This window comes from Cryptomeria japonica, chromosome 11, assembly GCF_030272615.1.
Source record: "Cryptomeria japonica chromosome 11, Sugi_1.0, whole genome shotgun sequence".
In the NCBI taxonomy this organism is placed as follows: Eukaryota; Viridiplantae; Streptophyta; class Pinopsida; order Cupressales; family Cupressaceae; genus Cryptomeria; species Cryptomeria japonica.
In genome coordinates this window covers 215,403,371-215,691,728 of record NC_081415.1, presented here as the reverse complement: position 1 = coordinate 215,691,728, position 288,358 = coordinate 215,403,371, and the positions used below count along the sequence as shown (strand labels likewise).

Here is a 288,358-nt window from a genome sequence, read left to right as displayed (position 1 = left end):
GAATATGATGTAGAAACCGTTGAGCTTGGTCCACTCACCACCGAGAAGGCAATGGATGAGGCAACTGATTCATTTGAGGCACTTAAAGATAAACTTAAGGAAGAAATGGAAAAGAATAGAAAACTTGAGAGAGAGGTCGGTGCTTGGAGAGGCTACTTTAGCCACCTCAGTCAGCCTTTGGGACGTCAGGATCCAGCAGTATCTCCTGTGCAGGCACTTCCCCTTGAATCAGTTGGTGAGGCAGAGAGAGTTAAGAGCTTGGTCCAGCTTATGAGCTCTTGGATTGACAAATCCCATACAGTTGCCGTTGAGTTTGCAACAAGAATGATGCAAACCATTCATCGGGCTATCCAGGTCCTTGAGATCATCCACAACTTAATGATAACAGTAGCCACCTTTGCTCATACTAAAGATGTTATCATTCCTGTTCTTCAAGTAATCAGGCAAACACCAAGGAAGATCTTAGCGCAAGAAAAGATAATGGATGGAGGAGCTCATAATTTACTCCAGTGGTCTACTTTACTCCAGATGAAGGAATTTCTTTTCGAGGACACCAGCGCCAAATGCAATCAAATGGAGGAGGTCATCCATCCAATCTAGGACAAGGTGTTTGGGGTGTTATGTACTATTCTTGGCAGAAGAATCGAAGTTGAGACTGATGTGGATCTTCAAGAGTTGGAAGAAAGGCTCAAGGTCATCTTTTGCAAAGATGAGAATGTTATTACAGATGAGCAAAGGGATCAAATGTTTGCTACTATGCTCCTGATTGAGAAAATCAAGGAACTCGAACCTGAATGGGACGCAGTTCTTCTCAAGGCCTTTGATCAGATTATTCACTTGGAGGAAGGAATGAGGAATCTTCCTGAGATTCCTATTGCTGAGATTGAAGGAATCGTGTCCAGATTCATTGCATATGCTAAAAAGGAGCATTGGAAAGGGAATAAGGTTCTAGAAGAGAGGTTGTTATAGATGACATGGCACCTTAATTATCATTGGTCTATGTTTCCTAGATTTTTGTGCCAAATTAAATATTTGGCTATGCATTTAATATTGTTCAATAAAAGGGGAACTTTTGTAATAAAACCTTAATTAGGGTTTAGGTGTCAGAGTCTCAGCCGTTGATCTTCTTTTGATCTGGGCCGTTCATTGTAATTGAGGATGCTATATATACCCTCATTCATTTTCATTTTGTCATTAGAAAATAGTTAGCAATAAGAAATAGTTAGAAGATTAGAGCTTTTGGAGAGAAGAAAGTTATTTTGTAGCAAGATTGAGTTTGAAGAAAGAATTTCAAGCAATTGTTGTCTATTTTGGCTTTGAGATCAATAAAATATTGAAGTTATGGTGTTTTATTGCAATTCTCGTGGCTATCTTCATTGTTGTTTGCTTTTTTGAATCATTCTCAGTCGAGGTAGTATTTAAGTTTGAAGGATTAAGTGTTGGGCTTGATTTTTGGTGAGATTCACGTTCCAAACCACTAGCTTCTTATTGATTGTAGGAACGCCTTGTGTGGTCAACTGGAGAGACTTGAATTACTTAAACCTTCAATCGTCATTGAGCTTTGGATATGTGCCTTTGTGGTAGTGTCTATGATCCTTGATGAATTGAAAAATCATTTACCTTAGAAGATCGCATCAATTTCAGTTAGGTTGTTATTTCATGGCAATATTGAAATTGGTAGAATCTTGCCAAGTCTAGCCTACATTGGGTCATTCTTAGGATTAGATTAGAATTTACCCCTTGCAAACCCTACCTTTTGATCTTTTTGAGAACTTGTTAGTTTTAGGAAATCTTGTTCCTACAGCTCGGAGGACGTAAGGCCCCTTGATGAAACAGCATTCACAACGACCACTGGTGCTTATCCACACGTAGAGACCCTACATAAAAGAACATTGGAGTCACCCTGATTGACCCTTTTTTGCGACATCTTCAGCAATTAGAGGCTTTATTCAAGAGAGGATAAGGTACCCTTGGGTATTTTATTCTATGTATGATTGTGTACAAAATACACATCAACAGAATTGGTGCTAGAAGGAGGGCTCTTGAACCACAAATCCGAAGGAACAGTACTATCCAGAAAATTTACCAAAAAAAGAGAGAATACATTTCAAGCATGATCATGAATCACGATGGTGTTGCCGCATGAAGGATTGAATCAAGTAGTGCAACCTAATTTGCAGATAGGCAATATTCAAGAAGATATTACTTCAGGATTGAATCACCTAGCGTGGAACGTAAGGAGAAGTGAAGTTGAGTATAACAGAGTGAGAATCATCTTGGAACAAGAAGAAGATAGGGCTGAAGAACACCAAAGAATCGTAGCTAGAGAGCTTCGCAATCAAAGGAACCTGTAGTAGTCTCTGCAAGACCAAAACTTCACGCTGGATCACATTGGTTCTTTCTCGCCCGAGAAACATCAAAGACTATTGAGGTCGACACCAGGCATCAAGAATCTGAGTGAGCTTCAGTTTACTTCAAGGTCGAAGCGAGTCAAGAGAGAAGATACTCCCAAAGAATTTGAACTAAGATTGGAGGAATCTCTTGAGTCATCACAAGCTCCGTCCCTTCAAGAACAAGTACAAGCGGCAATTCAAGCAAGTATCCAAGCAATTTCTCAACCGACAAGCCAAGCCAGTTCATCAAGTCTCTTGTCAAGTTTTCAAACTCCGAGAAAAACGATGGCACACCATGCTCCTCCTCCTCCTCCTCCTGCTCATGCACTTAATGGCGCTACTTGGCTAATCAACAATTCATCACCGTTGGAATTTGCAGTCTATCATGATATGCCAAAGAATCCAGAGCACTTTTGTTCCAAATTTAATGTCAGTGATTTCAATCGTACAACGGAGGATCATATCAAGATGTTCGAGGATCATCTTCGTAACAGACAAATCGAATATGGAGATGTAGCATGTAGGCTTTTTCCCTACTCATTGGGAGAAGAGGCGTACTTCTGGTTCATTCATTTGCCCATAGGGTCAATCAGGACTTGGGATGCAATGAAGGATGCATTTATTGCTAAGTTTGGTATACCAACCACCCCGACCGAGTTGTATAGTGTGAGTTGTGCGTACAAAAAATAAATATATCATCTATACAAAAATCAGAGTGTTTTGAAGATAAATAAAATCATTTTAAAAAGACAATTAAAAAGTAAGATTATTAGCAAAGGGTGATATCTTTTCAAAGAGTTTTTTTTGTTCTAAGAGATGCCTATCTTCATGGAGTGATGAATATAAAAATTAAATTTGTGGCATGTAGAGAGTATGATGTGGGATAAGTGAGAGATGTGTGTGGATTTCAGATAGAAATATATCATTAATACACCAGAAGATTCAAGCATATAAAGAGCAGATCTTGATGCAAGGGCATTCTGTTCTTGCAATTTTTGGTTTTATTTTTGTTGTTGATATTTTTGTTTTTGTTTTTTTGTTCAGAGTTGGGTGTTCTTCATTCTATGGTGTAGCGTATCTCAAGTCTTCGGTTACTACTGTTGCCTTGGAAACAGAATGCAAGGGAGGTTCCTGTCTCCTGTTGCCTGAGTGATAGGAATTCAATTTGTACATGGGGCTTTAACTGCTTTGGGTGTTATTTTCTCCAAACCTGACGGTGTTACTTGTCGGTTTGGGTTTGCGTCGCCAGTTAGGCAGTTGTTTGGGATGGAAGTCAACAGTTCTGAGGAGGATTCAAAGGGTCACAATTCGGTTGGCTGTTGGTTAGTTGACTGTTGGAAGCCCAAGCGATTGGTAAACTATATGAAGGCGGCTGATAGTTGGAGGAATGGTTGAACGGTGAATGTGCAACCACATAAGCTATTTGCACAGGAGACATTGATCGAAGGAATGAATGCCTTGAAGTTTTAGTGGACTATGGAAGATGATTGTTGAATGCTGCCAATGTATTGATTGAGGAACCTCTGTAATTGATAAAACATAATAGTGGACATTTGTTCGATTCCCTGTAATAAATCAATAGTGGAGTTTTGGATTTGAAATTCTTCTTGTCTCTTTGAATGTGTATGAAATTGCAGAGTATTTGATTGTTCTTAATTTTGATTAAAGTACATCTATTCTTTGTTTCTTGGTCAAACCGTTTGTTTGCAATATTGATTGAGTTGTGTTTGAAAGGTGAATTTGGTTAAGTGGTTAGTGAGGCTTTCCATCAGATCTTAAGGAGTATACTCGCAGATTTTATGAAGGGATTGTGAGGATTGTTAGAGTGAATTTAAAGGTAGACATCATGGCAGATTTATGGGCAATAGATTTGTGAACAGACTTATAGCAGATCTTGAGGAGAAAGAGAATATTATAAAGAAGGAAATATATGGACAAGGCATATTTGTAAGGAAGATATACACATGATCAAGACAGATTTGTAAACTAAAAGACATATCCATTCAAATAGTTGTATCCTTTCTAAGAAATGCATCATTTCATGAAGACATAAAGATATAAGATGTGAGTGAGATTTGTGGAGATAAGTGTGTGTGGAGAAAAAAGAAAGTAGAGTGAGTGAGATATAAAAGATATATAATTCTTCTATGAAGAATATTGCATACTAATGAAGGGTTACCTCTCTTGATGAAGAGGTATGTTGGAGTAGTATAAGAGGAGATAAATGAGAGGTGTGAACTGTAAAAAAGTTTAATGTAATATCCTTCTAAATAATGAGCAGATTTATGAAGACTCTATGGGCATAATTGTGAAGACTTTATGAGACTTGTTAGGAGGGTTTCATGCAAAGATAAAGAAGATTTTGGAGCAGAATTATGAAGCATATCGAAGAGAGTTTTGTGAGTAGTATGGCAGATTTATATTAGGTTTTACGAGGAGATTGTGATTAGTTTGTGGTAGATTTATTGTCACCATAATAGTAGATTTGAAGAAGAGAGTTATAACTCTTTTGAAGACAATTTGAATGAAGGGTTGATGCCTCTAGTAGGTTGAGCCTATGAAATTTGTAAAAGTTTATCATATAAGCAAGTAATTTGCTGTGGTTTTCTCCAGTAAGGGTTTCCATGTAAATATTGTGTTTTTTGTGTTCTTCTCATGAACATGATTATTGAAATTGACTAAATGATGCTATTGTGATTGATAAAAGTTGTTATGCTGATTCACCTCCCCCCCTCTCAATATAACTGTGTTCATCAAAGAGAATATTCTAAGTTTTTATATTTACAGCCCATGCTCTTTTTATTTTTCCTTTAATTTTAGCATTCTCTATTTGTAGCTTTTTCTTTTTTTAGCCACCTCTATTTTTTGCTTACATGCTATTTTTAGCAATCTCTAGTTTTAGTTCATAGTCAACTATGTTTAGATGATCTATCTTTGGATCTCTTGTCATGTGACTTCTAAGTGTTTGTTTGCAATAATCTTTAACATTACTATAACTAATGATCATATGGTTTTAGTTTTAGTTTTACTAGATAAGATTTTCTAGTACTTTTTGCATTACATGCAAGCAAGTTAGTTCCTAAAGTAGAAGTAGCAATTAGCTTTGTAAACATTATAAATGTCATTCGTGTTTGGATTTCTAATGGTAGTTCCCATGCCTACTTGTTGCTGGAACTATAATTCAACATAATATTTAATCCAATATTCACTATTTGTTTAGTATCACTTATTATACCCATTTTTTTTTCAAATTCTATTGACATGTTTTGTCATGTGTGGTAAGGGATGTTAAATTTCTTTTAGCAAACTTGTTGCATGCTTTGTATTGTAGGATTGTTTGAAGTTGAAAATTGTGCCTTTGTAGTAATGTCCCTTTCCACATAGTAGTCTAGAGAGTCTAATTATAGCCTATTTAATTCCCATAGGCTAAAGTCGGGAAAAAGCGAATTCATTAATTTAATTATTTAATATTATTTGATAAAGCTTATTTTATGGGTAAAATTATTTAATTAATTTAATAAGTTTATGAAGTGACTTATGTCATTTATTAATGAAGAGTTTAATAAAGTCACTTTATTTCATGGGGCTAAATTAAATATTAAAAGTATGAGAAAATGAAAAGTGTTTCAAGAAGTTTTCGGTTAATGTTATAAAAGAAAATTTCGAACTCTACAAGTGACAGCATCCATGTCATCCCAAGAATAACATAATTGTCCCACATGTCAACCACATAGAATTCAAATTTCAGCTCATAATCACCCAACTGTTGTCCTCATTTTTTGTTTTAAAAAATGATGGACCATCACATAAAATTTTTGTCATTACATGAAATTTTTGTCAAGAAATTAAAATTTTACTCTATGGAATGCTTCCCGAGGCAGAATTTTGCTTCGCCCTTGGATTGGCTTAACCCTCAGTCCATCGTCGAACCACGTTTCAAATTTCATCGCATTCTAGGTTCGTTTGCTATGTTTTTCTTTCAATTTCGGGTTTTTTCTCCTTGATTGCAGGTGGGAAATTTTCCTTAAATTGCAAGTTTTTATGTTTTGCTTTGTTTTAGTCTTTGTAGGGAAATTTTTAGTTAATTACAAGTGCACTTTATGAAATTAGAACTTGTAACTTACTTTTTATTTCCCCCTCAATGCTTTTTGGCTTTATAAGTCATAATAGGAATTTTTTGGATAAGTTACAAGTTAATTTTGAATTATAAATTTAAAAGTCACTTGTAATTCTTTTATAAAGTTCCTATTTTAGTGTTTTTACTTGTAATGGGGATTTTATTTCCCTATTACATGTTTTAAGTTATTAAAACTTGTCGAGGGGATTTTATTTTCCCCTTACAAGTTATTATGACTTGTATTTATCTTTCAAAACCCGATTTTGCCTAGAATGGAGATAAAGTGACATTTTAAATTTGCAAATGAGTTTTCAAAACCCGATTTGTTCCATAAATAAAAATAAAGGTATTTTAAACTTTCTAAAGGGTTTTAAATACCCAATTTTGCCTTGTGCAATGAAAAGTGACATTTTAAACTTGCAATATGAAGAAAGAAACCCGATTTTCATGCATTTATGAACATGTCCCACGCCATTTGGAGGTTCAAATCGTTAGGTTTTTATGATTTATAAACAGCAAAAAACATGTTTATTAATACCATGATTTTCTTTGAAATTTGTCACAATTTCGACACTCTCCTAAATCGTTTTTGCTTCCTTCACCTAGGTGTGGGGTTTGGATAGAGATTCGACCCATTTTTCTTGCATCTTGAAACACGTTTTTGTTTTCATTCTCCAAATCCGAGTTTGGAAAAACGTGGCAAGGGTTTTGGAATCTATTTCTATTTAAAGGATTGTCGTCTTCATTCAAAGATTGTTTCATCTCTTGAAGAGGCATTTTGGATTGAAGCAAGGTATGCTTTCTTTTCTTCTTTTTCCATTTTCTTGTCTTCTTGTTTTTTTATTCTAGTTGTAAATTTGTATATATGTTGGTTTTGCCCTAAAAATCGGTTTTGTGAGAGAGATTTTCCCCTTTGCAAAGCAATTTGTGAATTGCATTGATCTTCCCCATTTTCCCTCTTTACTTGTATTCGGGATTTTAAATCCCGATTACAAGTAGGATGAAAATAATTGATCTTCTCTTATGGTTGTAAGATTTTAACCATCTTTTGTTGAAATTCCAAGTTGCAAAGATGAAAAATACCCATTCTTTCAAAATCGGGTTTTTATAACCGGATTACATGTTGAAAGTTCTTCCCATTTTTTTGAAGATGTTCTTCCCAAAATCCTTCCATTTTTATCCATGCTCATTGCCTTTATCCGTACATTCCATTCACGTCATTTCCCACATGTCAAAATCTCATTTTTCACTTATTTCTCCATTTTTCGTTTTACAAGTATACTTGCATTCGGGTTTTAAAAATCCGATTGCATGTTCGTTCTCACCCACTTGTATACTTGTAAAAACTTTTCCCAAGATCCGAAATTGGTCAAAGTCAAGTTTCCAGCATTCCCATTTATTTCCCATCTTTCTCTCACAAAGTTGTGAAGTGCAAGGGCTGGAGTTCTTCCCATTTGAAGAAGGAAAAATGTTAGTCACAGCTGATTATGATGTTGCTTTAACACTTTTAAGTCTTCATCGCAGCATGCCAAGTTGTTCTTCAATGTCAGATTTACCATCATCTCCCATTCCAAAGAAGATGAAGTATAAATATGACAAGTACCATAATGAAGTTTCACCTTCACAAGTTTCCTCTCCTTTGGATCACATCAAGGATACGGAGATAGGACATGTTGACATGTCATAATTCATTAAAAGAGCGGAAGATCCACAAGATAGTAATATGCAGTGGTTGTTGGACAGCCACATTCATCATGCATCTTCTTTTCTAGTGGTTGCCCTAGAACTTGAATTTGTTCTCGCTTGCGCTCACCACTTCGACAAGGAGACGAGAACCATTAGAAATGATGATGGTGAGGCAATAATCCACCTTGATGCAGATACTATTGAGAAAGTCTTCAGAATACCATCAACACTTGTGTATATGGAGATTTCAAAGGATAGTGCAGTTGAGTACTATGTCAAGAGGGAAAAGGACTGCAAATGCCACATTAACAGATGGATTCATGAGCCACGAGCCGCTTTCACAAGGTGGGCTAATTTGTACCATTGTGACTTCAAGTGGGAAATTGGAGACATAATTACTCTCCTTAGCAGGATGATGGGTCTTGAGCACTCTAATGTTTTTGAGCCCTGGATGTATCAGTTTACCATGTTCATAAGGCAGTCCCATCATATATCGTGGGGAGAGATTATCAGTGACGCTTTGTGTGAACAACTTGCAGCAGTCCCTACTACCATGACTTTCTACATGAATTCATACTTAGTGTATTTAGCAGCATCACTTAGACATTTCCCTGGTCTTTCAACCAAGGGTGATCGCTCAACTTATACCTGTGTGGGAATACTATGATCAACTGCCCTTGAGACCCAACAAATTACATTTCAAGAGGGTTCAAGATGCATTATTTGATTACTTCATGTGCCAGTTTGACAAGACTCTAAAGAACAGAAGGGTGTCAGAAGAAGCATGGGAAAGAGTAAATGAGTATGGTTGCTTGTTCCTTCAATTCCCGACTTTCACTTATGTAAGAGTTAGATGCTACAGTGGGCAGCCATACATGCTTCCTAGATACTCAACCGATAAGATCATTCTTATGGAGTTGGAAGACAGATCATGGTTTTGCATGCTTATCAATTTGTCAAACATAAGGTTGGGATGGGGATTTCTACAACTAACCCATTGAAGATTGGCCGATATTCTCTTGTCACATCCGTCAAAGCCAAAGCTATGGAGACTGAGATGCAGGAGATTAAACTCAAAAGGTTTAAGTCGAGGGTAGATTTTGATTACCGAGGTATGAAGGAAAAGATCAAAAAGTCCTTCATACATGTACATCGCATTGAGGATATCTGGGTGGATCTCCATTCAGAAATGGAGGTTCTCAAGATGGACTACTGCAAGCTCACCCTCGAGCAGGTTATTGATTTGAACCTGGTGGATATTTCGCAAGGGATGATCGATGATGGGAATGTGCTTGATCTAGAGTATGTCTCACGAAGGGTTGAGGAAGCCCCACTTCCTTTAATCCAATGGTCACATAAAGAATGCACTTACATTCTTGAAAGATTTCAGCCTATCCTAGCTAACACCAACACTTGGCTCAAAGGTAATGGTGTTAGACTCATCAAGATCGAGGTTGGAAAAGAAGATGATTATATGGGGCCTCTTGGATGTAAGTCCGAGCTTCAGATTGACAACAAGGAAGGTGCATCATCTTCAGGCATTAGGATCAAATTGCGGGTTAATCGGACAATAGTACTTCCGCCAGAAGAGGCGACAATTCGTGGAAAAGAAAAATCCCAGATTCACATTCATGTTATTGATCCTGATAATCCAGAGGAAGGACAACAATCCGATGATGCTCCTAAGTCACTCGCTTCAGAGTCACCTAATGAGATTCCCTCCTCAGTTTCCATGGAGCTGCCTCTTTCTCTTTCTGACATAATAGTGGAAGAGTCTCCTCAGAATGTCGTTCCTATTTGAGTAGTTGAGCCACCTCTTGATCATCAACAAGAGAGTTTGCTGGAAATCTCCGAGGATACTCCCGTGTGTATCCATTTGTCAGAGATGGATACCTCTACTTCCGGCTTTGAAGAGTTTATGAGGCAATCTTCATGCCCTTTAGTTACCGAGCAAACCATGGTTGCCATCCAGACAAATACTTCTTCCAAGGTGACCACGACTTTTCAAACAAAAATTGCTTCTCCTTTGTCTTCGGTAGCTACTAGAGGATAACTAGTCGTCTTACCTCCATGGCTTAGTTCTTTTACCCCAAAGAGGAAGAAGTAGGAAATCTCTCCTGATGTCTTTGATTATCAACAACTCAAGCAATCTAGGCCTAAGGTTGCTAAAAAAGCCAAGATGATCTCAAGGGTAATTGTTGACAGTAACAAGATGAAAGTGGTAGAAATTGTTGAGCCCCTTGTAGATAAGCCACATGAGGAAATGCAAGTTGCTGATTATAGGGTTGCAAGGATAGAATTGGGTAAACAAATGCATGAAGTGGTCAAGCATGATGCCCAACAATCCATAGCTTCACTAGTACAGCGGTATGATGAACTTCTAGCGAAGAAAGACAACCTAGAAGAGGAGAATAGGCAACTTGTTGCAGCTGTTCATAAAATTACAAAACCTGCTGGTGAAGGGAGTAATCCTACAAGTTCTTCCGGTTCACAAGAATCAATCCGGGGAGTTGAAAGAGCTTCTCAGAAGGTACAAGCATTGGACTCTTGGGTGGATCAACTTCATGATCAGTGTGCACAAGTGCTGAAAAACATATTCCAAATGATGTCTAAGTTGGATACCATTGAAGACAAATTGAATCATACCTCCGAGACTTTCAAACATAATTTGGAAAGGGTTGAAGGTAGCTTGACGGTTTGGCGCACAATGCCTCAACAACAATTGAGTGTTCTTCAGGAGCATGCCATTATTCCTTCCAGGGTCATGTATCTGAAATTTGAAGAACTTCTAGAGAACAACGTCCTTGTTCTCAAATCCCTCATTGAGGAGATTGATGATGTAATGAGATTGCGAGTTGAAGTATTCCAAGGTGTTTTTTCTCATTGTGAGAAGGCCTCTTGCAATATAATGAGTCAGAATGGAGAGTTGATACCAGAAGAAGAAGTGCTCGCAGATCTATAGATGAGGATTCATAATGGGTGGAGGAGCAAACAATTTTCAGCTGCCTCAATTCAGGTTTTGATGGAACATCAAATCTTTTTGCAAGAAATCCAGTCCACTTTGGAGAAGAACGACTCTATGCTTCTTCAATGCCATGACACCATTGTGAAGACCATGGTTGTTGCCAAGACCACGAACCGAATCCTGCTGAGCTACGAACGATCATCCAGAAGTTCGAAGGATTCATGTCTTCACATGCTGCAACTTAAGCATTTTTCAACACTTAGTTGTAGTTTTTCTTTTGACAAGTTACATGTAAAAACATATTGTGAATTGCAAGTCAAGTTTTTACTTGCACTTTTGTAATTACATGTAAAGCAACTCCAAGTTGTGTTCAATTAGGACTGTAGTTGGAATAAGTCATAGTTAGTTATTGAATAAGTCTTGGTGGTTGAGAGAATCTCTCAAGTTAGTTAGGATCCTCCCACCTTTTTCTCAAGACTCTTCTTCTATGTAAACTTGAGGGGTCTATTGCAATCTTTATCTTTGAGAAAGCAAGCAAAAACTCTGCCAAATTTACAGCAAAAAAGTCTTTGAGCTTTCATGTGTGAATTTAAGAATTGAAAGAAATAGAAGAAAATTGCTCAAGCTTTGAGTCTTTGTGCTACATTCTTGAGTTCGTGTTCCATATTATCTTTCTTGCAAGTGTTTCTTTAAGAGATTAATTGAATTTGATTTGCAGTCTTTGAGTTGCAAGTATTGGAGGTTAATATAAGTTGGAGTAAATATTCTTTTGAGAAAAGCTATAAGACTTTGTGCTTGCACTTGTTCTTAAGAGAGTTTAGAAGTAGATTTTGTAAGAAATAGCTATGAGTCTTTGAGCTCTTACTAGTTCGTACTGTTTCACGTAAAAGGAAATAAGTTATTTCAAACTTTGTGCTGTTATAATTTGTTCTCAATATCGTTAGAATAGAAAAGGGTAGATAGGACTTCACATAGTCAAGACTTTGAGCTTGATATTGCTGTCCCATCCTAAAGGAAGTGACAAAAGTCTTTGAACTTTCAAGAAACTTCATTTCCTTTCTCTCATTTCATTTCAAAAAGTTGTTACTGCTGTTTTATGTTAAATTGCTATCACTTTTCTGTGACGAGAAAATGATATTGGCTTTCTTGAAAGAAGAAGAAAGATTGTTGTTCCATCCTATTTTAGTTTTAAGTTGTAGATAGATAGGGGGAGCCTTCCCTTAATTAGGAGAGTTTTACTCACACACTATGGTTGAAACCACAATTTTGTATATTTCCCCAAGTGTACAAAATTTTCAACCAACACCAACTATATACTCAGATTAGAAATCTTACGAGTACAAGGAAAGCTTATACTTGTTAGCTACCATCACTTTAAATGCATTGTACTCTTCGGTTTGCAATCTCCTCTTAGCTACAAATCTCTCATTAATGATATTATGTGCAACTCTTGTATCAATTAAAGAAAATACTTGCTGCCCCTATATTACACCTCTCACCTTGAATGAATTGCCTTTTGAGAACTAGTGAGTTTGTGCAATGGCCCTATCATCCTTGAACTCTTCTTCTAACCTATTTTCCTCTTCACTACTCTCCAAATCAGACTGCTGATCTGATTTTCCTGATGCAGATTCCTCAGCAGAAATATTCTCTTATTTACCCTTTGCTTTCATACTGCACTTATGTGAGGGGTTCCAAGGTTCTCACAATGGAAGCACAATTTTCTCCTTTTGAGGTCATTCAACTGCTCACTATCCAACCTGTTTGAATCATTCATTGGCTGATGTGATTCCCTTTGGAATTGTTTCTTGCCCTTGTCCTTCTTATGAGGGAATCCCTTATATTGAAATTTGCTTCTAGAGGTAGAAGCCTCCATATCTCTAGCCTTTTTGATGGCCTCTTGTAAGGTAGGTGGATTGAATGTTTTATTCCAACCTCTCAAAGGATCTGTTAAGCCATCCATGACAAGGATCATGTGTCTTCTATTTGAAATATCAAAGACTAACACTGCAAGTCTTTGAAAATATGCAATATATGTATCAACTGAATCCCATTGCTTCCATTATGCCAAAACTTTGAAGTGCAGTTCCGGATCCTTATCAAATATTTCAACCAACCTCTCTATAAAATTTGCACAAGAAGTAATCCTATCATGTCCCATGGTGATCATCTAGTGATGCCACCAATCATGTGGAATGACATCAAGATGTATTGCTGCATACTTAATGGCCTCTTCTTCTAGAATAAGATTGAGTTGGAAATAGTTGTCTACCTTTTGAACCCAAGCTTTAGTTGAAGTCTTCCCTGAACCATTGTAATAAGGAAGAGTTAATTTTCTCACCTTCTTCCGTCTATCATAGTTTTGTGTTTTATCACCAATGCGGGGTCTATGCTTCATTCTAACATCAATGTAGTCCCTCAATGATATAGAAGTTTGGAACTTAGAGCCTCCACTCTCCCAATCAAGTCTGAATTGATCTTGCAAATCTTTTATCTAAAGCTCATTATCAACTGGTGCTGGTGCCCTAGGTGGAAAAGTAAGCATAAGAGGCCTCAAATGGATGGTTCTAGTTTTCTACTTTTGAACCCCACCATGAATTGAGTTCTCTCCTTGGCCATTGTTGTCTTTGTTGTTGCCTCCATTATTGTTTGCGCAAATATTTATCCCCATTTGTTGAGCCATCATTTGTGTTAGTAGTTCCAAGCATTGATTTTGTTGTTTTGCCCTTTGTTCTGTAGCATGTTGCCCTCTAACCGAGGCATCCAACAAAATTCAAAAGCCTCTCTTCCCTTGGATCTCTTGCATGTCTATCACTCATATTTTCTATGTTTTGTCTCTCTAAAGCTCTTTGTTCTTCTACAACTAAATTTGGAGCATACCTATTCTTGTGATAATGTAGTGCAAAAGGTGTTTTTAAACTAGACATATCATTGCTCTGTCACGTTGTACCCTCCAGGATGGTAGGATATATTGCTCTGATACCGCTGTAATATGCAGCCTTGTTTGTGCTTTGATTTTTTTTTTTGAATGCGTTTTGATTGTTTTGTGATGTTTTCACATAACATATATAGCATAGGTAAATAGGAAATATTGCAACAACTTTTCAATTAAGAAAATAGACAATACACAACTAAAAAATCCAGATTTAGTTTCTAATATGGAAATACATTTTTCTTCAAAAATAATAGCAACCCAATGCATAAATTTGTATTACACATCTAATTCCAACATACCTAGAAAATGTAGCAATGAGGACGTTGGATCTTCTATACAAAACCAGCAACATGCACTCACAAAATGGGACGTCTCACTCAAGAAACCCTCCCAACTACAATGAAGTCGATATCTTCAAGGCTCCTTACCGTAGGCAATCAAAATGAGCATCAAATCACATAAAAACCCTAATCAACAAGCTTCCTAGAAACTGATGTCCTCCATGAACATGTACGAATTGCAAAGGTGTACGACCACTAAGAAAGAAATGAACAACAACAAAAAATCCTCAAAACTCTTAAAATCTTATTTACCAAATCTGATATGCAATGACCCTTTGAATTTTGTTGAAACAAACTCTCCAATCAGTCCAATCTATGCTCTTTGAATGAAAACACCAAGATATTCTCCAAATTATGTCTTTCAATAAAGTGAAGAATGTTTCTTGTAAGAGTTTTTGTCCTCACCAACAAAGAGAAGCAATCTCCTCTAGAAGAAATAGCAATATTAAATATCAAACTCAAAATAACAAATGAGCTTCACAAAAATCCCTTTATAGCTCTCCCAGGCAAATTGGCCTCTTTCACTTTTGCCTTTTATTTAATAAAAATCACTTTCTTTTTAATCCGCCAATGTAGCATTAAATAATAAAGGCCCTATTGTCAATGAAATGTGCACCCTTGTTGAACTAAGTTCAACCATTCATTGAAACATGGGAATGATCTCCAAAGTGTGGGCTTTGATGGTTGAGATCAGACCTCCAATTATAGAGCTGGCTCTCTATGCTAATCACCTAATAAACCAAACTAAACTGCCGAGTAAATACTGAGAAAAGGGAGAAGGAAACTAAGAATGAACTTATAATGCCTCAAAGGTATCCTATTTCTAATCAGGTGATTCACCAAAAGTGGATTTTCAGTTCTTTACTTCACTGTTCTAAGATCTACAATGACCCAATGGAATCACATGCATGCACAAATTATGCTCTCTTGCATTTCATACATCAACATTTCACATGTGGGATGTTTGCAATGTTTTTTTAAGGAAAATGTAGTTCTCACAACTTATGACCAGTATGAGAATACTAAAATCTATTCATATGCATTCGTTTTGAACATGCTTTGAGGTTTTGAAAGAAAAACACAGAAAATATGCTCATAAACTGATTTGACATTAAAGAACAGCTACATAAAAAGGCACAAAATATGACTCAAAATTGCTCCAAAGAAGTGATACAATGTATTGAACTGGAAAAGTATTGTTTTCTATTGCTTGAAATATGTATTACAATGCTAAATCAGTCACATGAATGAGCTGATTTTCTGAGTTACAACTAGTCTTTCTGCTCTCAAAGTGCTGAAGCAAGCAACAACATTTACAAAAAATGAAGAAGAACTAACTCTACAAGAATGCCTAAGTGTGATATTTGTTAAGGATATAGCTTCATTCGGATTGAAGCAAGTAATATATAACGACATTGAATGAAGGGTCATGTCCCCATAGGATCATGACTCTACGTGGCATAAGCCACGTAGAAGTCATGCCCCTACGTGGACATGACTCTTTATCCTTTTATTTATAGGCATCGACACTTGTTGTGAACCGAAACCAATAATTGTGGCAGTTTCACGAACCAGCAAGCTATCGATATTATCATAAAAGATTAATAGTTAGAGTTATATATATATATATACACATCGGAGGTAAAACATATTCATTGTAGTGATCTTATTAAAGTCTATCCTCACTACATATTACCAGACTACTGTATTCTATATCTCTGATCTAAATTCCTTAACATGGTATCAGAGCCATGTTGGTAGAGAAATAATAAAATAGTGACACCTCTTTTCTAAAAAAAATTCAGACTTGCACTCAAAATCAAAGGAAAATCAATCAGGGTGAACAGTGTTAGAGTGGAGGATAGACTCGAAGGCGGATCCAACTTCGTCTCATGGAGAATTCGAATAACAACAATTCTTCAAGAACTTGAACTAGATGCATACATAGAAGAAGATACTAAGATGCCCGAATAGGAGCCAGAGAAAACAACCTGGAAAAGACACAACAACAAGGCTAAGAAAATCATAATTGATGCTGTTAAAGATCACATTCTCCCAACCATCTCAAAACTAACTACAACTTATGATATGTTTAAGACCATTCAAAACTCATATGAAATAAATAATGCAAGCAGATTGCTCACTTTAAAACAACAATTAATGCATATCTACATGAACAAAGGAGAAACAATCACATCCTATTTCATGAGGATTTCAGAATTAAAAGACCAATTGTCAACTATTGGGAATAATATAGATGATATGGAGCTATCTCTAATAGCACTTAAGGGATTACCATCCAGTTGGGAATTCTTTATTCAAGGTATTAGTGCTTGTCCGACACTACCAAAATTCGATCAACTCAAGAATGATTGTACTCAAGAAGAATCTCGACTAATCACAAGAGGATTGGGTCCAAACAAAGGGGGAGAAATTCAAGCACTACATGCTAACACAAGCACCAAAGGGAAGAAAAGGAAGTTCAAATAGAAGAGAGGAAATAATCACAATGTTTGCCCTCTCGGGTAAACGGTTAAATGCAGAAAGTAAATGCATAGAACATAATGGAAATACATTAAATAACCAGTCTCTGTATTAATTCAACAGTCCATGTACATCAAGTGCTTATAACATTACATTTGACACGACTATCATGATGATGGTCCTCTAAGAAGGAAAGGTAGTGCAATATATAACAGCCGAAGGGGTGCGACACAACCGTCGCGACTCCAACTACCTACCCGTTGGCTAACTAACTGACCGCCGTAACTCATTATTACCGACGACAACATAAACATAATATGACAACATAACATAATGATTATTCCCGGCAACATCATCCCCCCCAAGAAAAGAAGTCGACTCCGGACGACTTAATACAAAATAGAGATGACATTAAACAAAACCAAAGTAGAGAACTGCAGGAACTGCTGACGCCAGTCGAGCCCGGAACTCATACACTTGCTGCGTCCTCGCTTGAAAACCCTTTTCTGCTACCATCCGATGCTCAAGTGCGGATTTCACCATTATTGCTCCCTCTGACATCACAGTCCTCCTGTGCCTAACCCAAACTTGTCTGCAAAACACACTTTTCAGTCTCAGCCTCCACCAACTACTACTCAAATGATACTGTCTCCCTAGCCAACTTGTCCTCGACAGCCACCCGTGCTGCTCTCCCGACATCCAACTCTTGGGTATGCTGAACTAAGTCTCACGTGACTACTGCCTCCAACCTGGTGATCAGCTCCTCCCGAGCCCGCTGTGCATCCACCAAGGCAACCTCACGTCGAGACATACTCCAAGTTCTTCAAAGCGTACCAGTCATGCCTGGAAGTGGCCACAACCCTCTGGCACAAAGGCTAGGAAACACCTCAAATCCTCCATCACACTCCCCAAAGGTTGATAATTGAACTGAATAACTCCCTGTTGTCGTACGACTGCATGGATCTACAATGCCTTCCCGCAACTCTGTTTGTTCGCACCCTCCAAATCCGTCTCCCTCTACGGCTTATGGTTTGCCGCCAATGCTTAGCGTCAGGCTTCTTTCTCACCATACGGAACAACCCACACTTACCATGACTTCTCAGATGCCCTTCGCCCAACTCGAAAAAGTGTATTGTAGCTCAAAAATAAACTGAGGGTTTGGGGGCAGCGCCTCCAGCGGGGTCGAGGGGCAGCGCATGGCACACAACATTTCTGTGATATTTTAAGATGCCAAAAACCCTTCTTCTCCACTCTAAATTTCCAATGTCCTGGCTTCAAACTCCAGCGAATCATTTTAAATCTGGTTGTCGTTGTTTTTTTTCTTTTTTTCTTTTTTGGCACTGTAATGTCCCCGATGGCACCCTGGCCATACAACCTCCCTGTACGGTCAACAACAGCACTGGCACCTCTGATCGTGCGGCAACCTTCCCGTGTCGTCAACACCCCTCCACCGTATGGCGAACCACTGACGACGGAGTGACTGCGTGTGTTTGTGCGGCTGCGCGTCTTTGTCTTTGCGTGCGTTTTTGTGTTTTGGCCTTTCCGCATGACGATGGTTCCCACCGTCGGTGTTACCACCGCACGGTGGTAACCATCGGTGTCACCACCGCCGGTGGTCCACTGTACGGTGGTCACCGTCGATGTCGCCACCGCCGGTGGTCCCACCGTACGGTGTTTCCACTGTGGCGCTTTTGTTTTCTTGTCTTTTTTTTTTTAGATAACTTTTTTTTTTCCAGCCGTACGGTCAACTGCCGTACGACCATACGGTACTCTCTTTTTTTTTTTTTTTTTGATTTCCTAATTTAGTTGTTTAGAGAGTCTTCGGCTCGGGTCCCCTGTCTTTGGTATCGCCCTTCATTCTTCTCAGTTTGCCTCACTCGAGAGTCTCCCGTTTTGGTCTTGTGCCTGGCGAGTCGCCTGCCCGGCCTCTCGGGTCCCCTTCCATCCTCTCAGGTCCCCCTCCGGACTCCCGGGTGTCCTTCCAACCTCTTGGGTCCCCTGTGCGCTTCTCGTGGTAGGGTTTCAATTTGGGCCCGTTGGTGGCCAATCTATTTTCAATGGCCATCCGAAGACCTGGAACCACAAATTCTATAGGAACCACAGTCTCCTTCCCGTACATAAGAAGAAGAAGAATAATAAAGATTTTGAAAGCTGCAGCCTTCCACACAAGGTTCCAATTGTTGCCGACACAATTGATCTTCGGATTATCTACGTCACCAAGGTTTGGGGCGTCTCCCTTCCAATATTCTATGTATTCTGGCAGGTACGCCTCCTTTGTTACTTGCTCTGGTTCCTCTACTTCGAGCCTGTAGCTCTGGAAAATTTCATAATCCTCCATTTGCCAATGGAAGAGCCCGTTCAATGACCCTGTCTCATCCTCGGAGCACTCTCCTAGTTTGAGAATCCCTTCGTCATTGGGCTCCCTGCAGCCCCATCCTTCGTCCCTCGGGTCGCCTTTTCCTTCATCCTCCGATTTCGAAGATGATGCCAGTTCCTCGTCAACAACCTGGGTCTTCAGATCAATGGTGTACTTCCGCCCCCCTTTCTCCATAGAAAGGGTGTTCTAATCCAGTCGTGGTTCACCTTTGCTGTAACCAGCCACCCTCTGCCTAAGATGGCGTCGTACCCCTTCTTCTTGAGCGGGATTACCACAAAATCTACTATGAAAGGTTGCGTGCCGATGGTGACCGGCTGGGCCATCAGGGTGCCGAGTGGCTTGATGCCGTGTTGGTCTGCGTTGAACGTGGGTGGCCATAGTTTTGGCTTCCCCAGCTTCTTCCACGTATCCTCTGGCAGTACATTCACCCCCGAACCTCCGTCCACGATGGTGTCTTTGAGGATAGCCCCGAGAATTCCCATCTCTACTATAGCAGGATGTCGACCACTATTTAAGGCCAACAACATTGGGTCAGCCGAGGGGCTGACCAGAACTTCCGCCCGTGTGGCCCGCAAAGGTGCCTGCGTAGTGGTTTGTATGGAACTAAAAATGGCAGTTCTTAACTGTGGCATTGTTTCTAGAAGGTCCTTTACCCTTATAGGTATTTCCATCTGCAGTACTTGCCCAATGATGTTATTTTCCGCTTCCGTACGGGATGATGTACTCGTCACCTCGTTGTCCCGTCGTTCGGCTGTCATCTCACGTTCAATATTGGCCTTTGCCTCCTGTAATCTCTTCTTCTCCGTACGGGGGTTGGGATAAGTGGCTTTTTTCGTCTGGGCATGGGTGATCGCCAGTACTTCTTTCTCACCAGTCTTCTCAATGTTGAGGAGATTAACCCCTGCCTGTGGGCAATTTGCGTCCTCATGGTCGCCTGGCCCACACCATCGGCAGAGGTGCTGAGGGGTGGCTTCCTTCGTGCAATCACGGGCGAAGTGCCCCCACTGATTACAGGCCCTACATTGGATAATTGGCCGGCCCTTGGCGTCATACTGGATACGGCTTCCGTTATTGTTATTGTTATTGTTGCTATTTCTTCTGCCACCGCGTCTGTTGTCCCGGTAACCTCCAGATGATGCCATTGTGTTGGTTGCAAAGTTCCGACAGCCGGTTGTTTGCCCTCTCAGGTGAATAACTTAAGGCATAAAGAACATAATGCAGACTAATGCCGTAAATATCAGACAAAGTATATCAGATGTTCTATTCCTAATAAGTGTATGTTACAAGTTACATTCCGAAGTATAAAAGGGTACCGAGGGGGTGCCAGCGCCAACCGTCGCACCGCAACTACCACCCCTCGGTTGCCAACTAACCAAAACAATTACACATAATTAACTAATCTTATTCCCGCGTACAATAATGCCGCCAACATCATCCCCCCCAAAAAGAAAAGTCGTCTCCAGGCGACTTACAAAAATGGAGATAATGCAACCTATACAATATACATATCTGAAAAACTAAGGAGGGGGCTGAGGAAGCGTCCCTGAAGCAGAAGGGTGAGATGTCAGTGTCTGGGCCGCCAAGCGGGCGCCGAGCTCATACACCTGCTGAGTGCATGCAGTCACATCTCGCTCCGCCACCAATACTTTCTCCAAAGCTGTCTTCACCATGTGTGCGGCTTCCAACAAATCCTCCTCTTTTGTATCCATTGCCTCCGTCGTGTAGACCAATCAAGTTTGCTCAGCCGCCAGACGAGTCTCTACCTCGGCCTTCGCTGCCTTGGTCTCAACCGTCTCTGTGCGGGCCATCTCTAGTTGTGCCAACAACTGTGCCCTCTCGGTTGCCCATGAGGCCTGCTGGCTAGCCACATCTTTCTCCAATGCGACGTGTGCAACCTCGCGGGCCGCAAACTCCTGCTGTGTATGCCTCAATGTATAATAGGCATCCCGGTAGACCTGCTCGATCTCGCGGACAACTGCCGTCACCCGACTCTCTACAACGGGCTGACGCAACCTCCAAGCTTGGAACATCCCCTCTGTCTCAGCAGTCGGCCACCCCTCAGACTCAAAGCAGGTAGCAAAGGCTGCCGGGCAGCCCACCCACATAAACTGTAAGACCTGCTCTAGCTCCACCACCACCTCCTGCAATGCTTGCGTCTGGGCAGCGGCCACCACCTGCCTACCCCTCGTCACCATATCAGCCATGTCAGCTAGATAGGTCTCAATATCCTCCCTCGTCTGCGCCGAAGGCTGTGAAGTCCCTGATGGAATGGGCACAACTGTATCCTGCTGTGAAGGTACCTCCTCCACCACCGAAGGTTTACCATCTCCTGGTGCTTGGCTAGCAAAGGCGACCTCCCTCGCCTCGTTCCCAACTGTGAGTCCATGTGCCTCCCCTAATGAGTTAACCAAGTCGACTACCTCTGCTCTAGTCTCTTGACACGGTGAGAATACAACAGCTCCCTCCGGTTGTGCCAGTGTCATCTGAAACTATTGTGTGAGCCAGCTCTGCATAGCCTCGAGGTCGGCACACATCTCCGTGACCGAGGGATGGTTCGCTATCGTCGGCTCCTCCAACAAGGAAGCAGAAACAGTCACCACCGCATCACTACCCACGACGTCCAACCGCACCCGAGGCTCGGTATCCACCACCTCCACCTCCGTCAGCCCCTACTCCTCAGCGACCACTACCCGATGCGGCGACTCATCCGTCCTTGACTCTGCCATGTCCTCGGTAAGTGCCGCCGTGGTTGGGCCTGGTGATGCTCCCTGGTGCTCGTGCTAGAGGGGACCAAGTGTAACAGGCGTATGGCTCTGCCCGAAGGCTAGAATACAGGTGCCGCCCACTCCAGATGATGGCACAGGCGTGTGTTGTGCGAATCGCACACCCATCCCCGTCTTGGATAGGGACCCCCCCCAGTTTGTGCCTTTCTTTCCTGACCCTGAAATTTGGCTAAGTCTGGAATTTCCTGATCCTGAAATTTGGCTAACTCTGAAAAACTGAGGAAACCTCCAAAACTAGAATTTGCAATATAACTCCTGGAGAGCCGAAACCACTCTCAAACATCCTGAAAGTATATATGGAATATAACTTAAAGTATAAGCTTATACTTAAATGTTATATTCCATATGCTCAATTTCGAACCCAGCAGCCAAAAGTTGAAAAAGTTAAAAGTTGCCAAACGACCTTCAAGGTTCGAGATTCACTTTAAACATCATTTTCGGACCCTGGGGCCGAAATTTCTAAATATGACAAAATCGCAAAAAGTGTTTCAAGGTCCGAAAAACACTTTAAGTGTCCATTTTCGGACCCTGGGGCGAAATGTCAAAAAACGCGATTTTGCAAAACCGCCTCCAGGTCCGAAATCACTTAAGTCCCTCTTTTCGGACCCTTGGAAGAAAATAAAAGAAAGCGCGAAGTTTTAAAACGGACGCTTCAGGTCCGAAAGCCCGAAATATTTATTTTCGGACCCCTGGGTTTAAAAATGCGAAATATAAAAGGACACACTAGGTCCGAAAACTGACGAAAGCGCTTCAAGCCCCGAAAACACTTAAACACCCAATTTCGGACCCTACCTCCGAAGTTCGCATTAAAATCGCGAAATTTCCAAACTCGCTTTCAGGTCCGAAATCTGGGTAAATTCGCCAAAAGACGTTTAACGTCCGAAACTCCGAAGTTCACATTAAAATCGCGAAAACTCAGAAATTTGTAAAACGCCTTCAAACTCCGATTTTGTAAACATGTTTAGGTCTGAAGTTCACTTATATCGCAAAGGTGGTTTAGCTCCGAAAATGAGAGTTCGCCAAAAACGTGAAAAGCTCTGAAAATACACTTAAGTGTCCATTTTCGGACCCTAGGGGCGAAATGTTTGAAAATCGCAATTTTGCGAAATATATGTAAGCTCCGAAATTTGCAAAAGGATGGCAAAGGTCCGAAGTTTTTGCAAATTTCAAAAGGTGCCCTCCGTTCTCCGAAATTTACCAGAAAAGCATGAGTTAGAGTTTTAAAATCTGCAGAAGTTCTCCAAACCTCCAGAATCACGCCATAAACCCATTTAAAATGCCCAAGACTCCAAAGGTAAAAACACGTAGAAGTAAATCGCCCGAACACCATCAAAACCAAGGATCAGATTTCACAATCGAAGAGAAAGAGAAGCATTTTCAAGATACATCCCGCAAAGAGCTTCTCAAGCCAGACGTCGTAATTAAATTTAATGTTTGTTAAAATTAAATTATTTAATTTTTTCAAATTAATTTAATGAAATGAAATTGGTTGATCGCAGGACGTCATTGAAGAACCAGGAGAAAGACCTGAAATGCAAATCGAGGAAGGATCGTGATTCAAGGCCAGGCGCTGAAGATTGGAAAAGAAAAGATGCAGGAGCGCAAAAGCGCCCAAACATTGGGAACCGTGCCGCTGAACAAAGATGAAGTCTACCACCAGGACCACAGACCAAAGAACACTCTGAATGCTGCAAGTTTATGCATTCTCAAAAAGCACACTGTTGGATTTAAGTCCAGAAATTCAGTTTTAAAGCTGAAATTGCTTTATTGTAAACTGCCTATGGGTCCCGTGCAAGATATTTTTGTGGATAACTATTCCCAACCACCAAGAAAATTGGATAGGCTTGAATTAAAGCCAAATAGTGGCAGGTAGTTGAGATAGCTGCTGGTTGGATAACTGAGAATTAATTCGGCATTGGTCAAGGCTGTCAGCTTCTGGAAGACAGATCAGGACCCTTGGATGCAGTCCATCCTGGCCTCTGATTCAAAATTGTAATATCTATAAAAGGCAGAGGCCTTTCTTCTGTAAAGGGTTAGATTGTTAGAGATAGAGAGATTGTTAGAAAGGGTTAGAAATTGCTAGATAGTTAGATTTTAGAGTTAGAATAGGTTAGATCTTAGCAGTAGCATAGAGATGCTGCAGAAATTGTTGTAATAGGCAGATGAGATCAATATATAAACATTGATTTGGTGTTTATTGTCTTGTTTTCATCCTGTTCGCATGGTTTCTTTCAGCATTTTAGATAGATCTTTATGTTTTGGGTGTGCAGGTATTTGATAGATTCGGGCTCATACCACTGAGGATATGCTGATTGTATATCCTTTTGTGTGGTTAACCTGAGCCTTCGATTGTGCTTAGTTCAATTGCAGGTGTCCGTCTGAGCTGCGCCAAAATTGGGTGCTTAGCCGTGCGTCTCCAATCTGAAAATCTTCCAAGTTCCTTTGAAGATTGCACCGTTCCTGCAAGGTTGTGAGCCATTCTGGCCAAGCAGGAATTGGTTATGTTGAATTTGTCTACCCGCATACCCATGTTGTTAGTCTTAGATCTCCTAAACCTTTCCTTTTGCTCTTTATTGCGTAATTCGAGAATCACAGCAGACTAGCTTGTTGCAAATCGTAAGTCCCCTTGTGTTTCCAGCATAAACACATCAAGCCACTGAGAGATCCCGCAGTCAAGACCTGACAAAAGAAACCTTGAGGTAGTCTCCTTTGATCAAACTTAAAAAAACAGCATTAGAGACTTCCTTATCTCAAGAGAGAGTAGGATAATCAGTCGGCTATTCTATTCTGCGTTGGCCGTATGGAGTTTGCAGCAATGCGATTTCATCCACGTCAACAGCGTGCCCATCGGTAACAGGGGTGGGGCAAACAGGACTCGTACAGGCTCCTCCATCGCCTGGCTGCTATCGCCCTCCTCATCTTCCGCCTCTGAATCCTCCGCGCTGCTGGAATCCCTCCCGCTGTTAGGCTCCCCTGAGGCCGAGGCCATATCTACCGCCCATTTCCGCTTCGCAGAAGAGTGCCCAATGTCCAAGTGCCTCCAATAATGTCTTGCTGTCAATGGTCCTTGCGGCCGTACCTCCAACTCGTCCTTCGGCACTGCTTCCCGCGTGGCCTCCAGGAACAACCCTATAGCGTAGTGAGGCATATAGAATGTGCGATGCTGGAGCGTCAAAAACTCATACATGCGCTCTGCTAGTAACGCGGCCCAATCATACACGATGCCATTCATCAACCCGTTCATCAGCATAATTTGAGGGAGGGCGATGTCCGACGCCCTACCCGACCCTGTCAATCTGCTCTTGATGACATCCATAATGCATCTCCAGTGGCCCTCCGCAACAAAAGTCTTACGGATTCCGCAACCCTTCGTGGCACTAGCCACGCTATCCAACTCTGCTGTCGTCAAGTTCCGGGAGATTAATTTAATCCACCGCTCCTTCTCCTCCCGCGTCATCTTTTTGGCCTTCAAATCTATTTTCTTGCCTTGGCTGCCTGGTGTGTTTGCGGGGGTTTTATTTTTTCCGTTCGCCTCTTTTTCCCTTTTGCGTGTTGCGTGGTGGTCAGGCTGTGCGGCGTGTGCGGCTATGCTTCTTCTTCCCTTGCGTGTCGCGTGGTGGTCGGGCTGTGCGGCGTGTGCGGCTGTGCTTCTTCTTCCCTTGCGTGTCGTGTGGTGCTCGGTTGTGCGGCGTGTGCTTTTTATTTTGCTAGTGTGCGGGGGTGTTGTAATGTTGTGCGGGCGACCACCTTCGGTGGCATCCACTGCCGGTGGCCCCACCACACGGTGGCCACTTTTTTTTTTTTTCCCAATTTTTAGCGGACTAACTGACTGGAGGGTCCCGGTTCCCTCCGTTCGTGATAGACCTTTAATTTCGACCCATTGACGGCGTCTGGTATCTCCTTCTCGTCCAGCGTCCACAACTTAATCGCCTCGTTCGTATTGATCTCGCATATCCGGAAGGGCCCTAACCATCGGACTTTGAATTTCCCAGGTTTATTTCCGTTCTTCCCGTTGAATTTCAACACTAGCTGTCCGGGAGTAAACTTCATTCGCCGGAGGTGCTTGTCATGCCAAACTTTCCGTCTTTGCTGGGCTGTCTCTGTCGCCCACTGAGCCATCATCCTTCGTTCGTCCAATTTGTTCAAAGCGTACAGTCTCTCCCTCAGGCTTTCCATGTCGCCAAGTCGATTATTGATGGCGATCCGGAGACTTGGCACCATGAATTCAACTGGCACCACGGTTTCTTGTCCATACATTAGCTGGAAGGGAGTCTATCCAGTAGTTACCTTGTAAGTTGTTCGGTATGCCCAAAGTACTGACGGTAGGCGCTCCTCCCAATCATCCTGCTCCACTCCGCAAGACTTATATATCACCGACATGATTGTCGCCTCGGCCTGCCTGTTCGCCCGTGGATAGTAGGGGCTTGATAAGGAGTGGAAGATTTTAAACTCCGTTGTTAGCAATCGAATTATGTGATTTACAAAATGGCCTCCTCTGTCACTCGTCAATTGGATTGGAATCCCATACCGCGTAATGATGTGTTCATAGATGAATTTTGCTGTATTGACTGTCAAATTGTCGGGTAAGGCCTGTGCCTCCACCCACTTGGTCAAGTATTCTGTTGCCACTACAATGTATCTGCATCGTCGGGCTCTACTTGGTTTTAATGGTTTGACGAAATCCAATCCCCATCTCTCAAACAGTTCCTGGGCATTCGATGGGTTGAGGGGCATAAAATCCCTTTTTAATGGCCGTCCAGCCCGTTGGCATGTATCATAGCTTGTTACCCACTCCCTGGCGTCATTATGTAGTGTCGGCCACCACAGTCCTGCCAACAGAACTTTCCTCGCTGTGGTGTCGGGCCCCATGTGTCCACCTGTGGGCCCTTCATGTGCTTCCCTTAGGACGCTCGGAATTTCCTCTTCTAGGACGCATCGCCGTAGGATTTGATCGGGCCCCATTTTATACAATAGGCCATTAATGAGTTGGAATGTCCTGCTCCTCAGTACCAGTTTCCTTCTTTCTCCTGGTGGCATCTCCCTCGGGAACCGTGATGTCGACAAATATTCCCCCACGCTTGCGTACTAGGCGGGGAGAACCGCGATGCGAAATAAGTGAGCGTCTGGAAAATCTTCGTTCACTCCTTCAGCTGGTTCTCCTGACTGGATTCTTGACAGCTGGTCAGCTATCACATGGCTCTTCCCAGGTCTTACTATAATGTTGAATGTAAATTCCTGCAACAATAGCAACCATTGGCTGATTCGTCCTTGGATAATTGGCTTGTTTACCAGATACATTAAAGCCTGGTGGTCCACATAAAATGTGAACGGGGTGGCGAGCAAGTAATGTCGAAATTTCTGGACGGAATACACCATCCCGAGGGCTTCCCTTTCTGTGGTGCTATAATTTTTCTTTGCCTTCGACAGGAGTCTGCTTGCAAAGTAGACCGGGTGATCTAGCCCGTGGTCGCCAACCTGTGCCAGTGTGGCCCCTATGGCAAAGTTGGATGCGTCAACGTGTACGTGGAACTCTTTGTCCCAATCAGGATATGTTAGGATTGGCGCACCCACCAACCGTGACTTCAGTTCTTGGAAGGCCTCCTCTTGAGCCGTCCCCCATATATACCGTTCACCTTTCCTTGTCAGCTTGTCCAAAGGGCAGGATACTCGAGCAAAATTTTTGATAAATCGCCTGTAATACCCTATGTGTCCTAGGAAGGATTTGACTCCCGTGACATCTGTGGGTGCCTCCATTTCCACTATCACCCGAATCTTGTCTGGGTCAGTCTTGAGTCTAGCCTTACACACTATGTGTCCTAACAGCTTCCCTTGAGGCACCATGAATCTGCATTTTTTGGGGTTGAGTGCTAGGCGAGCTCCCCTGCATCTCTCCATGCATTCACCAAGTGCGGCCAAATGTGTATCTTGGTTACTGTAGATGGACCAATCGTCCGGGAACGCCCTGAAGTTCCCTACTGACATCTTTTCAAATATGTGAAGGATTATCCATTGAAAGGTCATTGGTGCATTGCATAATCCAAACGACATTCGATTATATGCGTACACGCCATCCTCCACTATGAAAGTAGTTTTTAATTTGTCTTCTTCAGTGATGGATATCTGGTTATACCTAGAAAATCCATCCATGAATGAATAAATTTCATGACCGGCCACTTCCTCCAAGATGCTATCCGTAAATGGTATTGGAAACGGGTCTTTTATGGTGACTGCGTTAAGGCATCTGAAATCCACGCAGATTCGTATCTGGTTTGCCTCCTTTTTAAGGGATATCACTATGGGCGATACCCACTCGCTGCTCTGCACTTTAAAAATAATCCCGGCTTCGAGCATACGTTCAATTTCATCATTCACTCTTGCCGCATAGTTTTTATTCATTCTGTATGGCCTCTTCCGTACAGGTACGGCCCCAGGTACGAGTGAAATTTGGTGTACGCACAATTCTGGTGGCACCCCCTTGAGGTCCTTATACGTCCAAGCGAATACATCCTTGTATTCCATGAATATTTTAAACGCGGCGGCTTTCAGGACTGGGTTCCAGTCGTCGCCAACCAGGATGTTTCTTGGCTCTACTTCCATGCCGAGGTTTGTTGGTTTTACGGACTCTTCGTACCGGATTGGTTTTGTCATGTCAAACCTGTGTTGTGGTACTTCGTTGACCGGGGCATCCCCTTCGGTGTATTCCCCGTACGCTAGCGGAAATTCGTTCTCATCCCGATCCTCGTCAACCTACAACATGTTACACCCATACAGCAGCTCGTAGTCCTCCATTTGCCAGTTGAAGAGCCCATTAAGGGAATCGGTCTCGTCCTCAAAACATCCTTCGATTCCAAGAACGCCTTCCTCGTTCGGTTCCCTTCCGTACTTTCCTCCATCAACTCCACCTTTGCCGTTTGATTCCGACTCTGACGCGAGTTCTTCACTCACAAGTTGTGTTTTCAGGTCGATAATAAGTTTTCTCCCGGCTTTCTCCATTGACAACGTGTTACGCTTCCAGTTGTGATTCACTTTGGCTGCCACCAACCACCCTCTGCCTAGAATGGCGTCATATCCTTTCTTGGCTAGCGAAATCACCACGAAGTCGAGGACAAATGGTTGTGTCCCGATGGTCACTTGTTGCGCCTTGAGCGTTCCCAGGGGTTTGATACCATGTTGATCCGCTCCCAGTAAGTTGAAGGTTGACGGCCATAGTGTCGGTTTGCCAAGCTGCTTCCAGGTTTCTTCTGGAAGCACATTCACTCCAGACCCGTCGTCGACGATAGTGTCAGTCAAAATGGTGCCCAGTATTCCCATTTCTACCACCGCCGGGTGCCAGCCACTGTATAGTGTCAGGACCAATGGGTCTGTACGTGTTCTGCCGGAACCATCCGTATTCCGGGTTGCCTGACTGTGCGGGGTTACTTGGACCGTACGTAGGAGTGCCATACATAATTGCGACATCGTTTCCAGGAGGTCCTTCATTTTCACCGGCACTTCAATATGCAGCATTTGCTTCAGGATATTTTCCTCCGCCTAGGATCGGGAAGTACTTACCGCTTCCTAGGTGCTCCTTTGTGCCAACATTTCCTTCGCCACTTCAGCCTTGGCCTCCAGCGCCCGCTGCTTCTCCGTGCGAGGGTCCGGGTATGTGGCCTTCTTTGCCTATGACCGTGTGATTGCCAATACCCGTTCCTCCGTCCTGTCGATGTTGAGCAGGTTCACTCCAGACTTTGGGCAAGTTCCATCATCGTGGTCTCCAGGCCCACACCATTTGCATAGTTTTTGTGGAGTTTCTTTTGAGGTGCATTCTCTCGTAAAGTGGCCCCATTGATTGCAGGCTCGGCACTGGATCATTGGCCGTCCCTTTGCATCATATTGGATCCGGCTCATATTATTATTATTGGTCCTCCCCCCTCACCGGTTATTCCAGTATCTGCCAGATGATGCATTATTGTTGGCGGTTTGCGAAGTTCCGACGGCCGGCTACTCTTGTGTGAAGAGAACTTGTTGGTTCCTGGTTTTCATATTGTAGGGACATTCCTTTGTCAAATGTCCCGCAATCTGACAAATGTCGCAGAAAGCCTTCTTGGGGCAGGACCCCTTGGTGTGTCCGTCACTCCTATAGTCAGTACACCACACGTCATTTTCTTCCGTCTTACTTGTACTCCCTTTCATGGCTTTGAATTCTTTCAACATTCGTTCCATGTCCTTTTGGAGAGCATGCACCTTTTTACTCGATTCGCCACCGCTGCTACTTTCCCCGTCATAATCTTCATCATCGTCAGATGAATATTTATTACTTTTCTTCTTCCTTGATGTTTTGTATTCGCTCTCTAGGTCCATCGCCCTATTATAGGCGTCGTCATATGACGTCGGGGGTACAATTTTCATTTTTTTCCGTAGGGAGGATTTCAATCCTTCAACGAACCATCGTTTTTTCAAGCCCTCAGCCGGTTGGTTTTCCATTTTACCCAACAATTCCTTCAGTCTCCTGCTGTATGCCCGTACTGTCTCCTTGGTACCTTGTTTGGTACTGTATATCTCTGTTACAATTTCGTTGTCATCACGGAGCAACAGAAACTCCTCCGTGAATTCCTTCTGGAGGTTGGCCCACGTGGCCACTTTTTGCTTATCTACATCGGAGTACCAATCTATGGCAACTCCACGTAACGTGGCTGGGAACTGCTGTACCCAGTCATTCTGGTCTGTCACTCCGTTGGTAGACCAAATGGTTTCACATGTACGACAGTGCCGTAAGGGGTATTCCTTGCCGTCCCCTGTGAACTTTGGCAATTTTTGTTTACTCGCCATCCTTGGCCGTCTCCTGGGGGCGGTTGTGTCTGTGTCTGTGGCCCTGCGCTGCTTCCTCCGGTGGCGTTGGTGGTGTGTCCTGCGTGGACGACTGGAGGTACGGTGTTTTGCCTGTCGTGTGTGGCACCTACACCGGTATGGTTGCCCTCCCCTTCGCTCTCACACGCGCCCACTCCTGCTTCCCATTGGTGATCTTCACTCCGTGGCGTAAGGGATAAGTTTCTAAACTGATCCCGAGTCTCCTCGACTAGATTTCGCCGTAACCTTGTTTCTTCCAGAAACTCTTCGTGGCTCTGCGTCCTACAATGATCTGGCGACGCGTAGAAATTTCCGTTGGCCTCTACACCCTCTGTGACACCTCCTTGGTTCCCCTCGGTCCCCCCTTTGGCAGGTCGTCCTTTGGCAAGTTGCCTCAACCTCCGTCTACGTTCTACTTGCTGCTCTAGAATCAAGGCCCTCTGCGCGGCCTCCCACTCGTTCGTTTCTAGTTTTTTATTTCTATCTTTATTCAATAGGTTTGGCATTAATTGTCGCACATTCCCATAACTCACAATACATAAATCAAAACATGTTTTTATTAATTCATTTGCTCCAATACAACTCATGTCAATGACACTTTTATTTGAAAATAAGAAGTTCAAAGTTCAATTCCCTCCTAGCCTGGCACCATCTCGTTCCGTTTCCCATCGGCTGTTCTCTTCGTAGCGTTGCAGGATTTGTTGTCGTCATTCTTCCTAGGCAATCTCCTCCAGGGGGGCCTGTTGTGCCAGCGATGCTTGTGCAAGCAACCGGGGGAGGTGGTTCATCAACAGGTTTACTGCCGGGCTAACCTCCAACGCTGTCCATACGACACTTGGTGGGATTTCTGCCTCCGCCGCCTCTCGTCGGATGTAGGTCTGAATGGCTACCTGGAGCAAAATTGAAAATTCTCGCATTGTCGTGTCTTCTCTTGTGTAAAGTTCTGTTCGCGCGTCGTCAGCCTCTGGGTTTATTTCACCAATGGGTAGGCCCATTGTGTCTGTGCGCCATCCGTGTCTTCCGTTTCTGAGTACGTCTAGGCAACGACGCCAAATGTTTGCCCTCTCGGGTGAATAACTTAAGGCATAAAGAACATAATGCAGACTAATGCCGTAAATATCAGACAAAGTATATCAGATGTTCTATTCCTAATAAGTGTATGTTACAAGTTACATTCGGTAGTATAAAAGGGTACCGAGGGGGTGTGAGCACCAACCGTTGCACCGCAACTACCACCCCTCGGTTGCCAACTAACCAAAACAATTACACATAATTAACTAATCTTATTCCTGTGTACAATAATGCCGCCAACACCGGCTGCTCTTGCGTGAAGAGAACTTGTTGGCTCTTGGTTTTCATATTGTAGGGACATTCCTTTGTCAAATGTCCCGCAATCTAACAAATGTCGCAGAAAGCCTTCTTGGGGTAGAACCCCTTGGTGTGTCCGTCACTCCTACAGTCGGTACACCACACGTCGTTTTCTTGAGTCTTACTTGTACTCCCCTTCATGGCTTTGAATTCATTCAACATTCGTTCCATGTCCTTTTGGAGAGCGTGCACCTTTTTACTCGATTCGCCACTGCTGCTGCTTTCCCCGTCAGAGTCTTCATCATCGTCAGATGAATATTTATTACTTTTCTTCTTCTTTGATGTTTTGTATTCACTCCCTAGGTCCATCGCCCTATTATAGGCGTCGTCATATGACATCGGGGGTACAATTTTCATCTTTTTTCATAGGGAGGATTTCAATCCTTCAACTAACCATCGTTTCTTCAGTCCATCTGCTGGTTGGCTTTCCATTTTACCCAGCAATTCCTTCAGCCTCCTGCTGTATGCCCGTACCGTCTCCTTGGTACCTTGTTTGGTACTGTATATCTCTTACAATTTCATTGTCATCACGGAGCAACTGAAACTCCTCCGTGAATTCCTTCTGTAGATTGGCCCATGTGGCCACTTTTTGCTTGTCCACATTGGAGTACCAATCTATGGCAACTCCACGTAACGTGGCTGGGAACTGCTGTACCCAGTCATCCTGGTTTGTCACTCCATTGGTGGACCAAATGGTTTCACATGTACGGCAGTGCCGTAAGGGGTCTTCCTTGCCGTCCCCTGTGAACTTTGGCAATTTTTGTTTACTCGCCATCCCGGGTCGTCTTCTTGGGGGCGGTTGTGTCTATGTCTGTGACCCTGCGCTGCTTCCTCCTATGGCGCCGGTGGTGTGTCCTGCGTGGGCGACTGGAGGTACAATGTTTTGCCTGTCGTGTGTGGCACCTTCACTCGTACGGTTGCCCTCCCCTTCGCTCTCACCCGCGCCCACTCCTGGTTCCCATTGGTGATCTTCACTTTGTGGTGTAAGGGATAAGTTTCTGAACCGATCCCGAGTCTCTTCGACTAGATATCTCCGTAACCTTGTTTCCTCCAGAAACTCTTCGTGGCTCCGCACCTTAGGGTGTTCTGGCGAACTGTAGAGTTCTCCTTCGGCACCCTCCGTGACTCCTTCTTGGTTCCCTTCGGGCAACCCTACGACAGTGTAATTCTCTCCGTCTATCTCTGCCTCCGCAACCTCCATGACACCTCCTGGGTTCCCTTCGGGCAACCCCTCGGCCAGTCGTCCCTCGGCAAGCTACCTTAGCCTACGCCTTCGTTCTATTTGCTGTCGGAGATTCAACGCGGTTTGTGCCACTTCCCATTCGTCACTTTGTATCTTTTTATTTTTGTCCTTATTTAGTTTATTGGGCATAAGTCACTTCCGTACACAACAAACACACGCCATGTACAAAAAAAAACTTTTTATTATTTTTTATTTTTATTTTGCCTTTCGGCCACAATTTATATCAACAGTGTGTCGGGATTATTCCAGGGTTCAATTTCCCCTTCGCCTCTTGCCATCACGCTCTGCGTCCCACGACGATTGTTCCCTTTGCGCGTCGTCGGCCTCTGGGTTAATCTCACCGATGGGTAGGCCCATCATGTCCGTGCGCCATCCGTGTCTTCCATTCCCGAGTTCGTCTAGGCAACGGCGCCAAATGTTTGCCCTCTCGGGTAAACGGTTAAATGCAGAAAGTAAATACACAGAACATAATGGAAATACATTAAATAACCAGTCTCTGTATTAATTCAATAGTCCATGTACATCAAGTGCTTATAACATTACATTTGACACGACTATCATGATGATGCTCCTCTAAGAAGGAAAGGTAGTGCAATATATAACAGCCGAAGGGGTGCGACACAATCGTCGTGACTCCAACTTCCTACCCGTCGGCTAACTAACTGACCGCCGTAACTCATTATTACCGACGACAACATAAACATAATATGACAACATAACATAATGATTATTCCCGGCAACACACAAAAGCAAAGACTTCTCCAAGATTCAATGCTACAAGTGTGATATATTTGGACACACTCACAGGTTCTGCCCAGAAAGAAAGAAAGCTCAAGCAACCATAGCTGAAGTCAAGGAAGTTGAGAATCCTCTATTTTTCTTAGCCTTATCAAGCGAACTAAACTCAAACAAACATATGTGGATAATCGAAAGTGGAGCATCTCAACACATAACCGGTTTTAGAGATCAATTCGAAACCTTTGAAGGCCACTCAACTGAAGAAGTTACAATAGGAGACAATTCTACCTATCCAGTGAAAGGAATTGGGTCCTGCTCAATTCAACTAAGAACAAGAGTTACATTACAATCGAAAGATGTTTTCTTTGTACCAGGTATCGAAAGGAATTTGGTCTCTATTTCAAGACTAGCTGATCAAGGATATCGTGTCACCTTCCATGAAGATAAAGTTCTACTCTGGCCTAAAAACTCTAACATAAAGAATGCTATTCCTGTAGGATCTAGAGATGGTAGTTTATACAAATTATGTAATACTAAAAAACAAGCACTAAATCATGAAGTATCAAACTCTAATGAAGTTTGGCATAGAAGATTAGGACTTCTTCGATTTAGTGCCCTACCTTCTATAGGAAAAATTACCACAGAATTACCCAATCTAAAATCTAATCATGTTGGAACTTGTAAAGGATGTACTCTAGGGAAGAACTCAAAAGGGTCCTTTCCCTCAAGTGAACACAAATCAAAAGTTGTACTAGAACTTGTCCATACTGATTCGTGTGGTCCAATGTCATTACCATCACTAGGGGGATTCTTGTATTACGTGATATTTGTTGATGATTACTCTAGGAAAACTTGGATCTATTTCATAAAACTCAAAGAATCAAATGAAGTGTTATTTGAATTTAAAGAATTTAAGGCCCTAGTGGAAAATCAAACTGGGAAGAAAATAAAGACTCTAAGATCAGATAATGGGGGTGAATATATCTCTGAAAATTTTAAAGAATTCTGCATTTCTGTTGGGATTAAGAGGGAGTGCACTGTACCTTATAATCCTCAACAAAATGGAGTTGCAGAAAGAAAAAACAGACCCATCATCGAAGCTGCTAGAGCCATGTGCATGATCAAAATCTAAATATCTCATTTTGGGCTGAAGCCTCAAATACAGCTATGTACATTCAAAACAGATGCCCTTATTCAATCCTAGAGAATATAACACCTGAAGAAGCCTTTACAGGAAATAAACCAGATTTAAGCCATCTAAGAATCTTTGGTTGCCATGTGTATATTCACGTTCCTAAAGAAAAGAGAACTAGACTAGAACCCTCTAGGAAAAAAGGCATATTTGTTGGCTACAGTGAAACCATTGAAATCAGTAGAGATGTCAAATTTGAAGAAGATGCTGCTTATAAACTATCTCTAAATGCAGAAGATGATCTAACCGCAGAATCAGATGAAATTCCTACAATTGAAAATCAGAGGGAGAATAGCATAAAAAATCATGAACTTCAATCACCTAATTTCGAGAATGTTGAAAATCCTAACAACAAGAAAAGACCACTATGGGCAAGAAAGATGATTGAAGAAAATAATGTGGAACCCGATGAAATCTTCAAAGAGAATAAGAAAACAAGAAGTCAATCATGCTATGTTGCCCTCATGACTGAACTTACAAAATCTGAACCATCAAATGTTGAAGAGGCTTTAACATGTCAAGCTTGGAAAGATGCAATGATTGAGGAATACCAAGCTATCTTAAAAAATGATATCTGGGACATTGTACCTAGACCAAAAGACAAATCAGTTGTCTCATCAAAGTGGTTATTCAAAATCAAATATGCACTAGATGGTAGTATTGAAAAACACAAAGCCAGATTCGTTGCTAGGGGGTTCTCTCAAAAGGCTGGAATTGATTACGAAGAGACATTTGGTCTAGTTGCCCGATATACTTTTGTAAGAACCATCATTGCCATTGCAGCTTCCAAAGCGTGGAAGATACACCAAATGGACGTGAAGACCGCATTTTTGAATGATGTTATTGAGGAAGAAGTATATATAGAACAACCTAAAGGCTTTGCTACACATGATAGAAATCTCTATGTGTGTAGACTAAAAAAAGCTCTCTACAGCCTTAAGCAAGCTCTTAGGGCATGGTATGAAAGGATAGATAGTTATCTCTCCAAACTAGGATATTCCAAAAATGAAGCAGACTCTAACATATACTTCAAAATATCGGATGGTGACATGTTAATACTTGTTCTCTATGTTGATGATTTGTTGATAACAGGAGAAGATCACCTCATTGCAAAATGCAAACAAGATCTTGTGGTTGAATTCGATATGAAGGATCTAGGTCTACTGCAGTATTTTTTGGGCCTAGAAGTATGGCAAAAAGAGAATTATATTTTCCTAAATCAAGGAAAATACACCACTGATATCTTGACCAGATTTGGTAAGATAGATTGTAAGTCTCTATCCATTCCAATGGAAACAAATCTTCATAAGTTCAAAAGTGAAGCAGTAGATTCGGAACCTACAGATCCTACATGCTATAGACAAATTATTGGATCTCTTATGTACCTGGTAAACACTCTCCCTGATATTTGTTATGATACCAATGTGTTAAGTCATTTCATGTGCGAACCTAAGAAGATTCACCTAATGGCTGCTAAACATATTTTGAGATACTTGGGTAGCACTATTGGACTTGGCCTGAAGTTTAAAAATGTTGAGATACAACTCCAAGGGTATTCTGATTCTAACTGGGCAGGAAGTTCCATTGATCGTAAAAGTACAATGGGGTGTTGCTTTAGTCTTGGATCAACTATGATATCCTGGTTTAGCAGAAAACAGTCAACAGTTACTTAGAGTTCCACTGAAGCCGAATATATGGTTGCCTCCATGGGAGCACATGAGGGTGTATGGTTAAGGAAATTGCTACTTGGACTATTTGGGAAGCCCCTAATCCCACTATGATTCACTGTGATAATCAAAGTTGCATCAAACTTTCTGTAAATCCAATTTTTCATAATCGATCCAAGCATATAGAAATCCCATACCATTACATAGGAGATATGGTAGATAGAGATGTCATCAAATTGACCTACATCAGCACTGAAGAGCAAAGTGCCGACATATTCACCAAACCTCTTGCAAAGTTGAAAGTGGAGTACTTTAGAGGTAAACTTGTTATGACTAAATTATAATGGAAATTTCTAATATTAATCTTAATCATATGTAATTGATATATTCATGAATATCTTGAATGCAATATTGCATGTATGTGTTATGTCATGGAAGGTGACGATCTTTCATGTGATGTAAGTGTAAGATCGCTATTGTAAGGTGACGACTTTCACAATAGCCTGATCTGTTATCAAGATTGACTACATTAAGTTGTTGTCCCGAAATGTGTCGGAAATCTTGATACTAAATTTGCTATGATGAGTTATTGAATTGTTATCATTAAATGATTGTTCCGAAATATGTTGGAAATTATGATAACAATCATATTATGATTGACTACATTAATTTGCCCTGGAATGTGCCGGATATCATGATACTAAAATTATTTCACCTGTGATAATGACAATGTTACAATTGTCACTAGAATCAAGGTTGTAATCTGATAAGACTTCAAGTAGTTGTTGTCCCAGAGTGCGCTGGATATCAGATAATCCATCTCTCTCTGAGATATGAAGTATTTCACTAGTAAGTGTTACTAAGTGAATGATCAAGTCAAATGAATGTGATTATCTAGAATGTTGTTCCCTAAAACTTAATTATGAAATTCAATCCTCTTTTTCTAAGAGGGAGTGTTAAGGATATAGCTTCATTCGGATTGAAGCAAGTAATATATAATGACATTGAATGAAGGGTCATGTCCCTGTAGGGTCATGACTCTACGTGACATAAGCCACGTAGAAGTCATGCCCCTACGTGAACATGACTCTTCATCCTTTTATTTATAGGCATCGACACTTGCTATGAACTGAAACCAATAACTGTGGCAGTTTCACAAACCAGCAAGCTGTCGATATTATCATAGAAGATTAATAGTTAGAGTTATATATATATATATATATATATATATATATATATATACACATCGGAGGTAAAACATATTCATTGCAGTGATCTTATTAAAATCTATCCTCATTACATATTACCATACTATTGTATTCTCTATCTCTGATCTAAATTCCTTAACAATATTTAAAGTGAAATTTCATCCTACATTCTTGCAACATGTGCAATAATTGCAATTAGAGCTTGCCTTCTTGGTTGAAGGATTTTTCATAGAGCTGGGTCGAATGCAACTGATTTTGGCTACAAAAAGGTCTCCAAATTGCTTTAAACTGAAAGTTTGATGAATAAAAGACTTCCTCTTTGACTGGCCTGTGAGTTAGGCCTTCAATTCTGTCCCCTAGATACTTGGAAGTGGCTGGAAAAGTTTTCAACAACCCTTATATTTCCTCCTTCTTAATAACTCAGTAACTTATTCCTAGATTCTCTCTTTCTGCTGTATACCTCATCAAGTTACCCCTAAATCTGCTGCTCAACTTGATGAGGTGCTCAAATAACCCCTATGATCTTGCAAACACACTATAACTGCCTTGGATAGGAAAGAAATAGGGCATTTAAAAACCCCATAAACAACCTGAAATTGAGTCTTTATATCCTCAAATTGCTCCTTCATGATTGGTTAATCCAAAAAGAGTCCTAGTACATGTGGAAGTGGTCGTTTAGAAGTCATAAACTGCCCTCTTCTCTTAATTTTATGCACTTATCTTCTTCTGACACCTTTGACCGTTACTCTGTTATCTTTAGGACTGTCTATCCTTGCTTGAGTCTACCAACACATTTGATTGAGGTGACTGCCATAGCTGGAAGATATCATTGTCTTTGGCTTGATAAGTGTTGTCCTCATTTTTGTTTTCAAAAATGAAGGACCATTACATGAAATTTTTGTGAAAAAATGAAAATTTTACTCTATAGCATGCTTCCTGAGGCAGAATTTCGACTAATCCTTGGACTGGCTTAATCCTCAGTCCATCCTTGAACCATGTTTCGAATTTCGTCTCATTTTGGATTCGTTTGCTATGTCTTTCCTTCAATTTCGGGTTTTTTCTCCTTGACTGCAGGTGGGAAATTTCTCTTGAATTGCAAGTTTTAATGATTTCCATTGTTTTGGTCTTTGTAGGGAAATGTTTGGCTAATTACAAGTGCACTTTATTGAAAAATAAGAACATGTAATTTGCTTTTTATTTCCCCCTTGATGCTTTTTGGCTTTTTAAGTTAAAATAGGGAATTTTTGGATAAGTTACAAGTAAACTTGTAATTCTTTTCTAAAACCCCTACTCTAATGTCTTTTGCTTGTAATAGGGATTTTAAACCTCTATTACATATGTGCAAGTTATTAAAACTTGTTGTAGGGATTTTATTTTCCCTTTACAAGTAATTTGTAACTTGCACATCTCTCTCCAAAACCTGATTTTGCCTAGAATTGAAATAACTTGACATTTTACACTTGCTATTATGCCCAAAAAACCCGATTTTCTCTATAAAGTGCAAATTGGGGAATTTTAAACTTGTAATTGCATTTTTAAAACCCGATTTTGTCTTGTTGATGGAAAAAGTGAAATTTTAAACTTGCAATTGGATTTTTAAAACCCGATTTTGCCTTGTTGAGAGAAAAGTAACATTTTAAACTTGTTGTTTGCTCTCAAAAACCCGATTTTCCTTATTGCATACAATTTTAAACTTGTTCTTTTCTAAAAACCCGACCAGCAATATTGGAGGATTTTGTTGAAGATTTCCAACGATTTTTGTGGAGAAATTCAAGGAGGAGGAAGGCGTTTTGGATTCCTTGCTATTTTCATGCATTTCCCAACTCTCTTCATGCCATTTGGAAGACATTATCGCTGGTTTTATGGGGTTTTAACAACAAAAACGTTTTTTGCCAAAACCACGATTTTCTTTCCCAAGTTGCCATGTTTTCATCTCTCCTTTAGGCGTTTTTGCTTATTATGCTAAGGCTTGGGGTTCGATGGAGGATTGATCACTTCTCGTGCCATTAAGTTTGCATTTGGTGCCACGTTTTGCTGCCCAAGGCATTTTGGTAAAACGTGGCTAGGGTTTTGGAATGTGGTTAATTTCTTTTTAAGAGTTCTCCTTCCTTCTTTCAAAGATTGATCATCTTTTTGAAGAGGCATTTTCAGTTTGAAGCAAGGTTTGATTTATTTTCTTTCTTTGTTTCATTTTCTTGTTTTCTTGTCTTCTTGTTTTTCCTTTTTGGTTGTAAATTTGTATATGATTATTTTGCCCCAAAAATCAGTTTTGTGAGAGAGATTTTCCCCTTGCAAGGCAATTTGTGAATTGCATTGTTCTTCCCCTTTTTCCCTCTTTACTTCTATTCGGGATTATAAATCCCGATTGCAAGTTGATGAAAATAAATGTTCTTCCCTTACGGTTAAAAGAATTTAACCATCTTTCGTTGAAATTTCAAGTTGCAAAGATGAAAAATATCCATTCTTTCAAAATCGGGTTTTTAGAACCGGATTACATGTTGAAAGTTCTTCCCATTTTCTTGAAGACGACCTTTCCAAAATCTTTTCATTTTCACTCATATTCATTTCCATCATCTGTACATACCATTTCATCCACTCTTTTCACACCTTCATTCATTTTCCTTATTTAAAGTCTACCTGCGGTCAGCTATCCAAGAACCCGAAATTGGTCCAAAATGCACTCAAAAAACTCTTGAAAATGAGTTCTAAAGATCCAATTACAAGTGAAAACTTGTAGTTACCCATTACACATATGAAGTTGCATGTTTTTTCTCCACAATTGCAAGTTAATGCTCTTGTTTTTCCCACATGTAATGCAACTTCCAAAACCCAAAATTCAATTGTGAGCCCATTTTTGCATCAATTTATCCCTTCCCTTGTCAGTTCGGTTTGCACACACGATCTACCAAATCAATGGATTAAGGCATGGGCCTTATTTTGCAAGAAGATTTCAAGAATGAAGGATGATACAAAGAAGAGATACAACAACAATTCATGGTTGAGAGCATAGAATGCTTTCAAGACAAAGATGGTCATGACATGAAAAAAGGAAGGCAGCCCTTTCCCTCTTGAAAAACTAGTACTACCCCAAGCAAGAAGATAAGGATGCAAGTTCCTGTTCCGGTTCAAGATGTCTTTACCAATCCAGAATACTTCAAGTTCTAGCATCCTGAAGCGACATGAAGATCATCACAGACAAAGGATGATGCAGTTAGAGTCGCGTCTTTAGACACATGGAATAGTTTTAGTTATGCATTTGTAATTTTGTTTTGACAAGTTACATGTAAAAAAATAACTTTGTAATTGCAAGTTAACTCATTACTTGCACTTTTGTAATTATATGTAAAGCAACTACAAGTTGTGTTCAATTAGGACTGTAGTTGGAATAAGTCATAGTTAGTTATTGAATAAGTCTTGGTGGTTGAGAGAATCTCTCAAGTTAGTTAGGATCCTCCCACCTTTTTCTCAAGGCTCCTCTTCTATAAATACTTGAGGGGGTCTATTGTAATTTTTATCTTTTGGAAAGCAAGCAAAAACTCTGCCAAATTTACAGCAAAGAAGTCTTTGAGCTTTCATGTGTAAATTCAAGAATTGAAAGGAATAGAAGGAATTGCTCAAGCTTTGAGTCTTTGTGCTACATACTTGAGTTTGTGTTCTATATTATCTTTCTTGCAAGTGTTTCTTAAAGAACTTAATCACATTTGATTTGCAATCTTTGTGCTGCAAGTATTTGAGGTTAATATAGATTAAAATAAATATTCTGTTGAGAGAAGTTTAAGTCTTTGTGCTTTCACTTGTTCTTAAGAGAATTTAGGAGCAAATTTTGTGAGAAATAACTGTGAGTCTTTGAGCTTATACTGCTTCCCATTGTTTTAAGTAGAAAAGAATAAGACATTCCAGTCTTTGAGCTGTTATAATTTGTTCTTGATAGAATTAGTATAGAAAGGGGTAGATAGGAATTCATATAATCAAGTCTTTGAGCTTGATATTGCTGTCCTGTCTCGAAGGAAGTGATGGAAGTCTTTGAGATTTCAGGAAACTTCATTTCCTTTCTCTCATTTCATTTCGAAAATTGTTACTGCTGTTTTATATCAAATCGCTATCACTTTTCTATGAAGAGAAAAGGATATTGTCTTTCTTGAAAGAAGAAGAAATATTGCTGTCCTATCCTATTTTATTTTCAAAGTTGCAGTTAGATAGGGGGAGCTTTCCCTTAATTAGGAAATTTTTACTCACACGCTGTGGTTGAAACCACAATTTTGTATATTTCCCCAAGTGTACAAAATTTTCAACCAACAATAAGGTCACTATCTTCTATTAGTTATTCTAGGTCTCATTTGACTGATCTCATCAATGAAATGACCAGCTTTCAACACAAATCACTGTCCTTTGACAGCAAATCACTGTTTTGTATTAACATACCACTGTTCTTAATCCTGAAAGTCACTGCTTTAGGATGGTGAAGTCACTGTCTCTTACTTAAGATAATTATCTTCTTCTGCTCCCGCCTCTTGATTCATTCTGCCTCCATAGACTGCTATGTATCATGTCATTGCTTGATCTCCTCATAGATACTTTGCCGTCTGTAAATGGCAGTGAACTCTAAAGCTCTGTGACTGTCACTGAGAATGTCCTTTGGTGATACCTTCCTTTTGACTTGAAGACTACTTTATGGACTATGTTACTGTCCTATTTCTATCAAAACACTGCTCTTATTTTCAAACCCCTGATTTTATGAGTGCAACAATATCATTTGGACTGCTTTCCTGATTGTTGTTTGGCACCTATTTGATCCCTGTGTTTGATTATGTAGATATCAAGATAAAAAGGACTTTCGATGCTCTTTGATGATGCTGCTCTAACCTTACTCTATCCTTCTTTTCTCTTAGCAATACCATTGTTGCTATTTGTTACATCAATAGTATCTTTTCCAATAGGTGAAGTCAAGGCAGACTGTGATATTATAACTTCATGTTTCTTGATTTATCAAGACAAGGAGGCTCACTGTCCTCTTTGACAAGTACCTATCATTGAGCTAAGTTCAGTTATCCTTGTGATCATTTTCCTTGAGACATACCACTGTTTTCTCAAAAATGAGCTCACCATCCTACAGATGGTTGTCACTCTCCATAGGCATTTTTATAATGAATAACACAACTTCATTGACCTTCTATGATAGTGAGTTTTGAAGCCTCACGTGGACAGTGAACACAAAAATGACTGTGACAGTGAGCACACTCTTTATTAGACTATGATACACTCATTATTGCGTATCATTTTCTGTATGCTGCCTTTTGTTTACTACCATGGCTCTGACATAGCCCTTGTTACTGTTCTATGACCATCAAATCTGAGTTCTTACTTGTGTGACTGTCTTTGTTGACTATGTTCTATGATCTTAATACTCCTGACAGTGATCAATTTTGAGCATCAAATAGATTTGAATGGCAGTCACTTGTCAAGCAATGAGAAGTTGCCTTAGGGCTTAGGGCTGCTCTCAAAGAACTTGGTGCCTCCACTGTGTTTTTGTTGTTTGTTGATACTCACTGTCACAAACTTCCATATATTAGTTTGATAATTCTTTTGTTATGTTTCCTTTTGGCAACTTAAAAGAAATCTGCCCTCGATGTGTAAAAGCCCACATTCTATCATCTTCTTGCTATCTGTCTTTGATATAATAAAAGGCTTTATCTGTCTTTTAGACTACTCTCTTGTATGGTGCTTATATCATGCCTGTTGCTTTTGGATCAGACTTTTGTCTTCTAGCCTTGTGAGCACTGTCTAGGTATTGCAATCATACTATTGATCTATTTCATGCACAAACCTACACCTAACTGCCACTGTTAGTTATTGTCATGATCTTTCTCCGGTACTACTGACAAAATGATCCAAACTCACTGTGACTGCTGTTAAAAAACTTTCTTGGTTCCTTTTGAATTACCACAATCCTCTCTCTATTTTGGCTGCTCTGTCATGATTTGTAGGGCTGTGTTCATGCTTCTATGGCTGCTCTCTGAAACTCTTCTGGCCCATAAAAAAATGATACCATTGGCTGTGAGCTTGACTTGTGACTGCACTTTTTATTCATAGGACTTTCATATGGTCAAAACCCTCATTCGAACTATCTTGATTGAGATGGGACTGCTATAAGCTTGATATGACTCTCTTGGTGCAACTGAATCTTTTACTGCTCACATATACATGGACATTACACATGACTCGGGCCTTTCTATCTTCATCTTATAGCCATGAAAGGTCCTCATAATAAAGCACAGACTATTAACTATAATTCTTGACACCGCTCTGACTTCTATGAATGATTTTCACATAGCATTACTTTATGAACAAAATACAAAAGAAAGTGACAGCAACACATACTATTTCAGCTCTTCAAAATGTACATGTATCAATGTATTTACAGCCAAACCAAAAGTAACCTCCACTCAGATCTCTTCTCCCATAAACTAAATAAGAACATTACATGCACATTTTTCACAACAACACAACATAATGGCGTAACAACTCTTACCACTTTGAACTCCATTGGTCTCTGTTGTGCGAATCACACACCCATCCCTGTCTTGGACAGGGACCCCCCGGTTTGTGCCTTTCTGTCTTTGCGGAAGAGGAAGGGGATATGAAGGGTCAAGTTGGTGAGTGATGGAGTCTGGAATTTCCTGACCCTGAAATTTGGCTAAGTCTGGAATGTCCTGATCTTGAAATTTGACTAACTTTGAAAAACTGAGGAATCCTCCAAAAACTAGAATTTGCAATATAACTCCTGGAGGTCGGAAACCACTCTCAAACATCCTGAAAGTATATATGGAATATAAATGTCACTTATACTTAAATGTTATATTCCATAAAATGATCCTTCGACGAGATCTTGACAAATTCGCCCAAGTGCCCAAGCTCGCACTTCGTGTGGAAAACGTTTAAAATCGCTAAAATGCCCAAATTCGGACCTTGGGGCTAAAATGTGAAAAAGCGAAAAAGTTGCAAAAAGCCCCCAAAGGTTCGAAAATCACTTAAGTCCTCCAATTTCGGACCCTGGGGCTAAAATGTGAAAAAGTGAAAAAATTGCAAAAATTGGCAAAAGGTCCAAAAATCACTTATGTTGCAAAAAGTGCCTTTAGGTCTGAATTTCACTTAAAACCCCCAATTTCGGACCATAGGGCAAAAAGTTTAAAAGTTTAAAATGTTGCAAAAAGTGCCTTATGGTCCGAATTCACTTAAAACACCAATTTCGGACCCTAGGGCCGAAATTCGAAGTTTTGTCTAAATTTGCAAAAAGGTGGTAAAGGTCCGAAAATGATGGAGTTCGCAAAAAACGCTAAATGCTCCGAAATTTGCAAAACTCGCCAGAAGGTCCGAAAATGATAAAGTTGCAAAAAAGCTCAAACACTCTGAAATTTGCAAGAATAGGCAAAAGGTCCGAAGTTTCTTTGATTTTCAAAAACGCCAGAGGTCCGAATTTACCCTTAAAAATCGCTAACGCCTTAAAAACTTCGAAATTCCAAACATGCTAAACGTCCGAAACACTTCCAAATTTGTGAAAAGGGGGTTGAGGTCCGAAGTTTTCGTCTAAATTTGCAAAGGCGCTGCGTGGTCCGAAAATGCCTTAGTCAACAAAAGCGCTTAAAACTCCGAATTTGCAAAATGGGCTTAAGGTCTGAAGTTTTTTTCAAAGTTGCAAAACTCCCCAGGCTCTGAAAAATTGGATAAATTCGCCAAAGACGTTAAAATCACGAAATTCCAAAGTGTTAGATGATCCGAAGTATTTTTTCAAAATCGCCAAAACCCCTCCAAGGTCCGAAATTTGCCATGGTGCCCAGAATCGCGACGCATAGGCCCAAACATAAGGAATGCGAAATTGATAGATCCCCATTCATCCGAAGAACGCAGCACATAAAGTTTATTAGACAAAACGCGAAAACGCAGAGTTCATAATTTAGAAAATGGAGATGTGAAGTTTAAAGTCTGCAAAACCCCCCCCATTCTCCGAAATTCACCAGAAAGGCATGAGTGTTATGATTTTAAAATTTGCAGGAGCTCTTCAAACCTCCAGAGTCGCGCTATAAGAAGTTTTCAAAACGCCATAAACCCATTCAAAACGCCCAAGACTCCAAAGGTAAAATCATGCAGAAGTAAATCGCCCAAACACTATCAAGACCAAGGATCAGATTTCACATTCAAAGAGAAAGGAGAAGCATTTTCAAGATACATCTCACAAAGAGCTCCTCAAGCCAAGACGTCGTAACTAAATTTAATATTTGTTAAATTAATTAATTAATTTTTCAAATTAATTTAATGAAGTGAAATTGGTTGATTGATCGCAGGGCGTCATCGATAACTATTCCCAACCACCAAGAAGATTGGATAGACCTGAATTAAAGCCAAATAGTGGCAGGTAGTTGAGATAGTTGCTGGTTGGATAACTGAGAATTAATTCGGCATGGGTTAAAGTTGCCAGCTTCTGGAAGGCACATCAAGACCCTTGGATGTAGTCCATCCTAACCTTCGATTCAAAATTGTAATATCTATAAAAGGCAGAGGCCTTTCTTTTGTAAAGGGTTAGATAATTGGAGATTGTTAGAAGGTTAGAGATTTCAGTTAGATAGTTAGATTTTAGAGTTAGAATAGGTTAGATTTTAGGCATAGCATAGAGATGCTGCAGAAATTGTTGTAATGGCAGCTGAAGCAAATATATGAACATTGAAATATGGTGTTTGTTGTCTTTGTTTTGGTTTGTTTGCATGGTTTCTTTCAGCTGGTTAATTTTAGAGTGCAAGGATTTTAATGGTGAAGTGTGGAGGGGTATTTGATGCATTTCTCGTTCATACCATTGGGGGTCTGCTGATTGTAGGTCATCGTGCATGGTTAGTCTGAACCCAAACTGTTCTTAGTTCAACTACGAGTGTTCGTCTTAGGTTGCGCTAGAATTGGGTGCCTAAAACGGGTGTCTTCGGTCTGAAAATCCTTCATCCCTTGGCGCTTGCACCATTTTTGTCCAGTTGTGAGGGTATCTCTGGCGAAACAAGAACTGGTTTATCGAAATCTGTCTACCCATTGCATCAGCTGTTATCATCCTTGTCCTTAGGCTTCTTGAACCCTTCCCTTTTGATTTTATTTCGTAATTTGATAATCACAGCAGACTAGCTTGTTGCAAATCGTAAGTCCCCTTGTGTTTCCAGCAAAAACACATCAAGCCACTGAGAGATCCCGCAGTCAAGACCTGACAAAAGAAACCTTGAGGTTGTCCCCTTTGATCAAATATAAAAAATAGCATTAGGGACTTCCTTATCTCAAGAGAGGTTAGGATACTCAGCTAGTTATTCTATTCTGTGTTGGCCGTATGGAGTTTGCAGCAATGCGATTTCAGACAGGTTAACAGTCTCCCAACTAGGGTTTCTCTCCTTTGTATACAACTTAGATAACTCTCCTGAAAGGACTCAACTTACGTGTGTTGATGTCGCTAAAGTCGCATCGCTGCAACTCTATTCGGCCAACACAGAATAGAATGATCTCGCTGAGTATCCTATCCTCTCTTGTATAAAGAAGCCCTAATGTTGTTTTATCTTGGCTTATCATGATGGTACACCATTTGCGCTGCCTTATAATGGTCAGCATTTGAAGCATTACTTTGAATGAAGATTCGAGGTAACTTCTTGTAAATAATGTCCGGGTCTTTTTGTGTCTTGTTATCTTTTTGGTCTTTTCTTTGTTGTTTTGATTTGACTCTGTAGCCCAACGGAACGAAAGGCACTTAGAGATCTGGTTTCTACTCTTTCACTATCTTTAAGGATAAACGAAAGAATTCCCTAGTCAGAGCCAGTTGTTGTCCTCAATTTTTAATTTCAAAAATTGGACTATCATATAGAAATTTTTGTTAAAAAATGAAAATTTTTACTCTATGGCATGCTTCCCGAGGCAGAAATTCGCCCCATCCTTGGACTGGATCGATTGTTGATCCATCCCCAATCTACGTTTCAAATTTCGTTGCGTTTCGAGTCCGTTTGCTATGTTTTTGCTTCAATGTAGGGGAATTTTTCGATAATTACCAATAACTGGTAATTTGTTTTTCAAAACCCCCTTGAAGCTTTTAGGCTTGTAGGGGAATTTTTCTCCAATTGCAAGTTTTTATAAAAACTTGTAATGGGGGTTTTAAAACCCCCATTACAAGTAGTTTGACTTTAAGTTAAAATAAAACTTGTAAATGGGATTATAAAACCCGTTTGCATGTCTTTGTAACATAAAGTTATTTTTATAAAGTTAAAATAAAACTTGTAAATGGGATTTTAAAACCCCTTTACATGTTTTAAGTGAAATCATTTGTAAAATGAATTCTATTTCCCTATTACAAGTAATTTTACTTGTAATTCCTTTTCTAAAACCCGAAATTTGCCTTAGAGGCAAAAATATGAACATTTTGAAAACTTGTTGTTTTGTTCCTAAATCCCGAAATTTCTTCCATGCCTTTGCAAGCTGATTTGGGTTCGAATTTTTTTGGAGGAAATATAGGGATTCCTTCCAAGTGCAGATTTGCTGCAACTTTGAAGGATTCAAACCCTTTTTCTACGCATTTATCCAATTCGTTCTTCGCCATTTGTCCTCTTCAAAACGTTTTTTCTTAATCTCGCATTTATGCGTTTGGTTATGGTTTAAGGGTTGGAATCCACCTATTTCCAAGGCGTTTTTGGCTCTTCAATAGAAACGTTGGATTCTAAACTTCATTCAAGCTATTTTATGCACATTTTTGGTAATCGATTTGCCAAAAGGGCCCTAAAAACCAGTCACGTTTTTTACAAGATTTCGCACCTTTCTCATTTAAGGTATGCTTTCAATCCTAAATCGTTTTTGCTTTCTCTTGTATTTAATGATGAATCAAATTAGTTTCGAACTACTTCCTTGGCATTTTTATAGAAAATCGGTTTTTCTTTGGTCACCATGCGTGGCTAAGTTTCTTCCTTTGTGTAAAATCTATTTAAAGGGCATCATCTTCCATGTTGGGTTGATTCTCCAAGTTTGGATTTCTTCTCAACCTTGCAAGGTAATTTTTTTTTTTTTTGTATTTCCTTTTTATTTCTTTCCTTGCATTTCCTTGTTTAGTTTTAGTTTTGTTCATGTTCATATTGGGTTTATGAGAGGAAATTCCCCATTTTACAAAGAAATTGTAAAGTAAAGTTGTTCTTCCCCTTTGCAATTCTCCTCCTTTACTTGCATTCAGGTTTTAAAAACCCGATTGCAAGTAAGAGGAAAAAATGTGTTCTTCCCTTTTTTGGACAAAGACTTAACCTTCTTTGATCCAAAAGATCAAGTTTCAAAACAAGAAAGATGCGTTCTTCCCAATTTGCAATCTTCCTAATTTGCAAAGAAATCTGCAAGTGTGAAAAGTTCTACCTCAAAATGTGTTCTTCCCTTTTTTGGACAAAGACTTAACCTTCTTTAGTCCAAAAATCAAGTTTCAATGACGAAAAAATCAAGTTCTTCCCAATTTCAGGTTTTGAAATCCGGATTGCAAGTTGAAAGTTCTTCCCATTTTGGCATGACAAAGTTCCAAGTGATCTTCCCGAAATTCATTTTTACCTATCCGCTTCCAATTCCCTCATCCGTACTTATCATCTTCGTCATTTCCTGCATGCCTAAATACCTTTTTTTTTTCGTCCATTCCTTCGATTTTCAGTTTGTAAATAAGTTTGCATTTGGATTTAGAAAACCAATTGCAAATGTGTTCTTCCCAACTTCCAAACTGAAAATTCATTCTCCTTCCATTTATTCATGCTTCGTGTTTTGCAAGTATAATTGCTTTCGGAATGTAAAACCCGATTGCACGTTTGTACTTCCCTCTTGTGTACTTGCAAAACATGTTTCAAAACCCGAAATAAGTCAAAAGCTTATTTTTCCACCTCTTATATTTCCTCTCACAAAGACAAAATACGAAAGTTGAACTTTCCCATTTGGAGGAGTGAAAATGTCTAAAGATACTGACTTTGATGTTGCCTTGATACTCTTGGATTTACATTGCAGCATTCCCACTTGTTTCTAGATGACAGATGTATCATCATCTCCCACTCCAAAAAAGATGAAATATAGGTATGATAAATACCAAAATGAAGTTCCGCAATCACAGGTTTCCGCCTCCCTTGATCATCTCAAGGATACTGAGATAGGGCATGTTGACATGTCCGAATTCATACAAAGGATTGAAGATCCAAAGGAGGGTGATATGCAATAGTTGCTGGACAGCCATATCCATCATGCCGCATCCTTTCCAGTTGCTGCCCTAGAACCGGAATTTATTCTAGCATGTGCTCATCATTTTGACAAAGAGACACGAGTTATTAAAAATGATGATGGAGAAGTGATCATTCCCCTGGATGCAGAAGCTATAGAGAGGGTTTTCAAAATACCTTCTGAAACCATTTATATAGAGATCTCCAAGCAAAGTGCAGCTGGATACTTTGCCAAAAGGGAGAAAGATTGTAAGCGTCATATCAACAAATGGATTCATGAACCTCGCACTGCGCTTACCAGATGAGAAAAGTTATATCGATCTGATTTCAAGAATGAGATTGGTGATACTATTACTCTTCTTAGCCATATGATGGGATTGGAGCATTCCAATGTTTTTGAACCTTGGATGTACCAATTTATTATGTTGATAAAGCAGTCTCAGCACATCTGTTGGGGTGAGATCATCAGTGATGCTTTGTGTGAGCAACTTGCAGTCGTCTCTACTACCTTCACCTTCTACATGAATTCATATCTCGTGTATATTGCTGCGTCACTTAGACATTTCCTAGGTCTTTCCACCAAGGGTGACCGCATGCTTGTACCGGTTTGGGAATACTATGATCAGTTGCCTCTAAGATCAAGTAGGTCTCATTTTAGAAGGGTTCAGGACGCTTTCTTTGGTCATTATTTGTGTCAATTTGACAAGAACCTGAAGAACAAAAGAGTCTCAGATGAAGCATGGGAAAAGGTGAAAGAATATGGTTGTTTGTTTCTCCAATTTCCAACTTTTACCTACATGAGAGTTGGATGCTATGGCGGGCAGCCTTACATGCTCCCACGATACCCAACAGATAAGATTATTCTCATGGAATTGGGAAGGCAGATCATGGCTGTGCATACACATCAGTCAGTTAAGCACAAGGTTGGCATGGGTATTTCTTCCAACAACCCATTGAAGATTGGTCAATATTCTCTAATGACTTCAATCAAGGCTAGGGCTATGGAGACTGAGTTGCAGGAAATTAGACTCAAAAGATTCAAACCTAGAGCTGATTTCGATTACCGAGGCATGAAGGAGAAAATCAAGAAGACCTTCATCCATGTACACCGGATAGAAGATATCTGGGTTGATCTCCGTACCGAAAAGGAGATTCACAAGATGGATTACTACCGACTCACTGCAGAACAGATTGTGGATCTAAACCTCGTGAACGTGCCACAAGGTATGATTGATGATGGCAACGTTCTTGATCCTGAGTTTGTCAATCAGAATGTTGATGAGGCTCCACTTCCTTCTATCCACTGGTCCCATAAGGAAGGCACTTCTATCTTGGATAGATTTCAGTCAGTTCTTGCCAATACCAATATCTGGCTTAAGAATAATGGTGTCAAGCTCATTAAGATTAAGGTTGGGAAAGAAGATGATTCTACAGGTCCTCTTGGGCGGAAGTCTGAAATTCAACTAGACAACAAAGAAGGTGCATCCTCTTCTAGTACGAGGATTAAATTGCGAGTCAGCCGTGCAATGGTGCTTCCTCCTCAGGAAATAACAGTTCAAGGCAAGGACAAGCCACAGTTGGAAATTCATGTGATTGATCCTGAAGCTTTAGAGGAACAAACTCAATCTAATAATGCTCCTCAGTCGCTTTCTAAAGAGTCCCCACATAATTCTCTTTCTTCACTTCCTATTGAGGTACCCATTTTTCCTTCTGTGATAGATGTGAGCTCTCAATCTGCCCCTTCAATTTCAGAATCTCCGCAGAACGTCCTTCCACTTTCAGCAGCAGAACCATCTCAAGGCCATCCTCAGGAAAATTTGTTGAATATCTTTTCGGAAGATCCTTCATATGTACCTGTGTTTGATATTGATACTTCTATGACCTGTTTTGATGAGTTCATGACATCTTCATCACATCCTGTCGTCACTCAGCAGACTATGGTGGCTATCCAGACGGACACTTCTCCCAAGGTCACCACAGTTATTCAAACAGAAACTGCTTCTCCCTCTATCCCAGAATCAGAGTTAATGGCTTTACCTCCATGGCTCAGTTCCTTCACTGCAAAGAGGAAGAAGCGGGTGATCTCACCTGATCCCTTTGACTACCAACAGTTGAAACAATCAAAACCTAAAGCTGTTAAGAGGGCAAAGACAGTTTCAAGGGTGACCGTTGATGAAAATCGGATGAGAGTGGCAGAAATTGCTGAACCAATATCAGATAAACCAGTTGAAGAAATGCAAGTAGCTGATTATCGGATCACCAAAGTGCAACTGGGTAAGCAGACTCATGAGGTTGTCAAGCATGATGCTCAACAAACAGTGGCTACATTGGTACAATGGTATGATGAGGTGTTGGCCAAGAAAGATCAACTGGAAGTAGAGAATCAAAGACTCATGGCAGCCATCCAAAGTATTACTCAACCTTCAAGTGGAGAAGGCCGAGTACCTATTTCTTCCAGGGTCAGCGAACCAATCCAAGGTATCAAGAGAGCCGCCCAAAAGGTTCAAGCCTTAGACACCTGGGTTGATCAACTGCATGACTTATGTTCACAAGTCATAAGACAGGTATTTGAAACAATGGTTAAATTGGAGATCATTGAAGATAAGTTGAATCAAATCTTGGGTGCTTTCAAACTAAATTTGGAGAAGGTTGAGGGAAATTTAGTTTCTTGGCGAAAAATGCCTCAACATCAGTTGGGCGTTCTTCAAGTGCATGACGTAATTCCTTCCAGAGTCATGTACATTGAATATGAGGAACTTCTGGAGAGCAAATCTCTTGTTCTCAAATCACTCATTGAAGAAATTGATGAAACCTTAAAGTTGCAAGAAGTAGTGTTTCAAGATGTTACCTCCCGTTGTAAAAGGGCATCCTGCCACATTTTAAATCAGAATGATGAGCTGCTGCCTGAGGAAGAAGTTCTTGCAGATCTGCAACTCAAGATTCATGATGAATGGAGAAGTGAGCAATTCTCAGTCGCTTCCATTCAAATATTGATTAAGTATCAAACTGAGTTGCAGGAAATCCGGTCAGCATTGGAAAAGGGAAATTCCATGCTATGCCAATGCCATGATGTCATCGTAAAGACTAGGGTGGTGGCTATGAACACTCATGAACCAGATCCTGATGAATTGCAGAAAGTTATTCATAAGTTCGAATTGTTCATATCTTCAAAAGGTGCAACTTAAGTGTTTTTAACTCTTGTTGTAAAATTTTAAAATTGTAATTTCAGAATTGTAGTTTCCCTTTCGACAAGTTGTCATCACTTGCATTTTTGTAATTACTTGTAAAGCAACTACAAGTTGTGTCCGATTAGGACTGTAGTTGGAATAAGTCTTAGTTAGTTAATGAAGTCATAATTAGTTGTTGAATAGGTCTTGGTGGTTGAGGGAATTTCTTAAGTTAGTTAGGATCCTCCCACCTTTTTCTCAAGGCTCCTCTCCTATAAATAGAAGAGAGGGTCGTTTGTAATCTTTATCTTTTGGGAAAGCAAGCAAAAACTCTGCCAAATTTACAGCAAGAAGCCTTTGAGCTTATGTATGTGAATTGAAGGTTTTGAAGAATAATAAAGAAGGATTACTCAAGTTTTGAGTCTTTGAGCTACAAGTTTGAGTTTGATTCTTTTTATTTACTCTATGCAAAGTGTTTCTAAAGGAGCTTAGTCCAATCTGATTTGAAGTCTTTGAGCTGCAAGTAGAGAAGATTAATTAAAATAGGAAATCTCTAGAAGGAGTAGCAAGTCTTTGAGCTTGCGTCTATTCTTGAGGAAAAATTATTGTTTGATAAGAAATAGCAACAAGTCTTTGAGCTTGCATTAGTTCTTATCTTTGTGTTAAAAGAATAAATTATTCCAGTCTTTGAGCTGTTGTCTTTTATTCATTGTAAAATTTAGTATAGCAAAGGGTAGATAGGACTTCCGATTGTCAAGTCTTTGAGCTTGATATCGTTGTCCCATCCCGAAGAAAGTGACCGAAGTCTTTGCGCTTTTAAGAAACTTCATTTCCTTTCTCCCATTTTACTTAAAAGTGGTTACTACTGTTCATATTCAATCGCTATCCTTTTTTGTGAAGAGAAAAGGATATTGTCTTTCTTGAAGAAAGAAGGAAGACTGCTGTCCCATCCTGTTTTTATTTCAGTTTTAGTTAGATAGGGGGAGCCTTCCCTTAATTAGGAGAGTTTTTTACTCGTGTTGTGGTTGAAACCACAATTTTGTATATTTCCCCAAGTGTACAAAATTTTCAACCAACAGAACTAAGCGCAATTAAAGGCTCAGGCTAACCATACACAAGGACATACAATCAATATATCCTCAATGGTATGAGCCTGAATCCATCAAATACCTGGACACCCAAAAGAAAGATCTATCTAAATTGCTGAAAGAAACCATGCAAATAGAAGAAAACAAAGACAATAAACACCATATTTCAATGTTCATATATTTGCTTCAGCTGCCATTACAACAATTTCTGTAGCATCTCTATGCTACTACTAAAATTGAACCTTCTACAATCTAGTCTATTCTAACTGCCTAAAAATCTAACTATCTAGCAGTCTAACTAGAGTCTAACTATCTAACTTTTACAAAAGAAAGGCCTTTGCCTTTTATAGAATTTACAATTTGAATTGATGGCCAAGATGGACTGCATCCAAGGGCCCTGGTCTGCCTTCTAGAAGCATGGTAGCCTTAACCCATGCCAACTTAATTCCTAGTTATCCCTTCAACCATATTTTCAACTACCTACCACTATGTAATATCCTAGTAATTTTTTTTTTGTTTTTAGGCCAATAACAATTCATCCACAACAAATAACCCGTTAAGGTTAGAGAAATAATCCAAACTACTGAAAGGGAACCCTTCCACCTTTTGTTCACCAAGAGCCTAGTCTGGGAGGGTGAGAGCATATGGTGTTCCGGGGATCGTTAGCAACAATAATCAAACTGAAATTACAATGCCTGGGCAGTAAGCCAACCCCTTCTGCTTATCCAGCAGGATAGAAACCAAATTCTTGGCGGTAAACTGACCAAGGGAAAATGACAAGAAACTGAAATTCAATCACTCTACCACGTATTTCAGCAGGAGGACATTACATTAAGCTATCACTCTACCGCATATTTCAGCGGGAGGACCATTGTATTGAACTTATCACTCGACCACTTACTCAGCGGGAGGACTAAGTACAAAAACTGAATTACAAAACTTAGAAGGCGGCAAGCCAGCCTCTTCCACTTATACAGTGGGAATTACAAATGAAAGTAGGAAGAAGGGATGATCAGTACTACTGAAACAACCTTACAACATAGAGATGAGATGAGAAGAATCATTGCAGATTTCTACAACAAGGATATAAATTTCTATTACAACCAATCTGCAGGCTGAAAGTACAAACCAGCAACCTATAGAAATACCAAAATACTCATAACTCCCTCATTTCAAATCCAAATCAACTCAAACCAGTCCCAAACCCACCGTACATCATAAGCAATGACAACCAATCAAACCCACACCCCAAACAAACCCTTATTTATTTTGCATGCATCCCAATGCAACACAAAAAACCCACGCCTAGCCTAAGAATTTCGATTTGGCATAATAAATTCAAAACTCAAACAAACGTGCTATAAACTTACAAAGTTTATCGCCAGTGCTGGGAAGGAAGATAGAGCTGATACCCATAATCGTCAGTCGCTTCAGTAGAGAGGTATAATAAAAAATATGCTTCAGCCACAGGCAAAACCAACGAATCTCTAGAATCACTTCAACACCAAAATTGTCTATGGTAAACTCTGAGAATGTAGGAGAATACAATACACAGCTAGGTACTGTATTTCAAGTACTAAACCGGGTAGCACTAGGGAGACGCACTCTGAAGCCTCAAGTCTTGTCGCCAAACCGGCAGTATAACAATACAAATTTTCAAGATGATGCAAATGGGAGCCCAAGCCTCATATTTATAACTTCACTCTTCAAATCCAAATGCCATTCCTCCAAATTCCACGCCTTGCATTTGAATTTCATTCCACTGCAAGTGGACCCAAGTGTAGTGCCACTTTCTTCCTAAGTCAAGACTCACGCCAAAAAGGGGGAGGGCCCACGTAAATCACTTGGCACATAATGGAGATGCAACATGAAATAATGTTCTCCTAAAATATTTTGACATCCCATAATACACATGAATTTCGCCACAATTTAGGATAAAATAGGCATTAATCCCAAATTTAATAAACCAGTAGCCAATAATCAGATTAATTAAATATTAACCTTAGGATAAGGAATTAATATTTAATTATGTCGCAAATGACTCCCGTACTGATTATTATCACAACCAGGATGAAACTGAGCCCGGACGACCACAAAACTGTTGTAGAATCGGAACCCTGTCAACTGCCAAAAATAGAACTGTGCCACACAGCCACTTACTAAAAATAGTAAGTCAAGAACCACTGCTCAGAAAAAACATGATCATCGTGTCCAGAGGCAAAACATAGAGAGCTCAGTAGGACAGTGACACCAAAATGGCCATTCCCTGACTTACTAAAAATAGTAAGTCCTTGTTTCATCAATGTTGGACCCTCATTCTTCATTCCACCTAGCCTACGGGTCTCAGGAATAGGCTATTGGACCACTGGAAGGTCATCAATGAGAAAGGGACATTACACACTATTTGGAATTTTGGCATTAATTCGGTCCTCCTAGTGGTTGGTTATAGTTGTCCACAATTGAACTGTTTCCCCTTTGTTTCAAAATATCAAGGCCCACAGGCAGTTACATTAAACAATTTCAGTTTTTTAGAAACTGAATTTCTGGAATTAAATCTAGCTATGCATTTCTCGAGAATGCATACTTGTTGCATTCTGAATGTTCTTCGGTCTTTGGTCTCGGTGGTGGACTTCAGCTTGTTGTCCAGTGGTGGCACGTTTCTCTGTGCTTCGTCTTGTGCTCTATGGTGCGGTCCTGCATTTTCTCTTCCGGTGCTGGTTGCAATCAAGGCTCCTTGACATTTCAGGCTTTCTCCTGGTTCTTCCCGACGACGTTTTCTTGCGAACAATCAATTTCACCTTTAATCAATCAATTTGAAAAATTAATTAAATTAATTTGACAAATATTAAATTTTATTTAACATCTGGGTTCGTCTTGGTGAAGTTTGGGCTTGAGAAGCTCTTTGTGAAATGTATCTTTTAAATGTCTCTCTTCAAACTTGGTCTAGCAAACTTGGCCAATTCAGGCGAAATGAGTGAACCTCAACCTTGACGAAATGTGTGATTAAGTCCTTTTAATTGATTCTTGACTTGTGAGGATCGTTTGTGCGATATTAAACTCTTGACCTTATTTTGGCTAAATGACCCTATTGGAGCGATTTGGTCCCCTTTCACATTTTCGGTCCTTTAAACAATTTTGGGAATTTGTTATTGCTTTCGGGTAATAAGCCATCTCGGGTATTGAAGTTAAAATGCGAGATTTGAACTTTGTCTTTGCTTATGAATTTCGGGTCAATGAGGCCTTTTGCGAGATTGCTTTCTTTGCTCCATTTTCAGCTACATGAGCGACTTTGTTGTTTTTCCCTTTTTGGCTTGAAAGAGGCTTTGCGAACTTCAAACTTTGTTCTACATTTGGGCCTAAATGTCGATTTTGAGAGTTTTAATATGTTTCCTTATCCCCTTTAGGCCGAATCTGAGAGTTTTATGACTTTGTAGTTTGGCCTTCATATGCGATTTGAGTGACTTGTTTGGGTGACATTTTCGGCTAAAAGAAGCCTTTTGTGCAAATATGACCTATGAACGATTTTTGGCTTGGATGAAGATTTTGTGTGAATTAGTTTCATTCACTCTTAAAAAAACTTTGGATTTTTTCACTTCAAAAATGCCGAACTTGCTTCCTAAACACCAAAAAGTCATAGCACCAAAACTTGGGTATGTATGAAGTATACGCGATTATGTCTATTTTGGCATTTTTGGCCTATCATAGGAAAATGTGCGAATGTTGACTCAGTTTTAAATGCCCATTTTCTTTGCTTCAAAACTCGGGTATTTTTGTTGAAGTGGGCGAATTTTACATGACTCTCAACTTGCACCCTGTTTCATGAAACTTGGCTATTCTCAAGGAAATGCGAGATAGTACCAACTGCGAGTTTCTGTGCGATTTTAGTTTCGAACGCTCAATCTACCTAAGCTTAGAAATTTGGGGTTTCATATTAGATGAGCGAATTTGCTTCTCTGAAAAATGAATGGAAGGGCCGATATCAAAAAACTACGCAGGGGGGGGGCGGGTTCCTTGTTAAGCAGGGCGATGTGTGCTTAACGCACAACAACGTGGTCAACCAATCTAGTTAGACTTCACAAAAAAAACAATCCTCAAGTGAGTTAGAGCATCAACGAGTTACTCAAGCATGACTCTTTCCAGACTTTCCCACCAAAACTCTAAAACTCAACGGGGTTCTTCAAGGCTTACTAAATGATTTTCTTTTATTTTGCAAATTTGGCTAAGACCACCTTTTGAAAAGCAAATGAAATCTGACAAACTTGTAAACATGAAATAGAAAATGCTAACAGGCCCATCCATTTAAATTAAATCACCTTTTTACTTTATAACTGGCCTCTATATTCCATTAAATACATTAAAATAACAATAAAGTTAAAACTTTAATTTAACTTTATTAACTAAAACATATCGTTATTCTATTTAAAATCACTAGACTATATAAAATGCTGAGATAATCATCAAAATTGAATCAACCAACAATACTTAAAACAATAACCCTGCCAATTGGCTTAGTGTTGATGTGTTTTTTATGCACATGCAAACACAGAATAAAATACCAAGGTATCTTATCCTCTCTTGAACAAAGTTTCCCCGAATGCTGAAGATTTCGCCTAAGGATCAATCAAGGCAACTCCAAGGTTCTTGTATGTAGGGTCTCTACTTGTGGATAAGCTCTTGCAGTATGATGTGATTTTGCTGGAATCACAAGAGGACTTACATTTGATGACCTGAGCGTCTGATTTACTTTGGATATCAATGGAACGTGGGTCTTTAGTATTTACTGATCCTTGATTTTTAAAAAGGAAAAAAGGATAAGGGTTGGAGACGATTCTAATTCTAATACTAAGAATGTAGGAGCAATGGATGACCTTTGCAACTAAGTCTTGCTTTGACATGCTAGGATCATCTCCACAAGGTTAGTGCGATCTTCTAAGGAAAGCTTTATGATGTTCAGATCATCGCTACAAGCATAGACACCGTCAGGTTGATGCATATCAATGAAGAAGCGATAATTGAAGTTAAGCTTAAGCTGAATGATTCCAGTTGACTACGCAAGGCAAGTTTGCAATCAACAAAACGCTAGTAGTATGGATATACAAATTTCTTCCATTCATCTAATAACATGAAATTAAATTTGAGAAGTATAGAGACCATGCAAATTGTAGAATCGACACATAGAATTTACCATTCCTTCAATGAAGTTTACATGTCTTTAGCAACAATGTCTTGGCAACAATCTTTGCCTTCTCTTTTCTACTCTACTCTAAAATGCTATCTACTATTGAGCTACTAATTATTGACTATCTTTCTTTTGCTAACTCCTAACTATTCTTTGACTATTAACCCTTACAAATGAGGAGCCAAGGCTTTATATAGAGAGCCCTTTACAAATTGATGGCTCTGATTGACTTAGAATCAATGGCTAAGATTAAAGGATAGAAACCCTAATTAGGGTTTTTTATAACAAACTTCCTTAGCCAATGATAAAATTACATTCCAGGAGTGAGGACCAATAGGAAACAGGGGTAGGTACATGGAAGTTTGTGCCGTCCTCAATGAGTCAGGTACATTGAATCTGGACATGCTGAGGTGGACCAATCCAACTGGAGGAAAAATGACTAGGATGCCACCTTGTCTGACGTCTGTGTCTTGGTTGATCTCTTTTCTGTCTTTTGATGCGATGAATGATGTACCTCCTTGACTCCCATATACTTGATGAGGCTTCCTCATTGTCAAGTGTTCTTTCTCTGGTAGCATACCTCGCCTTGAAGTGTCATTCTTCTCTGTCATCATGTGGTTTCTTCATGTGGTAGAATGAGGTCTTGAGGCTAGCTTGCAACTCCTCAAACACTTGAAGTCTTCCAACGCTACAAAACACCTTGAGTCCTCCTTTATGCATCTGGGACGTCCTTGATGGTGATGGGCTTAGAATAGGTCGTCCTTGTCTTGGCCTGATTTTCTTCCACCTGCAAAACAAACCAAAAGATGATTAAGTACACATGATATATTTATCTCACATAGTATTTTCTACCTTAAATCATCAACAAAAAGGCATTAGAATGAAATTCGCTCAAGATCCTCCCTAGGGACAGGCCCTATAAGAATTTCGCTTTGGACCCTTTGGAAGGGTCAGGATGATTTAGGACAAAATCCTCCACTCCTTCACTTCTAATCACTTCCTAAGGCAAAAACATGTCAATCCACTTCCAAATATGCCCAAGGAACTAAGATGTTGGTCCAAACAAGGAAGAAAATGAGGTTTATGGAAAATTTTGCTTTGGACCCTTTGGAAGGGTCAGGAGCGAAATTCCCAATCTTGGACAAAATCCTCACTTTTCAATGCTTTCATTCACTTCCTAAGGCAAGAACATGTCCATTTACCCCCACTATGTCCAAGGAACAAGGCTCTTAGTCTAAACAAGGAAGAAAATGAGGTTTATGGAGAATTTTGCTCTGGACCCTTTGGAAGGGTCTGGAGCGAAATTCATCCTTGGGTTCAAATCCTATCTTCATTCTCCACGTTTCTTCACTCAAAGAAGTATTTTGCCCTCACTCAAGCCTGGGAATGGGTTAGCTCCTAATTTGGGTCAAGGTGGAGTGTCTTGTAGAGGAATTCGCTCTGGACCCTTTGGAAGGGTCAGGAGCGAAATCTGACATTTTAGCCTCTCCGTCAGGATTCACATATGGAATATTTCCATATAACATTTAAGTATAAGTGACATTTCCTTATATATTTCTTCTTTCTTATACTTTAAGTTATATTCCATATATACTGTTAGGATGTTTGAGAGTGGTTTCGGACCTCCAGGAGTTATAATGCAAAATCTAGTTTTTGGAGGATTCTTCAATTTTCCAGACTTAGTGAAATTTCAAGATTAGGATGACATTCCAGACAACCAAATTTCAGGACATTTGAAGATCAGGATGACATTCCAGACTTCTCAAGGCAAATTCGCTTTGCCCTTGATGTAAGGGATGGGACCTAGGAGGACATTATGCATTCAACCAAGGTTTGATTTAGCAACTTGAAGTGCGACTAGATAGTACACAAAAAACACCCTAGGAATGATCTAAATTACCCCTAATCACTCAATTGACCTGACCTCTTGAGGAGATCCACCTGCCTCAAGCAGATTCTGTTATCCTAATGAGCCCCCTGGCGACCCTTCAAATGCAAAAGGTCAATAGAAAAGAACCTAAAAGACCTAAAAAGAAAACCCTAGAAAGAAGAAAGTAGGGGTCCCCATTTGCAATGGGGCGATGTGTGAATACGCCACAACACTTAGTCAATGCTCAAATTGACCTACTAAAAATAGTAAGTATTGGAAGACTAACTAAATTCACTCTATAAATGGGCATTGTGCTCATGGAAGACTAACCAAATTCACTCTAGAAACGAGCATTGCACTCATAAAAATGGTGGAAGCTCAATTAAACATCAAACACTACCAAAATAGTGGACAAAATGCCTTCAAAGTTCCCTAACCCTAACACATTATCCTACGGGAACCCAACTGGATAGGCTAATAGTCCACCAACCCAACTGGTTAGGAAGGGGACATTACAATGGACTTCAAGTTTTAATCAATGTGAGAAGTCTTTGCTATCTTCCTAGACTCCTAGCAAATGTCATATGAGAAATATTAATGTTCATCCTTGCAACAAATATCGACCATTGAATGCATAGTATCATAATAAATATTGTTGTTCCTTCTTACAAGTTTCCAACAAATATCAACCATCAAATGCGTAGTATTATAATAAATGTAATATGAAATTTTTTGCTATTCATCCTTCTAGCAAATATCAACCATCAAATGCAAAGTATTATAATAAATGTTATATGAGAAATATTGTTGTTCATCCTTCCAAATGAATATCAACCATCAATCCACCACAAGCAAAATATAGCTATGAATATAGTAATACGAATAATAATGATTACTATTTATAGAAACAATGGGAGGCCATTTGCAAGCATTAACAAAGCAATTGTTATTGCTTACTGATTGGCTTACTGTATTGATGCAACGCCCAAGTAAGAACCAAGTAGATAAAAGGCAAAAAAAACCTTTGTCATTGTGCTTCCATTTGTGTGCCCTAAGTCATTGTAGTCGTCCTTAATTGCGTCCTGAAAAATGCTTGAAAGCACATTAAATTTTTAATGTTTGACAAAAAAACTAATCTGGTAAGTTTTTGATACGTTTTCATGCAAAAAACATGAGATGATGATTTTTCATGTAAAAATTGCTGAGAGTTTTTTAAAAACCACGTGACATGTTTTTTGATGAGTTACTTGCATCGGGTATTGGCTTGCGAGTACTTGCAATTTTTATTAACTATGATTATTAATATCTATAAAATTTATATTTTCTTGTTCATGTTTCCCATTGAAGTAAATAAATGTTTGATTAGACCAATTGATTACAAACATGTTTTTCAGATTAAAAACTTGCATCTTATGATTTATTTTTAAGGTTATTGAATTTGGTCAAATTGGACCATTGATTGTATTTCTACAATGTTTTGAAATTGCTTTTTAAAACAAGATCAAATAAACAATATAATCATCTTTTGACTTATTAAGAAGAGCAATGCAATTTATATTATTAAAAATTGTCTCAAGGATGTCAAAATACATATAATTTTGTGATTTTTAATTCTAAATCTAAATTCTTGTGTGAAGTTACGATTTACATGCAAACAAAAAATTGTTGAATTTGTAAAGTGTTGACGTGTCTGAAATCGCATTACTACAAACTCCATACGGCCAACGCAGAATAGAATAAACTTGCCAAGTATCCTAGCCTCTCTTGAGATAAGGAAATCCCTAGTGCTATTTTTTACGTTTGATCAAAGGGGACAACCTCAAGGTTTTGTTTGTCAGGTCTTGACTGCGGGATTGCTCAGTGGTTTGATGTGTTTATGCTGGAAACACAAGGGGGACTTACGGTGAGATAGGCGATTGCTGGATGAGTTTCCCAAAACCTTAATGGTCTTGCTTATCAAATGGTTCGAGTTGGGTTGATACTGTCTTCAAAAGGACTGCGGATTCTCTTGATAAAAAAGGGGAAAAAGGGAAGGATAGGGAGAGAGAGAGATACATAAAAATATAAATTTTAACTAAGATAGCAGATTCAGTAAACAGATGAACACCTCCAAATAACTAGACTAAGCATCACCAGCTATTTAAGCACAATACTTGCATCAATCTAGTGCGATCTTCAAAGGAAAATAGGATTTTCATGCTATCAAATACAACATTGGAACTTTTACATTCATAGTGAGCATTTAATAACCGAACTGAGCATATGAAAGGTTCAGATTAACCATTCAGAAAGAAAGGCAATCAGCCATTCCCTAATGGTGTGAACTGTGAGGATTCTATCGGATGTTTATTTGAAAATGCTATGTAAAGGAAAGAAACATGACTGAAAAATTTCTAAACTAATGAAAAAGGAGACCATGCACTCACAAGGAAACTTGGAAACAGTCTTAACTTTGCATTAAATCCTGTAAATTTCGCCAGAGCTTTTGCAACAATCCAAGAACTTCTTACAAAATGAGGGAAAACCAGTCCCTTAAATAGGCTTAAAAAATGGATGAATGGCCAAGATCTTATCTAAACAAGTGGCCCAGATTCATCCATAAAACATGGCTGCCCATACCCATAAATGGGAGGCAAATATCAACAACCACCCCAAAGGGAGTAATAACTACCCAAAAAGGTAATTAGAACATATCCAGAATAATCCAAAAAGGTGCATTCATAAAGTTTTACGTTTTAGTTGACATGGAAGTCAAACATGACCTTTTGGCAAAAAAGTGCATTTTCAAGATTTAAAAGGAAAAAGCACTTTCTCTTTTCCATTTGTAGATTCCTTTTCCAAGAACTCATCTTCACTATGCAAATATTCCTGCCAAAGATCATGACCTACCACACGCTCCTCACGAACATACTCCTGGAACTTGATGCATAATTGGAATAGCAGACTAAAGGGAGCTATAGGAGGATGACGAATTTTATATTGCATGCCCTCGAGATATTGGTCCACGTGCTTCAAACCATCCTTCCAGCTGGAACGATTATGCTCGAAGCACAACATGTCTGACTGGAATTGACCAACAAAACTTAGGTCCTTAACGGAATAGGTGATCCTATCCGTCCCTAGTCTTTCTTCCCAGTCTAGTCGTATCACTTTATCGGACAGGGCATTTTGCCATCCCGAGACCATTGATCGAAGGATCATTTTGCCGAGTTCTTGCATGGTGTTCAGAATTGTCTCGCACGCATCGTATTCTTTATCAATGATTTCTCTTGTGTCATTCTTCATAGTGATAGTCCAGTACCATTCCTTAAGAGTGCTGATGTTATGAGAATCTAGGATGGTGGGTAATGTAGGAATTTGTGCATGGGTCCAGAAGAGAGCTCTCATGAGGGGAAGGGTAGTGGCAGCCACTTCATGCATTCTAAGGGATTCCCTCTTTACCTCTAATAGCCGGACCAGGGTGGTCTCTCGATGGTGAGCCATCTCTTTTACTTCTTCGAGGACTCGTTCTCCCCTCCCTTTGATGCCTTGTATCCATTCTTTGACGGCCCTTGTAGTGTCCCGTACTCCTTCAAATTCTGTTGTGGTCCTCTGTGCCAATGCTGTCAGGGGAATGTGGGATTCGGAAGCATTGTGTAATGGTCTCAGGAGTTGATCGATGTATCCCTCGGCCTGCTCAGCATGAGCTCGATACATGTCCTTTTCAGCTGTTATCTCTTCAAATTGCCTGAGAATGTTCTGTACTGAATCCTTGAATTCCTCCTTTTCCTGTTCCTTAGTGGCTCATTTGATGGGGATGGTCATGATGCTATAATCTGCCAGTGTAATCTGATTTGCTAGCTTGTCTACAGGCGAGGTGGCAATGTGAAGAGTGCGGTTCCTTTGATCATCTTTAGTCATTCTAGAATATGCCTTGGGCTTTTTCTTCCCATTAGCTTTAGCTTGGTCCATGCGTGAGAAGATGTCCTCCAAATCAATAGGTGGTTTGGTGGCGGCCTTGCGCTGAGCTCTGGCAATCAGCCATTCTTGAGGTGCTGTCTGGGCTGATGATATGGTTAAGTTTGCATTCTGTTCTTTGATGTTTTCAGCCGACTCATCGCAAATTCGCAGTTGTTCTGTTACCAGAGGGGTGGAGGAGGTGTCAAGCTCTTTGCTTGCAGTAGAGTTTTCTCCTACTTCGCTGAACAATTGTCTGATGCCTTCGTGTGATGGTAGCTCTTCAATCTTTTCAAGCTCGCGGGTCTCCTCTGTCTTTTGCTCTCCTTCAATGATAGAGTCATCTTTGGCAGTGTTATGGAGCAGCAGTTCATGGCGACTCTGTTGGGTGGGTTCATGCACTTTGATCCCCTGGATGGATGGAATTTCTCCTTCCTGAATTTGGTTACCCGGTTCGGCTGGTTCAATAGCTATTAGCTCGGCTTCTAGCATGTCGGGTGCGGGAGGATCATCAGCTCCAAATGCATCGATGTCACTCTGGGAAGGAGGAGCAGGTATATAATCCAATTCCACTACATCGTCAGACGAACTAGGGTCCTTTGACGATGAAGTGACCTCTTGCCTCCTAATGGGAATCTTTTCCCTTCTTGTTCTCTTGGATGTCCGAGTTCCTCTGCAAGCCTTAGCCTTCTTTCTCTTTTCAGGTTTCTCAATTTCTTCTCTGGGTGCACTGGAAGTTCCCTCATCTTCGAAAGACTAAGAATCAAGGCTGCCCATTAAGTGGTCAGTGAACTGGACTCCCTCATGAATTAGCCTTTCAATCTTCTGATGCAACCATATGTCTGTATATCTTGCTGGGGCTGCCATGACTGCCTCAAAATCAGCGATAGGGTCCTGCGACCAATCAACGCCTGGCAGAAGATGTCTCACTGCCTCAAATTCCCAGACTTGCAGACAATTCTCTGAATCCGTGAGTTGATCTGAGACCCGGCAATATTCAAAGAGTTGCATTTACTGCACACTCAGCCTCGAATATTCACGCCTCCGAACCTCATAGTCATTAGAGCAGTTTTTCCAATAATCTTCAACTGATTCCTTTGCTCTGTACCGCCTGCCATAGGCTCTCTTTGCCGGATTATCGTGATCAAAGCATTTCCTTGGAAAATGCTCTTGTAGGCCATAGGAAGCCAGCTCTGCGAAGGATTCCTCTGCTAGGGTGGGGGTCTTCAGATGGACATCCTGGTTGCCTATAATCATGGGGAATGCGAATCCAGCCTGCTTGCTATCTCTGAGTAAGATGCCGGCCGAACGCGACTGCCTTGGGACCTCCATAAGAACTATCTTGTCGGTTGGGTACCGTGGAAGTCGGAGAGGGGCACCATCAAAGCTCGCTATTCGGATATAGGAGAACCTTGGGAACTGGATGAACCAAGCTCTGTATCTTTGTACCAGGATAGTAGCTTTCTCCGAGAGCCTTATGTGTAATCCTCCCTGCATTACCCTAACCAGGCGCATTGTGAAGGCGTCATTGACGCGCTCATACTGGCCAACTGCATAAGCTAGGATGTTCTTTTTTCATTGAGCTATATCCTGATAGTGAAGCTGTGGGTAACAATCATATATCTTTACCTAACCAGGCCCATTCCCGATTTCACCTTTCATTATCAAACTTGGCAGTGGCTGGTTCTTGGCGAACATGTACACCAAGTAGGAGGTCATAGTGAAGTACTTTCTGCTCTCGAGCTCAATTAGCTGAGTGTGGATGTTGTTGCTTATAATCTGGGCCCAGTCAAACTTAGACTTCCCAGCGAAGACTTGCTCTGTGAAATAAAACATCCACTCTTCAAAGTAGTTGGATTTAGGAAGTCCCATAACCCTGCTGAGTAATGTGACCATATCCCCATGCTCATTGTGAAAGTCACTTCTTGGGGTCTTTTTCCCAATTCTGGGACTTGGAGGCCTTCTCTCCTTGTACCACTCTTCGTTGATCAGTGTTCTGCATCTAGCCGGATTCATATCATATGCCCCCTGTGCTTCGTCTATAATCGTGGTCGTGGGATTGTTTGGGAAGGGAATGTCGAATGCGTCGCCAATGGCCTCAGGAGTGAAGTTGGCGAGAGTCATATTCTCGAGGAGCACCAATCTGGAACCTGGCTGATAATGTCGGGCAGCCTCTACCACTAACTCATAGTTTTGTACTGCTGGAGGAAATCCCGCCGCTTGGGCGATGCCACTTTCCACCATCTGTTTGGGCTTGCTATATGCATTAGGGGAGAAGACTCGATTCCTGAAGTCTTGGATATCAATATGGCCTAGGTCGGTATCACCGACGCTGTCCCAGACACTCTGAACTTTTGACTCCCTCAATCCCCCTCTTTGATACTGGTACTTCATCCTTTCGACTTTGCGTGGGATATCTGATTTGGATGCTCGCGATGTCTCGGCTGTAGCGAGCGTTTTTGATGATTCCACCGCCAATTGAGGCATTTATCCTGCACAACCGGACGTGGATTACGAGGCAATATAAAAGAAGTAAGGCGGGTTAGATAGAGAATACGCCAGCATTCAAGGATTAATTCCAAAAAAGAATTGAATTGGAAACGGCGTGATATTGCTAGCTGAAAGCTTGATTGAGCAAAACATTTATTCATGAAGCTTTTGATCGCGAATTTACTTAAGCATTTTCTAGATTAATTTTCAAAAGGCACAAAGCTCAAAAAATTCTCCTAAGTTTGAAAATGCAACTTCTAGCTGATCCTTAGGAGCAAATTCTAATTTCGATTGCTTTGCATGACGCTTTAGTAATCGAAAAAAAGATGCGAATTTGAAGATTTAAGCATTTTAATCACTTTTGCACAGGCATGCATCCAATTTTTAAATATTTTAGACGATCAAGAGAGACAAAGCATACTTACCTGATGAAAATGGATGGCAAGAAATTGCCCGACTTGCTGCGGAAGAACGGACGGATAGTTTTGCAACTTTTGAATTCCAACAGTTATTTCTCTGATTCAAATTTTCGCGGCTGTGGTTGGAAAAGAATTTGCAATGTCGACTTTTAAACTAGGTGATTTTTTACCTTGTGCAATTTAGCAATTTGAACCTGGATGCTTGGAAGGGTTTATGTCAGCGTTTTACCTCGAATGCAAATTATGCTTTCTGGCTTCCCTTTCAAAACCCAATGTGATCCTCTCTCACGCGAACTTCGGTGGTATGGAGGGGTTTTGCAGGCTTTTAAACCTCACATCTCCCCTTCTCTAAATTATGGACTTCGCGTTTTTCACATTTTGCTGTCTGATACACTTTCTGCGTTGTGTTCTCTGGAGGAATGGGGGATTTTACCGATTTCGAATCCCCTATGCTTGCCTTATGCGTTGCGATTTTTGCCCTAGATGGTGAATCTCGGACCTTTGGAAGCTTTCGCGAGCAAGGTGAACTTCGGATGCCTGTATTTTCGGACTATTTAAACGCTTTTGGCAATTTTAAACAAACTTCGGACCCCTGGAAGCTTTCACGACTTTATTAAATTTCTCATTTTGCCCTTAGGGTCCGAAATTCGGCCCTCTGGGCGATTTTGGCAACTTTAGCGAACTTTAAGCCAATTTCGGACCTTTTAATGTTTTCGCGAATGCAAGGCATTTTTAGACCTTGGGAGGTTTTTGCAAACTTATCAAATTTTTCATTTTGCCCTTAGGGTCCGAAATTCGACCCTCTGGGCGATTTTGCGAATTTTAAAGATAAATTCAGACCTTTCACGTTTTTTGCAAACTTAAAAGTATTTCGGACTTTTCACGTTTTTGCAAACTCAAGGCATTTTTAAGATTTCGGCCCCAGGGTCCGAAATTAGGCAACTTAAAGTGAAATTCGGACCTGGGAGGTTTTTTGGCAACTTAAAGCATTTTTCAGACCTTTGGCCCATTTTGCCAACTTTTGAACTTAAAGTATATGTCTTCTTTCACACAAACAACATGACTACACACAAGGGGAAACAAAGATGTGGGATATAGAGCCAGAGCATACTGATTTGGATGCTCCTGCTTCTCAGCTTCTTGCATTGACACTTGATGACTTGGAAATTGAGCCAACTTATAGTGCAAGTGCAAGTGGCATTGGCTCATCTAATGCCAATGTCAATGTGGAGGAGGGGGAGGAGGAGGATGAATTAGATGATCCATTTGATGATTAAACTTCAAGTTTATATTGTTGAAAGTTGAAACAATGATACTTGAATATTTTGTCATTTTGATATTAAACTTGATGTATATGATGCTATTATGGTATGATCATGATGCTATGATTACAAGTTTATGTTTGTTTTGTTGTTTATATGATGCTATGCGACATGCAAATTTTAATTCATGCTTATAGGCTTCACAAATATCAAAATATATATATATATATATAAAATTTACATGTTTTTGTACTAACGAAGCCAAACCCCTTTTCAAAATTTTGCCGTATCGGCGTACTGGGTTCTTCGAACCCGAAGCCGTGCTCGAACCCGAACCGGCAATCTAGAAGATTGATGTTATTTAAAATAATTCCCTTGGTCACAAATATCGCCAATAAAAATAAACATTAAATACAACCACGACTATCCAAAGTGTAATCACTACCAATTGACCATGTCGATCGATACCCATGTTGTCACTTACTAAAAATAGCAAAAACAAACTAGTTGTTTGAAATCGCTCCAAAAAGTGTTATAATATGAGTCTTACCAAACTAAGCTCAAGGCAACACTTGCTAATGCCGGATTAGTAGACAAAATGATCTTTGAGTCCCCTAAGTTCCCTAATCAAACCAAATTAGTGTACAAGAACTTGCTAAATAGGCTAATGGTAACCAATTCGTCAATGCTTAGGAAGGGGGCATTACATTTTCACTCCATTGGGAAGCTTTTTAGGTGCTATCCATGGAGGTTTTGAAGGCAAAAAGTTGAGAAAAGAGCAGCCTCAACTTCATGGTAAGGAGCAGCCCCTTACCAACTAAAGACTCCATGCTCAACCTTCATTAAGTGGAGGCGACTATAAAAATTCAACCATATAAGGTGATACAAATTATTAGAAGCATAACCATTGTTTAACCGAATGTGAGATCTATTCCATTTTTATTGAAATCAATGAAGAACATTAAATTTCTTTTGCAAGATTGAAATTGTCTAGACATACACTTGGTTTAAAAAATATACTCATTTGTTGGTTATGATAAACTTAACATCAAATTTTGATTGAGAAGAAATGACTAAATTAAAAATCAATTTTCCCTGAAGATAAAACTTTAACAACATTTTGACCTAAAAAAAAGCAGCCAAATACATTCACATGACCATGGAGTGTAATAGTTCTCTAAACAATCACCTCTCCAAGAAAACAAATTCAACTAGTTTAATTCAATTTTATTGCAATGGCAACCAATTGATAACAATGGTCACAAAGTCCATATGTCACAATACTTGCTATGTAATCTTCACTCTACACAATGTTCTTATTCCAAGAACGTGCTATTCCAAGAATAATTTGATGACTGGGTTTGATCTGAGTTTCAGTTTATTGTGAAGTCTTGAGATAAGACAAGTTTCTTTATTAAAGATGATGCGAGCATTTGTAGTCATAATTGGGATTTGAAAAATAGACACCTCCCCAATTGTGCTATTTGAGATTTCCTCCAGTGCAAAATAAATCCTTTTGTTATCTCTACAATGGAAAGAAGCATGGTTTCGCTGAAAAATCATTTGATATAGAATAACTGAAGGCATGACTAGATATATGAACCATCGTGTCCCATCTCTTAATCTTTATTAAGAGTTAGAAAGAAGCTAAACTAGCTTATCAAATTATAATAAGAACGTATCCCTACCACCTATCTAAAAGGGTCAAAACCTGTTGAATCCATTAATATATCTCCTCAAAAATTATTTGGTGACAAGATCATTATTGAATAAGAAGTTACCCTTCCTTCTAAGATCTCCGTGTGTTAGTATAAGGTGTTAATGCCAAACATGATAGAAGTGTACTATTTATAGCGGGTAACTTGATCTTGGCACATCAATGCTCATGGTTACTTATACAAGCCAATGAAAGACTTCAATATTAATTATATTGCATTTAATGTTCCCTATAATTATGACCCCAGCTAGGTTATATGGTTGTTTTATCCTTGAAGTACTTCTGGTTTCTCCGTCTTCCATAATTCTGAAATAAGAATCTAGAGGGTCCCCAACATACTTAGTTAAGAAGAGTTATTGTATCCTGTGGGTGGGGATATGCCCGTTGGCAATTAATCTCCACATCTTAATCAATTGAGCCAAGAATATCATTGATTGATGAATGGATCAAGATGAGAGACACAGTTGAACAATTCAATTTGGAGGTTGGAAGCCACTGAAACAAACTCCACTAATTCTCCTTCTCACTTCAAAACCCAGCTACAAACTTCTTCAATGCATAAAAAGCATTCGAAGCAAAAACAATTTCCTGCAATATATTCACAAGTTTATATTTGTAATATTCCCACTTATTTTTTCGGTTTTCAAGCACAACAAATAGTACAATGCACCCGTTAAAGTTAGGAAATATAATCCCAATGCTACTGAAAAGTAACCCTTCCACTTTCTGATCAGCAAGTGCCCAATGTGGGAAGGTGAGAGCATACGGTGATAAGGGGTTCGTTAGCTCACTAATCCACTGGAAATTACAATGCAAATACAATACTGGGTGGCAAGCCAACCCCTTCCACTTTTCAACGGGATGAAGAACAAGAACTTGGTGGTAAACCAGCCAAGGCAACAAGAGCATAACAGGACCAAATCACTCTACCGCTTATGCAGCGGGAGGAATTTTACATAAAACTATCACTTTGTTGGTGTTGGAAATAAGCCACACCCAGACCGACAATGGACTAGTCCAAGAGGGACTAATAGCTCAGTGGTAGAACACTCCAGCAGCGTATGGAAGGTCCTAGGTTCGAGTCCTAGCTGGTCCATGTCTCAACATGGTATCAGAGCCAGGTCTAGGCTGGGAGCCCCAAGCACACGAGAGGTGTGGTTTAAGGGGGGTGTTGGTGTTGGAAATAAGCCACACCCGGACCGACAATGGACTAGTCCAAGAGGGGCTAGTAGCTCAGTGGTAGAACACTCCAGCAGCGTATGGAAGGTCCTAGGTTCGAGTCCTAGCTGGTCCATGTCTCAACACACTCAACCCCATATCTCAGCGGGAGAACAATATCACTCAACCACTTGCTCAGTGGGAGGACAAAACTGAATTACAAAACATATAGGCAGCTAAACCATCCTCTTCCACTTGTTCAGCGGGAAATGCAGCATAGAATGAATTGGTCAATACTACTAAAGCAATTCTTACAAAGATAGAGATGTGAAAGAGGATAGAATGAAGTACATATCTCAAGAATTCACTAACACGTTCTCACCATACACACTACTTGCTGTTCTGAAATCAGATACAAGGAAAACGCAGAACCAGCCATCCCGAAACCCACTAAAATGCTTGTAACTCTCTCAAAACCAGATAGAATCATGCCAAACCAAAAGCAAATGAAGCGTATGACATAAACAAACAAAAAAATACCCTGAAACTGCAACTGGAGAGAAACAAAAGCAATGCACGCAACCCAAGGCAATTCTGGAAATGGCATTTTGGCTGAATAGTTCAATCTGCAAATATAAATTGGAGAGTTTTCCAAATGCCACACCAATGCAGGAGAATTATTGTCTCTCCGATATGCTTCCAAAAAGCCCTCACCCAGAATGATGCACTCAACACACAGGTAGCTACAAGCAAAATGCACTTCCAGTTGGCACACACCAGCAACACCAAAAAAACCAGCAGCACACAACTCTTCACCAACACACCCAAAAGTCACCAAATAGCTCACAACTACGAACCACAGCTAGGAGTGATATCTTACACTCGAAACCGAAAGGAAGGATCTAGGAGGTATTCACCCTCGAAGAAGTCTGGAGTCATTCCGACAATATAACGATATATTTTCTCTGGATGAACAAATGAGGAGCCAAACACCTGTTTATATAGCTTTTCAACCCTGAAATTCAAATGAAACTACCTCCAAATTCACCTCATTCCAACTGCGTTTCATTTCAAGTAGTGGACCCAAAGTGGCGCCCATTTCCCGAGTCCAAAAATTGCGCATAGGAAGAAGACCACGATTTTCACATGATGTAAATTTGGAGTACTTCAAAAATAAAGTCTCCTTATATCCATTAAATAATTCGCCTAGGCAAGACTTAGGGAAAATATCAATTTCTGCACAATTCCCCATAACATCAAAAAGTAATAAAATAATTAAATAATAACCTTAGGATAAGGAATAATATTTAATTAAATCGCTTATAACTCCAGTACTGATTATCAATAGGATCTGGATGAGGCTGAGCAATGAGGATCACTGAATTGTGCTGGAACGGGACCAAATCCAGGACTGCCAAAAATAGAATGCCTCGAACTGCCACTTACTAAAAATAGTAAGTCGTGAAATAATGCTCCGAAAATCATTATCTTCACAACCAAAGAAAGAGCTCGGCGAGCTTAGCAACTCTGTACCATCCCGACAGCCAAACCCTACTAAAAATAGTAAGTTCACATTCCACCCCTAACAAGTCTGGTCGGAACTCCAAGGAACATGGGAACCCTTAATTCATCTTTCCACAACCTACGGGTCTCCGGAATAGGCCAATGGACGACTGAATGCAACATCACAAGGAAGGGGACATTACAATATTCGATACAAGCTAACATTAAAAGTGCATCCTCAAACCAATACTCTCTCGCTATTAGGAACAAATATCCAATGATAGCTGTAAGGATATCTTTTAACCAAATTTTTAGAAGAAATTTGATGTCAAAGTTAAAGCACTCTTGCAAAACTCCATGATATAAAACCTAATGCTATGTGCTACAAAACTGTAATGTCCCCTTTTCTAGGCGACGTGAGATGAGCAGGGGTTGACCTACCATTCAAGTTCTCGTAGGTCAACGGTATGGTTAGGGGACTCATTCTGAGGGTCATGGAGCTTTGAAGGGGCTCTGTGAGCCGTTTTGGACCTTCAGACAACAGTTCCTACTTTTTAGGGAGGTCTCCTTTTTTTTAGGGAGAATTGACAGTTGACTGGATGACCACTTAGGGGACTAGCAGAGTAGGATCCTTTTGAGCATTTACAGGTGTTTGGAGAGAGGTTCCTATTTTTTAGGGCAAGTCCCTACTTTTTAGGAGGAACTGTCGGTTGGCCTGCAGGACTCAGACAACATCAATGATCACAGTGCTTCAAGCAAAATTCAAATGAGTTGCGGATTTCATTTTATGAATAGATGAGGAAATATTAAAATATTTTCTAAGTTGGATTAAATAAATAATAATAAAGTGAAATAATACAATCACTTTATATTAATAAAGTGGCCCCTTGGCACATTTTCCTAGAAGTTTATAACTTAAATATATGGCCACTTTTAATGAGGAATTAGACCCTCAATGGGTCAAACCACTTAGGGGAAGTATTTTTTTAATAAAAATAAACATTTTAACATGTTTAACGATGCCAAAAGTCCAACCCTAACCCCAAATTCGAATTAGGGTTTGAGGAATGTTAAAAGAGCATTTGGGAGCTCATTTTTGCATTATGTGATTGAGAATTTTTGAGAAAACTATTTTGCAAGTCTGCAACGTATTTTGCAGGTGTGTGGATTGGAATTGGGGACGTAGACCTCCATTTCTAAGAGAAAGGATGAAAACCCTTTCATATTTTGTCAATTTGGAATGCTGGGAATGCTTATATCTATCCAACAAGGGGAATACTCAGAAGAATGTTGACACTTACAGCAGCAATTCGTCATGAGAATCAGATCTGAGCAATTAAAGGGAAAAATTGGTGAATTATTGCAGTTTCTGACCAGCCATACCTCTCCCAGCCTAGCCGTACACTCCTAGCTTGCCTGGGGATTCATAGAAAATAAATTGGAGGGGTTTACATCCAATTTTTGGTGCAAATTTCATTGTCAGCATTAGGAATAAAGAATAGAATCATTCTTTCAGGTTTATGATATCATTGGAGAGAGATATGAGCAAATCAGTGGGGAAAACTGACCAAATTCAGTAAAATCTCCTGGGGGCTTGAAGGAAACAACAACAGTTCTATCTATTTGTGCAAGATTTGTTTTTGATAATTATTATTTAGGAGAATAAAATCTCAAGGAGCAGTTAGAACACCTCGGAAGCTCGCGTAGCAGCAACTGGATTCATTTTAGTCAATAAAAAAGCCCTCCAGGCAAGGCATTGGACTCTTGGTAGGCCAATTTTGGCATATCATTGTTGAATTCCATTATTTATTGGCATTTGTTAATTGTTGTTATAAAATCAGTCAATCTGAAAATTTCTTTCCAGTCATTAGTTCATGTTTTATCATTGTTGTTCAATTGCATTGTCAAATTCCCAAGGCATATATATTACAAAACACAAAAAAGCTTAAACCTCAAAAACCAAAACAAAACCACTAACTCCATCGTTGGTCAAAGTCAAAAATTGAAACAAAATCAGCAGATTGGTTAAGATTCTAGTTTGGAATCTTTCAAAAACATATCCACAAACTGATTGGATGTACGCAATGCCTTATATAATCAAATTCTCAAGATCTAAGAGCACTTTATCCATAGGACTGATCTCAAGAGCAAAATTTGAAGTATGTCAACTGTAAATCTCACTCCTAAGATTCTTGACATATGAAGGGAAAACCTCTTCATAGAACCCCCTGAAAGGAAAAGCGAACCTAAAATGAAAATGCCCAATCAATAACTCAGACTTCTTCCATGTGTAAATTTAATATAGTTTGTGTAAATATCTTTTAACCAAATTTTTAGGAGAAATCTGATGTCAAAGTTAAAGCACTCCTGCAAAACTCCATGATATAAAACCTAATATTAAATGCTACAAAAAATATCCACAAACTGTTTGGATGTACGCAATGCCTTATATAATCAATTTCTCAAGGTCTAAGAGCACTTTATCCATATGACTCATCTCAACAGAAAAATTTGAAGTATGTCAACTGGAAATCTCACTCCTAAGATTCCTGTCATATGAAGGGAAAACCTCTTCATAGAACCCCCTGAAAGGAAAAGAAAGTCTAAAATGAAAATTCCCAATCAATAACTCAGGCATGTTTGATGTGTAAATTTAATATAGTTTGCGTAATGATATAACTAGGGGATGAACTTTTGAAGTTTCAGTCAAGCAACCCTTTTGAATTTTTAACTCAATACGAACAAACAAATCACAATTCAGCGTAGTTCCTATGAATAAGGCAAGGTTGTAAAACAAAGAAGACAGTTCCTAAAATCAAAAGGATATAAAACCATTCAGATACGAACGTTACATTAAGGCCATAGACGTGTGCCATGCTTTTAATCCTCATCTTAATATGAGGAAAGCTTGTCCTTACATTGACTCAAAGAGATATCAATGATATTATGCAGACATTGGGTCAACCAAATCGGTCCTTTGCAAATAAGAATTACAAATCTCCAAGGGTTGGTTTGGGACCTTCATGATTCAGTTTGAAAAATGAAAACCGACATTACTTAGGGACAAGCAATTTGGGATGGGTGGACTCTCATGCCCCCACCATGACTACAGATGCTTGCATATTCTTTAATAAATAAAATTTTCTTGTCGCAAGACTTCACAATTTTCTGAAATGCAGATCGAACCCAGTCATCAAATTGACCCTACGTTGATACAAAGAACGGTGTATACACAACATAATCGTATGATAATGATTGAGGAGAGAATTCTATAAAGTAGTAAAGAGAACACTTTAAGGCAGAGATGTCACCAGAGTTGCTACAACTAAGAAAACAACTTCATTAAGATATTGTGGTGCAGGAGCACCCTAGGACCAAGGCTAGGTCCAATAGGTGAAAAATGGTATTTTGTCTTCAATTGATGTTCTCACATGTAATAAGGTCTTTTGTGACCAATTTGGGTCAGTTGGAGTCAAGTTTGGGGATCTAGGTGTTAGGAGATGCAAAAATGTAACAGTTGTCAAAGTTGCACAATGTTGTCAAGCAACTTTTGACATTATTTTGGCATAAAATGTCATAATGAGGTCCTAATTTGAAAAGTGGTTAAGGAACATTGCCAACTGACTGTAAAACATTTAAAATTCCCTGTCACATCGACCCAAGGGGTTGGATGGACATTGTTGATGTTGAACATTCAATAAAGCTCACCGTTTTCTGCAATTTGAACATGTTTTTGCTGCTCTATTGCTTCACACACACCTGTACAGATTCATGATGCTCTGAAACTGATTGGGAATGAATCTAGACTAAGTTAGCTTTCATTTGCATCTGGTGGCATTCAATTTCATCAAGATTTGAAGAAGTTACAAGCATTTCTTTTCAGGTGGGTCAGAACCCTACCTAGGGTATCCGGTGGTAAAGAAAAATGCATAAACCTCCATTCCACTGGTGAAATATCCTACAAATTGGTGAAATGGCCTGTAGATATGTCAAGATGTCAAACTTGCGGGAACAGGGGGGAAGGTTTGCCTACAGAAAAGTGATGCCCTAGGCGTGATATCTATATGTATCAGGCTGATACCCTTAGTGAGAAGACTAAATTTGCACTGTGTCCATACAAGAGTGTTTGGAACCATTGTGGGATATTAAGAGGTGTGTATGAAGCCTGCCCAAGCCAAATCTATGCTTGAATACCCCTTTGGTATCATTTGGGAGACCAAACATAAGTTGTCCACAAGCCTTTAAGCCTAATTAGGCCTAATTCCAACTGTAGCAGTCAATATTTGGCCCTGTCCGTACAAAGGAACCCTATCTCATTTTGAAGTATGGTTAGTAAGGGCCAAATGGGTATCCAAACCTGTGTTTACATTTTGATGGTCATGCTTTCTTCAAAAGTTATGGGCAAACAGACCTATTAGGAGGGCTACAAGGAATGAGAGAGGTTTATGAAGGAAGATCTATGAGTGATGACCCCAAGGCCTTTCCAAGTGATTGTTTAGGACACTTGGAAAATTCCCACCCCTTCTCTAGATCATATTGTTAAGAGGTGATTTCATTAAGTCAACGACCTGATGTTTACAAATAGCAATTAGTTAAAATATGTGAAAGTGCACCTCACTTAAAAGAGGTCATGACCGTAGGAAGGGACATAACCCCTCTCTTCTAATCAAAGGCTATATGAAGTAATCAGAATCGAAGGAATATGAAGAAGGGTCGGCATTTCAATACAATTTGCAAACTATATATATATTTTGGTACGAAGAATAGTGCATTACATGATAGATTGTTAATTTGTTAAATGTCTTTCTTTTAACATATGCATATATAGTAGGCATGTGTAATGACAATAAGATTAATTTAGGACCTACCACCATTAAACCATCTAATTATGAAGGGGGCATAGGGTACATACAAGGAAGGCAAGTAGCATAAGGTCCATTCAAGTCGTGGTGACCTGAGAGGGACTGGGAGGATGAGTGACAAGTGTCATTCCATGCTCCGGGCTTGATGGACAAGCTCAAGGCGCCTTGCATGATCCCCCAGGGTACTTCATGATGTGGGTAGGTTATTGGCGAAGATCTTAAGAGAACCCTAATCATATATTATATTTAGTATAGTGATGTTTAGGATTCTTTCAATAACATTGTGAAATTACATATATTTGCTCATCTATTATAATAATGATTAAAATTTTCTTTGAAACAATGATAAAATATATGTTTATTTATCTATTGAAAACTAACCTCGTTGCAGTCTCTAAATAAAGGCATTAATCCAAGCCTCATTTGAATAATTGTAGGACAAATTAAGTGCTAATAAGGGACATTACACAAGAACATGAGTATACTTATTTTCATAATAGAATATAATAATAGTGTAGTAGTCTTTGTCTATAGAGAACTTGTAACTATGTTGAATTGTGTACTTATTATCCATGTTTGCATTTTTGACTTCCTAAGTTTTTTTTTGTTGCCTTAATCATTCCTCCAAAAGTATTAGTGTAATTAATCTACTTTTATATTACAAGGACTTGCATTACATTCATTGAGCACTGACAATAAAAGTGTAATGTTAATTTCCATTAATTGAAGGAGCAACCAATTTCTTTGTAAATTAAATAAAGGAAATAAAATAATAATAGTTTGATGTGGTATAAAAGTGTGATGGATTTAGGATCCTAAACTTCAAGTTAATAAATTTATGAACTTCTTTTTCAGAATTGGAAACTTTTTTCCTTGAAAAATATTCATATAAAGGTCAAGTGGACATAAAAACATTACAAGTGGCTTTTTTGGAAACGGGTTCTTGGCTTCAATGCGCTTCCTTTCATCCTCCACATCAGGCTGTATAGCATGAAAAACACCATATTCAACATTAACTATAGGATCTAATGAAATATTATGATAATGAGAAACAGTACGCATACCAAGTGCAATTTATTATTATGTAAAATCTAATGTATTCCCATAAAATTAAGGTTTTCCAATGAAATAAAATTTGTAATTCAAAAACTTGTGATGCACTTCATCCAACTACATCAATAGTAGGACGGTCTAATAGTCAGGAAAAACTCAATATTCTCTGTAAGGTATCAAAACTACTTTCCTGACATGCAAACTCTATCTTCATGCAATTGCAGTCATAATACCTCACTTTAGGAACAATCCTAGATAAGTATCTCCTCAAGTTGAATGGTTGATCTCAAAGCATATAAATATATACTATAGTTAGAAATTTGTGATACTAGATTATTTGATATTTTAGGAATATAAAAACATGTTGCATGCATGGTACATTTAACAATGTCAAGGAAATTTCAATAACAGAAATAATATTTCCAGTCCATATCAGTGTTCAAGAATGCATTTGGATGTAATTGCGTGAGAGTTTTATGCACCGATGTTTCAGATCACACTCCATGATCAAAGAACTTTCAGCTTATATACATATTAAAATGTAAGGAATTACTCAATCTAACATTGGTCAAATCATTTACACTTGAACCATTTTTGGGTCATATACTCAACCATTGCACATGCTTAAATTTTATTTCCACTAATCAAAATCTCAATATATGTTTAAATATAAACAACAGAAGAAATAACTTAAACTGAAGTCCACAAAAGACTTAACAAGATCAAAACATAAATCATCTTTTCTGCCAAAGGCATTTAAAACCTAAATAAGCATGAATATGGTCCTCTATGTTATGAAATCTGTCGAAAAAATTCATTGACTCGTATAATAGTCAAAGATCATTTCAACTATCATATAGAATTCTTCTGAGTTATTATCGTGAGTGTCATTGAAAAAGCCATAGCAGATATGAAAGCTCTATTTGTGATGACCGAATACCAATGGTGGTAGAAGTTAGTGGGATATAGTTTTAAATCTATGGACAAAAGAAATCAATGACATAAGGTTCTGTAAGAATTGTAGTCAAGAACGAATGGTGCTAACTATGATTAATTTAGGAATATGAAGGTTGATGGAGGATAATGAACTACGGGTGGCAGAGACATGAAGCTCAATACAAATAATAATGACCTGGAAATAACTAGAAGATACAAGCATAAGATAGAATAGTTACGGTAATTTTTTGATGCAAGAAAATAATAGTAGAGAAGAAACAATGGCCAATGCCACAAGCAGTAATGACAAATCAGAGATACACATGAATGGAGGGAGAAAGTATGTTGGTTGAAAATTTTGTACACTTGGGGAAATATACAAAATTGTGGTTTCAACCATAGTGTGTGAGTAAAACTCTCCTAATTAAGGGAAGGCTCCCCCTATCTAGCTACAACTTTGAAAATAAAATAGGATGGGACAGCAATCTTTCTTTTTCTTTCAAGAAAGACAGTATCCTTTTCTCTTCACAAAAAAGGATAGCGATTGAATATAAACAACAGTAACCACTTTCAAATGAAATGAGAGAAAGGAAATGAAGTTTCCTGAAAGCGCAAAGACTTTCGTCACTTCCTTCGGGACGGGACAACAATATCAAGCTCAAAGACTTAATTATATGAAGTCCTATCTACCCTTTTCTATACTAATGCTATAAAGGACAAATTATTACAGCTCAAAGACTGGAATATCTTATTCTTTTCTACTTAAAAGAATTGGAAGTAGTATAAGCTCAAAGACTTACAGCTATTTCTCACAAAATCTACTCCTAAATTCTCCTAAGAACAAGTGAAAGCACAAAGACTTACAACTTTTCTCAACAAAATATTTATTTTAATTTATATTAACCTCAACTACTTGCAGCACAAAGACTGCAAATCAGATGTGATTAAGCTCTTTGAGAAACACTTGCAAGAAAGATAATATTGAACACAAACTCAAGAATGTAGCACAAAGACTCAAAGTTTGAGCAATTTCCTTCTATTCCTTTCAATTCTTGAATTCACACATGAAAGCTCAAAGACTTCTTTGCTGTAAATTTGGCAGAATTTTTTGCTTGCTTTCCCAAAAGACAAAGATTACAATAGACCCCTCAAGTATTTATAGAAGAGGAGCCTTGAGAAAAAGGTGGGAGGATCCTAACTAACTTGAGAGATTCTCTCAACCACCAAGACTTATTCAATAACTAACTAAAGACTTATTCCAACTACAGTCCTAATTGGACACAACTTGTAGTTGTCTTACATGTAATTACAAAAGTGCAAGTAATGCGTAACTTGCATTTTACAAAAAATACTTTTACATGTAACTTGTCAAAACAAAATTACAACTAAAGATTACAAAGGCAGAAAAATACAACTAAGTGTTGAAAAACACTTAAGTTGCATTACGTGAAGACACGAATCCTTTAAATTTCTGGATGCTCGTTTGTAATTCCTCGGGATTCGGTTCATGGATGTTCTTGGCAACAACCATGGTCTTCACAATAGTGTCATGACACCGAAGGAGCGCAGAGTTGTTTTTATCCAGGATAGACTGGATTTCATGCAAAAAGGCTTGGTGTTTCATCAATATCTGAATTGAAGTGGCCGAGAATTGTTCACTCCTCCATTCATTATGAATCCTCATCTGTAAATCAGCAAGAACTTATTCTTCTGGAATCAGCTCTCCATCCTGATTTACTATGTTGCAAGAGGCCCTTTCACAATGTGAGACAGTATCTCGGAAAACTTTACCCGGAATCTCTTTGCATCACCGATCTCCTCAATGAGGGATTTAAGAACAAGGGCCTTGTTTTCCAGGAGTTTTTCAAATTCCAAGTACATGACCCTGGAAGAGATGATGGCATGCTCCTGTAAAATACACAGCTGTTGTTGGGGCATGGTACGCCAGATTGTCAAACTCTCTTCAACACTTTCCAGATTCTTTTTGAAAGTATTAGAAGTCTAATCCAGTTTCTCCTCAATGGTCTCTAACTTAGACATCATCTGGAAAATGTCTTTCATTACTCGTGCACATAGATCATGAAGCTGATCAATCTAGGAATCCAGTGCTTGTACTTTCTGAGCAGCCCTTTCCACTCCACGAATTGATTCTTGAAAACCAGAAGAACCTATGGAGTTACTCCCTTCAGCAGCAGGTTTTGTGATTTTATGAACGGCTGCCATAAGTTGTCGGTTTTCATCTTCTAGCTTGTCTTTCTTTGCTAGAAGCTCATCACACCTTTGCACCAGCGAAGTAACAGAAAACTGACCATCATGTTTAATGACCTCATGCGTCTATTTGCCCAACTCTATCCTTGTAACCTTATAATCAGCAGCTGACATTTCCTCAAGTGGCTTATCTGCAATAGGTTCCATAATTTTAGCTACCTTCATCTTGTTGCTGTCAACAGTTACTCTGGAGATAGTCTTGGCCTTCTTAGCAACTTTGGATCTGGACTGTTTCAGTTGCTGATAATCAAAGGCATCAGGTGAGATTTCTTGCTTCTTCCTTTTTGGAGTAAAAGAACTGAGCCACGGAGGCAAAGTCATCAACTCCCCTTCAGTAGCAGTTGTAGGCAAAGGAGAAGCAGTTTCTGTTTGAATCACCGTGGTCATCCTGGGAAGAATATCTGTTTGGACAGCGACCACAGTTTGCTCAGTTACCGATGGGCATGAAGATTGCCTCATGAATTCTTCAAAACCAGAAGTGGAAGTATCAATTTCTAACAGCTGGATGTAAAGCTGGATGTAAGTAGGAATATCCTTAGGAATTTCCAACACAGTCTCTTGTTGATGATCAGGAGATGGCTCGTATGCTGAAATGGGAATAGCATTCTGAGGAGATTCATCCACAAGCAAATCAGGAGGAGAAAGAGGCATCTCAATGGAAACTGGAGGAATGGTCTCATGAGGCGAGTCTGAAACTGGAGACTTAGGAGCATCATCAGATTGCTGCCCTTCTTCTAGATTATCCAGATCAATCACTTGAACATGAAATCGTGATTTTTCCTTCCCACGAACTTTCATCTCCTCAGGAGGAAGCACTACTGCCCAACTAACTCACAACTTGATCCTTGTGCCCAAAGATGATGCACCCTCCTTGTTGTCAACCTGAATCTCAGACTTACGTCCAAGAGGCCCTGTAGAATCATCTTCTTTTCCAACCTTGATTTTTATAAGTCTAACAACATTATTTTTCAACCATGCGTTAGTGTTAGCCAAGATAGGCTAAAATTTCTCAAGGATGGATATGCACTTTTTGTGTGACCATTGGATCAAAGGAAGTGGAGCTTCCTCAACCCTCCGCGAAATGTATTCAGGATCAAGTATGTGCCCATCATCAATCATCCCTTGTGGGATATCCGCCAAGTTCAAATCAACAATTTGCTCAACAGTGAGCTTGCAGTAATCCATCTTCAGAACTTCGGCTTCTGTGTGGAGATCTACCCAGATGTCTTCGATGCGATGCACATGCACAAAGGATTTCTTGATCTTCTCCTTCATACCCCTATAATCAAAATCAGCTCTAGGTTTAAACCTCTTGAGCTTGATTTCATGCATTTCAGTTTCCATGGCCTTAGCTTTTACGGATGTGACAAGGGAATACCGGCCAATTTTTAATGGATTTGTGGTAGAGATCCCTATTCCAACCTTGTGTCTAGCAGACTGAAAAGTGTGGACAGTCATGATCTGTCTTCCCAACTCCATAAGAATAATCTTATTAGTCGGGTATCTAGGAAACATATATGGCTGACCACCATAGCATCCAATTCTCATATAGGTGAAGGTGGGAAACTGTAGAAACAAACATCCATATTCGCACACCCTTTCCCATGCCTCATCTGATACTCTTTTGTTCTTCAAAGTTCTGTCAAACTGACACAAGAAATATCTGAAGAATGCATCTTGAACTCTTCTGAAATGCAGTCTGCTGGGTCTCAACGGCAACTAATCATAATATTCCCAAATTGGTATAAGTGAGCGATCACCCTTGGTAGAAAGACCCGGAAAGTGTCTAAGTGATGCTGCCAAGTATACCAAATACGAATTCACGAAGAAAGTCATGGTGGTAGGGACTGCTGCAAATTGTTCACACAAGACATTGCTGATGACTTCTCCCCATGAAATGTGATGAGACTGCCTTATGAACATGATGAAGTGGTACATCCATGGCTCAAAGACATTAGAATACTCGAGGCCCATCATCCTGCTAAGAAGGGTTATGGTGTCTCCTATCTCCCATTTGAAATCGTAGCGGTACAACTTTGCCCACCTTGAGAAGGAGGCTCGTGGCTCTTGGATCCACCTATTGATATGTCACTTGCAATCTTTTTCCCTCTTCAAGTAATACTCTACTGCACTTTCTTTGGAGATTTCCATGTAAATAGGTGCAGGAGGTATTCTGAAGACCTTCTCGATCGTATCTTCATCAAGACAGATTATAGCTTCGCCATCATCATTTTTTATGACTCTTGTCTCTTTGTCAAAATGATGGGCGCAGGCGAGAACAAACTCAGGTTCTAGGGCAGCAACCGGGAAAGAAGATGCATGATGGATATGGCTGTCCAACAACCGCTGCATGTTATTATCTTGTGGATCTTCCACCCTCTTGACAAATTCCGACATATCCACGTGCCCTATTTCCGTATCTCTGATACGATCCAAAGGGGAGGAAACTTGAGAAGGTGCTACCTCGTTCTGATATTTGTTATATTTGTACTTCATCTTTTTTGAAACTGGAGATGCCGGCAAATCTAACATTGATTGTCAACCTGGAATATTGTGATGAAGACTTAAAAGAGTTAAGGCAACATCATAGTCAGTTGCAAATATCATTCTTCCTTCTTCAAATGGGAATTCAAATGGGAAAAACTTCGATTCTTGAACTTCACGATTTTGTGAGAGGAAGAGGGGAAATACATAGAAATGGGAAAATCTTGACTTTGACCAATTTCGGATCTTGGGGAAATTTTTGCAAGTATACAAGTTGGTAAGAACATACATGCAATCGGGGTTTTAAAACCCGAATGCAAGTACACTTGTAAATTTGCAAATGGAGAAATGGATTGAAAATGAGAATTTGACTTGCGGAAAATGACAGAAATGAAAAGTACGGATATGGGAAACATGAATGGATAGAAATGGGAAAATCCGGGAATGTCATTTTCATGAAAATGGGAAGAACTTTTCAGCATGTAATCCGGCTTTTAAAACCCGAATTTGAAAGGGGGGGTATTTCACACTTTTCAACTTGGAATTTTAACCAAAAATGGTTAAATTCCTTAACCGTAAGGGAAGAACAAGAATTTCCAACGAACTTGTAATCGGGATTAAAAATCCCGAATACAAGTAAAGAGGGAATATGGGAAGAACAATGAAATTCAAAAATTGCATACCAAGGGGAAGATCTCTCTCACAAAAACTGATTTTTGGGGGAAGAAAAACATATTTACAAAAATGCAACTAAGAAGGAACACTAAGAAAACAAGAAAATAATAAAATGAAACAAAGAAAGAAAGGAGAACATACCTTGAATGAAACTGAAAATGATTCTCCAAAAGATGCAACCAATCTTTGGAATGAAGAAGACAAACCAATAAATAGAAACAATCCGCAATCCTAAACCCTTGTCACGTTTTTGCAAAAATGCCACAAACTGAAAAACGTGGCAGCAATCCCAAATTTGGAGGGCCAAAATGCCAATGAGAGAGCACACCCAAGAGAGTTAAAGCAAAACGCCTAAGGAGGAGATGGAGATATGGCGTTAAATCCTTTCAAAAAGCAGCCAAAGGAGGGTCACGTGGTGAAAAACGTGGCATTAAAACCTTCTTGAATTGCTCATTAAAAGACTGAAAACTTGTCACAAACTCCACGCCTAGGTAAGAGAGCTAAAAACGAACTAGGAGACTGCAACTTCGTGGAGTCTTGATCCCCCAAAATGTGGCTTCAAAGAAACACACGGTTGCTGATTTAGACCAAAAAATCAGTAAATGCAAACCTCAAATGGCGTGATAAGTGTTTACAAATGCATAAGAATAGGGTGAAATCCAAAACGCCTCTCCTTCCTAGAAGATCTCCACAAAAATCGCTTGAAAACTTCAACAAATTTGCTTCCAAATGAAAATCGGGTTTTTGGTAGACAGACAAGTTTGAATTTACATAAATATGTGAAAATCAGGTTTTTTAGAAGATACAAGAAGTTCTAATTATCACTTTTTCCTCAACAAAGCCAAATTCAGGTTTTTGGGAATGAATTGCAAGTTTAAAATGTAAAAAATGCACTTTATAAGCAAAATCGGGTTTTTTAGACCAAAGTGCAAGTTTTAAATTGTCACTTTTTCACTTACAAGGCAAAATTAGGGTTTTTGGAGAGAACTACAAGTTGTAACTTAACCAAAAAATCCCTATTTTAACTAAAAAAGCCAAAAAAAACAATAAAAATAATAAAAACAATAAAGGAGAAATTTAAAACAAATTACAAGTATTCATCTTTTAATAAAAATGCACATGTAATAAGCTAAAAGTTTCCCTACAAAGACCAAAACAATGGACATCATTAAAACTTGCAGTTTGAAGAAAATTCTCCACCTGCAGTCGGGATTTTAAAACCCGAAATTGAAGGAAAGACATAGCAAACGAACCTAGAATGCGACGAAATTCGAAACGTAGTTCGAGGATGGACTGAGGATTAAGCCAGTCCAACGATTAGTCGAAATTATGCCTTGGGAAGCATGCCATAGAGTAAAAATTTTCATTTTTTCACAAATTTTTTATGTAATGGTCCTTCATTTTTGGAAACAAAAATGAGGACAACAAAATATAGAAGCCTTATCTAATTAAACATTAAGATTGATTCATAAACTACTTTGTTATAAATAAATATATATATCTACCCACTATATGTATGTATATGTGTGTATATGTATATGTATGTCTATGCACATTAATATGTACATAAATGTGTATATATATGTGTGTGTGTGTGTGTGGATATATGTATATGTATATACACACACACATATGGGTAGATAGATAGATACATAGAAGTTACAAAATTCCTTCAAAACGATTTCAGTATTTGAAAGAAATTATAGAAGGCTTTGATGCTAGTAACTCAAAAGACAGTGTCACCAAAGTATCACTGAAAGTGACTGATTTTTCAACAAAAGTTTTTATGCTGATAATTAGATACCGAAAAACAAAGATGTATTAAAATAGTAATGCAGTTATATATATATATATATATATATATATATATATATATATATATATATATATATATATATATATATATATTTGTGTGTGTGTTTGTGTGTGTGTGTGTGTAGATAGATAGATACATAGAAGTTACAAAATTCCTTCAAAAAGCTTTCAGTATTTGAAAGAAATTATAGTATATATATCCCTCTTGGAGTCAAAATTGAAAATTATTTGGAAAACACCTAATGCTAGGAAACTAACTTCTGAGCTTACTGTTGTGCTTTGCACACACTCCCCATCGTCGATAGGGTCCCCCTTTTTGGTTTTGTCTTGCCCCTGGTGTTGGAATTTTTTTATTTTATTCGCAAGGGAGATGCAACAGTTAGAAATGTGAGGAGATGATCCTTCAGGAGAGTGAGCCTGCCTACTTCCTTAAGTCCTGAGGAGTTTGTGTCAAATATCAAGCATGATCCCATTCGTGAAGGGAAGGTTGAATCATGAATCGTATGAAGAGACAGGGAGTTTTTAATTTAAATTGCAAGGCGAAGGGTGAATGCAAAGAAGGAGAAAATGTCAGAAAGTCTCGTAGTTTAATGTTCAAAATTCTCACAAAGGAGACTCGACTAAGTTGGCTGAATTGCAAAAGGACATGTAAATTTGATAATCGCCTAAGACCCCAGTTTGCAAAATCGGCTAAGAAGGCAAAAATGTCAATCATTTATAACTTGCAAAAAAGGCCATTTGGCCGAAATGTTATAAGTCTCCTTCTACGCATTTTCATAACTTTAAAAATTGCAAAATGGCCTTTTAGGCCGAAAACCCAAAGGAGGAAGAAAGGATGTTTTAACTCATCCTTGCAAAATAGGCCCTTTTGGCCGAAATGTTATAAGTCTCCTTCTAGGCGTTTCCATAACTTTAAAAATTGCAAAAAACCTTTTTAGGCTGAAAATGCAAGTGAGGTGGAAAAGGGCGTTTTTATAAACGAAATTCCCTTTGTAAAATTTTCAAAATGGTCTCTTGCCCCAAAAAGTTCCAAAATCGCATCAAAAAGAGAAAAGACATTTTCATAAAATTGCAAAAACCCTCTTTAGGCTGAAATCGCACAACAAAGGGAGATGCGTTTTAACGTGAGGTTTGCAATTTAACCTTTTAGGCCGAAAGGTCGAAAACACGAAATAAAATAGAAAGGGTGTTTTAACTCATCTTTGCAAAATACCTTTTTAGCCCGAAAAACGAAATCGCGTCACTACTGAAAAGGGCGTTTTCATTAATTCGAAACCTTGCAAAAAGGCCTTTCGAGCTGAAGTCGAAAATGCAAGAGAAAGGCGTTTAATATAAAGTTTGCAAAAACCCTCTTCAGGCCGAAATCGTGTGGAGGCAAAATAAACTTTAAGCTTTGCAAAATGCCCCTTTGTGCCGAAAGTGCGAAATCGCGTGGACAAAGAGAGGCGTCTAAACTATAAAAAGTTTGCATAATGGCCTCTTAGGCCAAAAATACGAAATCGCATGGACAAAGAGAGGCGTCTAAACTATAAAATTTTTGCATAATGGCCTCTTAGGCCGAAAATACGAAATCGCACAGCAAAGAGAGACGGTGTTTAACTACAAAATTGCATGAAGGCCTTTTAGGCCAAAGCTTGAAGAGTTTTCTAAATCTCAGAAATCTCACAGGTTGTGCGAGTTCTCCAAATTCCCTTAGAGCCCGAGTTCTTGCAAGATAGAGGGCGTTGAAATTGCAGAGCGGAGGGGGTCGAATCCACAAGCGCCTTTCCCAGGCCTAAGTTTGAGGAAATCGCGGGGTTAACCTTTTATTCACCAAAGCACCCAGAGTTTCTAAAATCGCAAACATCAGCATTTGGCCAAAAATCATTCTGCATTGGGCAAAGCTTTTCCACCAGGTAGGTTCGGATTTCTCCTCTGAGTCATTAAAATTGTGCAAAATGATCATGATAGTTAGAGTAGGGTTAGAATGTACGTGAAAGAGTGAAACTTTGCGGATTATGATTTAAGAAAATATCAACATAACATGCAACAACAACCAACTAGGGAAATTTGCCTTTAGACTGGAATTTCAAACTTAGAGAAATTTTGGAAAATTCAAGTCTATACTAAAGCACAAAACACTCTTTTCCAAGTACATTTTCAAAAAGATCAGTAGTTATCAAAACATTCAAGCACTAAGTCGCAAGCCATAACGTTTGCAACTTTCCGCCATTATCGATTAGAAGTAACATTTTACGCGTTCCAAGTAGCAAGGGTTAAGCAAAACCAACCTGACTTTCAACTTCAAATTACATCTAGTTTCCTGATGATCAGGGTTTATTTATTGAGACGTCATGCTTTTAGCAATATGTTCAAATTCCGATTTCCCCGTTGATCGTTAATTTTAAAACGCTAATGTTGTCCTCTGTTTTGGCTAACCTGTTTTTGCTGCTTTATCTCGTCTCGTAATCCATGTCCGATTGCACAAGATAGATCCCTAAATCGACGGCTGAGTCCTCAAAGGCACCTGGAGTAACTAGAATGTCCCGGATTTCCAAAGCTGACATTCCCTGCAAGGTCGAGAAGATGAAGTACCAGTACCAAGGGGGAGGAGTTAGGGAGTCAAAGGTCCAGATTGTATGGGAGTACATAGGAGACACGGACCTAGGCCATATAGATATCCAGGATTTCAGGAACAGGGTGTACTCTCCAAACGCCTATGGCAAGCCCAGACGGATGATAAAGAGTGATATTGCTCAGGCAACTGGTTTCCCTCCGGCCGTGCAGAATTATGAATTAGTGGTTGAGGCTGCTAAACATTATCAACCAGAAACTAGATTAGTGGTGCTAGAGGGGATGGTACTAGCTGACTTCACGCCTAAAGCCCTTGGGGAAGCATTTGATATCCCATTTCCAAGTAATCCCATTGCTACAACTATTGATGAGGCGCAAATCGCTTATGACATGAATCCTGCTAAGTGCAAAACATTGATAAACAAAGAATGGTACAAAGAAAGAAGACCCCCAAGCATTAGAATTAGTAAGAAGACCCCCAAAGCGATTTTCACAACGAGTATGGTGATATGGTTACCTTACTCAGCCGGGTCATGGGACTTCCTCAATCTAATCCTTTTGAGGAATGGATGTTCTACTTCACTGAGCAGGTCTTCGCTGGGAACTCTAAGTTCGACTGGGCTCACATCATCAGCGACAATATCCACACACAGCTGGTTGAGCTTGAAGAAATAAAGTACTTTGCCATGACTTCCTACTTGGTCCACATGTTTGCCCGACACCAGCTGTTGATGGGGTTAATTAAGAAAGGTGAGATCGAGAATGGGCCGAATCAGGTGAAGGTGTATGGATGCTACCCTCAGCTGCATTATTATGACATTGCCCAAAGAGAAAAGAATAACATTGCATACACAATTAGTCAGTATGAGCGTGTTAATAATGCCTTTACAATGCGCCTCGTTAGATTAATGCAAGGAGGATTGCATATAAGCCTTAAGGCTCTCAGAGCAGGCTATCACTCTGATCCAGAGGTACGGTGCGTGGTTCATCCAGTTTCCCAGGTTCACTTACATCAGAATAGCAAGCTTTGAGGGAACACCATTCCGGCTTCCGCGCTATCCATCAGATAAAATAGTCCTCATGGAGGTAGCAAGACAAGCACACCCAGCAGGGAGTCTACTCAGAGATAAGAAGCAATCTGGGTTCACCTTCCCCATGATTTTGGGTACTCTTGATGCGCACTTCAAAAATTCGGTGCAGGCTGAAGAGTCATTTGCTGAATTGGCATCCTATGGCTTACAGGAACATTTCCCTAGGAAATGCTTTGATCATGATAATATTGCAAAATGTGCCTATGGCAAGCACTACAGGTCCAAGGCGTCGATAGAGGACTATTGGAGCCACTGTTTTGATGACTTTGAAGTCCGTCAGCATGAATATTCTAGGCTAAGTGTTCAGCAAATGCGGCTTTATGAGTACCACCAGGTCCCAGATCAGGTGACAGACTATGGAAATTGCTTGCAAGTCCGAGAATTTGAAGCAGCCAAGAACCTATTGTCAGGCATTGATTGGACTCAGGACCCAATCACAAATTGAGGCAGTTATGGAAGCTCCAAGAAGGTACACCGATAACTGGTTATCCCAACAAATTGAGAGACTGACCCATGAAGGGACCCAATTCACATAAAATCTAATGGGTAGTCTCGATTCCCAGTCTTTACAGGATGAAGGAACCTCAAGTGCGCCAAAGGAAGAGGTTGAGAAACTTGAAAAGAAGACAAAGAAAGCAAGGAGAGAAAAAATCCCCATCAGGAGGCTAGAGGTTACTTCATCATCCAAGGACCCCAGTTCAGAGGATGATGTGGTTGAACTTGACTACATACCCGCTCTGCCTTCACAGAGTGATCTTGCTGCATTCGAGGCAAATAACCCTCAAACACAAAGTGAGCAAGAAGCAGGGGCAAGGATCGTTAACTTGGATGAACCTGGAAATCAGGTTGAAGAGGGAGAGATTGCACCTGATCAGGGGACTGGTAAGCATGAGCTCATGCAGGGAAGCAGGCATGAGTTGCAACTGAATAGCGGTGACAAGGATGACACCACTATTGAGGGAGAACAGAGAGGGGATGAGACTCAAGAACCCAACAAAACTGAAGAGCAACCATTACAAAAGGATACCCGACATTTGTTCAACGAGGTAGGAGAGAACTCAACCATGAGTAAGGAATTGGATACTGCATCCGATCCTTCTATGACTGATCGATTACATGTAGGCAGTGAGTCAGCCGAAGCCTCCAAAGAACAGAGTGGGAATCTAGCAATTACATCTGGATAGACCATCCCTCAAGACTGGCTAATTGCTCGTGGGCAGCTATCAAGCCACCAATTAACTTGGAGGATATCTTCTCTCGAATAGGAGAAAGAAAATCTAAAGGCAAGAAAAAGCCAAAGACTTACTCCAGGATCACTAAAGATGAGCAAAGGAACCGCACGATTCATATTGCATCCCCACTTGCAGACAAACCAACAGATCAAATTGCATTGGCTGATTACAATGTTGCGACCATCCCAATAGGGCGAGCCACCAAAGAGCAGGAGAGGGAAGAATTTAGAGATGCCGTGCAGAATATGCTTAGACAGCTCAATGAAATGACCGCTGAGAGAGATATGTACAGAGCTCGTGCTGAGCAAGCTGAGGGGTACATTGCTCACCTGTTGAAACCGCTGCAACATGCCTCTGAATCCCATGTTCCCCCATTGGCACTGGCACAAAAGACTGCAAGTGAATTTGAAGGAGTGCATAACACTGCCATGGTCGTCAGGGAATGGGTCCAGAGCATTAAAAGGAAAGGAAAGAAGATTATTAGTGATGTATTCGAAGTAGCAATCGGATTACAAGCAACACAAATCAAAATGCTGGAGGTATAAAAGGAATACGCCAAAATCCAGGAGGTGGTTGCCTTAGCTCAACCAATCATGAGGGCCCTTTTCTGGACTCAAGCTCGGTTTCTGGCAATCCAATCTATCCTAAATCCCCATAATATCAATACTTTCAAGGAGTGGTACTGGATTGTTTGGATGAAGATGGACATGGCGGGTACTGTTAAGAGGATTCAGGAGGAATGTGAGATGGACCTATCCCATATTGAAAATGGCGGTGAGGATGTTCATAAAGCATTGGTCATTGGCTAGACGGATACCATGAGGGATGTGGATGTATTGTCACGATGGGATGTTAGGTTGAGGCTCGATAAAACTGCATACTCCGTGGAGGACATAGAGTGCATCAGCAAGCTGCATTCAGACATATTGCGCTTCGAGGATCAGCAATCGGATTGGCGCGAGCGACTAGAGATAGTCGACTCTAATCTTGAAGGAACAAAGTTCAAAATGGGCAATCCTCCTTTTCCCCCTAATGAGGAATTGTTTCCCATTTGTATAAAATTCCAAGAGTACGTTCGGGAGGAACGTGCAGCACACCGGGACATTTGGGAAGGTTACCTACATGAAAAAGACGAATTTGTGGAGAAAAAGTCCATCAATGGGAAGGAAAAAGTGATTTCCTAAAAATATATGTTTCTTTTAAAATTTAAGTGCACTTTTTCAAACATAAAGTTTCTTTCCCAACTGCCAAAGTTATTGTAAATTTCGAGCTCCGTGCAAGTGCACTTTTTGGAGCAGCTTTATGTTTGGTAGTTATTATTTACTTATGGTTGGTGTTGATATTTATCTTCCCATTTATGGGTATGGGCAGCTCTATTTAGGGGATGAATCTAGCCCACTTGTCTAAGTTTAATCTTGGCCATCCATCCATTTTGAGAACTCTATATAAAGGAGTTAGTTTCTCCTTTATTTCAGGCAGAAAGTTAAAGATTGTTGCAAAAACTCTAGCAAAATATATACAAATTTTTATGGATGTTAAAGTTGTGTCTTTTTTACTGTGAGTGCATGGTCCTCTTCTCCACCTCTTTTAAATTTCTGCAACTGTATTTACTTTTCAGACAGTTTGTTTATACATGTATTTGATGGAAATCTTGGTTCATACCATTAGGAAATAATTGATTATTATTCCCTTTGCATGGTTAGTCTGAGCCCAATTCTATGCTAAGTTCGGTTGTTAAATTTGAATGAATGGGTGTAGAAGTCCAGCATTTGTATTCAACAGCTTGAAAATTCAAAGTTCCTAGATGATTGCACTGGTTTTTACCTAGTTGTGCTAGTTTGCTGGCAAAGTAATTTCTAGTTATTTTAAGATTTCCGTCTATGTGTTTAAATATGTTGTCTTAGTTAAGTTAGCTAGTTGTTCTCATTACTTCCTATCCTCATCCCCCTTTTTTCCTTTTTTTTTTAGAAAAAACCCGCAAGTCAAGCTGAAGTAGCATCATGTTAAAAGCAAATCAGATGAAATATGACTCTAAGATTTTAGGGAACCTGTGCGAAACCAATTCCATCTAACCGTAAGTCCCCTTTGTGTTTCCAACAAAACACATCAACTACTGAGCTATCCTGTAGTCAAGACCTAACAATCGAAACCTTAAGGTCATCCCCCATTGATCAATTTAAAACAGCATTAGGGATCTCCTTATCTCAAGAGAGGATAGGATACTTAGCATTCTATTCTATGTTGGCTGGATGAATTCGTAGTTCCGCGATTTTAGCCATGTCAACACTTAGGCCAAACCAATTCTTCCCTATCCAAGATTTACCTCTATCTATAGACAGGCATATTCCAACAAATTTTGCAAAAACTGCCTTGTTTTTCAATTTCTCCACCTCCAAATTAAGGAAAAGGTCTAGAATTTTCATGTTTGGAAAGTCATGTGTGATTTTAACATTGATAGTGTTGATAGCTATCTTGATAAAGTTGTTATTCCTTTCTTTGTCCTTGGCACCAATTGCAAGATCCGGCAGGAATTCTTCCAAGGTCGAGTTGTTCATGCAATCTTTTCCCTCCACCACTCTTTCTCCCTCTATTCTTTTGCAAATTTCTTCAATTTTAGTTTGCTCCATTTCACCTGTCCAAACTCCAAACTATTGTCTCAATTATTATTTTGACAAGCACCTTATATTTAAATCATTATTTTAATAAAATTGAACACAAGGCCAAAACAAGAGAATTAAAATTATAAAGTCACTTCATGGAGAAATAAAATATAATCTCTCAAATGTTTAAAAAGGTGGCACTGTAATGTCCCCACTTCGAAATAGAATTTAATAATAAATGATAATAATAAAATTAAAACATTAAAAATTAAATTAAAATATAAAATAATATAATTAAATATGACTAATTAAAAATTAATTAAGTTAATGAAAAGTCAAAAGACATGAAAGGAAAAGTTGTGACTTCCTCAACAATGAGATATAAAAAAGATAAGAGAACCTCATTTGAGAGGGAGGATAAATTGGAAATGACAAGTGCAGATCTGATTTAAATAATAAGTGCAGATCTGATTACGAAAGGTTGTGTCCCTTTCAAAGGGTAGAAATAATGAAGAGTTGCACTCTTTCAAAGGGTGCTAATGGTGAAAGGGTATGTCTCTTGCCAAAGGGCATACATGATGAAGAGGTGTGACCTCTCCCTCATATTGAGAGATATAAAGGTAAGGAATCAAAAACATCTAGTGAGATCACCATCGATTAGAAAGGATAGCTGTGTAGGCAGAGGCAAGAGAGGAGGGGGCACGGGAGAGCATTCGGGAGCAGACTTTCGTGACCAGCAGGTAAGAGGTAAGGTATAATATATTATAAACAACTAATATATTAATGTTGATTAAACTTATAGTGTTTATTGAACATAGATAAGGAATGTGTTAAGTCAGTAGTAATATGCATTAAAATTATCATTTACTAAGTATGATAATTAATATATTAATATTAATTAATGTATATTTCATTGAGCGTCGGTAAGAGCATATTAAGGCTAAAAATGTGTGCATTAATGAATACAATTAATTAATATACTAATCTACACATAGGGAATGATTAAGGAATATAGATGTTATCAAGGAAGGTGTAATGCATATGTTAACAATGATAGGGTACATTTGATATGTATATATGTTAAAGAATACATTAGGAATACATGTTAACATAAAATGTGGATTAGGAAATAAAATAGTACTAAATCATCAAAGCGTATTATAAATGCAAATGTAAACACATGTTGGAGGCTATAGGGAGGAAACTCCCTTAGTCTAAGGGAGGGATTATGAAAATCCCTAGGGCAGTATATATACTGATTATTGATATGCATATGTAGGGCTTGGTTGATTAAGTTCAACCAAGAGGAGATGGATCTAGCCGGTCCACTCCGAGGACTTGGGTGATGGGATGCATCACCCAAGGCAAGGAATGACACATGGTCTTCCTTGGAGGGCTTGGGCGTAAGAGGTTACACCCAAGACTTGAATCGAAATAACCTTCGATTTCCTGGAGGGCTTGGATGTAAGAAATTACATTCAAGATAGGAGTCGAATTCACCTTCGACTTCCTGGAGGGCTTGGAACCAAGATGGGTTCCAAGAAGGCAAGTTTCACGGCCGCCTAAGGACATACTTTGTATGGCATTCGTATCCTTTTTTATTAGATTAAAATTATGATTATGTTGATTAAGTATTAGATAAGAATTGTGATTAGTGTTAATTAAGTATTTTAAGGTTAAATTGCAAGTTAAATTAGTTATATATGTATATTTGTTGTATTTCTAACAATCTATTTTGCAGGACAGTGATCCCTAACTAGTAGGGACATTATAGGCACAAAAGGAGATTGCAAAGGAATAATTCAGATCTTTTGAAAATTTCATCTTCTATTGTGGAAATTGGGTGTTTTGCTTAAATAGAAACCTTAAGGGAAAATTGGTTGTGGAGAAGGATTTCTTCCTAGCTGATACTGAAGTTAATTTACACAGGATTCACAAGTATGCAAAATGATTGAAGATTGTGGACACTTGTTTTGACTTTTGAGAGTAACGATGATTGCAGTTGTGTTTGGATAAAACTGTAATTAGAGATTTCAGGTTAATGGTAAATTTTGTTGAAGTATTGCTATACTTCATATCCAATATTTTAATTGATTGAGTGGAAGAGATAGATGCAAGTATTGGCCATCCCAATTAGTTTTATTCCTTCCGCCTTTGTTTGAGTCGTGAATTTAATTTTTGGCTGCCATAAACGGTCGCTGGATATATCACTTTTGTGTAGGATTAAGGTGGGCAAATACATACCTAGACAATCACCTTAGTGTGATAAGTTATCACAGGTGTGAAAGAGACATGAGTATTTTGTTTGAAGATATATGTGCCTGGTTGTGACATTGTAGTTTCTATAAGCATTGATGTGAGTCTATAAAAAAAAGTGGCGCTGCAGCTTTCCAAGGGTTTATTCTCCTATACCAGCCATAGCACTATGTGGGGGAGGTGTGAGGAGTCTAGAAGAGAGTTGATGCCTGCAAAGTATCATTTGGGAAGTTAAACACTGTAACTATTCATTATTTTGACTTCCAGCAACTATATGATGTGGCATGCCATATTCTGGATACACAGTAAAGTTCCCAGACTGTAGCCATCATTCTCAAGATCACTAGATTGCCTACAACCATTGTCACAGAGGTTAAACTCAGTTTATTTTCTGCTACATGTAATAATTAATTTCCAGTCTATTGTGATAAGCTTGTATTGTGAGAATATTCATAAATTCTACTATTGTTTATTCATTGTTGTTATAAACTCAGTGAATACTTTATGATTTAGGATTACAAAGTGAATCCTCTAGTTTTGCTATTTGCATTTTACATAATTTTCTCAAAGAACAAGAAATAAGTATAAATCTAGCTTACCGGGTTCGCCTCCACACCCCCCTGGTTCGGGTTTGGGTCTGGTCCGGCCTTGGTTCGACCAGGGTTCGAATATCCAAGAGGGGGTTCGACCTGGTTCAAACCCAGGTGGACCAAGATCAAACCAGGTCGAACCCGGACGGCTGGGCGGCCCAAAACGGGTTTTTTTGTGCAAAATTTAATTTTTTTTAAAAATCCGCCATGTAAAAAGTCAATTTTATACCTATTGTTACCATTTCACACATCGCCCCATTACAATGGGGACCCCCTCTTTTTTGCTTTTGTTTTGCCTGTTCTTCTCTCTGCTTTTAGGGTTTTGAGTGAGTGAGTGAGTCGTCTGGACTAGGGTTAAGCCTTAGTGTTTCCTTTTGATATTTTCAAGCCGAAGTCCAGTCAAATTTTGAAAGATTATTAAGCCTCCTCCTGAGGATTGCAATTTTGAAATAGGATGAGCCTGCCAGGAAGTCAAGTATGTCTCAGGATGAGTCCAGTCAAGATTTTGAGGGCAAATTCAAGTTAGGTCTAAGTGATAGCATTTTAATGATTAAATTATGCATTTTGTTTGGGTGAATTTTGACCAAATTTTGGAAGTAAGGTAACCGATTCCTGGCCTTGGAGACGACCTAACCCTGCATGATGAAGTGATCTGAAGACCTAATTTTTGATATTTTGGCTTATAAAGGCAGAATCGCTCCTGTCCCTCTCTCAGGGACCAGGGCGAAAATGATATTTGGTGCATCTTGGTTATTGACTTGTTTTATTTGTTTTCTGCAGGGTCGCCAGGGGATATGATCGAACGTGAATTGAAGATTTTGAAGATTTTGAAGATTTTGAAGACTCAAAAATGACAAGTTTTTAAGGTTTAAGGCCAAATCGCTCCTGTCCCTCATTGAAGGACCAGGGCGAAATGGTTTACTTAGATCATTTTGGGCCTTGGTTGATCGAACAGACAGAATAAGGACGCAATGAAGGATGAAATGAGCATAAAGGAGTATCCAGTCTTGGTCGTTGGCAATGAAAGATTGAACTTTTGGCCTAACAAGACAAGTTCGCTCCTGTCCCTCACCCAGGGACCAGAGCGATTTTCTTCAAACACACCTTCTTGGACATTTTTCGGATTTGGGCTCTTGTTCATAGCTTGTAGAACGATGATATCTTTCCCAGCAAAGGAGATTTGAGATGAAAATTGTAAAGATTTGACCTTTAAGACAAAAATCGCTCCTGTCCCTCACTGAAGGACCGGAGCTTGATTTTCAAATTTGCACTGTCCTTGCAGGACCAAGACAATTTTATGATTGGAAGAGATCAAGGAGGGCACGCTTTGTCCATTGAATATAATTTGAGTAGTCGACAGGTAAAGAAATACACCAAGTTGCAAAAGGGCGCTCCTGTCCCTTGTTGAAGGTCCAAGGCGATTTTCTAAAAAGTGCAATTTTCTTGCAAGGACGAAGCAAGTTTTGTGATTGAAACGAATAAAAGAAGGTATTTTTAGCCCGTTGAAGATAGTTTGGAAGCCTAACAAAGGACGGATGAGCTTGGGTTTGCAAAATCGCCCCTGTCCCTCACTGAAGGACCGGAGCTTGAGTTCCTAAATTGCATTGTCCTCACAAGATTTAAGTGATTTCGCGATTTGAGGAGGACAAGGAAAGTATGTTTTACTCGTTGAATATAACTTGAATGGACCACAATGAAGAAAATCAACCTAAGTAACTAAAGCGCTCCTATCCCTCACCCAGGGACCAGAGCGATTTTCTCAAGACACAAGTTTTTGGCAAAGGAAGAGCAAGTTTTACGTTTGGGATGAGTAAAGGAAGGCATAATCGCTCCATTGAAGATATTTTTGAAAGATTGCAAAACACAAGTGGATCCTAAATTGGCCAAGGCGCTCCTATCCCTCACCTAGGGACCAGGGCAAAAAATGCATTATCAAGTCTTCCCTTCCAAATTTGGTCGAATCCAGGCCAAGGCACATGATGACGATGATATTTGGAATGCTTCAAAGAAGAACAAAGTTGCAAAGACCACAAAAACTTGATGAAATTGGCTAAGGCGCTCCTGTCCCTCACCAAGGGACCAGAGCGAAATCTTCAAATTTGCCTTATTGCCTAACATTTTGGAGTGCTACTTTCGTTTGTAAGACTCAAGATGGATTAAGGAACAATGTTTTATGCCTTGAAGATATTTAGATATTGATATGATTAAGGATTTGTGCCATGGACTAAAGATCGCTCTTGTCCTTCACTGGAGGACCAGGGCGATTTCTATAAAATCAATCATTCCTTTCCAAAACCACGTCAAGGCGAGATTATGCAAAGTGAAAAATGTCCTTAGGAAGATAATGAACAAGGAATTAACCTCAAAATCGACAATTTTAAGCTCAAAAGCAAAAAATCGCTCCTGTCCTTCACTGAAGGACCAGGGCGAATATCCTTGGAAGAGCTCATTTGGTACTAGAGAAACGAGTTAGGCATGCATGGAACAAACGAGGAAAATCATTGATTGCCCTGCAACGTGAATTGGCGATTGGAAAAGACATGGGCCAAGGCCAAAATGCATGAGGCGCTCCTGTCCCTCTCCCAGGGACCAGAGCGATGTTGTTAATGTCCCTTATTCCTCCCATGCTGAGGGACCAGAGCGATGTTGTTAATGTCCCTTATTCCTCCCATGCTTAGGCGCCAATATTTCTTGAATCGTATTAAATGCTAAATCCGCTAAAACTTTGAAATATTTTTAATTAAAATTGGTATTTAATGAGTTCGCATAAGGCATTTAATAATTAATTTATCCTTTTAAAAAATCGAAATTTTAATTGCAAAGGCATTTAAATTAATTATTATTAAATTAAATGAAGGGAGTGCGCTTGGGGTATTATTTTAATATTTTTGTAAAGGTCGGCCTCCTCTTTTATTTAATTTTTATTTATTTTTTGCCTATTTTCCAAGTCGGCCTATGGGCAGTTGCGATGCATGAGCACCTATATAAGAAAGGTATTTTGGAGTATTTTAATCCATCATTCAATCATTGTTTAAATACGATTTGGAGAAGCAATAGAAGGAGCGAAATCTCATCCAAGAAGAAGTGCGAATTTTGATCCAAGAAGGAGTACGAGCTTTATTGGAGGTTAGAGTTGGAGCGAATTTTTCCTCAAGGCGTTGAAGACCCAAAGGGTGGTGAAGTTGATGAAGGAGGCGCATTTGCTAGAGGACTTCGATCTTCATTTTGTCTAGCGAATTTCTTATTTTTTGCATCGTTTTTTAGAGCTATTTCTCAAAGAGAGGTATGGGAAGATCTCCCTCATTCAAATTTTGAAATTTTGAATTTCCAATTGCATAGTCATATTTAGGAAATGATAATTCAAAGACTTATCATGAAGTTTCCTAAATTTTAAAACTTAAATCCAGTCTATATTTCTACGTTCCAAGGTATATTGCTCATTATGAAATGTTGTGTAGGTGTCAAGATGGCGACCCCAAAGGTAGGAGCATCCACTAGTTGTCCGGCCCTCATGAAGGAAGATCAAAGGAATGAAGAAATGGAGACCAACATCGCGTCAAAATGGAGCAACATTGGAGATACCAACTTGGGAAACTTCAGTGTGAAGAAGTTTCGAGAGGTCCCTTACATTGGAAAGCCGTCACCTGTCGCAAGGAGAATAATTGAAAGTGGCATTATCAAGGCGGCCGGCTTCCCTCCAGCAATCCAGTGCCATGAGCTGATGATCGAGTGTGCCCGCCATTACGACCCACAGTCAAGATCGATCGTGTCCAAGGAAGGAAACACTTTAGCTTATCTTTCAGAGGAGGCTATCAGTGAAGCTCTTCATCTACCAGAACATAAAGATATGATTTACAAAAGTTTGGAAGGAGCCCGATCCATGTACGAAGATGATCCAGACACTTGCTTGAGCATCATCAACAAGAATTGGTTACTCAAAAGTCGTCCTCGCCTGAGCAAGATTCCCAACACACCACATAGGATCGACTTCCAGGAGGAGTACAGAGATTTGATAACCTTACTCAATCGAGTTACAGGGGCTCCTCAAGCCTTCTATTTTGAGAAGTGGATGTTCTTCTTCATCCAAGTGATAGTTCAAGGAAAAGGAACAATTCATTGGGCTAGAATTATTAGCCATTGCTTGGACGTGCAGTTGAGAAGACTGAAGGCTACTAAATCCTTCCACATGAGCTCGTACATCATGTATGCCTTGATCAGGAGTTTTGAATATGCAGGACTACCTCACAGAGGAGTGATTGGAAGAGGACCTGGAGAAGTGAGAGTTTGTGATTCTTATGTTCATTTGCATCATCCACCAGGAAGTAACTACAAGTTAGTCAATGATACCTTCACGATGAACATCACCAGGACACTGCAAGGCGGGATTCACAATCGGCTATCTCAAGAGGCACAAGAACTTGTAAAGAGGTATGGTGCTTGGTTTATCCAATTCCAGAAGTTTACATATATTAGAGTTCATGGGTGTCCTTCACCTCCATATATGTTGCCAAGATATCCGACAGACCGGATAGTATTACTTGAGGTGACTAGGCAGTTGGCAGCTTATGCAAAGGCATTCAGACACAGGCATGGAAATGGAATTCCTGTACCTATCATACTAAGAAATTCAGTAGAGGTATGTCCTAATGCTCCAGCTTTAGATGATGCAGAAAGAGAGTTGGCCTTATATTCATTTTCATTCTTTTCATTAAGGGAGAATTTTGATCCTCATGGGTATATAGAGGAGACAGTTGGTAGAAAGTACAAGCATGAATGTCAAGTAGAGGACTTTTGGATGAATCTCTCAGATGATTTAGAAGTGAAAAGAAAGATGCATTCCAGATTGCCTTTGGATTTCATCAGGAAATGCAAAGTTTACAGAGTGGCCAATCAAACTCAGGACAGTGGCAGGCACCTCCAGTCATCTTATGATAGAGATGACAAGGCAGTAAAGATAGATTGGAACGAACTGGAGGTTGTGGACTTAAAAACTTTGATGGCTCCAGTTTTGTCCTTTACTCGCAGTTGGGTTGATGTGCAACATCAAAAGTTGAGAGAGCAGAATATACCTATGACTTTTACTTTGGAGGAAAGATCGACAGAAGGAGGAGCAAGTGCAAGTGAAGGCAATCCTCATCCTAGAAGCACAAGCGAAGGCAATCCTCACCCCAGAAGCGTAAGTGAAGGCAATCCTCATCCTAGAGGTGCAAAGAGGAAGGAAAGACCTGAGAAAAGAGAATCTTCCAAGAAGAAGCAAGAGGCCAATCGAGATTGCTCATCCGGCACATCTTCTCGACAAGAGAAGAGGACACTTGAAGTGGAGGAATCTATGGAATCAATGGTCCAGAATGATAAACATAAAGAAGGACAGGCATCTCAACGTTCATCAAGTCAATCTCCCTAGGTCAATGAGCTACATGAAGACAAGAATGATGATGAAGCGACATCTCCTCTCTGGAAAGAAGAACCATTGCCTAAAGAGATACAAGTTAGAGAGACAAGGTCCGCCATTCCAGATTGGTTGAAGGAGAGACTAACAAGGGTGATTGTGATCGAAGACGAAGATAATGTGATTGATTTAGATAGCCTTGTTGGAAATTCTCAGGGAGTAACAGAAAAGAGGAAGGCCACCAGAATGTCCAAGATGATCAGAGATGAGACAGGGTTCAGGAAGTTGCAGATAGCTACACCGGCAGTGGACAAGTACGAGGGTGAAATCCTTGCAGAAGAATATGATGTAGAAACCGTTGAGCTTGGTCCACTCACCACTAAGCAAGCAATGGATGAGGCAACTGATTCATTTGAGGCACTTAAAGATAAACTTAAGGAAGAAATGGAAAAGAGTAGAAAACTTGAGAGAGAGGTCGGTGCTTGGAGAGGCTACTTTAGCCACCTCAGTCAGCCTTTGGGATGTCAGGATCCAGCAGTATCTCCTGTGCAAGCACTTCCCCTTGAATCAGTTGGTGAGGCAGAGAGAGTTAAGAGCTTGGTCCAGCTTATGAGCTCTTGGATTGACAAATCCCATACAGTTGCCGTTGAGTTTGCAACAAGAATGATGCAGACCATTCATCGGGCTATCCAGGTCCTTGAGATCATCCACAACCTAATGATAACAGTAGCCGCCTTTGCTCATACTAAAGATGTTATCATTCCTGTTCTTCAAGTAATCAGGCAAACACCAAGGAAGACCTTGGCACAAGAAAAGATAATGGATGGAGGAGCTCATAATTTACTCCAGTGGTCTACTTTACTCCAGATGAAGGAAGTTCTTTTCGAAGACACCAGTGCCAAATGCAATCAAGTGGAGGAGGTCATCCATCCAATCCAGGACAAGGTGTTTGGGGTTTTATGTACTATTCTTGGCAGAAGAATCGAAGTTGAGACAGATGTGGATCTTCAAGAGTTGGAAGAAAGGGTCAAGGTCATCTTTTGCAAGGATGAGAACGTTATTACAGATAAGCAAAGAGATCAAATGTTTGCTACTATGCTCCTGATTGAGAAAATCAAGGAACTCGAACCTGAATGGGATGCAACTCTTCTCAAGGCCTTTGATCAGATTATTCACTTAGAGGAACGAATGAGGAATCTTCCCGAGATTCCTATGGCTGAGATTGAAGGAATCGTGTCTAGATTCATTGCATATGCTAAAAAGGAGCATTGGAAAGGGAATAAGGTTCTAGAAGAGAGGTTGTTATAGATGACGTGGCACCTTAATTGTCATTGGTCTATGTTTCCTAGATTTTTGTGCCAAATTAAATATTTGGCTATGCATTTAATATTGTTCAATAAAAAGGGAACTTTTGTAATAAAACCCTAATTAGGGTTTAGGTGTCAGAATCTCAGCCGTTGATATTCTTTTGATCTGGGCCGTTCATTGTAATTGAGGATGCTATATATACCCTCATTCACTTTCATTTTGTTATTAGAAAATAGAGAGCAATAAGAAATAGTTAGAAGTTTAGAGCTTTTGGAGAGAAGAAAGTTATTTTGTAGCAAGATTGAGTTTTGAAAAAAGAATTTCAAGCAATTGTTGTCTATTTTGGCTTTGAGATCAATAAAATATTGAAGTTATGGTGTTTTATTGCAATTCTTGTGGCTATCTTCATGGTTGTTTGTTTTCTTGAATCATTCTCAGTCGAAGTAGTATTTAAGTTTGAAGGACTAAGTGTTGGGCTTGATCTTTGGTGAGATTCACGTTCCAAACCACTAGCTTCTTACTGATTGTAGGAACGCCTTGTGTGGTCAACTGGAGAGACTTGAATTACTTAAACCTTCAATCGTCATTCAGCCTTGGATATGTGCCTTTGTGGTAGTGTCTATGATCCTTGATGAATTGAAAAATCATTTGTTACCTTAGAAGATCGCATCAATTTCGGTTGGGTTGTTATTTCATGGCAATATTGAAATTGGTAGAATCTTGCCAAGTCTAGCCTACATTGGGTCATTCTTAGGATTAGATTAGAATTTATCCCTTGCAAACCCTACCTTTTGATCTTTTTGAGAACTTGTTAGTTTTAGGAAATCTTGTTCCTGCAACTCGGAGGACGTAAGGCCCCCTGATGAAATAGCATTCACAACGACCACTGGTGCTTATCCACACGTAGAGACCCTACATAAAAGAACATTGGAGTCACCCAGATTGATCCTTTTTTGCGACATCTTCAGCAATCAGAGGCTTTATTCAAGAGAGGATAAGGTACCCTTGGGTATTTTATTCTGTGTATGATTATGTACAAAATACACGTCAACAATACCCTAAAAGTGACTTCTAAAACATAATCTTGGCTTATTTCTCCTCATTTGTGTTGCAAACAAAAGTTTTTTGACAGCAAGTTGAAGAAATGGTGAACAAAGTTTGGCTTCCAAGATCAAATACGAGGAGTTGAAGACTGATTTTTGAAGCTTCAACAAGTGTTGCAACATCATTTCCATACATTTGCAAGCTCCCATTGGCTACAAGAGGTAGGTTTTTTAACATTTTTTTCCAGCTATTTTTGTTTCACAAATTGTCAAACATGAAACATTAATTGTTTTTCATTATTTTGTTTTTGTTTTTGAATATGTTTATGTTATTTCTTGCCATAGGAACTAGAATGGCATCTACCTCTTCTTCCGTTGGCAATGAACAAACAATTACAAAACAAAGAAATGATCTGAATTCTCCCTTATGGAAGTATGTTGACATTTTAAACCAACTTCCAGGAGGCGGGGGATTTTGTTGGAGATGCCAAGGATGTGGTATTGAACGTAATAGTTCATATTATCGAATGGTAGGCCATTAGTGTGGAATAAAAGGAAGAGGCATCAAAAAATGTCCTAGAAAAGATGGTAAACCTATACCAGATGAGACAGTGATGAAATATTTTAAGGAGCACGAGGAGGCAAAATAGAGAGAAGCCTGTAGATTGAATCAAACCGCAGCAAAGAAAACAAGGGGAATGCAAGCCCCATCTAATCCAGATGTTGTAGTACAAGACCACCCCTTCTTTTCCACAAATGAACCTGAAAATGAACCACCCTTGACACGCAAAAGAACAAAGGGGCCTTTAGAAACCGCATTTCAAAATGAGAGTAGAGACATTGCTGACCAAGATATAAAAAGGTGCATTTGTGCAAATGGGTTGGCTTTCAATGTTGTTCGCTCCCATATTGGAAGCAAATGATAAAAAGTGTTAATGAAGCTCCAAGAGGGTATAAGGACCAAGGTTATGAGAAGGTACGTGGAACATTATTGGACAAAGAGGTGAAGAGGGCTGAAGATGCATTGAAACCCATAAGGGATTCATGGGCTAAGACAGGTGTAACAATTGTTTCAGATGGGTGGAAAGATGCTAAAAATCGTCCATTGATCAATGTCATAGCGGTGTCCCCTAAAGGGGCAATGTTTTTGAAAGCTGTGGATTGTGAGGGCCAAGTAAAAGATGGCCAATTTATTGCAAAAATTCTCATCTCTGCCATTGAGTCAGTGGGACCCCGCAATGTTGTCCAAGTCATAACAGACAATGCAAGAAATTGTAGAGCTGCTGGTTTGTTGGTTGAGGAACACTATGATCATATCTTTTGGACACCTTGTGCGGTCCATTCGCTCAATCTTATGCTACAAAGGATTGGGACTAAAATAAAATGGATCAGAGATGTGTATGCAAAGGCTGAGGACATCCAGATGTTCATCACAAACCACCACATGTCTCAAGGGATTTTTAGATCCTTTTCGAATTTGGAGCTATTGAAGGTAAGTGAAATAGTAATTTAATTTTACATTTTCTGATTTTTTTAGTTTCAATGTTCATAATATCATTGTGTAAGCTATATTGTGTATTCTTCTTTAAAGTTTGGCTTTATTTTTTAATCATTTTGGCATTAATTTGTGTTATAGGTTGCTAAGACCCGTTTTGCATCAAACACAATCATCTTAAGACGACTTGTGAAAGTTAGAGTAGCACTATGCAATATGGTGATCAACAACAATTTGACTGTATGGAAGCAGAGTAGCAGTGAGAGGGCAGAAAAAATTAGGGAGAGAATATTGAATGAGAAATGGTGGGATCTTGTTACATATCTCCTAAGTATCACTGAGCCCATTATGAGTATGATTCGCTATACCGACATGGATAGGCCTTGAATTGGTGAGATTTATGATGGCATTGACTCAATGCTTGAAAAAATAAAGTACACTATAAATGCAAAAGAGAATGACCCCAAGGAGAAATTCTTCAAAGAAGTGAAAGCAATTATTGTAGAAAGGTGGAATAAGATGACCACTCCTTTGCATCTTCTTGCCTATGCCTTGACACCAAAGTACTATAGCAATCAGTTTCTTGATAAACCGGGAAGGATTCCACCATGGAGAGATCTAGAAGTATCTGATGGGTACAAGGCATCATTTCTTAGACTATATCCTGATGATGATTTGTGAGATAATGTTACAAATGAGTTCATAGAATTCGCAAATGGGAATGGTCTAAGTGTTGAGGCACTTCGTCATAGATCCAAGAAGGGTGCTCATAGCTGGTGGTACTTCCATGGTGCATGCTTCCAACACCTACAACCCCCCGCTGTAAAAGTTTTATCACAAGTTTAATTAATTAAAATTTATCACAAGTTTATTTATAGTTTACTTTGTCTTCATAGGTTGCTAGTAATTTTTTATTTTAATTTTATTAATGTATAACTTTAATTGTTTACTTTGTCTTCATAGGTTGCTAGTTCATCTTCTTCAGAAAGAAATTGGAGCACATACTCTTTCATCCACTCAATAAAGCGCAATAGGTTGCTATCAAAAAGAGCGGAGAATTTAGTATATGTGCATTCCAACCTACGTCTTCTTTCACACAAACAAAGTGACTACACACAAGGGGAAACGAAGATGTGGGATATAGAGCCAGAGCATACTGATTTGGATGCTCCCGCTTCTCAGCTTCTTGCATTGACACTTGATGACTTGGAGGGCGAGCAAACTTATAGTGCAAGTGCAAGTGGCATTGGCTCATCTAATGTCAATGTCAATGATGATGATGAGGAGGAGGAGGAGGATGAATTAGCTGATCCATTTGATGATTAAACTTTATATTGTTGAAAGTTGAAACAATGATACTTGAATATTTGTCATTTTGATATTAAACTTGATGTATATGATGCTATTATGGTATGATCATGATGCTATGATTACAAGTTTATGTTTGTTTTGTTGTTTATATGATGCTATGTGACATGCTAATCTTAATTCATGCTTACAGGCTGCACAAATATTAATATATATATAATTTACCAGTTTTTGTACTAACGAACCCAAACCCCTTTTCAAAATTTTGCCGTACTGGTTCTTTGAACCCGAACCGGAACCGGCAAGCTAGGTATAAATCAAATCAACAACATTTTATCATACAAAGGTCAAAAGTATTAAGGTTTCACACTTCTTCATTGTGAAAACATTTTGTTTTTCAAATTCAGTTTGGGACATTACATCCCTCTGCCCTCTTGTCTATATTTGACAACTCATGGACAACTGAACTTGCTTCTAATTCTCCTCAAAGCAAAAGTCAACACCATCCTCTCATACCAAAACACATCCTAAACACCTATATTTATACTGTTTTGAACAATAGAGATTTTCTCTAGGCCCAAGGAGAAACCTTTGAAAGTTGGATGTGCAAATGACACTATTTCATTTTGAATTTGGATTTGCACAATTAGGGGTCACTTCTACAAGTGTTGTATTGATCCTATAGATGCAAATTTGCCAATGCAGTTTAGATCTCTATGAACACAAAAGTAAAGAAAACCCATGGAAATGAACCTATACTTTCTGCAACTCCAATTTTTCGGTCACCTATTCTGATCTTTTTTTCATTTCCAAATCCATCTTATTTTTCTAAATTTAATTACCTAATCCTTATGGATCAATTATGAATGCATTTTACAGATGAGTTGACTTGATTAATAAATTTTATGAATATTGTATAACCACACACAATCGAAAAGATGACACCTTAGTAAATAAAATGTCATTATAAAAAAGCACCAGGAATGATCCCATACTGAAATGGCATACTAAGAGGTTTTGTTCATAAGGACAGTCTGCATGAGCCATGAATACTCATTAAATGGACTACAAAATGATTAAGATAGCTTGAAATTCTATGCTTGTTTCATATAGATTAGTACTAGGTTTCGAAAATATGCTAGTTTGCATTATTCTAAGGCAATAAATCTACTGCTGTATGTGGACTCTTAAAAGTGATTGGAAATCTTACCTTATGATCCACTGTTAATTGAATTGCTTGACCTCCTCGTGAAAGAACAACACGAGCATCACCAACATTTGCTGCAACCAAGATATCTCGACTACCTGAAATTCTCACATCCAGTTAACAAAATTCTTGCAAACAACTTTCATCCCTGCCGCTTTATTTGTAAAAATACCATTTTATTGCCATAGAGAAATACTATGATCAAATATTAGTTTTTTCTAATAATCAAAAGGATAGACCTTGCAAGGTTTTCAAAACAATGGTGGCTGCTGTGGCTCCACATCTTGATCCCCCCAGTCCCCTCTCTCTCAATGCTCCAAAGAGTCCCTTTGGTTGAGCCTAAGTAAGATAAGAGCATTGGTAAATTCATTTTAAAGAATATTTCATAGCAGCATGAGTTAGTAAAGCATTAATTTTTAAGTTAAAAGGGCTGTGGAATTCATAATTTTTGATAAAATCAGCTTGAGGCCACATAATTTCATACCAGAGCTAATTGGTCGGCTTCTAGGTAAGCAGCAGCTGTTGCCTTCACTAGATCAGGTTCTGTGCTTTCTCAGTTATTCAAATATTATCAGAGGTCTAATTTTTATCTCAAGAAATGAACTTAAGAAATCTAGTTGTCATAACGTTGTTAGTGAAAAAAGCTATAGTTGTAACTTGTACATACACAAGTATCTAGAGATCAGAACTTGAACAATAAAGAATCAATTAAAAAATCAGTTTGTAGTTTAAGAAAATATTTAGATTATATTAAATATCCTAAATTTAAGAAAGAAATAAATTATATTAATGTCCATGGATAACCAAAGGTAGGTCAATGGGATTCAATTTATAGGATACTGTTTTTTTTTTTTACAAGCATGAAGATTTATGATTGTACATCAAATTTGTGATAAGTTGTTCTGATGGAAAAGCAACACGATTAATTCATATATAAGAGAGATTAGGTTTCCACGGTCTATTAAGATTGCTTCTTAATTTCTAGATTCCCCTGTGTAGGCTTTTGTTTGAATCAATGTTTTGGATCACACTCAATGATCTATTATCCTACAACTCTCTCATTCTGATGATGGATCATTGGGTGTGATCTAAAATGTTGATGCAAACAAAAGTCTACATAGGGGAATCCAGAAACTAAGCAGTAATTCATATATTTTAGTTTCTTTCATTCTGCTTCATACCTAGATTATTGAAGCATAACAAAGCAAATTTAGGATTCTTTAAACATATGTACAAATGTAGAACTAGTTTTTATTCTTGGCTTTCTCTGTAGAAAAGATAAATTTATATTTCCAGTTTGGACCTGGGTCATTAAGATTGTACAAAATATAGGTGAGATACTCTAAACATTCTAACAGTCTTACAATGCAAAGAGAGGCAAGGTATTATGGCCGATGATAAAAACCTAACATGCAGAAAGGACAGAATATACTATATAATTGACAAACAAAACACAGTCATCAGCACCCATGTTCAGCCTTACACAAGCAATTTTGAACTTGAATCAAAGAATCTGTATGCCCTGTACTGCAAGTTGTATCGTTCACCCTATCACCCTTTTTAGAGTGCTTTTCATGATGACAAGAATTTTGCAATGACATAGTATGGAGCAATAAATCTGAAATATGACCATCCTTTTCATATAGCTGTAATCAAAGTGATCACCATTTCCAGAAATGAAAATTGTTGAGTTATCCTCAACACTTCCATCCTTGTGATTTAAAATTCCCAAGTTAGGATCGAACAAAATATTCTGCTCAATGCATGCTAATCCACATAGCTACTATGAAAATCAATCACATATGACAATAAATCACCACAATTTGCTTGCAAATATGATTCAAACAAAGACAATTAACAAGCCCAAATGCAATCCTTCAGTAGAATTGCCTCAAAGAATATGTGTGTCTTCCTCCCCAATCTCCAACATCAAGGATTTTTGTCCTCGAATGCTTCAATTTCCAAAATGGAAGGAATAATAAAATGACAAAATAAAAAATGATAATATAGGATGATTTTAGTGAGCCTTGACATTTCTTTTCTAGGTGCCTTCTTTGTTCCCACTATTTTAATTTTATTTATTTTGATTCTCCCTCCAAGTATTTCAAAGAATTTCAAATTACATTCAAATGATCCTTTTTGAATTACATTTTGAATAAAGTATTAAAAGCACTTTTTAATATTACATAGGACCTAGAATAATATTGAAGTTGCCCATTTAAAAATAAAGTGATTAGGACCACTTAAAGTATTATTACCATTTTCCTTAGTCTATGGGGATAAAAAATGCTACGGGTCTTCAATTGTTTCCTTTAGTTTAAAAAGGGGAGATGACATTCTAGTTATATGTATTAGTAATTTAGTCTATTCAATCTATACTTGTATTATTTAGTCTCTCTATTTAGTTGAACAATGCAAGCGTGTAGCTTTAGGGATCTCTTTCAATCAAAACCTCCAAAACTAATTTATCTAGTGCCAATGGTCTTAATTTCCTTGTGCTCTAGATTAAGAAAAAAATAAGATAGGCTTTTATTTATTTTGCTTGTCTTGTGTAATGTCCACTTTTTGGGATGATATGGTTTATGATTGGATTAGCCTATTATTGGCCCTCGTAGGCTAAGACAGACAGTTAGAGGATCCTAGTTGGCGGTGCAGGAGGCTTATTTCCATTCCGGAGGTCAGAAGTGTTCAAGATTACCTTTCGTTTGGTTCAATTTGGCCTTCGTTTGACTCTGTTTCACACACTTACTATTTATAGTAAGTTAGTATGTGATCGAGAGGGACCCTTACTATTTTTAGTAAGGCAGCTTGATGTGTAGTGGGAACAATGGTTGACCTCCAGGTTCAGACGGAACAGAGAGATAATGAGTAATCAATGAGATATTAAAATCATAATGGCATTTAATGATATTATTTGTTAATGATTATATTATAAAGTTATTTTTTAACTTTATAAAATGTCATTAAGAATGGGGTCATTATAACATTAAATGACTTCATAAAATAACCATATAAAGTCATTTTAACTAATAAAGCTCTCTAGCTTGTTCGAGAAGCTACTTCATAAGGAGAAATTAAAAGTAAACGAGGATTTATCCCACATTGAGCGTGGAGACTGATTTGGAGTTTGAGGAGTCTTTATAAACAAACCTTGTCAAACACTTGTCTTGCAAAGTATGTACTTGTTGTTCTTCTTTCAGTTTGTTTGGGTTTGTTCTGATGATTGCTAAAGTCCAACAAGTCATCACAACAGGGTCAGATTTAGACAAGGGACACTACAGTGGTATCAAAGCAGTTTCCTTCCATCTTGTTCGACTTGGAATTACATATTCGGAGAACTCACATTGCATCATTTGAGTGACCAACACACATAAGTTTCAATTATAGGTTACTACAGTATTGTAGGAAAATCCAAGAAAGAGATTGAACAGGATGCCATCACGATAAGGGAAAGATGTGAATGGGAAGCTCTTCGACTCTTTGAGGGCTATCACAGTTTGCCAGATAAATTTAAAGGACAGTACTCTCTTCATGATTATCTGAACTTGTTTGTCGCCTATAGGCCAAAAGAGATTGGGTTGGTAAAGTATATTAGGAGGGTGTATAAGGAGAAAATTTCATGTAAAGGGGCAAAATTCAATCATGGGTACAGAGTGAACTGGTATGGTATAACTACTAAATCAGCTTATGAGGATGCATCTACATCTAAACTCAATGACCAGGTTACAGGAACTCCCATCATGAGCAAGAATGAAATGAGAAGACAAGGTCTATGCTCAACTTGCAAAAGTTATCGAGGCCCTAACAACCAATGCACAGATAATAAGGTAAAGGATCTTGAGGAAGACATTGGATGCATTGAAGAGGAAGCCATGAAAGAAGCAGATTTGGAGATGCACTTGTTGCATGAAGATGATGGGATTTATGAGTCACATCATTTGGAAGGACAAAGAGGATCCCATGATGAAGCCTTTAAGATAAAGGAGACTTATACACATGCTGATTTACATTGCAGCCAAACTATTGAGCTTAATCATGATGTAGATGTATTAGTAAATGATGAGTACATGGGCACGCAACTTGGAAGCGACAAAGATGAGGAATGTGCAGACGATACAAGCTGTAACAGTTCTGATTTTTGTAGCAGCAGTCAGAACTCTGTGCAGTATCATGAGGTAACCGTCATTCCATGTGTGAAAGATGGTGTATGGAGTTCCCTAGTGTTGACACTCAAGATTTGGGTGTTAGAAATGAAATATATGATGCAAATTCATGCCACAGCAAGTCTGATTTTGAAAATCAGACTGCGGAAAATAAATCAGAAAATTCATTGGTTAGCAATGAATCCCAGGATCGTCACTTGGATGGATTAGCACATGACTAGTGGCATGCCAACATGCTTATTCTCCAGCATAATCTTATTACCACCTACCAGAAGTTTACTGACAGGAAGATAGAGCATGAGATTATTTAGGATGAGTGTGAGATGATCCAAGATGAGTTCGTGTATGCACATGACTCTAGGGTGTACAGAATTGTATGATTTAGATCAGCATGGAGGTAGTGTTCACTTTGTGAACAATCCCTTTTTTGAGGCAAATGCTAAAATATCTTATGATAATCCTCTATTTGAGTTAGATGTTGACCACTCTTTTGACCCCAGTCCTAAGATGAGCAATGATCATAGTGTTTGGGATCCTTCCAGTGCATCGGGATTTTAGACAGAACTCACTAAGGAGTTTTCAAGTGTTTACACAGTGAGGACCACCTACAGTTTTACTTTTGATCCTCATGTGAGTGACCCCTTTCGGATGCATAGTTCAATTGTGCATGTGTTAGATAGCGTGTATGACAATTCACCTTGCGCAGTTTTGGGAAGTAAACTTTGTTAGCCTTCTGAGTTGCCTCCCTTTGAGTTGTCTCCTCCTACGACACCAGTTGTTAGTATTGATTTGGTTCAATAGGTACTGTCAGTTATTCTGATGTTGGTGTTAGAGGATTTAGTTGAAATCAGCAGGGACATCACACAGTTCTTCCCTTGGGACTTGGGTGGACTAGTGCGTTATTTTGTTTCTGAGATTGCTTGGGGACAAGCAATTTTAGGGACGGTGGACTGTAATGTCCCCTTTTTGGGATGATATGGGTTATGATTGGATTAGCCTATTATTGGCCCTCATAGGCTAAGACAGACGGTTAAAGGATCCCAGTTGGCAGTGTAGGAGGCTTATTTCCATTCCAGAGGTTGGAAGTGTTCAAAATTGCTCTTCATTTGGTTCAATTTGGCCTTCGTTTGACTCTATTTCACACACTTACTATTTATAGTAAGTTACTATTTGATTGAGAGAGAACCTTACTATTTTTCGTATGGCAGTTGGATGCGTAGTGGGAACAATGGTTGACCTCCAAGTTCAGACGGAACAAAGAGATAATGAGTAATCAAAGAGATATTAAAATTATAATGGCATTTAATGATATTATTTATTAATGAATATATTATAAAGTTATTATTTAACTTTATAAAATATCATTAAGAGTGGGGTCATTATAACACTAAGTGACTTTGTAAAATGACAATATAAAGTCATTTTAATTAATAAAGCTCTCCAACTTGTTCAAGAAGCTACTTCCTAAGGAGGATTAATCCCACATTGAGCGTGGAGATTGATTTGGAGTTTGAGGAGTCTTTATAAACAAACCTTGTCTTCCTTCAAGAGCATGTTATGAGAATATTATATTGAAGCAATTTATCTTGTTGCTGATATTCAGTGACTGGATCATTTTGAGGACGAAACCCCTTGGAAGTTGAAGGTTAGATGCAAACCCAAACCTTCTAAGCAAAGTGGATTTATATCAAAGTCGACCATTGAGCTTAATTAGTGAAGTTTCTGAAGTTTGCCATCAACGTTTTGAAGAATACTTGTTGCACATTGAAGACTTAAAAGGTATTCACTATTAAAAAGAATATTGCTGCTGCTGTGCCTTAATTCCTTTGGCACGTGGGACTCATGCTGCTCATTAGTGTGGCGTTTTTACTTCAAGAAAAGTCAAGGGTATGAAGGTATATCATTAATGATGATTTTATGGTAGTGCTCGTTAACCACAGGCAAACATCAGATCTATTCCCTTCCCAACCATAGACGATAAGCTCTTATCGTCACCCCCGAGCACTCTACATGTCCTTCATGTTATTTAATTCATCTCTATTGATGCAATCCTGACCTTGCATATATATGAATCAATACCTCCTAATAGACCTCAAGTCGGCCATATACTTTTGGCACCAAGGATAGGGTCAGAAATATATATTACAAGTTACATATGAGTCTCCGTTAGTTGCAAGTTACATTTAACTTAATTATAAGTTACACACAAGTGGTTTTCTCAATTAGCGCTTGCCCCAAATTAGACTCATACAACTGAGATATCCAAATGCCAAGGCCGAAAGGCCACTTCACATTTTGTGCACTAGGTTGGCCCTAGAAGGGATCTGACCTAGCTACACAACAACACTCCCTCTTAGCTAGGGAGGATTCCTTCTGAATAACCAAGTCACATAGTGACTACCACCATGGTTACTCCCATGAATAATACATTCACCATAGCTGCTCCCAGAGGGTGAACAAGCACATCATGGAATTTCTTCCATGATACCCACCATACCTACTTGCAGAGGGTGGGCTCACCATGCCTACTTGCAGAGGGTAGAAGAGGGCTTTCACCTCAATCTTCTCCTAGAGAAGGGTGCATTACCACCATGCCTACTCGTAGAGGGTGGAACGAGGGCTCTAACCTCAGACTTCTCCCAGAGAAGAATGAATCTCCACCATGCCTACTTGCAGAGGGTGAATCCACCATAGCTACTCGCAAAGGGTGGAACGAGGGCTTTAACCTCAGACTTCTCCTAGAGAAGAATGCATCACCAAGGGATTACACCTTGAACTTCTCCGTCATAGAGAAGAAATCATTAACAAGGGATTGCACCTCGAACTTCTCCCTCACATAGAAGAACTCATTAACAAGGGCTTTCACCTCAAATTTATTCCATCACAGAGAAAAAATGCATTAACCAAATCTTCATGATGACGTGGCTCTCTCTGAAGCTGGAAAGTCAGGCTTCCTCTGAAGCTGAAATGTCAGGCTCCCTCTGAAGCTGAAATGTCAAGCTCCATCTGAAGAAGATATCAACCTTCTGATCTCTTCGTCCAAGGTTACTTCTAACGATATGTCAGATTCCCTCTGAATGCTGATTCTTCCTGTGCAAAGAAATGCAAGCAATCTTCCTTCCTTGAATGCAATCTCTAATTCGTCCTGGAAGCATTTTAGAGAGAGATAATGATAGTCAGGGGAAATGTCAATACATGATTCACTATTCAATCATGTAGCATGACTTAATGAAAAATTCATGAACATTATTCAAACAGAAAGAGTACTTATCTTTTATAATTTTTGCTCAACAATGGAATTTCCATTCACATGGATTGATCACACCGAAGCACCTAGTGATGATTTGATGGCTGCGTGGCCTTTGGTCCTCGCCATCACTCATCATCTGTCCACAATATCTGCTCCATGCATAGCTTAAGTATCATCTGAAGAACTGCCTTTAATACCATCCATAGCAAAGTGATGGACCAACCACATAAATGCGACAGAAATCCACTTGTAGAAGGGTGTGCCAGAATGCTAAGCTGCAGTGCCCATCCTAGGAAAAACGTCAAATGATCTTTAAGAGCGACATAAGTAAGAACTCAAATAACTAGACCTTCAATTGCAATATCATCCGATGCCTATGCAGGCTTCAGCAAAACGAATGCTTTATGTGACTCTCGAAGCTTCTAGGATAATGTGAGAGCTATTGCAAGGCGTTATTGCACGAAAGCCTTCTCCACCATTCCTAATTGTTAGGTACCTCCATTCTCTTTTGTCCCCATACACACACATTTCACATTTGTGTAAGGCTTAATGTGATCATCACAAAACTCACCACTATGCTGCTGCTCGATCTCAACCTTCCATTACACTGAGCAGTCGATAGCACGCGTACCAACTCACATCGCTTCGTTGAATCCTCATAATGCTTGCTGCCACCTTGTCGATGTCTCTAGACACGAGCACTATGAAGCGAACGATCTTCGTGACTTTCATTTGCTGGTAAAATGTTACGATCGCCGAAGAGAATCCTCCACAACATGTTCTCCCCAAATGAAGAAATTTGAATATAGCATGTTAAAACGGACAAAGATGTCCATAGCGACTCCACTTACCGTTAGCATTTCAATATCAGGCTTGGCGACTTTCAACGCCAAAGCATCAGACTGAATCTATCATTGAGCACTAACGACAGATCTACGGTGATCATTGGCACCTCAATGGTCATTACTCGCCGCAGAACATATGCGATGCTCACGTCTGAGTTGAGAGGCTCGGTAATCGACTTTTGCCTACACTTAGATTTCTCAGTCTACAAATTACTTTGATTGAACTCCCTCAAAAGCACATGATCTACCTTCAAGCGGTTAGGCTCTATAGGAGGAACCTGCTCTGATACCATGTTGATTTTATGGTAGTGCTCGTTAACCACAGGCAAACATTAGATCTGTTGCCTTCCCAACCATAGACGATAAGCTCTTATCGTCACCCCCAAGCACTCTACATGTACTTAATGTTATTTAATTCATCCCTATTGATGAAATCGTGACCTTGCATATTTATGAATCAATACCTCCTAATAGAGCTCAAGTCAACCATATACTTTTGGCACCAAGGATAGGGTCGGAAATATATATTACAAGTTACATATGAGTCTCCCTTAGTTGCAAGTTACATTTAACTTAATCATAAGTTACACACAAGTGGTTTGCCCAATTAGGGCCTGCCCCAAATTAGACTCATACAACTGAGATATCCAAATGCCAAGGCTGATAGGCCACTTCACATTTTGTGCACTAGGTCGGCCCTAGAAGGGATCCGACCTAGCTACACAACAACAATTGAAGAGGGTTCTATTTGTTGTGCATGCCTCTCTACATATCCACGTGGGCTCACAAAGTGCAGATTGCAACTTATAGCAGTCTGTAGCAAAGTTTTGGGCAAGGACATATAAGCTTGAGGCAAAACGCCTAAGCTTTCGTGCATATTTCATCACTTTTGAGGATGCCATGGACTTTGGATCCCTTTGAATGTTTAATATGGTGGAGAACATTTATCACTAAGGAAAATTGATCACTTTCAACTGTCACATTCATAGATAAATGTGCATTTCCAGATTTCAATAAAAGTGAACAGCTTGTCTTTTCCGGTATGTTTTGGCATAAATGAGTTGGTATATATAATCTATTCGAAATAACAATAATTTCCAGCTCTCTAAAATTGCATTTAGTATTCAGACTTATATTGTAATGCTAAGAGTCCTGGCTCATCATTCTATACTAGCATTGTAATGAGATAGAACATCAATAAAAGTAAGGAGAGGTTGCATGATAACTTTTTGATGATATGCCCTGGTTGTAGTTATTTATTCAGTTTATATTGACTCACTAGTATGCATGCCAAGTGTTTGTAGAAATGCTTATTGGTTGTAAGAATCAATTAGAGTCATTTTCAATCTTCATAAGCCATTGGATATCTAAAAGAGAAGTCTTGCGTTGCATCTCTATTATTTGTTAAGCTTATTTACATTCTTTTTAAGCTTTCAGTCATCATTAGCATGTTAAGGCCCAAAAGTGCACCCGAAAACTAAGCTATTAAAACCTAGCACTTTGGGATAACATGGGAACAATCATGAGTCTGTGGGTAAACTATTATTATGATTGGACCTCCGGATAGGCTGGTTCCTGATAATGATGGATCACCTACTCTAACAAGACCTTGAAGAACAGCTTCTGGAGAAAAGGGAGAGGGGAAAAAAAAAGGATAAAAGGAAAAATACAAGGAAAACTAAATAGGGTGATACACCATATAATCTGAAAAGTGACAGAAAATTCTTCTAAATCCACCTGTTTTACACATATAACATCCCTGAATTCATATCACAAAAGTGTTTCATGCAAAGGATTATTGCTCAGAAAAATTGAAAGGAAATGACTTTCACAAACAATTAAATTGATAAACCACAATGCATGACCTGTGATTCATGCATGAGACAGAAAATTTCAAGAAAGGTTATTTGATAAATAACACAAAAATGAAAATTGCTCTCAATCACACAATGAAAATAACTCAGAAATGAGAAAGGCATAAACTAATATCTTTATTGAAAATTTTCTGTCAGAACTGCAAAATGGGTTACAAGATACAAAACTCAGCTAGGCTTGAGAAGAAAAATCCAGAACCCCAAAAAACTGACATCTTTCCTTCCTTTATGCAAAAAGCCTTCCAAAGGCAAGGATAAGATGACTAGTGCTCAACTGAAAGTCTCCTTGAGTGATCTCCAAGTCAAAAATATCTTCAAATCCGAGTAGGGAAAGAAACCCCCACAAAAAGGCTTCAAACTCTGCATAATTGTGTGAAATCAGGTGTAAAGGTTGACCCATGAAATACTCAAAATCAGGCTCTAACTGTTGGAGAATGTAATGTCCCCTTATTTTGGTGAGATAAAAATTAATTAAATTAATTAATTTTTTTTTTTTTTAAAGTTGTTCAAATAAGTTAAATATTAAAAGGATGACTTTATTTTCATTAATTTAATTAAAAGTGAATTATATTTCAAATATGAAATGAGACCTAAGGCGTAGATTGTAACCTTTTCATATTTAATTAAAAGGAGAGCCACTGAATATTATTTTGGAGATGCCTAGACCTCCTTGGGCGATTTAACTATTTCAAAGGCTTAGTATAAGCCTAAGTCAAATATTATTAATGTTTTCCCAGGATAAATTTTGTGTAGTTGTATTTGAATTATCTCCATATAATCTGATATTTAAATTTAACACTATGATGATTCAATTCAAAATTGCAGAAATGCCTTCTTATACTTTGTGATTGGAATGATAAGTCACTCAGTAAACACATATCCCATGTCCCTTTAGACTCGTTATTCTTCATAACCACTATTGATCGTTTTCTTTGTTATTTTGGTCATTAGTTTGATTTTGTATTCTTTCCTATGACTCATCCTTGTAATCGTTGATGCCTCCTCGTAGCTTAATTAGGATATGACGACTTGTCTCTTTATTAATAGCAATTCCTATGTATATTTTGTAACCATTGGATGACATTGCCTCCCTTCACTATGTTATTCTTCTTTGTAATACTTTGTTGGAACATTATTCTTCTATAGCCGTAACTTGGTAAATTATTTCTCGTGTATGCAACTTGATACTGCCTGATTTGAGAGCAGCCAACGCCAAGGATCATATCTGTCATCTGTACTAATCCTCCATGATGGAAGGGTTCGATAATATTTCTGGTAAATCGATTATCACCTAGAACAATGTTGACATGTGTTGACGCTAACTGTTCTGCGATATATGAATGCTCTTCAAGAACGAAAACACCCAAAATATATATATCCCTTCTCTGTCAAATAGGCCGATGCTCTACACATATATTCAAAAGTGGATACCTCCAAAGGATTGCAACACTTTATCGCACCAATACAACATTTGACTCGATTATAATTGCACCCATTTGGATGACTAATCATTTACTGATTGCACCCAATGTATTTTTTCTAACCACTGATTAGTTAACGTATTTGACAACTCCTTTTATGGATGGCTATAATGGTGATATTATGCTTGCTTATTGGATACAATGACTCATGGATGCTTTGTTGTTCGCTAAGACTACCCTTTGGCCCGATGCAAACATTACTTAATGCGATAATTGATTTACTGCCGTCTAAAGGTTGATACGATATATTATTTTATGGATGTTTCGGTGCTATATGAATTTTCTATCCCCTATGATATTCTATCTTCCAATTAATATTGATTTTTATCATTAATCGAAACTGGTTTGGATGCCGGAGTTGGTCTACCTTAAATCATATTTAGTTTACATATTATTTCGTCTGGATAAGGAGACTCTGTATTCATAATCTGTATTGATCACCATTGATACAATCATAATCGTTGTTTAATATTATTGATCAATACATCAATACGTGTTTCAATTCATTGTATATACCGAATCGATCACTGAGCCATACCATAAAATGCTTGGTGTCTTCAGCGATAATCGTGATCTCCTTCATGTTCATAATCATGGCTGTGCCGCTGAGAATATATTCCTGACCATCAAACTCTGTATAGAATCGTATTTGGAGCATACGTTCTTTGACTTGGCTTTAATTAATGGCTAGGATTATCGTTTAACATTGATCGATATTAATCCTAACGATACACATCTGGCAACATCTATATGGATATGGCGATACGTGTTTTATCTGGCTGTCTCAGTCATGATATTATTTGGCATATGGTGAATCATCCATGTATCATAGTTGTCTTTACTCGAATGTTCTCATTAGATATTTATTTTATTACTATTCATATATTTATATTACTTTTATTATTATTATTAGATAAATATGAAATTAATATTAATATTTAATAAATATAAATTATATATTAAATCTTGTGGTGACCACCTTAATATTATATATTAATATTATTAATTACATAATAAATGATAATTTATTATTATGATGAAGAATCACAAAATCTATTATTGATTACATCACTAGGATGTGGGTTTATGACAACTCTCTCCCTTTAGAGGAAAATCGTGAAGTCTCATAAATGAGACGATTTTTCAATCTTATTCAATGTTAATTAATAAATGTTTTAATTATCGTATTTAGCTAATCACAATAATCCAATGTCAAAAGAGGGGTTATGACAGAGAACTAGCCCAAACTCATGAATAACTGCATTTCAAGCTCAAATTCGACCCCACATTCTTGAGATAGCTTCACCTCTTTAGGATTCAATATTTTCCCTCCATATGCATATTGGGAATAATTTGCATATGGGAATAATTTTAAAGACACAATTATAATAAAAATTAATTGGATTTATAACTCATCCAATTAAAATATTCATTTTACATTATTCATGTGTATATGGATGAAAGATATTGAATCCTAAAGTTTTGAAAGATGCACAAAATTTCAATTTCCTTTTAGGAATAATGATAGGAAATTTTACACGTGCAAAAATAATTAATTTGACTATTTATTAATTATATTAATGTTGCTAGAGAATATTAATTTTTTCAACATTAATATAATGAATAAATATAAAAATTAATTTACATCCTTCAAATTTAATAAGTCTTTGAAAGACTTAAGGGTTTTAAAGCCTCCCCATGGCTAGGCAAAGTTTATAATAACACATAAGTGGGAGTTTACAACTCGACCACTATGTATTAATCATCTTGAATAACAAAAATGCGATCCCATTAAAATGGGAAAAAGAGAGATGAAAGGGGGAATAAAGCGATGAAAACCTAAAATCATTAGTCATTTTGCATTTTGAAACTTTGCTCAAGAGAACTTGCCGAGCTGCTAGGGTTTGACTGAAGATGAAAAACTGGGAAATGCGTATTTACTCCTCTTCGACTGGCAGCTATCCACGACTTGATTCGGCCTGTTGTAGCTTGAAATTGGAAGGGGTTTTCCTTAACACCAAGACATTGCATCATTTGAAAAGAATGAAAGGTATTTTGACAATGTTCTTTTGCTGAAAAGATAATTCGAAGAGACTGCATTTTTCATTATTCCGACTGTGAACTCGACATTTGCATTATAAAGGAAACTCTGCAATTTTCATTTTCCCTTTAAAAATCAGCGAATGTACATTTATTCACCAGCTTTGCTTGCATTTTTACTACTGAAGAAGAACCCTCTGAAACTTTCCGCACAAGAAACTGCATAAATGGTTTTTTCGTTAAATTGCTTGTAATCTTCGCAATTTGTAATTCAACGAAACTCTGTTAATTTCCTTTGGATGGAAAAATTGCTGATAGTTTCTTTATGCACCAATTTTTTGCAAATTTCTGAGGCACAAAACGTTGATGGTTTTTATTTTTTTGTTATTTATGCACTTTTCTGAAAATGAAATTCTGTAATTTTTGCTTGTGCAAACTTAGACGAATCTTCAATCTCAGCTTTTTGGAGCAATTCATCCTTGCTGTAATAAGTTTCAATTAAATGGATGAGTAGGTAATTTCTGCTGAAGATTCTTACCATCACAGTGAGCAAGTCTGAAACTTACATTTACCTTGTACATTTTTGCCCCAAAAGTTTGTTACCATCTTCGCAAACACAATGTTTATTGTTGGCTGTAACATTGGTTCTTTTGTCAATGAAAGTCTCTTGCTGAGAGACTTTTGTTAATTTTACGGGACACCCAGGACCCCTATCTTTTTGGATTCCCTTTAATGTTACTTTGAATTTGGAGATCCATTTACAGATTCCACAGTAGCTTCTTTATCAGATTGTTTATGATTGTCGACCTTTCATTTAATCCCAGTGGTGAACTGCCTAGACTTGAAATGTTTGTTGGCAAAGTTGTGACCTGACACTCCATCGCACTGCATACTTTTGAAAAGATTCTAAAAGCATCCTAATTCCCTTTATTGTTGCATTAGAATTAGCTACCATAGCTTCAGATTAACCTTATGCTTCCAGTATAGATGTGTTTTTCCTTTCCATTTGTAATATTGACAATTGGTTGGCATATTCCTTCAGACTCCAGAACTTAGGCTCTCTTTCTACATCTCCATGGCTGCCCTTACTCCATCTTATGCTTACTGTATATACCTGCAAGTACACTCAAAACAATCATATGGTTTCTATGAGCTGGGCTCAACCCTTGTGGGAGCCTCATTTAACCCCACTCATAATAAAACCTCTGAAATTTGCAATTCTTTACCTGTCTCTGCACATTAAACAAACAATTAGAAAACAATAATTCTCCAAGCAATGAAGATGACCTTTTCCTCTTTGTCTTCCTAGATGCTTATTTTTTTCTGTCAAGGGGAGCTTGATTAAATGATGCAAATGTATAGGTAAGATCAGTAGGCATTTAGTCATTGCTTAGATCTTTTGATCTAACCCACTTCACCTTTTGACTTTTTCAGGACAAAGAGGAGACTAGAAGAGAACGGATTTCAAAAATGCAGACCTACGACTTCGAGAGCAGAATTATGCCAGCCATATACCCCCAGGCAATGGCTGGTTCCTTTCTTATCTCCTCTATGCATTTGCTTTGTTTAATTAAGTTTTTCTCCTTTGCATAGGAAAATAAGGATCACTCTCACGGTCTTGTGTGAGAGGAAATTTATTTGTGGATTACTTCTCGTAATCCTTTCAATTGTATAAAAAATAATGAATAAAATAACAATTGAAAGATTTCACTTATGTGACTATAATCTTTGCCTAGGTACTTAAATTTTCCATTGAATTGTAAATATCATGAAAATTTCAGTAACATAGCAATCATCAAAAAAATCCAAACAAACTGAAACAAGAACAAAAAGCACAAACTTTGCAAGACAAGTGTTTGACAATATTCCTTGGATCTCAAATCATCACAACAGGGTCAGATTTAGACAAGGGATACTATAGTGGTATCAGAGCGGTTTCCTGCCATCCTGTTGGGGTTTGAATTACATATTCGGAGAACTCACATTGCATCATTTGAGAGACCAACACACATAAGTTTCAATTATGGGTTACTATAGTATTGTAGGAAAATCCAGGGAAGAGATTGAACAGGATGCCATCAAGATACGGGAAAGATGTGAAAGGGAAGCTCTTCGACTCTTTAAGGGCTATCACAGTTTGCCAGATAAATTTAAAGGACGATACTCTCTTCATGATTATCTAAACTTGTTTGTCGCCTGTAGGCCTGAAGAGATTGGGTTGGTAAAGTATATTAGGAGGGTGTATAAGGAGAAAATTTCATCTAAAGGGGCAAAATTCAGTCATGGACACAAAGTGAGCAGGTATGGTAGAACTACTAAATCAGCTTTTGAGGATGCTTCTACATCTAAACTCAATGACCAAGTTACAAGAACTCCCATCATGAGCAAGAATAAAATGAGAAAGCAAGGTCTATGCTTCAATTGCAAAAGTTATCGGGGCCCTAACCACCAATGCACAGATAGTGAGGTAAAGGATCTTTAGGAAGACCTCGGATGCATTCAAGAGGAAGCCATGAAGGAGGCAGATTTGGAGATGCACTTGTTGCATGAAGATGATGGGATTCATGAGTCACGTCATTTGGAAGGACAAAGAGGATCCCATGATGAAGCCTTTAAGATTAAGGAGACTTATACAGATGTTGATTTACATTGCAGCTAAACCGTTGAGCTTAATCATGATGTAGATGCATTAGTAAATAATGAAAATGTGGGCATGCAAGTTTGAAGCGACAAAGATGAGGAATGTGCAAAGGATACAAGCTGTAACAGTTCTGATTTTTGTAGCAGCAGTCAGAATTCTGTGGACTATCATGAGGTAACCGTCATTCCATGTGTCAAAGATGGATGTGCATGCAAGTTTGAAGCGACAAAGATGAGGAATGTGCAAAGGATACAAGCTGTAACAGTTCTGATTTTTGTAGCAGCAGTCAGAATTCTGTGCACTATCATGAGGTAACCGTCATTCCATGTGTCAAAGATGGATGTATGGAGTTCCCTAGTGTTGACACTCAAGATTTGGGTGTTAGAAATGAATTATTTGATGCAAATTCATGCCACAACAAGTCTGATTTTGCAAATCGGACCACAGATAATAAATCAGAAAATTCATTGGTTGGCAATGAATCCCAAGATCGTCACTTGGATGGATTAGCGCATGACTGGTGGCATGACAACATGCTTACTCTCCAGCATAATCTTCTTACCATCTTCCGGAATTTACTGACAAGAAGATAGAGCATGAGATTGTTCAGGAGGAGTGTGAGATGATCCAAGATGAGTTCGTGTATGCACATGACTCCAGGGGTACAGACTTGTATGATTTAGATCAGCATGGAAGTATTGCTCACTTTGTGAACAATCCCTTGTTTGAGGCAGATGCTAAAATGTCTTATGATAATCCTCTCTTTGAGTTAGATGTTGACCACTCTTTTGACCCCAGTCCTGAGATGAGCAATGATCATAGTGTTTGGGATCCTTCCAGTGCATCGGGATTTTAGACAGAGCTCACTAAGGAGTTTTCAAGTGTTTACACAGTGAGGAGCGCCTACAGTTTTACTTTTGATCCTCATGTGAGTGAACCCTTTCGGATGCAGAGTTCAGTTGCGCATGTGTTAGATAGCGTGTATGACAATTCACCTTGCATAGTTTTGGGAAGTAAACTTTGTCAGCCTTCTGAGTTGCTTTCCTTTGAGTTGTCTCCTCCTACAACACCAGTTGTTAGTATTGATTTGGTTCAGTAGGTACTTTCAGTTATTCTGATGTTGGTGTTAGAGGATTTAGTTGAAATCAGCAGGGACATCACACAGTTCTTCCCTTGGGACTTGGGTGGACTAGTGCGTTATTTTGTTTCTGACATTGCTTGGGGACAAGCAATTTCAAGGACGATGGACTGTAATGTCCCCTTTTTGGGATGATATGATTTATGATTGGATTAGCCTATTATTGGCCCTCATAGGCTAAGACAGATGGTTAGAGGATCCCAGTTGGCAGTGTAGGAGACTTATTTCCATTCCAGAGATCAAAAGTGTTCAAGATTGCTGTTTGTTTGGTTCAATTTGGCCTTCGTTCGACTCTATTTCACACACTTACTATTTATAGTAAGTTAGTATTTGATCGAGAGAGACCCTTACTATTTTTAGCAAGGCAGTTGGATGCGTAGTGGGAATAATGGTTGACCTCTAGGTTTAGATGGAACAGAGAGATAATGAGTAATCAATGAGATATTAAAATTATAATGGCATTTAATGATATTATTTGTTAATGATTATATTATAAAGTTATTTTTTAACTTTATAAAATGTCATTAAGAGTGGGGCCATTATAACACTACGTGACTTTATAAAATGACAATATAAAGTCATCTTAATTAATAAAGTTCTCCATCTCGTTCGAGAAGCTACTTCATAAGGAGGAATTAAAAGTAAAGGAGGATTTATCCCACATTGAGCATGGAGATTGATTTCGAGTTTGAGGAGTCTTTATAAACAAACCTTGTCTTCCTTGAAGAGCATCTTATGAGAATATTATATTGAAGCAATTTCTCTTGTTGCTAATATTTAGTGACTGGACCATTCTGAGGACGAAACCCATTGGAAGTTGAAGGTTGGACGCAAACCTAGACCTTCTAAGTAGAGTGGATTTATATCAGAGTCCACTATTGAGCTTAATTAGTGAAGTTTCTGAAGTTTACCATCAAGGTTTTGAAGAATACTTGTTGCAGAATGGAAAACTTAAAAAAAGAGGTATTCACTGTTAAAAAGAATATTGCTGCTGCTGTGCCTTAATTCCTTTAGCATGTGGTACTCATGCTGCTCGTTAGTGTGGCGTTTTTACTTCAAGAAGAGTCAAGGGTATGAAGGTATATCATTTAGGAGGGTTCTATTTTCTGTGTGCGCCTCTCTACATAGCCACGTGGGCTCACAAAGTGCAGATTGCAACTTACAGCAGTCTGTAGCAAAGTTCTGGGCAAGGACATGTAAGCTTGAGGCAAAACACCTAAGCTTTCGTGCATATTTCATCACTTTTGAGGATGCCATGGACTTTGGAGCCCTTTGAATGTTTAATATGGTGGAGAACATTTATCAATAAGGCAGATCGATCACTTTCAACTGTCACATTCATAGATAGATGTGCATTTCCAGATTTCAATAAAAGTGATCAGCTTGTCTTTTCGGGTATGTTTTGGCATAAATGAGTTGGTATATATAATCTATTCGAAATAACAATGATTTCCAGCTCTCTAAAATTGCATTTAGTTTTCAGACTTACATTGTAATGCTAAGAGTCCTGGTTAATCATTCTATACTAGCATTGTAATGAGATAGAACATCAATAAAAGGAAGGAGAGGTTGCATGATAACTGTTTGATGAAATGCCTTGGTTGTAGTTATTCATTTTGTTTATATTGAATCACTAGTATGCATGCCAAGTGTTTGTAGAAATGCTTATTGGCTGTAAGAATCAATTAGTCATTTTCAATCTTCATAAGCCATTGGATATCTAAAAGAGAAGTCTTGCATTAGATCTCGGTTATTTGTTAAGCTTATTTACATTCTTTTTAAGCTTTTGGTCATCATTAACAATCATCAAAACAAACCCAAACAAACTGAAACAAGAACAGCGAGTACAGACTTTGCAAGACAAGTGTTTGACAATATTCCTTGGAGCTCAAATCATCACAACAGGGTCAGATTTAGACAAGGGATACTACATCTTGTATACTTTAAATCATCTCAAAGAATGTTGTTAAGATTGTAAATAAGAAAGTACATATTGTGCAATTTAACTCAGTTTTCAGTTTAAATGGAGCTTCCCTTTTTAATTTGTAGAGTAGTTCTATCATACATCTATTCTATTTTGTCACAATGAAATGTGCAAATTAGAAAGCTAATAATTTTTTAAGACTCTAGTAGGGAATGGCATAATGCTACCATTTTATCCATTGAGTCATTCAATTTGAAATAGAGATTCCAAAGTTCATCTAAATTTTTTTAGTTTTAGAAGAAAAATCACTACAAGCTATGGCTAATTAGGAGGGTAATCACATCAACAACAAGTGCCCACCTTCATTGTTTCTATAGAGAAATTAGATTGGTCCATTAGTATTCACAGAAAATCATGAGCTTCCTTAAAAATTAAAAAAGAATTTTCCAAAGTTCTACAATGATGGAAAGACATATCCTGATAAGCATATTTCAGTCTTCACCACCAATGTAGAATTTTGAATGTTGCACATGAAGATGTTGAAATTTGCTTGCTAGTGGAAACCTTAAAAAGTGCAACAATTGATTGGATTCACCACTTTTCTGCTGGTTTAGTTACGCTCATGGAAGACTAGATTTTTAGCAAGCTTCAGCACCCCTTGATTGTCACAAAACAAGGGTCAATGTCATGTCCCCCCATTTATAGTAGAAATAATTAATATACTTTTTGCCATATAAAATAATGTTAAAATCATATTACATTACATTGATATTAAAATGATATTATATTATCAATTTACATTTTATATTGAATGATGTTATTATGTTAACAATATACATTATATTAGAAATGATGCATTAACAATATATAAATATTAACAATGTACATTATTAACAAATATTGAATGATGCTTAACTTTTACCCAAGGCCCAATAATCCCTATTGAAACGGTGGCATTTTACATGAAGGGTTCGCTGATTAAGAAGGCAGCGACCCTTCAGGAAAAGGGCGCTGCCAGCAGGGGCAAACATTGGGGCTTTCCACCACAATGGGGAGGGGTAGGATAAATACCCTCCCCCGTAACAATACGAGGGAGAATGATAACAACAGAAAATGAAAAAAAAGAGATCATCAGGACTGCCAGCAGGGAAGGAGGGGAAAGTCAGAGCAAGAACAGGTACGTATATGAATGTCTTTCTGAATTAATATTAGATATAACAGCCAGTACTTTATATACATTAAAATCCTATATGTACATTTTTTATTATAAACCCTTGTGGATAATCTTAAATAAATTGATGACCATTAATATGATATAAAATTAAAAGGGCAAACAATATATAATTATTCAAACAGCATTGAAATAATTATTCATAAAAACACTGCTAGACATAATACATGTATACATATATCTGTTAATGAATCCAGAAGGAATAAGGTAATCAAAATCAGTTTGTATAAATTTTATAATACTGTACAGTGCTAATAATAATATAAGAAGCAGCAATGACAAATAAGAATGATTCTGATACAAAGAAGAACTAACAGAAAGCATTGATGACACTCTAATATAAGACACTAAGGCAATATAATGTAATGGAAATATAATAACTATGTCAAGTATAATTGATTATCATAATGAGTTAAATTGAATAACAAATATAACTTCATTAGAATATCACAATTGGTTCATTGTATATGAGGGACTCTCTCTTAAGTATGCCACTCCATGATGGATGCCTAACACCTGCCATATGGAGCCAAGAGGGGTGAAGCATCTGCTCTTGGGCTTAAGAGAGAAGGTGGTTGTGATGAGGGGGAATGGCGATCGAACACCTCGCTGGGTACGCCACTCCATTATGGATGCCTAACACCTGCCACATGGAGCCAAGGGGGATACGGTATTCTGCCCTTGGGCCTAGGAGGGATGGTTTCTTGGACACCCTATCCAAATAATGGACTAAAGAAATTGATTACTAACTGACTTTATATAATAATCTGGTCTCATCTAGGAAATATAATCTGATTATATCCAGCAATTATAATTCTAACAGTCGTGATGAGGGGGAATGGCGATAGAACACCTTGCTGGGTATGCCACTCCATGATGGATGCCTAACACCTTCCACATGGAGCCAAGAGGGATACGGTATTCTGCCCTTGGGCCTAGGAGGGATGGTTTCTTGGACACCCTATCCAAATAATGGACTAAAGGAATTGATTAGTAACTGACTTTATATAATAATCTGGTCTCATCTAGGAAATATAATCTGATTATATCTAGCAATTATAATTCTAACAGTCGTGATGAGGGGGAATGGTGATAGAACACCTTGCTGGGTACACCACTCCATGATGGATGCCTAACACCTGCCACATGGAGCCAAGGAGGATACGGTATTCTGCCCTTGGGCCTAGGAGGGATGGTTTCTTGGACACCCTATCCAAATAATGGACTAAAGGAATTGATTACTAACTGACTTTATATAATAATCTGGTCTCATCTAGGAGATATAATCTGATTATATCCAGCAATTATAATTCTAAGAGTCTTTAATATAGCAGATTTAATATCATTTAATATAATTCATATGAGTATTATTTCATATATGTTCTCTAATTTTGTTGTAGGAAAACAGCATACAAAGGTATGCCTATAAAACCCAATTACCTATTTATAGATTTGGCCAAATTTAGGTTAAATTAAGGTGTAACTAAATAGGGGACATTACAGTGGTATCACAGCATTATTCTGCTAGCCTATTGGACAAACCTGCTTTAACGACTACTCAGTTAGAACTAATTATTCAGATAAATAAAAAATTGAATTGATTAGGCCAACATTGCATTCTTATGAGTGTACCTTTACTTGCTTCGTGTCTAATATGTTTTGAGCATGCCTACTTCATGGGTGTTTTATATGTGCACTTCCCCTCATGTATACCTTGTGCTTGCACCATGTCTGTCGTGTTTCTGGCATATGTATTTTATATCTTATGTTTATTTGTGTTACTTCATGAATGAGGTGTTTTCTGATGTCTATTCCATGGATACTTCTCTCTTGTATGCTTCATGATCGATGTGCCTTCAACATGTCCACTCCATGAGTACCTTTCTCATATATGCTTGTACCTTATGTGTATTTATATATTACTTCATAGTTTACATGTATGATTCATGTCTTGCATGTATTCATATGTATTATTCGTGCTTTACATAGCTCCTTCATGCCTTATGTGCATTACTTCATGCCTTGTGTATATCCATGTATGCTGCTTCTTGGCTTACATGTATCCATTATTTCATACCTTATGGGCAAAGTTCAAGGGTGTTAGGCCAAGGCGGACTTGGCTTAGTCGTAGCCATAATTTCACTACTTGGGCAGAGTTCACATTCCATCTGCCATCTTCCATGTGCCTAGGCGGAGTTCATAAGAGTTTGGACATGCTTCATGTCTGGGCGGAGTTTGAGGTCTTCATGCCAAGGCGAAGTTGGCATATGTTTGGCCATGTCCAAGGCGGGGTCTAGGCTTCCCTTGCCATGTTTTTAGTTGCTGACTTAACCTCATGTTTGGATTTCATCATTGACTGCAAGTAGGAGTTTGCTTAACCTTAGCCATCCTTTCTAACTGTAAGTAGGATTTTGCTACTTGTTTGCCAACTTGCGTTTGTGCATGGGTGGACTTGGAAGATCTAACGCCACCTTTGCTTTAATCTTTTCTTTTCCAAGTGTTTTTGATCTTTACTAACTACTAGGTGGACTTTGAGTATGCTTAGACAAGGCGGAGTTTGAACTTCATAGGCCAAGAAATCATGCCTTGGGCGGACTTTGAGGAAGTCTTGCCATATTCCACTGGCTTGCTTGACTTGGACGGACTTCAAGGATATCCTGCCGTTCATTCTCCTGGATTGGACTTTGTCTTCCCTTGGACATGTCTTCCCCTTGGACGAATTTTCATTTTCATGCCATCCATTCCCTCCAAATCATATTCATTTGAGCTGCCGTGTTCAAATTGGGTATGTTATGTTGATGTTGGATCTTTGGGAACAAAACCCTAGATTAGGGTTTTTACCTTGCTTTTGACACTTAGAGACATAATTTTTCAATTCTGACAACATGGGCACTGATCGTATGACTCGAGGAATGAAACCCTAATTCTACTTTCAAAAAAGCAGAAAAAAGAAAAAAGCAAGCCAAAAAAGCTGCTTCCCGAATTGGGCCCAAAGTGCCAAAAACAAAACTTTCTAAATTTAGAAAAAAGCAAAAAAGCAAAATTCCTAAAAATAGAAAGTTGTCAGAAATGACTCAAAGCAATTGCGATCTTCGTCCTTCAGACCTTCTAAGCACTTTGACAATGTTCAAACACTGTTCTGAGCATGAACTCTCTACTTGGCTCGGGGTGACTTCTCAAAAACTCTCAAAGAAGATGGATTTACAAAATTGCAGAGCTAGGACAAAACCCTAAAAAAGCAAAACAATTGGGGGGTCCCCATTTGTAATGGGCAATGTGTGAAATAGGTCACAACAGATCCTTTACCAAATGATGATAGAGTTTTGCAATACTTTGAAAGTAGATCTTCAATGGAGGAAATAGTTGATTTCCTCTTGATGTTTGACATGTCAATAGATCTAATACATGTCAATGAATAAGTGGATCTTTTTCTTCAAGATTTGAAAGAAGTAGAATGGTCAATCAAAGAAAAAGAAGCATTATCAGAGATTCATACACACGCTCTTGCCTTGGTAATAGAAGACAACATTGACATAATTTATAATCAAGAACCTTATTATTTTCTTCCTCCTAAAGACATATTCATTGAAGTTGCTTGATTTGATGAAATTGTGGAGACTTATTTTATCCAAGGATTGATGATATGGAATGATGGATGCCAAAGTAAGCTATTGGAAGATGTTTTTCAACATGTGTACTTTGATAATGATCTAGTGCTTGAAGATTCAAACATTGATGGTCTCTTTGTTTCAAACTCCGAAAGTTGGTCAGATGAAGGCTAAATTGATGAAGAAGATAAAAAATTATTCCCACCAGAAGGTACATAACTAATCTCAATTAGGAATTCCATAAGTCAAGAGTTAGTGGGAGAGATTTTCTTTTAACAACTTCAGCCTTTCCCAGAGGATGAAACTTAGACTAAGTTCACAACTTTGTATGTTGAAGCGATGAGTGGAGAGGGTCCATTTAAACATGTGGTGATTTCTATGCCTACAATAACACTATAGCTGCACAATCTTCGTAGCTACCTTTAAGAGGCACAGTATTTCAGCCTGCCAGAGGTTTCTTTTTATGGCAGCAGATTATCTTAAGCCAATGCATATCAATCAATTTGTATTGAATTTTCACTGCATGATCATTCCCACCCTCTTGAATCCTAAAGCTTTCAAAATCTTTGTAGAGGATTTTAGTCTATATGCTATCACAACTGAACTATCAACTCATCATCATGAGGAAAAACTGCTACTTTTCCCAACTTGTAAATAGTTTCCTGTAGCCTGTTTTCTTTCCCTTTATTCTCACTCATGAAAGAGCAATTTCATTTTTCACATCATGTTCCCAGTTGGTGAATTTTTTTGTTATGTAGTATTGTAATTTGTATTTCCCCTTTCCATAAAGTGGCATTCTACTTTGGCATTGTATCTTTATCAAATTTTAACTAAATGAATACAAACCTTGTGACATAGATTATAAACATATTTGCAAATGTTTCATATATGCTCAACAACTAACCTTACCCAATCTTGTTTCACAAAGTCCTCCAACATTACATCAATGCAATACACAAAGGAGGAGTTAAAAAAAGTGGGGTGTCTAACCATTAGTAGTTTACCTGCAACAGCATAATTTGTTGCATTCTTGTTGTTACTTGCACTACATTTTCTACTACTGCCAAAACCTTTTCTACAATACAACACAAGTAATTTGCTTATTTTTTTATCTTCCCTAAAACATCCATTGACTTCAAGAAGATTGTGCGAAGAAATGAGTTTACTGTTAACATATGATGGAGTCTAGGATGTTATGTCAAACTAATGAATTGTTCAATTTGGATGAGAAAAAACTAGATAATGATAGTAAGATTTTGGTTGCCTGAAAGTACAGAGTATAAACACAAAAAGTGGTAATTCAGATATAAGGCATCCTAGTATGGAGGAATGGAGTTTCAAATGAGTTAGAAAATGCTGAAATTAAGGGCACAAAAACACATAGCACATGCCATAAAGCCTTCATCAAATTAATCTGCATTTTCTATCTTCCCTAAAGCATGGGTCGAAGTGTTAGAAAGAAGATGATCCATAACAACAGTAAAGGGAAGGCTTACACATCATTAGTGTTTGCCCTCTCGAGTGAATAACTTAAGACATAAAGCACGTAATGCAGAATAATAACACCATAGATATCAGACAAGTATAAGAGATATTATTCCATTCATAATAGTGTGTTGCAAGTTACATTCTGAAGTATATAAAGATACCGAGGGGGTGCGAGTGCCAACTGTCGCACCGCAACTACCACCGCTCGGTTGCCAACTAACAAACCCAATTACAACTTAATTAACTAGTCGTATTCCTGTATACAATAATGCGGCTAACATCATCCCCCCCAAAAGAAAAGTCGTCTCCAGGCGACTTAGAACAAAAATGGAGATCATGCACCTAGACTATAGACATATCAGAAAAACTAGGGAGGGGGCTGAGGAAGCGCCCCTGAAACAGGAGGCTGAGATGCCGGTGCCTGGGCCGCCAAACGGGCGCAGAGCTCATACACCTGCTGAGTGCGTACAGTCACATCTCGCTCTACCACCAATACTTTCTCCAAAGCTGTCTTCACCATGTGTGCAGCTTCCAGCAACTCCTTCTCTTTTGTATCCGCTGCCTCCGTCGCGCAGACCAACCGAGTCTGCAACAGACTCCTCTCGGCACTGACGGCATCCAACTCCTGCTGCACGTGGCTCCTCACATTCTGCTCAGCCGCTAGACGAGTCTCTACCTCGGCCTTCGCTGCCCGGGTCTCAACCGTCTTTGCGCAGGCCACCTCAAGCTGTGCCAACAACTGCGCCCTCTCGGCTGCCCATGAGGCCTACTAACTGGCCACCTCCTTCTCCAACGCTACTCGTGCAGCCTCCCTGACTGCAGACTCCTGCTGTGTACGCCTTAATGTATAATAGGCATCCCGGTAGACCTGCTCGATCTCGCAGACAACTGTCGTCACCCGACTCTCTACAATGGGCTGACGCAGCCTAAAATGGATATCACAAAAGCTTATTTATTTCTTCAGCAAGTTTCTAATAACCTAAACCTATACTAAACTCTTTTTAATGTACATGCTTTAGTGGTGACTATTTTACACATTTCAAATGCATGATATAATTTCTCTGGTGTTATTAGAAACATACTTCCAAATACAATGCTTGAAGTTCAAACATAATCAGGCTCAGATGAAAGTTTTTAAAATTTTAAGAGAAAAAGCATGCAGATGGTATACTGGAGGAAAGAGCAAGATAAATTAAAAAAAAAAATTATAGTGAAATATAATCAAATTCAAATTGAAGTTTTGAAATAATCTTCCAATTTCAAGACAAAGCATGCAGATAATATACTGTAGGAAAGAGAGATAAAGTTAATTTCTTTTATAGGACAAGTGCTAATGACAAATGAGAAGAAATAAAAATCTCCACAACACAAGAACGATAGAGAAATAAAACCTGCCTGACAGTTTCTTCCTGTAAATGGGCCACAGGCTTGACTTCAACATCCTACGATCATTTTCCAGTCAATACGTTTTTAATATTTATGAAAAATTCATGGATCTAAAGCAAGAACTTTAGGAAAAGTAACAATCTCAATTTAAAAAAATTTCCAGACTTAAGCTACTATAATATCCATGGCTATTATAATAAGATGGTTATCACAAACTTAAACAAGGAGAAAATAAGATGAGCACATTTACAAGTTCAAGAGATCCATATTAATCAAATAACTAGCCACTTTGAATTCGGTCTTTCTCTATTGTTGCCAAATGCAAAATCAACACAAAATCTAACTAATTAAATAGGTTAGTGGAAATTACATACTCAGCAACAGCAGTTCCACCATGACCATCAAAGACACCAAAGAATGATGCTCCTGATCCTTTTGAATCAATTTCAATACTATGGGTGTCCTCCATAACCGGTCTGCCTGTGCCTTTCACAGCAAAAGCACCATAACTGCAACCAGAGCAAATGAACTTTTCTGCATTAATCTGGAATATATATCATGATTAACAACAGATAGCATGAAGAAAAAAAAATTCTCATTTTTTGGATAGGAGGACTGTATTGATAATAAAGCAAGGCAATTTTAAACAACAGACAGAGCTGAACGAAGAATGATGAGTGGCAGAGAAGCATACCCAACCAAACCCTGGGAACAAAAAAGGCTGGGGTCAGAACAGATGACCAGCTGAGAGAAGACAGAGCTCCTTTACAGCACCATGACAGCAGAGAAGATACTAAAGAGAAGTGAAATAACTATAGTTTGCCTTACAATAGATAGCCACCTTTGCGTCATCAAGTCTTGCAGCAGCACCATTGCTTTTCCGATTTGATATTCAAGTTGTTGCAGCAGTCCAAGCAGCAGATTTGAACAATCTCTTGCACGAATGGTGAGCTAATGTATTTGCTCAAGCAGACTGATTAGCTGAGGCTTGCTTCTTTGCAGCAACTTGTTTGATGGTTTCAAAGAGCAATCTTTTTTTATTCTCACAGGAAAAACTGTCTCAATGGCTTCACTATGATTAACCAATTTTTTGTGGCCAAATGATAAATAATGCACACATTCAACCAATTTTTCCTGACTTTTGAAGCTGAAGAGACATTCAGTTTGTTGATAAAGCAGGTTTAGAACAAATTTCACCAAACTGTCAGTGTTTTCTTTGGTCTGTGACTCTGTGCCCAAGAGTGCAAGGCTGTGCTTGGGTTGATAAGGACAGAATTAATGTTGAAGAGGACTTGTATCAGATGTTCTTTGTGATCAGCCCTTGTGTTGGCCTTGGGGTTGGACTTGGAGGATTGGAATTACAAGAGGCACAGACAAGTTGGGTAAAGCTGAAACCACAGGTTCTAAGAGAAGGAGCTGCAGAAAGAATTGGAGAACTGTAAAAAGATCTACGCTGATTAGAGTTGGGGTATATAGTGGCAAATGAATTGGGGTTGATTATTCCCGGCAAGAAAAGAGTTCCTTGGGAGAAGAAACCTGATTAGGCCTATTGTACTCCACATCGATCCTTCGAAGATTGAAGTTAGGGTGAACATCAGCATGCATTATGCAAGAAAAAATATTGTCCAATCCATGAAAGAAGCCCTACTTTTGAGGGTTTGTAGCAGTGGCAGCCTCTTCTTCATCCACACGTATTAATTGATTTCTTAGTGGTATTGGAAGACGTGTTTAGAGTAGCAATTCTTTACATTTTGATGATAGAAGCAGTCTTTTTCCTTTGACAAATGTTGAGAGGGGCAGCAGGAGCATGCAAAGTTTTGCATTTGCAATAGGGTAACTTCCCCTTTAAGACTTTCATTGTACTTTACTACTGCTTTTTCTACTTTTCTTTTTCTTTTTGTAAATTGCATCTCCCAAGGCTTTCATAACCAAATGAAAATTCTGTTTGAGATTAAGGCAAGTAGGACAAATATTTTATTTTTTGTCCTTTGTGTCAGCACTGTCAAAATTAAATCTTAGATTCTTACGTCAGAATGCTTTGTGCTTCTTTCTAGGGCATTTCCAAATGGGTTCAAACAGCACAGATCACATCGAATCCCTTACACTTGTCTGATACAATAAATGAGAAACCATCACCATTGCCACTAACAAGTACCCAATGCACCGTCAAGGAATAACTTTTGTTACAAATTGAGGCATTTAAAACAGTAAATGGATTGAATTGCTTCCCTTCATATTGTATCCAGATCATAACCACAACAGCAATCACAAAACAGAATAAAAACAAATGGATAGTATAGAATCTATAGATAGTAGAAATCTGGACTAGCAAGTGAAAGGAAAAGCAAAGACTAGTACAGACAGAAGAAGTAAACTGAGAGATTTTGAACACAAAAAGTGAGTAGGATAAGCCCTTTATATTTCAAGGCCTTGAGTTGTGGGGCAGTTAGGGAGCAAGAATTCAACGAAGTGAACGGAAAAGATTAAGACTATCACAGCCAAAAGAAGAAACAAACTGATAGATATTGAACACAAAAAGTCTAGATAAGCTTTTTATATTCTAGGGCACTCCTCCACAGAAGAGACAGGTGAGTTAGATATTTTCAAGGCCTTGAGTTGGGAGGCAGTTAGCAAGCGAGATTGCAATGAAGTGAGTGCCCACATCTGCTTTCACTTGAGCTAGTTGATTACATTGAATACTAGCAATTAAAGGCCTTGGTTTGTACATGTGAGGCTGCAAATCTCTCCCAGCAGCAGCCTCTAAGAAAAAATAGAGAATAAATTTTCAAGTTTTACATAATCTCCAAATTATCTTCCCTAAAAAGAGATTTATGAAGTTGATTTAAAACTGAAGTGGAAATTTTTTTTGCATTGGGGTAGAAAGCAATTAAATCCACCATGTAAATATATCAAGGTTGAAGCTGGTGAAGACTTTACAATAAAAGAACAACAAGAATTTGAAGGCCATATAAGAGGAAGGAAACTTGCATAGATGGTTATATAATTGCTATTGTTTCTGGTTTCGGCTGTGTGTAATTTTTTGATATAAAAAATTACACAAATGAAACCAGAACAATAGCAATTCTATTATGGATTGTGGAAATCTGATAAAATTAATAGATGGATATAGTTTATAAGAGAAGATACTATGAAAATTTTCCATATTCTTTTTAGTAACTTCCCTGAAAATTGTTTCCATGCTTCCCAAAGCAAGATGAAAAGTCTCAGAAGCAAGACAAAAGGGCCTCATCCAACACAATCAAGCCATCAAGAAATTTAATTCCAAAACTGAAGATTCTCTGGAGGTAATGTCAAAAAAACTCTTGAATTCATTTGGGACAAAAATAGATTAACTCCTTCATTCCAAATTACAATATTGCCAATTAAAGATGATTTTGAAAGATTGAAAATTCTTAAGTTAATCAGAATTGCCAGTTCATGGAATCATGGAAGTGTTACTTGTTTACTGCTCTTTCTGATAAAATAAATACATGAATTAATAATAGAGATGGCAATGCATACTAGATACAAGAGTAAAATATATATTTATTTGCAAATGAAATTATTACAGAAGAAGACCGAAGATGGTTAGCCAAGGATCAGAGTTGATCCAACTAGATCATAACACTTTCCTTCATGATACACAATCTATTTAAAGGACTTGACGGTTACCAAGAGGACACAACTGCCAACCAACCAACGCTTATAACTAATCAAAGTTGACAAACAATTAATACATAGTCAAATAACCAATATTATTAAAATGTAATAATAGGCTGTGTTGCACCACTTGAGGAAGCCAATTGATGAAGGTAATAGATGTCACGTTAGTCCATACGACAAGGAAAACATGCATAGAATGTATGACGTGAATTCGATTCCTTTCTTGTTGTACGATATAATTTACTTCCTTCATCAAGAGATGTCATACATATAGTGTCATCATACATGTTCAATTGTTGTTGTACGATGTTCAAGACTTGTTGTACACTGTACCATGTAAAGAAAATTAGGAACCCACCATGCCATGTAGCCTAATTGGGCATTTTAATGTAGTTGGGGCTTTTATGCAATCGGACCTTGTAGTCATACTTTTAATGTTATAAGGTCTTGTAGTCAATCTTTTTCTATAATCGAGCCTTTTATTATTTTCTCCTTCATTGTTAATAATTTTTCTCCTTTTCCATTACAATATTCACTTATTTTCTAATTTTCTTTTCCTTTATCTATAAATTTCCCATGAAATTGATTTAACTTGACAACAAGTATTTGTACACTCTAGGTTAATTAGTTTAGTCTTAGTACTCTAAGATGTATTGTTAGCAATTTTGCATTCTTTTGCAAAGTCGGATACCTATATTGCACCCATCATCTTTTGCAAACTATGACTATGTCCTACACACATAAATTATCCAACTTTGCAAAATAATTTTTCATTGCTTGCTCTTCATTGAATTGTAACTTCGAGAAAATCACAAGTCAACCAAAATACTTCATAATCCTTCATTTTCCTATGAAATAGCCCATGGAGAGAACTTGTTTCATCCTTCAAAAAAGACTGTAACTCCAAAAAAGCCTGATTTTCTATTCTTCTCTAGAATCTAAATCTAGCAAATCGAATGAATTTGCTTCCTCACTTATAGCGTGATTCTTTAAATCAATTACATACTTTTGACCCTTGTTTTTAATGGAGATTGTATTCTTTCTCCAATTGCAATCGTCTTTGGCTGCTGTGAGCCAACTTCGACTCAACAATCTATTGTACGCTTTTTTCCTTAATGAGATGACCACAAAGTTTAACAAAAATGATTAGGTTCCAATAATTACCTTTTTTCCCATTAAAACTCCAAGTAACTTAATACCTTGCTCATCTATACCCACCAACTTAAAAGTTGGGGGCCAAATGTGTCATGTCCCCTCTTTAGCTCTGTCTAGCAGAGCCATGTGAGTCAGCTTATTATGGGGTCTTGTAGGTTGACAGTGGTGGATAGAGACTCAGTGAGGATATTCAATGTTTGGGATTTGGTGTTCTAGTAGTAGTAGACTAGTTTAGAGCAGTTCCTACATTTGTGGAGGCTATTCCTACTATTTAGGAGGTTATGACAGTATCCAGGGTTGGGTTTCCATGATACTATTCCTTGGTTTCAGTTTCAGAAGATTTGGGTATGTTTCCTAGTTTCTAGGAGCATCCCTAGATTTTAGGGATAAGATTGCCAATGGATCCATGATTTCCGACTTCAGTCACAGACAAGTGGCAGGTTCTGTTTCAGGCTTTTGGAGTCATTTGAGCCTTCTACAGCTATTTGAGTTATATTTTTAATATATTTAGGAATTTCCTAAGTTAGCGTTTAATTAATTAAATAAGGCTATGTTTATAGCCATTTTGGAGTAATAAGGGGTTTTTGGCTTCATCTGGATGCATATGCCCATGTGTTATAGCTCGTTGGAAAGGTCTTGAACTTTTCTAAATGTTTCCCATTTGTCAGGGACCCTTTTGATGAACGGAATTCTTTTATATTTAAAAAGTGGCGTTTTCTCTATACTTGGCGACTAAAAATGAGAAATAAGACTTTATAAGCCTAAGCGCACTTTTCATACACTTTTAGGGTTAGAGCTAGAGGGGAGGAGTTATAAGGAGATGGTAACCTAATTATGATGTATCTTTTACACATTTTCATCTTTGATTTGGAGAATTTGCTCTATAGAGCAATTCAACATCTGCGACGAAAACCCCAGGGTCTTCCTTGTCTGGGACGTAGCCCCCAGCACAGTGGTTATTTGGTTCTTGCATTCAGTTTTCAATGCCTTAGAGTTGGTACAACATCTTTTCTGGAGGATTCAATGGACAGAGTTAGGGTTTAGCGTGGAGATTGGGGTTTCCAGCTTGGCGTCACCTAACAGCCGTACGGCCATACTTTGCAACCATTTCTCTTCCCACGTGGAGCTATGTAAGAGCTTGGATGTTTGCCGCAGCCTCCTTCTTGATTACAGTATTCACTCTTCATCCAGGTTGGACTCATTGCATATTGTAATCTTCCTGGAATTGTTTGGAATCACTATCTGGATAATTATTTGATTTAAATAATCAGAAATCTGCTTGGTACGATTCTAATTTGGCTGTGTATGAACATTTATTTCCAGTACTCTTTTCATGTACTTGTTCTTCAATTATTACTTGCTAAAAACTATCAAAACATAAAAAGAACTCAACCTTCTGCAACTTCTGTCTATTTTTGGAAGAATATAGTAATAAACAGGAAATTCAATTAAAATAATTAAAAAAACTACAGCAGATCAGCGAAGGGATCCATCAGGGATCTTTCAGTGGTATCAGAGATATTTGCCTACCAGCCTGTGGGGCTAAGTTTTATTTTTCTTCTATGCATCCGAGAAGAAGTGACTTATACAGATACTATACCCGCAGAAGAGCTTAGTACGAGCGTGAGAGTAGGAGAGAACAGGAACCTATCATGGCAGATGAACAGGTGGGTGCCGGAGTAAATCAGGCTAAGGAAGACAGACAAGAGAGAGAGATGATGAGGACTCTCATCACTACCCAGCCTAGGATTGTTCAGACCTTAGACAGGATACAAGTTACCCTGGAGCGGTTGGAAGTGTACAAACACAGAGGTAGACGGAGTAGATCAGTATCTGTGGCTGGAAGCCAACATAGTCAGGGATCTCATACGTCAACTGGGAGCTCTCATCATTCCCCTAAGCGTGAGAGACATCATACACTAGTTAGGGATAGACCATTACTTCCTCGATTTATACCAGGTGAGCAGCCGATACAGGTAGAGCCACTAGAGCTGGATTTTCAGGATTCAGTCAGGACGGCTACAGCTGAGTGGAGAGCCCTACCCCCAGAGGTTAGGGATGTTTTTCCTTTTCCACAATATTGTGCACAGCATAGAGATAACGCCAAGTTCAGAGGAGACCGGGGCTATAGGCCTCAACAGCAGAACTATGACCTCAGTAGAGCTACTGGGAAGATCACATTGGCTACATATGATGGGACTAGTGGTACGAGTGCATGAGCATGGGTGCACAAGCTGGATATATATCTATCACTGAGACCCATGCCTGAGAGTGATGCTATTCAGTTTGCTGTCTTACATTTAGATGGGGTTGCCTATGACTGGTGGCACCACAGATTGGTCACCCAGGACCATGCCATGGTCCACTCCTATGCAAAGTTCACTAAGCGTCTCATTTCTAGATTTGACCGTAAGGACACAAAGCTCTATTACAGGGAGCTAGCACATCTAAGACAGATTGGGCATGCAGAGGCGTATATTAATGAGTTCAAGCGTATTGCAGTTATGGTACCTGACATAGTTGAAAATCTCGGACTCGCCTCGGACTCGGCAAACCAAAATTTTGGACTCGGACTCGGACTCGTGAAAGACTCGCGAAAGACTCGGCAAAGACTCGGCAAAAAAACAAACCGTAGTTTTACAAAAAAACATAAAGAAATTAATGCATTTAGAGAACATAAATGCCATAATTGAAACATTACACATGTCATATGATCTACAAAGTACAAACACGCAATATTTGAAATTTCATCATTCATGGCAGCATATTCAAGTTTCAAGTTTCAACTCTAAAATGTATAATACTATAATGGCAGCATAAGTATATAAATGTTCACAAAATTACATATAATGATATGTCCAAGTCCAACTGCAAATGTGAAAAACAGCAATGTGAATGAACAAACCAAAGAGAAGACTACATCTTCCTCTTTGTATTTTTCCTAATATAGCTCAATTTTTCAGGCCTTGAGCTAGAAGTAGTAGCAGTGGGTGTTGTGGTATCTAAATGGTGAGATGAGTCTTCTTCAAAGTCATAGTCCTCATCATCATCCTCATCTTCGTCCTCATCTTCATCCAATCTTGCTCCTTCTGCATCTTGTGCTGCTCCTCTCTCTATTTCTGCAATTTCTTCTTCGGTAAGGAGGACATCATCACCATCATTTTGTTCATTCATGGTCCAATCACCATATGGATCAATTTCATCCAAGTCAATGGCCTCATGTGAAACACCCTCCACCTGTCTAACTCGAAGGCGAAGGTTGTACCGAACAAATACTAGATCATTGAGCCGCTTTTGTGACAATCTATTTCTCTTCTTTGTGTGAATGCTTTCAAAGACACTCCAATTTCGTTCACACCCAGAAGCACTGCATGGCTGAGACAAAACACGGATAGCTATCTTTTGAAGATTAGGCGTGCCGGCACCATAATTCTCCCACCATAAATCTACAAAAAACATTTAGAAATATTAGAATTGAGAAAAAAATGTAACAATCAAGTTTGTAGGTTTTTTCTTGCACTGTTGAACTAAGTTACTAAATGTTTTACCTGGTTGTTGTTTTCCTCTCCTATCAATTGCTAGTTGTGATGAGAAGAGTCTCCCCTCTGCACTTTTGTAGATCTTGAACAATGGAATGAACATTTCCAAATTCAGAAATAGATACTAGATAGTCAAAGTGTCAAACTCAAATTCAATAATGAACATTTCCGAATTCATAAATAAAGATAGAGCAATTGCAAATGTCAAATCTCACCTCCAACTCATCAAGAACCTTGTCTCTCAACTCAGGATCAGGTGTCATCTTATCAATGCATGTAATAACACCTGCCATGACCTCCTCATCAGCCCTAAATGAATCAGAGAAGTAGAATTTCGGGTTCAAAAAGTAGGCGAAGGCATGTATCAGTTGGTGGAGTTGGTTTGTCCACCTACGATCAATGATGCGCCAAAAGATTTCACATTTTCTTGCATTTCCACGATAGTAATGTGAAATGGCCTCTTTGGCCCTATCCATGGCCTCATAAATGAAACCCATTGGCATGCCCTCTCCATCCACCATACGAAGAACCCTCACCAAAGGTTCTGTCACCTAAAAAAATTAAAACAAATTTTAAATTAATACAAAATCAACCCCTAAAAAATAAAATCAGCAAATAGACAAGATTGTATAAACTTTACTTTTGTGTTTGTTACTTACTGCAGTCAACTCCTCTCCACTTTTATTGAACCCATCATCAAAAACAATGGTCACAATCTTCTCTGCTTCAGGTCTTTTGGAGTATGCAAACCCCAACCAAGCATCTGACACAAACATCTGCTTAAGATGAGGAATGGCACTAAGAATGCTCTGCAAAGTGATGAAGTGGCTAGCAAATCGTGTCACTCCAGGTCGCACAAGGTCCTTGCCATTTGTGTATTTTCTCATCAAAGCAAGCACCCAAGTATGGTTGTAGATGAATTTGGTGACACTTTTTGCATCTTCAACCACCTTCTTCACCCATCCAATCTTCCCAATGTCCTCTAACACCAAGTCCAAGCAATGTGCAGCACAAGGACTCCATGTAATCGAAGGATGCCTCTGCATAAGCATTCTACCTGCAGATACATATGCAGCTGCGTTGTCCGTGATAATTTGGACAACATTCTCAACTCCAACTTCCCGAACCACACCATCCAACAAATTACACAAAGTCTCTGCATTTTTTATTTCATTTGAGGCATCAACAGACTTTATGAATACCATTGCACCATTTGAAGCCACCAAGAAGTCAAGAAGAGTCCTATTCCGTCCATCTGTCCATCCATCAGATAAAATGCTGCATCCTTTTCTCTTCCAATACCTTTTCTGATCATCAACCACACCTTCTGTATTTTTCACAGCTTTCTCTAGCAATGGCCCACTGAAGTCATGACCTGTTGGGGCCTTAAACCCCTTACCCGCCACTGTACATGCATTAACAAAACTTTCCCAATACACATTGTTTGCTACATTGAAAGATAGATTATTGTAAAACCAAAAGTTTGAAGCTGCTATCCGTGCTTGTTCATGCTTCTCTTTATTCCATCCTGTACCTTCAAGTGAAGGTTGTGCACCTGGAACATTGCGTGGTACAAAAAAATTAGGGTCTGATCTAACAGGAGTGCCACTAGCCTCACCCTCATTGTCACCAAAAGATGAAAGTGACTGACGACCCCGACTATGACCAATGGGACCCGAAGTGGACAATGTGGGATTCATTGCAGCTGCTATGGCTTCTCTTGTTTTTTGCCTTTCTTTCTTATGCATATCATTCTCAGCAAGAATGGCCTTCATCTCTCTAATAATTTCAGGAGTTGATTTGGGGCATGCCTCCACACCATATCCAGGTATTTGTGCAAGGTGGTATTTTAATCTATTGATTCCACCAGTCATCCATCTTGTCCATTCGGTGCAAGTGACCTCCCCTTTTTTGCTTCCTGCAATCCCATATTTCCAAGCTTTATCTCTTTGTCTTCCTGACCTTGGGGTTGCCCTTGGAGTTGAACTTGCCATTGCTGATTTAACATGAAAAAAAAAAAATCAGCAAGGTTTTATGGAAAATCAACAAAAAAAATGACAATGAATCATTTGGGAAAAATAGCATTCAAAAACAAGAAAAAAAAAAGAGGAAATAACTTAGGAAAGAAAATAGAAAAAAATTTGGCAGCATATCCCCTTGTTTTTCAAGATTTTTTTCAGTTTCAAAACAATGAAATGATTCAAATGAAAAAAAAAAAGGAGGAGAAAAATCCTTACCTAGATCTCTCTTGCTGATTTTTCCTTCTTCCCTCTACTCCTCCAAACCCTTCTAACCTGCTCCAGCCAAAAAAAACCCAAATTGAAGTCAAAAAATGAAAAAAAAATTGGTTTTAAGCCCCACGGGCGCGTTTTTTCTGGGCCCGCGAGTCCCTGTGAAAGACTCGCGAGTCCGAGTGAAAGACTCGCACGAGTCTTTGCGAAAGACTCGCGAGTCTTTCGCAGGGACTCGCCTGGACTCGCCACGTGAGTCCTAGGCGAGTCGACTCGGCTCGCCAAAGGACTCGCGAGTCCGTGGCGAGTCAAAGAGTTTTAAAACTATGGTACCTGATATGCCCCAGAGGCGCAATGTGATGCTATTCATTGAGGGACTACAGGACAGGCTTAAGGGATGGGTACGTGCTTTCAAGCCGGCCACTCTTAAGGATGCCATAGATGTGACATTGAGACTGTACACCATTCCTACTTCTTATCAGACAGATAAGAAGCCGTTCAAGGATTCACGACCTTCTTAGAAGGCCAATACCTCTCAGTTTAGAGATGGACAGACAGCTAGACCTCCCAGGATGGACCAGGAGACACAGAATGATCTAAGGAGGAAACTATGCTTCTCATGCAAAGAGCCTTGGGAGCCCGGGCACCGTTGTATGGGCAAGGGCAAGGTTCATTTGATTGAGGTGACATCTGAGTTGGGAGATGAGGAGGTACCTGACACTGATACTAAGGATTGTACAGAGGAGGTTGAACAGGAGCAACCACAGTTGGAGATAGACACCCCTGAGCCTTTGGCGTCAGCCAAAGTGACTATTGCTACCCTTTCCAGTTATCTTAGGTTTCACGCCTTTCGATTGAAAGGTACACTTAGGGGTCAGCGGGTTATGAGTTTGGTAGACACAGGTGCCACGCACAATTTTATTGATCATAAGCTAGTTGATAGGCGTGGATTACAGTTTGAGGAGTTTGGGGGGAGTTAAGGTTGCAAATGGTGCAATTTTGGGTTGTACTAAACGGATTCCACAACTTAGTATTCAGATGGGGGATTATACTCTGACAGATGACTTTTATGTGCTTCCGTTGGAGGATTATGATGTGGTTTTGGGCATGCAATGGTTACAAGGTATTGGGCGATACATTATTGATCACCATCGTATACAATTAGAGTTCCTTTCTGGAGGGAAGAAGACTATCTTGAGGGCAGCTTCAGACGGTGGACCTAAAGAGGTGTCTTCTCGTAGGATGGAGATTATTATTAGACATAATGATGTGACGTGGGCTACACATTGTTTTGTGAAGTCCAAAACACCTACACCTCAGGATAGCAGGGAATTTCATGTTGATATTCAGTCGGTGATGGACCGTCATGGGAGAGTCTTTGGTGACATACCTCCTGGTGTACCTCCAGATAGAGGGTTTGAGCATGGGATAGAGATGGAGGATGGAGCTAAGCTAGTGATTACCACTCCGTATCGTTATCCTAGAGCCTACAAGGATGAGATTGAGAAGACTATTCACGAGTTGTTGGACATGGGTTTCATTCGCCCGAGCTCTAGCCCCTTTGCTTCTTCTGTAGTGCTTGTTAAGAAGAAGGATGGGACTCTGCGAATGTTTATAGATTACGGGGCCTTGAACAAGAAGACAATCAAGAACAAATACCCTATTCCACGCATTGATGAGTTGTTGGATGAGCTTCATGGAGCTATCTACTTCTCTAAGATTGATCTTCATTCAGGTTACCATCAGATATGTGTACGAGCAGAGGATGTACACAAGACTACCTTCCGTTGTCACTATGGGCACTATGAGTTCCCGGTAATGCCTTTTGGCCTCACCAATGCACCGGCCACTTTCTAGTCTTGTATGAACCATATCTTCAACAAGCAGTTGAGGAAGTCGGTTCTAGTGTTCTTTGATGACATTTTGATTTACAGTCGCACTTGGGAGGACCATATCAGACATGTTGAGAAGGTACTTAGCATTATGGAGAGCCAGTCTCTATTTGCTAAGTTGTCCAAATGTGAGTTTGGACTTAGAGAGGTCTTATATTTGGGTCATGTGATCAATGCTGATGGAGTGAAGGTGCATGAGGAGAAGATTCAGACGATTCGGGATTGGCCCCGCCCTCGGAACATTACTGAGTTACGTGGGTTCCTTGGCCTATGTGCTTATTACATGAGATTTGTGAGGGGTTTCTCTCAGTTGGCAGCACCCTTGACAGACCTCACAAAGAAAGGGGCATTCAGATGGACAGAACAGGCACAGGGGGTCTTTGACAGACTCAAGGAGGTTATGAGCACTTGCCCAGTTTTGGCACTCCCTTACTTCTCGCAGCCATTTCTTCTGGAGTGTGATGCTTCAGGTTTGGGCATAGGAGCCGTTTTGATGCAGAACAGACACCCCATTGCCTATGAGAGTAGGAAGCTATGAGATAATGAGAGGTTGTACTCCACCTATGATAAGGAAATGTTGGCTATTATGCAAGCCTTAGCCAAATTTAGACAGTATCTTGTTGGCAGCAAATTCGTGGTAAGAACAGACCACAATAGTCTAAAACATTTCCTAGATCAGATAGAGCTCAATGATCGAGAACAAAAATGGGTGAGCAAGATTCAGGCTTATGATTTTGATATCGAATACATAAAGGGGAAGAATAATACTGTGGCTGATGCACTTTCTAGAAAACCCTCACTTGCTGCCCTATGTTCATTGAGCGAGATTTCAGCAGATTGGAAGGCTCAACTTTTAGTTGAGTATTCCAAAAATCAGCATGCTTGTGAGGTCATGGATGGATTGGTAGTGGATGATAGATACAGTGTGGTAGATGACATTATCTACTACAAGGGTAGGGTTTATCTTGTTCCTGGTTCACAGTTGAAGGAACAAATTTTGCATGCTTTTCATGATACTCCCACAGTAGGACATCCAGGGTATGGTAAGACTTACCGAGCGGTCCGAGAGAGATTCTCGTGGAAGGGTCTCAAAGATGACGTTTTGCATCATGTCCGTGAGTGTATGACTTGTCAGCAGAACAAGTTGGAGCATACCTACCCTGCTGGCTTGTTACAACCCTTGCCTATATTGGAACAGAAGTGGACAGCGATTTCTATGGATTTCATTACAGGTCTTCCTCGAGTTCAGGGGAAAGATTGTATCTATGTTGTAGTAGATAGATTAACAAAATATGCCCACTTCTTTCCCATTGCAGTTGATTTCTCAGCATCTCAGGTGGCTGAGCTATTTTTCAGAGAGGTATTTAGACTCCATGGTCTTCCGAAGACCATAGTGAGTGACAGGGATAGTAGATTCATGAGTTCCTTTTGGCGGGAACTTTTCAGACTAACAGGCATAGAGTTGACACCTAGTACTAGTTACCACCCTCAAACAGATGGACATACCGAGATAGTCAATAAGTGGATTGAGGGATATTTGCGCAGCTACATGTCGGGGCAGCATAAGGCATGGGTACGCTGGTTGTATTTGGGCGAGTATTGTTACAATACTACGCACCACATGTCCATAGATATGACTCCTTTCAGAGCTCTTTATGGTTACGAGGCATTATCCTTCATTGATTTGGCTTTGAGTGACAGTACAGTTCCTTTGGCTCAGGATTGGTTACAGGAGAACCAGGACTTCATGAGATCTCTCAGGGAGAACTTACAGCATGCTCAGAACCAGCAAAAGATGTACGCTGATCGGCATAGGACTGAGAGGGCATTTGAGGTGGGTGAGATGGTTTTCCTACGCTTACAGCCATACCGACAGAGCACCCTTAAAGGGGGGGGAGCTGAGAAGCTCAAACCTCGTTTTTATGGGCCATATAGAGTTCTCAGGCGCGTTGGAGAGGTTGCTTATGAGGTTGAGTTACCACCTGGCAGTAAAATTCATAATGTGTTTCACGTATCATGCTTGAAAAAGGCCCTTGGACAACATATTACAATATCACCTGATTTGCCTCCCATGGATGAGGAAGGTAAATTGACTTTGGTTCCTGAAGAGATTCTTGAGGTGAGGGAACGACGGCTGAGAAGCAGGGTGATTCGGGAGTATTCGGTACGTTGGAGAGATCTTCCCATAGAGGATGCCACTTGGGAGGGTGAGTCTATTTTGCAACATCCAGCGTTGCAGTTGCTTGTGGGAAACCATCTCCGAGAGGGGAGGACTGTCATGTCCACTCTTTAGCTCTGTCTAGCAGAGCCATGTGAGTCAGCTTATTATGGGGTCTTGTAGGCTGACAGTGGTGGATAGAGACTCAGTGAGGATATTCAGTGTTTGGGATTTGGTGTTCTAGCAGTAGTAGACCAGTTTGGAGCAGTTCCTACATTTGTGGAGGCTATTCCTACTATTTAGGAGGTTATGATAGTATCCAGGGTTGGGTTTCCATGATACTATTCCTTGGTTTCAGTTTCAGAAGATTTGGGTATGTTTCCTAGTTTCTAGGAGCATCCCTAGATTTTAGGGATAAGATTGCCAGTGGATCCATGATTTCCGACTTCAGTCACAGACAAGTGGCAGGTTCCATTTCAGGCTTTTGGAGTCATTTGAGCCTTCTACAGCTATTTGGGTTATATTTTTAATATATTTAAATATTTCCTAAGTTGCGTTTAATTAATTAAATAAGGCTATGTTTATAGCCATTTTGGAGTAATAAGGGGTTTTTGGCTTCATCTGGATGCATAAGCCCATGTGTTATAGCTCGTTGGAAAGGTCTTGAACTTTTCTAAATGTTTCCCATTTGTCAGGGACCCTTTTGATGAACGGAATTCTTTTATATTTAAAAAGTGGCATTTTCTCTATACTTGGCGACTAAAAATGAGAAATAAGACTTTATAAGCCTAAGCGCACTTTTCATACACTTTTAGGGTTCGAGCTAGAGGGGAGGAGTTATAAGGAGATGGTAACCTAATTATGATGTATCTTTTACACATTTTCATCTTTGATTTGGAGAATTTGCTCTAGAGAGCAATTCAACATCTGCGACGAAAACTCCAGGGTCTTGCTTGTCTGGGACGTAGCCCCCAGCACAGTGGTTATTTGGTTCTTGCATTCAGTTTTCAGTCCCTTAGAGTTGGTACAACATCTTTTCTAGAGGATTCAATGGATAGAGTTAGGGTTCAGCGTGGAGATTGGGGTTTCCAGCTTGGCGTCACCTAACAGCCGTACGGCCATACTTTGCAACCGTTTCTCTTCCCACGTGGAGCTATGTAAGAGCTTGGATGTTTGCTGCAGCCTCCTTCTTGATTACAGTATTCACTCTTCATCCAGGTTGGACTCATTGCATATTGTAATCTTCCTGGAATTGTTTGGAATCACTATCTGGATAATTATTTGATTTAAATAATCAGAAATCTGCTTGGTACGATTCTAATTTGGCTATGTATGAACATTTATTTCCAGTACTCTTTTCATGTACTTGTTCTTCAATTATTACTTGCTAAAAACTATCAAAACATAAAAAGAACTCAACCTTCTGCAACTTCTGTCTATTTCTAGAAGAATATGGTAATAAACAGGAAATTCAATTAAAATAATTAAAAAAACTACAGCAGATCAGCAAGGGATCCATCAGGGATCTTTCAAAATGGTCAGCTTGCTGAGGACTCTCCAAGTGTCTTCTAGAAGTATGTTCATGCCAAACCCACCATCAACAATCATATTAGTGAGATTTCTTCAAAGGATTTCCACATTCACCACTATTTTATTTTTTTTGTTAACTGTTAATAACATTGGATCAATGACTTTGTTGCCCGATAGTGAAGGTTCAATTATTAGATCTTCATTCTCACTAGATTCCAATTGGGCCGTAGCATGCACCATTTCATTCTCCCTCGATACAATAGCATTTCCAAGTTTAGGAATACTTTGTAATACATCCACTACTTTAACTAGTATGGTAGTTTGAAGTACTTTCCTTGTCATATTTTGCTTGGATTGTAATTGATTTGTTATCATACTTGTGCTTGCATTTGAGTGGTGGCATTCATCATCCATAGCATTCTCAACTTCGACCCTTGCTTCACAAAGCATTTCTTTTTCTATATGTGGGTTCGAGTACATAGCTTTCTTTGCTTGGGCACGAGTAATGGCCATTGCTTCATTTTTCCTATCAACATCAATTAGGTTGATGCTAGCCTTTTTCTTTGGACATCCAGTGTCTTCATGGTCTCCTAGTCTTCACCATTTGCACAATAATTGTACTTTGTCTTGCTTGTTTTGGCAGTCTCTCACAGAATGTCCCCATTCATTACATTGTCAACATTGTATGATCAAATGTCCTTTGGAGTCGAACTTTATTTGACTTTGACCTCTTCTTTGATTTTGATAACCGCCTAGAGATGCATTTTGCGGCTTCAATGGAGTGGATTTCTCTCCCTACTAAAGAGTACTTGTGTACTCCTAGTCTTCAAATTGTATGGGCATTCCTTTATTGAATGACCCATAACATGATAAATCTCACAAAACATCTGTTTAGGATAGTTACTTTTTGCGTGCCTCTCAATTTTGCACTTAGTACACCATGATTCGTTATTTTCTTTGTTGCTTTCTTTCTTTGCCTTCATTTCTTTCATCATTTGAAGCATGTCCCTCCAGAGGGCTTGTACCATTCCCGATTTATTGTCACTATTGTCATTTGAACTTCTATCTTCCTCTATTTTTCTTTTACTGCACTATGACATTTTATCTTCATTTTCAATGTCCATTGCCCAATTGTAGGCTTTAATATAAGATGAGGGTCATATTACCTTCAATGAGCCACTTCTTTTCAATATTGTTAGCCGATTCTATTTCCAATTTTATTAGCAATTCTTTAAGTATACAATTAAAGCTCATACATTTTTGTTTTTACCTTGTTTTATATTGTAAATTTTTGCTACTATTTCATTATCATCGCAAAGAAATTTAAACTTTTCTTTCAAAACCTTCTTTAATCTCTCCCATGTATTTATGGAGGCTTGGTAAATTTTTGTATACCAACCAATCACTATACCTTGCAACGTGGTTGGATAAGATCATGACCAAATTGCTTTATCATCTTTCCCACTTGTTGCCTAGATTATTTCACAAGTTTTACAATGCCATACAAGATCCTCTAATCCATTTCTTGTAAAATTGGGCAACTTTTGCTTTTCTCTACTAGGGCTTACGATGGTTTTATTTTGATGCTAACCTAGCACTTGGAATCTTCTTCCTGGGGAGTTTTGGTTTGGATATTCCGTTGCTTTTATTCTACTCTCAGCCATGTAGGAAGCCTCAACTCTTCTCTTGGCTTCAACCTTTTGCACACTTGTTTTTGTTAGAATATTAAGTTTTACATTAATTAAGTCATCTTAGTGACTTATGTTAGTTTATAGTTAGTTGGAAGTTACTTTCATTGATGTAGTTTGGATAGTTACATGTTGAGAAGGCTTAATAAAAGTCATCTTGGTATGATATAAGATTATCTCTCAAATTCAATTATTTTATTATTATTGTTTGAGTTTCCTTTTACTGTGCAAAGTAAAATGTAGATGATCTCTAGTTTTCTCTAGCAATTTGGTATCAGAGTGTAAGTAGTTTTTGTACCTATGCAGTGAATGGAAGGCATTTGCAATAAGAAGTCATGAGAATTCTTGCAGAGGTGAAGCCCAATGTATTCATGTGCCTATGTGTATAGTTGGAGTGTTGCAAAATTCCTTTGCCTAGGCATTTGAATATAATTTGATGCCAAAAATCTGGTGCATCCGTTGCAAGCGGTTTGGAGGCTGCATTAAATATCTCCAAGTATCATAGAGACATATGCAAAGCTACATCTAATATGGGAAAAGAGAATGAGTTTAAGATCATTTTTTTTAAGTGTTTACTTGATGAAATTTTAGTGGCATTGTATTTAATCTCTTCCCACTCACCTACAACGTGCTCTTCCTCTATATTGTTTTTGGTTTTCTCTATGCCATGGTCACTTGCACCCTTGGAATAACACCCACCATAATCTGGAAGTTTTGTTTTGACGGTTTAAGGTTTGGACCAAACAAAACATTTTGGAATGTTACAAATTTGAAGCCGTGAGAGGATTTGTGAACACAAATACCATGACTTCATGGTTCCAAGTGCTATATACAAGGAGTTCCTCATTTAGAATGCTTACACAATACAAAAGAACACAAATTGCACCAATTTATTTAAGATTTTGCTCATGAATCAGTTCATTATTAAAATGGAGTGCTGCCATACATATGGAAATTAAACGACAGTATGCTTTTTTTAGTAAAACAATTGTAGTCCTATTTTAGGAGTTTGGATATTTAATAGTCTTGATTATACTAGAAATGATAAGAGTGAAATAAGTTTGATACATGGAAGAGTTGATTATAAGGGATTCTAACAACAACTTTTTAATGTGAAGTTTTAAGGTTTCAAAACTCTCAAGTACATGTTTGTTTTGTAAATGGTGCAATAAAGAATTTTTGAAGTTGTGAGGAGTAGACTTTGAGTAATATTGGACTAACAAGGGATTTGGTGGGAAGTTTGGTTGCTTTGTAATAAGGGATTTGGTAGGAAGTTTGGTTGCTTTATAGATGCATGTGGTTTGAAACTTGTAAATTTTATTTTCTCATGGCCAAACATATGTCAAACATTGCTTGTGCTTCCAGAGCCATCTTTGTCACACATGAGGGGGCCTTCAAAAACTCACATGCTTGTATTATCAGATTGATTAATGTGACATCGAAAGGATAAAGTGTAACAAGATCAAACTAGAGGTTGGTGCACTGGAGGTTAAAGGAAGTTCAATCATCTCAAGTTAGCTTCTCACATTGAGATGATGCTTTGCATGAGAAGCATTTTTGCTTTCTTTTTTAATGATGATGAATTCGAAGAATACATATTTTGTGAAGTTTGAATTTTTAAAGACGTGTAAAGGATTTGATGAAACTCAATATGGATTGTTTTCCATAATTCGATGTCCATGATTTGGGAGTTTGGATTTTGGAAGTCTGAGAACTCGAGAATTCAGCTCAGAACTACAGCCTTACAAGGGTCACGAGGCAGCTTGATGGAGTTCCACCTAATTCAATATTTGTTCCTTCAAAGAAAAATCTTCTCAAGAATATGTATTTTTCCTATTCTTAGTATGCTTTGTTGTGTGGAATGTAAACCTTAAAGGGGGGTTGGCTGGGGTGGGATGGGGTGAGTGGGCATTGTTAGAATCAAAGTTTTCAAACTCGGACTTGCCACGGACTCGGCAAATCAAATATTTGGACTCAGACTTGGACTTGTGAAAGACTCGCGAAAAACTCGGCAAGGATTCGGCAAAAAAAACCGTATTTTTACAACAAAAAAACATAAAGAAATTAATGCATTTAGAGAACATAAGAGCCATAATTGAAACATTACACATGTTATATGATCTACAAACACGCAATATTTGAAATTTCATCATTCATACTCATAGTTTCAACTCTAAAATGTATTATAGCAGCATAAGTTTATAAATGTTCACAAAATTACATATAATGATATGTCCAACTCCAAATGTGAAAAACAACAATGAACAAACCAAAGAGAAGACTACGTCTTCCTCTTTGTATTTTTTCTAATATAGCTCAATTTTTCACGTCTTGAGCTAGAAGTAGTAGCAGTGGATGTTGTAGTTTCTAAATGGTGAGATGATTCTTCTTCAAAGTCAAAGTCCTCATCCTCGTCCTCATCTTCGTCCTCATCTTCATCATCAATTTCATCCAAATGAATGGCCTCATGTGAAACACCCTCCACCTGTCTAACTCGAAGGCGAAGGTTGTACCGAGCGAAGACTAGATCATTGAGCCGTTTTTGTGTCCATCTATTTCTCTTCTTTGTGTGAATGCTGTCAAATACAATCCAATTTCGTTCACACCCAGAAGCACTGCATGGCTGAGACAAAACACGGACGGCTATCTTTTGAAGATTAGGCATGCCAACACCATAATTCTCCCACCATAAATCTACAAAAAACATTTAGATATATTAGAATTGAGAAAAAAATGTAACAATCAAGTTTGTAGTTTTTTCTTGCAGTATTGAACTAAGTTACTAAATTTTTTACCTAGTTCTTGTTTTTCTCTCCTATCAATTGCTAGTTGTGATGAGAAGAGTCTCCCCTCTACACTCTTGTAGATCTTGAACAATGAACATTTCCAAATTCATAAATAGATAGTCAAAGTGTCAAACTCAAATTCAATAATGAACATTTCCGAATTCATAAATAAAGATAGAGCAATTGCAAATGTCAAATCTCGCCTCCAACTCATCAAGAACCTTGTCTCTCAACTCAGGATCAGGTGCCATGTTATCAATGCATGCAATACACCTGCCATGACCTCCTCATCAGCCCTAAATGAATCAGAGAAGTAGAATTTCGGGTTCAAAAAGTAGGCGAAGGCATGTATCAATTGGTGGAGTTGGTTTGTCCACATACGATCAATGATGCGCCAAAGGATTTCACATTTTCTTGTATTTCCATAATAGTAATGTGAAATGGCCTCTTTGGCCCTATCCATGGCCTCATAAATGAAACCCATTGGCATGCCCTCTCAATCCACCATACGAAGAACCCTTACCAAAGGTTCTGTCACCTAAAAAATGAAAACAAATTTTAAATTGGTACAGAATTAACCCCTAAAAAATAAAATCAGCAAATAGACAAGATTGTATAGAGTTTACTTTTGTGTTTGTTACTTACCGCAGTCAACTCCTCTCCACTTTTGGTGAACCCTTCATCAAAAACAATGCTCACAATCTTCTCTGCTTCAGGTCTTTTGGAGTATGTAGACCCCAACCAAGCATCAAACACAAACATCTGCTTAAGATGAGGAATGGCACTAAGAATGCTCTGCAAAGTACTGAAGTGGCTAGCAAATCCTGTCACTCCAAGTCGCACAAGGTCCTTGCCATTTGTGTGTTTTCTCATCAAAGAAAGCACCCAAGTATGGTTGTAGATGAATTTGGTGACACTTCTTGCATCGTCAACCACCTTTTTCACCCATCCAATCTTCCCAATGTCCTCTAGCATCAAGTCCAAGCAATGTGCAGCACAAGGACTCCATGTAATCGTAGGATGCCTCTCCATAAGCATTCTACCTACAGATACATATGCAGCTGCGTTTTCCGTGATAATTTGGACAACATTCTCAACTGCAACTTCCTGAACCACCCCATCCAACAGATTACACAAAGTCTCTGCATTTTTTATTTCATTTGAGGCATCAATAGACTTTAGGAATACCATTGCACCATTTGAAGCCACTAAGAAGTTGAGAAAAGTCCTATTCCGTCCATCTATCCATCCATCAAATAAAATGCTGCATCCTTTTCTCTTCCAACACCTTTTTCGATCATCAACCACAACTTGTGTATTTTTTACAGCTTTCTCTAGCAATGGCCCACTGAAGTCATGACCGGTTGGGACCTTAAACCCCTTACCCACAACTGTTAATGCATTAACCAAACCTTCTCAATACACATTGTTTTCTACATTGAAAGATAGATTATTGTAAAACCAAAAGTTTGAAGCTGCTATCCTTGCTTGTTCACGCTTCTCTCTATTCCATCTTGTACCTTCAAGTGAAGGTCGTGCACCTGGAACATTGCGTGGTACAAAAAAATTAGGGTCTGATCTAACAGGAGTGCCACTAGCCTCACCCTCATTGTCACCAAAAGATGAAAGTGACTGACGACCATGAGTGTGACCAATGGGACCCAAAGTGGACAATGTGGGATTCATCGCAGCTGCCATGGCTTCTATTGTTTTTTGCCTTTCTTCCTTTTGCATATCATTCTCAGCAAGAATGGCCTTCATCTCTCTAATAATCTCAAGAGTTGATTTGGGACATGCCTCCACACCATATCCAGGTATTTGTGCAAGGTGGTATTTTAATCTATTGATTCCATCTGTCATCCATTTTGTACATTCAGTGCAAGTGACCTCCCCCTTTTTGCTTCCTGGAATCCCATATTTCCATGCTTTATCTCTTTGTCTTCCTGACCTTGGGGTTTCCCTTGGAGTTGAACTTGCCATTGCTGATTTAACATGAAAAAAAAATAAAAATCACCAGGGTTTTATGGAAAATCAACAAAAAAAATGACAATGAATCATTTGGGAAAAATAACAAGAAAAAATATTGAGGAAATAACTTAGGAAAGGAAATAGAAATTTTTTTGTCAGCATATCCCCTTGTTTTTCAAGATTTTTTATTTTCAAAACATGGAAATGATTCAAATGAAAAAAAAAAAGAGAAAAAATCCTTACCTAGATCTCTTTTGCTGATTTTATCTTCTTCCGTCTCCTCCTTCAAACCCTACAAACCTGTTATAACCAAGCAAAAAATGCCAAATGAGGTGAAAAAATAAAATAAAACTGGGTTTTATTGGTTAAATGGTGTGTAAAGTGGGCTATGCAAGTCCATATGAAAGACTCACGAGTCCGAGCAAAAGACTCGCGCGAGTCCTTGCAAAAGACTTGCGAATCTTTCATATGGACTCACCAGGACTCACCTCGCAAGTCCTTGGCAAGTCGACTCGTGGACTCGCCATGGACTCACGAGTCCATGGCGAGTCCACGAGTCTTAAAACACTAGTTAGAATATTAAGGTTTACATTAATAAAGTCATCTTAATGACATGTTATTTCATAGTTAGTTGGGAGTTATTTTTGTTGAGGTAGTTTGCATAATTACATGTTGAGAAGCCTTTATAAAAGCCATCTTTGTATGAATATAAGATTATCTCTTGAATACAATAATATTAATGTTGTAGTTTTAATTTTTTTTCAATTGTGCAAAGTGAAATGTAGATGATCTCTAGTATTCTTCAACAATCTCACCTTCAGTTTCTCTTTTATACACCCTTGGCTCAGCTTTTTCTCCTTCAATTGACAAGCTTTCAATGCCTTGAAGGATACTCTCGTACAATTTGTGAAGGAAAATGATTTCGTCTCCCAACTTCCCTCGTCTAGAGAAGGTTGTCTTGAACTTTCAACTTGATTGCATGCTCGAGAAGGGATCCAATTGGGAATCATACAGTTGTATTTTACTCAAGTGTTTCTTGTAATATTCTCCTTTGTTTCCTTTGCTTGATGATCCTTAAAGATCACCTAATCCCATGACCTTGACCACCTTATGGCCTCTTCTTTCCTTAATTGGGATCTAAGGGCATGAATCACTCAAATCTGACCCAATTAAATTCAAGGCAACAACACCAAATGTTCAATGCTCTTTCTAATAAAATAAATACATGAATTAATAATGGAGTTGACAATGCATACCATATACAAGAGTAAACTATATCTTTATTTACACATGAAATTATTATAGAAGAAGACCAGAGATGGCCAGCCAAGGATTAGAGTCAATCCAACTAGATCATGCCACTTTTCTTGACAATACACAATCTATTTAAAGGACCCGATGATTTCCAAAAGGAACACAACCATCAACCAACTAATGCTTATAACTACCCAAAGTTGACAAACAATTAATACATAGTAGTATAACCAGTATTATCGAAACATAATAATAGGCATTGTACATTGACTACATTAAAAACTGACTCATCAAAATGTAGTAGCCATCTTGTTCTAAGTTTTGTGATGATAGTTTAAAACCATGTTCTCAGAAAAAGCAAGAAGAAAACCATTTAGTTTGTTGTCAAAATAATTATTATTAGAAAAGAATATAAAAATAGAAAAAGGAAAACAGAATAAAACTAAAATCCTTAATGGAAGAAATCATAGATGCTATTTGTAAAGATATTGCAGTATCTCTCTTAGTACCCTTTATCAAGAAGAAGTGTGCAGCATGTTGCTAACTTCCTCCTAGTAGTTAATTTCCTCCTAGATTTTTCCATAATATTAATGCATAAACCTGTGTACATACAAAGAACAAACCGACTGATCAGAATCTCCTAAAAGTTGCACTGATCAAATTTCAAACTTACCAAATCTAATATATCAAGAAATAATCTTCACATAAATCTTCAAAAGCATATATAAAACTAAAAATAAATTACATTCAGTGACACCAAAGATGCAGATGGAATATTTAATTAAAGACCAAGCAAAACAAAGCAACCAATATCTCAGTTAAAGGGGTCACTCCTTCAGAAGGTGTTTTTAAGTTAAATTTTGATGAGTGCACAAAGAAAATTCTTGAGGAGCACGAAGGAGAAGCATTATACAGAACAATGAAGGTAATCTCAAGGTCTTCTTTGTTGCTGATTTAGATAATTGTACCAATAAAATATAAGCAAAGGTCTTAAACAAAGGACTAAACATGGATATTGAAAGGATCTAGAATCTTTTGGTAGGATATTTTACCATTATTGTCAAATGTAGGATGATTAAAGGAATCCCAAATTGGAAATTTAATGCCATACTATAAGAGGCAATCTATCTTAGAAATAAATTTAGTCAGATTCATTTTCTTTATTGCCTTTGAAGTAGGAATAAGAGGCTGGCCTAAAAATCCAAGTGTGGAACTCCGAGGTGCCTAATAATGAGATAAATTGTGGATTCATATGTCTTTATCAAGAAACAACATGATTCATAAAAGGAAGGTGATATAGATGTTTCCATTGGGTAGTACATGCCCACAAAATCTCATCACAATGTTTGTAAAAGTGAGTGCGTCTATTTAGTAGATTTAAGACTTTGATTTGTTAAACACATCCCAAGACCAAGAAGAGGGGGAGTGAATCAGCCTTGATCAAACTCTTGAACTTTATACCACCATTCAATACCAACTCAACCTTAATCTTATCAGAAGTAATAAAAGATAAAACAATGAACAACATGCACAAGAGAGCACCAGATTTATGTGAAAACCCAAACAGGGAAAAACCTAAGAGTCAACTCACAATATATGAATGAGATTACAATATTGTTTTAGGCTCATTGTCAAGGTAACTGCTCCCTTAAGAACTTGCAAGTTAAGGTGCACTACCCTAGGGCAAGAAACAAAGGACTTCCAGGCTAAGACACACTTCCTCAAGGAAAGATACAAGACTTGCTAAGGTGACACACTATCTCTGAGCAAGGTACATGAATAAATTAATCAAGATGAATTGGCCTTTAGCAACAGTGCCTCTAGCAATCTCCAAGTATGAAGTTGCCCTTGAATCCCTATCTCAAGCGACCAACTTTAGGACAATCACCACATGCTTCTTCTACCTCAACTTTGCATAGCTGATTTTACAAATGATATGATCATGTAAAAGCACTGCATATATTGATCCACACACTCATTGACACCATCAACACCAATTTGATCTTCTATATATACCATCTTCTTTATTGCAAACATCAATTAGGTCAGCCAGAGAAGAGGAAAAACATAGGTCCTATCAAGTCGGCCACCAAAACACAAGTGTAATGAAAGTGATCCAATACAGGAGATACATAGGACCAAAAGGCATTATATCGCATCTTTCTAAGAAGTCTCAATCATCACACACTAGCATACATCCTCCAAAGTCGGTAGCAAGGTAGCGTGTAGATAAACCATGTAGCACATAACCAATTGGTCCAAAAACATGTCTTCCAAATGAATAAACTCATTGCAGATCTCCACACGCCAAAGTAGGACCCAAATATGACTTCACACAACCTTCAATGCAAACGAATCCACCCAAGGATACATCGCAAGCAAGAGAACAAACTTTGTCGACCAAACCACAACAATTACATTGAAACACAAATACTAGTCACAATGTAGCACCAAATAGATCATCTAACATCATGTAGAGCATGCAAGGACGTTCCTTGAACATCCAATAACATTCCAAAATACTTTTCTTTCCCACTATCACATCAAAATCATACTGGCACGACACAATTGATACAAAAAAACATCATTCTAGAGGTCCAAGAAAACCACACCATTATCAACTCTTGCAAACAACACCAGCATCTAAAACTTGAAATGAGACAACACAAACATTTTAAACATGTACTCCAAGCTGCAACACCTGAAACAACAACACGGAGGAATGCAGAGCATTTTTTAGACCATTTTGATAGACAGCCAGATTGTCAACAAATTACAAACACCAATCTCATTAGCTGCAACACCAAGGACCTAAAAAAGATAGGAGTGCAATGTCCATAGAGCATAAACATTAAGTTTAAATATGCAAGATCATATCATCAAATGCGGAGGAATGTGGAGCATTCTTCCATACTGTCATTGGTATGTATTTCTGCACCAACTTACTCTATCAAACTTCCAAGGATCAGAGTGTCCTAGAAACATCAACTTCTCATTCAGGAACAATCAAGAAATATAACCACCATTTTGTAGCATACATAGGATCAGCATCTCCATTCTATTGCCATGCATCTAATCCTCATCTTAAAATCATCATCATGCCATCTAACAATCTAATATCATATCAGTCATACTATCAATGATAGCATATCATCATCACTTCTTCGACAACTGCAACAAACTCTATCCAATCAATCACCATATCATCAATGGCAACACAACAACTGTCAACAAACAAAGACAACATATATTGTTAAACATCAAGTTGACATGAATGACAATACATATTACCAACAATCCCCCCCTTTGTCATTGATGACAACACTTTCTAATGCTTACTCAATGCTATGTTCTCTCCTTCGATATCTACTTCAGTACAATACAATCTAATATTTCTCCCCCTTTGACAAACAATAGTATCTCTCCCGCATAGAATCTATCTAAAATCTCTCCCCCTTTGACATCAAGGACAAAGGGCACATGTCTTCACCTGATTCTATATTCATATTCTTCTGTACTATCTCTTTTTGATTTACATTCTTCCTTTTCAATAGCAACAAACCAACTACCTGCTCCCCTTGATGGCAGCAATCAACATCAATCCTGAAGACAAAGAATACACCTTAAATTTCTCCCCCTAGATAAATGCAACAACACATGCATCTAGCTAGAAGGAGCAGTAACCCCTAGCTTTTGTTTGAGATACTCAAAAGTATCCTTTGAAAGTGCCTTCGTGAAGATATTTGCAATCTAATCTTTAGTGGGGACATACTCCAATTTGACTTCTTTCTCTACAATTTTCTCTCTTGGAAAATGATACTGAGTAGAAATGTGTTTGTTTCTTGAATGCATCACCAGACTCTTTGAAATGTTTATAGCACTTGTATTATCACACATGATAGGAATGGGCTCATTATATATCACCTTAATATCTTTCAATGCTTTCTTTATCCACATCACTTGAGTGCAACAGGATGCTACAACAATGTATTTTGTCTCTGCAATTGACAATGAAATTGAATCTTGCTTCTTTTTGAACTAGGAGACCAATTTGTCTCCCAAGAAAAAAGCACTTCCATCAGAACTTCTTCTATCATTAACATGGCCAACCCAAACAGCATTAGTACAAGCCCTAAAAGAGAAATCACTATCCTTCCTATACCATAAACCATAAACCATAATCCAGAGTTCCTTTTAAATATCTGAATATCTTTTTAACAACTTTATCATGAGATTGTTTAGGATTAGCTTGTTTGCTAGCAACCATACATATTGCATACATAAAATCAAGTATAGAAGAAGTCAAATATAATAGTCCTCCTATCATAGACCTATAGAGAGTCTGATCAACTCCCAAAGACTCATCATCCTTACTCAAGTGACAACCAGTAGATATGGGGGTACTTATTAGTTTAGCATTCTCCATACCAAACTTCTTTAGCATCTCCTTAATATACTTTGCCTGAGAAATGAAGATTCCATTATTTAACTGAGTAATATGAAGTCCAAGAAAGAAAGACAACTCACAAATCATTGACATCTCAAATTCTTTCTGCGTTTCCTCTGCAAATTTCTTGCATACACCATCATCTCCGCCAAAGTTAATGTCATCAACATATACAACAACTATCCACAGTTTGTCATCCTCAAGCTTGAAGTAAAAATTACCATTTGTTGTACCTTTCTTGAAGCCTTGTTGTAGTAAGTACTTATCCAATCTTGCATACCAAGCCCTAGGAGCTTGTTTAAGACCATACAATACCTTTTTCAATTTGCACACCATGTTTGAATCCTTTTCCAGCTGAAATCCATCAGACTGTTCTATATAGACTTATTCTAGATCTCCATTCAAGAAAGTTGACTTGACATCCATCTAATACACCTTAAAGTCTTTGTGAGCTGCAAATGCAAGAAACATTCTAATTGCCTCCATACTAGCCACTGGAGCAAAAGTCTCTTCAAAATCAATTCCTTCTACTTCAAATATCCTTTACACACCAATCTGGGTTTATTCCTTGTCACTTCTTTTTCATTCAGTTTATTCCGGAACACCCACTTGGTTCCAATAGTCTGATTCTTCTCAATTTGATCGAGTTCTTCTTTCATAGATTTCATCCATCCTTCATTCTTACTTGCATCAAAAAAGGTCTTGGCCTCAACCTTTGACAAAAGACAAATATTCACTTGTTCACTTGCCTTGGCAAGTCTTCTTTTGGTTTGCACACCTTCATTTTTATCATCAATAATTTGATCTTCTAAATGATTTTTTTGAACATACCTTGTTGGAGTCATAGAGGTCTTTTTTGTTTCCTTTTCTTCTTTTTCTTCCTCTTCTTCATCTGTAGTGCAGGGAACACCTTCTATTCCACAATCCTCAGGTTCTTCTGTGGTCTAATTCCAATTTTCATCTACTCTGACATTTGTGCTTTCAATTATCTTCTTGAGTCTCTTGTTGTAACATCTATAAGCCTTGCTTTTTGTTGAATAACCAAAAACGATTCCTGCATCACTTCTTGAATCAAACTTTCCAAAATCTTCTTCATCTCTTCTAATGTAACACTTGCTTCCAAAGATTCTAAAGTACCTAACAATGGCTATTCTCCCATACCATATCTCATAAGGGGTCTTTGAATTATTTACTCTCACCTAGACTCTGTTAAGAATATAGACAACAGTATGTACGCCCTTTTTCAAATAAATATCAAACAAATTAGCATTTTTTAACATTTTCCTAGCCATCTCTTGAACTATTGTATTTTTCCTTTTTGCTACCCCATTCTACTGAGGGGTCCTAGGAGAAGACAAAAGTCTCCTAATTCATGATCTTCCCTACACTTATTAACTCACATGATGTAAACTCACCTCCTCTATCAAACCTTAAGCATTTGATTTTAGTATCCATTTCATTCTCAACCACAAACTTGAAAGCTTTAGATTTTTCCCTTAGAAAAGTAACCCATATCATTCTAGAGCAATCGTCAATAAGTAACATAAAATACCTTTCACCATTTAGTCCTCATGTCCTGGTAGGTTCTGTTGTGCGTTGCACACGCTCCCTATCGCCGACAGGGTCCCCCTCTTTTTTTTGGTCTTTTCGCCTTCGCCCTGTTGAGTTCTATGCAGGGTGTCTCGCGTTCTTTGAGTGTGCCTATAATCGGTCCATGAGATGATGATGTCATGAGCAAAAGCCTGTGAATTCGCAAGATTAGTTTAACCTTTAGGCATTTAAAAGTTCCAAGAGATCATTTAAACTTGTAAAATCACCTGAGATAGGCTTGGAATGGTAGAAGATTGCAAAATTCCCCAAGTAAAAGATAAAGCGTCTGAAGGTCGCATAAGGACCCAAAGTGTCGATTTTCGCCGAAGGATATAGAAGAGATAAAAAATGCAAAGTGTCAAAAGTTGACAAAACCTCTTAAAATCCCGAAATTCGTGCTAAAAGGGAAAATGGCAAAGGTTTTTGGAAAATTTGCAAAATGGGTGAAATCCCCGAAATTCACCAGTATTGAATAAAATGCAAAAAGTAAAACTTGGCAAACTCTCTCCATTTCTCGAAAATCGCACTATGAGGTAAAAGTGAGAAAATAAGAAAGCTTACAAAGTGCTTGAAAATGCCGTGTAATGTCCCCTTATCATTGATGCTCTTTCAATGGTCCATTAGCCTATTCCTGAGACCCGTAGGCTAGGTGGAATGAGTAATCAGGGTCTAACATCAATGAAACGAGGACTTACTATTTTTAGTAAGTCAAGGAATGACCATTCTGGTGCCACTGTTCTACTGAGCCCTCCTTGCTTTGCCTCTGGATGCGATGATCATATTTTTCTGAGCATTAATTCTTGACTTACTATTTTTAGTAAGTGGCTGTGTGGCACAATTCTATTTTTGGCAGTAGACAGGGTTCTGATTTCTGCAGCAGTCTGTGGTCATCTGGGCTCAATTTCATCCTGGTGGTGATAATAATCAGTACGGGAGACATTTGCAACATAATTAAATATTATTTCCTTATCCTAAGGTTAATATTTAATTAATCTATTTATTGGCTACTGGTTTATTAAATTTGGGATTAATGCCTATTTAATCCTAAGTTTGGCGAAATTCAAATGTTTTATGGAATGAGAAATATTTTTGAAGGATATTATTTCACTTTGTATCGCCATTATGTACCTAAGTGTTTAACGTGGGTCCTCCGCCTTCTTGGGCGTGAGTTTTGACTTAGGAGAATGGGCACTACACTTGGGTCCACATGTAAGTGGAATGAAATTCAAATGCAAGCGTGGGATTTGGAGGGATGTCATTTGAATTTGAAGAATGAAGTTATAAATATGAGGCTTGGGTTCCCATTTGGACTATCTTGAAAATCTATAATGTTATGCTGCCGGATTGGCGACAGAACTTGAGGCTTCGGAGTGCGTCTCCCTAGTGCTACCCGGTTTTGTACTTGAAATACAGTACCTAGCTGTGCCTTGTATTCTTCTACATTCTCAGAGTTTTGCCATAGACATCTTGGTGTTGAAGTGATTCTGGAACTTGCTGGTTTTGCTTGTGGCTGAAGCACATTTTTGCTCACATCTCTCTGCTGGAGCGACTGACAGTTATGGGTATCATTCCTATCTTCCTTCCCAGCATTGGCAATAAAGTTTGTAAGTTTATAGCACATTTGTTTGAGTTTTGAATTAATTATGCAAAATCGAAATTCCTAGTCTAGGCGTGAGTTTTCTGCCTTGCATTGGAATGCATGCAAATTAAATAAGGGTCTTTTGGGGGTGTTGTTTTGATTGGTTACCATTGCATATGTAAAATGAGGGAGTTATGAGTATTTTGGCATTTCTCTAGGCTGCTGGTCTGTGTTTCCAGCTTGCAAATTGGTTGTAACAGAAATTTATATCTTTATTACAAAAATCTGCATTACTCTCCTTCTATCATTTCTATTATTGTAAGGTTAGGTAGTAGTACTACTAACCAGTTCTATCTTTGTAATTCTCATCCCGCTGAATAAGTGGAAGAGGCTGGCTTGTCGCCTGATATGCAACAAATTTGTAATTTTCAGTCCTCCCGCTGAATAAGTGGTCGAGTGATAAGTTCAATGTTTTGGTCCTCCCGCTGAAATATGCGGTAGAGTGATTGTTAATGTAATGTCCTCCCGCTGAAATACGCGGTAGAGTGATTGAACTTCAGTTTATTGTAATCTTTCCCTTGGTCGGTTTACCGCCAAGAAGTTTAGTTTCTATCCTGCTGGATAAGCAGAAGGGGCTGGCTTGCCGCCCATGCATTGTAATTTTCAGTTTGTTTATTGATGTTGACGATCCCCGGAACACCGTATGCTCTCACCCTCCCAGTCTGGGCTCTCGGTGAACAAAAGGTGGAAGGGTTCCCTTTCAATTGTTTTGCTTATTACTCTAACCTTAACGGGTTATTTGTTGTGGACGAATTGTTATTGGCCTGAAAAAACAAAAAAAAATTAGTGGGATATTACATGCTAAAAATTGCATTCCAAAGGATAGGTGAAATAAAGTTTAAAGTTTTCAAACCCCATCAAATCACCGAAAATCGCATTCTAAGGGGTAAGTGCGAAAAGTAAGAAGTTTGAAAAGTGAAAACTTGCAAAAGCAACCAAAAACCCGAAGTTTGCATACCAAGAGAAAATCGCGATTTTCATAAAACTTGCAAAATCAACTAAAAACCCCGAAAATCGCATTCCAAGGGATAAGTGATAAAAGTGAAAACTTGCAAAAGCAACCAAAAGCCCGAAGTTGAAGAAAATCGCGATTTTTTAATAAAAGTTTGAAAAAGCACACAAAATCCCGAAAATCGCGATTTAGAGGGTAAATGTGAAGGAAAGTTAAAAGTTTTAGAGAGCTATAAACTTGCAAAACGTCCCAAATCACCGAAATTCAAAGAGACTCCCCAAACTGCGATTTTTTGTGAAAGCTACAAACTGGCAAAACGTTCCAAATCACCGAAATTCGCCATCTAAGGTAATATCGCGGTTTCTTTGGCAAGTGTTAGATGTCGTAAGGTTAAAATGCCCATCTTTGACGTGACTGAAGGAGATCGCAGAATTTCTAGGCTGTATAAAACCCTTGGCAATCGCCTCCTTTTCGCAAAAGTTCACCAAAGGCAAGTGTCGGATTTTAAACTTTGCATGAAACCCCCATTCTCCGAAAATCACCAAAGGTAGGTGTCGTGAATTCAAAATTTGCAAACAGCTTGAAATGCCGAAGTTCGAATAGGAGAAAAATCACGATTTCTAAAACGTTACAAACCCTTTTTCAAAATCGCCATTCACCCAAAATGCCTAAGGCAAAAATCGCGCAGGAGGCAAAATCACCAAGGTAAAATCACTATGTCTAAGTTTCTAAACTGCATTTTTCTCTCCAAACTTAGGCGCGACATTTGGAATAGGGAGTTAACCGTTAAAATTTGAAATTGCAGAGCTCTCCCATTCTAAAATTGCAAATTGTGAATTTATCTTTTCAAACGTAGGGCATAAGACAGACATTTTTCAAAATCCAAAGGAAATCATTCTTGCAAGACAAGTTGTGCGGATTCACGCCATTCATTTCGCCAGGTAAGTTTGCTTTGTCTCTCTTAAAATCATTTGAAATATTTGCAAAATTGGATAGATGTGTTTGTGTAAAATTGATCAAATGATTAAATCTGTAAACAGCATTTTTTCCCGTTTATAAGTCGTCAGGCAAAGCAATTGAAATTAGAGTCTTTCCTAGGAGTCAACCACGAAATGCATTTTCAGACTTAGGGAAAATCTTAAACTTTGTCCATTTTGAAAATTGGTCTTAAGGGTGTTTAAGTGTAAATTTAGCAATCGAGTCGCCTAGGTCCTTGAACCGTAGCCGAATAAGTAAATTCGCAATCGAAGAGCTTCATAATGTTCATGTCTAAATCAATCAAGCTCTTTAGTTGAAATATCATGCTTTCTTTAAGATTCGGTTTTCAAATTAATCCTGGTCTGCTAGCGTATCCCTTTTATTTATCCCGCTTTGTTTCCTTTATGTCGTCTCGTAATCCACGTCCGGCTGTGCAGGATAGATGCCTAAATCTGAAGTAGAGTCCTCAAAGACACCTGACGCAGCCGAAACGTCCCGAGCATCCAAATCAGACATCCCTCGCAGAGTCGAAAAGATGAAATATCAGAATCAAGGAGGAGGATTGAGGGAATCAAAAGTTCAGAGTGTGTGGGAAAATATAGGTGATACTGACCTGGGCAACATTGATATTCAAGATTTCAGAGACCGAGTATTCTCCCCTAATGCCTAGGCAAATGATGGAAAGTGGGATTGCCCAGGTAGCAGGATTTCCCCCGTCAGTGCAAAATTATGAGCTGGTAGTAGAGGCTGCCCGGCACTACCAACCAAACACCAGATTGGTGCTCCTCGAGAATATGGTCCTTGTTGACTTCACTCCTGAAGCCATTGGCGACGCATTTGACATCCCCTTCCCGAACAAACCCATAGCAACAACTATAGATGAAGCGCAAGTATCATATGATATGAACCCTGCCAAGTGCAGAACGTTGATAAATGAGGAGTGGTACAAGGAGAGAAGGCCCCCAAGCATCAGAATTGGGAAAAAGACCCCCAGAAGCAACTTTCACAATGAGCATGGAGATATGGTCACATTGCTCAGTAGGGTTATGGGAATCCCCCAATCTAACTACTTTGAAGAGTGGATGTTCTACTTTACAGAACAAGTCTTCACTGGGAAATCCAAGTTCGACTGGGCCCAGATCATAAGTGACAACATTCATACCCAGTTGATCGAACTTGAGGCGAAAAGGTACTTTACTATGACATCCTATCTAGTCTACATGTTCGCCAGAAACCAGCCACTGCCAGGTTTAGTCATGAAGGGTGAAATTGGAAATAGGCCCAATCAGGTGAAGGTGTATGATTGTTATCCACAGTTACACTGTCAGGACATAGCTCAGAGGGAAAAGAGCAGCCCTGCCTATGCAGTTGGTCAGTATGAGCGTGTCAATGACGCTTTCACAATGCACCTGGTCAAAATTATGCAAGGAGGACTACACATAAGGCTCTCAGAGCAAGCTACTATTCTAGTACAGAGGTATGGCGCCTAGTTCATCCATTTCCCAAGATTCTCCTACGTCCGAATAGTTGGATTTGAAGGTGCTCCTTTCCGACTTCCGCGATACCCAACCGACAAAATAGTTCTTCTGGAAGTCGCAAGGCAATCACGTCCGGTGAACAATTTATTCAAGGACAAGAGGCAGTCTGGATTTGCCTTCCCTATGATTATAGGTAACCTTGATGTCCATCTGAAGAATCCCTTGCAGAGCTAGCCTCCTACGACCTACAAGAGCATTTCCCAAGGAAATACTTTGATCACGACAATCTGGCAAAGAGAGCCTAGGTAGGCGATACAGAGCAAAGGAATCAGTTGAAGATTATTGGAAGAACTGCTCTGATGACTATGAAGTCCGACGGTGCGAATATTCAAGGCTGAGTGTGCAACAAATGTGACTCTATGAATACCGTCAGGTCCCGGATCAGCTAACGGATTCAGGAAATTGCCTACAAGTCTGGGAATTCGAGGCGGTAAGACATCTCTTGCCAGGCATCGATTGGTCACAAGATCCAATCACTGATTTTGAGGCGGTTATGGCAGCCCCAGGAAGATACACTGACCAATGGTTGCACCAGCAAATTGAGTGACTAATTCATGAGGGAGTCCAGTTCACCTACCACATGATGGGTAGCCTTGATTCTCAGTCCTCTGAAGATGATGGAACCTCTAGTGCACCTAAGGAAGAGGTTGAAAAGCCAAAGAAAAGGAACAAGGCTAAAGCCAGCAGAGGGACTCAGACATCTAAAAGAACAAGAAGGGAGAAGATCCCTATTAGGAGACCAGAGGTCACTTCATCATCAAAAGACCCCAATTCATCTGATGATGTAGTCGAACTAGATTATATACTTGCTTCACCTTCCTAGAGTAATGTTGAAGCATTCGGAGCTGATGATCCTCCTGAACAAGACAGGCTAGATATAGAGGTAAGAGCCATTGAATCTGCCGAACCTGAGAATCAAGTGGAGGAAGGAGAGATTCCATCTATTCAAGGGTTGGAGATGCATGAACCCACTCAGGGTAGCCACCATGAATTGCAGCTGCATAGTACTGCCAAGGATGACTCCACTGTTGAAGGAGAGCAAAGGACAGATGAGACCTGCGAGCCTGAAAGGACTGAAGAACAACCATCAGATGAAGATGCCAGACAGTTGTTCAGTGAAGTAGGAGAGAACTCAGTTGCAAGCAAAGGGCTTGACACTTCCTCCACTCCTCCTATAATGGAGCAGCTGCAAATATGTAATGAGCCGACTAAAAACCTTAAAGAGCAGAGTGCAAATTTAACTATAGCATCAACCCAAACCATACCTCAAGATTGGTTAGTTGCTCGAGCTCAGCGCAAGGCAGCCACCAAGCCACCCATCGACTTGGAGGACATTTTCTCGCGCATAGACGAAGCCAAGTCCAAGGGGAAGAAAAAGCCTAAGGCATATTCCCGAATAACCAAAGATGAGCAAAGGAACTGTACCTTTCATATCGCCACCCCGCCAGTCAATAAGCTAGCAAATCAAATTACACTGGCTGATTATAGCATCACAACCGTCCCAATCGGACGAGCCACCAAGGAACAGGAAAGGGAGGAGTTCAAAGACTCCGTGCAAAACATGCTCAGACAACTCGAAGAGATAACTGCTGAAAAGGACATGTATCGAGTTCGTGCTAAGCAGGCCGAAGGGTACATTGATCAACTCCTGAGACCATTGCATAATGCCTCCGAATCCCACATTCCCCCAACAGCATTGGCGCAAAGGAACACCACAGAATTTGAAGGAGTACGAGATACTGCCAAGGCCGTCAAGGAATGGATGTAAGGCCTTAAAGAAAGAGGAGAGAAAATCATTGAAGAGGTAAAGGAAATGGCTCACCATCGAGAGACCATTTTGGTCAAGCTGCTCGAGGTAAAACGGGAATGCCTCAAAATCCATGAGGTAGCTGCTACAACTCTTCCTCTTGTAAGAGCTCTTTTCTGGACCCAAGCACAGATTCCCACATTGTCCACCATCCTGGACCCCCATGATATCAACGTTTTTAAAGAACGGTACTGGACTATCACTATGAAGAATGAGACAAGAGAAATCATTGACAAAGAGTAGGATGCATGCGAGGGAATTCTGAAGAACATGCAGGAACTTGGCAAGACAATCCTCCGATCAATGGTTTTGGGGTGGAAAACTGATCTGTCCAATGACGTGATGCAACCAGACTGGGAGAAAAGATTAAGAGCGGATAGGATCGCCTACTCCACGGAGGACCTGGATTTTGCCAGTAAACTACATTCAGACATGTGTTTCGAGCGTGATCGGTCCAGCTGGCAGGATGGTTTGAAGCACGTAGACCATTATATAGGAAGCATGCAGTATAAAATATGTCATCCCCCTATGCCTCAGTTCAGTTTGTTGTTCCAATTGTGCATCAGGTTCCAAGAGTATGTTCGCGAAGTACGTGCAGCAGGTCGGGACATTTGCAAGGAGTATTTACATGGCAAGGATCAATTTTTAGTAAATGGATGTGAAGCTGGAAAAGAAAAGGTGCTTTCTTAAAAATGCATTTTTCTTTTAAAATTAAAAGGCACTTTTTGGCAAAAGTTCATATTTGACTGCCAAGTCAGCTGTAAACTTTAAACTTTGTGCATGTGCACTTTTTGAATTATTATGGATAGTTTTTTAATTACCTTTGTAGGTAGTTATTGCTCCCTTTTGGGTGGTTGTTGATATTTACCCTCCCTTTATGGGTATGGGTACCTTTTGTAAAGATGAATCTGGGTCACTTGTTTAATTTAGATCTTGGCCATTCATCTATTTTTTGGAAGCCTATTTAAAGGGACTGGTTTTCCCTTATTTGTAAGAAGTTCATGGATTGTTGCTGAAGCTCGGGCGAAATTTACATAGGATTAATGCAAAGTTAAAGCTGTTTTCTTTTCATTGTGAGTGCATGGTCTCCTTCTTCACCATTTAAATTATTTTGTTATGTCTTTCATTTTTCTATAGCATTTTCTAGAGAAACATCTGATAGAATCCTCGTTGTTCATACCATTAAGGACTGACTGATTGTCATTCCCTTTGCATGGTTAACCTGAACCTTCTCATATGCTTAGTTCGGTTATTAAACACTTAGTGAATGAATGTTAAAGTTCTAAAGTTAGGTTTAATAGCATGAAAACTTAATTTTCCTTGAAGATCGCACTAGATTCTTACAAACATTGTGCTTAAATGCTGATAGCGTTTAATCCGGTTATTTGGAGGTGTTTGTCTGTTTTTCTTGAGCATGCTATCTTAGTTAAATAGTTAGATTTTCTATATCTCTTTTCCCTATCCCTCTTTTTTTCTTTTTTTACCAAGAACCCCCACAATCCAGCTGAAGTAGTATCGATCCAACTGAAATCAACCAATAATGAGACTATTAGAATTTTAGGGAACTCATCCAACAATTGTCCATCTCACCATAAGTCCCCTTTGTGTTTCCAGCAAAACACATCAACCACTGAGTAATCCCGCAATCAAGACCTGACAATCAAAACCTTGAGGTCGTCCCCTTTGATTAAAGAAACAGCATTAGGGATTTCCTTATCTCAAGAGGGGACAGAATACTCAGCGAGTACATTTTATTCTGCGTTGGCCGGATGGAGTTTGCAGCGATGCGACTTTAGACACGTCAACAAGTCCACATAGATCAGTATGTATCAACTCCAAGGGTTTTGTAGTAGAATATTCCTTTCTCTTGTATCTTGTCTTTGTCTTCTTTCCCACCTGACACTCCTTGTAATGTCCCTCACCTATTCTGATATGAAATTTCAGTCTTTGACCCCTTTGGAAGAAATTCGTCAAACACTTGACATAAGTCTGGTCCAAGATACTTCAGATTTGTCTTGACATTACAAACTCTTGTACAAACAGTTTGGTGACTTGCTAAACATGATACTACAATCTAGAATGAAAGTGCAACTGTCATTACTTAAAAGTTTGGACTTGCTGACATAAATTGGTATGCAGAAATAACAGGTACAGCAGACTGTCATTAAATCAAACATTTGGCGAGCATCAAATAAAGAGGGACAGCCTTAAAGCTCTTTCATCATAAATCAAAATAGGCTTGTTTCATTAGCCGTCTTACAACAAATACATTGACTAAATAGTCATGGACACTTTCAGATTTGTCTGAAGATATATAACTGTGATAACTTTCTCAATTAACTGAAAATGCAATGGAAATATGACAATTTGAACCTGGTATAACTGCAGTGAAGTAGTAAGCAATATCAACTGTCAACTGGCCTCCCAAGTGCCAAATCGAGCCATGTGCAATGCCGCCATTACTGGTGCAAGTGGTGAATCAAAGATGTCACTGTGACTGTATACAATGTACCTCAAATTGCTTCCATAAACTGATCAGATCTTCCTCCCTGATGAAGCGCCATGACTTGGTAAGGGGGTCACCAATCTTCCATGCACTGAATGCTTAGATCGAAGGCTTTAACCTGCCTCAGGTCGGTTTTCAAAAATAAATAAATAGACACCAACAATCGCCTCCCAATCTGCTCCAATAGAATTGCCTTTGACCCTTATTAAATCGCTAGCTTTCTATGAAGCTGCAATGCATTAAATGATACACAATGAAAATAACCAGGGATGATAACAGTCAGGTCGAATCTGATCTGAGTCTGTTAGAAGGCCGATCTATCATCAATTCTCTGACAAAATGTTCTTAGAAAGATCGCCTCTTGTGTAGGAATATATTGCCACCTTCAAAGATGGGTGTGTGAGCCAAATCAGCTGGTAAATATGGTAACAGACTGCCCTTGCTCAATTTTTTGTTGTGAATTCGATTATGACTGTTCCTTCATCAATTCCTCTTTCAGATATCATGCAAAGGGTCGCCTAGGTCTCTCTTTCAATATGCTAGCTTCCAACTTGAATTTCGATGCCAACATGGGACAAACCGAAGATAGGAATATGCAGATGGAACTTACTTCAGACTGTAAATGTGCACGGCCAGCATGTGATATACTCACAATAACCTCCTCGATAGGTTCCACTATCAAATCGATCTGCAATAGTAACTATGGGACAATCTGAAAATGATTGATGCAGTCACCAACCCCACAAATCTAAAAAATCGTCCACCATGGACTGAGTAAAGTTCTCCAACCAGCTCAAATAAAATTGGCCTTAGGCCACTAATGAAGTCCAAATAGGAAGACTAGAGTATCCTCCTCTCAGCTGCAAATTTTTCTTCAAAGAAGACTTCACAAATTAGGCTCCAATGTAGATTCTGTCACGAACATACTCCCAAAATGAAGAACTAGGGTTTCGTCCAACCCTTCCAACAAATCTGCTAAAGGTTTGTGTCCTCAGAGATTCAACCAATGCCACGCATCAGTCATTTCATCATGTCTAATCTCCAATCTCCAAATCTCCAAATCCTCTAACATCCTCTTCTATTTATCCTTTTTCATCACCCTTCATGAGGTTCCTTCTAGAAGAGGGTAGGTACACTTTATTATTTAATATTATTTAAGTGACTTTTAATTACTTTTAATTTTTAAACTTAAGTCACTTTTTAATTAAATTAATTAAATATAAGTCACTTTTAATAATTTATTTATTTTAATGACTTAATAAGAAATTAATTTAATTAATTCCTCCTTATATCACCTATTAGCCTAGCGGCTAAAATTGGGGACATTACAAATCCGCCCCTCCTGAAATTGCTTGACCCCAAGCAATCTCCATTGCACAATCTCAACATTTTGAAGAATATCACCTCCTGGATCCCAAATGAAATACTGAGTAATGTCCCTGCGATCACTACACATGTCCTGCATCATCAACTGAATCCACATAATCAAATCATATGCTGCAATAGGCTGAATCTCATAAGGATCAATCAAATCATGTAGTGGATCCCTCTTGCCCTTAAACTTAACCGGAGAGAAGCCATCATTCTTCTCATGTGCCCCCAAAATATGTCTCTGCAGCAAATCATCAACGTGAGGATCAAATGTTTAACTATGAAGACTCCTCACTATGTACACTTGTGAATTATCTTCTATGAAACCTGCATGAATCCTTTTGAACACCTCATCACGTGTCACGGGAGTGCAAGCCTCAGCCCTGACAATACCCGGTTCAAGATTCTTCTATCACCAATCATGTGATTGGAACATTCACTGTCAATCACCCATGCATTTGGTTCTTTTGCATGAAGGGTAGTCCACACAATTAATGATCTCTCACTATTTTCATTATTAGACAAAGTACTGAATTCTTTACATTCATCAACATTATCAACTTTTACAACAATTAACAATGTTTCACCATTTGAATCATCACATTCTTCTTCTTCAAATGAATAACTACTTTCTTTGGAATAAAAACTTCTTTTAGACTTGTCCCATTTGTTTTTACCATCTCCTATTGTTATCTTCTTTGAAGATAAATGTTGATGTGTTTTTTATGACACCTCAAACACAGGATAAAATACCAAGTATTCTATCCTTTCTTGAACAAGGAAACCTCATATGCTAAACTTCATGATCAATTAAGGCAACGTCAAGGTTTACAATGTGACCAATTGACTTTATGTTGGATGGACTCAATGTATATGATGTGATTTGCTGGTAACACAAAGGGACTTACGTTTTGTTGGAATGTGGAACACTTAACCAATTGGTAAGTAAAAAGACAAAAGGATGAAAAGTTAAGGAAATCTAAATTTAAAACTAAGGACAATGATGATAATGAATGATGCTCAGATAGACAAACTCCTTAAATCAAGCTATGTTTCACCATGATAACAACAACCACACAAACTGATGCGATCTCCAAAGGTAGTAAATGATTTTCATAATGGAAACATCCATTCAAATACCCAATGCTAGTGCAATCCAAATGAACATCCACAATCGAACTATAGCAACAATGAGGTTCAGACTAACCATGAATTGCAATTTGCAATCAACAAATTATAAATGGTATGACACCAAGGAATTCATCACATATCATCGCATTTCTCCATCAAAATCAATGAACTTTCACTAAATCTAAGAAGTAGAAAGAAACCATGCAAAATGTAGAAACAAGACACAAAGATCCACCATATCTTCAATGAAACTCATGTATTAATTTCAGCATACTCTTGGCAACTATTTCTTCTCCTACTCTAAGACTAAGATTACTTGCTAACTATTAACCTTTACAAATAAGAAGACAAAGCCTTATATAGATATCCCAATTACAAATGAATGGCCCAGATTGATTTGAAATCAATGGCCTAGATTTGGATAACAAAACTCTAATTAGGGTTGGTTACAACTAATACCTCATTGACCAATGAGAAAATTACAACAATTTGGACACGTCCCTGTTTGAATATGGACCAATGAGAAACGAGGTTAGGTACATTGAATAATATTTGATGTAGTGCCGCATGTCACTTGCTCCTCCTAGGTTCAATGCACTTGGACATGTTGACATGGAATGATTGGATTGGTTGATGATGATTGGGCACCACCTCAGAGTAGATATCTCTTGATACTCAACATCATCCAATCGTTTGATGTGATGGTTCATATTCCTAAATTGTATCATATTGATGATCAAGTTTCTACCTTTTATTCTAAAACTATCTTTCCTCCTTGATCATTCTTGCATTTCATGTTTGGGAATTCTCCTTGTGTTGTCCCCATTTCGCCTTCATCTTCATCATGTTATGAATTTGTCTTTCTTTGGTGTAGTTCTTGAAGTGTGGAACATGTCCCTAATGCGATTGGTCTCCTTGTCATAGTTATAGTGCTCTTCGTCATCATATAATCCTTCATGTTGTAATGCTCCTTGTATCATCATCTCGGATTCCTTGTTGAATGGTGGATGCCATCCTCATCTCCGCATTGTTGTCTTGCATTTTGTTTTCATGTTTGGGAATCTTTCTTCTAGTGTCCCTTCATCCTTTGGAATCATGAAATTCTCCTAGCAGCTTTTTGGGATTTGTTCCAGATCTACCTATTTCAGCAATAAAAGTTTAAGATAATTGTAGTTGATAAGAATAAATCACTTTGGAGCGGTTGAAACCCTCTAGAAGCTCCTACATTGCATTATTCATCCATTTAGTCAAATAAAAGAACACCTCCAAAACAGCGCTGAACTCCTGGTATGCCCATTGTGACTCTGGATGTTATAAATTGTCCATTTCTTGTTATTGGTGTTTGCTGCAATAAAGATTAGAATTATGATTTCCTGATCAGTCTATTATTTATAGTAGAAAAGTCCAAAAAGGTGTCATTGTTTTGTTTATTTTCCATTTCAAGCATTGCATTACTGTTTGGCATTATAAAACTCAAAATACAAATCAAATCCAAACACTCTCTTCCGCTGGTCAAAGAAAATCAGACAAGAAAACAAACCAAAATCAGAAAATTTCAGCTCAGGGTAGAAAGGGAATCTTACACAAATGAGAGTGCAATTGATATCAATCCAAGGATTCTTTAAAGAAATCCTGACTCCATTCCTTGGATTTTTAAGATAAATTCTAAGCCATCAAGAATGAAAATAAAGGATTTCTAAAATATTCTACATGAAACAATGCTTCAAACAAAGACTTTGCATTTTCCTCGATTGAAATTCAATTTAGAGGTGAATTTTCATCATACACTTAGGAATTTAAAAAACGATCAAGTTTTAAATCATAATTTTATGAATTCCACCCTTTCAATAAGGATCGCACTTGATTTTTGCATTTTGTCCAAGGATTTTATATAATTTCCCTATTCTCCCCTCTTGTCAAGGTTGGAAAATTTTCCTTGTTAAAGTATCACATCCTCAAAATTTTCCTCATTCACAACCCCTATCATTTTTCAAACCTCAATCCTCCTAACAAGTTTTGCAACATTTCTCGCACTTTTGACAACAATGACAATATTGACAATCAGCACTTTCGACCCCTATTCTCAATCTTGACGAATGTTCATGAGTTTCGGACTTCAAACTTGACTTCTCGACTCGATTGCACACCCTCAAGGACAAGATATTGCATTTCTAAAACATTCCAAGGGTCGTTCAACAAAGTCTTTCCCGGACTAACAAGACAAAAAACCCTTCTCACCAGCAAAGGCTAGAGACTATGAAATTATTGCCATGCTAAGCAACTAAGCAAAACCGACTAAGCTAACGAGCAAGAAAGTGGAGGTCTTGTTGACGTGTATTTTGTACACAATCATACACAGAATAAAATACCCAAGGGTACCTTATCCTCTCTTGAATAAAGCCTCTAATTGCTGAAGATGTCGCAAAAAAGGATCAATCAGGGTGACTCCAATGTTCTTTTATGTAGGGTCTCTACGTGTGGATAAGCACCAGTGGTCGTTGTGAATGCTGTTTCATCAAGGGGCCTTACGTCCTCCGAGCTGCAGGAACAAGATTTCCTAAAACTAACAAGTTCTCAAAAAGATCAAAAGGTAGGGTTTGCAAGGGATAAATTCTAATCTAATCCTAAGAATGACCCAATGTAGGCTAGACTTGGCAAGATTCTACCAATTTCAATATTGCCATGAAATAACAACCCAACCGAAATTGATGCGATCTTCTAAGGTAACAAATGATTTTTCAATTCATCAAGGATCATAGACACTACCACAAAGGCACATATCCAAGGCTCAATGACGATTGAAGGTTTAAGTAATTCAAGTCTCTCCAGTTGACCACACAAGGCGTTCCTACAATCAGTAAGAAGCTAGTGGTTTGGAACGTGAATCTCACCAAAGATCAAGCCCAACACTTAGTCCTTCAAACTTAAATACTACTTCGACTGAGAATGATTCAAGAAAACAAACAACCATGAAGATAGCCACAAGAATTGCAATAAAACACCATAACTTCAATATTTTATTGATCTCAAAGCCAAAATAGACAACAATTGCTTGAAATTCTTTTTTCAAAACTCAATCTTGCTACAAAATAACTTTCTTCTCTCCAAAAGCTCTAAACTTCTAACTATTTCTTATTGCTCTCTATTTTCTAATAACAAAATGAAAGTGAATGAGGGTATATATAGCATCCTCAATTACAATGAACGGCCCGGATCAAAAGAAGATCAATGGCTGAGATTCTGACACCTAAACCCTAATTAGGGTTTTATTACAAAAGTTCCCTTTTTATTGAACAATATTAAATGCATAGCCAAATATTTAATTTGGCACAAAAATCTAGGAAACATAGACCAATGACAATTAAGGTGCCATGTCATCTATAACAACCTCTCTTCTAGAACCTTATTCCCTTTCCAATGCTCCTTTTTAGCATATGCAATGAATCTAGACACGATTCCTTCAATCTCAGCCATAGGAATCTCGGGAAGATTCCTCATTCGTTCCTCTAAGTGAATAATCTGATCAAAGGCCTTGAGAAGAGCTGCGTCCCATTCAGGTTCGAGTTCCTTGATGTTCTCAATCAGGAGCATAGTAGCAAACATTTGATCTCTTTGCTCATCTGTAATAACATTCTCATCCTTGCAAAAGATGACCTTGACCCTTTCTTCCAACTCGTGAAGATCCACATCTGTCTCAACTTCGATTCTTCTGCCAAGAATAGTACATAAAACCCAAAACACCTTGTCCTGGATTGGATGGATGACCTCCTCCACTTGATTGCATTTGGCACTGGTGTCTTCGAAAAGAACTTCCTTCATCTGGAGTAAAGTAGACCACTGGAGTAAATTATGAGCTCCTCCATCCATTATCTTTTCTTGTGCCAAGGTCTTCCTTGGTGTTTGCCTGATTACTTGAAGAACAGGAATGATAACATCTTTAGTATGAGCAAAGGCGGCTACTGTTATCATTAGGTTGTGGATGATCTCAAGGACCTGGATAGCCCGATGAATGGTCTGCATCATTCTTGTTGCAAACTCAACGGCAACTGTATGGGATTTGTCAATCCAAGAGCTCATAAGCTGGACCAAGCTCTTAACTCTCTCTGCCTCACCAACTGATTCAAGGGGAAGTGCTTGCACAGGAGATACTGCTGGATCCTGACGTCCCAAAGGCTGACTGAGGTGGCTAAAGTAGCCTCTCCAAGCACCGACCTCTCTCTCAAGTTTTCTACTCTTTTCCATTTCTTCCTTAAGTTTATCTTTAAGTGCCTCAAATGAATCAGTTGCCTCATCCATTGCCTGCTCAGTGGTGAGTGGACCAAGCTCAATGGTTTCTACATCATATTCTTCTACAAGGATTTCACCCTCGTACTTGTCCACTGCTGGTGTAGCTATCTGCAACTTCCTGGACCCTGTCTCATCTCTGATCATCTTGGACATTTTGGTGGCCTTCCTCTTTTCTGTTACTCCTTGAGAATTTCCAACAAGGCTATCTAAATCAATCACATTATCTTCGTCTTCGATCACAATCACCCTTGTTAGTCTCTCCTTCAACCAATCTGGAATGGCGGACCTTGTCTCTCTAACTTGTATCTCTTTAGGCAATGGTTCTTCTTTCCGGAGAGGAGATGTCGCTTCATCATCATTCTTGTCTTCATGTAGCTCATTGACCTGGGGAGATTGACTTGATGAACGTTGAGATGCCTGTCCTTCTTAATGTTTATCATTCTGGACCATTGATTCCATAGATTCCTCCACTTCAAGTGTCCTCTTCTCTTGTCGAGAAGATGTGCCGGATGAGCAATCTCGATTGGCCTCTTGCTTCTTCTTGGAAGATTCTCTTTTCTCAGGCCTTTCCTTCCTCTTCGCACCTCTAGGATGAGTATTGCCTTCACTTACGCTTTTGGGGTGAGGATTGCCTTCGCTTGTGCTTCTAGGATGAGGATTGCCTTCACTTGCACTTGCTCCTCCTTCTGTCGATCTTTCCTCCAAAGTAAAAGTCATAGGTATATTCTGCTCTCTCAACTTTTGATGTTGCACATCAACCCAACTGCGAGTACAGGACAAAACTGGAGCCATCAAAGTTTTTAAGTCCACAACCTCCAGTTCGTTCCAATCTATCTTTACTGCCTTGTCATCTCTATCATAAGATGACTGGAGGTGCCTGCCACTGTCCTGAGCTTGATCGGCCACTCTGTAAACTTTGCATTTCCTGATGAAATCCAAAGGCAATCTGGAATGCATCTTTCTTTTCACTTCTAAATCATCTGAGAGATTCATCCAAAAGTCCTCTACCTTACATTCATGCTTGTACTTTCTACCAACTGTCTCCTCTATATACCCATGAGGATCAAAATTCTCCCTTAATGAAAAGAATGAAAATGAATATAAGGCCAACTCTCTTTCTGCATCATCTAAAGCTGGAGCATTAGGACATACCTCTACTGAATTTCCTAGTATGATAGGTACAGGAATTCCATTTCCATGCCTGTGTCTGAATGCCTTTGCATAAGCTGCCAACTGCCTAGTCACCTCAAGTAATACTATCCGGTCTATCGGATATCTTGGCAACATATATGGAGGTGAAGGACGCCCATGAACTCTAATATATGTAAACTTCTGGAATTGGATAAACCAAGCACCATACCTCTTTACAAGTTCTTGTGCCTCTTGAGATAGCCGATTGTGAATCCCGCCTTGCAGTGTCCTGGTGATGTTCATCGTGAAGGTATCATTGACTAACTTGTAGTTACTTCCTGGTGGATGATGCAAATGAACATAAGAATCACAAACTCTGACTTCTCCAGGTCCTCTTCCAATCACTCCTCTGTGAGGTAGTCCTGCATATTCAAAACTCCTGATCAAGGCATACATGATGTACGAGCTCATGTGGAAGGATTTAGTAGCCTTCAGTCTTCTCAACTGCACGTCCAAGCAATGGCTAATAATTCTAGCCCAATGAATTGTTCCTTTTCCTTGAACTATCACTTGGATGAAGAAGAACATCCACTTCTCAAAATAGAAGGCTTGAGGAGCCCCTGTAACTCGATTGAGTAAGGTTATCAAATCTCTGTACTCCTCCTGGAAGTCGATCCTATGTGGTGTGTTGGGAATCTTGCTCAGGCGAGGATGACTTTTGAGTAACCAGTTCTTGTTGATGATGCTCAAGCAAGTGTCTGGATCATCTTCGTACATGGATCCGGCTCCTTCCAAACTTTTGTAAATCATATCTTTATGTTCTAGTAGATGAAGAGCTTCACTGATAGCCTCCTCTGAAAGATAAGCTAAAGTGTTTCCTTCCTTGGACACGATCGATCTTGACTGTGGGTCGTAATGGCGGGCACACTCGATCATCAGCTCATGGCACTGGATTGCTGGAGGGAAGTCGGCCGCCTTGATAATGCCACTTTCAATTATTCTCCTTGCGACAGGTGATGGCTTTCCAATGTAAGGGACCTCTCGAAACTTCTTCACACTGAAGTTTCCCAAGTTGGTATCTCCAATGTTGCTCCAATTTGACGCGATCTTGGTCTCCATTTCTTCATTCCTTTGATCTTCCTTCATGAGGGCCGGACGACTGGTGGATGCCCCTGCCTTTGGGGTCGCCATCTTGACACCTACACAACATTTCATAATGAGCAATATACCTTGGAACGTAGAAATATAGACTGGATTTAAGTTTTAAAATTTAGGAAACTTCATGATAAGTCTTTGAATTATCATTTCCTAAATATGACTATGCAATTGGAAATTCAAAATTTCAAAATTTGAACGAGGGAGATCTTCCCATACCTCTCTTTGAGAACTAGCTCTAAAAAACGATGCAAAAAATAAGAAATTCGCTAGACAAAATGAAGATCGAAGTCCTCTAGCAAATGCGCCTCCTTCATCAACTTCACCACCCTTTGGGTCTTCAACGCCTTGAGGAAAAATTCGCTCCACCTCTAACCTCCAACAAAGCTCGCACTCCTTCTTGGATCAAAATTTGCACTTCTTCTTGGATGAGATTTCGCTCCTTCTATTGCTTCTCCAAATCGTATTTAAACAATGATTGAATGATGGATTAAAATAATCCAAAATACCTTTCTTATATAGGTGCTCATGCATCGCAATTGCCCATAGGCCGACTTGGAAAATAGGCAAAAAATAAATAAAAATTAAATAAAAGAGGAGGCCGACCTTTATAAAAATATTAAAATAATACCCCAAGCGCACTCCCTTCATTTAATTTAATAATAATTAATTTAAATGCCTTTGCAATTAAAATTTTGATTTTTTAAAAGGCTAAATTAATTATTAAATGCCTTATGCGAACTCATTAAATGCCAATTTTAATTAAAAATATTTCAAAGTTTTAACGGATTTAGCATTTAATGCGATTCAAGAAATAGAGGCTTTATTCAAGAGAAAATAAGGTACCCTTGGGTATTTTATTCTATGTATGATTGTGTACAAAATACACGTCAACAAGTCCCCATTTTCAATGGGGCATGTATGCTTGCAACATAACAATACATTTAGATGCATAGTGACCAATTCTTCCACAATTGAAGCATTTGAAGGGTAACTTACCTTTATATTTTTTGGTGCCTTTCTTCAATCTTCTTACAAAGTTTGCTTCTACATTGTCAAATCCATCATCAAGATCAGCATTGTCTTTCACTCTCTTACTGGCTTTGAATGCAACTTCCTTCTTGGGATGATCCAATTCAAATTCTTTCATCTCAAAAGTAGTGAGTGCACCATAGATTTGATCCAATATTTGTCCAAATCCCTACTTTCCTCAATAGCAAAAACCATAGGAGTATGGATTTTAGAAAGAGTGTTGAGTACCTTCTTTACTACTTCATCTTCATCCAATTTACCACCAATGCCTCTGATTCCATTTACCACTTCAGTTACTCAATGTATGTAGCTATCAATATTTTCTTCTTTTGACATCCTTATATTCTCAAATTTGCTATTGTAGTTCTACAACTTGACTTGTTTTATTTTCTGATCTTCATATTTACTGCAAAGTTTCTCCCAGACATCTTTAGCAGACTTGCAATTCATAACCTTCGAGAGTTTTGAATCAACCTGCTATGCCTTGCACACACTCCCCGTCACAGATAGGGCCCCCATTGGTTGTTTGCCTCGTTGAGGTCCTGAGTAGGAGTTTTGGTATATTTTGCAGAGTTAGGTGCAATGTAATTGATCTGGTTAGAGTATGCCATGGGATTTGAGGAGAAGCCCCTGCATTTGGTCTCGCAATGCCAAGCTTGATCCTAGAAGAAGAGGATTTTAAAAGGGAAAATTGGAAAATAGAGTTGCACCATTATCTCTCAGAGCCAAAAAAAATTCCTTCAAAAGTAAAATGACAAAGTGAAAAGGAAAAGGGACAGTTTAAAGTCTAAGTTTGCATCTTGTCCAAAAGTACCGAGTTTGGGCCCATTTCCTAGTCTCACATTTTACCTCTAATGGCCAAATTTCTCCCTTAGTTGCCAAAAATAAGTGAAAACATAAAACGAAAAGAAGAGGGTCAAGAACTAAAGGGGGCATTTTAAGTAAAAGTAATTTTATGCCAAAGCCCGTTGTTTTCCTCAAAAAGTCAAGTTTCACCCTTTTCTCGAATTGGCTAAGTAAAAAGAAGAAAAGCGAGAGTCGACTTTTCACAATTTCCCTAAAAATGTCGATATTTCCCCTCACCAACTCAATAAGTTGTATTCTAAAAATCTAAGGGGGTGAAATCAAGTAAAAATAAAAGGGCATTCAAACTCACAATTTGGCTTGCAAAGCCGAGTTTTCTTCAACAAAGGGCTAAAGTGCATTTAAAAGGATTGCTAGGTCAAATTCGCATTCTCCTTTGCGTAGCCGAGTTTCTCCCCCAAATGCTAACATTAGGGGGGGCAAAAACTAAAAATTACGAAAGAGAAAAGGATAAAAGGCACTTTTAGCCATAAGGTCACGCGATTCGCAATGTCTTGCAATGTCGAGTTTCTCCCCAAAAGCTAGAATTCTAAAGGGGTGTTTTCATGTCTTTTCCGCAACTTGCCTCAAAAGACGAGATTTCCCCCAGCGCCTAAGTTAAGCCAAAGGCGAAGGTAAAAGGGAATAAGGTGGAAAGTTTAAAATTTAAAGTTCACAATTTTCCTTGCAAAGCCGATCTTCTTCCCCTTAGAAGAGAAAGGTGAGGTTTTAAAGCAAAAGCGGCATTTAGCACGAAACGTGTTTTCAAGTCCGCATTTCCTCCTAGCATAGACGAGTTTTCTCCCCGAGGGCAAGTGAAGGAAGGAATAAAAGAGGGAGGAAGGGAATTTCTTGAAGTCCTCATTATAAAATTTGCTCTATGCTTGAATTTCCCCAACAAAAGACAGTGCGGCCTTAGTCGAGAGACTCTAGGGCGTGTACCAAAGCCCTCCCAATTTGGCAAAAGGGCATTCAGGTTCAAACCCACAATTTTCTTTTCCGCAATTCCAAGTATGCACATATTTATTGAAGGTTAGAAGTTCTTTGTTAAGCACCATTTTATTCAAATCTTAGGGTTTGCATATTCTTTACAAATGTTTTGATTCAATAATCTAACCCTAGACGTCACTAACATTATCAAAATTGTGCCCAAGCCTTGAAAATATAAACCTGGGAAAAATTTTGGGGATTACTAGCTGAAAATGGGAAACTTCAAAACTTCTTTCAAAAGCCTTAAAAATGCCGAAAATCTCCCCTTCAATTGGCAAACAAACTTGAAACTCAAAGTGCCCCAAAAACAATGCTCAAACCATAAAATACATCCGAGCCAACAGAAATTTAAATTCAAAACCACTCCAAAATCCAAATTGCCACACAACAGAATTTTGAAAACAAGGACGCCGCATTATAGCAACTTTTCAAATTTTTGCCGTCATGCTGACTTATTATCATGATTTAGCTACTAGCGCCATCGTTGGGCACCACTAACTACTCTTACGCTTTTAAGTATGCTTCGTAATTCGCATCCTAATGTGCAGGATAGATGCCGCCTAAGGTTGCAAAATCCTTTAAGGCACCTAGCACATCAAGAACATCCCAGGCACCCAAAATTGACAGCCCTCGCAAGCTGGAGAAAAAGAAGTATCGATATCAAGGGGTGATACAGGAATCAAAATTTTAAAGTAATTGGGAGAATGTTGGCGACACTAATTTCATGCATGTTGATCTCCAAAATTTCAGAGACGAGGTGTATGCTTTGAATGTGTATGGGAAAGCAAAAAGGATGGTGGAAAGTGGTATTGCACAAGCGGCAGGTTTCCCACAAGCCATCCAAAATTATCAGCTTGTTGTAGAAAGCTCCAAGCAATATCTACCGGATGGTCGAGTGGTGGTCACAAATGGAACAATGATGATTGACTTCACCCAAGAGGCTATTGGGGAGGCCTTTGACATCCCACTCCCTGAGGATGCAATTGTAGTAACGATGGAAGAAGCTCAAGCAACTTATGACACTAATCCTAATAAGTGCAAGGGAAAAATAAATGAAGAGTGGTTTAAGGGGAGAAGGCCCCCTAGCACCAGGATTCTCAAGAAGGCCTACAAGAGAAAATTCATTGAGTATGGAGATATGATAACGCTTCTCAGCCGAGTCATTGGACTCCCCCACTCCAACCTATTCAAGGAGTGGATGTTTTATTTCACAAGCAAGTCTTCATGGGGAAAGTCAAGTTTGACTGGGCCCAAATCATAAGTGATAACATCCATACCTAGTTGGTCCAACTCTTCGAAAAGAAGTACTTCACGATGTCTTCCTATTTAGTGTACATGTTTGCAAGACACCCGAGGCTTCCAGGATTGATTCGCTTGGGAGAAATTGGAAATGGACCGGGCCAGGTGAAAGTGTATTATTGTTACCCTCAACTGCATTACTACAACATAAAACAAAGGGAGAAACCAATATGAGCATGTGAATGACACATTCACCATGTGCATGGTCAAGAGGATGCAGGAAGGATTGAGTCAACGACTATCTAAACAGGCCACCGCACTAATATGGAAATACGGAGCATGGTATATCCAATTCCCCCATTTCTCCTACCTAAGGATCTCAAGTTTTGAAGGTTCTCCTTACAGACTCCCACAGTACCCTACAGACAGGATGATTCTCTTGGAAGTTGCCAGACAAGCACATCCTCAGGGACAGGAAGATATCAGGAATCAAGTTCCCAATGACCATAGGGGACAATGATGTGTATTTTAAGACTTTTGCACAAGGTAAGCGACCCTACAAGGAGCTGGCATCCTATTGCCTACAAGAGCACCCCTTTAGGAAGAACTTTGACCCCACTGGATTAGGGAGGAAAGCTTATGGCAGGCATTATACATATAAAATGACTATAGAAGATTATTGGTCCAGCTACAAGGATGACTTTGAAGTCCGCCGACAAGAATACTCGAGGCTTAATGTGTGTCAAATCAGGACTTTCGAGTATGCCCAAGTCCCAGATCAGCTAGTCGACTATGGGGATTGCTTGTAATCCCATGACTATGAAGCAGTGAAAGACCTCCAACCATCGATCAATTGGTCTCAAGATCCAATCATTGATTTAGGGGCTATAATGGAAAGCCCTAGGAGATACACTGATGCCTAGCTCTATCAGCAGATTCAGAAGTTAACCCATGATGGGATACAATTCACATACAACCTGATGGGAGGCTTTGAATCTCACTCATCAGAAGATGAAGAGGCATCAAGTTCTGCAAAGGAAGAAGAAATTGAGAGGAGGCTTGAAAAGAAGAGAAAGAAGACGAAGGCTAGTAAGGGAACGCGAACATCAAAGAGGTCTAGGAAAGCTCCAAGCTAGTCACCTGAGGCCCTTGTGTGGGAAAAGATACCAATAAGAAGGCCGACTGTTGCCACCTTGTCAAAAGACCTTCACTCAGTTGAGGATGTAGTTGAAATTGAGCGTTTATCTACTCCTCCCCTATAGATTGATTTGGTTGTCAATGAGGCAATTGATTTGCGGAAGCCTAATGTGTAGGAGGAAGAGGCGCAGATCATCGATTTGGATAGGCCTGAGAATCAAATCGAGGAAGGGGAGATTGTGCCAAATGAAGAGGTAAGCAGGCAAGAGGACACACATGAGGAGCAGAAGGAAGAAGGTGATGTAAAAATGATGACGCAACTAAAGGGGATAAGGAAGAAAAAACAATGAGGAGCCCCACGAAAAAGCCACTCAACAGTTGTTGAGTGAAGTTGGGGAGAATTCAGCTGTGACAAAAGATCAGGATACAAAACTAAATCAGCCTTTTTTCATGACTAATCAACCACGAATAGATAGTGAATCTGTTGAGGCATCAGAACAGCAGTATTGAGAGTTGGTTGCCACATCAAGACAGCCCATCCCTCCTACATGGCTACAGGCCAAAGCCCAGAGGAAAGCCGCAACCCGGCCACCCATAAGCCTCGATGACTTATTCTCTCGGATAGGAGAGCCTCAAACCAAAGGAAAGAAGAAACCAAGGACTTATTCAAAGGTCACCAAGGATGCCCAAAGAAACTGAGTAGTGCACATTGATGTACCACACGAGGGTAGATCCGCAAAAGAGACAGGCCTAACTAATTATAATGTTACGTCAATTCTGATAGGGAAGGCAACTAAAAGTCAGGAGGTAGAAGAATTCAAGGACTCTGTGGACTCCATTTTGAACCAGCTGGAAAGGATGACCGCGGAAAGAGAAATGTACAAGGCTCGTGCACTGCAGGATGAAAACTGCATAGATCACTTATTGAAGCCATTGCAGCACGTTAATGAGACTTATGTCCCTCCTCTGGAGCTGGCACAGAAAACAACTGCAGAATTTGAAAGTGTCTGAGATACCGCTAGGTTAGCAAAAAAGGGATATTAGGTATTGGAGGAGGCAACAAGCATGAGATTGGACGCAAAATGAGCTTGCCAAAGACTACAGGCGCTTAGGGATGAAGTTGGGGAATTCCAGAAGGCAATTGATGCACCTCTCCCTGTCATCCGAGCATTATTTTGGACCCGTTCCCAGATCCCCACAATGCAATAGATCCTCGGGCCTCATGATATCAGCACCCTTGAAGACTGGTGTCGGATTTTAGGAATGAAGAGTGACATCATGGATTACATCAACAAAGGGTGGGAGGAGTGTAAGGCAACTCTACTCGATGTCGCGACCTTTTGTAAGAATGCCCTGAAGGTTCTGATTAGTGATTGGACCATGGATATGGAGTGCAGTGAGATGAAAAAACCTTGGAAGGATCGGTTGAAGAATGATGCAACCCCATATTCCAAAAATGATATAAAGTTCGCCAGCCAACTACGTGCGACGATAAGGAACTTCGAGACCAATAAATTGGACTGGGTAGAGCATATTAGGAGAATAGACAATCATTGTATGGACGTAAACTTCAAGATGAGTAATCCCCCTCTTCCTCCTCTTGACGAAGTATGCGTCATTTGCCTAAGGTTTCAAAATTATGTTTGGGCAAAGCGAACTATAGGTCGGGACAATTGGAAAGGGTACTTAGAGGGTGAAAAATACTTTTTATTGTGAAAGGGGAAAATATCTACTTTGGAATAATAAAAAGTGCATTACCAAAGTTAGTTATTTCTCCCCAACTACCAAAGTACAGTTTCAGTTTTGAGCTCCGTGCAGTGCACCTTTTGGAGGGACAGCTTTATGATTGTTAGTTGGTTAGTTAGTTGGGAGGTATGCTCCTTATTAATTAGGCATGGGTAGTCATTCTTTTTGGGATGAATCTAGGCCACTTGTATTGTTTAAATCTAGGCCATTCAACCAATTTTGAAGTTTTATTTAAAGGTCCCTGAGTTTCCCTTATTTTGTAAGATCCAGAATTGTTGCAAAAACTTTGCAGAAATGTTTACAGGTTTTATGGAAATCCAAGTTGTTCATATTTTTTGTGAGTGCACGATTTTTTCTTCCTCATTTAAGTTTATGTAATGTATTTTTTTTACAAGTAGTGTATTTGGGAAAACATTTGATAGGGATTTTAAGTTCACACCATTAAGGATTGATTGATTGTCAATCCCCCTGCATGGTTAATCTAAACATATTCATGTATTTAGTTCGACTGTTAAACACGTTTATGAATGTATAGTTGAGATTCAACATTAGTGTTTAAAAGTTTGAAAATCTAACTTCCCTTTGAAGATTGCACCAAATTCTACTAAGTTGTGTTCAACTGGCAAGGTAGAATATGGTAATGTTAGGATCCCCGTCTATTTGCCCATAATTTTAGTTAAAGTAGTTAACACCACTCTCTCTCTCTCTCTCTCTCTCTCTCTCTCTCTCTCTCTCTCTCTCTCTCTCTTATTTTAAATCTAAAATTGCAGACCGTAAAACAGCATCATGTGTATGAATAATTAATTTGATGAAATCAAGACCTGTAGAGTCTTAGGGACCTTGTATGAACTCTGGAGCTCATTCTATCCGTAAAACGTAAGTCCCCCTTATGTCTACCAACAAGACACATCAACTTCCGAGCCATCCCACGGTCAAGACCTGGTGAAATGAACCTTGAGGTTGCTTTCTAGTGATCATTTTAGTAGCACTGGAACTTCCTTACGCAAGAGAGAATGGGATTGCTATTGAATTCTATTTTGTGTTGACGGGAAGGAGTTGAAGTTCGACTTCAGACACATCAACATGACCAAACCACTAATGATTGCATTCCTTGCCTTCCCATTGTTCTCATGCATTCTGATCTCATCCGAAGTAGTTGTAGTAGTAGTATAACCATATACAACAGAGTTCCAGATATCAAACCCCATAGAAATCAAATATAATTCCATCCTTATCTTCTAGAAGGAGTAGTTTGTACCATCAAACTTGGGTATCTTGTAAGATCCTTCTTGTGCCATCCCAAACCTTCCTCAAGTGGTTAAGTGTCTTCCAGAGGAACTTGGCTCTAATACCAATTGTTAAACACACCCCAAGACTGAGAGGGGGGGGTGAATCAGACTTTATCAAACACTTAACTTTATGCCACAATTCAATACCAACTTAACATTAATCTTATCAGCAACAATGAAAAATAAAACAATGAACACCATGCACAAGAGAACACCATATTTAATCTTCTTTATTGCAAACATCAATTAGGTCGGCCACAGAAGAGGACAAACATTGGTCCTATCAAGTCGGCTACCAAAACACAATTGTGGTGAAAGTAGTCCAATCTAGGAGATAGAGAGGACCAGAAGACATCATATCACATCTTTCTATGTGGCCCTAAACATCACACACGCTAGCATACATCGTCCAAAGTTGGCAGCAAGATAACGTGTAGATAAACCATGTTGAACATAACCAATCGGCCCAAAAACATGTCTTCCAAATGAACAAACTCGATGCAGATTCCCACATGCCAAAGTAGAACCCAAAAATCATTTCACACAACCTTCAATGCAAGATGAGCCACCCAAGGATACACTGCAAGAAAGAGAACAAACTTTGTACGCCAAACCACAACAATTACCTTGAAACATAAATATCAGTCACAATGCAGCACCAAATAGATCATCTAGCATCATACAGAGCACACAAGGACATTCCTTGAGCATCCAAAAACATTCCAAAATACTTCTTTCACACTATCACATCAAATCATACTAGCACAACACAACTGATACAAAACATTTAATTCTGGAGACCCAAGAAAACTTGTCATAAACTAAACACCATTATCAACTCTTGCAAGCAACGCCAACATCTGAAACTTCAACGGAAACATAGCACAAACATTGAAGGCATGTCCTCCAAGGCGCAACACCCAAAACATCAACCCGAAGAAATGCGGAGCATTTTTTGTATAGTTGAAAAACTGCGATTTTTTCACAGACTCGTGAATACTTGAGCGTCAATTTTGACCACAAGTCACTCGCCAAATAACTTGTGGCCAAGTCATACTAAAAATCACAATGAGTTTTTGAGGTGAAAATCACAGAAATTCACAAAAAATTGGTGTAAAAATCGCCACCTACAAAAAAAAATACTAAATTTCAGAAAACCCAATTTTTTTAACCCATTTTTTAGCATTTCAAGTCGCGACAGAGACAATATGTGTTGCAACGAAAATGGAAAAAGGGTTTGACATGACAAAAAAAGGGCTCATGAGGGTTTTTTCGAATCTCACCAAATTTTCTACATTTCTGGTAAGTCGATTTTAGTGTTGCAGTTTAAAAAAACACTAATTCGGATTCATTATGGCCTCTATTTGGCACACGACAAGTGATTGAAGAAGGGCACGCATTGAGAATTTAAGGGTTTTAATACCATGTAATTTAAGCTGCATTGTTGTGTTAATCGCGTGTTACATATAAGGTGATTAGTACAACATTTAGACTTAAAAATCACCTTAAACCTTAATATTAATGTGTTACATATATGTAATTATGAGTTGATCAATTACAATTAATATTAAGGGCATGTGTTGATTATTGTAACGTTAATTTTTAGATATAGTTATAAAAGTTAATATAACAACAATATGTATTAATATTTAGACTTTATATAATATTAATATAAGAATTAATATTAACAATAATATAACAATATCTAAATATTAATATCTTTTAAAGTATTATAGTTATTAACTTTTCCCCAGTAATATAACAATTTGGTGTATATGTGTGTCTTTTAAGAATATGTTAAGAAATTATATATCTTCAAATGTTCAATAAATTTGCCAAGTTATTGCCAATTTTTTCTTGAGTTTTTTGGTGAGTCTCGAGTTTTAAATTTTTTTGGGTTGGTTGAGTCATTGCCGAGTCCAAGTTTTCAACTATGATTTTCTAGACCAATTTTGATAGACAACCCTATTGTCAGCTAACTACAAACACCAACCTCATCAACTGCAACACCAAGGACCTAAAAAGATAGGAGTGCAATGTCCATGGAGCATAAACATTAAGTTTAAATGCGTGAGATCATATCATCAAATGCGGAAGAATGTGGAGCATTCTTCCAGACTATCATTAGTATGTATATTTGCACCAACTTACTCTATCAAACTTCCAAAGACCAGTGTCCTAGAAACATCAAATTCTCACTCAAGAACAATCAAGAGGTGTAACCACCATTTTGAAGCATACCCAGGATCAACATCTCCATTCTATTTCCATGCATCTAATCCTCATCTTAATATCATCATCATGCCATATTTTCCATTAAGCTCATTATGAACATCATCATTTGCATCAACACATGATACTAAGTATAGACATCAGGCACCAAGAAGCTGGACATCCACAACACAAAGAAATTGTAACCATCATCCATCTATACTCTATATCGATGACAACACATTCCAACAATCTCCTATCATATCAATCCTATCATCAATGATAGCATATCATCATCACTTCTTCAACAATTGCAACAAACTCTATCCAATCAATCGTCATATCATCAATGTCAAGACAGCAACTGTCAACAAACAAAGACAACATATATTGTCAAGCATTGGGTTGACATCAATGACAACACATTATTACCAACATGATTGTAACATAAAGGCTAAAGAAGATTGGTCAAAGATCTAACAACAAGAGGGGAAGATGTGACCCACAGTGGCAACATAGTAGAAGGAATATGAGAACTCTCTAATAGCTTCAAATCATTAAAGATAAAATAGAGTTGAGAGAGAAGAACCCCAAGTTTTTATTCAAATGGTTTCTTTCACCCTGGCTCTAATCTTGAGAAATATTTGCAGCATTGAATGTTGGCTCTTAGGAAGAGGAATACATTGGAAGTATTGCTACCTAATGTGGATGACATTAGGTCTTGCCAGTGTCCAGAAAATGGCAAGAACAGGGAAGTAATTCAAATTGCACCAATTTATTCAGGAAGGCCATTGTTAGATAATGAGCATGTTTGGTTCATTTTCCTTGATTAGAGCAAAGTAAGTAAGAAGATATTGATCAATTAGAATTGAACTTGGATTATTGATTTAGTATGGTGGCTATGGTGTCCAAATTTTAAGCCTACCTATCCATGTTGGAGATGTAGAGTCAAGGATCACAGTCTCTCACCAAGATGCGTGGAATCTGCCAACTCCCTTAGTTGTCCTTTTGAACTGTTATAGCCTATATTACAATTAAAATATAATGCTAACTTGAGATGGCTACAGTTATGCTTTAGTGATTAAATCTTTGAATTTTCTCTAGTGGTAATTAGAGTTCCATACAAACTTTGATAAACTGTCTCTGAAGATTGTCTAGCTTTGTTTGTCTATTGCCATTTAGAGAATTATACACACTTATAGGCATACCATGGCCTTTAAATCTCTTAAATGGTCTATTGTATATGTTATGATGATGTCGTCAAGTCTGAATGGTCTAATGAAAGAGTATGTAACAATGCAGCATGGATACCAAAAGATGCAAGAGTACACAGCTGAAACTGAATCCTACAGAAAAGAACCCCAAGCAAGAATAATAAGATGGTGTGAAATAGCGATATATATGTATTACAATTGATAAATGATTACAATAACATGCACATGCCAAGATTCTTACTCCTTTCTAGTCTATGATCTTCAATATAATTTTCCTCACCTTCCACTCCTTTTCAATTAATCTACCACGTGTTTATAGAGAACCAAGTTGTGGTAAGGTGGTGCCAACCAAAACATGGTACAATGCCCTTTGCATAAGGGATAGGAACAGTGGGACCAATATTAAATGATTACATGTCTTAAGCTTCTTTGGAATTGAGAACATCCTCTTGTAACTTGCAAAATGATCCCTTCTTAAGTGTAGCAAGATTGTCAGATTTGGGACTGCAGCCTCAACCTTGAACTTCCCTAGGATCAATGATCGATTAGGAAACCTTATATTTGGCATAAAGTTCAAATACATTGGTGTACAACCCAATTAGGTTCCCTCTTTGGGGATCAATGCAGCTTCAACTTTGAACCTCCCTAGGACCAATGCTCAAGTGGGAAACCTTACATTTGGCATGAAATTCAAATAAATTGGTGCACGGCCCAATTAGGTTCCCTAGTTGCTTACTATAAAGCAACAATATACAAATAGTACACATGGACATATCCAAGGTGCGTGCAAAGTATTCAAATTACAATTTGTAGGCTTCATGCATACTATGCAATATTGCATAGTAGAATGACTCATTGTAACTCTATGTTCACAATTAGAGGAATGTGGTCAAAAAATAAAGCTGCAACAAGAACAGAATATCTACAGCTTCAAAGAAAAATCTACTAACAACAAACAAATGTTCAAGAAAATATAATTTGAGTGATGGAAAATTGCTCAACAGCTAGGATGCTCCTACATCAAACACCTTAGGTAACAAAAGTTTGAGCAAAGCGCTCAAAATTATAGGAGTGAGGAAAATTGATTCAGCCTCCCAAGCTGGCATACATCTTATTCAGATCTGTGTATTCTCCTTTGGTCCTTTCCCCTTCCATTTGAAAAGATATTCTTTGTACTCCTTTCTCTTAGATCTCTTGTTTATATGCATATCTAAAACACACATTGTTGCTTCTTACTACCTTTTGGGCACTTGTTGCTTCCAATTAGCTTCTTGTAATAAGCATGTGCTACCAAAAATATATTTACATCCATGTTAAGAGAATATATCAACATTGAATATCGGTGAGATATCCAAAACTTCAAGCAACTCAATTTAATAAGCATTTTCAGAAAATCTATGCAAAACTCTAAAAGGACCAATCTTCTTGGAATTCAACTTATTATAAGTTCCCCTAGGAAATCTTTCCATTCTCAAGTACATCATTACTTCTAAGTAAGTCCTCTCTTTTCTATGTTTCACTACATTGGCTTTATACTTGGCACTAGTCAATTCCAATCATTTAGTAAATTCTCCATGTACTTCCTTAATGTATTGGGCAAAGTCTTTAACCTCTAGAGTAATGCATACTTCATCTGCAATCTTAAATAGATTTGTAACACTTTTAGGAGATGTCCCATAAATAATATAAAATGGCATTTTGCCTATGGCCTATTCACAAAGCTATTGAACAAGAAATTTAGCTTGCACCAATATGGAATTCCACTATGAAGTTTGTTCCCTACCAAACTTCTTAATAGATTACCAAGACTCCTATTGACAGCCTCAGTTTGAACATTCATCTAAGGATGGTAGGCAAGCCTATAATTCAGCTTTGTGCTCATCTTCTTCAACAATGTACACCAAAAATGAAATAAGAACTTAGTATCTCTAACTAAAGTAATACTTTGTACTTGTAGCAGCCTATGTAGTCTAGATTCTTTGAAGAATAAATTAGCAATCTTGGATGCACTATTTGACTTTTAACATAGATATAATCATTACCTCCATAAATTCATGGCAACCCAAGGAAAAAATCCATGCAAAGTTCTTTCCAAGGCTTCTTTGGCATTGGAAATGGCTTATATGATCTTGTATTTTGGGTAACTCCCCTAGCACTTCATAAATTTTGCATCTCCATGTTTACCCCATGGGGTGTGTTATTAATATTGCATATCAACAGTCAGATGATAACCATAGGATAGAATAGTAACCAGAAACTCAGAGCAATGCTTTCATTAATGCCAAAAATGTCTAGTACAATAATCATTCTCTGCATCCGTGTATCCAACAACAAGTACAAGAGCATATATAAAGACACGGTCGAGGGTTGCGGTTACCACCCGTGGAGAACTGTCGTGCAACGAACATCTACCCTCGACGACACTAACATACTTAACCAACATAGCTTAACAAGTAGTACAAAGCCCATTTTACGACCAACATCATCCCCCCCCTAAGAAAAGTCGTCTCCGGACGACAAGGACAAAAATCCGAGACTAACACAACAAAATGGGGATGAAATACACTGTATACGATAAGAAAATCACTAAGAAGAAGGGGCTGAGGGGGTGTCCCTAAAGGAGGTAGTTGCACCGCCAATGAAGAAGATGAGGAAATGCTGACGCCAGTCAAGCCCAAAACTCATACACCTACTGTGTCCTCGCTTGAAAACCCTTTTCTGCTACCATCCAATGCTCAAGTGCGGATTTCACCATTATTGCTTCCGCGAGTTCTTCTTTTTTTCCTTGACATCACAGGCCTCTAGTGCCTAAACCAAACTTGTCTGCAAAACACGCTTTTCAATCTCAGCCTCCACCAACTGCTACTCAAATGATACTATCTCCCTAGCCAATTTGTCCTCGATTGCCACCCGCGTTGCCCTCTCGGCATCCAACTCCTGGGTACGCTAAGCTAAGTCTCACGCTACTACTGCCTCCAACCTGGTGGTCAGCTCCTCTCGAGCCCTCTATGCATCCACCAAGGCAACCTCATGCCCAACCGAGACATACTCCGAGTTCCTCAAAGCATACCATTCATGCCTGGAAGTGGCCACAACCTTCTGGCACAAAGGCTAGGAGACGCCTCAAATCCTCCATCACACTCCCCAAAGGCTGATAACTGAACTGAATAACTCCCTGGTGCCGTACGACTTCGCGTTCTTGCAATGTCTTCCCTCAAACTCTGTTTGTTCACAACTTCCAAATCCGTCTCCCTCTACGGCTTATGGCTCCCCCGCCAATGCTTAGCTTCAGGCTTCTTTCTCATAGTACGGAACAACCCCAACACTTACCCTGACTTCTCTAATGCCCTTCGCCCAACTCAAAAGTGTATTGTAGCTCAAAAATGAACTAGGGGTCTGGGGGTCGTGCCCCCAGCGGGGTCTAGGGCAGTGCCCCAGCGGGGTCGAGGGGCAACGCCCCTCGCGGGGTCCATGGCGCACATCATCTTTGTGATATTTTAAGATGCCAAAAACCTTCTTCTCCACTCTAATTTTTTCAGCGTCCTGGCTCCAGACTCCATCGAATGATTTTTCAATCTGGTCATCGTTTTTTTTTTTTAAATTAAATGCATGCTTGTTTGAATGTCGGCGCATCTTTCATTTCACGTGCCATCACCACCGTTTATCCCTGTCATGTTGTGGTATTTTTCCCTTTCACCCTTTTTTTAACCGTCATCGTCGTCGTCGTGCTCCTTCAGGCCTACGGTGGTATTCCACCACCGGTGACCTCTGTCGACGGTGGTTCCACCACACGGTGGTCTCACCGTGGTGGTTCCACCGTACGGTGGTCACACCGCACGGCAGTTCCACCATACGGGACCCCCCCGACGGTGGTCTCGCCGCACGGCGATTCCACCGTGGCCACCGATTTTATTTTTATTTTTTTTAAATTTCCTAAGCTAATTGTCCAGAGAGTCTTCGGCTCAGGTCCCGTGCCACTGGGATCGCCCTTCATCCTTCTCGGTTTGCCCCGCCCGAGAATCTCCAGCATTGGTCCCGTGCCTCTCAAGTCGCCTGCCCAGCCTCTCAGGTCCCCCTCTGGACTCTTGGGTGTCCTTCCGGCCTCTCAGGTCCCCTGCGCGCTTCTCGTGGTAAGGTTTCAATTTGGACCCGTTGATGGCAAGTCTATTTTCAATGGCCATCCAAAGAATTGGAACCATAAATTCTACAGGGACCACGGTCTCCTTCCCGTACATAAGAAGAAGAAGAATAAAGATTTTGAAGGTTGTGGCCTTCCACACAGGGTTCCAATCGTTGCCGACACGAATGATCTTGGGATTATCTACGTCACCGAGGTTTGTCTCCTTCAATTTTACCTATTGATACTTGATGGGTTCTTCCTTCGGGAACTGGTGTGCAGTGGTGTCACTCACACGGGCATCTCCCTTCCAATATTCTCTGTATTCCGACAGGTACACCTCCTCTGTTACTTGCTCTGGTTCCTCTACTTCGAGCCTGTAGCTCTGGAACATTCGTAATCCTCCATCTACCAATGGAAGAGCTCGTTCAATGACCCCGTCTCATCCTCGGAGCACGCTCCTGGTTTGAGAATCCCTTCGTCGTTGGGCTCCATGCAGCCCCGTCCTTCGTTCCTCAGGTCGCCTTCTCCTTCACCCTCCGATTCCGAAGATGATGCCAGTTCCTCAGTAACCAACTGCGTCCCAAGGTCTATGATAAACTTCCTCCATTCTCCATAGACAGAATGTTCTTCTTCCAGCTGTCGGTGGCCTTGGCTACCACCAGCCACCCTCTCCCTAAGATCGCATCATACCCTTTTTTCTTTAGTGGGATTACCACGAAGTTCAATATGAAAGGTTGCGCCCCTATGGTAACTTGTTGGCCCATCAGTGTCCCGATGGGTTTGATTCCATGTTGATTTGCTCCCAGCAGATTGAATGTAGATGGCCACAGCGTCAACTTCCCCAGCTTCCGCCAAGTTTCTTCTCGAAGAACATTCACTCCCGATCCACCATCGATGATGGTATCGGTTAGAATGGTGCCAAGGATACCCATCTCCACAACGGTCGGGTTCCTTCCAATGTTAACTGCCAACAGCCTGGGGTGTATTGCAAACCCCCCAGGAACATCCGTGCGGTGGTTGGTATTGGTGCGTGGTTGGGAGAGATTATTCAGCAACACCATTCGTAATTGAGGCATCGTCTGGAGGAGATCGTGTACCTTCACAGGCACCTCCAATTTTAAAATTTGATTTAGTATAGCCTCCTCCGCCTTCGATCGGCTGGAAGTACCCGTCGTACCCTTCGCCTTCACCCTCTCTCGTATCTCTTTCTCAATTTCTTTTCGTGCTTCCCGTACCCTTCGCTTCTTCGTCTCCAGATCTGGGCACGTTGCTTGTCTGGCTTGGGCGCGGGTTCGGCCAGCACTTCCTCTTCTTTGGTTTCCTCGATATTGAGCAAGTCGATGCCGGACTTCGAGCAAGTGGCATCTTCATAGACTCCCAGTCCGCACCATTTGCACAAATATTATGTGGCCTCTCCCTTCAGGCAGTCTCGAGCGAAGTGCCCCACTGGCTCCACGCTCTGCATTGTATCATCGATCAGCCTTTGGAGTCGTATTGGATCCAGCTCCTTGTATTGTTATTGTTGTTATTGTTGTTTCGTCCTCCCCACCGGTTATCTCGGTAGCCTCCCGATGTTGCATTGTTGTTCGCCTGGGAGCTGCCAGTGTCACCCGATGTAGTTGGTTGTTCCTACGTAAGCAATACTTGTTGGTTTCATGTTTTCATGTTGTAGGGGCATTCCCTAGTGGGATGCCCCATCAACTGGCATATATCACAATAGGCCTTCTTTGGGCAAGAGTGTTGGTGTAAATAAATATTCATTATGGATATTATTACACTTTACTTAAGTTAACTTAGGATAATGCATCTCTTTGCAGTTTGGATTTGAGACACTTAGGGAAGTGTGCACATAGGGATAGAGCTTGTAGGAGAAATTCCACCTTTTGTGGTCTTATTTTGCTGTTACACTCCACATTCGGTGGGTCATCCACCTCTTGTGGAATATTATATTATTTCTCCTACCTACCCCTAGTATTTCTTACCTACCCTTGTTTCTCATTGAGCCACATGTCATGATTGTGTGCTCGTACATCCATATGGCCTTGCCTATATAAGCAGACCTATATTCATTGTATTGGTCAATCCAGTTGATCATTTTCATATTGATGAGAATACAGTTTGTTCTTGTCATTCTTTTGTCTCTATTTTAATACTTTTCATTGTGCCCTTGATCTTGGCAAAATCTCACATGGTATCAGAGCCATTGGGGCTTCATTGATTGGTTTTTGGAGACATCGTGGAAGGCTTCTATTTTCGGATCTGAGGGACTGCGTTTTTTGGAGGCATCTTAGAGCGTTTTCAACCTCACCATTGCGTCCAGGAGGCCGTTTCCATAAAAATCGAGTATAAATTCGACCTATTTTGGCGAAAGTCGATTTTTGGGTGTGGAGGAAATTTTCTGTCCAATTCGGGCAATACGATACGGAATTTTTGGATTTTTTTCAAAAAAAAAATTTATTTTTTTTCTGAAAATTATTTTCCAATTTAAAATATTTTGAAAATTATTTTTGGGATTTGTACCTTCTACCCAGTCAACAGCACACAGTCAGCGCTCAGTCAATGCCCAGTCAGCGCCTAGTCAGCATTTTCTTTGGAAATTTTTAGACCCCTCTCCGTTGAGCAGTTTGGATTTTTGGGTCAATTTTGGAGGCCCATAACTTGCTCAATTTTGCTCCTTTTTGGGTGCAATTTTTTTTGATTTGGGCTAATTTTTCATGCTCTTCGTAGTGGTGTGGTTATTTTCTAGTTTTGGTGCACAGGTTTTTTGTAATTTTCAAATTCTCTCAATTGTACCTGTCCAATCCTCAATTCTGCTACTTCAAAGGCCTCGTTTGAGCTCATATGACCTCCTTTTCAAGTGCCGTTTTTTTGAAAGTGCATTTTTTTTCTACTTTCATAATCTATGATCAGATTTCAGAGATTTTAAGTAGAAATTGTACTTTCAGATATTGGTCTTATTTGGCCTATTTGGTACTTGTAAATTGCTTGGATCTTAGTTTAGATCTCTTGCACTATTAGTTTGAGTCTCTTTTGGCCCTATTGAGGCAATTGTAAAATTGAAATCAGAAGTCCACTTTGTCATTTTTTGCAAGTGGCCCATTGTACACGCACTAAGTATAAAATGCCAAAACATCACTTTTGGGGGGGTTCTTTGATTGAGTGAATTTGGAGGGTGTCTTGTGTGATTGTGCCTCTCTTTCCTTGTGCTCTTTCATTTTTGTTGCAATGAGTCCTAATAAATTTCCACCTTTAACTCCACATAATTATGCATCATGGAAAATTAAAGTATGGAGCAAATTAATGGAAAAAGGTCTCACGCATTACATAGATGGAACAATAGCAGCACCACCTGATCCTAAGGCTGATCCTAATGCTCAATTAGAATGGCTCACTAATAATTGCATGGCTCTTGGAACTTTGCCCAAGTATGTATTAGATGACCTCATCTTTCATATTGAAAAGTGTACTACAATCAAAGATGCTTGGGATATGTTTCAGAAATTGTATGGTCAAGTTGATGAAATCAAAGGTTATAAGATTGACAATGAGCTCACCAACTTGAATCCCAAGAGTTTTGATACAATCCAAGATTATGTCACCAAAGCAAATGAGCTAAGAGCAAAGCTTAAGGATTGTGGAATTGACAAAAAGGATGCTCAGTTGATATTCAACTTGTTGGACAAGCTTGCACCAGAATATGCAGCATTTGTGTCTAGCTTCCAAACTCATCGTTTGACAGTGGGGAGTTCCTATGTTATGCCTTCATTTGATGCTTTCACAGAAATGCTGATATTGGAACAATCTAAGTTGTTGAACATGGGGCTTCTCAAGTCTTCAAAGTCCAACGCTTTGGTGGCTAATCAAGGGAATGAAGGAAGTCAAGGCAAAGATTCCAACAAGAAGAAGAAGCAATCTAAGTCACAGCCATAGCAAGAAAAAGGACAATCATCCTCTCCATCACAAGGCGATTTTTCATCCTCTTCCAAGAAAGGGACACCACCTAAGAAGGATAAGCCAACTTGTGCATATTGCAAGAAGTATGGTCATGATGAGTATCGATGCCACACAAAGCAAGTTGATGAGTTAACTAATCTTCTTAAGAAAAACAACATCAACTTGCCATCCGCCTACACAAAGAAGGATTCATCTCCTTCCTCTTCCTCACAGTCTAAGGGAAAAGGGCAAGCATTTGTGGCTACAACAAGTTCTTCACAGCAGTGGATACTTGACTCAGGTGCCTCATATCACATGGGTTCTACAAAGGAGCAGTTTTCTTCATTGGAGCCATCTAAGGTACCTCACATTTACATAGGTGATGATACACAAGTAGAGGTTGAAGGGAAAGGTTCAGTTGACATGGATGATGGAACATTTGAGAATGTTCTCTATGTTCCTAACTTGTCTACCAACCTTCTCTCTATCTACCAAATCACTCACTATGGGAATGGGAAAAAGGTTGAGTTTACACCAGATTCAGTTGTGGTAAAGGAACTTGATGATGATGCCTTGGTACCAGTGGGACAAGTCAATGACAACTCAAGGCTTTATTCATTCTCCCACTTTGTGCCAAGTTCACCTTCTAGGGCCTTGCTTACTCATTCAAATTCAGAAAGTAAGCTATGGCATGAGCGGTTTGGTCACCTCAACTACCGCTATCTTCAGCAGCTCGGCACTAAAGACATGGTCACAAGTCTACCTCGAATCAGTTTTTCAGAGGGTGTATGTTCAGGTTGTTCCCTGGGCAAGCATCCCGAGGAAAAGTTTAATAAGGGGAAAGCTTGGAGAGCTTTGGAAGTTCAACTTGTTCACAGCGATGTAGCAGGTCCATTTCTAGCACCTCCATTTAGTAAGGCCCGCTATGTCCTCACCTTCATTGATGACTACTCCCGCTTCACTTGGGTCTACTTTCTTATTCATAAGAGTGAAGTATTTGACAGATTTCAGGACTTCAAGACTCGTGTGGACAAGCAATCCGAGAAAGTGGTGAAGATTCTTCGTATAGATAATGGAAGGGAATATGTGAACAAGAGACTTGAGGATTTTTGTACATTTGAGGGGATTGATCTTCAGCATTCTGTAGCATACACTCCACAGCAGAACGGAGTTGCAGAACGCAAGAATAGAACTCTCAAAGAAATGGCTAGTTGTATGATTCATGCACGTTCTCTTGATCCCGCTTTTTGGGTCGAGGCTATCAGTTGTGCCACACACATCCAGAATCGGGTTCCTCACAAAGCTTTGCAAGGTATTACTCCTTTTGAAGCTTGGGCTGGTAGGAAACCGATTGTGAGACATTTCAGAGTCTTTGGGTGTCCAACATGGGCTCGCATACCTCCGCAGAAACGCAAGGCATTGGAACCATAGAGTCGACCTTGCATATTTGTTGGATATCTTGAGGGTGTTAAGGCATATAGATTGATGGATCCTGAGACACATGAGGTGTTCATTGAGAGGAGTGTTCACTTTGAGGAAAGCTCTCCTAGCTTAGCCTCTCTACCTCCTCCACCTTACTCCATTGTGGATAGTGATGTTAGTGATTCAAATGATGAGACTCCTTCAACTCCAACTCGCAGGGTTACACCTCCGCAGGGTCCACTTGCAGTTGAGGAACCTTGTTCTCCACTTCCACCTAGACCTCATTGGGCTCGACAGACACTTGAGTCTGCGGGTTCTCTTGTTGGGGATCCTTCAGATACACGGAGAACTCGATCACAGCATCAGGATCTTCCACATGCATTCATTGCTACCGCTTTCGATCCACAGACATTTCGAGAAGCACAAGGGGTTCCTAAGTGGGACCAAGCTATGGAGGAAGAGTATAGTTCCTTGATGAGGAACAACATATGGGATTTAGTCCATCTCCCTAAGGGGAGAAAGATGGTTCGATGTAAGTGGATCTATCGGACCAAGTTTGCAGCGGATGGTAGTGTGGATAAGTACAAGGCTCGACTTGTTGCAAAAGGTTTCTCCCAGTTAGCAGGTGTTGACTATACTGAGACCTTTGCGCCCGTAGCCAAGATGAACTCCATTTGCTTGACACTTGCTATTGCTGCAGCTCATGGTTGGTTGTACATCAGATGGATGTGAAGAGTGCTTTTCTTCATGGTGACCTTGATGAGGAGATTTATATGGAGCAGCCGCAGGGTTTCATCCAAGATACTTCCTTGGTTTGCAAACTAAGGAAATCTCTCTATGGCCTTAAGCAGGCCCCCAAGGCTTGGTATGCCAAGATGGATTCCTTTCTTCTTCCAGCAGGGTTCACCAGGTGTCATTCTGATCCGAATGTCTATATTTTGCAACAGGATGACTCACTTGATACTTGTGCTCTATGTTGATGATTTGATCATTACAGGGAGTACCGCATCCATCATTAGCAGGGTCAAATCTGCTTTGCATGACAAATTTTCTATGACTGACTTGGGTCTTTTGCACTACTTTCTCAGGATAGAGATTTCACAGTCACCTTCCGAGATTACACTATCACAGCCCAAGTATGCTCTTGATCTACTTGCACGCTTTCATATGGCTGATTGTAAGCCTGCACCGACTCCCTTTCTTTCAGGAGTCAAGCTTGAGGCTCAGTGTTCTTCTCCACCAGTTGATGCCACTTTGTATCGTCAGCTTGTGGGTAGTCTCATCTACTTGACCCATACACGCCCTGATATTTCATTTGCAGTTTGCATGGTTTCCCGCTTCATGCAGGAACCAGATGAACTTCATTGGAAATCCACCAAACGCATCCTTCATTACATCTAGGGTACACATCACTATGGGATTCACTATGCAGCAAGCACAGGACTTCGCTTGGTTGATTACACAGACTTCGATTGGGCTGGCAATCTTGATGATCGTAAGTGTACTTCTGGTTATAGTTTTCACCTTGGTTCAGGCCCCATTTGTTGGCAGAGCAAGAAGCAACATGCTATTGCTCTCTCTTCGACTGAGGCTGAGTATCGAGGTGCTGTTAACGCAGCGACTGAGACCATTTGGCTCCAGCAGATTCTCACAGAGTTTGGGTTCACCACTCCACGGCCGATAGTTCTACATTGTGACAATCAGAGTGCTATTGCAATCTCGAAGAACCCGGTCCAGCACCAGCGGACCAAACACATCGAGATTCATATGCACTATATCTGAGAGCTCATTCAGGAGCAGGTCATTGATTTGCAATATTGTCCTACAGCGGAGCAGGTTGCTGACATATTCACCAAACCTTTCACTAATAGTAAGTTCCAGCAGTTGCGAGCTTTCTTGGGGGTGCAGGATGTGTCATTAGGGGGGGTCAACTGACTTCTCCTTCCTCTCTTATGGGGGGACTTTTTCCTCTTTGAGGTTTTGTCCATCTTCTTTGAGTCTTTTGTACATTCAACTCTCTTTTGGGGGGGAGTTTTTTCCCACTGGGTTTTTTCCCTTTCTCCATTTGTGAGAGATTGCATTGCATAGTTTTTCTTGCATTTGCATACTGTACATGGGTACCTATCATGGCCTAGTAGCCGGGACCCATCTTGCATTGTTGACTTAAGTCTTCATTCCCCTAAGTTGCACTTAAGGGGGGGTGTTGGTGTAAATAAATATTCATTATGGATATTATTACACTTTACTTAAGTTAACTTAGAATAATGCATCTCTTCGTAGTTTGGATTTGAGACACTTAGGGAAGTGTGCACATAGGGATAGAGCTTGTAGGAGAAATTCCACCTTTTGTGGTCTTATTTTGCTGTTACACTCCACATTCGGTGGGTCATCCACCTCTTGTGGAATATTATATTATTTCTCCTACCTACCCCTAGTATTTCTTACCTACCCTTGTTTCTCATTGAGCCACATGTCATGATTGTGTGCTCGTACATCCATGGCCTTGCTTATATAAGCAGGCCTATATTCATTGTATTGGTCAATCCAGTTGATCATTTTCATATTGATGATAATACAATTTGTTCTTCTCATTCTTTTGTCTCTATTTTAATACTTTTCATTGTGCCCTTGATCTTGGCAAAATCTCACAAAGACCTTTTGTGTGGTTGTCCGTCTTACATTCCGTGCACCAAAGCTCCCTTTCGTCGGTCTTGCTCGGACCTCCCTTCATAACCTTGAACTCTTTCATCATCCTCAACATGTCTTTCTGCAGGGCTTGCACCTTTTTGCCGGACTCGCCATTGTTGCTGCTTCCCTCCAAAGAGTCATCATCCTCGGACAAGCTATCCTTCTTTTTCATCTTGGATGTCTTGGTCTCGCTCTCGAGATCCATTGCTCTATTATATGCATCTTCGTACGAGGTTGGTGGAACAATTTTCATCTTCTTCTGAAGGGAGTGTTTCAGTCCCTCCACGAACCATCTCTTTTTCAACCCATCCGCTGGTTGACTCTCCATTTTCCCCAACAGTTCCTTGAGCCGCCTACTATAGGCTCGGACCGTGTCGTTCTTGTTCTGCTTTGTGCCATAGATTTCGGCTACTATTTCATTGTCATCTTTGAGGAGGTGGAACTCTATCTAGAACTCCTTCAGGTTGGGCCATGTGCCGACTTTGCCCTTATCCGTATCGGAGTACCAATCGATGGCCACTCCCCTTAAGGTTGCTGGAAATTGTGTTACCCATTCGTCCTGGTCGGTAACACCGTTCGCTGACCATATGGTTTCGCAAGTGTGGCAATGGCAAACGGGATCTTCCTTCCCGTCGCCGTTGAACTTCGGCAGCTTCTGTTTACTAGCCATTGATGGGGGTCATGTCCCCTGTCGTGCACCTGCACCACTCCCACCCGAATCGATGGTGTTTATTGTTTGAATGATTGGGGGTACGGTGGTTTGTACCCGCGTGCTTGGTGTGATGGGTCCCAAGAGGGGGTCCTTCTTGTCGTGTGCCTGTGCCTCCTTCGCACCTATGGTTGTACGGTTGCCCTCCCCTCCGTTCTCACCCTCATCGTCTGTTCGCTCCCTTCAATGGTCCTCCGTGAACGGTGTAAGGGATAAATTCCTGAACTGATCCCGGGTCTCTTCGACCAGATTTCTTCGTAGCCTTGTTTCCTCCAAAAATTCTTCGTAGCTTCTCACCCTACGGTGTGCTGGCGACACGTAGAAATCTCCTTCGGCTTCTACTCCTGCACCCTCCGTGACACCTCCTTGGTTCCCTTCGGGCAACCCTTCGGCAGGTCGTCCTTTGGCAAGTTGCCTCCGTCTACGTTACACTTGTTGTTCTAGAATCAAGGCTCTCTGTGCGCCCTCCCACTCCTCACTTTGTGCCTTATTTAATAAGTTGGGCATTAATTCCCATACATCTTCATAAATAGCAACAACACATAAAAAATAGAACACTTCTTTATTAATTCATCCCGTCAGATACAATTTATGTCAATAGTACGACACCATTATTACAGTATAGAATGTTCTTTATTCCTCCTGAAGGTTCAGGGTTCAATTTCCCCTTCGCCTCTTGCCATCACGCTCCGCTTCCCAGCGACGATTGTTTTCTTCATACTGTCGGAGGACTTGTTGGCGTCGCTCCTCACGGGCAATCTCCTCCAGGCGGGTTCGTTGTGCCAGTGATGCCTATGCAAGCCACCGGGGGAGGTGGTTCATCAACCGATTCACTGTGGGGCTAACTTCCAGTGCGGTCCACACGGCACTTGTTGGGACTTCAGCCTCCGTGGCCTCTCTTCGGACATAGGTCTCGATGGCCGCCTGAAGCAGGATTGAGAATTCCCTCGTTGCAATGTCTTCTCCGTCATAGAGCTCCGTTTGTGCGTCGTCGGCCTCTGGGTTGATCTCACCAACGGGTAGGCCCATCGTGTCCATACGCCATCCGCTCCTTGCTTTCCCGAGTATGTCTAGGCAACGGCGCCAAATGTTTACCCCGTGGGGTGTGTTATTAATATTGCATATCAATAGTCAGATGATAACCATAGGATAGAATAGTAAACAGAAACTCAGAGCAATGCTTTCATTAATGCCAAAATGTCTAGTACAATAATCATTCTCTGCATCCGTGTATCCAACAAGTACAAGAGCATATATAAAGACACGGTCGAGGGTTGCGGTTACCACCTCTGGGGAACCGTCGTGCAACGAACAACTACCCTCGACGACACTAACATACTTAACCAACGTAGCTTAACAAGTAGTACAAAGCCCATTTTATGACCAACACTCCACAAATTTGTTCACATTTCAATGCAAACAAGGCTAGTAATACTGTTTACTGCTATATCTAATAAATTAAATACAGAAAATAATAATACAAATGATAATGCATTCCAGACACAACAGTATCTAAAATATATTTTTATTCGCAAATGAAAGTATTACAGAGAGGAAGACCAGAGATGGTCGGCCAAGGAATATAATTGATCCAATTATACCGTACTACCTTCCTTGGCGATACACAACATATTTAAAGGACCCGACAGTTGACAAGAGGAACACAACAGTCAACCAACCGACACATAACTACTCGAGAGTGACAACCCACGTAATATAAATAATTAATACATTGGCAGATAACCAATATTATCGAAAAGGCATTTTATGTTGACTACATCATCCCCCCTCAAAAGAAAAAGTCATCTTCCAAATGAAAAGTAAACTCAAGTAATATTCGAGAAGACTGATGACAAGAGTGCAGACAATGACATGTGTTGGACAACCCCAACTTGTAGTGTGCCTACCAAATCAAATGGGGGTCTGGTGACAATGCCCCTAGTGAGATCAAGGGGCAATGCCCCTCATGGGGTCAAGGCGCAGTGCCTAGGGCACGCTCCCTGTCACGATATAGGGCGAGGTCGAGGAGCAACGCCCCCATCACCAAGCCCAAATTAAGACCTTCAAAACCAGACGGAACTCTATGGTGCACATAAATTTTCTGAATTTTTAAGACGCCAAAAACAATGTTGATGAAGCCATAAAATAGAGATTTCGCTCCTACCACTTGCTTTTGACCATATACAGCTCCCCTCACCTCACGTACGGCCTGATATGCATCATGTACAGTCTAACACAAATTACATATGGTCTGAAACACAACACGTATGGTCTAACCTTCGCCACATACAACTTGCACACCTATATGGTTATACAGTTCAATGGTAGACCCATACAACCTAAGCGTGTCCTTACGTACGACCAAATCTGGATACACTCTCCGCACAGTTTGATGCTCCTCACGTACGGTTCCGTATGGCTTGATCCGTTCGGCATACAGACCTCCTTCCACCTGTGCCCATGTCCATACGGCTGTGTTGGTGTTCACGTACGACTCTTTTATTGCAACCCCATATGGCATACCAGTTCTTCCTCTACGTAGGGCCTAACCTCTATGTATGGCTTGACTTTTGTGTACAGCTTCTTCACTAAGGCGTACGATCTTCATTTCTTTTGTTCGTGCAACATACCTCCTAGCACGTGCGGGTCATACAATACCTTCTCCCTGTGTGGTGCTTGTTTCTCCTCCACGTACGACACCTGTGCTTCCTTGTACGACTTGCTCAACTTGATGCATGTGGCATACGGCTTCACCCCGTACAACCTCCCAATTTCTTTACGGCCTCCTTCTACTGCTCATATGACCTAATGTATTTCACAACTGATGCAAGAGCATCCCCGGTTCATAGCAATCTTGCATCAACCAAAAATATTTTCCTTTTTGTTTTGCTTTTTGTTTGCAGTTTCAGCATTTCTTTATGTGTGTCCCGGATTTTGCTCACCGGATCCTGTGGAGTTGGATTCTACTTGAAGACTTGATCATCTTCCTTATTCCCAAACCGCAAAGCATTTGGATCATTTTCTGGCAAGTTATCGCTATCGGTTTCCATGACAGTTTCCTGTTATCGGTTGACAGTTTCCTACTACTGGTTGCCTGGACTTATTTGCATTTGTGATCTATTGAACCCCTTCTGTAGCTTGCGGAGCCCTGAGCGTTGATTCCGATGTTTCTTGGCATGTGGCCAACCTATTCCCATGATCTACACTTCATCCTTTGGATTTTTCAGAGGAATCTCTTGGCCGAGGCCGACCTTGTTGGTTTTACACATTAGGTCTTGTTCTTCAGGTTTTGATCCCTTTTTGGGCCGACTGGATCCCTTGGATCGTATAAATCATTGTATTGAGCATTAGAATATAACAATCAAGTAGTTAGACTGTGCGTAGAAGATAGATCTTAAGAGTGAAGGTCTCGGTTGTGACCTATTATGTACTTTGAGCATGTTCTAGCAAGCCTGTGAGCCGGTTTCTATAACCCGGTTGTTACCGGTTGGTTGTAATTAGTTTTCATGAAATAAAACAATCTGTTCTGCATTGCCTCCATCATATCTCTGTGATTCTGTTTTGCTTACTCTTTTTTGACCGGTCCGGATTGATCTCTTTGAGGTCCCTCCTAACCGGTGACTGCTTCAAGTGGTATCAAAGCGAGTTTTCGTTCCGGAGGTTGCGTGTCATGAGATTTTTTGTTTTAGGGTGGCAGACTGTGGATCCGACCTACAGCTGCAGAGGACTAGCATAAATGATGGCGCGAAGAGGAACTAGGAATGGTGGAGCGTGTGGAAATGCAGACCCTGTTGTGATGGAAATGTTACGAGGGATAGCAGCCCAGTTGGAAGACGTGGAGACAGCCCAGAGAAGAGGCTGACACATCGAAGATGTAAGTGAAGATGGAGAAGAAGCCCCAGCAGAACAAGTAAACCCACCGGCAGTTGATCCAAATGAGGACAGGTTTTTTAGGGTTTTGAGTAGGGCGAATACTAAACCTCATTTTACCCCACTAGAATATGATGGAAAGTTGGAATCGGATGAATTGATGAATTGGATCTCAGAGATGGAGAAATATTTTGATTTTGAAAACACTGCAAAAGAAAGGAAGGTGAAATATGCCTGTACCCGATTGAAAGGTCATGCATCTCTTTGGTAGGAACATTTGCAAGTTGATAGACAGAGAAGAGGTAAAGAGAAGACTAAGACATGGGATCGGATGATTGCTAAGTTGAAATCAAAATTTATGCCAGCCGATTATCAAGTGACTCTGTTCCGGAAGTTGTAGAATTTGAGACAGAAGGAATCTAGTGTGAAGGAATACACCGAAGCATTTTACAAGTTGAATATCAGATCCGAACATGTTGATGATGAAGTTGAACAAGTGGCAAGATAATTGAATGGATTGCGGGTGTCTATACAAGATGAACTTAGTTTGATCAAATTATAGAGTGTTGAAGAGGCTTATTAGTATGCCCTAAAACTAGAAGAGAAGCTAAACAAAAGACATGAGCAGAGGCAAAGAGGCAGAGGTGGAAGGTTTACCAAAGGAAGGTTTCAAGGAGGAAGAGGATATACCGGAGGTAGAGGAACCTATACAGATCAGAACAAGGACAAGGAAGTAAACAAAGAAGGTAATTCATACCGGAAAGATGATAGAAATTTCTACCGGAGGAGAGAACCGGATGGCTACAGGAATGAGAATTTTGGAAGACCAGACAAGAGAACATTTAGAGGAACTTGCTTTAAGTGTGGAGGAGAAGGACATCGTGCTTTCAAGTGTAAGAAGACAAAGAATGTCGGAAGGGCAGCAGTGGTGGAAGAAAACCCCAATGGATCAAACAATAAACCGGAAGATGGAGAACTATTGATGATGAGAAGAGCTTTGTGTCATATCAGGATAGATGAAGAGCCCTTGCAGAGGAAGAATTTGTTCAAGACCAAATGTAAGGTATCCGGTAAGTGTTGTAAAGTTGTTATTGATAGTGGGAGTTCAGATAATCTTGTTTCAGAAGAGATTTGTGAATAAGTTGAATTTGAAGAGATTGAAACACCCTAAACCTTATCAGATAGCATGGATTCAGGATGAACATAAGTTGTTAGTAAGTGACCAATGTTTGGTGATATTGAAAATTGGGAATTATCTTGATGAAGTCTTGTGTGATATTATGCCTATGGATATTTGTCATCTTTTGTTGGGTAGACCTTGGCAGTTTGATAGACAGGCAGTACATGATGGGAGGAAGAATACATACACTATTGTGGCCAATGGGATGAAGCAAACCTTGTTGCCCTTGGAGGAACCTTTGAAGAGTGAAGTTTGTACGAATGCTAGAATCTGTTTGGTAGATGGAAGGAAATTCCTGGATAGATTGAGACATGAGAACATGTGTTTTACCTTAATTCCTAAGAAGACTGAGAATCCAGAGCATGAAGAGGAACAACCGGAAGAGATAAAAGATTTGTTGATAGAATATGAAGACATCATTTCAAATAATGTATCTGATGGATTGCCACCTGTGAGAAGTATCCGTCATTGCATGGACCTGGTTCCCAGAGCTAATTTGCCTAACAAAGTTGCACACCGGATGACATCGGCAGAGAATGAGCAGCTGAATAGACACGTGCAGGAATTGTCAAAAAAAGGTTTGATCAAAGAAAGTTTGAGCCCTTGTGCAGTACCAGCAGTATTAGTACCTAAGAAGAATGGAGAGTGCAGAATGTGTACTGATTCCAGAGCAATAAACAAGATCACAGTGAAATATTGGTTTCCTTTGCCTAGGATGGATGACATAATGGACTGTTTAAGTGGAGCCAAATACTTTACAAAGATAGATTTGAAGAGTGGATATCATCAGAGAAGGAGATGAGTGGAAGATAACATTCAAGACAAATGAAGGACTGTATGAATGGTTGGTGATGCCTTTTGGGTTAACTAATGCACCGAGTACTTTCATGAGGCTGATGAATGAGGTATTGAAGAAATTCTTCGATAAGTTTGTTATTGCATATTTGGATGACATTCTAATTTTCAGTAAGAAAAAAAAGGAGCATTTGTTGCATTTGAAACAAGTTTTCGAGAGGTTGAGAGAAGAAAAGTTGCTAATAAATATTAAGAAGTGTACTTTCATGAAGGATGAGTTAGTCTATTTGGGATTTCTGATATTTGAGGATGGTTTGAAGATGGACCCTGAGAAAGTAAAAGCAATTGTTGAGTGGCCTACACCGGAAAGCATTGGAGAGGTAAGATCATTTCATGGATTGGCTAGTTTCTACCAGAAGTTCATCAGAAATTTCAGTTCAGTTTGTAACCCTATGACTAAGACCATGAGGGGAGATCAGAAGGAATTCAAGTGGACCAACGGAGCAAACAATAGTTTTGAACTGTTGAAGCAGAAAGTGATTGAGCAGCCTGTGTTAACTTTACCGAATTTCAATAAAGTATTTCAAGTGGATTGTGATGCAAGTGGAACAGCAATAGGAGCAGTCTTGAGTCAAGAATGGAGAGCAGCAGCTTATTTCAGTGAGAAATTGAATGATGCCCAGAGGAGATATTCAGTGTATGATCAGGAGTTTTATGTCATAGTCCAAGCCTTGAAGAAGTGGAGACATTACCTGTTGCCTAAGGAGTTTGTGTTGTATACAGATCATCAAGCTTTGCAATATTTGAACAGTCAGAGTAAGTTGAATCAGAGACATATGAGATGGGTCGAGCTTTTGCAGAGTTACACCTTTGTGTTGAAGCATAGAAGTGGGAAATCTAACAAAGTTGTTGATGCATTGAGTAGGAGAAGGAATTTGTTGATAGAGATGAGAGTGACAGTATTAGGATTTGAGGAATTGAAGACCTTGTATGATGATGACCCAGATTTTGTAGAACCTTGGAGAGCTTGTAGAGAACCGATTATGGTAGATAGAAGCAAGTGGTTGGATTACTTCATTCAAGATGGGATGTTATTCAGAGGAGTTCGGTTGTGCATACCTAAGAGTTCTATGAGGGAGAATCCGATAAAGGAGAAACACAGTGGAGGATTAGCCGGACATTTTGGTATTGATAAAACAGTAGCATTGGTGAGTGAGCAGTACTTTTGGCCCCAAATTCATAAGGATGTTAAGAAATATGTGCAAAGTTGTAGAGTTTGTCAAGTTGCAAAGGGTAGTAGTTAGAATGTGGGATTGTATAAACCTTTGACAGTACCGGTAAGACCTTGGGAGGATATAAGCATGTATTTCATACTTGGATTACCTAAAACACAGAGAGGGAATGATTCTATATTTGTGGTAGTGGATAGATTCTCGAAGATGGCTCATTTCATACCTTGTAAGAAGACATCAGATGCATTACATGTAGCATACCTATTTTTCAAGGAAGTAGTGAGATTGCATGGATTACCTAAGAGCATAGTTTCAAATAGAGACACTAAGTTTGTTGGCTATTTTTGGAGAACACTTGGGAAGAAGATGAAGACAGATTTGAAGTTCAGTTCTACTTTTCACCCACAGACTGATGGACAGACAGAAGTAGTTAACCGAAGCTTGGGAAATTTGTTGAGATGTTTAGTTGGAGATAAAACCAGAAGTTGGGATTTGATCCTTGCACAAGAAGAGTTTGCCTACAACAATTCAGTAAACAGGAGTACCGGAAGAACACCTTTTGAGATTGTTACCGGAGTGCATCCTAGAGGTATATCAGAATTAAGAGATATTAGCAATGAAGACCGAAGAAGTTCAGAAGCAGAAAACTTTGCAGATCACATGGCAGCCTTGAATAATCAGGTTAAGCAGAATTTGGAAGACATGAACGGCAAGTATAAGGAGAAGGCAGATGAGAAGAGGAGACATAAGGAATTTGAAGTTGGCGATGAAGTGATGGTATATCTGAGAAAAGAAAGATTCCCGGTTGGAACTTATAACAAATTGCAACTAAAAAAGTTTGGACCTTGCAGGATTTTGAGGAAGTTCAGTTCTAGGAATGCATATGAAGTGGAGTTACCGGATAGTTTGAGTATTTCACCTGTGTTTAACATTGCAGATCTTCATGAGTATCATGAACCAAAATTCATTGAGGATAATATTGTAGACTTGGAGAAACAATTGCCCCGAAAGGAACAGGATCAAATTGAAGACATTTTGGACAGTAGGATTGGGCGTAGTACCCAGACCAGTCAGTATAAGGAGTATCTTGTGAAGTGGAAGGACGGAACAGTTGAAGGTTCATCTTAGATTTCTCAGGCAAAGGTAGACCACCTTGGTTTTATTTTGACCCCAGCAAAGTGAGAGACTCACTTTTTCAATAACCCCGGATGTCTAATGCAGGAGCATCCCCAGTTTATAGCAATTTTGCATCAACCAAAAATATTTTCCTTTATATTTTGCTTTTTGTTTGCAGTTTCAGCATTTATTTCTGTGTGTCCTGGATTTGGCTCACCAAATCCTGTGGAGTTGGATTCTACTTGAAGACTTGATCATCTTCCTTATTCCCAAACCGCAAAGCATTTGGATCATTTTCCGGCAAGTTATTGCTATCGGTTTCCATGACAGTTTCATGTTACCGGTTTGCAGTTTCCTGCTACCAGTTGCCTGGACTTATTTGCATTTGTGATCTACCGGACCCCTTCCGTAGCTTGCGGAGCCCTGAGCGTTGATTCCGATGTTTCTTGGTGCATGGCCGGCCTTTTCCCATGATCTACACTTCATCCTTTGGATTTTTCGGAGGCCAACCTTGTTGGTTTTACACGTTAGGTCTTGTTCTTCGAGTTTTGATCCCTTTTTGGGCCGACCGGATCCCTTGGATCGTATAAATCATTGTATTGAGCATTAGAATGTAACAATCAAGTAGTTAGACTGAGCGTAGAAGATAGATCTTAAGAGTGAAGGTCCCGGTTGTGACCTATTCTGTACTTTGAGCATGTTTTAGCAGGCCTATGATCCGGTTTCTGTAACCCAGTTGTTACCAGTTGGTTGTAATCAGTTTTCATGAAATAAAACAATTTGTTTTGCATTGCCTCCATCATATCTCTGTGATTTCGTTGTGCTTACTCTTGTTGACCAGTCCAGATCGATCTCTTTAAGGTCCCTCCTAACCGGTGACTGCTTCAACAACCCTTGCATACAGGTCAACTTCCAATTCAAACAGCTTCCTTCTTTCGCATGGTGTCTTCTCCCTGCTCATGTAGGAATTTTCACGTATGGGTTGAACCCCCTCTCTTCTGTATGACACTTGTTCAATTCCCTTCACCATGTATAGCTCCTTCGGTAGGTGCACCTCCTTACCCATGTATGGTCTCCCAACAAACCCATATGGCTAAGTGTTTTGTTCCTTGTCTCCTCTCTGTATAGCCTCACATCTGCCCTCCCCTACCAGTTTAATACCTCCATTATTAAATATTTTCTCATCAGCCAACTCCATATTTTTCCTTCTAATTTTTTTTATTTTCTTTGATTCCCATTTCTTTTTGCTTCCATTTTCCATCTTTGTACTATCAGATGTATCATCCATAAATTTACATGCTTTTATTGGTTTCTCTTCATCAAGAGTTGTAGCTTCCAAAAAATTACACGTTCATGAAAATATCTCGTAATCCTCCATTTGCCAGTGAAATAGTCCATTCAAGGAACTCGTCTCATCTTCAAAACAATCTTCAAACTTGAGCACCCCTTCATCATTTGGTTCCATGCCTTTCCTTCCCGCATTCCAAAAGCTCCACCCTCAAACTCTAAGTCGAAGGATGCCAGTTCTTTACTCACCGCCTGGTTCCTCAGGTCAATCATGTACTTCCTCCCATCACTCTTGATCAAGAGTGTGTTCTGCTTCCAATTATGATTCGCCTTGGCAATAATCAACCATCCCCTCTAGAGGAGTGTGTCCTACGCCTTTTTCTACAAGAAGATGACTACGAAGTCCAAGAAAATTTGTTGCATCCCAATCATTACTTTTTGTGCCATCAATGTTCCCAACGGCTTGATGCCATGTTGGTCGACACCTACTAAGTGGAAGGTTGGCAGCCAGTGTCGATTTCCCCAGACTTGTCCTCTAGTAGCACATTAATTCCCAAGCCCTCGTTGACGATGGTGTTTGTCAACTTTTGGTCCATTATTTCCATCTCGACGAAAGTCGACTTCCTCCTGATGCTCAACGTTAGCAACATTGGATCACTGACCTCATTCCCTTCACGTGGTGGTTTCCCCATCAGTTCCTCCTCTTGTGGCTTACATTGTTTCTGGATGACTGTATCGTCACTAACCATGTTGATAATTGCAATTCTTAGTTGCGGCATAGTTTGAAGAAGGTTTGCCACCTTGATGGGTATGGTTGTCTGTAGCATCTATTGAACTATGTTCTTCTCTGACTCTTGCAACGAGGTACTTGTAATTCCATTAGAGGTTACTCGTTCCTTCACCGACACTTGTTCCTCTGGCTTCTCGGAGTGGTTCCTTCTTTGTACAAGAGTCTAAGTACACTGCCTTCTTCGTTTGTGCTCTCATGATTGTTAGAACTGCCATATCTTGTTCCACCACGTCCAACATATTAATACCCTTTTTCTTTGGGCAGTCGATCTTCATGATTCCTTGGTCCACACAATTTGCACAATAATTGTATGTTGTCTTACTTATTTTGGGAGTCTCCTACAAAGTGTCCCCATTCACTACATTGTTGGCACTGTATGATAAGACGTCCTCTAGAGTTGTATTGTATTTAATTTCGCCTTCATTGATTTCCATAACTACCTGGCGATACATTTTGTGGTTTCGATGGGCTAGACTCTCCCTGTGTGAAGAGTATTTGCACACTTCTAGTCTTCAAATTATATGGACGCTCCTTTATTGAATGACCTATCACCTGGCAAATCTCACAAAACATCTTTTTAGGACAATTACCCTTTGTGTGCCCCTCAATTTTGCACTCAGTACACCATAATTCATTACTTTCTTTGTTGGTTCCTTTCTCGGCCTTCGATTCTTTCATCATTCTCAACATATCTCGTCGAAGGGCCCGAACTATTTTGGATTCTTCTTCACTACTGTCGTCGGTGCTCTCATTATCGTCAATCTTCCTCTTCCCTCGAGAGGATGTTTTGTTTTCACTCTCGATGTCCATTGCTCGATTGTAAGCATCGGCATACGAGGACAGAGGCACTACTTTCATCTGCTTGCGTAGCAAGGCAATCAATCCATAGATGAACCACCTCTTCTTCAACCCGTCGGCTGGTTGGCTCTCCATCTTGTTCAGCAATTCCTTGAGCCTACGATTATATGTTCGTACATTCTCATTTTTCCCTTGCCTAGTATTGTAAATTTCTACAACAATTTCATTGTCGTCTCTCAACAGTTTAAACTCTTCTTGAAATGCCTTCTTCACTTCGTTCCATGACACCTTGTGTTGATTTGCTAGGTATGTATACCAGTTAATGAGAATTCCCCATAGCCTCTGCCACTGCTACCTTCACCCAATCTATTTTGCCAATGTGTTTCAAAGAATTATTCAAAGCATGCACACAACATGGAGTCCAAAACATATGTTTTTAAGCGTTGTCAATCATCAAACCAAGTAACTTACAAACACAAGTTGAATCTGTCACAACCTGCACAACATTAGAAGGCCTAACCTCCTCTATGGCCTCCTTCAAAATGGCAAACTAGAAATCAGCATCCTTAAGTTTCCCAAAACAATCAATAGCTCTAAGAAAGTATGAATTAGTAGGGCATGTAACAATAGCATTAATGAGTGGCCTATATCAAATATTAGTCAACCCATCCATGACAATGGAACAACAAGTTATAATCCATGTTTTCCTCATCTCTTCCATCATCATGGTCACTTTTGAATATTGTCTGTCAAGGAGGGAGGTATGCAATCTATGTTCTCCAAGGGGGGCATGAGAGGGTCCAACTGACAATATACCTCTCAACATAGTTTCGAAATAAGATGACCTTTCCAAATGGAATGGAAGAGCATTTTGATACATAGGAGATGGCAGGGGGACATCCCCTTGAGGTCTCACCGTCCCCAAAATGGCTAGGGGACATGGACGCCGATTTCCAAGGTAGGGGACATGTCCCTATGTATCGTTGCTTGCAATACTTCCCTCTAGATTTACACTTAAGTGCAAAATATACTTTTGCTCAACAATGGTTCATTGTCTTCCTTAGCAAGTTTAAGCAAAACCTTCTGCAACATCAAAGTCTTCCCAACTTTTGGAGCTATGCTTTCTACTTCACTTGCCGACTCTTCATCACCTTGTGCAATGGGTTCTCTTTTCTTAGCATGTCATTATTCTGACATGAAATTTGGACACTCAAATTCCCGATGGGCTAGTTATCGATATCTGAAACAGATTCCACTAAAAGTTTTCATGGCCTCTTTTTCTTCTTTCTTTCTTTTAGGAAGTTTGGTTTTCTTTGAAGACTTGTGCGTCCCCACTGGACTCTGCAATTTCTCTCTATAAATAACCTTGCTTATTGTTTTTTTATCTTTCTGCTCTTGCACTTTCTGCTGCTTGCAGCACAACTTCTACTCTGCCCTTAGTGTGATTGGGTAGGCATCTCCATGAAATGAATTGGAAACAAACAGATCTCGTCTTAGATTGTGGCATGCAAACCATTCACATATTAAGATGCCTTCTCGGTATCATCTTCAACATGACCAACATGGATGCTTAGGTGGTAAAACTCCTCGATATACTCCTTTGTAGATAGTTCTCTAACTCTCTCTAGCAAAATTTGAAACTTCTTGAACTATTCCAAAGTATAGTTGGTAGACAAAAACTTTACTTTCAACTTTGTAAACATCTGATCCCACTTAGAGATCTTCAATTCATTCTGCTTAACTCGGTCTTTCTGCACATACTTCCACTGTAAGGCAGCAGACCCTTTCAAATAGGTGGCAACATACATGACTTGTTCGGGATGTTCAACAGACTCGAACCAAAAGTATTTCTCTAGATCGCATTAATTCAATCCGAGAGATCTATGTCTTGAGTAACAGGAGACCAAACCTTGGTTTACTTTCTGCCTTCACCAGTGCCATGGCAAATTTATCCTTTGAACTTAGTTTAACATTTAAACTTGAAGCATCTTCAGTGCATGGTTCCTAATCCAGTCTCTCGTCATCACCAAAATCTTCAGCCACAATCATTCTTCACCTCTACACATTCTCTAAAGCATCAAGCCTTCTCGCATAGCTCTCACCATGTCACCTAGTTAATTCTCATGTCGTACTCTCTGATTCATATGTGAACCATTTCTCTTATGGATTGCCTGCATTGAGACACATGTACAATTCGTCTTCTATGGATTTGCAACTTACACTGCAATGAGCTAGAAACTGAAATTTTATATTACTTGATGCAATCACAGATAGAGTGTCTAATGAAAGACTATCTATCCATGCAACATAGATACCATAAGATGCAAGAGGACACAACAGAAACTTGATCCTATAGAAAAGAACTGCAAACAAGAATAACAAGATGGCACAGAATAGCAGAATGCATGTAATATAATCAATAAATGACAAAAATAACAACCGAATGCCAAGATTCTTATTCTAGTCTCTAATCTTCAATCTGATTTTCGCCTCCCGCTCCTTTTCAATTGATCTGCCACCTTTTATACGGAACCAAGATGTAGTAAGATAGAGCCAACGAATAACGTGGTACAATGCCCTGTGCATATGGAATAGGGACCATGAAACCGATGTTAAATGATTTCATCTCTTATCCTTCGTTGGAATTGAGCCCACCCTCTTGTAACTTGTAAACCCCTTTTTAATTGTAGCAAGATATGGGATTTGGGACTCAATGCGACTTCAACCTCAAACCACCCTAGGACCAATGTTCAAAAGGTAGTGTTACACTTGGCACCAAATTCAAATATTAGTACTAGGGCACAGCCCAAGTAGGTTCCCTCCTTACAATAAGGACAAGTCACAACTTACAATAAAGCTACAATAAAAAAATTGGACATATCCAAGATGCCCAGAAGATACTTGGATTACAATATGGAGGCATTGTGCATGATATGCAATACCGCACAGTATAATGATTGACTATAGCTTTGTGTGCACAGTCAAAGGACTATGTTAAACAAAAATGAATATACGGCAAAAATAAAACATCTATGGTGACAAAGAAAAACCTGCAAAAGACAGATAAAAAATATTTTTGGATGATGCAAGCTTACTCGACCCCAAGGATATTCCTGCACCATATGAAGAGGAAATGATTATTGATGTAACTATAAAATGATGATGCAAACATGATGATATCGTATTTAATGATTTTGATTTTGATCTGGTGAGGATCAAGGTTTAAACACTACTGCAGAATTATTAGGGAACCCAACTTCAAAGCTAAGCTGCGGAGAAAAAATCCACACAAGATACACAATGGTGGCAAGGGGCTGGGCAATCCCAGAGACTCAAATGTCACAAAAATTGCAGAAGGAATCATCCTAGCCTCTGCAAAGCTAACAAGAATGCATCTACATCGATGCCTTGAAATTGTTCCTATGACTAAAAATGCTCCTCTACTCTTTGCAACATTGCTAATAAGAGATGTTCCTACAAAGTGTAAAATGACATACGTAGAATGAAGGTTTTGCTAATGGGATTGATATTACACAATTAAGATGCTACTTGACTAGATTGGCAGTGGTTCCGTCTAACTTCTCCATTGCCCTTCCTTTCCTCTCCTAGCATGGGCCAGATAGGTTATGTGCATGTTTAACCTGTTGCCTGACTTTTCTGTCCCATCCTAACACCAGCTAGATTGGCTGTCAGTCTGTCTAATCTATTGCTCAAGCATTCTGTCTTACCTATGTGCGTACAAAAATAAATTTCGTGACTGTGGTTCCTTGCTTTCCTTTTTCACACAACTGGGTGTCTGCTTGAATTGGGCTTGTAAATGCAGAAAGCATTTAAATTCTCAGGTTCACCTCAGAAAAATGCTCATCTACAAGGATTAGAATTTCACGTTTATATTGTAAGATTGAGGCCTAATTGGTACTAACTTGTAGGTAAGAACACAGGAGGATGAAATAGGCCTAATGCTCTGTTGTCAGACAAGCAAAATACATGTCAAGAATATTGCCACTTGATTATGCATCAACATCATTAACGAAAATTTGATGCAGAATCTTAAATAGGCAAAGAAATACATACATTGCTTAGTGTGGTAACGGGTATTTTGTTAGGTTCCCAATTCAAGCAAATAAAGGTCTTGTTTCTTTCATATACAAAATGAATATTAAGATTTAAGAGGAATTCCAGGGAATCGTTACTTTGAGGAATGAAGACGCCGGTGAAGTGAGGTCGTCTCGGTGTCATGCTTGGCACTCCAACCATGTCCATTCTCACCTGTTAAAATTGAATTTAAAAGCATAACGAGGATTAAAATTTTAATATGACGACAATTTCTAAGAGTCCGATTAGATAATGTAATATTATCTTGAATGGTATGTATCTTACTGCAGTATTGAAGGCCATATCGATGCAGATCCTGTTGCAATGAGTGTGGGAGTCCTCGGCCACTCAACCAGAGGAGTAAAATCCATTTCAAATTAACAGTATCATACATTATTTAAAATAATTTGAATTAGCCCAGTCGCGGATTAGCAAGGAAAACATTGTATTTTGTTTGCAAATAGAATAGCAGATTCATATTCTTACCCTTAATTTCTTTTAATTTTTTATTAAAGATGTAGCACATTTGTATTGGCTTTTTAAGTATATTATCTTAATAGATGATTTTTACTAATTTGACATTTTAATCTAAAATTTTCAATTGATGTTTAGAAACAAAATTTAACTCCTTTTCAAACATTTTTCAAAATATAAATTATCAATTCTTTTGCTGAAGATCAAATTTAAAAATTAAATTTTAATCAATTTTTTTAAAATCTAAAATTTATTCTAAAGCCAAGTCAATTTGGTTAATTGTTTATGTGACAAAACTTTGAAATTGTGTGTCCAAATCATATATAAAAGGACGTCACTACTAGGTCATTATCCATTCTCTAGGGTCACTCATTATTACACACCATCATGAATTAGTCTCAAAAAGTCACTCCCTACTAATATTGTGCCTCACAAAATAACTCATGCCTCTATCTTTCTAGTATTTTGCATCAACTTTTTCAATTACATCAACCTCTTGTCAACAAGTTCTAATACCCTAGTTTCACACTAAGAAATATCATCTAATTTTGCTTTTTTATTTCAAGTTCCAAGTTATCCTCATCATTAAAATGTCATTGTTACTTTTTGTTGGTTGAAAATTTTGTACACTTGGGGAAATATACAAAATTGTGGTTTCAACCACAGCACACGAGTAAAAACTCTCCTAATTAAGGGAAGGCTCCCCCTATCTAACTACAACTTGGAAAGTAAAATGGGATGGGACAGCAATCTTTCTTCTTTTTTCAAGAAAGACAATATCCTTTTCTCTTCACAGAAAAGGATAGCGATTGAATAACAGCAGTAACCACTTTAAAGTGAAATAAGAGAAAGGAAATGAAGTTTCTTGAAAGCGCAAAGACTTCCGTCACTTCCTTCGGGACGGGACAGCAATATCAAGCTCAAAGACTTGACTATTGGAAGTCCTATCTACCCTTTGCTATACTAAATTTTACAATGAATAAAAGACAACAGCTCAAAGACTAGAATAATTTATTCTTTTAACACAAAGACAAGAACTAATGCAAGCTCAAAGACTTGCTGCTATTTCATATCAAACAGTAACTTTTCCTCAAGAATAGACGCAAGCTCAAAGACTTGCTGCTCCTTCTAGAGATTTTCCTATTTTAATTAATCTTCTCTACTTGCAGCTCAAAGACTTCAAATCAGATTGGACTAAGTTCCTTTAGAAACACTTTGCATAGAATAAATAAAAAGAATGAAACTCAAACTTGTAGCTCAAAGACTCAAAACTTGAATAATCTTTCTTTACTATTCTTCAAAACCTTCAATTCACATACATAAGCTCAAAGACTTCTTGCTGTAAATTTGGCAGAGTTTTTGCTTGCTTTCCCAAAAGATAAAAATTACAATAGACTCCTCCAGTATTTATAGAAGATGAGCCTTGAGAAAAAGGTGGGAGGATACTAACTAACTTGAGAGATTCTCTCAACCACCAAGACTCATTCAATAACTAACTGAGACTTCATTAACTAACTAAGAGTTACTCTAACTAACTAAGACTTATTCCAACTACAGTCCTAATCGGACACAACTTGTAGTTGCCTTACATGTAATTACAAAAGTGCAAGTAATGTGTAACTTGCATTTTACAAAAAATACTTTTACATGTAACTTGTCAAAACGAAATTACAAATGCATAACTAAAATTATTCCATGTGTCTAAAGACACGACTCTAACTGCATCATCCTTTGTCTGTGATGATCTTCATGTCGCTTCAGGATGCAGGAACTTGAAGTATTTTGGATTGGTAAAGACATCTTGAACCGGAATGGGAACTTGCATCCTTGTCTTCTTGCTTGGGGTAGCATTATCTTTTCAGGAGGGAAAGGGTAGCCTTCCTCTTTTCATGTCATGACCATCTTTGTCTTGAAAGCATTTTATGCTCTCAACCATGAATTGTTGTTGTATCTCTTCTTTGTATCATCCTTCATTCTTGAAATCTTCTTGCAAAATAAGGCCCATGCCTTAATCCATTGATTTGGTAGATCGTGTGTGCAAACCGGACTGACAAGGGAAGAGAGAAATTGATGCAAAAATGGGCTCACAAGTGAATTTCGGGTTTTGGAAGTTGCATTACATGTGTGGGATAAACAAGAGAATTAACTTGCAAGTGTGGGAACAAACATGCAACTTCATATGCGTAATGGGTAACTACAAGTTTGCACTTGTAATCGGACTTTTAAAACTCAATTTCAAGTGTTTTTTGAGTGCATTTTGGACCAATTTCGGGTTCTGGATGGCTGACCGCAGGTAGACTTTAAATGGGGAAAATGAATGAAAGTGTGAAATGAGTGGATGAAATGGTATGTATGGATGAGGGAAACGAATATGAAATTTTTTTGAGAAGATCATCTTCAAGAAAATGGGAAGAACTTGATTTTTTAATCATTGAAGCTTGATTTTTGGACTAAAGAAGGTTAAGTCTTTATCCAAAAAGGGAAGAACACATCAAAACATTCCTCTTGCAAATGATTGGGAAGAACACATCAAGAGGTAGAACTCTTTACACTTGCAAATCTCTTTGCAAATTTGGGAAGAACACATCTTTCTTATTTTAAAACTTGATTTTTAGACCAAAGAAGATTAAGTCTTTATCCAAAAAGGGAAGAACACTAATTTTCCTCTTACTTGTAATCGGGTTTTTAAAACCCGAATGCAAGTAAAGAAGGAGAAATTCCAAAGGGGAAGAACAACTTTACTTTACAAATTTATTAGTAAAATGGGGAATTTCCTCTCATAAAAACCGATTTTAGGGAAGAACCAACCATTTACAAATTTACAACTAGAAAGGAGAAACAACAAAACAAGAAAACAAGAAAAATGAAACAAGAAGAAAATAAATCTTACCTTGCTCCAATCTGAAAATGCCTCTCCAAAAGATGATCAATCTTTGAAATAAAGAAGAATATCTCTTAAAAAGAAATAAACCGTATTCCAAAACCCTAGCCATGTTTTTGAAAAAATGCCCAAAACTGAAAAACGTGGCAGCAAATGCATGAGAAATGGCATGGAAAATGACCAAAACTCTTTCTAACCTCAATACCTTAGCATACCAAGTCAAAACGATTCACAAGATTCCTGATTCATGGCATTTTTAATGAAGAAAAACGTGGTTTTTTGGCAAAAACGTGTTTGATGTTATAAAGCTAAAAACCAACAATCTTAACCTCGATGTGGCATGAAAGGTGTTTGAAAATGCATAAAAATAGGGAGGAATCCAAAACGCCTTCTATCTCCCAAAAAATCTCCACAAAAATTTGCTAAAAATCCTCAAAAAACATGTTTTTCCTTGCAATTTGGGTTTTTTGGAACAAATAGCAAGTTTAAAATGCATGAAACAATGAAAATCGGGTTTTAAAAATGTAATTACAAGTTTAAAATCCTCAAAAAAGCACTTTATGAGCAAAATTGGGTTTTAGAAAAGAAATTACAAGTAAAATTACTTGTAATAGGGAAATAGAATTCCCTTTACAAGTGATTTCACTTAAAACATGTAAAGGGGTTTTAAAATCCCATTTACAAGTTTTATTTTAACATTATAAAAACAACTTTAAGCTATAAAGACATGTAAAGGGGTTTTAAAATCTCATGTACAAGTTTTTAAACACTTAAAGTGAAGCTACTGGTAATGGGGGTTTTAAAACCCCCATTACAAGTTTTATAAAAACTTGCAGTTGGAGAAAAATTCCCCTACAAGCCTAAAAGCTTAAGGGGGTTTTGAAAAACAAATTACCAGTTACTGGTAATCATTGAAAAATTCCCCTACATTGAAGCAAAAACATAGCAAACGGACTCGAAACGCGATGAAATTTGAACCGTAGCTTGGGGATGGATTGAGGATTAAGCCAATCCAAGGATTAGTCAAAATTTTGCCTTGGGAAGTGTGCCATAGAGTAAAAACTTCAACTTGCAGTGACTGTTCTGAAACCCGAAATTGCATAGAAAGCTAGGAAAAAGAAGACCAAAACTCACCAAAACTTGGACAATGATGGCAAAGACACCCCCCAATGATTTGACACTATCAAATGTGAGTTTTTTACCTCGTAAAACATGCCTTGGAGACAAAAATGACACTTTTAAGGCAAAAATTTGTAGGGGTTGTCACATTTTTGAGAATCCAAAAATGAGGACAACACTTTTATCAAAATTATTATCCATAGGGATTGACAAAGGCAAAAACCCTAGCTAGTAAGATGTAAAAGGTGGTCATCAAAACCAACCAAATTTCTCATTATTGATATAGGCATTAAGTGAGTCTCTCTATGCAGGTACAAAAGATCTATGAACATCAAATTAAATCCAAATGAGAATTTTGTATCCACTAAAAAAAAGTTCAAATCTATAACATAGGCTTAACCTCACACAAATTATAACGTAGGTTTAACCTCACACAAATTATGAAATGACTTCACATTTTCTCATCATACTTTCAAAGCATCCAAGTTGAAGTGATTCTAAGTAATGGTTTAAAATGTATGATTCAAACAATAGACATTTTTCTATCAACTATCAAAATCAATTAAACCCTTTCACTACTCTTAATTTTTGAAGTATTTAAAGGGGGATGACCCTTTGGTGAAATGGTGGGGCTTCTTTCCTGTAGTGCCTACAACCTAGGTTCAAACCCCCACGGGTTCGTCTCTACCGTGTTAAAAATGGAGTACCCTTACCTTGGGGAGAACCTTGGAGAAATAGTGGGCTTCTTGTCTGTAGTGCTTACATCCTTGGTTCAAACCATAATTTACCTCAAATTTTTACACTTGTGACAGAAAGTTAGTGATCAGCAGGATGGTGAGCAAAGGTGGCGAATTTGGCAGTGGCAGTGGCAGTAGCAGGCTTCAAACCAGCGAGTAGATTGTTGGGGCTCTGATCCATGGCAAGGGTCAGGGGAAGTTCAGGTCTTGGAGTGATGAAGCGGACGAAGCTTTTCCAATCAAAGCAATACAGAACCTTATGATCAGTAAGCAACCAGGACTCAAAACAACAACATGGAAATATCAATCCTCAAGTCGACCATGGAAGGTGGATGAACCTAATCCTGTGATGAGAGGTAGTAGGGATCCTGGACCATAGAGGAAATCAGATGCTAGTCACCCCTACACAAATAGTAATCTTAGGCCAATAAACACACGGGCATGGAAGAAAAATGGCTTCTCATGGAGCAATGATGGTTGGTTTCAAAATGTGAAGCTTCCTGCTTCTGATTTGGCACGCAATTGGAAGTCAATTTTAAAACCTAATCCCTCTGTATCGGAGACAGGAAAACTTAACATCCCTAATTAACATAGGCAAGGTTTTAAACCTCCTCTGGGTAACGACCCTAATAAATTTCAGAATGGGTGGTTTAGGCAAGACAGAACCTCGCGAGTCGATCGTGTTGAGGCTTGGTGGTCCACTGCCCCCGCCAAAAACCAGCGATCTAATCTGGATCGAGTTTGGAAAAATGAACACTGGCGAAGATACAATCCATCGGCTCATCCAGCCATCCACAAACCGGTAAGGAAAACTTCAAGACCCACTGTTATTTTGGATGATAATAAGATTAATTGCAAATCAAGGAAAACAATGTTGATAATCGCAGGTGCATCTAATGGGCAATCCAAACTTAACTTAGGGAAGGGGAACCCCCTTCCCCAGGCTCCATGAGACTACTATCTTGGAATGTCAGGGGCCTTAATGCCCCTAACAAGTGGCGTTTAATTAAGCGCCAGATTGATGAGACTAAGGGGGATATTTGGGTATTATAGGAGACTATATGGAGTCAGTCTGAGATTGATAAAAAAATGAAAGTATGGAAACAATGGAAAGGTCTATTAAGGCAATCTGAGGGAGCCTCTAATGGCATTGGAATAATCTGGAACCCTTTGAATGTTCATGTCACTCTCCTTGGCGAAGATAAATATTGGCAACATTGCCTGGTCACTAGTTTATGCAAAAATGAGAGTTTCAATCTCTTTAATGTTTACGGACCTTCTGCTGCTAATGACAAACGTGAGCTTTGGGCACTCCTCTCAAACAGATTCCAAAATATCACTATGGGCAGCTATGTGTTTGCAGGCGATTTCAATGCTATCTTGGCAAGTAATGAAAAGAAGGGTGGTATTCAGAGGATTGGTACGGCTTAGAAAGATTTCCAGGATTTTGTTGATAAGAATCAATTATTGGATGTTGCCCCAAAGAATGGTACCTTTACATGGACAAATAGGCGTACCAGTTTCACTGAAATTGCAAAACGTCTTGACCGGTTTCTATTGGCTGGTGATTGGCTAGCTCAAAATCTTATTCTTGAATCATCTATTCTACCCCTTATAGGATCAAATCATTTCCCTATTTGCCTTGATGTGTCTCTAAGACATTCTAAGGGTGGCCATCCTTTTCAATTTGAGTCGATGTGGCTTAGAGTGCCAAATCTACATGATTTGATAGCAGCATGGTGGAATGAACTGGTTCTCGATAGCAAATCGAGGTTGTTCAAGCTAAATAAGAAACTCAAGTATATTAAGATCAAAATCAAAGAGTGGAATTTGAGTTAGTTTCAAAACATCCATATGGAGAAACTAAGGGTTACAACAGAACTGGAGGATCTTTCCAATTCTGTCATTAAGTCAGGCATGAATGAAGTACTCTTCCAAAGGGAAAGCTCTCTCAAGTCTAAGCTAAATGAAATCCTCTAGCATGAAGAAATTCACTGGAGACAGAAATCCAGAGAACTTTGGCTCAAGGATGGTGATAGAAATACCAAGTTCTTCCATAGATCGGCTATTGCCAACCGTAGCAGGTCTAGAATATCGGAGGTGGTAAAACCGGATGGTAGTATTACCAGATATTATGAGGATATTGCCCGAGAAGCAGTAAGACATTTTTAATCTCTGATGAATGGCAATTGTCCGAATGTTCAGGAAGCAAGAAACAAAATTCTAGACGCAATCCCTCCTTTAATTACTGAAAGACACAATATAGAGCTCTTCAAACCTATTGACTTAGAAGAAGTCAGGAAAGTTACCTTCCAGTTGAATCCTGATAAGACTCCAGGCCTTGATGTTTTTCTTGCAGCATTCTTTTAGCATTTTTGGGACATTATTACCCAGGATTTGCACCTAGCGGTAGAAGAATCCAGGAAAAAAATGACTATGCTGGGAGCCATCAATCATACCTTTCTAACCTTAGTATCGAAAAAGAAGAACCCTCAGCAAATGGGTGATTTTAGACCAATTTATTTATGCAACTCAGTTTACAAAATAGTAACAAAGATCATTGCTAATAGGTTGAAACCTCTTCTAAAATATATTATTTCAGATGAACAGAGTGGCTTTGCCCCTGGTCGCTCTATTGTTGAAGGCATCATCTCTACTCATGAAACCCTCCACACTGCTAGGAAGACTAAAGCTTCTTGTATGATATTAAAGCTAGATATCACGAAAGCCTATGATATGGTGGACAAGGAATTTCTTGTAGAAGTATTGAGGAAATTTGGCTTTTGTAATGAATGGATCACTTGGGTCAATAATTGTCTATCAACCCCCAAATTCTCAGTTTTGGTTAATAGTTCATCTCATGGTTTCTTCCCTTCAACAAAAGGCATTCGCCAAGGGGATCCTATGTTGCCATTTTTGTTTATAATTATGGTTGAAGCTTTAGGTCGGATGATTAAATCTCTTCACCATGATGGTCATTGGCTAGGTGTCAATGTGGTTATAGGAGTTGAACATTCAACCCACTTGCAATTTGCTGATGATACTATTCTTTTTGGAGCCTCTAGCAGAAGAGAGGCCAGGATAATAAATACATGCCTGAATGACTATTGCAAGGCTTTAGGGTAGAAAGTCAATTGGAACAAGTCAGAAGTTTTCTTTATCAACACATTGTCGAATATGCAAGCTATCCTACCAAGAATCCTTAATTTAAGAGTGGCAAACTTTCCAGGTAAATTCCTTGGGACTCCTCTTTTTAGTGGTCGCAATAAGACTTTCTATTAGACACATCTTATTGAGAAATGTAAAGCTAGGCTTGAAAATTGAAAAAAGGGAAGTGGTTATCATCTGTCGGCAAGCTTACTATGATAAAATCAGTCCTCTCTGCCATATCGGTTTTCTCCATGGCTTGCATGAAGCTATCGGTTGCCATAGAAGATGAGTTAATCACTATAATGAGAAATTTCCTTTGGAATGGATTGAATGACAAAGGGAAGTTTCCACTTATTGCCTGGGGAAAAATAAACCAACCAAAAAATGCTCGAGGTGCTAGCATTCTATAGATTTCTATTATGAATTTGGCTATGGGTGCAAAATTGGTGTGGGAAATTTGTAGAGGTGGTAATCAGAGATGGACAATAATCCTTAAACACAAATATCTAGACTCACTTGAGCCTAAAAGGATTCTCACAATTACCAACCCTCCTCCTAGGGGCTCGACCATTTGGAATTTTATTCTGGAATGCAGAGAAATCATTAGCGATCAAGTCACTTGGGATGTCAGAAATGGGAAGAATGCATCCTTCTAGCTGGATTCTTGGAGTGGCAAAGAAGCCTTGTGTCATAACCCCGTTCTTCAACCTATAATGAGAGAAACATGTCAGCTTTGGGGTCACAAGGTCTGTGATTATGGTCATTCAATTAAGGAGAATGGTATGGACAAATGGGTGTGGAACTCTTTGGACCCATTGGTTTTAGCCCAAAATTAGAAAGACCTTCTTGCCGATATTCTAAAGAATCAAATTATTCATCCATCCCCGGAGGAGGACATCATTAGATGGTGTGGCTCTTCTGATGGTAAGTATAAGGTATGTTTTGGCTATAAATTGAAAGAAGCTACACTAGATAAGAAGGATTGGATGGTTAGGTTGTTTTGGCACAAACATCTTCTTCCTAAAGCAGGTTCCTTTGCCTTGATGGCTTTTCAGAGGAAAATCTTAACCAATGAAAGACTCCTTAAATTGGGTATTAATGGGCCTAGTAGATGTATATTATGTCGGAATCAAGAGGAAACAATTGATCACCTTTTGCTACACTGCAATTTCTCTAGCAATTGTTGGTGGCATTTTATGGGTAAGTTAAATCTAGTATGCCATTTTCTGAAAGGTTTGGATGATTGGTTTCTACTATGGCCTAAATCAAAACGCAAGGCGTTCTTTGGGGACTTATTTGTTATCCTACCCTCACTGATAATTTGGGAAATTTGGAAAGAAAGGAATTGAAGAATTTTCCAGGATAAAGAGATGGGTCAGTTAGCCCTCTGTGGGAAAATTGAGAACCACCTGGTTGAGCTCCTGAACGAAGCGGCCAAGTCCAAATCACTGAAAAAGAATCTATACACTGACAGGGATTGGAAGTTAAAGCTTGCGTTCCCAAATTTGATCATCCCCTCGCTTTTCGGTAATGGTAATCCTGAGATACTGGTTAATCCAAGATTGAATGTTAAATGGGAGGCCCCAGAACCAGGGTGGCATAAGATTAAATTTGATGGTGCCTCTGCAGGGAATCCGGGGCGTAGTGGTATTGGATGTTGTATTAGAGATTCTGAAGGCATCTGCATTAAGTAAATTTCTAAAGACATCAATCTGGCCACTAACAATGAGATTGAATTCCGAGCGACATTAAGAGGTTTGCAATTGGAGGCTGAGTTGGGGATAAAAAGAATCCATTTGGAGGGCGATTCATTAAATGTTATCAATGTTGTTCATAATAACCATACCCCTAGTTGGCATATCAACCTATGGCTTCGACCTATGGTGGGTTTGCTTGAGACCTTTGAATATTTTCGGATCAGCCATATCTATAAAGAAGGCAAGCAGACAAACTATCTAAGATGGCAATTGTAGACGGTGGTCTTGATCCGGGCATACGACTCGGGCATAGGTAAATCTTGATAATAACAATTATTATGGTTTAATGCTGCATTTATTTTGGCAAAGGAGTGAACTGCTTTGGTTCCCCAAATTTTTGGTCTCCACTGGTCAGGAGTACATATCGGGGGATGTACCCTTACTGGGTATGGGTCTCCTTTTGATGGTGGTTCTTCTGGCTCCTATCGATAGGCGTATCAGTCCTGACTACCCGGTCTTTACCGATCGGCGTTTCCTTTGTTTACATAGGCCTCTTGCACCTTTCCCCCCAACCGGTAATTTTTACACTCCAGTTTAGGATCTCTTTGAGGTTACTCTAGTGCCTTTGTTGATGTTGCCAGAATGATAGTCTAGCAAATTTCTAATAAGTGGTTGCATTTGGTTCTCTCTTCAGACACCCAGTTTGGATGGAGGCACACCTACATTTTGATTATGGTGATTATTATGGTAGAAGTGTTACATCCGATCTTGTTCTAAGAAGGGATGTACGTTCCCCCGATGGTATTGGCCCCTACCGGTTGGTAGTTCTTACCGGGAGATGTATTCTTACCGGCCTCTTGACTATCCCCAACCGGTTTTCTTTATGGTTTCAGTAGTATGATCTCACCGGGTCATTAACTCAAGCACCGGTTTAGATGTTGACAAAAGATATCTAATTTTCATCATTGCTTTTAGATATGATAAAGCCAGACGGTAGCTAACATCAAAGAGGCAATCAATTGCAATTAAGCTGGAATGCTTAAGATGTACCTTGTTTATGCGTAGTAATTTGGCTCGCTTAACTAAGCCCTCGAGCTCCTCAACCTTTATGAGCTGGCAAGATAAATAAAGGATGACCTACTTATTTTTAACATATAAAACTCTTCCCATTTCTTTCTCTATTGCTTACAATGGAAACACCAATTTTGTTTGAGGTAACCTGCTGTCAGATGGCATTCCTAGGCAAAATCTTTGATAAGCGCCTACAATTGGTTCTCTCCTCGAGTCACCCTTTGATTTTGCACTGTGTTAAAAGAATTTTGGGGGAGGAGTTCCTTAATGCATACCATAGATACAGAGCTAATGCAGACATCCCGACTTTCTTCCTAGCCATGCTTCTCTATATGGGGACTAGCAAGCAAAGGGCAAAGCTTCTCACCCAAATGGTGTTTGAGCATCACTTTCTTGGGAAAATTGACGCAATATTGGATAATGTTGATGGCAATCTCAAATTTCCCTTTCCCCAAAATTATTATATGAGTTTGGGAAATGGTGTGGAGGTGCAAAAAACGGTGATTGTAAGCTCTCTTGACTTCAATGCCTTGGAAACCTCCTGGCCTATTATTACCAGAAATATTGAGTTCCTTTGCAAGATTGTCGGTATACTGTCCACCTTCACGACTACTTGGAGAAGCACCTATATCCAAGAGGAAGGGCTTTCGGGTAGAGAAGACCTTGGTATTACGGCCAACTGTGACATAGTTGAAGGCAACTCTTGGGGGCTTGGCTGTGGAGAAGAGTGGATTCCAGATGATGACTGTCACCCCTGGGAGAAAGCGGAATCATTGGCCCATGTAGCTTGCAGGAATGATTCCCTTGTAATTTTGGATGCAGTTGCTGCTCCTGCTCCCAGTACTGAGGACCCAGACTCAAGTGCAAAAGAATCTTGATTTCCATATTCTTTTTCATACGATGTTTAGCTGATTGTAGGCCTTTGTTTCAACTAACATTTTTCTCCTCTATTTGTTTTCTCCTAGCTTTTTAGCATCTCGACCAACGTGGCTAGCCTTTTTGTATTTACTGTTGGAGCAATGGTAGGGGCTTTTCTTACTGGTTCTTTCCCCCTACGACTCTTTTTGAACCAGTTATGTATTTTTCAAGTTTTGATTACTACAAGGGTGTTGCCCCTCTGCAGTTATTTATCTATTAAAAATAAATAAATTTTGAAGTATTTAATTATCATATAATATATCCGAACTCCTTATACTAAACTAATATTTTAATTATAATTTATTTGATTTTAATTAAATATAAAAATATCTATTCATAGCTATATCATTAATGGGAGTGAGTAATAGGGTCCTCTTTATTATGTTGTTTTTGTTACTTCTCAATTGTAATAGATTATATTGGTACTAATGTTCACTTTTCTAATATTCCTAGTGCATGTGAATTGGTGTTGATACTCTTGTTGTGATTCTCTCTTTAATTTTTGTCATAAATAAAAGAGGAGCCTTTTCCTTAATGATTTCTCAAATTTGTACAAATTTCTCTCATATGCAACAGGCCTTATAGCCTAGACAATGTCTATAGTCGTAACAAAAATACATCCATATCACACATTCTTAGCATCCCATTATGATATAACAATTCATAATAGGCACTACCATTCTATCAACATTCCATTGGTTGTTAACTTTGAATAAAGAATATGACATTGCCATGTTCCCCATCTTAGTTGACTCACCACATCATCTAGTTTCCCATTTCTCAGGGATGAATTTGAATGTCATCAGCTTGCCTTTATTTCATATAAAATAAATTTTGATTTGCTTCCACTTCATAGAGTAGGAAATCTAGAAAGAGCATTGTTGATTATGTAGATGAGGATTGAGAAAGGGTTTATGTAACTTCTTCTTGAGCATTGGTAAATGCCCCCAAATCTTAGTTTTGTAAATATTATTTATTATAATTGGTATACCTTCATTATCCTTTGCACTCTTTACATCAATAATGGCTTTAGCTAATGGTGCATACAATTGTTTTTAGCAAGGAAAATTTTGAACGTCATTAGCTTATTTTTTTAAAAGAGATACTTCATTTGGAATTTTAATGCACAATAGGGAAGCAAACCAAAGAGCATTGCTAGTTATGCAAATGATGTTAGGAGAGAGTTTTTGTAACTTCTTCGAGCATTGGTAAATATCCTCATCTTGCATTTTGTAAGTAATATTCTTTATAGTTGTTATTCTTTCATTATTTTTTGCACTATTTAAGAAAAAAATGTTTATATAGATAATCACTTTGACTAAATATGTGCAAATTATTTTTTCCAAAGTACCAATGATGATGAAGAGCAAGGTCAATCCCAATGTAGAAGATAAGTTTCTAGTCTTATAATAACTCATTATATCTTACATTTATCCAAAGGCTTTCTCTTTTCAAGTTAATGTTACAATTGAAGACTTAAATTGTGGGTGACAACTAATGGTGCATATGATTGTTCTCACTCAAGAAAGTTTTTGATTGTCACTAGCTTGTTTTTTTAAAAGAGATACTTCCTTTGTGATTTTAGTGCTTAATAGGGAAGTGAACCAAAGATCATTGCTAGTTATGCACATGATGTTAGGAGAGAGTTTTTGCAAATTCTTCAAGCATTGCTAAATACCCCATCTTGCCTTGGGTGTTTCCACAATAATGGGTTACAAAGTTGGGACACAAAAATTCCAAGTAAGGGAGGGGAAAAAAATTCAAACACCTTCATTCAAAAGTTTACCTACAAACAAAGGTAACTTAAATATTTTTTCGAATAGAATAAGACTTCAATCAAAGAGGACCTTCACTTGAAGACATTATTTTACTATTTAAAAAAAATTATGTTAAAGCTGAGAATGATAGTTATATATCATTTTTTAAGCAATTTATCAGAGAGCATGGTCAAAGAAGCAAAGGTGAATTCACCTGAAGCACAATTGAGGAAGAAACCCCATGCCTGAACCTACCACATCACCTTTGAGCGAAGTGCCACATGTTAAACCTTATTCTTTAATGCAAATTTCACATTTTGAAACCCTAGTTAGTGCTTATGTGGCTTACCTTAGTGAATTAACTAGTCACCCTAGAAAATGTTATAAAGTAGTCACCGTAGAAAATTACATAAACCAATCACCTTAGTGAATTAACCATGGAGGTTTTCACCAATAAGCTTCAGACAAAGGTATTCTACAATCTTGTAGGGATGTGACAAACTCACACCCATAGTCTTGTCCTAGGAGAATTTACTCCCATAATGTTCAATGGAATTTTAGATTTTTCCTTTTAGATTTTCCTAAACTATTTGCTTATGTTTGCATCTACATATAAGAAATGGGTGGTTTTGGAAAACATTTTAGGGTCCTCCTATAAATAGAGAAAATTTCATTGACTTCCTAGATAGAAATAAAGCCCTATGATGTATTAGCAACATTCAAAATAATCAAAATAAGAAATGTATTGATATTAATACAACATATAGTTTGGTTTGAGATTTTTACTCTGACTAATCTTCTAAATGTGATTGCAAAATGCTAATGATTAATAATATATTGATATGAATTATGAGATAGGATGTTATTCTTTAATACAAATACTAGGCAAACAATTGAATACCTTTGACATATAATATAACAAATATTAGTCATGTTCCTATAGTTGGCTAAAGAAGTGAAATTTTACATTTTAAATTAGAGGACTAGATTGTGAGAATAATTTTAGCTATGGACGCAACAACATGAACAACCTAATAAAGGTGGGTAGAACCCTAGATAATTAGTCAATCTATCATATTACATATATTATATTTAGCATATCATTTTGAAAAGTTAATATTAGGACTACATAAAGCATTAAAAGTGATAAATTAAATGTTAAAACCATGAATTTACAACATCCATGTGCAAAGAGACATAAAACAAAGAGGTAGAAGTGTAAGGTATGCACTTCTATTCTCTACATGTCCCCTCTCCCCAACCCCTATCCCCCCACCCAAAATTTTATTCTCTACAAATCTAAATGGGCTTGAGCATGCCAAAGTAGAAATAAAAGAAATAAATAATCATTAAAATTAGTATAAAATTTATATTCTAGAATTTGATCCACTAGAATAAGTTTGTGCTCCTTTTCTCCTTGACATATAACAAGAATACTTATGTTCTATCATACCATTGAAGAAAAAATACCAACCTATGAAAATTATGAATAAATTGAAAATAAAGCTAATAATAATATGACCCTTGAATTTTATGTTCTAAAGAGTGACAACCAATTTAGAAGGAAATAAAAAATCAAATTGAAATTCAACAAATACTAAGAATTTTTTTTTTATAGATTATGTATCCAATGTATGCATATGCATGTGTGAAATCAATGCTTATACAAGATAGCCCAATTTAATCCCAATAAAGTAAATTTGGGTAGATATAACCAAAAAAAAAAAAAATTACTTTTCCTCCCATTGGCTTCTAGAATCAAGGAAAGAATAAAAAAATAGCATATGTAAATAGAATATGCACTAAAAATAAAGTGATAAAGAAATGGGGAGACCAATCAATAATATTTGTGTACTTATGTAATATTGAGTCATTCCATGAAGTAAGCAATAAGTCATGTGAATTAGTGACACCTATAAAACAACGACAAAGTGTGAGGGTCTTAAGAACTACCTAGAGTAACTTATTAATAACATAATGCCTATTGGTTTAATTTTTATTAAGTCCCTTGGGTTGTCTATTTAAACTCTCCATGTTTAAGTTTTCTAGGATTCCTTTTGTGATTAAAATTGTGTAATAGCTTAGTTTTTTTCATGTTTATTAGGACATGTTTCATTCCTCTGTATTAAATTAAGTTTGTTGATTCTTATGGATTCAAGTTTTAACTAACATGATATGTCTTTGTTTATCTACATTAGAGTTGTGGTCACTTAAATTTTTGATTATGTTTGAATTCAAATATGAATGCCATATTAGAAATAAACAAGTTAAATCTTTGTCACATCCATGTCATTCTCACACTATTCCTTGGTTAATATATCCACTTTTATGTATAATGGGTATTTGAACCTAATTCAATTTATTAAAAATAATATTTCTCTTTTATTATATCTAATTTTGTCTCATGCAATCAATCCTTAGATTTCCATCATTTTTGCTCTAATGAATTCTAGAACCTAATGATCCTTTAGTTTCAAGTTGAATAATTTTAACTCCAAATTTATTATGGTTATCACTTTTTAATGTTTATGGACCAAATATTTTATTTCAGCTAAGTTCATAAAAAAAATTGCATCTAGAAAAATCGTGTTGGTATGAATGGGGTTATGAATATGGATGTGGATACATAATACTATAATTGTCCCCATCCATTATTTTTATCTGATTTTGAGAATCTTAGATAGGATTGTGCCCAAAGTCTAGTCCTAGAACTTAAATTCTAAATTTCATATTTCATATTTCAAATATCCTAAGATTTAGATATGCGAGCATTGAAGATGGACTTGGATCAAAAGCCATAAACTTCTTGGAACAAATCAAAATTAGAAATAGTACATATGTACATACATACTAGATAAAATAAATTTATATGGATTCCTAAAAATATGAAGTTCAAAATCAACTTAAATAACATGGTGCACCAAGAGTGTGTGGTATTAAGGAGTATTCCCCCATCTATAATGGATGATCCTCAATGATACTCCGATAACCATGGAAAGATTTGAATATTGTCTTTCAAAATCATACCACAAAACCTTGAAAAGAATTCATTATTATCTAAGTGGATCACATATTAATTAGAGTTGTAATCGTGTCTCTTTTTTATGTGTGACTAAGTTATTATTTATAATCATCTCACATGTTCAAGAGGAAGGTTAAAATTCCATTCTAAAAATATTATATCATGGATGATGATGTAGTATTGAAAATTCAAGGAGATTATTTTTGTCCCTTTCCAGATTTATCTTATATGTTCCAAGAATTTAACCTTTTGTACAGAAATAGCCTATAGTAGTGGCCTAACAAGTAGTACCCATGTGTCAAATTATTAGATCTATTAAATAGAAAATTGATATTTGTCATAAAAAAATATCAATCAAAATTAAGTTATAGATATCTATATTAAATTGTTCAAATTTCTCTTAATAAAGATTATTTATGAACTACCAATTCTCTTTGCATCCTAAATCCATTTCAAAAAGCTTAATGTGACTTGGGCAACACCTCCACTTGTTGTAGCACTATCTACCATGTAGTAACCAACCACTTACCACTAGGTCTACTTGAATCCTCACTAATATAATTTTTTAATTGATAGGTGAAATTCACAAAAAAAGTCCTTTGCCATTTATAGGTATGCTTTCACACAATTTTTTTTAAATGTGATGGAATTTCATGCACTACTCACTATTACAAAAACATCGTTACCCATATCTAGATTGTCTAGAATTTATATTTTCTTAGATTCTTTTTCTTAGGCTCATTTTTATTATTTCAAACAATTAAATGATATTCTTATATGACTTCAATCATTATAGTATTATTCTTTTGAAAGCATGTAATTATTTGAGTACTACGCATTGGTAACATTTTATTTTTAATATTGTACTTTAGAGTTTGCCTCACTTTCTTCAAATTGTAACACCTTTATAATTATATAAGTATTTTCTTTAGTACACTATTAATTTAGAGTAAATCATTTTAGGTTTCTTTGGGTGTCTTAGATTATGCAATTTGGGTGAATTCATATAAAATATTTATTTTATAATGTACCATTTCATATCCTTATCTTGGAGGTTTTAATAATTGATATTTCAATTCATCCTTCATTGAAATTGAGCTCATTTATTTTAATTTGCAATTTAGTAAAGAATTATTTTTTCTATTTAAATTTTATAAATGATATATGAAATATTCTTGAGGAATGTCCTTATACACGATCTATAAGAGGAGGTATATATGACACAACTAGAACCTGGTTCATTCATAATTCTCTAATATAGAAACTTAGAAATTTCCTCTATTGCCTCAAATAAGCCCCTAGGAGTTGGTAAGCGAAGATGAACTCACAAGCCTTAGATTGTTAGTTTTTTCCAATTCCACTTTGCTCCTAATGTCTATATTTTTAAACATGACAACGATGATATTTTTCTTTTGTTTAAATATGCACCAAAATAACCTAATCATCACTAGGTTTTATTCATCCCCCATCAAGGCTACATAGATTCTTTATGGGTGACTTGGGATTTTTGTATTTATTTTAAAAACCAAACAAATAACTTTTGACAAATAGAGTGAACTAGAGCCTTATTATCCCTAATTACCTATTATCTCTTTAGTTTATCCAATCATCACCTATAAATGAGTACTATAAAAGTTTTAATCAAGGGTAGAATTAATTTAGTTAGGGGTAAAATAATAAATATGAAATTAATCATGGATAATTTAATGATCCCAATTAGAGTATTATTAGTTGTATGCTATAAATTGTGGTCAAGGATTAAGTGTTCCCATGCCAATGAGGGACATGAATAACTCCTAGTGATGATTAGGTTAAATTGGTGTATGAAAATAAAAAGGAAAATCTCATCATTATGTCATGTAAAATATATACAATAGGATCCAAGTGACAAATGTTGGAAAAAACTAACAATTTGACAAGTGAGTCCATCTTTGCTTACCAATTTTCCTAGGGGCTAATTTTAGGTGATAGTATAAATTTCTGCGTTTTTATATTGAAGAATCGTGAATGAACTAGGTTGCATTTGTGTCATATATATATATATATATATATATATATATATATATATATATATATATATATATATATATATATATATATATAATTTTGTTGATCACTAGGTATAAGGGCATTCCACAAGACTATTACGCTCTACTTTTTCAAGTTCAATAAAAAGTTGGACCTATAAGTTCGTGTATGCACAATGGTTTACATACTAAATCTAATATATCATTTAAGTGTTCGATATTGTTGCTGCTAGGATATGTTGTTTTCATTGATGTCAACATATTCCTATGTTTTGGTGTTGTAGAGAATTGTTTTGGTGATCCAATGATTGCAGTAAGTTGATCTGGTTGGTTTATCTGTTTGGGATAATAAAATACTTCATTTTTTATTGGTTTCAGTGATCTGGAAGTCTTCTTGATCATATCATTTGATCCGGTTTGAAGTTTGATCTTTTTGTTCGGTGGCTAGTAGAGTCTGGTTTTTGATCTAGTGAGCTCCGGTATGATCATATCTTGTGTTGTGGATTTCGGAGAATGTTTTTGATGTTAACGTGTATCTTCATTTCAAATGGTTCATGATTTGGTGCTCCAGAAGCTATCTTTCTTATCTGAGTTGTTGTTGTTGAGTGTTCTTGAACGTTAGTGTGTTGATCAATGAAGATTTGCATAAGTACATTGTTGGTGCAGCTATTGCGGATGGTTCTAACGTGCTTGTTGGTGTTTCCTAATCATGTCCTATTTGTTTTGGTGGTCTGCATTGATGATTGTGTGAGTTATTGATGATCTTCTTGGTCTAGTGATAATCTTCGTGTTATGCGGTATTTTGGTGGTGTAACGTGTTGCGGTTGATCTCGACAAGATTTCCAGTGGTGGTGTGCATTTGAGGAGTTTATTTAGGTCCATGTTATGATGCCTATGATATTGTATTGGTCTGGTGGTTGATTTATGTATCGTGTGATGTAATTTTGTAATAAGATGTTATGGGTGTGGCGACCTTGTAGTCAAGGTTGATGATTTGTATAAATTGGTGTACAATATTCATGTAATTTGATGTCTTGGTGTTGAGTCTGCATTATTAGAGAGTGGTGTATGTGCAAACAAGTGATTTCATCGTTCGGTGTGGTGTATTGAGCATATATTGGTGAAGGGAAAACATTTGAGCTTAACCAGAACTGTCATCAAGCATTAGCAAATGTTATTCTTGCAGTTCATCCTTTCCGGATTGTAGTCCGAATATTTTTTTAAGGTAGTGAACCTTCCCTGAAGGTTGGAGCCTGTTGGGTCATTATAATTTGAGCAGTGAGCTCTAGGCAGTGAGCTCTAGGCAGTGTGCCTGAATGAATCTGCATTCACCATTGTAATATTTACACATACTACTGCAAAGTATCATCTCATTGTGGGTAGGTTCCCACTATGGTTTTTCCCTTAACTGGATTTTCCACGTCAAAAATATTGGTGTTAAGTGTGTTGTTGTTATTTTCATTATCTTTCTTTTTGTTGCAATTGATCAAATCTGAGATTGTGTTAAATTGTTCTAATCCGGTGAAAATTGATTCACGCCCCCCCTCTCAGTTTTCTTTCTTGTTGTTGCCAACAAAATGCACACTAGGAATGTTGGAGTAAATTTAAAAATTAATACAACTAATTTATTTTTGTCCACATATTAGGTCGATATGATAGATTTTGGTCTTTGGATGCATATAAATGCATGGATGTAGTGATTGAGATTGATTTTAGATGACCCTTCCACTATAGGGGTGTATAAGGCTAACTGTGAGAGTAACTTAGGTATCTTAGATCATATAATACATACATTAGGTTATTTCTAGGCCTATTCTAGTGATACTTTAGTCACCATTCTTGCCCAAATGTGGCAAGGGGTCACTAGTGATGTCCCTTTTAATGCAGTGTAGTATTGTGTTCCAAAAGAAGCTATCAAAATAGAATGTTTTCCACAATATGGTGGTGGATCTTGTTAGGGAATAAAGCTTTAAAACACACATAAAAATAATCCATTTCCTACATAACCCATGAGAGAAAAGCATGCATACAAGCTTACAAAATCACCATAATGCAAAGATCAAAATAGACAAGAAACAAGATAACACAAGATGTATCTTGGGAAAACCCTCATGAGGGAAAAAACCCAATCTCCAAAAGCATCCATACTCCATTGTATTAATCATCCATAAAGTAATATAGAGTTACAATGAATACCTCTGAACCATCAAGCCCTCCAATGCATTCCCATGTGTCCAAGCATGAATCCACACATCCCATGCCATGCTTCACAAATGCAAACCTCCAAAGGACTCAATACAAGACAACCAAAAATTATTAGCCAACTTTAACCACTAAACATGTGTTTGCTTTTATAGACCCAAGCTCACACAAAAACAACTAGTGGTAAAGTAAAACCATGTGCTTACCTATGGTCCCTTGATCCCACATTTAATATTGGGTACTAAGTTTTCTATTTTTAAATATTTTCCCCAAAATTAAATAATTACAATATAATAATCTCAATGTTACAATACAACTCATCAAGTGGTCTCGAGAATATTCCCAAATAATCTCTACATGTTACACATCCATGTGCAACATCACAAAATAAATATTACACTACATGTCCATGGGAAACCACATAATAAATAAATATTACAATTACAACATTATTATGCAAGGTGTACAACACCTATTTTCCCAACATTCTCCCACTTATTGTATACATTGCATAGGGGTCAATCAATGAAATACATCATCATAGCCATAAATGTAACCACGTGAATCTCCAACATGTTGTCATGCTCCACCAAGATACTTGCAATAAAACCAAGTGACCACCATCTCAAGCAAGAACTCCTCTCATCCTCCAACATGCCACATATGGAAGAAAAGGAACAAACCAAGGTGAAGATGCACCAATCCATGAACACAATCATAAAATCCAATGTGATGAATGTTAGACAGTTCAGATAACCGGTAGACAACTGAGGTGGGGGGGGTGAATCAGCCGTCTCAGATTACATGAACATTCAACAATTAAAACTTTAATACCAGAACCCAAAACAATAATACTGAAATAGTAGTTAATCCAATTAAGCATGAAAAATAATCACAGAATAAAATCCATCCACACAACACCAAGATTTGTAGGTAGAAAACTCGGTAAAGAGAAAAACCATGGTGGGAAGCTTACCCACAGTTAGATAATACTTTTGCAATAAGTATGTGAATTACAATAATGGGGTCTGCACTTGCAGGAAGGCCAATAACCTAGAGCGCACTGCTCATCACAAAAGGAGCCTCACTGACTACATACAAATTCAGACTACAATTCGGAGAAGTGTTGAACTGCAAAAGATAGCATCTCCTATGCCAGAGTACAATTCTGGTTAAGCTCAATATCGAAGGACTAAATCCTCTTACATAAACCCAATTCGATCTCCAATGATCAACCAACTCCTCTGCCTGAATGATATTACATTTATTCGCACATTACATTCCTTGACCATGACCTCTTACATTAACCATGATGATCTACAATGAGATCTTACATCTAATTATACAATCCCTAGACCATAAACAATCAGGTCGGCCACCAGATAATAAATCGATTATATAATTACAAACCATGTTGGCCTTAGACTAAACAAATAATATCAACACATAAGACATCCCGTAAATACATCAATAAGTCCTATACACATGTTACATTAAAGTTGGTCCATAACCTAGATCAACCGGGAACAAGTATAGGTCCTCACGCTTCAGCAATAATCTCCAACCGCCAAGTCTCAAACACAATCACCAACAACATCTTGCAACTCCATCAGAAGCTACACCAACACCACTTATGAAATTCATCAAAGATCTCCATCAAAATCTCTGTTGGTGAAACCCTTGTCGAAACCATAAACGAATCTTCTAAGCAAGTAGGATAGCATCTAGTCACCAGACCAAAACCAACTAACCAAATATGAGTATAAGTATCATGAACAAGCCAATTCCATCACTAGACTATACCGGAGCCTGTCGGATCATACCGGATCCAAGTTAACCAGAAACCACTTAACCTACTAGGACTAGAAGGGTGTCGGTAAAGCATCCAAACAACTAGTGTTGACATCAATGACAAAACATAAATGCAACACATAATCAATTCCACCAAATGGCCAACAATCTGCCCTTTGGCATTGATGGCAACACTAGATGTGAAAAACATCTAAGTACCAAGAAATGCCAAACAAGTCTCCCCCTGTGGAAGACAACCAACAATCACTTGCATATAGCTTTGAATAGCTATTTTGTTCATATCTCTCCCCCTTTGACTTTTATCATTTTCTTTTTTTATATTTTCACATCAATATCTCTCCCCCTTTGACATCAATGCCAGAAATCTGACAGAAATATCAAAGCAAAAACATAAGCCTCTGAATCACAAAGTTGACTACTCCCCTTGAGTAGTAGCATCCCACATCAGTATCAGAATGAATAGTATATCAGATAATGCATGTCAGACCAATGCCAAACTGCATCAATCAAGTCTCTACCGAAGGGGCAGAAACTCCCAATCTATCTCTCAAGTACTCAAATGAATCATTGGATAAAGGTTTAGTGAAAATATCTGCAATTTTCTCTTTAGTGTTCACATAAACCAATCTTACTTCATTTGCTTCCACCGTCTCCTTCAAAAAGTTATACTTGATACATATGTGTGCTTTGTCTTAGAATGAAATACCGGATTCTTTGATATATCAATAGCGGCAGAGTTATCATAGTGAATAACTGCCATTGTATCACAATCCACCTTTATATCCTTCAACATTTGCTTTATCCATAAAAAATTTCTACAGTTAGTAGCAGCAACAACATACTCAGCTTCAGTAGTAGATAGAGAAGTACATGACTATTTCTTGTTGATCCATGAAACCAACTTCTTTCCAAGAAAGAAAGCTCCACCGGAAGTACTTTTCCGGTCATCAACATCTCCAGCCCAATCAGCATCTATATATGCACATAAAGTAAAGTTATCATCCTTAGGGTACCATAAGCCATATTCTGATGTACCTTGCAAGTATCTAAAAATCATTTTCACCGTCATCTCATGATTATCTCTAGGATCAATCTGAAATCTTGAAACAATACAAACAACATTCATAATGTTAGGCCTAGTCTGAGTCAAATAGAGAAGACCTTCAATCATAGATTTGTATCTTGTAGGATTTACCTATGTAGAAACATCTTTTCTTATCAATTTCTCACTTGTAACCATAGGAGTACTTACCGGTTTAGAATCTCTCATACCAAATTTCTTCAATAATTCCTTAGCATATTTAGTTTGACAGATAAAAATACCTTTGCCAGTCTGAGTAATCTGCAAACCTAAGAAAAATTTCATCTCACCAATCATAGACATCTCAAATTCTTTCTCCATATTCTTAGAAAATTCTATGCATAGTTTATCTTCACCTTCAAAAATAATGTCATCAACAAATACTTCAACAATTAGTATATCACCATCAGTGATTTTATAATATAAATTATTGTCAGTACTGCCCTTAGTAAAACCACGCTTCAAAAGATATTTATCCAACCTTGCATACCAATCTCTAGGTGCTTGTTTCAATCCATATGAAGCTTTCCTTAACCTGCAAACCATATCTATATCATCTGATAGTGAAAAACCACCAGGATGCTCAATATAAACTTCCTCATCAAGATTCCCATTCAAGAATGCACATTTAACATCCATCTGATAAACCTTGTAGTTTTTGTAAGAAGCATAGGCAAGAAATAATCTTACAGCTTCAATCCTAGCTACAGGTGCAAACATCTCTCCATAATCAATTCCTTCCTTTTGAGAATATCCTTTACAAACCAATCTAACCTTATTCCTTATAACTTGACCATCCTCATTCAATTTATTCCTAAAAACCTATTTAGTTCCAATAACATTTTTATTTTTAGGCTGGGGAACCAGATTCCATGTGCTATTTTTCTCAATCTGATCTAATTCTTCTTCCATAACTTTCAATCAATGTTCATCTTTACAAGCTTCAATTACTGATATCGGTTCAACTTGTGAAATTAAATATACCTCATAGCTTCCAGTCTTCTTCTTGTCATCACTCAATTGCTCTTATCCCCAATGATTTGATCTTCAGAATGATTCAATCTCACATACCTAGGAGTCTTCTGACTTTTGGTTCCTCTTCTCTGTTCTTCAATTACTGTAGAATTCTTTGACGTTATCGGAGTAACTGGTTCAACTCTTTGTTCTGGTAAAGGTGCTACCAGTTCAGATATAATCATTTCCACTACCGGTTCCTTCTCATAAACTCTGATTTGACTTATGTTCAACTCATCTACTTTGACATTAGCACTCTCCACAATTCTCTGCAATCTCTTGTTATAACATCTATATGATTTGCTTTCATTAGAACAACCAAGAAATATGCCTTCATTACATCTAGGATCAAATTTCCCAATAGTATCATCTCTCCTGATATAACATTTACTACCAAAAATTCTGAAATACTTAATTGTAGGTGTATTGCCAAACCATAATTCATAAGGTGTCTTACCAATTTCTCCTTTGATATGTACTCCGTTGAATGTATAAACCGTTGTACTCATTGCTTCTCTCTAGTAGATATGAGGTAGACTAGCTTCCATCATCATTGTTCTAGCAGCATCTAAGATAATTATGTTCTTCCTTTCCACAACTCCATTCTGCTGAGGTGTCCGGGGAGCATAAAATTGTCTTCTTATACCATGCTTGTCACAAAATTTATTAAACTCACCGGATGTGAATTCTCCACCATGATCTGATCTCAAACAATTAATATTCAATCATGTCTCAGTTTCCACTTTAGCCTTAAAGATTTTAAACTTTTCAAATGCTTCAAATTTTTCTCTCAAAAAAGTAACCCACATCATTCTAGAATAATCATCAATGATTAGCATGAAATATCTATCACCATGAAAACTTTTAACTCTAGCAAGGCCACGCATATCAGTATGAATAAGTTCAAGAACATCATTTGATTTATCTTGTATACTCCTAAAAGAGGTTCTAACTTGTTTACCCATTTGACATTCTTTACATATCAGATTATAGGGCTTCATAATCTTAGGTATATCCCTAACTGCCTTAGTTGAACTGATCTTCACAATGAAATCAAAATTCATATGACACAACCTTTTATGCCATAGCCAACTCTCATCAATCTGTGTAATCAAACATGTCTTCTCATTGTAGTTTAAATGAAATATATTACCTTTTGTCTGTGTACCGGTTGCAATCTTCAAGCCAAATCTGTTAATGATTTTGCATTTTCCATCCTTGAACTGTAATTGAAATCCCTTATCTACCAATTGTCCTACACTCAAAAGATTATGCTTCAAACCTTCAACATAATAAACATTGTTAGTATTGTTCTTACCATCAAATGATATAGTTCCTTTTCCTTTGATCATACATGCCTTGTCATCTCCAAATCTAACTAGTCCACCATCAAATTCTTGCAAAGACAAAAACTTCCCTTTATCTCCAATCATATGATGTGAACAACCACTGTCAATTACCCATTCATCCTTATCTTCAATTTTAGCAGCAAGTGCCTTCTCTTCAAGTACATTATGTTCCAGTGCCGGATCATCTTCCTTGATAGCCAAGAATACCCATTCCTTCCCATTGTCGGATCCACTAGTAGAGTCTTATGTCGATTGATCATCTGAATCAGTAATGCCTTCCTCATCCGCTATGTAGCATGATTTGTCTCTATTTTTCTTTTACTTATATTTGTTCTAATATCCAGGGTTAGGCTTAAATGATCTTTTAACTCTTTATTCAAATCTTGAATTCCTTTTAGGACATCTAGATGCAAAATGACCAATCTTATTACATGCAAAACATTTAAAAGGTGCTTTTCCTTCATACTTACTTCCTATCGGTCCTTTCGGTACTCTTCTAGCAAATAGTGCTTCAAGTTGCTCAAACTCATCATCTTCTCTCTTCATATTTTGCAATTCTTTTGCATATAAATCTTTCCAATCTTGCTTACTGGTTGTAGATGTAAATACATCAAAAGCAGGTTCAGTCTTCATGGCTCTAGAAGGTCCAAATTCCTCAAGCTCAAAAGAAGATAGTTTCCCAACCATGGTATCTTTGTTGGCATATGTATTAGCTATTATTCTCAATTCATTAATAGCAGTAGCCTTCATTTTATAAGCCGGTGGTAGGGCTCTCGAGACTTTAGAAATAATTTCATCTTCGCTCAGAGTTCCACCACACCATTGAATTCCCATAACAATCTCATTTACCATTTCCATGAATGCAGTAATCCTTTCATCTTCTTTCATCTTCAGGTTTTCATATCTCACCCCGTAACCATCAAGTTTAGCAATCTTCACTGTAGGGTCACCTTCATTAAGAATCTCCAACTTATCCCATATAGCCTTTCCAAATGATTTGTCGGTTAATCCCATTATTTGTTGATCTTAAAGTGCACACAAGAGGGCTTCTCTTGCTCTACAATTGTTCTCAAGCTCCTTGTCTAGGTTTGCCGAAGGAGGATTGCTAGATCTCGGATTATAGGGTGTGACACAATTCCGTGTGATCTCCCAAATCTCCTTTCCAAGACATCTCAGATGAGTCTCCATCTGAATCTTCCATACTGTGTAATTTGTTCCATCAAGCCTTAGAATATCCCTCTGAAAGATAGCTCCATAAGAACTAGATGAACTTGAATTGATAGTCGCCATAGGATCTTCCTCAAGCGGTTAAGCTTTCTGTAGAGAGGACCAAAGCTCTGATACAAATTGTTAGACAGTTTAGATAACCGATAGACAACTGAGAGGGGGTGGGGTGAATCAGCTGTCTCAGATTACAGGAACATTCAACAATTAAAACTTTAATACCAGAACCCAAAACAATAATATCGGAATAGCAGTTAATCCAATTAAGCATAAACAATAATCACAGAATAAAATTCATCCACATAACATCAAGATTTGTACGTGGAAAACCCGGTAAAGGGAAAAACCATGGTGGGAAAGCCTACCCATAGTCAGATAATACTTTTGCAGCAAGTATGTGAAATACAATGATGGGGCCTGCACTTGCAGGAAGGCCAATAGCCTAGAGCGCACTGTTCATCACAAAAGGAGCCTCATTGACTACATACAAATCTAGACTACAATCTAGAGAAGTTTTGAAGTGCAAAAGATAGCATCTCCTATGCCAGAGTACAATTTCGGTTAAGCTCAATACCGGATGACTAAATCCTCTTACATAAACCCAATTCGATCTCCAATGATCGACTGACTCCTTTGCCTGAATGATATTACATTTATTCGCACATTACATTCCTTGACCATGATCTCTTACATTAACCATGATGATCTACAATGAGATCTTACATCTATTTATACAAACCCTGGACCATAAACAATTAGGTCGGCCACCAGATAATAAACCGATTACATAATTACAAACCATGTCGGCCTTAGACCAAACAAATAATATCAACACATAAGACATCCCACAAAATACATCAATAGGTCCTATCCACATGTTACATTAAAGTCAGTCCATAACCTAGATCAATCGGGACCAAGTATAGGTCCACATGCTTCAACAATGATCTCCAACTGCCAAGTCTCAAACACGATCACCAACAGCATCCTGAAACTCCATCAGAAGCTACACCAACACCACTTATGCAATTCATCAAAGATCTCTATCAAAAGCTCTGCCGGTGAAACCCTCGTCGAAACCAAAAACCAATCTTATAAGCAAGAAAGATAGCATCCAATCACCAGACCAAAACCAACTGACCAAATATGAGTATAAGTATCATGAAAAATCCGATTCCATCACTAGACTATATCGGAGCCTTCCAGATCATACTGGATCCAATTTAACCAGAAGCCACTTAACCTACCGGGACCATAAGGGTGTCAGTAAAGCATCCAAACAGTTAGTGTTGACATCAATGCAACACATAATCAATTCCAACAAATGGCCAACAATAACAAAGGCTCCAAGTTGTTGTCAGAAAGAAAAACCCACATGATCAAAAATGACATCCACAACACATGCCAATACATCCAACCATCCATACCTCCTAGGTATAAATAACATCAATAAACTCATGCCAATATCATATCAACCCATAAACCGTAATCAAGCTCTCTATATCAAAACCTGTCAATGAAGTACGTACATATCCAAGAACTCTCACTGCATGGGTAATACCAAATCTGAAATGAAGCTCAAAGCATATCAAGTCTACCAATAACAACTCATATCAAGGTGTGACAAGTAAATCAAAACATGTAGTACCAAGAACAATCACAATGATCCACACATGCAACCCAATTGTTGCATACTCTCCTACAATATGTCACCATCCTCATAAAACAAGAGAGAACACATAGAATGAATTGAGAGACAACTTGTAAACCATAACCTGACCTTCTACCAACACCTCAAATAAGCAATGCTATGTCAAGTATGATCCTCTCCAAAATACCCCAAAAGAGAAGTCAAAACAATACTTGAAACCATCATTCAACCTCTTAGATCAAACAAACATAAGTATCATGTAATGCAACATGGATGTAAGCCTCTCATAACCAAGATAATCAAACTTATAAAACCATTCCCAATGAAGGAAATCATCCCACTAAACCATCTCCTAACATCCTCAAAATGATATCATAATATCAAACCATATGCACAAAGAGATAAGCAATGTTATACATTTCTCAAATGAACCCTTGAGAACTAAGCATCTCCATAGCTCAAGATACATATCTCTGAAAGATAAGCATAAACATAATGCACTTGAAAGAAAACAATGGGCAATACCTCTCAAGTAGTAAATCACCAAGTATACCAAGAGTGGGGAATGTGAATTCTCATCAAGCTATCCAAGTCATCATGACTCATGCTAAGAACAATATCCTCTCAAGTCCATACCAGGTGAATGCTCCTCTAACTTCTTGCTAAAACAACCAACCATCCCAACACATATCTCTAATCACAAGAGAATACCAACATCACCAACATCTCAATGTATCCATGAGCACCTATAACTGATCAATCCATGCCAAACTCCAAATGCAACATAGCACCATCATCAAGTAATCAAGCAAATGATCATGCACTCAATACAAAGAGAACCAACCAAGATCAATGCCCAAGCTCCAACCATGTAATCAAGAACATAAACATGACATCATGATCTAACCATCTCCTCCAAGGAGATAAAATGCCCCATATGAACACATCAAATAATTGTAACATGCCATAACTCTAATGCGCAATCAAGAGTGTACCATGGCATAAGAAAAACCATGATAACATATCAAATGAAAGCATAAAACCACACTTCAACCAAGGACTCCATGAGCCCTAAAAGATGTCCACATCCTGAAATACCATAAAGATCACCATCTCCTACTAGTGCACATGTGAATGTGAAAGACCCTCTGCAGCAACAAGATCAAGAGCTCCCCCAAGATTTGCACACTAATAAGATCATCCACCATTCAATGGTGAATACACATCACTACTAACAACTCCCATCAAATTGTGATACTAAGTCACACATGGAATCTTGATAACCATCTCCTACATGAAGAACATCTAGGTCTACACACATACTATTGAAAAGTCAATAACATCAAGTATAACCATGAACTCCAAGTCAAGGAGATACGTACAACCACCAACAAAACCACCAATCAGGAATCAATCCGACACTACTAATACATCATTGTCAAAGAGCACTGAAAGTGTAACTAATGAATATCCAAGCTATTATGATAAACCACATGCTACAAGTCCCAACACCAACTATCCAATTACCAAAAACATCATCCATCCTCTCATCTCAAAACAAACATACCAATGCATTAATAACCACATACAAGGTCAACTAACAAGTATGCATCACAATGAATCAAACCTAGTGGATATAGATAGTCCACATCCGAGTCATCCCACTAATGGGTAGTTAATCTACAACCCGCATAACTCAAAGATCTAATCACTAAATATGCAAACTCATCATCACATTAGTAAACTGCAAATTGAGATATCAAAGAGAATAATCCTACAGACCACATCAATTAAACACCAAATCAACATCCAATCTGATTCGCCAAACATGTCTACAACTAAGTACCATAGTCAAGGAACCAAATAAGCATCAAGGAGATAATCAACAACTCCTAACATCAAACCAAATCACCACAAACATGACTATTTTGTGTCAATGCAAAACATGTATCTGCATACTGATGTAGTCAAGGGAGGGAGATCCAATGAAGGACATCCCAACCTTGTAGCCAATAACACAAAACACCATGCAAGATACCAGAAACCAGTATCACAACAAAAGATCTAACTGGTAAACAAATAAAGAGCAACCTAACTGGTAGAAGCAACACATGATATAACCGATAGCCAGATAAATCAATCATTAAAATTATTTAAAGAATTACATATGCCTTCAGTGGCTACACATGCTGGATCACAACCTAGGATTACAAAACAATCCTTACAACACAAATCTAAGATCCACAGATCTTCTGCTTGACAAATAGGCCTCTGGTAATAGTCTACACTATTCTGCATTGATCTAGACCTCAGTCCCTTCGGACTTCAGTCCCCCCGAACCAAAATCTCTCCGGAAACTACATCTTTGCTCGATCTCTTCTTTCCTCGGACCTCTAACCTGCAAAATGAATCTCTAAACTTTCCCTTTATACCATCTGCAAGCGATAACAACTCAATCAAGTTGGCCAAAGACCAATCGGTTCATGATGAAGAACACACCAATACCGAGCCAATACGGGGATCGATGTCTCATCGGGGTCAAATCCAAATGCCAATTTGAACCACTTTGGTGCTCCTGTATCAGACTCTTGGGGTTAATTGAAAAGCAAGTCCCATCACTTGATCTAGTTCAACAATCTGTCAATAGGTACTTGCAACTGCCTTAGGGGTTCAACGGTCTAACTACAAGTTCTAGTTGCCTCTCCTCGGTGATCTACCGGTCCACCCTGCAGCCTGCATCGGTTCGACAATCTATTCAAGTATCCACCCACTAACTACCTCAAGCTCAAGCTCTAGGTTTGGCAGTCTTCTTGCAAGACATGCACTCCCTCACGTTCAATGATCTGAACAAGTCTACAAGATGCTTCAACTTACTTTCCAACCAACTGGTACACAACAGGTCTTCCTCAATCAACAGGTTTATAAACCAGCTCTGATACCACTTGACACAGTCAAGGGAGGGAGATCCAATGAAGAACATACCCACCTTGTATCCAATAACACAAAACACCATGCAAAATATCAACAACTGATAACACAACAAAAGATCTAACCGGTAAACAGATAAAGAGCAACCTAACTGGTAGCTAGATAAATCAATCATTAGAACCATTTAAAGAATTACATTTGCCTTCAGTGGCTACACATGCTGAACTGCAGTCCAAGATTACAAAACAATCCTTGCAACACAAATCTAAGATCGCCATATCTTCTGCTCGATGAATAGGCCTTTGGTAATAGTCTGCACTATTCTGCACTGATCCGAACCTCAATCCCTTTGAACTTCAGTCCACTCGTACTAGAATCTCTTTAGAAACTACATCTTCACTCGATCTCTTCTTTCCTCGGATCTCTGTCCTGCAAAATGAAGCTCTAAACTTTCCCTTTATACCAACTCGATCAAGTCAGCCAAAGACCAATTGGTTCATGATGAAATGTGTAAACAATAACATGTCGGCCCAAATCACCAAGAACATCTTCAAATGCATAAAAATTTACGTGGTCCTCTAGAAACATCAGACAAGGCCCAAAACAACATCGCTCAACAATCCGCAAGTTACAAAAACCACCTACAACCCGATTCATCTTCGCTCCATACACTGCAAAACCAACCAACAAGAACACACCAATACCGGGATTGATGTCTCACCGAGATCGAATCCAAATGCCAGTTTGAACTACTTTGATGCTCCTGCATCACATACACATGACACCATAATCATAACCATAGTTGTACCTACACTCAACTATCATCCACATGAAAATCCAAGTCTTAAACCATGTCCAACCATGTCCTCAAATCAAGAACAACCTGTGTACTCGTCACCATCAAAATAAAAATTTGAAAAACACCTATAAACCTGTACCAAGGAGCACCAAATCTGATAATTAGATGTAGCATCATAAAAATCTCATAAAAACATGTGCTCTCTCAAGGTTTCACCTCATTACTCGTCTGTATGCACTCACACTTGCACCTCGAATCTCAAGAAGCCAAAATTGATCAAACAAGTACACCACTCTCCATACTCATAAAACTAATAAAATAACAACACTACACTATAATCAACTGAACATGCTCTCCAACACCTATCCAAAATCCAAAATCTGATTTCGTATGCAAAAGTTATGACCAAAACTGTGAAAAGGAGAAAATCTGGCTTTCAGGCTCCAAAAACATACCAACATGGAAAGATGAGGGAACTAAACCTATACCAAATTTTAGTGCTTAGAATCAACTTTCCAACAAGTATAAGAAGTCCAAAATCCTACATCCCGAGTGAAAGTTATGTCAGTTGGAAGAAAACATCGAATTTCACTATATGAACAATACATGGACTTCAAAATTTTTGCCAATTTCCCAATGTCCATTTGCCAAAAAATAAATTATCCAATTGGACTAGATATATTTCCAAATTCAAAATAAAAATCATTTTTTGGGTGGGGCCCATTGACTAGACCCCACCTCTCATCTTCCAACAAAAAATTAAATCATGTGGCAATTTAATTATATATCACTGCATAAACAAATTTAATAATTTCCATTACTAAAAATATGGATATTAATTATTTTATTGGCATTTAAAAATGTTAAAAATGGCAGTGTAACGTTAATTGCGACCCTTGCAATTTTGACTACGTTTTAGGTCCTCACCCTAGTGACTGCATCTCCCTACTCAATTGGGACCCATGTCTGCATCATTCTTCTAGATCTCCTCCTGTTTCATCCCTTGTATCACCTTGTGACCCTATCCAAGCCCCAAAATAGGGCAGGACAAGGGCGCCAGGTGTGGCGCCCCTATCCCCCCTTGGACAGGGGCGTGACGCCCTTGTTCTCCCTCTTTGGGTGACCCTAAAATGGGTTCATTTGACCCTTATTTGCTATTTGGGATTTAGTTTCCCCTATGTCGGCCTTTGGTGAGAGGAAAATTAAACCCTCCAAGGCATGTATAAAAGGGGATCTACTCCTCTCATTTGCATAAGCGGGAATAAGCGAGGATAGGTGAAAATAAACAAAAAAATGGGGAAAACAAGCAAAAGGTCTCCATTATCGTCATCAAGCGTTCAGGTCTTCAAGTCTTCAAGCATCCATCAAATATTCTTCTTCATGTGTCTTCTTCATTCATCCATTGGAGCAACATTACAATATTCATTTGCAAGCATGTGTGTATTATGGTTTTGTCACGTTACATGCCATTTCATGTAACACTTGTGATTACATTCAAGAAGCAAAACAACCATCATCAATAAATTGCAGATCTACAAGGTATACATTTTCATTATTTACATTTAAGCATTTGCAATTACTTTCTTTCAAGGTTGATTAATCAACCAAGGTTTGACTAAGGCAAACCCCCATCCACAACCCTTCTTTCCTTCTTTTCTATTTGCAGGTTGTAGGTGCACGACTGTAATTGAAGATTTAGGATTCATTTGCAGAGACAGAGAAACCCTTTTCAACTCGCGGATTTTTTGGAGGACCATGCGTAACTTACACACGGTCCTGATGACTTTCCTCCAAATTTGTAAGGCAGGTCCGTATCAGTCTAAATACCTCAGATCCAAAGTTACAACACGATCCCGAATTGGTACCTCCTTTTTTCACCCATTTTGTCTTCATTTTCTACATAGTCAACAAGTCAATTCTTCTACTTACAAAAGAGGACCTAAATTGCATTGCACCCTTGCAATTCACTTAGTATTTAGATCCTTATTCACTCTAGGGTTTGGATCTAGTGAATTCAACCCCTCTTTTGAATGTAAAGTATCTCCCAAGTGAAAATCATCCTAGTGATTTCTTTTCTCTCTCCTAGGTGGGGAATCACTAGGGTTCAATTTTCTACTTTCCATTTTGGTGAACCCGACGTCCTACATCTTAATTCTGATTTCTTATTTGTTAGATCTGAATAATTGCAATTTGAACTTTAAAATTTTATTTCCAAGATTGACCCTTTTGCAAAATTTAGAGGTTAACTGAATAAAAACCCTAATTTTTCACTTTGAGGAAATTAAGCTTGTGAAGTATAGCATTTTTATTGCTTGTTTGAGATTTGATTTCTATTTCAAATTTGCAATTCAAATATATCTTTTCATTTTGAATATTAAGTGGTTAAACATCACAACCCTAATTTTTAAGAATCTCCTATTTCGACCTTTGACTGCTAATTTGACCTATCTAGACATCTCCAAATCAGCTGTTTTTTTGGATTATGCAATAAAAGCATAATTTTTATCATCCTTGAAAATTTTGAAAAATATTGGTTGGATCGTGCATAACTTATTCACGATTGCTGGCTTTTTCCCGAAATTTTAAGAGTCAGAATTGACTGTATTTTTCTGCTTAAATCCAATAAATTGGCGTACTTTATCAATTTTTAAACCTCTTAAGGTCGAAAACAAATTCAAAATTGAATGTTTGATTTTCTTGCAATTTACAAAAAATCTAGATTTGAAATTGACTTTGTGCAAAATTTGGATCTTAATTCAATTTCCAGATTTATCATTGTTTTCAGACATGTCTTCTTACTAAAAATATTCAAATTTTTAATTCCCTCCTTTTGCCAAAATTTCAAAATCAATTGGTTAGGACCTAAAACCCTAATTTTTAAATTAAATTGGATTTTGTGCAAATTTCAATTAAATTCATTAATTTTTAGTCCTCAAAACATTTTCCAAGTTGGCCCTATCCATTAGGTTTGATATTTTTCAAAATTTTCCTTCAATTCATCATTTTTCACAAAACCCTAATTGGCTCCTATTTCAACATTCTGAGCTTACATTCACCTATCTAGAGATCATAAAATCACTCAGTTTTTTGGAATTAGTAATAAAATCATCGTATCTATCATCCCTAAAAAAATTGAAAAAAGTTGGGAGGACCGTGCATAACTTACGCACGGTCCATGGCTTTTTTCCCGAAATTTCGGGAGACTGTTATGACTGTGTTTTATTGCTCAATTCCAGAAAATTGGTTGATTTTGTCGGATTTTGATCCCTCTAAAATTTAAAAAACAATCTCCACTTTCAACATTTCAATTTTCAAGATATAGTTTGAAATTAAGTGGTTAATTAAGAACAACCCTAATTTTAAATTTCAAAATTTCAATTCAACAACTTTGAATTTTTAAAATTAAGATGTTTTTCAATAGGCCCCAATTTTAATTTTCAATCTCTTTTGGATAATTATCATCATTCCTGGAAATTTCACTATTCCTTCTTTAAATCAATTGGTTCATTTTTTATAATCATTGTTCTTAGAATTTTGCGTTATTCAATTTTGCAACTTAGATTCCAAAATTCAAAATTCAAAATTTCCCTCCTAGCTCTCATTTGAATGTTAAATTTATTTCTACAAGAAGAATCTATTAAGGTGAAAGGATTTAAGATATATGAAAAATCCTCTTTTTGAGCCCTTAAATGATCCCTCTCCCAAAAAGTCTCCCCTAAAAGAGGACATATTGATGCAAGAAAGTACTTTTAACACTCTGCCTAATGATCTCCTTCTTTGGGCTAAACCATTAAAGGATGGTGTAGATTATTCTCTTCATATGATCCTCCCTCATGAGGGTACCTTGGTGAAAGAGAATGATTTTAGTAACACTTTATCTTCTATTCCTTCCAATAACCTTCCCCCCAAAGATGAAGCATTAATTACATATGTTAGTCCTTTTCCTAATGAGTGAATTGAACATAAAGATACCTTAGCACAAGAGGATGATATTTCTCATCTTAATTCTCTCTCTCCCAAAAATCAAGATCCTAACAAAAACTAGATCAATTCCATTCATGTTCCTAGGGAACCAAAAATTCTTCCTGATTATCATGTTGTGCCTTACACATATACTAATGAGGTAGTTGATGAGAACATAAGTGAAACATCATATGCTTTCTTAGTTCCTACAATCCTCTCTTCAATTCCCTCAAATACACCATCTCCTACCAAAGAAGTTCCTAAAGAAGAACTCTTAGAGGATGATTGGGGGTCCTTAGATTTCACTCCTACCTTTTCTAGAATGTCTAAGATGCCTAAATTTCATATTCCAATTTTTTATCTTAACACAAATCTTGAAATTGATTGGGCCTGTTTAAACTTCAATCCAATTCCCCCTAAGAGTGAACCCTCTTTTGAACATACACATGGATGCAATGGACAAATGCTTGAATGTGAGCAACAAAGTCATGAGAAATCACACTTTCCTTTGTCAACATCTTCTTCTCCATTATCTTGTAAATCCACAACTTCTCATTCTAATTTTGAGTTACAACAAGAAGATGTGTTGACCAATATTCTAAATTCCAACTTAATATCTCCTCTTTGTCCTAAACGAATAAGAAAACATAAACAAAATTATCAAACTTCTTCTTTTTGTAAATATCATCAAACCCATGGCCATTCTACTAATGAGTATCAAGCTTTGAAAACACAAATACAACATTACATTGATTCAGACATGTTAAAAATAACATTTGACAATGAATGACATATTCATCATGATCATTTAAAATAACATTCAAGTTCCTATTATGTTGCTCCTCACTATGTGATATAGTTAGCCTACCTATTTGGGGGCTCCTTGTCATTCATGGTGGTACAATTTCAGGTGCAATCATACTTAGCGAGCAACGTAATAGTCTATTTATTCTTGCCTCTATGATTTGGGGGCAATAATATTCCTTTTCCTCTTTCTAATGTTTCACTACTTTCTTTATGCAGTACATTATTCATAAAATTTATGTCCTTTCTTGCATGGAGTTTTCCTTCATGCGAGCGCATGTTTGTTCCATGCATGGGATCCTTTCCTTGCTTGAAATGGTATGTCTATTATGAACAATCTCTCCTTAGAGAACTTTTGTGAACCTTCTTCTTCTTTCTCTCTCTTTGAAAATTACCTCTTCTATTGTGTTATTCATAACTTGATGTCCTTTCTTGAATGGATTTATCCTTCATGTGAGCGCATGTTTGTTCCTTGGTTAGGATGTGTTCCTTGCTTGAAACAATACATATCTTATGAGTAATCTCTCTCTAGAATTTGTGTAATTCTTGTCATTGTCCTACACTTGGGGGGCAATGATCTCTCTCCCTCTCTCTTTCTCTAAGGATCCAGTCTTTCCTATTTTGTGGATGGTGTGAGTTTTATTACTTGATGTCATTCCTTGTGTGAAGTTGTTGTTGTTTTCTCAAGGGTTCTCTCTTATACAAGAGGTGTAAGTCCTTGACTACAATCTCTTTCATACTTGGTAATGTACATCTATAATAAATTCACCCATCCCCATTGGGATAAAAGTGAGTCATCCTTCATCAAGAATACCTTTCACCTAGTAATAGGAGGAAGGATTGAATTCTTGTTCTCTTATGTGCTTCGTTCTAGAAGATGTTATATTTGTCTAAGATAACTCCTCTTGGAGGTAGATGTCTTTTGAGAAAAGATCTCTTCTCCTCAAAGGATCTCCTTTACACTTATAGCAAGATATCTCTTTTCAACTATCTTATCCTTGCTTGAAGAGTATTCCCTCTCTTTATTGAATTTATGACATTTTTGCATGATGGATATCGTCTTGGTGTTGAAGGTAGGTATCCTTGTTCTACTTTCCTTAAGATATCAACATTAGACTATGTTGACATCTTAAGGGGGGAGCACCCAAACTGCTCCTTTTGTATTATATTTCTCTCACACATTGTATCTCTTATACAGTGGATCATTCTCGGAACCAAAGGAAACCTCTTAGAGTGAGATGTCACCACTTTTCTCTTATACAGTGGGCCATTCTTGGAACCAGAGGGCACCCTCTTAGAAAGAGATGTCGCCACTTTTCTCTTATACAATGGGTCATTCTTAGAACTAGAGGGCAACCTCTTAGAGCAAGATGTCACCACTTTTCTCTTATACAGTGGGTCATTATCGGAACCAGAGGGCAACCTCTTAGAGCGAGATATTGCCACTTTTCTCTTATGCAGGGTGATTATTCTTGGAACCAAAGCATAGTCTCTTAGAGCGAGATGTCACGCCTTTCTTGACATTTGTACTATACATCTTATACAGGTTGTAGCATACTCGGGCATAGACTCCTATGAGGTGCTTCAAACCTCACTTGTACACACGCGCATGAGATTGAGTGGAACTAATAGTTTTCTCACTCTCCTCCCTTACATGGATCACCTAGACAGAATCTAGGGGCTAGTTTTTCATGTCCTTTTTTCTCCATGGATCACCTATTTCTAGGGGCAAGATGTCCATGGTTCCTTTTGTTCTCCTTTCTTCTCATGGACCACCAAAGTGTGTATTCATGTTCTCTTTCTTCTTCCTCTCATGAACTCATAGTTTTACTATTGATGGTTCATGGATGATGTCAAATTTTCTCTTTTATGTGATTACATGTGTTTATAAGATGGCATTTTATGTTTCAAGAATCATATTAGTTGATTGAGATATTTTTCATATCGAGCTCTCTTCGATTGGTTGACTTGAGGTCTAAAGATATTAGCTTTTGTTGTGTGCCTTTTTATGTGCACTTACATATGTTTAAGTGAGTTAAGATCCTAAGATTGGGGGCTTGGTTCCTCGAGATTAGTGATGCCTTATACTCCTTGTGATATTGCTTTGCATCTCTCATCTTCATCTCTCTTTCTTCTACTTTACCGACACTATTGGCATAAGCCATACTCCCGCTAAAGTGGGGGATAAATGTAACGTCATAAAAATGTGACCCTTGTAGTTTTGACTGTGTTTTAGGTCCTCACCCTAGCGGTTGCATCTCCCTACTCAATTGGGATCCCTCTTTGCATCATTGTTCCAGATCTCCTAGTCCCGTTTTAGCCCTTGTATCACCTTGTGACCCTTTACCAGTCCAAAAATAGGGAAGGACAGGGGTGTGGCACCCCTATCCCCTCAAGAACCTATCCCCCCTTGGACAGGGGTGTGGCGCCCTTGTCCTCCCTCTTTGGGTGGCCCTAAAATGGGTCCATCCAACCCTTATTTTCTATTTGGGATTTAGTTTCCCCTATGTCAATCTTTGGTGAGAGGAAAATTAAACCCTCCAAGGAAAGTATAAAAGGGGATCTAGTCCTCTCATTTTCATAAGCGAGAATAAGCGAAGATAGGTGGAAATAAGAAAAAATAAGCGAAAATTGGGGAAAACAAGTGGAAGGTCTCCATTACTGTCATCAAGCGTTCAAGTTTTCAAGCATCCATCAAATCTTCTTCTTCATGTGTCTTCTCCATTCATCCATTGGAGCAACATTACAACATTCATTTGCAAGCATGTGTGTGTGTTAGGGTTTTGTCATGTTACATGCCATTTCATGCAACACTTGTGATTACATTCAACAAGCAAAGCAACCATCATCAACAAATTGCAGATCTACAAGGTATACATTTTCATTATTTACATTTATGCATTTGCAATTACTTTCTTTCAAGGTTGATTCCTCAACCGAGGTTTGACTAAGGCAAACCCCCATCCACAACCCTTCTTCCCTTCTTTTATATGTGTAGGTTGTAGGTGCACAATTGTAATTGAATATTTAGGATTCATTTGCAGAGACAGAAAAACCCTTTTCGACTCACAGATTTTTTGGAGGACCGTGCATAAATTACACATGGTCCTAATGATTTTTCTCCAAATTTGCAGGGCAGGTCTGTATTAATCTAAATACCTCAGATCCAAAGTTACAGCACAATCCTGAATCAGTAGCTCCTTATTTCACCCATTTTGTCTTCATTTTATGCATAGTCAACAAGTCAACTCTTCTACTTACAAAAGAGGGTAAATTGCATTGCACCCTTGCAATTAACTTAGTATTTAGATCCTTATTCACTCTAGGGTTTGGATCTAGTGAATTCAACCCCTCTTTTGAATGTAAAGTATCTCCCAAGTGAAAATAATCCTAGTGATTTCCTTTCTCTCTCCTAGGTGGGGAATCACTAGGGTTCAAATTTCCACTTTACAGGTGGTAATATTGTTTTAAGCCCTGAAGGGCTGGGCATACATGGCGGTGGGATGGGATCCCTTCGACAGGGGTGCCAACACCGATGGGAAAGGCCTTCTTGACCCAACAGTCCTCCGACGGGGGCAGTATTGCGGCTCGTGACCCCCAAACAAATACTCGATATTTTTTAAAATTTTTCTTTAAAAAAAAAAACCTTTTAAACCCCCACTAATTTTTTGATTTATTTTGTAGGACAAAATTTTCTGCGACAATGAATTTTTTAATTTTAATTTTTAATCCTCTACAAACACTATTCAAATTTGACGATCGTTGTAGCCATCAATCTAAAAATTTGCAATTTTTCAATAGTGATCAATAAGGAAAATTTTATATCAATTTTTTTTTCTTGGGCAACCTGGATCCAACTGCTAGGTATGTTTTGTCCCATAGGGTCATTTATGCAAACTCCCCCCAAAACCCTTATTTAAATGCACATCCAAAGAAAACCCTTTTGACCAAATATTTTCCAAACCCCAAATATACAAACAACCCATCACAACAACAAATCTAAAGACCTCAGATCTGCAATAAATAACCTGCAAGTGTGTTCCATACCTTGTAATGTCCCAATCCTTTCATGCATAGCCATGACTTCCACTTTGCACCTCTTCCACTCAAGCTAGGGTTTTAACTTCAAATCAACCATGAAAGCTTTGATACCACTTGTTAGGAAATAAAGATTTAAACCCACATACAAATAATCCATTTCCTACATAACCCATGAGATAAAAGCATGCATACAAGCTTACATAATCACCATAATGAAAAGATCAAAATAGACAAGCAATAAGATAACACAAGATGTATCCTAGGAAAACCCTCATGAGGGAAAAACCCAGCCTCCAAAAGCATCCATACTCCATTGTATTAATCAACCATAAAGCAATATAGAGTTACAATGAATACCTCTGAACCATCAAGCCCTGCAATGCATTCCCAATTGTCCAAGTATGAATCCACACATCCCATGCCATGCTTCACAAATGCAAACCTCCAAAGGACTCAATACAAGACAACCCAAAATTATCAGCCAACTTTAACCACTAAACATGTGCTTGCTTTTATAGACCCAAGCTCACACAAAAACAACTAGTGGTGAAGTAAAACCATGTGCTTACCCACCCCTCAACCCCACATTTGATATTGGGAACTAAGTTTTCTATTTTTAAATATTTTCCCCAATATTAAATAATTACAATATAATAATCCCAATGTTACAAGACAATTCATCAAGTGGTCCCAAAAATATTCCCAAAGAATCTCTAAATGTTACATGTCCATGTGCAACATCATAAAATAAATATTACATTACATGTCCATGGGAAACCACATTATAAATAAATATTACAATTACAACATTATTATGCAAGGTGTACAACACCTATTTTCCCAACAGATCTTAGATGAGGGCATATCAGGTCACTAGATTCATATGCCCTAGGATGGCCCTATTGATACACCCTCAAATTATTGTTGCAAATAGTCATTATCCAAAAAATGACCAAATTCTATTATATTTTGCACATTAGTTATATTCTAAGGTTCATTTAGGCCTCAATATGAAATATTATGATTTACCACCTTATTTGGGGAAGAGGCATGGTAGTGTTTCTGTTAAGATTAAGGTGCCATCTACCTTGTAAATCCTATGACATGGTTCCAACATCCTTGGAAAGTGTCCTAAGGCACTTAACATTAATTGGGAAAATAATTTATAATATTTAATTCTCACCATTGTTTGTAATACATTCATAAGGGGTGATGGATTACACTAGCATTGGTAAAAGTGAGTTGTGGACACAAATACTTAATATTATTTTCCCCACTTATGGATGTCTAGAATAAGATATTTAATGACTTAAGAAAGTGGAAAAAAAGTGACCTATGGACTTCTCCAAGTGGGAGCATGAAAGAGGCAACAAGTGTCTCTTGGTTTTCGATAATTTATTAGATTTAAAGTAATGTTTATCTTGCAAGTATAGGTGTCCATGTTGGAGGGAAGGTATTGGAAGCTAAAACAACATTTTTTCTAGTTTCATGGAGGCATTCCAAGGGTTGTGGTCATAAGTAATGAAGAGTCCTCTCTAGGAACCTTTATTGGTGGTTTTGGAGCTCTTGTCATTCTATAAATTCAATCTTTGGGTGTAGATTTTATATGCAATAGAATGTGAAATAGTTGAATGTAGTTTTCTCTACAAAAATGAATGATGGATGGGAGGCATAAGCATATTGTTCACATGCTCATAGGTGCTACTATAGTGGAGGCAAAGAAGATAATGTAAGTGATTGTATTGTAATAACTTTTATTGTTGTTAATACAAGCGTGTCCTCTCTTCTTGGTGGAGTTTTTTCCCACAAGGTTTTCTCCACGTAAATCTTTTGTTGTGTGTGGATGTTATGTTGCTAATTTATGCCTTATTGTTATTATCTTATGTTGATATTAATCATTATTTATTGTTGTTATAAGTTCACATAAGATAGGTTTATTAAGCATGGTTAACAAGCAAGGATCTAATCTGTTGGCATTCTACACTCTTATGAGAATAGTTGATGTTGTCATTGATGGCAACCAACTGGCAATCATCTAGAAACCCACCGGCAGTTACCGGCACCGACAATAGACTTCTATATACACTGGCAGGCACTTCACCGACAACGACAACAATGCATACCGACACTCAAGCTGACATGGAATAATTTTTTTTTTATTGTTTTATAATGTAATTATCTCTTGTAAAAGATGACATGGCATATTGTAAAAGACTCATATATGTATGAGATCTTATAGGTCTTTTTGTATAGTGGATGGATGAGAAGTATAAGACAATTTTGTATAAGGTGATATAGGTGACAACAAAGGTTTTGGTTATAGACTGAGCTTATACTGGTACTGAACCTGGCATAGTTGACGTTGATTTGAAGTAGTACATCGTATTGGATTTTTATAATCCATTTTGTAAGTCAGTGAGACTTCAATTTTGTAGTTGAGCAGTGAGCTCTAGGCTGGTAGCCTTCTTGCATGTGCAGGCCACTCATTGTAAGTAATATTTCTTCATTGGAAAATGAGTGAATATTGCGGGTCACAAATCCCACTGAGGTTTTTCCCACACCGGGTTTCCTCGTTAAATATCTTGTGTTATGGTGTGTTCTCTATGCTGTCTCTGTTATTCTTATTTGCTGCATTAATTCTTATTTACCAATACACTGTTTTGGGATGCAAAGTTCTTAATAAGTATAAATATTTTGTTAACCGGTTAGACACCGATTCACCCCCCCTCTCAGTGTCTTTGGGACTATCATTGATTCTAAAAATTGGTATCAGAGCCTGGTCCTCTATTTTCAAAAGCCTAACAACTTGAGGAAGATTCTGACACCGGTATAGATGGGGAACTTAAGAAAACAATTAGAAGGAGCTCTTGTAGATTATGATGTAGAGAAATTGAAGAATATCAAACTTGAAGATGATCTAAGGACTGCACAAGAATTAATTAAAGGACTTCAAGAGAAATTTTCTATAGCACAAAATAAAAGAACTTCATGAGAAGATGCAGAAAGATAATGATGAAAAAGAAACTCTTAGAGAACTTCCAAACAAATTGAGACAAGAAAACAGTAATATGAAGAATGAAATGCAAGATATGACTATGAGGCTATGTAAAGATATTGAAGACAGGAAGAAGAATGAAGAAGACTTGACTAGGAGACTTAATGATGCTGGAAATGAAAATCTAAGACTTAGTCATGAAAATGATATGCTAAAGATAGATCCGATTCACATACAACATGATAAAATTGAGTTTATGAGACAAATGAGAATTCTGGAAAATGAGTTGGCTACTGCAAATAAATACAAAGACAAATTCAAGAAAAGTTCAGAAGAGCTTGATGACGTGCTGAAAAGTCAGAAACCTAATGGAGATACTAATGGAATTGGATTTGAAGTTGGAGAAAGTTCCGGTACTGCAAACAATCTAGATTAGAACAAATCGGTAAGACAACCTAATGCTTATAAGTTTAATGGAAAATGTTTCAATTGCAACAAATATGGTCACAAAGAAAATCAATGTAGATTTAGAAATAATCAAAATATTAATACACCCACCGGTCAATGTTCCAAATGCAAAAAAGTTGGTCATAATTCAGAAAACTGTAGAATGAATGTGAAATGCTTTGTTTGTGGAAGATTTAGGCACTTATGTGAAAAGGCTATTCAGAGGAATAATTTGGCTTGTTATGCTTGTAACAAGATTGGACATATTGCAAAATTTTGTAGAAGCAAGACTTCACTGACAAACAATAAAGGATCCATTTTGAAAGGCAAAGAAAAGGTAGATGAAGTAAAACAAGAATTTTCAAAACAATGGATTAAGAAGAGAGATCAGAAAGTTGATAAAACTGTCTCTCCACTGGTAGAACAGAGTAATTCTCCACCAGTAGGAGATTCTTCATCCAATTGAGAAGTAACCCTTTGGGGGTATTGCAACAAGTTGAAAATCATGCAAATTACCCTCGGTTGATGGTGAGAAGATAGATTTCTTCTTTACCGACATATGTGTTAAGTTTTCACTTAACCGATGATCATTTAGTGCGATTGGTGGAAGATATGTCATTATAAATCAGTTGATTTCCCTCATTTTTGACTCATCGAACATTCAAATTATCAGAGAGTGTGAAAACTGAGCAAAGGCATTCAAGGCGAAGGTGCGAAGTGATTTCTTCAGACATTCAGAATATTTTTAGGAAGTAAAAGGTATTTTTTAATGGCCTCCTCTTCTATTCTCGAGTTTATTCTGAACCCTACAATTGTAGAAAATGTGAAACGCCCTAGGCCCATGTTTAAGATAATTCCTGAAATCGCTAAACAAGATGACTCTGTAGGGGCATTGTCAAAAATTCCTAAAGGTGTAGCATTTGCAAAAGACCCTAGCATTTATATACATTGCAATATAGAAGAACTAGGATATGAGGAATTAATGAAAATGTTTAAAAAGGTCATTTGTGATGAACATGATACTGTTAAACCCGAACACAAAATTGTGGAAACTTTAGGTTTTGTGGAGATACTGAATATCCCTCAATTTCCAGAGGAAGTGGTAAGGATTGTATTGAGTAGAGCACATGGATAATTCTTATGGTTGGATTCTGTTTGCAAAATAACTCGATAAGCAATTAGGGTAGTTACTAGTTTACCCTCAACCGATAGCAGACCTGATAAGACAAAGAAGATTCCAAAAAACAAGGTGATAAGCTTAACCGGAGAAACATCTAACAATAGATCACTTAGAGTAAATGATATTAAGGACATCAATGTGAGATTTGTAAGTATGGTGCTAGGATACAAGACCACACATGCTAACATGCTAAATTATGTTTCTAGTCTCTGTATACACAGTGCTTATGAGATGGTAAACAACAATGCAATGATAGATGTGTGTGAATGGTTAAAAGATGAGCTTATTGACAATTTGAAAAAGATTAAGGGAGACAAGAAAGGCACTTTCCATTTTGGAAATCTGTTGGTATGTTTGATGCTATATTTCACCAAAGAGATCCCCGGTATAGGACCCAAAGACTTTGGTTATGATATATCGGTAGAAACTGATAAAGTTGAGATCCCAACCCGAACAGAGCAACCGTTAGAAACTGAAAAACCTACTGAAGATAAAGATACTTGTATAGGGCCACCGGAGACAAAGATATCGATAGTTGAACCTTTAGAAAAACAAACTGAGGTAGAGGTACACATAGAAACAAAGAAACCAACAATCACAGAGACATTAAAACAGTCTGAGAAACCTTTGCAGGTTGAGATGTAAACCCAAACTGATCCACCGGAGGAAATTGCAAGCAAAATGGTTACACCCGATGGAAGCACAAAGGTAATAAAGATAATTGGTCAGGCATCCGACACATCTACAGGTGAATTCAGACCTACCAATGTTACATAGGTACTTTTGGATTCAATCAAGAAGATAACGGATTGCAATGCATTGGCCTATAAGGTAATTGATAACACTTTACCAGTTCTTAAATTGATTGCACCAAATTGTAACATAGATCATATTAAGGATTCTTTAGGTAAATTGGACACATTGTCCAAATTTATTGCTGACAATGTAATAAATATTGATAAAGTGAATGAGGACACAATCAAAGAAAGAGTTGAAAAGAGAAAAAAAAATTCTGTGAAGACACCTAAAGAAGTGTACATAACACTTGAATACATGATTACCGGTACTTAACTCTATAATTTTGGAGTACAAAGAGCTATATAAGGAAACATGGAAACCTCACCTTTTGATAGAGGACATAGATAAGGAGATCACTAAAACACATAAAGAAATTGATGACATAGCTGATAATATAATTGGTTCATCCGGACATATATCAGTTTTTGAGCAAGAAATGGCTTGTTTTGAGGAGAAATTAGAGAAGCTTGAGAAAGAGAAGGCAAGGATAAGGTCAAATGCCCGAGAACTTAAAAATAAACTTGGACCTAAGTTGGACAATCTTATCTCTCAGAGAATTGAAATATCTAAGGCATTACTTCAAGGAGAGCAATCACCGAAAGATCACATGCATTATCTCACTGACACAATCCAACAGATTGAGGCAACCTTGAATGATAGCAAAAGGTTTATGCAGAGTCTAAAACTAGTTTTGGCAAATATTTTTCAAATTATAACCAACTAGTTACAAACTTTGAGGTGAAATTTTTGCACTCGTTTGACTATTTTTGACAACCTTTGTCATTGATGTCAAAGGGGGAGTAGTGGAAATAAAAATACTCATATAGAGGAGATCATTTGCTCAGGGGGAGCACATCTTTTTGGAAACTTTTTGGACTTCAGTTTTTGGGAACAGTTTTTGGATTTTTCTCATGAGTGTTGCCATCGATGCCAAAGGGGGAGATTGTTGGCATTCTACACTCTTATGAGAATAGTTGATGTTGTCATTGATGGCAACCTACTGGCAGTCATCTGGCAACCCATCGACAGTTACCGACACTGGCAATAGACTTCTACATACACCGGCAGGCACTTCACCGACAACAGAAACAATGCATACCGACACTCAAGCCGACATGGAATAAACTTTTGTTTATTATTTTATAATGTAATTATCTCTTGTAAAAGTTGACATGGCATATTGTAAAAGACTCATATATGTATGAGATCTTATAGGTCCTTTTGTATAGTGGATGGATGAGAAGTATAAGACAATTTTGTATAAGGTGATATAGTTGATAGTGAAGGTTTTGGTTATAGACTGAGCTTAAAACGGTACTGAACCTGACATAGTTGATTCTCATTTGAAGCAGTACATTGTATTGGATTTTGATAATCTATTTTATAAGTCAGTGAGACTTCTATTTTGTAGTTGAGCAGTGAGCTCTAGGCTGGTAGCCTTCCTGCATGTGCAGACCCCTCATTGTAAGTAATATTTGTTCATTGGACAATGAGTGAATATTGTGGGTCACAAATCCCACCGAGGTTTTTCCCACACCGGGTTTCCTTGTTAAGTATCTTGTGTTAAGGTGTGTTCTCTATGTTGTCTCTATTATTCTTATTTGCTACATTAATTCTTATTTACCGGTATACTATTTTGGGATGCAAAGTTCTTAATAAGTATATATATATATATATTCTATTAAGGGTTAGACACTGATTCACCCCCCCTCTCAGTGTCATTGGGACTGTCATTGATTCTAACATAATCATGGGTTTTACACAATTAATTCAATTTAATTTTTAGATTTGCAAATGAGTTTGAAATTTGTTGAACCAAGGGCAAGACTGATAGCGGGGGTGAATTAGTCTAAATCAAAATCACTACATTAACACAACAACAAAATATAATCAACACATGAACACCAAAATTTTGTACGTGGAAAACCCAAATAGAGAAAAACCACCGTGAGCACCTACTCACAAAATATATACACTATGTATATCAGGTTACAATGAAAGATCTCACAACTCCAAACTTGTTGACCAAGGCTAACTGCTCTTGGGGCAAGATACAAAAATGACTTATAAACTTGATGCTAACTGCAATAGGGAAAGATACAACAAATTGATTTGAAAAGAAGGATCTCCTGATCGTGAATCCATCATTGAACTCAACATCAAGTAACCAACATCAACACACACAATTCAGACCTCATCTGTCAACACACTGTCTCATATTTCTGCCACAGTCTCAAACAACTTCCATATTATTCAAACACAACTCTTCCTCTCTATTCTTTACTGAATTTCTATGTCTATATCCACACCACACACTCTATCATCCATACAAACTAATCACATACATTCTTTTTTTATAAGATAGAGCATCAAGGCTTGAACCAAGTTGACCAAAAGTAAAAAAAACCTTCCAGACCAAAAACACACACATTGATCCACTCTAGGAAAAAGAGGGAACCAAAATACATCTTCCTAAGATCAATCCATTGATCCACAAACATTGGAACGTTACCCACAATGTAATGTATCCATATAGATAATCAACATGCCAAAACATATTCTCCAATGCATATTTCTCTTATCTGAATCTTCACATGCTACGGTGGGACCCATAACACATCAAAATACCTTCCACAAATCATATCTAGACCAAAATGTAGGATTAACATAGAATATCACATCCGACTATAAAACATACTACAACATTCAAAGAATAAAAAAATATTTTTAGACCACAAAAATAACATATCCATAATGCCAAAATATAGCTAATGAAGATAAAAACACCAAACAACATCAATAACAATTTCTAGACCTTAACACTTTTGGAACAACAAATAGAATAACTGCAACACCAATATAGCAAGATATCTCTACACAATAGACTTCTGGACCAACAACTATCTAGAACAACAAGTTTGACATCAATGACAACCATAGCAACACATACTTCCAACAATCTCCCCCTTTTTCATTGATGGCAACACTTGACCAAACTGCAAAACATACTACTCTATTAGAAACATGACCAAACTACAAAAAAATTGCTCTGCAAAACATACTGCTCCATCAGAAATTGCTTTCATTTTCACTCCGAAGTAAATTTCTCTTTCTCTCCCCCTTTTCCATCAAAGACAAAGGCCACAATACCATTACACACATCACTTCTCCCCTTGATAGCAACCACAACATCAATCTAGGAAAAGAAATAGTCATGAAATCTTCCCCTAGAAAGATGCACCTTCATAATGCACCTAGTTAGAAGAAGGAGAGGCAATAACCCCAAGATTCTCCCAAAGAAACTCAAATATATCCTTTGCCAATGCCTTAGTGAAAATATTTGCAACCTGTTCTTTTGTAAAAATATATTCCAATCAAAATTCCTTCTCAACAACCTTCTCCCTTAAGAAGTGATATCTAATTGAAATGTGTTTTGTTCTTGAATGCATAACCGTATTTTTTGAAATGTTTATTGCACTTGTATTTTCGCACATAATAGGATTTGATTCATCATATGTTACCTTGATATCTTTAAGTGTGTGTCTCATCCACATTACTTGAGTATAGGAAGATGTTGTTGCAATGTACTCTACTTCAACAATAGATAGAGAAACTGAATCCTATTTCTTCCCGAACTAGGAGACCAATTTGTCTCCTAAAAAGAAGGCACCACCACTAGTGCTCTTCCAGTCATCAACACTTCCAGCCCAATCTGCATCAATATAAGCCTTCAACATAAAGTCTCCACCCTTTTTGTATCAAAGTCTAAAATCTACAGTCCCTTTCAAATATCCAAAAACTCTTTTCATGGCCTGCTCAACTATCACCTTTGGATTAGCCTCAAACCTAGCCACCAAGAAAACAACTTGCATGATATTTGGTCTAGATGCAGTCAAATATAGCAACCCACCAACCATTGGTTTGTACTTCTTTTGATCAACCTCCAAAGACTCATCATCTTTTCTCAGCTTGCATCCAATAGTCAAAGGAGTTATAACAGGTTTACAACCATCCAACTCAAATTTATTCAAATTTTTCTTTCACATATTTTATTTTTGAGATCAAAATTCCATTTTCAGATTGAATAACTTGTAATCCAAGAAAGAAAGATAACTCACCAATCATTGACATTTCAAATTCTTTCTGCATCTCTTTAGAAAATTCTATACAAAAGTTATCATTTCCTTTGAATATAATGTCATCAACATAAACTATAACAATTAGTAATTTATCTCCATCAATCTTGAAATAAAAATTACTATTTGTTGTACCTTTCCTGAAATTATGTCACAACAATTACTTGTCTAATCTTGCATACTAGGCCCTGGGTTCCTGTTTGAGCCTATACATTTCTTTCTTCAATCTACACACCATATCCATATAATCTGGATTTCTAAACCCATTTGATTTCTCAATATATACTTCTTATTCTAGGTCTCCATTAAAAAATGCTAACTTTACATCCATCTGATAAACTTTAAAGTTCTTGTAGGCAAAAAATGCAAGAAACATACATATAGCTTCCATCCTTTCTATCAGAGCAAAAGTTTCTTCAAAATCTATGCCTTTCACTTGTGAATGTCCTTTACATACTAGTCTTGCTTTATTTCTTGTGATTTTTCCTTGCTCATTTAGTTTCTTCATAAATACCCATTTAGTTCTTATCACATTCTTGTCCACCGGTTTGGATACTAGCTCCCAAGTCTTGTTCTTTTGTATCTAGGTTGTTCTTCTTCCATTTATTTTACCCAATTTTCATCTTTACTTTCTTCCTCATAAGTCTTTGGCTCATTCATTGATAGAAAATGGTAGTTGTCTTGTTCTTGTGCTTCTACAATTTTTCTTCTTGTCTGAACACCTTTTGCCTTATCTCCAATTATTTAATTTTCTGAATGATGCTTCCAAACATACTTAGCAAGAGTTTTTGTTGTGTCTTCCTCTTATTCTTCATCATTTGTTTCCTTCTTGTTCTTTTTCAGATCACTTGTCTTCTTCGTGATTGTTGGAACAATATCAACCTCAGTTTCAGTGTTAGGTTCAATCTTATTTCGTTCTTCGCACACTTTCACATTTAGACTTTCAACTATTTTTTTCAACCTTTTGTTGAAACACTAGTAAGCCTTGCTATTTGTACTATATCCTAGAAATATCCCTTCATCTACTCTAGTGTCAAACTTCCCAAGGTTATCCTCATCTCTTCTGATATAACGTTTGCCTCCAAAATTTTTGAAGTATTTCTTAGCAGGCAATCTTCCATTCCACAGTTCATAAGGCGTTTTAGTATGATTTATCTTGATTTGCACCTTGTTAAGAAGATATACAATAGTATGTAGTACCTCTCTCAAGTATACATTATCTAGGTTAGCATCCTTTAGCAAATTTCTAGCCATCTCTATAACAGTCATATTCTTTCTCTCCACAACACCATTTTGTTGAGGGGTCCTCAGAGTAGAAAAGTCCCTTCTAATCCCATGTATTTCACAAAAAATATCAAACTCCCATGAAGTGAATTATCCTCTATTTGATATTAAGTACTTAATCTTAGCATCTACTTGATTTTCAACCATGGATTTGAAAACTTTGAATCTATCAAAAACCTCAGATTTTTCTTTTAGAAATGTAACCCGTCATTATAGAATAATCATCAATAAGTAAGATGAAATTCCTCTCTTCGTTTAACCCTCTTGTCACTATATGTCCACATTGATCTGTATGAATTAGTTCCAGTGGTTTCATAGTGTAATACTCCTTATTCTTGAATCTTCTCTTTGTTCGCTTCCCTGATTGACATTCTTTCCACACTGTATTAGTAGGCTTCACAAGTCTAGGTAAGTCACTAATGGCTTCCGATCCACAAATTTTAATCATATTATCAAAATTGACATGTCCCATCCTTTTGTGCCATAACCAACATTCATTGTTTTGTGTTAGAAAATATTTTCTTTCTCTTTTATCCTTGATGTAGTACACATTTCCACTTGTTCTAACCCCTTTTACCAGTCTTTTCTTTTCTGATCACACATCCAGTACCACTGAACAAAACTTCATAACCTTTTCTAAAAATATGACTAGCACTTAACAAACTATGTCTTAATCCTTCAACATAATAAACATCATCTATTTCGTGCTTACCATTAATAGAAACACTTCTAATACCTAAAATAGTTGTACCATATTCTCCAACAAATTTCACTAATCCACATTCATACCTCTTGAGATTAATAAACCTATCTTTGTCACTGATCATGTGGTTTAAATATCATAAATTAATGATTCATGTATTTGGTTCTATTTTTACACGCAATGCAGTCTTGAATGTTTCTTCTTCTTTCGGTTTCTCTGATGCATTCTTATTTTCTTCAATTGCCAAAAACAAGGGTTCTTCATTTGAGTCATCATCAAGTTCATCTTCAAATGAGTGTTCCTCTATTGAACATAGGCCCTTTTTATTTCTTCTATTAAATTTGCATCTTCTAGGTTTATTTTTATTCTCATTATCATCCAATTTCTTATAGTCCTCTCTATAAGGGTAGTGAGAAGCATAATGTCCAATTCTACCACAAGAAAAACATTTTAGAGGTAACTTACCTTTGTATCTTCTAGTGCCTTGCTCCAATCTTTTCACAAATATTTCCTCAGCTTCATCCATGTCTCCATTGCATTCTAGATCATCATGTCTTGAAATATTAAATGTTGCCTCTTTCTTTTCTCCTTTCTCATCTCCTATTTTTGAAATCTCAAAAGCTAAGGTATCGGTAAGTTGATCAAAAGTATATTTACTTAAATCATTGCTTTCCTGTATAACATACCTCTTTTCTTTGTAGGATTTTGGCAGGGTCAACAAGATCTTTTGAACAACATCAACTTCTTCCAAATATCCATTGACAACTCTAATACCATCAATGAGTTCAGTCACTCTATGCATATAGTTCTTAACACCTTCATCTTCAAGCATTCTTATATATTCATGCTTCTTCTTTAGATTCACCAGCCTAGCCTATTTTGTCTTTGAATCTCCTTCAAATGCCAAACACAATTTGTTCCACATAACTTTGGCTTCTTTTAATTCTCTTACTCTTCCAAACACTGAATCATTTAAACAACTAAAAATTATAGCTCTAGCTTTTGTATTAGTCTCATGTAACTTTATCTCATATGGAGTTTGGGGACCAACCTATGGGGGTGTATATTTGGTATGGATGACGTCCCATATTCCATTTTGTAATGTCAAATATGCTTCCATTCTCTCCTTTCAGTATGCACATATTAGATCTACCTCAAGCAGTTAAGCTTACTCAAGTGGAACCTTACTTTGATACCAGTTGTTGAACCTAGGCCGATAGGACTAAGAGGGTGGAGGGTGAATTAGTATAAATCAAACTTAATGCAATAACACAACAACAAAACATAATCATGTAATGGTGCAAAAGTGACCATGCAAAGGGAAGAACTATGTTCCCTTGAGAGCTAATTTCACAACATATATTCAAATATCTCCAACTAGTGAAACTAGTGAAGATATATAATTAGAGAAATTGAAAGAGCATATGATAGGGAGTTTTCAATATGAATTTGAGCATCTCAGTCAAGGATGCCAGAATGATGCATAAACGTTTATGTGGTGCATTGTAGTCTCGTACGGACTACGAACCGAAAACTCAGAAAATAGAGAAAACCCAACTCTATGTTTCAAAGAACTTGTGAAACCCACAATCAGATTTATACCAACAAATAGTATATACAATAGAGATACGAAGAAGTATAATAAACATTTAAATAAAATAAATTGCTAATAAATAAATATAGAAAACCTTTATGCGGTTGAATTCCCTTCAAGAAACCTACACACATACAAAAGATGAAAATTGTTGGGGCTGTATAGGGGCTTGCCTCAGTCAAACCCCCGCTTTGGTGTTTCCATCTCCATGGACAACCAAATAGATAGATAAATAAAAAAGATAAATAGATAGAATGATAAAATGATCAAATAGATGGGGGATGTGATAAATCCTAAGATGCTCAAAGGTGAAATAGATAAAATGATAGAAATATATTACCAAAGAGGCTTGAGAAAGCTAAGAGAGTTGCAAAATATTGTTGTGAGAGCTTGAGAGTGTTGTAGCAAACTAGAGATTGTTGTAGAAAGTGAGAGAGCAAGAGAAAGCTATGAGAGCCCAAAGAACGAGAGATATTTATTGAGATAACCAAGAGAGATTGCTTGAAGAACCAAGAGAGATTGAATGGAAAGAAAAGATAGACTTAAAAGAGAGAAAAGGAGGGAAAAGAGGGTTGTTCAGCCATTTCAGAAGATTTTGTGCCACTTCCATCGACCAAGGCAGGTGACAAGTGTCAAAATGTGTAGAACTGATATTTGAATAATGAGATGTCATATGATGAATGCGAAATAGACAGACATCCATGTGGCATGCTAGTGTCCATACGAATCATGCTAAAAAATGACGAGTGACAAGAGAAACACATGACTAATGCAAAATAGAAGTTGGAGGATAGGTGTTGAAAAGGTGTTTAGAGCATCCTAAGAGGGAAAAGGATAATGCAAGGGCTAAAATGATCCTACTAAAATGCTAGGGGAATGGACACTAAAGCGGATACAAAATTGTAGGTGGAATTGCACAGGGGTATGCAATTTTCTATTGTACATTTTTCCCCCACTTTAGTGGGCTTGTGAATCAACATGAATATGCACGCTAAAGGAAATCTACTAAACAAAAAATAACATCAAATGACAAAAGGATACTATAGAGGAAGTAGACAAATCTTTGAGCCAAGGAAGCACGCGTCTAAGCTAAAGACCTACAAAACAAATGCATTAGACAAATAAATCTGCATGACTACAAGGTTAGAGAATAAAAACTCCCAATATGACAGGGTTAGATCATGATAAACAAATATATATAAAAATAAGAACATGGATAACACACACATGAAAACACATAACAAGCAAGCTCAAAGTTTTGATTCAACAAAGTGAAAGAGATCTTGATATAAAAGGTTATGTCATTACTATGCATCATTCCCAAAATACAAGAAACCACACATAGAGGAATTATAAAAAGGAGTGAAGAATGCAAGGATCAATTGCTTCAAGGAAGAATTCACCCAAAATTCAGAGAAGCGATTGATGTCAAAGAGATAGAATATGACCTAGACATTAGCTTTCTCTATAGCTAGCAGTCATGGAGATGATAATGATTAAAAAGATAGATCATAGCCTAGAAAGTTGTGTTATGTCTGATGATCAAAGATAAGTAGCACTAACCTTTCTTTGAAGGAAATCCACTACCAAAAGATAAGTAGAACCAACCTTGGTATGAAGGAAAGTCACTACCAAAAGATAAGTTGAACCAACCTTTCTTTGAAGGAAAACCACTACCAAAAGATAAGTAGAACCAACCTTGCTATGAAGGAAAGCCATTACTAATAGAGATAAATAGATGCTCGATAGGACCAACCTCGATGCCATAAAGGAAAGTCACTACATATAAGATAGATTTTGATAAGTGCCACAAAGGGAAAAAATAGATACTTGCCACATCGGGTGAGAAAAAGATAGTCACCACAACGGGTGAGAGATAAACATGCACCACTACAGGTGAATAAGAGTTAGTTGCCACCATGGGTGGAGAGTAGGTATAGTAAGAATGCACAAATGAATGTAATTTGTAAAAGAATGAGATAGAGGTAAACCTAGATATCACTTGTTGTGCAAAGAAGAACAAAGAGGTGTATCAATAGATTAAGAATTGATGTCACCTGATTGATGAAGTTGTTGTATCTTGTCCATCAAAGCCTTACATTCACTATTGAAATGGCCAAGAACTTGATGGTATACACAGAAAGAATGTTTTGCCTTTTCATCCTTATGAAACTTCTTATACGTAGGAGGAAGAGTAATCAAGTAGGCTTTAAGAATCCACAACAAAATAAGATCTTGATTAGACAAAGGATGAGGAGCAGGAAGCAAGCCTTTCTCTTGTGGAGAAGAGTTTGAATTCTCACAAGATGAAGAAGACATAGGAACTTTAGACAATGGAGGGGATGAAGACAAAGGAGAAGCTTTGTAACCTAAACCCACTGTAAAAGAGCATAGTTTCGATTCCAAAGGGACCTTAACTCCTTGACTCGTGCACCCAAGACCATTTGTTTTGTATCCATACTTAGAAGCAATATTGAATCCTAGACCATAATGTGATTGCAACTCCTCCAAAGAGGGGGGTCACCTTTAATGGTATAGACAATGGTCTTCACATGATCCTGCTATATAAAATAATAATAATCTTTGATAGTGATTGTAAATGATTCTTTTGGAATGTTAAGGTGGATAGGGTCGAATTTATATTCTTTAATGAAGGATCTTGTAAAGTCTAAGGAGCCCCAATCATCACCAAGAAATGTATTTGATTGAGAAGAAGGAGATGGAGTAGGAGTAGACTTAGGACTTTCTACTTTAGGAGGATCTTCTTTAGGGACAACCTTCTCACGGGTTGCCTCTTGAGGAGGGTCCATGGGAATATTTGTTGGCATATTAAAAGATAAAATGAAATATTTTTCTTAAAGGTAGGTGTAATTGAGGCATGACTAGGTGATTTGACATAAGTGCATAGCATTAGGATCAACCTTGATTGTAACTACCTAATTGTTGGCAACAAAATTAATAGAACCATGAAGGGTATAACTAATTTCTCCTAAATCATGAATCCAAGGTCTACCCAAGAGAAGATTGTAAGATAAAGGTCCTGACATAACATGCACCATGGTTGGAATAGTAACCGACATGACCAATCTTTATAGGCAGAATAATAGTTCCCAAAGTAGTTTTACCAATATTATCAAAACAACATATGAAAATAGAAGTTTCAACAAGATAATTTGAATCCACTTTGATTTTGGGAAATAGGTCTCAACTACAAACATTGAGTGCTGATCTAGTATCAATGAGAGTCTATCTAATGTTGACAAGTCATTAACATAAACAATTATCATTAATGGATTTGCTTGAATTCTTAATTTTGGAGGTGGGAGTTCATGTGGATAAAATGTAACATTAGATGAATCTACATGAATATGATCCATCAATGCATTTACATCCAAAGGCTTAGTAGAAGGCAATAAGATCTTCTGAAGAGCTTCTTGAAGCATACCTTGATAAACCAGAATAGTCTGAATCAAATCCCAAAGTGAGATCTTAGTGGGAGTAACACAAAGTTGCTCAATAAGATCATAATCACTTGGTTTCTTAACTGGAGGTTTAGGTGCTTGAGGAAGATCTGGTTGAGAAGGTGGTACAAAAATATTCGATTGATTGATATTTTTCTTATTTCCACTAGTGTTATAAGTATGGGCTACTATTTTACAAGAGGTAGCCTTAGACTATGTGTATCTCATAAAAAGATCTAGTGATTCATTTTTAAAAGGAACATCATGAATATAAATTAGGTGCAGTCACATAAATGATTAGTCTATTAGGCCTTCTAGGGGTAGAAGAGACTTCAATGACATTCACAGACTCATTAAAACTTCTAAAATAATTGGTTGAAGGAGCTTTCTCAACCTCAACATGTGGCAGATCAAATGTGGGCTGAGAGTCCTTATTCACTAACACATCATCTCTAGAAGAGAGTGCATTGGAATGAAAAGATGGTAGACTAATGTTAAGAAAAGTATCAATGATTTCATCCTCTTGCACCAAAAGATCCTCACAAGTAGAAGGAATCTTGGGAGAGGAATCAACAAAGAATAATAAGAAAGGAGAAAAGAGCTCACTTTCACATGCTTGTATAAGAGCTTCTTGAATCTTCTTAACAAAGTTGGAAAAGGATAGAAGAAAGGAAAATAAAAAATTTAGTTTGAAAGAGAGATATAGACAAGTTGGATGAAGGTTGACGTATATTCCTTTTGATGACATGGAATGGGGTTTGGGGCAGCGCCCTAAATTTTTTTTTTGGAAGAAGGGGAAATATTTGAATTGTCCTTTTTTTAGGGGAATATTACGTGCTTTAAGGAATGATAAATAATGATTTGAAAATAATGCAGTAGTGATCACGTCGATTTCACCAAAATGTAATGGTGCAAAAATGACCATGCAAAGGGAAGAAACATGTTCCCTTGATAGATAATTTCACAACATACATTCAGATATCTCCAACTAGTGAAACAGGTGAATATGTCTAATTAGAGAAATTGAAAGAGCATATGATAGGGAGTTTTCCATATAAATCTAACTATATCGGTCAAGGATGCTAGTGTGATGTGATGTAGTCTCGTATGGACCATAAATAGAAAAATAAAAAAACAAAGAAAACCCAACTCTATGTTTCAAAGAATGTGCGAAACCCACAATCAGATATATACCAACAAATAGTATACAATAGAGATACGAAGAAGTATAATAAAAAATTAAATAAAAGAAATGGATAATAAATAAATACAGGAGACCTTTGTGCGGTTGAATTCCCTTCAAGAAACCTACACATATAGAAGAGGAATTTTTTTTGGGCTGTATAGGGGCTTGCCTTAGTCAAACCCCCACTTTGGTGTTTCCACCTCCATGGAAAACCATATAGATAGATAGATCAAAAGGATAAATAGATAGAAAATGATAAAATAGATAGGGGATGTGATAAATCCAAATATTATCAAAGATGAGATAGATAGAATGATAGAAGGATATTACCAAAGAGGCTTGGGAAAGCCAAGAGAGTTGCAAAAGATTTTTGTGAGAGCTTGAAAGTGTTTTAGCAAACTAGAGACTGTTGTATCAAGTGAGAGAGCAAGAGAAAGTTGTGAGAGCCTAGAAAATGAGAGATATTTCTTGAGAGAACTAATAGAGATTTCTTGAAGAACCAAGAGAGATTGAATGAAGAGAAAAGATAGATTTAAAAGAGAGAAAAAGAGGGCAAAGAGGGTTGTCAAGCCGTTTCGAAAGATTTTGAGCCGTTTCCACCAAACAAGGTAGGTGCCAAGTGTCAAAATGCAAAAAAATGACATTTGAACATTAATATGTCATAGGAAAAATGTGTTTTGCACTAGTGTCTAGACAGATCATAGTAAGAAATGATGAGTGACAAGAGAAACACATGGCTAATGCAAAAGAAAAGCTGAAGGATAGCTATTGAAAGAGTGACTTGAGCATCCTGAGAGGGAAAAGGTTGATGCAAGGGCTAAAATGAGCCTACTCAAATGTTAGGGGAATAGGCACTAAAGTGGATACAAAATTGTAGGTGGAATTGCACAGGGGTATGCAATTTTCTACTCTATAAATCAACTCATCAAAACCCAAATTTTATACGTGGAAAAATCAAACAAGGAAAAACCATGGTGAGCACCTGCTCACAAAATATATCCACTATGTATATCAAATTAAAATGAAAGAGTTCATTGCTTTGGACTTGCTGACCAAGGCAAACTGCTCTTTGGGCAAGATACAAAAATGACTTGCAAACCTAATGCTAACTACAACAAGACAAGATACAACAAATTGATTTGAAAAGAATGATCTCCTAATCATGAATTTGTCCTTGAACTTAGCATCAAGCGACCAACATCAACACACACAATTCAGACCTCATATGTCAACACATTGTCTCATATTTCTGCCACAATCTCAAACAACTTGCATATAATTCAAACACAACTCTTCCTCTATGTTCTTCACTGAATTTAAATGTCTATATCCACACCACACAATCTGTCATCCACACAACTCAATCACATATATTCTTTATATACAAGATAGATCATCAAGGCTTGGATCAAGTCAACCAAAAGAAAAAATAAACCTTCCAGACCAAAAACACACACATTGATCCACTCTAGGAGAAAGAGGGGACCGAAACACATCTTCCTAAGACCAATCGATTGATCCACAAACACCGAAACATTACCCACAACGCAACGTGTCTATATAGACAATAAACGGGCCAAAACATATTCTCCAATGCAAATTACTCTTGTCCAGATCTTCACATGCTACGGTGAGACCCATAACACATTGAATTACCTTCCACAAATCATATCTAGATCAAAAGGTAGGATTAACACAAAATATCACATTTGGCTATGAAACATACCACAACATCTAGAGAACACAAAGATGTTTCTGGACCACAAAACTAACATATCCATAATGCCAAAACATGGCCAATGAAGATAAAAACACCAAACAACATCAATAAGAATTTATGGACCCGAACATTTCCGGGACAACAAATAGAATAACTACAACACCAATACAACAATATATGTCTACACCATAGACTTCCAGACCAACAAGTTTGACATTAATGACAACCATAGCAACACATACTTCCAACAAGATTTTCATGTTGCTAGTATCCAAGCCTTGAATCTTATCCTTTGATTAGTTTATTGGATAGAGATTGATCTTCACAATCTTTGGTATTGAACTTGTTTAAATCCCAATAGTTTTTGATAGGTCTTCTTACCATCATATAGATCGAGAGCCATTAGGACCTTTGTTGGGTCTAGAGGACACTTACTAATGCTCCAGCCCTAAGCCCTATTGAAAATCAAATTGTCATTTCTTTCCAAAGGGAAGCAATTGACAATATTGCCAAGATTTCAATGTAAACTTAAAGGATATCTGTAGATCACGAGTGATACTTGTTGTGTCATATATGATTGTATAGATCATCAACTCAGTTTGATCCCTTTGTCATCATGGGCATCCTATCACCCATTAATATAAAAGGTATTATAGGTGAGGTTTAGATTTGAAGGACAACAACTTATTTGTCTAAGGATCAATTGGTTATATATGCTTTGATTTCATGACAAGGGATCCCTTTAACAAAGGTTAGGTCATATATGGGTCACCTATGTGGAAATTTAAAGAGCCTTGCAATACATTCACATCATTCTAATCATTCTGCTAGTGTTGCATAGCCTGATCCACCTATTGATTATTTGATTGTTGTATAGCTAGATCATATATATATTGATTATTATGTCATTGGACAATAAAATCCATCTATTGATCATTCTATTACTACTACATAGGTTGATCTACTTGCTAATATTTTTTTTAGTGTTTCTCATACATATTATCATTCACTTAAGGGCTAGATACTAATGATGTGAGTGTTAGGTTTTATGGAGATGTTGACTTCAGAAACGTCAATGCCATATCACTCGCATAGTCAATTGAACACACCATTACTTTAGCTAGTCAAGGATACAAATATAGACAAATTGGTGGATGCCATCATGACAATACATGTTGGACCACTTGATAATGCAGGTATGTACATGCGTTCATATGATTTAAAAGTTTAAATTTTTAATTTTTAAGCTAACTTAAAAAAACATATATGTTTGTAGAAGTTTGCTAGTCTTATTTTACACACACACATATATTATAGATGGAGGTAGCTCATGTTCATCTTGGTTTGAGGGTAGAGATGTTGAAAACTATTGGATTGCTAAGAGGGGGGTTGAATCAACATATGCTAAAACTTGGTCAGATT

At 38.4% G+C, this 288,358-nt stretch overlaps 2 protein-coding genes across 2 annotated transcripts; both read right to left on the bottom strand.

Annotated features, from left to right (window-relative positions):
* Positions 1-80,029: 80,029 nt before the first annotated feature.
* On the bottom strand, positions 80,030-226,129 carry LOC131068766 (probable protein phosphatase 2C 11). Its single transcript, XM_058004026.1, has 9 exons — positions 225,997-226,129; positions 225,810-225,885; positions 161,953-162,043; positions 137,954-138,088; positions 137,589-137,635; positions 110,995-111,053; positions 110,750-110,849; positions 110,514-110,608; positions 80,030-80,188 (listed from the first exon to the last, which is right to left on the bottom strand). Exons 1-9 carry the CDS (start codon positions 226,012-226,014, stop codon positions 80,030-80,032), a joined length of 780 nt encoding a protein of 259 aa, XP_057860009.1. The 5' UTR covers positions 226,015-226,129.
* Positions 145,117-146,662, bottom strand: LOC131068773 (uncharacterized). Its single transcript, XM_058004036.2, has 3 exons — positions 146,152-146,662; positions 145,946-146,018; positions 145,117-145,843 (listed from the first exon to the last, which is right to left on the bottom strand). The coding sequence occupies exons 1-3, from the start codon at positions 146,455-146,457 to the stop codon at positions 145,314-145,316; spliced, it is 909 nt and encodes a 302-aa protein (XP_057860019.2). The 5' UTR covers positions 146,458-146,662; the 3' UTR covers positions 145,117-145,313.
* Positions 226,130-288,358: the final 62,229 nt, after the last annotated feature.

Excerpts from the sequence above, each read along its gene's own strand:
- LOC131068773 (XM_058004036.2), bottom strand. The coding sequence starts at position 146,457 with ATGGTGGATGGAGAGGGCATGCCAATGGGTTTCATTTATGAGGCCATG. Across the intron at positions 146,019-146,151 it reads AGGTTCTTGATGAGTTGGAG|ATCTACAAAAGTGCAGAGGG; the intron begins GTGAGATTTGAC and ends CCATTGTTCAAG. Across the intron at positions 145,844-145,945 it reads GAGAGGAAAACAACAACCAG|ATTTATGGTGGGAGAATTAT; the intron begins GTAAAACATTTA and ends TGTTTTTTGTAG.
- LOC131068766 (XM_058004026.1), bottom strand. Across the intron at positions 138,089-161,952 it reads ACACTTCTTCTTGATAAAGG|TTATGGTGCTTTTGCTGTGA; the intron begins GTACTAAGAGAG and ends CTCTGGTTGCAG. Across the intron at positions 110,850-110,994 it reads AAGCCGACCAATTAGCTCTG|GCTCAACCAAAGGGACTCTT; the intron begins GTATGAAATTAT and ends TATCTTACTTAG.